Source organism: Macaca mulatta, chromosome 5, assembly GCF_049350105.2.
Source record: "Macaca mulatta isolate MMU2019108-1 chromosome 5, T2T-MMU8v2.0, whole genome shotgun sequence".
NCBI classification, from domain to species: domain Eukaryota; kingdom Metazoa; phylum Chordata; class Mammalia; order Primates; family Cercopithecidae; genus Macaca; species Macaca mulatta.
In genome coordinates, this window is record NC_133410.1 from 147,819,280 (window position 1) to 148,107,637 (window position 288,358).

A 288,358-nucleotide genomic window follows, 5' to 3' on the forward strand; every position below is an offset into this window, starting at 1 on the left:
GTAGGGCGTCGTGGCTCACGCCTGTAATCCCAGCACTTTGGGAGGCCGAGACAGGTGGATCATGAGGTCAGGAGATCGAGACCATCCTGGCTAACATGGTGAAACCCCGTTTCTACTAAAAATACAAAAATTAGCCGGGCGAGGTGGCGGGCACCTGCAGTCCCAGCTACAAGGGAGGCTGAGGCAGGAGAATGGCGTGAACCCGGAAGGCGGAGCTTGCAGTGAGTGGAGATCACCACCACTGCACTCCAGCCTGGGCGACAGAGAGAGACTCCATCTCAAAAAAAAAAAAGAAAAGAAAAGAAAACGCCTGTTAAATCAAGAAAATGAAATTTAAGTCATTGATGCTTCCTTTAGACGCAAAGGATCCTTTCTGAGGTGCTGTTGAGAGGGCTGGGTGTGGAAATTCCCTGCATCTCTGGGAACAGTTTTAAATGCCTACCCCCTCCTGAGGCTCTGTGCTTTGCTGAGGAAATAATTTCAAAGGCGAACTGTATTTTGGCACAGCTCCACACCTGTCTAAATCACCATGCCACAAGGCTGGAAAGAGAAAAGACTACTACTGACTTTACTCCTCTTTCCTTTAACGAGTTTTGAAGGGTTTCTTTTTACCAAAGAAATAATGAACGCCTCTTGCAAACTGTGGGGGAAAATGTTCTATTTGGAAGTAATTGAAAATATGTTTTGCAGCTACTTACGGACCCTTTTCCAAATAGCTTTCTTTTCTAATTAACTCACCACAGTGCTTAGCTCTGAAATTCAATGGGTAGAGAGTGACATCTAGTGTGTTGAAAAAGAACTTGAAACACAAAAGTTGGATGAGGGCCAAAGATCAACGTTTATAACTATGACTCCTAAATGCTTCCCTTCTAATGTAATAATTGCCAGATGGAAATGCAAGGTTGCTATCATGGAAGTTTCGTGAGTGTTTGAAATTATGAGAAAGACTGTTTTCTCTTTAGATATTTAGAAAACTGTGGATGTTTTAAGGTACACTTTGTCTAAAGCAGCCTACAGTCCCTAAAAGTAATTTGTATGAGGACAAGGTGGGGTCATAACACCTAAGAGATGAAATATGGCTTCTCCCTGAGGTCAGAAAAGTAATTTTCACTTTAAAGTTAAAGTGGAAGGGATCAGGGATGACCAGCTGCCCCTGAACTCTAGCAGCTTGTCATCATGGGAATTTTTTCAGGCTTTGCAGGTAGACAGTTCAAACCTGATTCAGGAGGAAATAGTCACTGCCGATTTAACAGACACAGGTGCCTAAGGTGAGCAATGTCTGTGCTGTGGTGACAACAGATGGAACAAGGCAAGTCCCTTCATCAAAATAGAAATAAAGTGCTAAAGAGGACCCCCAAAGAGGAGGCAATCATATAGAAGGATCAGGAACTACTTGGTGTAGATGAATCGAATATGGATAAAATGTTTGGCATGTGCAATAGGAAGAAAGGGCACTCTAGGTAAAGGAAACAGCATGAATAAAATCACAAATTAGGAAAAGATCATCTGAGTGCTACTCTCCTTTTATTGAATCAGAAGTAGTACATTCTGACTCAAATGCAGGATAAATATAGGAGAGAAGTAAAATATGATGTTGATTGGTGGAATCTCACACAGACCCTCAAATGCCAATACAGGAATGGCTGCAGGGTCCTTGGTGCTGTGTCACAGCTGTTATCAAGAATTCATGCCTGCATTCTCTCCTCCACGGAACCCACCAAGGAAGAATGAAGCCAAGCAGAAACGCTGGTGTACAGTCACCTATGAGAACCAAAATAAGGCCAGCCAGAATACCGGCAAGGTCATGGCAGAGCCCAGGCATCCCTGTTAACATCGATCTCTAAGTGAGCATTATGCAGAGAAGTTTTCCCCACTCCCAATTCCTCTTCCGGATTTAAAGAAAAAGCTATTAGACTGCAGAAGGAACTTGAGCCTTTCCTCATAGGGAAGATTACCATCTTTGACCTTACCTGTTCTAGCTATGAGGCAAAAATCTTTCTAAATAGATACACATCAATCGCGAGGCCACATCTGCTTGCTTAAGTCAGGATTACATCGTTAAAAATCATTCCCTGTTCTCAGTAAGCCATCTCTGGATACAGTAGGGGAGCCAAGAATTATTGACCAACTGAAAACTGACAGGGCCCCGTCAAATCTATTTGACTTGTATTTCCCAGTTCCAAAGAACAGAAGGCCCTTTGTTTTATGACGAAGTGGAATCGGACGTTTGAAAGCCAGCATCCAATCACATCATAAGGGCACTTGGAAGATCCTAAAGTCTAAAGTTAGCACTGAGCTACTTTTCCAGTGGAGATCAGATAACTCTCCCTAAGGATAAAGCTTTATGCTAAATTCCTGGAATTCGCTAACGTAACATTTGAGGTATCAGTTACACTCAAGCAGCTCCTATGATTCAGGATATGTAATAATTTCTCAGTTTTCTGAGACAAATTTAAATTAAGTCTGCTGTGAGGTTTGACCTTGTGGCTCTCTGCATGTCATCATATGCTCTGAAATCCCAGAAACCAAGTCCCTGGTTCTTGGAGAGAAAAAGACAACAGATAAGAGGAAAATTATTAGTGAAAATTGAAATCTAGGTTTTGAGGATCCTGGTGCTCGTGTGACATTGGGTCCTCTATAAGAAAAAGAATTGTGGGTGGGGCGAGGTGGCTCACGCCTGTAATCCCAGCACTTTGGGAGGCTGAGGCAGGCGGATCACCTGAGGTCAGGAGTTTGAGACCAACGTGGAGAAACCCCGTCTCTACTAAAAAAAACAAAAAATTAGCCGGACATGGTGGTGCATGCCTGTAATCCCAGCTACTCCGGAACCTGAGACAGGAGAATCACTTGAACCCGGGAGGCGGAGGTTGCAGTGAGCTGAGATCGCGCCCATTGCACTCCAGCCTGGGCAACAAGAGCAAAACTCTGCCTCAAAAAAAAGAAAAAAAAAAAAAAAAGAAAGAAATTTACAGTGGTAAATATCTCTTTAGAACCAAATACGAAATCCTCACAAATTATCAAATTTCTTAAAGCTATTGAATACCATAAACATCACAAAAATTAGAAAAAAAAAAAACTTGTGTTTTTACTAATTAGCTGCCTGACACACTTCTATGATATGCTCTTTACTGCATTTACTGTACATATCCTTTGCCTCTTTATGAGATTTAGAAAAATCGCTTTCTATAGAAAGAATAGAAAGATAATTCAGTCTTTACTCCATCATGACTCATCAAAATGTGTTTTTATTGTTAGTTTAGAAAGGTTTCTTTTAGCTTCATAACACATTATTGATACCATGTAAAATTTAGGATTGTTGTCAAATTTTTAAAAATGAGATCTAAAATTTCAGGATGTTTCCAATGTTCTTGGGCAATGGCTAATCTTAAATACTAATTGGTATTTCATTAAATAATTTGCTCATCGGCCGGGCGCAGTGGCGCATGCCTGTAATCCCAGTACTTTGGGAGGTCAAAACAGACAGATTGCCTGAGCTCAGGAGTTAGAGATCACCCTGGGCAACATGGTGAAACTTCGTCTCTACTAAAATACAAAAAATTAGCCAGGCGTGGTGCCGGGCACCTATAGTCCCAGCTAGGAGGCTGAGGCAGGAGAATCGCTTGAACCCAGAAGGTGGAGGTTGCAGTGAGCGGAATTCGTGCCACTGCACTCCAGCCTAAGCGACAGAGGGAGATCCTGTCTCCAAGAATAATAATAATAATAATAATTTGCTTATCAATATGGTCATCAATATCTTCACAGTAATGACATGAATTTTATAGTATCTTCATCGATATCAGTGTTTTATCAAATAAGCAAGAAATGTAAATCTTTGCCTAGTGTGATACACTCCTCTTCATCAGACATTTTATCAAATAATTGTAGACCTTATTCATTATTTCTGCTCAAAATTACTTCTTCCTCTCCATGGATGGTCACTTTAGGCATGATCTAAAACATTTTATTACAATTAACTTCTCAGTATAAGAAAATTTCCATTGATTTTTCTCTTAATCACTTTTGTCTCACATTTCATTCATTTTTTTCTCATAATTTTCTTTTTTTTCTTTTCTTTTCTTTGGAGACAGAGTCTGTCACCCAGGCTGGAGCACAGTGGTACATCTTAGATCACTGCAACCTCCGTCACCCAGGTTCAAACAATTCTCCAGCCTCAGCCTCCCAAGTAGCTGGGACTACAGGCGTGTGCAACCATGCCCCGCTAATTTTGTATTTTTAGTAGAGACAGGGTTTCAACATGTTGGTCAGGCTGCTCTCAAACTCCGGATCTCAGGTGATCCACCCACCTCAGCCTCCCAAAGAGCTGGGATTACAGGTGTGAGCCACTATGCCCAGCCAGTTTTCTCCTTTCTTTAATAAAAATTATAAAGGTGACTGAAGAAGATACCTTTCATGTATGTCCAAATCGAGCAAATAATTTTTCAAAAGTATTAATATTCAATATATTGTTACTCAAAAGTGTTCTTTCCAAATTCACTTCTTACTTCTTCACAATATTTTACTATTGAGAACTTCATGAAAACAAATGGCCATGTGAACACATTGGTAAGCATGTAAGAGAGGGACCCTAAAGCATAAGCTTCATTAGTTTCACATTATTATGTTGGTATAAAAGTAATTGCAGTTTTTTCCATTGCTTTCAATCTAATTCTGCATCAACCTAATAAATCCAATTCTGTTGAAATGATAGTTTGTTTGGAATTTTAAAGGTAATGCAAGATAACCCTCTGATTCTTGTAGGATATGTGATCCAGGAGAAAACCTGAAGCTTGTTCAAATGTAATCATATTCAACACTTTGGGAATTCTGAAAATTCCTTAAATGTATCCTGGAGGAAGTCAACAGTAGACTTAGAACTTAATAAATAAACTAGGGGCTGGGCGTGGTGGCTCAAGCCTGTAATCCCAGCACTTTGGGAGGTTGAGGTGGGAGGATCTCTTGAGATCAGGAGTTTGAGATCAGCCTTGTCAACGTGGCGAAACTCTGTCTCTACTAAAAATACAAAAATTAGCCAGGTATGATGGCACACACCTATAACCCCAGCTACTCGGGAGGCTGAGGCACAAGAATTGCTTAAACCTGGGAGGTGGAGGTTGCAGTGAGCCAATATCTCGCCACTGCACTCCAGCCCAGGTGATAGAGCAAGACTTTGTCTCAAAAAAAAAAAAAAAAAAAAAAAAAAAAAAAAAAACCAAGGACATTAACACCTTATACACCAGCCTATGTCATTGAGTACAACTACTGCATCAGCCAGGGTTCTACCAGAGAAATGAAACCAGTAAAGAGGGAGAGAGAAATGTATTACAAGGACTCCGTTTATGAAAATGTGGAGACTAACCAGGTAAGTCCAAAAGCCATGGAGCAGGCCAGCAGGCTAGAAACTCTGCCGTCCTCAGGGAAATTTCAGTTTTGCTCTTCAACTGATTAGATCGCCATCCCGATTATCAAGGATAATAGCCTTTACTTAAAGCCCACTAATTATAGATGCTAATCACATCTACAAAATATCTTCATAACAACACCAACGTTAGTGTTGGATTGAATAACCAAAAATAGGCTAGCCACGCTGACACAGCAAACTAACCACCACACGTTAACATCTACTGTTAGAATGTGCTAGCAAGTGGACAACAAAGGTGAAATATACTCTCTTTCACTCAGTTTGAGTTCATGGAAGCACAGAAAAGATTAATTTGCTGCAGGGGTGGAGTCAGGGTTGGAGAAGCTTCATGTAACATTGGTCAAGACCTCAACTCAGGAGTCAACATCCTGAGTTCAAATTCTGGCTCTGACACTCCCTTCCTAAGTCACTCCCTCATATCCTTATTTCTTCAATAGGAAGTGAGGATAACAGTACCTATCTCATATCTATTGTGGAAGTTAAAAGAGATAAGCCATGTAAAGTGCTTAGAACAGGCCAGTCATGTAACAAGTGCTTAACTATCAGCTGTCATCATTATGTTGATGATGATGATTGTCAATATGAGCCTTGAAGGATGAGTAAGATTAACCCAGGATAGGAAAGGCATCCCAGGCAGGAGAAACAGTAAGAGCAAAGGCACAGAGGCATGAAAATGTCTGTCATGCCTGGGGAGGAGTAATTAACACCGTGTAGCCAGAGCATGGAAGGTGTTGAGGAAAGCTTAGATCTGAAGGGTTGGCTGGACTCAGCCAGTGAGGAGCCTTGAATGTAAAAAAAGCTTGCACTTTATTTAGGCAGCAAGAAGAGACAGAAAGGTTTTGTTGTTTTTTTTTTTTTTTTTAATTAAAACAAAGCAATCCAGTCTGAATACTTGGAATGCCCAGGCCTAGTGTAAGTGCTCCACATTTGAATAACGAGCCTGAGTCTTGATACTCTCAGTACTCACTGCTTGAGTAACAGGAAGTCCGGTCCTTTCCCTGGCTTCCTTCTCCTGCATATTTTCTGGAATCCCCCAGAGGTGTTCCTGTGAGTCTTTAAATCAATCCTGATGGTAGCTTACTGTCACCATGACTGGTGGTCCAGAACCCCATGCATAACCCTCAAGAGAAGACTCCATATTGAGAGATCCACCACCCCAATCCTCCATGCTGGAACCAGAAGATGCCCTCTGAAGAGGGACCTGTCAAAATCATCTGGGTTCCAACATATTATAATCCTACATATTCACATATACTCAACATATCAAAGAAGGCTAATTGTCCCCCAAAATCCATTCTGTCTAAGTGCTATCATAAAAGAGTTATAACTGGGCATGCAGGCACCTGGCTAGGGACTACATTTCCCAACACTTTCTGCAGATAGATTAAGCCATATGACTTCTCACCAATGGAACATGGGGATAGTGATACATGCCACTTCCAGCCCTGGACCTTAGAATATTGCACATGTATTTCCCCACGCGCTTTCATCTTCCCTCAAACTAGAATACCAATTGATTGTGACTCAGTTTCAAACATGTCATTAGAACCCAGGATTTAGGGGATAGTAGAGAATAATAGGCCCCTGAGCACTTGAATGACTTCACAGAGCAAAGCTCGCCTTAGACTGTGGTTAACAAAGAAAGAAACTTCTATTGCTTTAAGCTGCTTGATTATTATGCATCTCTTGATTACAATGGCCTAGTTTTACCCCAATATACTCAGCTCTTTCCCAAGTCTTATACATGGAAACAGGTAAAGCTTGTAAGTAGAACCATCACCCCATCAAATAATTAGACCTGGATATCAGGTTTGTCCATTGTGCCAAATTGCCTATGATGAATTCTAATTCACAGAGACAGAAAGAGGGAAGGAGAGAGAGAGAGAAATAACCATTGTCCCTCCTACAATCTGGTTTATGTCAGAACTTCTTCACAAATCCATCTATTATGTTTGTGGATCCCACAGATGAACAGAGTTCAATGTTTTGTTTTGTTTTTTCTTGTGGGAATTTTCGCAGCTCCTGTGCAAAGCAATGGATATGAATGAATACCCAGGTAGGGAAAATGTCTAATACCTCTTATCAGAAGCACCAATGGCCCTGCTCCTGCTCAGCCACAACTCCCACGCCTCACAGCTCCTAAGATGCCTGAGATACCTGTGGTCTCTATAAAGAGGATAGGTGGAGAAGGTGAGAGCAAGGCTAGACTCAGAGAATGCTGCAATTATCCAGATAAGAGATAGTGAAATGCCAAATAGGATAGTACTGGGGGAATGGAAAGAATCAAATGTAAAAGAATCAAACGTGTCAGAAGAACAATAAGATGTGCTGACAGACATTTATCATAGTTATCACATATACACTTCAGTAATTTTGATGATTATATTGATGATGATAATCATTATGTTATAGAAATATTGCAGGGGAACTACTCAATTTACATAAATCTGCTTGGTCCTGGACCACCTTGTGGTAAACAGTATTTAAAAAAAAAAAAAGCAATACAGTGTTACATAACAATCATAGCTCATAAAAGTTTCTTTTATGACTTAAGAAGGGAAAAGAGGGGAGGAATTCAGACATAGCAAGAGAGTGAAAGATGAATGACAAAGAAAAACTAAGGCCACCCTAGAAATGAACAAGTAATACAGGTTTTTATGGGACTGTTAAGCATTGTGAAATATTTCATATTCTCTATCAGAAAGTCTCCATTTGTACAGTATCTTTTTGAAAACCAGGTAGAATTTTAAAAAGGATAAGTGATCAAGGAAACTTCTGTAAGTTTCTTTATCCCAGCTATCTTAAGTTCCTTTTTTTTTTTTTTTAGCATTCTATATGGTTCAGGATATTCACCTGCAAACAATATAATCTACTTGATTACGATTTAATCAGTGTTATGCACTAAATGTTTGCATCCCCCAAAATTTATATGTTGAAGCCTTAATCCTCAGTGTGTCTGTATTTGGAGATGGGGCCTCTAAGGAAGTAATTAGGTTACATGAGGTCATAAGGGTGGGGCCCTGATCCTATAGGATGAGCACCCTTATAAGAGACAACACTCTTCAATTCTCTCTCTCTCTACACACACACACACAGAGGAAAGGCCATATGAGGATACAGTGACAAGGCAGCTGTCTACAAGCCAGGAAAAGAGTCCTCACCCAAAATAGAATCAGCTGAAACCTTGGTCTGGGACTTCCAGCCTTCAGAACTATGAAAAAATTAATTTCTATTGTTTAGGCCGCCCAGTCTATAGCATTTTGTTATGGCAGCCCAAGCAGATAAAGACAAGCAATAAGGCATTTATTACTGTTTTTCACTGAAGCTAAGATGTCATCTTTTGTTAAGACACACCATTGTTTTATAATCCATTATAAAGATATATTGTTACTAATTAAATTATAATATGTCATGAATTGTAAGAAGCATCCCAATTTCAGGAACGTAAAAGTGGGAGAAATGTATATCTTAGAATTGATGAAATAAAAGTATACTAGGAAGTTTATAGACTTTCCAGGAAGACCAGGGGAATAGGTTTAGACGCTTCACAGTCAGAAACAAAGCATCCCAGAAAAATGCCCAACCATTCCATGTGACTAGTCCAGCAGAAACAGCATTGCCACCATTGCCATGCCGATCAATACCTGTAACACATCGGAAATTCTGCCACCTGCCCTGGAAGAACTAATGCCCAGGGACTTGCCAAAACAGCCAATCATCAGCACCACTCTAAGCCCCTTTGGTGACTATGAGCATGAAGGAGAGACCCTTTCAATAATTATGCCAGGACAACAGGCATAAACCAGACTGCTCAAGGGAAACCAGACATTTGGTTATACTTGGTGGAAACTATAACCCTAGTTACAAAAGAGTCTGGGAAATATTTTTAGCTTTTCTGTTTCTATTATAAAGGAAGACAGCCTAGAAGCCGGTGGCACTAGATGTTAAGTGAGCCTATGTACCTGACCTGCTACCCATTTGTTAAATATGGGGGCAGGCACAGTGGCCCATTCCTGTAATCCACCACTTTGGGAAGCTGAGGTGGGAGGATCACTTAAAGCCAGAAGTTCGAGACAAGCCTGGGCAACATAGCAAAACCCTGTCTCTACAAAACAAAATACAAAAATTAGCTGGGCATGGTGGCACATGCCTGTAGTCCTAGCTACTTAGGAGGCTGAGGCAGGAGAATCACTTGAGCCCAGAAGTTCAAAGCTGCAGTGAGCTATGACTGCACCACTGCACTCCAGCCTGTGTGACAGAACCAGACAGATAAATAAATAAATATTGGAGAGCTCATGGATGAATATATTCCAAAAAAAATCGAATATTATAAAAGTTTTATTATAGTGATATAGTTTGGCTGTGTCCCCACCCAATTTTCATCTTGAATTGTAGCTCCCATAATCCCTACGTGATACTGAATAAGTCTCACAGGATCTGATGGTTTTATAAACGGCAGTTCCCTTGCACAACTCTCTTGCCAGCCGCCATGTAAGACATGTCTTTGATCCTCCTTTGCCTTCTACCATGATAGTGAGGCCTCCCCAGCCATGTGGAATTGTGAGTCCATTAAACCTCTTTTTCATTATAAATTACCCAGTCTTGGGTATTTCTACATAGCAGTATGAAAATGGACTAATATAGGCCCGGCGCAGTGGCTCACACCTGTCATCCCAGCACTTTGGGAGGCCAAGGCGGGCAGATCACCTGAGGTCAGGAGTTCCAGACCAGCCTGACCAACATGGTGAAACCCCATTTCTACTAAAAAATACAAAAATTAGCTTAGCTATGGTGGCAGGCACCTGTAATCCCAGCTACTCAGGAAGCTGAGGCAGGAGAATCACTTGAACCCAGGAGGCGGATGTTACAGTGAGCCAAGATCGCACCACTGCACTCTAGCCTGGGTGACAGAGGGAGACCCTGTCTCAAAAAAAAAAAAAAGAAAAGAAAAGAAAGAAAAAGAAAATGGACTATTACATATAGCAAAGAAAGAGCCTCTGTGTAAACCAGAAATTGTTTTGAGCTGGCTTTGTTGCAAGGGCTCTTACCTCCAGCAGCAGGGCCAGAAAAGCCTCATGAAGAGAGCATTTTATCGGGAGAGATTCTTAGCCATTTTGCCCACTCTGAGCTTCAGAACGTTGATGCTAAATTTGTTCCATCCAAGATAAATGTATATTACAATGCCTGAATGTTTTCTTTCAGTTGGAATTTTATGACGATTACAAATGGATCTGCTCTGTTACGAGAACTATATGCATAGTTATTCATTGACCTGTAAAGGTTATTATACAGAAGTTTCTGGACTCGATCTCCAGTTTCTTCTCATAGATGCATTGGCCTCTATGATGAGGAGACTCATTCTGCTTTATGCTCCATCTTGCTTTTCAGGACACTCTATTCTACATCACTCTTGTCCCATACTCTTCTCCTCTCTAAGAAGTCTAGTTCTTGCTGCAGAGCCCTTTTCACTGATCTCAGAGAGTCTGAGGCCTTTGTTTTGTAAGTGATAACATTTCACAAATATTAAACCTCTGCATGTAATTTTCTCCACAAATAACACTCTCTAGAAGCTTCTCACCTCCCAGGAGACATCACTCAGGCTGGGGGCCCCAGAGAAGGAGAGAATGGAGATTTGACTTATTTAGCAAGACTCGGAGCTTGAAAAACAGGGTTAGGCAGTCCGGCATAGCTTCTCAATGGGTCACCAATGGCATTTTAAGTGGGACAATTATTCCTTATGGGGACTGCCATGGGCAGTGCTTCACCTCAATGCCAGCAGCACACTCCAGTTACGGTTGCAATAAACAACACTCACAATCTTCCCCAAATGCCCCTTAGAGAAATAGTAATTCCTCTATCTGAGATCTGCTGAGCTGAAGAGATTTCCTAAATGTCTATAGCATCACATAACACCAAGTCCAGAGGACCAGACTGATTTCACAGAGTTCCTCTCAATGTATGAAGAATAAAACCCACTGGGTTAGGATAGCTAGGCCTAGGGTGACAATTTTGTCCCAGTTTGCCCAGGACTGTTCGGGTTTTTGTTTGTTTTGTTTGAGATGGAGTCTTGCTCTGTTGGCCAGGCTGGAGTGCAATGGCACAGTCTAGGCTCACTGCAACCTCCGCCTCCCGGGTTCAAGTGATTCTCCTGCCTCAGTCTCCCGAGTAGCTGGGACTACAGGCATGTGCCACCACACCCAGCTAATTTTTGTATTTTTAGTAGAGATGGGGTTTCACCATGTTGGCCAGGCTGGTCTCAAACCCCTGACCTCATGATCCACCCGCCTCGGCCTGCCAAAGTGCTGGGATTATAGGCATGAGCCACCACGCCCGGCCAGGACTATTCAGTTTTAGCACTGAGCTCAGTCCTGGGCATACTGGGGTAGTTGATCACCCTAACTCAGCTGTGATGCTTCTTGTAGGAAAGGATGAGACACAAAAGAGCTCACTTCTTCTAATCTGGAGGGAATGTGAGGAGAAAAGAGGGGACAGACAAAAAAAAGTACACCCAGGGTTCTCGCTTTCTCTCCTACCCCAGACATAGCCATCCTTTGGCCTACAAAGCCTTACAAACATCCAGATAGGTGGGAAGCACCCGAGGGCAGGGGCTCTGCTGGCTTCCTCATTGGGAAGCAATACTCTAGCCAGCTACCCTGGCTGCAGCCTGGAGCAACCACAGCTGGCACTTTACGTAATCTGTAAAATGAAGGAGTTGGAGAAGATTCCCTCCTAGGGCCCTATTCACTCACATTAAATAACTGCTTTAAAGTTTCTCCATTTAACTTTCCAGAACTTTTTTCAAACTCTGGGGAACTGATAAGGTAAATATTCCAAATAAGGAGTCGCAGCCATCAGAGTCATTCAAGTAAAAGAGCCAGAGTGGGTGGAAAGCCATAGAAAGTGGAAAAATTCTCTAATGAACAGATCTACCTGCTTTCTCTCCCCTCCAGCTCTTTGCAGGGTGTTAGGGAAAAAAACCACCATACTTTCTAGTGCTGCCGTAACAAAATACCACAGGCTGGATGTTAGAAGTCCAAGATCAAGGCATCAGCAGGGCTGGTTTCTTCTGAGCCTCTCTCCTTGGCTTCCAGACAGCCGCCCTCTCCCCGTGTCTTCACGTCGTCCTCTTTCTGTATATGCGTGTGCCCTAATCTCCTCTTTTTTTGGTTTTGTTTTAGTTTTTTGTTTTGTTTTGGTTTTTGTTTTGAGATGGAGTCTCGCTCTGTCACCCAGGCTGGAGTGCAGTGGTGCGACCTTGGCTCACTGCAACCTCCACCTGCCAGGTTCAAACAATTCTCCTGCCTCAGCCTCCCCGAGTAGCTGGGACTACAGGCATGTGCCACCATGCCAGGCTAATTTTTTTTTTTTTTTTTTTTTGTACTTTTTGTAGAGACAGAGTCCCACCATGCTGGCCAGGCTGGTCTCAAACTCCTGACCTCATGATCTGCCCACCTCAGCCTCCCAAAGTGCTGGGATTAGAGGTGTGAGCCACCACGCCCGGCCCTCTAATCTCCTCTTATAAGGACACTGGTCATACTGAACTGGGGCCCACTCTAATAATCTCGTTTTAACTTAATTGCCTTTTCAAAGGCCCTATCTCTAAATAAAGTCACATTCTAATGTACTAGAGGTTAGGAATTCAATATATGAATTTGGTGGGGGCAAAATTCAGCCCATAACATCTACCTCCCCGGGCTTGGAACTCTTTCTCCTTCCCTTCAATGTCTTGGATCCTCCTTTCCCAGGGATTACAGAGCCTAGAAGAGAGTCATTAGATAGAATCATTCCCAACCTGCAGATGTAACAACTATCTTCAGCTGCTGCTCTTAGCAGGTGGTGAGTATCAATGTGTTTGAAATGAGCTCTTTTTAAGGTAGACCTAGAATAGCAGTTCTCATACTTTTGGGGGAAGGTAAGTAATGTGTTAGTATTATTACAAAAATAATTTTGGCCAGGTGTGGTGGCTCACACCTGTAATTTCGGCACCTTGGGAGGCTGAGGCAGGCAGATCACTTAAGGTCAGGAGTTTGAGATCAGCCTGGCCAACATGGCAAAACCCCGTCTCTGCTAAAAATACAAAAATTAGCCGGGTGTGGTGGCACGTGCCTGTAGTCCCAGCTACTCAGGAGGCTGAGGCAGGAGAATCGCTTGAACCTAGGTGGTGGAAGTTGCAATGAGCTGAGATTACACCAATACACTCCAGCCTGGGTGACAGAGTGAGACTCCATCTCAAAAACAAAAAAAAAAAAGGAAAGGAAATAATTTTGACCCAATGGTCTCTGTGAAGGAGTCTTAGGGAATCTCAAGTGTCCCCAGACATACTTTAAAAACAGCTACCTTAGAGGAAATACCTGTGTGGATGCCGTCCTCTTCTAGTTGTCCTTCACTGCTACTTCTCGTGGCCAATACAGGCCTTCCTGATGAGGCAGGAGGATTTTACCCCAATCTCAACCCACCCTAATGACACAGAGCAAGGCCCAGCTTTAGACCTGTGCTTACAGGTGTCCACAGGACCTCAGTCTCAGAAGACAGCACATGGCAAGAATAGACATGAATACACATTAAACCAAGGCCAGAATGCCTCCATCTTCCACAGTGAGATCACTTTGCCCTAGTTCTCCCACAGGTGAGTCAACAACTTCCCACGTTAGGTAAATGATAGCAGTAAGCAAGCCTATATTAGTTAGGATTAAGTTTAGCTAAATATAAGGACCAAAAAAACTTTTTAAAGTGGCTTAAATAAGATAGAAATGTATTTCTCTTTCATGTAAAAGAAATCTAGGAATAGGCATCCCAGGACTGGTATGGTGGCTCCACAAAATTGTCAGGGACCAGTATCCTTGCAGCTCACAGTCGGCCCTCCCTATGTTATACGCTCATCCTCAAGATCCAAGGTGGGTGCTGAGCTCCAGCTATTGCAACTATATTGCACCCAGAAGAAATGGAAAAAGAACATTTGCCCAGCAGCTGTGATACTTCTGTTTAGGTCTCACTGGCCAAAATTAAGTCACATATTTACCTACAAAAGAATCTAGGAACGTATTTTTTTAGTTGGACAACAACATGTCGTACCAATGAAGAAAGGAAGAAGGAATGTTGGGAGGCACTAAGCACACTTGCGCGGTGGCTCAAGCCTGTAATCCCAGCACTTTGGGAGGCCGAGATGGGTGGATCACGAGGTCAGGAGATCGAGACCATCCTGGCGAACACAGTGAAACCCCGTCTCTACTAAAAAATACAAAAAACTAGCCGGGCGAGATGGCGGGCGCCTGTAGTCCCAGCTACTCGGGAGGCTGAGGCAGGAGAATGGCGTAAACCCCGGAGGCGGAGCTTGCAGTGAGCTGAGATCCGGCCACTGCACTCCAGCCCGGGCGACAGAGCGAGACTCCGTCTCAAAAAAAAAAAAAAAAATCATCAATTAAAGTTCTTCTCCTCTAGAACTTAGCAAAGCCCAATTGAGATGGCCGCTACATGACTCATCAGCCAGGTGACTCACTCCTGCTCACCAGCCTGTCAGTGAAACTGTGTTTCTATATGTCAGGGACCTTCCACATTGCTAAATATTCACAACTCTAAATGTTACATAACTATTCACACCTCTGAATGTTACATTTTTTAATGCAAAGGGCCTACTATTCAGCATATTCTCTAAATTTTCAAATTATATGTTTTTATATAAAAATTATTATCTATGTCAGACACTGAAGGTAAATACACTTAAACATTAACCTAAAAGTTTACAGAGATTATTTCTGGGTGGTAGAATCACAGAACATCTTTCCTTTTTTTTTTTTTCATTCTTTTCTGTAGATATAAATGTTTCTGCGGCCAGGCGAGGTGGCTCACACCTGTAATCCTAGCACTTTGAGAGGCTAAGGCGGGCAGATCACTTGAGGTCAGGAGTTCAAGACCAGCCTGGCTAACATAGCAAAACCTCGTCTCAGCTGGGTGCGATAGCTCACACCTGTAATCCCAGCACTTTGGGAGGCCAAGGCAGACAGATCACAAGGTCAGGAGTTGGAGACCAGCCTGGCCAACACAGTGAAACCCCGTCTCTATTAAAAATACAAAAAAAATTAGCTGGGCGTGGTGGTGGGCACCGGTAATTCCGGCTACTAGGGAGGCTTGAGGCAGGAGAATCACTTGAACCCGGGAGGCGGAGGTTGCAGTGAGCCAAGATCATGCCACTGCACTCCAGCCAGGGTAACAGAGCAAGACTCTGTCTCAAAAAAAAACAAAAAAAAACTGTTCCTCCAATGTATACACATTGCTTCTATAATTGGGTGAAGCCGTAATTTCTTTCCAGTTTTGTTTTGTTTTGTTTTGTTTTGTTTTGTTTTTTGACACAGAGTTTTGCTCTGTTGCTCAGGCTGGAGTGCAGTGGTACATCTTGGCTCACTGCAACCTCTGTTCAAGTGATTCTCCTGCTTCAACCTCCAGAGTAGCTGGGATTACAGGCACCCACCACCATGCCCGGCTAATTTTTGTGTTTTTTAGTAGAGATGGAGTTTCGTCATGTTGGCAAAGCTGTTCTCGAACTCCTGACCTCAGATGATTTGCCTACCTCAGCCTCCCAAAGTGCCAGGATTACAGGCGTGAGCTACCGTGCCCAGCCTGTAATTTCTTTTCAAGGGTCCAGTCTTGAAAAGTCTTATAGCCCTATCATTCATTAGTTGAGGGATTTATTTATTTACAACCCACAGTAGCTGAGACCAGAGATAATTTAAGAAATCTGGTGCTTGAAATAGTTCTTTACCCCACAACCACTCTATTTTTTCTCAAATCACATTTCTGGGGTTAAATATAAAAATTATATCATGACTATTCTTAATATTTCAAAATTATGTCTTATGGTTTAAAGAGAACCTGAGAATAAATGTAACCCACAAACAGTTTGAAGTTCCGATCTGCTATTGCAATTATATGTGAGTTGGAAGAAGGGGAAAGTTCTGCAATTCAGACCTTGTAAGGAAAAATGAATGTTTTTCTTCTCAGAAACTCCCTAGGAAGAATCCCCCTTCTGCACTTTTTACTTTGTCCATTTGCCAGGGAATTTTTTTACAACTGAAAGTGAATCCAGGAGATCTGGAAATAGCTGACTCACAGGGTGTTGTTCTGCTCTTCAATCCCCATCACCATCCAGCCTTTGACAGGACCACAGGAACTCAGGAAGGGGATGGTGGCCAGTGCTGGTCGAGGAAGAAAATTCTGACACAAGCTAAAACATGGATAAACATTGAGACGTTATCAGTCCCACAGGCAAACAGCGGAAGTCTCTGGCTTCCGGAGGGAGCTTGTTAATTATCCTACCCATCCTGCACTGCTTTTTCTCCAGAAAGGGCATTTACTGAAAAACTGAAAGGCAATTCTTTTTGATTTTTATGTTTGTGCTTGTTGTTCCTATCCTAGAGCCAAAAGACTGACAACCAATTTAAACACACCAACCCTGCTAGAAAAACACCCAAAGGCACATGTATAAATGCATTAACTTCACACACAAAGAATAGCCCAGTTATATTTACTGAAGATTTACACAGTGTGAGGCAACAGACAAAATGGGTCTAGACTGGACAGAAGGCTCAATTACTTGTCTCAGGGAAATGGAGAGAAAGCTAATTATTCCATTCACTTGAATCCACTCCACATCTAGCTATTGATGAGTGCAAGACAGGTGGTGGATCCTACAACCCTCCTTGTAGGGCACACAGTAACAACCTTTCGCAGTGCAGCCCGGCTGTCATATTTGCAAGGCATACAGTAGCGCCAGGATAAAATATAAAACTTTCGTGATCAGCAGAAGCAGATTATCCTCGAAGCTAAGGAAGCTCATGCTCAGGACGCCTTACTTACACAATTTCTTCCTATTCTCATTCCACATAAATATGTGCTTCCTTACCTAATGTTCTATTTGTATTTTTTCTGTAAAAGGAACTCCAAATTCCGTAAGCTTCAGGCCCCACAAAACCTGGACTCTTCCCTGTAGCAAACAAAACAACGGGGCTAGGTGCAGTGGCTCATGCCTGTAATCCCAACACTTTGGGAGGCCAAGGTGGGAGGATCACTTAAGCTTAGGAGTTTGAGACCAGCCCTGGCAACATAGCAAGACCTCGTCTCTACTAAACATCAAAAAAATTAGCCAAGCATGGTGGCATGTGCCTGTAGTCTCAGTTATTTGGGAGGCTGAGGCACGAGCATGGCTTGTGCCAGAGAGATCCAGGCTGCAGTGAGCTATGATCACACCACTGCTCTCTAGCCTTGGTGACAACAGCGAGGCACTGTCTCAAATAATAATAATAATAATAATAATAATAATAATAATAATAAGTAAAACAATGGGTTGTGTGTTCTTTATTTTTTACTGTAAATTGTGCCAAAAAGCATATAAAATTTACCAAATTGACCATTTTTAAGTCTACAGTGGTATTAAGTACATTCACGCTGTTTTACAATAATCTTTACTATCCATCTCCAGAATATTTTCACTATGTAAAACTGAAACTCTGTACCCATTTAAAAGTCACTCTCCATTTTCCCTTTCTTGGCCTCTGGAAGCCACTACTCCGTTCTACTTTCTGACTTACAAATTTGACTACTCTAGGTCCCCGCTGCGAGTGGAATCACATGCTGTACTAGCTGTCTTTTTGTGACGAGTTTATGGTGTCTCAAGGTCCATCCGTTGTTGTAGCATCCATCAGAATTTCCTTCCTTTTAAGGCCGGACAATATTCCTTTGTATATGCCACATTTTGTTTTTCCATTCTTCCATCAATTTGATTTGAACTTTTTTTATTTTAACATAAATGCTTGTAACCATTTGAAAAGTCATGTAAAAAGTCATTTGAAGCACATTCTCTAGAAGGTGCATAGAGGTCCCTTGTCAGTCTCATCTACATGAGGATTCAGAGTTCAATGCAGAATCACAAAGGGACAGTTATCTTTTTGTTGCCAGCTTATGAATAGCTTCTGCTAACAAACAACATTTTCTCACCTGGGCATTCCACATTTCTTTCTGCATATTCTTTAATCAACCAATACATATGAATTGAGGTGTGTGTGTGTGTATTTTTTTTTTTTTTGAGACAGAGTCTCACCCTGTCGCCCGGGCTAGAGTGCAATGGCCAATCTCAGCTCACTGCAACCTCCGCCTCCCAGGTTCAAGCAATTCTCCCTGCCTCAGCCTCCCAAGTAGCTGGGATTACAGGCACGTGCCACCATGCCCGGCTAATTTTTGTATTTTCTAGTAGAGAAGGGGTTTCGCCATGTTGACCATTGACCCGGCTGGTTTTGTTTGTTTGTTTGCTTGTTTTGAGACGGAGTTTTGCTCTTGTTGCCCAGGCTGGAGTGCAATGGCACAATCTCGGCTCACTGCAACCTCAGCCACCCGGGTTCGAGCAATTCTCCTGCCTCAGCCTCCCAAGTAGCTGGGATTACAGGTATGCACCACTACACCCAGCTAATTTTTTTAGTAGAAACGGGGTTTCACCATGTTGGTCAGGCTGGTCTCGAACTCCTGACCTCAAGTGATCCACCCGCTTCGGCCTCCCAAAGTGCTGGGATTATAGCCGTGAGCCAACTCACCCGGCCTGTATTGAGAGATATTATATCCTTTTATTTTCAACTATCTTTCAGCACCTTCAGTGTTCTGAGTGTAATACTCCACTTTGGAGAGTGAAAAGAAAAACAAAAAATGAGTAAGAGTAAGCCTAGATAAACTCACCTTCCAGAGGAGGAGACACACCTACAAATCCTAAAACAGTGTAATCAGTTCAGTAATAGAGATATTTATGCACAAAGTGCTGAGAGAGCACATTAAGGGAAGGATTATTTCAGTATAAATGAGTCAAGACTACCCAGAGAAGGTTACATTCAAACTGGGCATTAAAAAATATATTTGTGGGGCCGGGCGCGGTGGCTCAAGCCTGTAATCCCAGCACTTTGGGAGGCCGAGACGGGCGGATCACGAGGTCAGGAAATCGAGACCATCCTTGCTAACACGGTGAAACCCCGCCTCTACTAAAAATACAAAAAACTAGCCGGGCGCGGTGGCGGGCGCCTGTAGTCCCAGCTACTCAGGAGGCTGAGGCAGGAGAATGGCGTAAACCCGGGAGGCGGAGCTTGCAGTGAGCTGAGATCTGGCCACTGCACTCCAGCCTGGGCGACAGAGCGAGACTCCGTCTCAAAAAAAAAAAAAAAAAAAAAAAAAAAAAAAAAAATATATATATATATATATATATATATATATACTTGGTGAAGAAAGTTGCCAAAGGTGTTCTATGCAAAGGTAACAGTGTGAGCAAAAGGCTTGAAAGCTTTGCTACCGCCAGAAGAAAGCAAGTATTCTGGTGGCTGGAGGGCAGAATGCGTTAGTAAGAGTAGCAAGGGATGGGGTTCAAGAGAGATCACGGGCTAGGCTGTGCATGAGGCTTGCTAAGGAGTTAGTACTTTTTCTGGTGAGCAAAGGTCTTTGACCTGGCAGGGAGAGTGGGCACGGAGGGGAGCAGTGGGTGGAAGAAGGGTGCATCCTGATGAAATGTGTGCTTTGTAAAGACCATGGTTCCACCAATCAGGATAGGTTAGCGTAAGAAGAAATGAAGAAAGAGAATGAAGGCAAGAGAAAAGGATCAGGAGATCCCTAAATTTGAGTGAATATTTGACTAAAGACAATGTTTTTTCCTCCATCAGCAGAAATTGAGAGCTGATGAGCAAGTGGAATTCAATTTTGAAAAATATTATATTTCTGTGCTTCTGCATTTTAAAACTGCTACATACACACGTGTGTGTGTGTGTGTGTGTGTGTGTGTGTACAATGTCATACAAGAAAATGGTAATATTGGCCAGGTGCAGTGGCTCATGCATGTAATCCCAGCACTTTGGAAGGCCGATGCAGGCAGATCATGAGGTCAGGAATTTGAGACCAGCATGGCGAACATAGTGAAACCCCGTCTCTGCTAAAAATATAAAAATTAGCCGGGCATGGTGGTGCGCACCTGTAATCCCAGATACTCGGGAGGCTGAGGCATGAGAATGGCTTGAGCCCAGGAGTCGAAGGTTGTGGTGAGCCAAGGTCACTCCAGTCTGGGCAACAGAGCAAGACTCCATCTCAAAAGAAAAAAAAAAGAAAATGGTAATGTTGGATATCACTGGGCGGGAAATTTAAGGCCAGCTTTAATTTTCTTCCTTATGCTCTCCTCTATTTCTCAATGTTCTGTACTCAAATATATTTCTTTTAACAATAGGAAAATAATATTTTTTAAAACTGTAATTTCTCATCATCCCTAGCTCTTTCATGTTGTGGAAGTTATCATTTGATTGTGTGGTGAGCTGGGGAGCTCCACTCGTCCCTAACCAAGCCCCAGAATAGGGTCCCAGAACAATAGGTATTCCCAGATCTTACTGGACCCCCAAAATAAATGCATGCGAGTAATGGGAGGGGGAAAGGAATATAAACAAAAGAAAATGTGTGACCCTTTACATCCACACAGGGAATATATATATACATATATGTGTGTATATACATACATATGTGTGTGTGTGTATATATAGAGAGAGAGAGAGAAAAAAAGTGGAAAAGGGTGGGCTTTGTACTAGTTTACTTTTGAAGGACAGAAAAAGTGAAGGATATGAGGGTGATATTCCAAGCTGGATGAACGGTGTGAGCAAACAGGAATGCATGGAGTGCTTGGCAGAAGGTAAGGGGACAGGCCACTTGGAACAGAGGATTCAGGGAGGAAAACAGGCTGGAAAGGTGGGTTTGAAACCAAGAATCCTTCAGGAAGTGGGAATCAATAGCTGTGAATAACAGTTCTGATGCAAGACACACAGGACTTTAGGAAGATCAGTTTGAGGATGGTGGGCAGGAAACATTGCCAGAAAGGAAATGGGGTTGGAGGTGTGGCTTCCTCATTGCCACACCAGGAAGAGAGTGGGGAGAGCTAAATGTCCGTCGCCAATGCTGTGTCTTCACCGATCCCTTTCAAACGTGCTGTTTCTTTCTTTAAAAATAAAAACAAATGTATTGAGATGTAATTCCCATGCCATACAATTACACATTTAGAGCATAGAATTCATTGCTTTTTAGTATATTCATGTGGTTGTACAAATGTCACCATAATTTAATTTTAGAACATTTTCATAAAAGAAACCTCATACCCATTAGCAGTCTTCCCTCATTCTCTCTCCCCTAACCCTCCAGTCCTAAGCAGCCACTAATCTATTTTCTGTGTCTGTGGCCTGTCCTGGGCATTTCATATCAATGGAATCATACAGTATGCAGTCTTTTGTGCCTGGCTTCTTCCACTTAGCATGAGGTTTTCAAGGTTTGTCCGTGTTATATATCAGTACTTCATTCCTTTCATGGCTGAATAATAATATTCCAATGTATGGACATACCACATTTCACTTATCCATTAGTCATTCTAGTTATTTCCACTTTTGAGCTATTATGAATAATGCTGCTATAGGCGTCCATAGTTTTGTGTGGATATAGGTTTTCATTTCTCATGGAAATGAAAATAGCGAGGAGTGGAGTTGCAAGATGTATGTTAACTAGATTCAGTTAATCTGAATGTTTCTGTTTCTGACCTATTCTTTTGCAGGCTCTTTGATGAATCTTACTGTTTATTTGTTCATTTGTTTTTGAAACTGGCTTATTTCTCACCCAGTGTAACTCTGAATTTCATTCAGCCAGTGCAGCCTTCACCCTAACTTAACTCAGCCTTTCTTGTGATTTTCAAAGCTGAAAAGGAAGTAGGTGTGTGCCAGAGCCATCTGCTCTTCTCGAGAAAGCAGATTTGGCCATGGAGCAAGTCAACTCAGCCTACATTCAGGCTGCCCCATGCCTCCTACACTTTCATGGTAAAGAAAACCAAACGTGTCTCTCTCTTTTAAGTCTGGGTAAATTGGGCCAGGCACGGTGGCTCACACCTATAACCCCAGCACTTTGGGAGGCCAAAATAGGGGGATCACTTGAGGCCAGGAGTTTAAGACTAGCCTGGGCAACATAGCTAAAACCCATCTCTACAAAAAAATAAAAAAATTAGCTGGGTGTGGTGGCATACACCTCTATTCTTAACTACTCTGAGGGGCTGAGGTGGGAGAATCGCTTGAACCTGGGAGGCTGAGGCTGCAATGAGCCATGACCATGCCACTGAACTCCAGTCTGGGTGACAGAGCAAGACTCTGTCTCAAAAAAAAAAAAAAAACTGGGTAAATCAGAAGCATCCTATATGGAAGCAGAAAAATTTTGCCCAATCAAGGATCTTCTGCTAGAACTCTTTTCCCGTGTTAATTGAGACAAGGTTTCCTTAAGGAGGGATCCCAGGATCTCAAAACCAGTAACTGTCAGAGCAAAGGCTGAAGCTCAATGCTTTATAAATGTGTGTAAAATTAGAACTATCAAGAGGGTTTGTTGTTATTATGGCTGAGGGTTTTATGCAGAATAAATGACAACCAGAAGTAAAGAAAAAAAGCAACATTTTGCAAGCCCTAGGTTAAGGTGATGTCATGTGAAACAAAACAAACAAGTTTTTTTAAATACAGCCAAAGCAAAGGTAAGAGACAGTTATAAATAAACATCTTGTATCTTCAGATTCCAGAACCTCTCCTCCCCTAGGAGCCAATGTGATGGCAACCAAAGTCACGTACAGTACTGAAAATGCTGAGTTAGCCAAACCAACTAACTGACCTGTGATCAATACCGAACGTCATCAATGAGTAGTTAAGCAATAGCAAATGATTGACCTGTTCTGAAGACTTGACAATGGAGGGAGTGAGATTTATACCTCAATACTGTTCTAACAATATTTCAACATCCCTGCCAGCACTGTGTGATTATAAATGGATTCTGCTAAGAGTAATAACCTTACTCCCAGAATCCTATATGTATGGGAAACAGGGTGCCAGGGGAACAGACATACTGAGAGAGAGGTGTTATAAAGCTTGAGTTAGGAAAGAGATTAATGTTCCAGTGTTACAGAACAAAACATTCTGAGGAACACAAGATGATGGCCTGTCTCTCTGTTATTGGGAACTTGTAACCTACAAAGAAACATAAGAGGTAACAAGTAACTTGACGTTAGAAGCAGTGAACTACCTGCCTTAAGAAAGTAAGGATTTAACTCTTATGGTACAAAGTATGGTATAAACTAGAAAGTATTCTGTTGAATCAGAAGAGGCAGATCCCCTCTTCCTCTTGTTTCTGAACTCTTTCATGCTGATGAACCAACACATCTTCTGGAAAAATCATTCAACATGGCTATTTTTAAATGTTCTCAGAAAAGAATCTTTCTGAGGAATGGACATAGGCATGGGACGTCTGGCAACAAAATATGCTTGTCTCTGCTTTGGAGAAGACTCCCAGACAACAGGTATGCCCCTCCCAACCTTTCTCAACCATGACCCCAGTCCCTCGCAAGAGTAAGCTTTACCAGTCTTGTCCAAAGCAGTCTACACATGGATAAACTCAGGTTACAGCTGGTGGGTGGGGATTAATTTTTGCTGCCCAGTTCTGGTGTGCTCAATAAAAGTTCTGGACATCCATGCATCTGTTTCAGTTTCCCCTGGTGCCTACTCTGCCTAGAAGGTGGAGGCATGGAGATGAGGCCCTTCCTCCATTTCCCCATAGAGACTCTCATTATTCTGTCCTAAAACCAGATCTGTTCAGTTGAGGTTTTGATATCTGCCAACATCAGATGGCCCTTCCTCCACGGCACCCCTAAACTGTTAGCTTTTCAGTGAGGCTGTTATCAAAGCTGTCTGGACCACTTAGGATCATAGCTCTGCAACTCCTCTGTTGCCAGATATCAGTTTTCTTGGTCTTCTGTTGCAATGTGCCAGCTCCACTGTCCCTCCCCATTCTGAATCTTTGATCATCTGGACACCCCACTGGGCTCTTCCTTTAGCCAGGTGCTTTCCCAATACCTTGTCCCAGCTTCTTCCCTTTACCTCCCGGCTGGCTATCTCCAGACTGGCTAAGGTTATTACAATGCACCTAAGGGTAATAGAAATCCAAGGAAATGCAAGTACACTGTGAGACTGACCTCTGACCTTGCACATGTGGATCTCAGTTGCATCACTTTAATTTCCCTGCCTTTTTTTCTTCAAGGAGCCCAAGACCAAAAATATTAAAAAGAGAGACAGGAAGTATATTAGTCAGGCTTCTCCAAAGAAACAGACAAATAGGATATACAGTTGACCCTTGAAAAATGCAGGGGCTAGAGTTATCGACCTCCACAGTCAAAAATTCACATATAACTTTTGACTCTCCAAAAATTTAACTACGAATAGTCTACTGTTGACCAGAAGCCTTACTGATAATATAAACCATCAGTTAACACATATTTTGTATGTTACATGTATTATTTACTGAATTATTATAATAAAGATAGCTAAAGAAAAGAAAATGTTATTTTAAAAATCATGAGGAAGATAAAATATATTTACTATTCACTAAGCAGAACTGGATCATCATAAAGGTCTTCATCCTCGGCCAGGTGCGGTGGCTCAAGCCTGTAATCCTAGCACTTTGGGAGGCCAAGGCAGGTGGATCACAAGGTCAGGTCAGGAGTTCAAGACCAGCCTGGCCAAGATGGTGAAAGCCCGTCTCTACTAAAAATACAAAAAATTAGTCATGCGTGGTGGTGGGTGCCTGCTACTCAGGAGGCTGAGGCAGGAGAATCGCTTGAACCGAGGAGGTGGAGGTTGCAGTGAGCCGAGATTGTGCCACTGTACTCCAGCCTGGGTAACAGAGTGAGACTCTGTCTCAAAAAAAAAGAAAAAAAGAAAAGAAAAAAAAAGGTCTTCATCCTCATCTTCTTCAAGTTGAGTAGGCTGAGGAGGAAGGAGAGGAATTGGTCTTGCTGCTCGAGGGGTGCAGAGGCAGAAGAAAATCCACTTATAAGTGGACCCATCAGTTCAAACCTGTGTTGTTCAAAGATCAACTGTACACAGATATATAAAAAGAGATTTATTATGAGGGATAAGCTTACATGATTATGGAGGCTGAAAAGTCCCATGATCTACAGTCTACAAGCTGGAGGGCCAAGAAAGCCAGTGAAAGCCAGTCCAGACCCAAAGGCCCGACCACCAAGAGCACTGATGTCTGAGGGCAGGAAAAGACAGGTGTCCCAGCTCAAGCAGATTGCAAATTAGCCCTTCCTCCACCTTTTTGTTCTATTTGGGTTCTCAACAGATTGGATGATGCCCACCCACACTGATGACGGTGATCTTTTTTACTGTGTCTCCTGATTCAAATTCTAATCTCTTCCAGAAGCACCACCACAGAAATACCCAGAAATAACATTAAACAGCTATATGAGCATGCCCGAGACCAGTCAAGTTGACACATAAAATTAACCATCACAAGAAGGAAGTGACGGGAAGGGGAGGGGAGGGGAGGGAAAGGGAGGGGAGGGAAGGGGAGGGGAGGGGAGGGAAGGTGAGGGGAGGGGAGGGGAGGGGAGGGAAGGGAAGGGGAGGGGAGGGAAGGGGAGGGAAGGGAAGGGGAGGGGAGGGAAGGGAAGGGAAGGGGTCACTAGTGACATAGGAATTATCTAAATATTCCTAATGACCTTTTAACCTGAACTTAGTTCTTGTTTTTACTCATCAGAATCACATCAGGAGGGAGGAAATGAGAGATGGGAGGGAGAAATCTACCTCTGGTGTCTGAAATTTCATAACAACCCATCATACTCTACAACAGACTTCAACCAGCTAGCAATATCTCTACAAGTTTTTCTTTTAACACTAAGTTTCTGATAAGAGAACCTTGCATTTAGTTGAGTTCTGCCTATACTCAGTTTCCTTTCTCAGGAGCCAGGGTTGAAGGCCCAGCAGGCAAATTTTCCAAGGAGAGAAATAGCAAATGAAGTTAACTGACATTAATGAAAGTAAATATTTTATCAATGAAAAAATAATTCTCCCACCTATGATGAAAACTAGTTTTTTCAGCCTGATAGATAAAAATTCTAAATCATTTCATATACCTTGGCTGCATTCTAATGTCTGCTTATGAAAAACAACAATGCTCCATACATTATATGAATTACATTTCTCTTTTTATAATTAATTTTTTGTACTACAAATGTACATTTATTGTCTAAAAATCCTAACAGTACAGAGGTATACAGGGTACAAAAGTCAAAATCTCCGTTCATCTCTCCTCAGGCCCCATAGGGTTGAGACTCACAACAACATACTTTTTTTTTCTGAAAACATGTCACGTTCATAAAACATGTCACGTTCATAAGCACATCATATTTTTTATGGGAAGCAATGATTAGCTGTTCACAGTGGACCCTTCCAGACTTTTTCTATATATGTGTATCTATTTACACATATAGGTGCTATGAATCTTTTATGTTTTTATTACATATAGTGGATTGTATTAAACATATTGTTCTGAAACTTGCTTAATGTTAAGTCAGAAACATCTTCTGTGTCAATACATCCAGCACTGCCTGACTCTCCTTTGCAGATGTAGAATTATCACTGTACCATAAGTGTTTGGTAGCTGTTTTTAGTTTTCCCAGTTTGGCTATTTTCAGATTTTCTGTAATGCCAACTATGCTGTAATAAATATTCATGTACATTATACATATGTTGCTGAATCAATGCATGTGAGCATTACTGTTGTATTTTATTTTTATTTTTACTTTTATTTTATTTAAACAGCATCTTACTCTGTCACCCAGGCTGGAGTGCAGTGGCACAAACACAGCCTACTGTAGCCTCGACCTCCTAAGCTGAAGTGATCCTCCCATCTCAGGCTTCCAAATAACTGGGACCTGAAGAGGAATGCACTACCATGCCAGTCTAATTTTTTCTATTTTTTGTAGAGATGAGGTCTTGCTCTGTTGCCCAGGGTGACCTTAAACTCCTGGCCTCAAGCAGTCTTCCCACCATGGCCTCCCAAAGCACTGGGATTACAGGCGTTAGCAACCACATCCAGCCTGAGCATTACTGTTTTGAGAGATATTCCCAAAGTGCTCTCCACAAACAGTTACAACAATGAACACTTCCATCAGCTGAATGTGAGATTATATTTTTACTTTATTTTGGGGAATGAAGGTAGCATATTATTGTTGTATTTATTCATATTTCCCTAGTTGTGAGATTAAATAATCTTCAGGTGTTTCTCAGCCATTTTATATTTCTTTTTCTGTAAATTGCCTTAAGTTTGCCCCTTTCTTTTGACTTACTTTTTCTTGTAATTTGAAGGAGCCCTTTAAATATTATGGTTCTTATATGGGTCATGAAAACACTTCCTCTCTCTGATATTTGACACATAGCTTTAATTATGCATCATTCATTAAATGGAAGTTTTTAAAATAGTTATGAGGACAGATCTGTCCATCTTTTCTTTACGGTTTTTGTGGTTTGAGACTTCTTTGAAAGGCCATCTTTACCCCCAAGTTTGTTTAAAAAAGAAAAAAACAAAAACGGGCTGGGCAAGGTGGCTCACACCTGTAATCCCAGCACTTTGGGAGGCGAAGGCGGGTGGATCACCTGAGGTCAGGAGTTCGAGACCAGCCTGACCAACATGGAGAAAACTGGCTCTACCAAAAATACAAAATTAGCCAGGCATGGTGGCACATGCCTGTAATCCCAGCTCAGCTACTCGGGAGACTGAGGAAGAAGAACTGCTTGAACCTGGGAGACAGAGGTTGCAGTGAGCCAAGATCGTGCCATTGCACTCCAGCCTGGGCAACAAGAGCGAAACTCTGTCGCAAAAAAAAAAAAAAAAAAAAAGACACTTCTCCTATACTACCTTCTAGTGCCTTTATGGAAAGCTTTTAACATTCGAATTTTTATTTTTTTATTTTTATTTTTTAGACAGAGTCTTGTTCTGTTACCCAGGCTGGAGTGTGGTGGTGTGATCTCAGCTCACTGAGATCACAGTTCAAGTGATTCTCCTGCCTCAGCCTCCCGAGTAGCTGGCATTACAGGTGTCCGCTGCCACGCCTGGCTAATTTTTTTGTATTTTTAGTAGAGATGGGGTTTCACCGTATTGGCCAGTCTGGTCTTGAACTCCTGACCTCAGATGATCCGCCCGTCTCGGCCTCCCAAAGTACTGGAATTACAGAATATTTGAATTTTTAATTCATTTGGAATATGCTTCTGAAAACAATATGAAACAAAAATCCCTAACATGGTGATGGTGGAATTCCTGTCCCACTCCCATCTTCAATAGAAATCTTCTGATGTTTCATCATTATATCTGCAGTGGCTTCTGCCCTTATCAAAGCTTGTTAATAGTTTCTTTTCAAATAAAGAATGCACGTTGAATTCTGAGTGCTTTTTCAACATCTAATGAGATCATCATTTGAGCTCTTTCAATTTATTAACATGTGAATTGCATTATTGGATTTCCTAATGTTCAAATTTTACTCTTTCTCTAAAAGTTATATTTCTCAATTTTTCAAAGTATCTCAACTTTCTGATATGAAAGAAATTATATTTTTCTGTATGAACCATCTTCTAAAAAGCAAAAACAAAATGACATTTTTATTCCACATTATTTAAGAAGATTTAAAAATGAAAATCTAATTATTCTGCTTTTTCAATATCCAAAGCCATGTAAGTTACACAAAAGAATATATTTTTGTTTTGTTTCTTTCTAGAAACTAAATACTCAAATTGGTATTGTAGCGTATGGCCCCCGCATCAAATTTACTTTTTTTGAGACTCTTGTTTCCTTGATGCTTTCATTTGCATTCAGTTGTAGGTTATCTTGTAATGCAGAACACATTTCTTAAGTGGCTCTCAATGCGCCAGGTTCTGGGCTTGCTTAGCAAGACTCACAAAATTTGTTACAACCAATCAGTCCTCAGTCCACTGAAGCAATGGAAAATGATCAGGGTCTCATATTTCTATCTATAAGCAGAAAGATGCCATGTTTGTGCTAACCTCATTCACAGAAGGCACAACGTCAAATGTTTTAACAGCGGCCACAATTTGTGTTCATGAGTATGGAGTCATCTTTGTACCTTCCATGTGTACCACCATGTAGAGTTGTGTGATTAATAAGTTATTTTCAAATAATGCGGATGGTGAAGAAAGTGTTAAAGAATAACAAGAACTGGCAGCCACAAGAAGCATTACACAAATTAATGTATGACTGTATATGTACATAAGGTCATTTAAACCATCTTTGTATTCTCACTAGTGACGTAGGAATTGTTTCGAAATAGTCCCAATGACCTTTCAACCTGAACTTAGTTCTTGTTTTAACTCATCAGGATCACATCAGGTTTTTTTCTTCAAGTATTCAAATAGCATGAACTGATATGTTTCAATCTGTCAGTAACTGATTATGAAATTTCTTATATTTGCTGAAAATATATCCTAATAATTTGTATTAATACATAATTTATTAAACCATTTTTTCAGGCCTAGTTATTTGTGAAAACTTTTTGTAACCTTTCAAAAAATATAAATCAAAAAAGAATAGCCTCTCATAAAGACCTTTTCTATAAGCCAATTGGTCTTGAACTCCTGGCCTCAAGTGATCCTCCTGCCTCAGCCTCCTGAAGTGCTAAGACTACAGTCATGAACCACCACACCCAGACCCCGTATAAGCCAACTGGAAATTAAATGAACAATAATATTAAAATGGTATTAAACCACATGTTCTCACAAGTGGGAGCTAAACAATGGGTACTAATGGACATAAAGATAGCAACCATAGACACTGGGGACTACTAGAGGGAGGATGGAGGTAGGGGCAAGGGCTGAATAACTATTGGGTACTATGCTTAGTACCTGAGTGACAGAATCAGTCCTACCCCAAACCTCGGCATCACACAACATACCCAGGTAACAAATCTGCACATGTACCCCCCGAATCTAAAATAAAAGTTGAAATTATTTAAATATAAAAAATAAAATTGTTTTTAGAGAGTTTTTTAAATAAAATAAAATAGTGTTGAAGTAAATGAAATAGGGAATTACATTTGTTTTAAGTTATTTCATTTCCAAGGTATGTTGCTAACTTCCTAGTTTTTCTTTTGTTTTTCTGTTTTTTATTTTATTTGTCTCTTTTAACACCTTTGCTGGTAGGAAGCTAGTTCTTTAATAAGTATTTGTTAGAATGGTGATGAGTAAGATGGAAGAATCTGCATCTTTGAAAGCCAGCATACACTCTTTTTTCAAAAGCAGACATTAAAGTTAAGACATGGTATGTGATGCTGAGCTATGCATTCTCTGAAAAAACAAAACGAGCTGAAAGATATTTTTAATTTTTGTAATTTTTTTTACAGAGCCTGTGAAAGCAGTTGTTGAGAGATTTTGAAATAAGTTCAAAACCAAACTGTAGAAAAAAATCATTGAGAAAAAAAAGAAAATAATTGAGGAATCATTACTAAAGGCAACTTTTGTCTAAAAAAATAAGAACATTTGCTTGCAATGCAAAATCAGGTTTCAGCTGAAAAGCCTGTTAAAAACATTAACCACAACAGCAAAAATCTCAAATATTTTTTTCAGCAATTCTAATTAAAGTGTGCATCTTTTCAAAGTTTCTTCTGCTGTTTTCTTTCCTTAAAAAGGAAGATGAAGAACGAGTCTCAGCTATCTGAATAAGATATTAATGGGTTTCCAAAAAAATTATAACCAGAAACAATAAGAACAAAAGTTCCTCATTTTTACTTCTCTTTTCAAATAATCTTTTCTCCATGATTATCTTTTCCAATTAGCAAATGATAGAGAGAAAATGGTATAGGTAAATTGTTCAAATTCCCAACTTTCCAAAGTACCTGCCTTTAAAATGACTGCTGGCCAGGAGTGGTGGCTCATGCCTGTAATCCCAACACATTGGGAGGCCAAAGAAGGAGGATCATTTGAGGTCAGGAGTTCAAGACCATCTTGGCCAACATGGTAAAACCCCATCTCTACTAAAAGTACAAAAATTAGCCAGGCATGGTGGCAGGCAACTGTAATCCCAGCTACTTGGGAGGCTGAGGCAAGAGAGTCGCTTGAACCCAGGAGGCAGAGGTTGCAGTGAGCTGAGATCTCGCCACTGCACTCCAGCCTGGGCAACAGAGCAAGACTCCATCTCAAAGTAAAATAAAATAAAATATAAAATAAAATAAAATAGGTGCCTTTCTTCCCCCTACTGCCTATATAATTGCAGAAGCTTTTGATTTGTTTCGAATTGGTTCTTTTTTTTTTTTTTCTGAGGCAAAGTCTTGCTCTGTTGCCCAGGCCGTAATGCAGTGGCACAATCTCAGCTCTCTGCAACCTCCACCTCCTGGGTTCAAACAATTCTCCTGCCTCAGCCTCCCAAGTAGCTGGGACTACAGGCATGTGCCACCATGCCTGGCTAATTTTTGTACTTTTAGTAGAGACAGGGTTTCACCATGTTGACCAGGCTTGTCTCAAACTCCTGATCTCAAATGATCCATCTGCCTCGGCCTCCGAAAATGTTGGGATCACAGGTGTGAGCCACCGCGCCTGACCTAAATTGGTTCTTTAAAAACTAGAAAAAATACACACTTGTTGAAATAAAATTTTAATACAAATGTACCTGTAATAAAATATGAATGTCCTTCTCTCACCCGCGTCAGTTTCCAGACGAATTCTTACTCAGCTTAACAGTTTTTGTGTTAAGGATCCTTCCAGATCCTTTCCTGAGCAGATACAAATACAGTTTTTCATGTGACTATAAACATACTCAGCTTAACAGTTTTTGTGTTAAGGATCCTTCCAGATCCTTTCCTGAGCGGATACAAATACAGTTTTTCATGTGACTATAAACATAGGTTTATTTTATATATTGTTCTACAACTCTTTTTTTTTTTTTTTTTTTTTTTTTTTTTTTTTTTTTTTGAGATGGAGTCTCACTCACTCTGTTGCCCAGGCACGATGTTAGTTGACTGCAACCTCTGCCTCCCGGGTTCAAGCAGTTCTCCTGCCTCGGCCTCCTGAGTAGCTGGGACTACAGGCGCCCACCACCACGCCCAGCTAATGTTTGTATTTGTAGTAGAGATGGGGTTTCACCATATTGGCCAGGCTGGTCCCGAACTCCTGACCTTGTGATCTGCTCACCTTGGCTTCCCAATGTGCTGGATTACAGACATGAGCCACCGCGCCTAGCCTACAACTCTTTTTTAATATGCCAAATTGACACAGCTGGAAAGACCTGGTACTGCGATGTGACTCCCAGTCTATCCGATTCTAGAACTTACTTTGTCTCCAGTACACGAAAACGCCACGTCAATTTGGGAAGACCAGTTGGGTATTGTACAGTTACACATCCGTTGAATTCTTGATTCAATCAAGACATTCTTCATCAGGGATTTCGGACTATTCAACAACCAGGAAATAAATAGTGGCACATTGACTAGATCATCTACTGACTGAAAAGTATGAAAACTATGTTGCAACATGGAAAAGTAATTGTGGTAAAATCTTAAGTGGAAAAAAAAAGGTATCTTCTGGTGATTTTTTTCCAAAACAAGATAATTTTGCACCATACCTAAATTGATATCTTCAGTTCCTATTAAAAAAAAAAAAAAAAAAACAAGTAGTTTAAATGGTAATTCCCCCATTAACAACAAAAAAAAATAAAGTCCTATCTCCCTGGGCAGAGATAATAAAAGCCCTCTGTAAACTCTAAAGTCACTATACAACCATTAATTATTGTTTTCCTACAGAGAATGGAAAGTGTTAAGGGTTTGACTAGCATCCCCCAAAAACTATGTTTGACACCCCAAAAAATATGTTGACATTCTGTGAATGTGACCTTATTCAGAAATTAGATCTTTGCAGATGTAATCAAGTTAACATGAGACCATTAAAATGGGCTTTAATCCAATATAACTGGTGTCTTTATTTTTTTATTTATTTTTTTTGAGACGGAGTCTCACTCTGTTGCCCAGGCTGGAGTGCAGTGGCGCGATCTCAGCTCACTACAACCTCTACCGCCACCCGAGTTCGAGCAATTCTCCTGCCACAGCCTTCTGAGTAGCTGGGACTACAAATACCATCCACTTCTTCTGGCTAATTTTTGTAGTTTTAGCAGAGACGGGGTTTCACTATCTTGGCCAGGCTGGTCTTGAACTCCTGACCTTGTGATCCAGCTGCCTCGGCCTCCAAAAGTGCTGGGATTACAGGTGTGAGCCACTGTGTCTGACCTAACTGGTGTCATTATAAGAAGAGAGTAACTTGGACAGAGAGACACTCAGGGAGAAGAACACTAGGTGAATACACACATACAAAGGGAAAGCTGAGGTGTGAAGGTGGTTTGCTGCCACAAGCCAAGCATCACCTGACACTGGAAGAGGCGAAAGAGGTAAAAGAGGCAGGGAAAGATTCTCCCTAAGCGACCTCGGAGGAAGCATGGCTTTGCCAACACCTTGATTTTGGGCTTCCAGCCTCTACAACTATAAGAGAATAACTCTGTTGTTTAAAGCCACCCAATGTGTGGGATTTTGTCATGTCAGCCCTAGGAAACTAATATGGAAATAATCGAAGATTTTTAAGATTGGAGGTGAGGGGACTAACATTTGCTGGGTGTCAGGCCTCTGAGCCCAAGCCAAGCCATCGCATCCCCTGTATAACTTGAATTTATACGCCCAGATGGCCTAAAGTAACTGAAGAATCACAAAAGAAGTGCAAATGCCCTGCCTCCCCTTAACATTGACATTCCACCACAAAAGAAGTGAAAATGGCCGGTCCTTGCCATTCATATTATCTTGTGAAATTCCTTTTCCTGGCTCATCCTGGCTCAAAAAACTCCCCCACTGAGCACCTTGTGACCCCCACTGCTGCCCGCCAGAGAACAACCGCCTTTTGACTGTCATTTTCCATTACCTACCCAAATCCTATAAAACGGCCCCACCCCTGTCTCCCTTCGCTGACTCTCTTTGCGGACTCAGCCCGCCTGCACCCAGGTGAAATAAACAGCCATGTTGCTCACACAAAGCCTGTTTGGTGGTCTCTTCACATGGACGCGCATGACACTGGGAACCTATGATGTTCCAGGCTCTTTGCTAGATGCTTTACCTATTTTATTTAATTCTAATAATCATGAGAAGAAAGGATTTTTTTTTTTTTTTGGAGACGGAGTCTCGCTCTGTCGCCCAGGCTGGAGTGCAGTGGCCGGATCTCAGCTCACTGCAAGCTCCGCCTCCTGGGTTTACGCCATTCTCCTGCCTCAGCCTCCCGAGTAGCTGGGACTACAGGCGCCCGCCACCTCGCCCGGCTAGTTTTTTGTATTTTTTAGTAGAGACAGGGTTTCACCGTGTTGGCCAGGACGGTCTCGATCTTCTGACCTCGTGATCCGCCCTTCTCAGCCTCCCAAAGTGCTGGGATTACAGGCTTGAGCCACCGCGCCCGGCCAAAAGCATTTTACAGATGAAAAAATTGAAGGTTGGAAGTTGATATGTTGTTGGGGAGGCCAAGGCAGGAGAAACACTTGAGGTTTAGGACTTCAAGATGAGCCTGGGCAGTATAGCAACACCCCGTATCTATAATAATAATATAAATAAATAATATAATTATTTATAAATAATATAAATAATAATATAAATAATATAAATAAAATAATAATAATTGGCCAGGCGTGGTGGTGTGTGCCTGTAATCCCAGATACTTGGGAACCTGAGGCAGGAGGGTCACTTGAGCCCAAGAGTTGGAGGCTTCAGTAAGCTATGATGGTGCCACAGAGCAAGACCGCAGAGCAAGACCTTGTCTCAAAAAAAATAATAAAGTTGATGTGCTGATGTTCCCTCAGCTGGAAAAAGCTGAGGCATGGCTTTGCTTCTAAAGCTAACAATGTTTCCAAGGGCACAGCATTAGTTTGAGAAGACTGATTCAGCAGAATTGTGTATAATGATGTTAAGCATCAGTTACCACACAACCTTTAACCAGGTGAACCAGACCTTCACTCTTTCCCTGAAACCATTTTTTTTTTCTTTTAGAGACAGGGTCTTGTTTGTCACCCAGGCTGAGGTGCAGTGGCACGATCATAGCTCATTGCAGCCCCAAACTCCTGGTCTCAAGAGATTCTCCTGCTTCAACATCTCAAGTAGCAGTGACTACAGTTATGTGCTACCATGCCTCGTTAATTTTTTTGTTTTTTAATTTTTTGTAGAGACAGGGTCTTGCTATGCTGCCCAGGCTGATCTCAAACTCCTGGCCTCAAACAATCCTCCCACCTCAGCCTGCCAAAGTACTGGGATTACAGGCATGCGCCACCACACCTGGCCTCCATTTCTGGTCTACCAAATATGGTTGCTTACAGTACTGACTTTTATAATTTGCCAACTAGCAGTCAAACTCTGTGCCTTTAACCAAAAGTTAACTTTAATGCTGAGATTGTGAATAAATAACCACATCTATTACTGATCGGCCTTCATATTGAATGGTGTACTGGGGTGAACAATTCTTTCTTCAGCAAATACCAATCACAGACAGTATCCTAATATGTACATCAATTTTTGGTTTTAAAAAGTTTGCTTCAACTTTCATTTCCTAAGGCTTCAGTGACTGCGAGCTGGTAGATGATAAAGCTGGTTTCCAGGATATAAAAGCTCAGTCAGCTATTAGTTTTAAAGTCCATATGGTGTGTAGTTAAGAATTCTACAGTCAGACTGGCTGGGTTCTGATGTGCACAAAGACACATGCTGGGCAACAGTGAGCTGGATTTTAGGCCCCATTTTCCCATAGCTTGCATCCTTGAGCAGGGCACAACTTGCACAGCCCTGCATGGCAGCCCCACAGGTAGGTTTCCGCCTCTCCTGACTATGGGTGGTAGTTATTGTTTTCCATGCCATGCCAACTGATCAAAACATCATACAGGTAAAAAGGAAGCAAAGCAATCTGTGAGTTTAAAACATTTAGTATATTTGATACTCGTGAGATTGCAAATGAAATCATGAATGCTTTCAAAAAGGAAGTAGAAATTGTAGGTATTTCCCAATCACCATAGTTTCCCTTAGGTGGGGCCACTTTGGGAGAAAATGAAAGGACTGCAGCTGTGTGATACTGAGATTTTAGTCCTCGTGGCCCCCCTACAAACTTATCTAATTCAGCTCAGCAAGCAGTAGCTGGAACATGACACCCTGGATGTGATTCGGGATATGTGTCTCCAGGAGGACTAATTAGCAGCTCATAGAGAAGAAGCTGTTCTCTGGTGCCCCATTAATTACCGTGCTCCTGGCAATTCAGGCGGGCCCACATGAATGCGTCCTGCACAAAAAGGTCACATCCTGGTGTTGCTAGTCAGATCGGTGCATGATCTTATTGCTGTTCATGGTTATTTCCCTGATAATCGCTCCCCAGAGGTCAGTCTGGCTACAACCTAGCATATTTGAGCACAGCAATTTGTAAGATTTATGGAAAACAATTTTTCAGAAATGTGCTCTCAATTTTCATTGGGCAAATTCCTCTTTCTCGGGTAAGTGCTGGAGCATATGGAGCAGGTAAATGTTTTAATGGACAGCATAAAAGTAACATTTTTCTTCTGAGGTTGATGATTTGCACTTAGAGCTTCCAATCCCATTTTTTACTATAGCAAGTGTTCAGTACAAATTAAAGAGAGACAGAAAAACTCCAAGCCTTCAACCTTGCTATCTCCATAGCTCAGTAATGACTGTATCATTTCACAGATTCATATCACCTCCCTCTAGGGTTCCCATCCTCCGGGAGGAAACTTTTATTGAATTTCTCTACCTCAGGTTTTAGTCTCCTATCTGTCTCTTGTGTTATATACAAGGAACTCATTCCTTTCTAAGATTTAATACAATAAGATGAAAATGGCTAAGAGCAGTCCTTCTAGTCTCTGGGAGTTAAGATTAATGGTAGACACAAACACGTAATGAAAAGTTAAGGGGAAAAAATGTAGTGCAAGTAAACATAACCCATGTGAATGTATACAGTGCCTCGTTGTTCCTTAGAATCATAACAATTGCAACCATTATTAATTTTCTTCTTCTATGACATGAAAGAATAATAATAAGGGTCTGGCATCAGCCATCTAGCAATTCAAAGTTAGAATAACAGCAATATGATTCATTTTGTAAACCAAAAATAAAATTCTAAGCCCCCCAGCTGGCTGAATGGACCCTTCCTCTCAGCCAAAGGGATTCTACAGAAAGCTGAAAAACTAATTCAGGCTATGGTGGGAAGGGGGAACCGGATATACCTCATTATGCTCTCCTGCCTTTGGAATTCAGGCACAACTGACAAGCATTAACATTAAAACAGAGATTTTAGGCTGGGCACGGTGGCTCATGCCTGTAATCCCAGCGCTTTGGGAGGCCAAGGCAGGCAGATCACGAGGTCAAGAGATCAAGACCATCCTGGCCAACATGATGAAACCCTGTCTCTCCTAAAAACACAAAAATTAGCTGGGCGTGGTGGCACGTGCCTGCAGTCCCAGCTACTCAGGAGACTGAGGCAGGAGAATCACTTGAACCCAGGAGGCGGAGGTTGCAGTGAGCCGAGATTATGCCACTGCACTCCAGCCTGGCAACAGAGTGAGACTCTGTCTCAAAAAAACAAAACAAACAAACAAACAAAAAACAGACGGTATCTTAAGACTGACAATTCACTCATATAATCTGCATACATACCCCCTGAACCTAAAATAAAAGTTAGAAATAAATAAAAAAATGTTAAAACTCTGCCACTGAAAAACAGACTCTGTAGCAATAAGATACCAAATTCCAACATGCCTGTTGTATAGCATTGCGTGACAGATACTAGGCCCTGAGAGAAATAAAGTATTTTGCCCCAAAATATATTTATTTGACATATTTTGAAATAGCCCTGCACAGCCCTCTCTTTTGGGGAAAATGTATATTCGGTAGAGAATTCCCTTCCCTTTCCAGGTCTTCTCCTGATCCAAGAGAGGTTCAACTAAGAGTCTGGCACCTTTTAAGGTATGATGAGAGACATTTACCATCTGTTCTCTCTGTAGCCTGCTACCTGGAAGCTTCACCTACATAACAAGAATGTTGGCCACCTGGTGGCTGACACCTGTAATCCCAGCACTTTGGGAGGCTGAGGCGGGAGGATCACTTGAGCCCAAGGGCTCGAAACCAGCTTAGGCAACATAGCAAGACTCTGTCTCCATCAAAAAAAAAAAAGAACCTTGGCTTCCACAACCTCTCTTATCTTACCTCCAAACATTTATCTCTGTTGATTTCAACTCTTTAGGCAAAACTTAACTCTTTCAACCAATTGTCAATCAGGAAATCTTTGAATCTACCTATAACCTGGAAGTCACGCCTGGCCCCCCACCCCCACCCCCACCCCCGCCCCCACCCCCGCCCCAAGATGTCTCACCTTTCTGGGCTGAACCAATGTAAACCTTACATGTATTGATTTATGTCTTTGGCTGTAACATCTGTCTCCCTAAAATGTATAGAATTACACTGTAACCCAACCACTCTGGGCACATGTTCTCATGACCTCCTGGCACTGTCACAGGTCATGGTCCTCACCTTTAGCTCAGAATAAATCTCTTCAAATATTTTACAGAATTTGGCTTTTTTTTTTTTTTTTTTGGCCAACAATTTATTCATTCAGTCACATCCATTTACTAAGTATCTACCATGTTTTACCTGCTTACTTTCTTTTTTTTTTTTAAGATGATGTCTCACCCTGTCACCCAGGCTGGAGTGCAGGGGCACAATGTTGGCTCACTGCAACCTCCGCCTCCCAGGTTCAAGCGATTCTCCTGCCTCAGCCTTCTCAGTAGCTGGGATTACAGGTGCCCGCCACCACCCCCCACCCCCCGGCTGATTTTTGTATTTTTTGTAGAGATGGAGTTTCATGATGTTGGCCAGGCTGGTCTTGAACTCCTGACCTCAGGTGATCCGCCCACCTCAGTCTCCCAAAGTGCTGGAATTGAGGCCTCCTGCCCGCTTTTTTATATCTCAAGTTTAACCCATTATACTACTCATATGTGGATTATCTGGCCTTCCTATATTCTCTCTTAATACTGTCTATATATCTTTAGCAAAGCATTTATTACTTTCTATTGCAATAATCCAATTCCATGTGTGTCTTCCAAGTTGACAGTGGACTCAGAGGGAGGGAAGCACCAACAGATCCATTTCTCCTTTGGCTGCTCAGCACCTGGCCCAGGTGTTGAGTAAATGGAAGACGGTATGTGTCAATATGTCAAATAAAATAATAAGACCTCACATAATAACAAAATGAACTCTATTCTCCTAAGGCCTACTCTGAGAGTGAACAGGAAACATCGGGCACTTGCGAGGAGTTAAAAAGTTAACAAACACATTCTCTAACGATGAAATAACAGAGGGTTCTTTAAAAACTACTCTTAGATTTTTTTTTTTTTTAAGCACTGGAAGGAATTGTAGAGATCATCTGGCAGACTCCACCCAATCCTCTGCCCTTTTCTACAGGTAGAAAAATGGAGGTTATAAAATCTCAGCCGGGCAGGGCAGGTGGCTCACACCTGTAATTCCAGCACTTTGGGAGGCCGAGGCAGGTGGATTATGTGAGGTCAGGAGTTCGAGACCAGCCTAACCAATAAGGTGAAACCCCATCTCTACTGAAAATATAATATTAGCTGGGTGTGGTGGTGCATGCATGTAATCCCAGCTACTCAGGAGGCTGAGGCAGGAGAATTGCTTGAACCCAGAAGGCAGAGGTTGCAGTGAGCCGAGATCATGTCATAGCACTCCAGCCTGGGCAACAAGAGCAAAACTCTGTCTCAAAAAAATAAATAAAATAAATAAAATTAAAATAAAATCTCACCCGGGCATGGTGGCTCACACCTGTAATCCCAGCACATTGGGAGGCCGAGGCAGGCAGATCACTTGAGGTCAGGAGTTCAAAACCAGCCTGGCAAACATGGTGAAACCCTGTCTCTACTAAAAATACAAAAAATTAGCCCGGCGTGATGGTGGGCACCTATAATCTCAGCTACTTGGGAGCCTGAGGCAGGAGAATCGCTTGAACCCGGGAGGTGGAGGTTGCAGTGAGCCAAGATCGAGCCACTGTACTCCAGCCTGAGTGGCAGAGCGAGACTCAATCTCAACAAGAAAAATAAAAAGAAATCTGCTTAAAACCCTACATGTGGTTGGTGACTGAGGCATAATTAGAGTCCTAGTTATTGGATACTGCGCCCCTCCCACTCCACATCCGTTGAAAAACAGAGCTGACCAACTGTGCAAGACAGACCCTTCAAGCACTAACTTCTGCTTCCACAAGAGTTGCACAAATGCAACTCTCCATTTAAAAATGCAAATCAGAGAAGAAACATCTCATGAGTTCTGCTTCCCCTCCCTCAGTTTGTCATTTATTTGACCTGGTCACATCCGCTTCACAACCTTTCCATCCTCCCCTCCCCAGTGCAAACATCACATCCCCAGGAAGCCCCTTCCTTATTATTCTCTCTCACACACACCCCAGGCCAGATCAGATTCCCCTCTATATACCAGCAGGACACCCTGTATTTCTCCTTCATGGGATTTGTCACCGCTTGAAGTAACATATTTGTGAGATTGTTTAATTAACATCCGTCTAATGTATCCTCCATTAGATTAAGAGGTCATAAATTACATCTCTAGAGATAAGGGGTATTCTAAAAGCACATCATACCGACTTGGGGGTACAAATGGGATTGGTGTGTTAATATCAGAACTATCCCTTTGAATCTGCTCCACCTGTTGTTGTGGGTCCTTCAAACTCAGTTCCAGACCCCCACCCGTCCAGGGTTCCAGGAGTCCCAGCGTATGCCTCCCATGGGCAAACCTGAGCCCTCTCAGCCCTCCAAGACATCTCATATTTCCTGCCTCTGGGGTGCGGCTCCCTGCAGCAATGAGCTGCTGAGGCCTCTGTGCGCCTCAAAGCCACCTATGTGTTGTCAGATATGATATTTTGGTTCTGATCACAGAGATTTCAATCAATTAGTTCTTTCGGTTTTTACTCCCAGTCCCTGCTTCCTAGAGCTCAAGACTGGGGTTGGCAAAAAGAAAAAAAAGAATTCCCCATCCGATCCTGAAGCAAAGGCTTACATCATGCTCGGGTGCCTTGACGCCCTTTAACCTTGAGACAAATTCTTTTCCAGAAGCCTTCGTGGTGGCTCATCTAAATAATCCCCAGTACAGCCTACCAAATGAGTCTTCCAGTGACCCCAGGCCTGTGTGCACTGAAGTGAAACAGAAGCCAGGGCATTATAGTGAGACCCCCATCTCTATGAAAGAAAATGTTATCAAGTTAGCTGGGTGTGGTCACATGAGCCTGTATTCCCAGCTACTCAGGAGGCTGAGGCAGAAGTATCACTTGAGCCCAGGAGTTCAGGTTTGCTATGATGGTGTCAGAGGTGTTCAAACCAGAGCAACTCCATCTTGAGTGAGGACTAGGAAAATGAGGCTGGGACTTGCTGGGCTGCATTCCCAGAAAGTTAGGTATTCCTAGCCTCTAGGTGTTTACAGTTAAGGGAACAGATGGAGAGCTTACTAAACAGACCCAGACTTGTGTCCTGATATCTTGATATCTTCAGAACAAAGGCATTCCGAATTTTGCTTTATTTATTTACTTATTTATTTATTATTAGTATTATTTTTGGAGATGAAGTCTCATTCTGTCTCCCAGGCTGGAGTGCAGTGGCTCACTGCAAGCTCCGCTCCTGAGTTCAAGCAATATTCCTGCCTCAGCCTCCCGAGTAGCTGGGACTACAGGCGCCTGCCACCACGCCCGGCTAATTTTTTGTATTTTTAGTAGTGACGGGGTTTCACCGTGTCAGCCAGGATGGTCTTGATCTTCTGACCTCATGATCCCTTGCCTCAGCCTCCCAAAGTGCTGGGATTACAGGCGTGAGCCACCGTGCCTGTCCCAAATTTTGTTTTAAAGATAATAATATTGATTCTAGGCTGGGCGCGGTGGCTCACGCCTGTAATCCCAGCACTTTGGGAGGCCGAGGCCGGCGGATCACAAGGTCAGGAGATCGAGACCACGGTGAAACCCCGTCTCTACTAAAAATACAAAAAATTAGCCGGGCGCGGTTGTGGGCGCCTGTAGTCCCAGCTACTCGGGAGGCTGAGGCAGGAGAATGGCGTGAACCCGGGAGGCGGAGCTTGCAGTGAGCCGAGATCGCGCCACTGCACTCCAGCCTGGGCGACAGAGCGAGACTCCGTCTCAAAAAAAAAAAAAAAGATAATAATATTGATTCTTGCAAAATATCATAATTAAGAAAATTAATTCTTTATCACAAACCCTCATAGCAGAGCACGTCTCCCCATGGCCTTTTTTTATCTCATATATATATACTCATATATATACACACTTCTATATGAGTATATATATATATACACGAGTGTTGTACCTAGGGTGGATGTGTTCTTCCCCTTACTTTCAGGAACGCCCTACTCTGCCTATGGAGTAGCTGTTCTCTCACCACTTTACTTTCTTAGTAAACTTGCTTTCTCTTTGCACTGCAGACTTGCGTTGAGTTATTTCTTGCATGAGATCCAAGAATCCTCTCTTGGGGTCTGGATCGGGACCCCTTTCTGGTAACAATGGGTGCCACCACACTCCAGACTGGTGACAGCAAGACCCTGTCTCTGAAAAGTTTAAAAATAAAAATAGTAAAAATAAAATATGAAGGGGAATGAAATTCAGTCTGAAGTTTGGACCATTGCTAAATTCAGAGAAAAGAGCAGAATGTCAGTGCCTATAGTAATAGAATAGCAAGGTCAAGCCTTTATCCTGGCTCAGAGGGGAAGAGAACCTCCTCTTGCACCCATTCATTCAACAGCTATACTTAAGAGCAAGGTTTCCTGGAAATGGCCTATGCACAGGCACTGAAAATCCCAGCCAAAGACACTTCATGACTTGCAAATCTTGGCAGAGTCTTCGGGAACATGCCCAAGTGATTCCTGGAACAGAGGCAGAGATGACGTAGAAGGTATCACCTTAGGAGTCCGATACTTGTTTGAATGTTGGCTCCATCACTCGTTAAACAGGTTTCTTAGTCTCAATGAAGCAGTTTCCTCATCCACACACTAGTATAATCTCTGTGTCTCAGAAATGTTAGGGAAATTAAACAAAACCAGGTTCATAAATCAGATAAATCATCTGTTATATCCGACCATAACAGATGTTCAATAAACGGGAATTCACACACACACACACACACACACACACACACACACACACATATTAATGGGAATTCCCTTTCCTGCAATATTTTACCTGTTCTGATTTTATAATCATTTATTCTCCAGTTGCTTTGGTCAAAGATTTTTACATAAAAAATTTTAAAACATCTATTCATTAGCACTAGCTAGAAAATTCTGCTAGTACATAATTTATTATTGCATCATTAAATCTAAGAAGTTGTGCTCATTATTAATTAGCTATTTCCTGAGTTCATTCCTTCTGATGTGGAAGGACACTATATCCCCCACTTTGCAAATAAATTCCAATTCAATAAGCTTATCTTAGGTTAAAAAAAGAGGGGAAGAATCAATATTTCTTTATGATCTATGTGCCTAGGTGACTAATTGCATGCATGGGATCCAGACTCCACCACTTAACTAGCTGTGTAATCTTGGGAAGGTAGCATAAATTTTTGGTGCCTAAGTTTTTAATCTATAAAATGATGCTGATTATACCTACCTCATAGTATGGTGAAGACAACTGAGTGAGTTGATTGGAACAATTCTTGGCACATAATGAATACTCAATACTTATTAGCTATTATTATTTCCCCATGTTATACATAGCTTGATCCTCACAGCAACCCTTCAAGGGCTGTGTTTCTCTCTAATGTCCCCTGAATGAGAAAACCGAGCTTGGCAAACCTGCCCCAGAACCCATAGCCAGCTCCCAGCAGCCTCACATCCTGCCCAGGGTCTTAGGAGCCCAAAGCCCTGAACTTTCCTCCACAGCTTGACACTTTCCAGGAGGCTGGAACTAGTTCTCTTGAACTAGTAAAAGTAAAGTAATTTACTTTAAAACTCATATTTTACCACCCTAGAGAAGGCAATTAATATATTAATTTTTTCCATTTAAAATTTTCATTTACTTATTGATATATAAACACACATACATAGATGATAACCAGATAGATAGATAAGAGATACAGATAGAGATAGAGATTTTCAAAACAGAGTCTTGCTCTGTGACCCAGGCTGGAGTGCAGTGGAATGATCATGGTTCACTGTACCTTTGAATTCCTGGGCTCCAGTGATCCTCCTGCCTTGGCCTCCCAAAGTTGCTAGGATTACAGGCATGAGCCACTATACCTGGTCTTTAATACAGAAATATGTTAATTGAGAATTCACATGCCATCTAAGTGAAAGTGACAGTTCAGCATATATAACATGTAGATTTTGCCAGGTGCAGTGGCTCATGCCTGTAATCCCAGCACTTTGGGAGGCCAAGGCAGGTGGATCACGAGGTCAGGCGTTCGAGACCAGCCTGGCCAACATAGTGAAACCCCGTCTCTACTAAAAAAAAAAAAAAAAAAGCCGGCCATGGTGGCAGGAGCCTGTAATCCCAGCTACTTGGGAGGCTGAGGCAGGAGAATCGCTTGAATCTGGGAGGCGGAGGTTGCAGTGAGCCGAGATTGCGCCACTGCATTCCAGGCTGGGCATCAGTGTGAGCCTCTGTCTCAAAAAAAAAAAAAAAAGTAGATTTTTTTTGTTGTCTCACTTCTGAATTTTTTAAGTTAACAATTACATTATATATATGTGATTACATATATGTATTTGACCTCCTCAGGCACAGGTGACACATAAATATATTAACTGAGAATTTACATGCCATCCAAGTGAAAGTGACAGTTCAGCATATGTAATAAATATACATATTTTTTAGTTAACAAATATACATATATTTCTTAACTTCAAAAACTCAAGGACTGATGGAAAAAAATGACAAGGATTACAGAGAACAAACCAAAAGTGAATTTAAAAGAAGGATTTCTTAGAGGCCACCATCTGAATTCAAATGTATCTGCCAATAGGGGCAGGAGCAGGAGAGGATGAAGTCACAGTAGGGTTGCAAAATGCTGCCAATCCACTTAGAGTTGTTTACTGACCTCTTCCCCACTTGCTTCCTCCCAGTCTTTGGAGAACATAACTGAGAGTTCTAAATTCTAATTTTCTTCTCATAGACACTCCCATGGGAAATCATGATGTAATTGACGAATGTCCCTGTTGCCAACTTTAGCCATTTAATATCACAGAAATCTGCTAAGGAAATGTTTGTGCTATTTCCCATCCAGCCTGGCAAAGGGCAGTCCCCTTTGACATATTGAGAAAAGTTGCCAGAGACATTTTCTGGTAAACTGACACAGTTCCTGGGGCTTAGAAGAAGAAACAGGTCCCTCTAACAGGCCAAGACAGACACCAAGAAAGGGAGCCAGAGAACAAAACAAGCAGATTTTGTCTTTTTTAATTGAACTTTTTCTTTGACATTATTATAGATTTATATGGAGTTGTAAAAAATACTACAAAGAGATTTCCTATATCCTTTGCACAGCTTCCCCAATGGTAACATTTTGCAGAATGATAGTACAATATCACAACCAGAATACTGACAATGAACAGTCAGGACACAGAACAGCTCCATCACCACAAGGATCCCTAATGGTGGTCCTTTATAGCATCATCTACTTCCCTCCCACCTTCTCCCTCTCCTTAACCCCTAGCAATTGTAGGTAAGAAAATATAATTTCTTTTTTTTTTTTTTTTTTTTTTTTTTTGAGATGGAGTCTCGCTCTGTCGCCCAGGCTGGAGTGCAGTGGCGCAATCGCGGCTCACTGCAAGCTCCGCCTCCCGGGTTCACGCCATTCTCCTGCCTCAGCCTCCCAAGTAGCTGGGACTACAGGCGCCCGCCCCTGCACCCGGCTAATTTTTTCTATTTTTAGTAGAGACGGGGTTTCACAATGGTCTCGATCTCCTGACCTTGTGATCCGCCCACCTCGGCCTCCCAAAGTGCTGGGATTACAGGCGTGAGCCACCACGCCCGGCAGAAAATATAATTTCTTTTCCTTCCCTTTATAGGTTCATAGTTGAGACACTCTCCTAAAAATAAAAATCAGATTAACAGAAGAAAAACAGGCCGGGTGCGGTGGCTCACACCTGTAATCCCAGCAGGTTGGGAGGCCAGAGGCAGGCAGATTGCTTGAGGCCAGGAGTTCCAGACCAGGCTGGCCAACATGGCAAAGCCCCATCTTTACTAAAAATACAAAACTTAGTTGGGCGTGGTGGTGTGCAGCTGTAGTCCCAGCTCCCAGGGGGGCTGAGAATCACCTGAGCCTGGGAGGTCAAGACTGCAGTGAGTTGAAATCGTGCCACTGCACTCTAGCCTGATCAATCGGAGTGAGACCTTGTCCCAAAAAAGAAAAAAAAAAAAGAACAGAAGGTGGGGTGTGGTGGCTCATGCCTGTAATCCCAGCACTTTGGAAAGCTGAGGTGGGTGGATTACCTGAGGTCAGGAGTTCAAGACCAGTCTGGTCAACATGGTGAAACCCCGTCTCTACTAAAAATACAAAAATTAGCCAGGCATGGTGGCGCATGACTGTAATCCCAGCTACTCAGGAGGCTGAGGTGAGAGAATCACTTGAACCCAGGAGGCAGAGGTTGCAGTGAGCTGAGATCACGCCATTTGCACTCCAGCCTGAGTAACAAGAGTGAAACTCCATCTCAAAAGAAAAGAACAAAACAAAAAAACAAAAAAACAGAAAAGCAGAAGTTCAATGTGTGCTGTATCTACCCATCATGAGGGAAAGGCCTCTGTTCAAAAGGATTTCTCTCTCTGGGCCGGGTGTTGTGGCTCACACCTATAATCTCAGCACTTTGGGAGACCGAGGTAGGTGGATCAAATGAAGTCAGGAGTTTGAGACCAGCCTGGGCAACATGGTAAAACCCCGCCTCTACTAAAAATACAAAAATTAGCCAGGTGTAGTGATGGGCACCTGTAGTCCCAGCTACTTGGGAGGCTGAGGCAGGATAATCGCTTGAACCCAGGAGGTGGAGGTTGCAGTGAGCCAAGATCACACGGCTGTACTCCAACCTGGGGAACAAGAGTGAAACTCTGTCTCGAAAAAAAAAAAGCATTTCTCTCTCAAGGCAGTGGCTTAAGGACCTTGCTTAAGTAGCATTTTAACAAACAACCATAAATCCTACCTAGTGACAAGACAAGGGAGAGAGCAGTTCTAGTCAGTTATTTATTTATTTTATCTATTTATGACAGGGTTTCTCTCTGTTGCCCAGGTTGGAGGCATTGGTGCCATCATAGCTCACTGCAGCCTCAACCTCCTGGCCTCAAGCAATCCTCCCACCTCAGCCTCCAGAGTAGCTAGGACTACAGGTATGTGCCACCACACCCTGCTAATTTTTTTTTTTTTTTTTTTTTTAGAGACGAGGTCCCGCTCTGTTGTCCATGCTGGAGTTCTGGGGTTTTAAAAGGTGGGAAAATGTGGGAAGACAGTAAAATCTGTTCCCAGATTCCTCTGGTGTCTGCTGGTCCCTCCTCTGTGCCAATACGTAAGTGCTGTCTCCAGTAAGGAAGGATATATGTCTCACCATCAGGCAAACAGAGGCTGAGGCAGAGTGTTCTCTGGCACTTTCAATGCCTTTAATGTAACAATCCTCAATATTTGGGAGAGAAATATTTTGGTTTCCTTCACAATCATTAGTCTGTCCATTTCTATAATTTTATCAGCACAGGATGTTACATGAATGGAATCATACAATATATAACCTTTTAGAATTTAATTTTCTGGTGATAAATCCAGGTGGCTTTGTGTACAATAGTTCTCTTTCTATTGCTAAGTAGAATTCCATAGTATGAATGTATTAACTTGAAACAAACCAGATGACCTCCAAAGGTTAAATGATGACCATTGGCGTTCACCTGGGTTGTTTCAAGTTTTTAGCTATTTACTAATAAAACTGCTGTAAATATGTATGTACAGATTTTTGTACATAAGTCTTCATTTCTAGGATCAATACCCAGGAGTCCAATTACTGAGTTGTAAGGTAGTTGCATATTTAGTTTTTTAGAAAACTGACAAACTATTTTCTAAAGTGGCTATAACATTTTAAATTTCACCAACAATGAATGAGTGGATCCAGTTTGTCCCCATCCTTGTCAACATTTGTTGTTGTCAATATTAATTTTAGCCATTCTGATTGTGATTTTAATTGGCATTTCACTAATAGTTAAGGCTGTTGAGCATCTTTTCTTGTGCTTATTTTCCACCTGTACATCTTTTTTGCTAAAATGTCTCCTCATGCCTTTTGCCCATGTTCTTTTTTTTTTTTTTTTTTTTTTTTTTTTGAGACAGAGTCTTGCTCTGTTGTTCAGGCGGAAGTGCTGTGGTATGATCATGGCTCACTGCAGCCTTGACCTCCTGGGCTCAAGAAGCATATCCTTCCCGAGTAGCTAGGACTACAGGTGTGCACCACCATGCCTGGCTAATTTTTTTATTTTTGTAGGGACAGGGTCTTACTTTGTTGCCCAAGCTACTCTTAAACTCCTGGCCTCAAGCAATCCTCCTGCCTTAGCCTCCCAAAGTGCTAGGATTATAGGCATAAGCCATTGTGCCCAGCTCCATGTTTTCAGTGAATTGTTCTTTCTGAGTATTGAGTTTTCAGAGTTGTTTTTATAGTCTGGATGCTAGTCCTTCGTAGAATATTTTCTCCCACTCTGAGCTTGTCTTTTTATCTTCTTAATGTCATTGGCAGAACAACAGTTTTAATTTAGATGAAGTCCAATTTATCAATTTTCCTCCCAAAAATGTGCTTTTAGTATCAAATCTAAGAATTCCTTGCCTAGCCCTAGATTCTGAAGATTTTCTCTTATTTTTTTTCTAAAAGTATTACAGTTTTACATTTTATATTTAAGTCTGTGATCCATTTTGAGTTTATTTTTATATAAGGTATAAGAATTAGAGCCTGGGCCAGGAGCAGTGACCCATGCCTGTAATACCAGCACTTTGGGAGGCCAAGGTAGGTGGATCACCTGAGGTTGGGAGTTCAAGACCAGCCTGACCAACATGGAGAAACCTCATCTCTACGAAAAATACAAAACTAGCTGGGCAAGGTGGCACATGCCTATAATCCCAGCTACTCAGGAGGCCGAGGCAGGAGAATCACTTGAACCCGGGAGGCAGAGGTTGCAGTGAGCCAAGATTGCACCATTGCCCTCCAGCCTGGGCAACAAGAGTGAAACTGCATCTCAAAAAAAAAAAAAGAGAATTAGAGCCTAGGCAACATAGTGAGACCTCGTCACTAGAAAAAAAATTTTTTTAATTAGCCAGGATTAGCCAGGCATTGTGGCACACACCTATAGTTCCAGCTACTTGGGAGGCTGGGGTGGGAGGATCTCTTGAACCCAGGAGTATGAAGCTGCAGTGAGCTATGATGGTGCTATTGCACTCTGGCCTGGGCAGCAGACCAAGATGTCTCAAAAAAAAAGAATTAGGTCATTACATCATGGTAGTTTTTTTGGCCAATGCACGTCCACTTGCTCTAGCACCCTTTGTTGAAAAGGCTACCTATCCTCCATTGAGTTGCTTTTGTATCTTTGTCAAAAATCAGTTGGCTCATGCCTGTGATCCCAGAACTTTAGGAGGCCAAAGCAGGAGGATCTCTTGAGCCCAGTAGTTTAAGGCCAGCCGGGGCAACATAGTGAGACCCTATCTATTTTATTTTATTTTTTTTATTGAGACAGAGTTTTGCTCTTGTTGCCCAGGCTGAGTGCAATGGCGCAATCTCAGCTCACTGCAATCTCTGCCTCCTGGGTTCAAGCAATTCCCCTGCCTCGACCTCCCAAGTAGCTGGAATTACAGGCTCCCGCCACCACCCCCAGCTAATTTTTGTATTTTTAGTGGAGAAAGGGTTTCACCATTTGGTCAGGCTTGTCTTGAACTCCTGACCTCAGGTCATCCACCCACCTCGGCCTCCCAAAGTACTGGAATTACAGGTGTGAGCCACCATACCCAGCCACAAGACCCTATCTCTATTAAAAATAATTTTTTTAATTGGTTTGGCATATTAACATTGGTCTATTTTTGAGTTCTTTGTTCTGTTCCATTAATCTATTTTCTATCCCTCTGCTAATACCACACAGTTGTGATTACTATAGCTATTTAAGTCTTGAAAAAGGGTAGACTGATTTCTCCTACTTTATTCTTCTTTTGCAAAAATGTTTTACCTATTCTAGTTCTTTTGCCTTTTCTGATAAATTTTTAAACAAACTTGTCTGTAACTACAAGGAATTGTTGGAATTTTTACAGGAATTGCATTAAACCTACATATCAATTTGGGAAGAATTATCATTTTTGTTATGTTGAGTCTTTCAATCCATGAATGCTGTATGCCTCTCCATTTATTTAGATCTGCTTTGATTTCTTTCTTTCTTTCTTTCTTTCTTTTTTTTTTTTTTTTTTGAGACGGAGTCTCGCTCTGTCGCCCAGGCTGGAGTGCAGTGGCGCGATCTCCACTCACTGCAAGCTCCGCCTCCTGGGTTCACGCCATTCTCCTGCCTCAGCCTCCTGAGTAGCTGGGACTACAGGTGCCCGCCACCGTGCCCGGCTAATTTTTTTTTTTTTTTTTTTTTTTTGTATTTTTAGTAGAGACGGGGTTTCACCGTGTTAGCCAGGATGGTCTTGATTTCCTGACCTCGTGATCTGCCCGTCTTGGCCTCCGACAGTGCTGGGATGACAGGCTTGAGCCACCGCGCCTGGCCGCTGATTTCTTTCTTTAGCATGGTGTGGTTTTCAGCATACAAGTCTTGTACATGTTTTGTTAGATTTACAGTTTGGTTTTTTTATTTTTATTTTTTTCTGGGTTGTTTGTTTGAGACAGACTCTTACTCCATCACCCATGCTGGAGTGCAGTGGCACAATCTCAGTTCACTGCAACCCCTGCCTCCCGGGTTCAAGTGATTCTCCTGCCTCAGCCTCCCGAGTAGCTGGAATTACAGGCATGAGCCACCACGCCTGGCTAATTTTTGTTTTTTCAGTAGAGACAGGGTTTTTGCCTTTTGGCCAGGCTGGTCTTGAACTCCTGACCTCAAGTGATCCTCCCACCTTGGCCTCCCAAAGTGCTGGGATTACAGGTATGAGACACTGCGCCCAGTCTTTTCTGCTTTTAGTGACTATAAATGGTATTATCTGCTGGGCACAGTGGCTCACGCCTGTAATCTCAGCACTTTGGGAGGCCAAGGCGTGCGAATCACGAGGTCAGGAGTTTGAGACCAGCCTGGTCAACATGGTGAAACCCCATATCTACTAAAAATACAAAAATTAGCCGGGCATGGTGGCACATGACTGTAATCCCAGCTACTCAGGAGGCTGAGGTGAGAGAATCACTTGAACCCAGGAGGCAGAGGTTGCAGTGAGCCAAGATCATGCCACTACACTCCAGCCTGGGCGACAGAGCGAGACTCCGTTAAAAAAATTTTTTTTAATTTTAAAAATTGGTATTGTTGCCCAGGCTGGAGTGCAAGGGCATGATCACAGCTCACTGCAGCCTCAACCATGTGGGCTCAAACAATCCTCCCATCTCAGCCTCCTCCTCCACTCCTGCCTAGTAGCTGGGTCTACAGGAGTGTGCCACCTCACCCGGCTAATTTTTGTATTAAACTCCTGAGCTCATGGCTGCCTACCTCGGCCTCCAAAAGTGCTGAGATTTCCATGCCCAGCCTGGTATTGTATTTTTAATTCCAGCATCTACATGTTCATTGCTGGTATACAGAAATCCAATTGATTGTGTACGTTTATTTTGTATCTTGAGACCTTGCTGAACTCACTAGTTCTAGGATTTCTTTTTGTAGATTCCTTGGGATTTTCCATCAAGAATATCATATTATGCCGGGCGCGGTGGCTCAAGCCTGTAATCCCAGCACTTTGGGAGGCCGAGACGGGCGGATCACTAGGTCAGGAGATCGAGACCATCCTGGCTAACACGGTGAAACCCCGTCTCTACTAAAAAATACAAAAAAAACTAGCCGGGCGAGGTGGCGGGCGCCTGTAGTCCCAGCTACTCAGGAGGCTGAGACAGGAGAATGGCCCGAACCCGGGAGGCAGAGCTTGCAGTGAGCTGAGATCCGGCCACTGCACTCCAGCCTGGGCGACAGAGCGAGACTCCGTCTCAAAAAAAAAAAAAAAAAAAAAGAATATCATATTATCTGCAAATAGGAACAGTTTCATTTCCTCCTTTGCATCTATGTGCCTTTTATTTCCTTTACTTGCCTTATTGCCTTGGCTAGAACTTCCAAAATTATAACTGAATCAAGAGTGAGTAAGAGTGGGTATCTTTGCTTCATTCCTGATCTTAGAGGTTATTATGGGCTAAAATTATTTCCCTCCTACCCCTCTGCCCAAATTCATATGTTAAAGCTCTGATCCCCTTTACCTCAAAATATGACTGTATCTGGAGATAGGGTGATATGATTTGAATCTGTGTCCCCTTCAAATCTCGCATTGAATTGTAATCGCCATTGTTGGCAGTGGGGCCTGGTGGGAAATGATTGGATCATGTGGGTGGGGTTCTCATGAATGGGTTAGCACCATCCCCTCGGTGCTATCACTCTCATGATAGTGAGTGAGTGAGTGAATTGTCGTGAGAGCTGGTTGTTTAATAGTGTGTGGCACCTCACTCCTGTCCCTCACACCACCCTTCCCCTGCTCAGGCCACGTAAGATGCCTGCTCCTGCTTTGCCTTCCACCATGATTGGAAGCCTACTGAGGCCTCCCCAGAAGCAGAAGCTGCCATGCTTCCTATACAGCCTACAGAACCGTGAGCCAATTAAACCTCTTTTCTACATTAGTGTCACTAAAGTTGGTATACAATCCCTTCCACTACTAAATTTGACTGGCTTTTTTAAAAAAGAGAAAAAATAACAACAACAAAAAACTCTTTTCTTTATAAATTACCCAGTCTCAGATATTTCTTTATAACAGTGTGAAAACAGACTAATACATGGGGTCTTTAAAAGGTAATCAAATTAAGATAAGGTCACTAAGGTGGGCCCTAATTTAATATGGCTGGGGTCCTCATAAAAAGAGATTAGCACACGGACTCATAAAGGGAAGACCACGTGAAGACACGGAGAAGGCAGTCATCTACAAGTCAAGGAGAGAGGCCTCAGAGGACACCAACCCTGCTGACACCTTGATCTTGGCCTTATAGCCTCCAGAACTGTGAGAAAATAAATTTCTGTTGCTTAAGCCAACCAGTCTGTGGTACTTCGTTATAGCAACCCCAGCAAACTAAAGGTGTAAAGCATGCAGTTTTCACCATTAAATATGCTGGCTGTAGTTTTTTTGTTTTTTTGTTTTTTTTGAGAGAGAGTCTCGCCCTGTCACCCAGGCTGGAGTGCAATAGCACAATCTCAGCTCACTGTACAAAAATTAGCCAGATGTGGTGGCAAGCACCTACAATCCCAGTTACTCGGGAGGCTGAGTCAGAGACTTACGTGAACCTGGGAGGTGGAGGTTGTAGTGGGCCGAGATCACACCACTGCACTCCAGCCTGGGTGACAGAGCGACACTCCCTCTCAAAAAATGAATAAATAAATAAATACAATTTAAAAATAAATAAATAAAAACAAAATAAATAGTAATTATTATAATAGGAGTATTCAAATTATCTGAACTGTGATTATCTCAAATTATCTGACTTGTGTTTTTGAGAAATGGTCATTTCATCTAAGTTGTAAAATTTGTGTGTGTGGAGTTGTGCCTTGTATTCTCTATTTATCCTACTCATTTTTAAATACACTGATTTATTTAATTTTTGTTCCCAGATGGAAAAGTGCTTTATTGTTTTCATTACAGTAAAAAATAGAACATACCCATAGTAAAAAAAAAATATATATATATATATATATATATAATATAGAATATTTCCCAGGAAAGGAAGTAAATTTAACCAATCAAAGATGTTAACATTCTAGTGAAGAACCTTTCAGACATCCATCTTATCCACCCACACAAATACATGAATGTATATATGGATACATATAAATAGGATCATATTATAAGTGCTCATCTGTAACCATTCCTTTCACTCAACAAATCTATGTCAGCATAGATCTACACCATCATTTATGATGACCACAAGCTATTCCATTGTGTGAATATATTATAATTTACTTTACCCTATCTGATGTTGATTGTCAAAAGGCTAAGTTGTTTTTAGTCTTTTATATAAACAACACTGTGGGTGAATATCCTTGTTCATTTAGCTACAGATGTGTAGCTAACTCTTTAGAATTATTTCCAAGAGAAGAACTACTGGTACATTCATTGAAAATTCTGATCCATGTTACATAGATATATTATGTCGGAAAAAGAAGAAGAAGAAAAGAAGAAGGGGAAGAAGGGGAGGAGGAGGAGACGAAGGAGAAGAAGAAGAGGAGAAGAAGGAGGAAGAAGGAGGAGGAGGAGAAGGAGAAATTCTGATACATACAATCAAACTACATTGCACAAAAATATATTACCCTATCATCACCTTGCAAGCACTGTACTTTTTTTCCCCTCCTTGCCAAAATAATTTGTGAAAAAAATCAGGTTTTTTTGGTAGTACTGTAGTTGTTTTTGCTTTTCTTTGAGTACTTATGAGATTGATGTATTTATGGGGTTTTTTTGTTTTCTTTTGTCTTGTAATTTGTGTTTCCTCTTCAAACACTACCTAGAAGCAGTAGGTTTCATTAGGCAGTCTAGAACGGATGTCCCCAACTCCCAGGCTGCAGACCCATATGGTCTGTGGCCTGTCAGGAACCAGGTGGCACAGGAGGAGATGAGCATGGGTGACTAAGCGTTACCACCTGATCTCTGCCTTCTGTCAGGTCAGTGGCAGCATTAGATTCTCATAGGAGCACAAACCCTATTGTGAACTGCACGTGCAAGTGATCTAGGTTGCATACTCCTTATGAGAATCTAATGCCTGATGATCTGAATTGGAACAGTCTCATCCCCAAACGGTTGCCATACCCCGTCCATGGAAAAAAAATGTCTTCCATTAAACCAGTCCCTGGTGCCAAAAAGATTGGGGATCACTGCTACAGAGGGTTGATTTAAGAAGCCCTCTTGGCCAGGCACAGTGGCTCACGCCTGTAATTCTAGCACTTTGAGAGGCTGAGGAGGGTGGATCATGAGGTCAGGAGTTCAAGACCAGCCTGGCCAATATAGTGAAACTCTATCTCTGCTAAAAACACAAAAATTAGCCGGGCATGGTAGTGCGCACCTGTAGTCCCAGCGACTCGGCAGGCTGAGGCAAGAGAATTGCTTGAACCTGGGAGGTGGTGGTTGCACTGAGCTGAGATCACGCCACTGCATTCTAGCCTGGGCAACAGAGGGAGACTTCATCCCAAAAAAAAAAAAAAAAAAAAGAAACCCTCTTAAAGAAACCCTTTTATTGGAAAAGAAGATCCAGCCTTAATACCTTTTCCAAAAACCATGGCAGCTTAAGTATTTTCATGTTTTTCTAATTTTTTTGTTTGTTTGTTTTTGTAGAGACAAGGTCTCACTATGTTGCCCAGGCTGGTCTTGAACTCCTGGGCTGAAGTGATCCTCCTGCCTTGGCCTCCCAAAGCACTAGGATTACAGGCATGAGCCACCAAGCCCAGCCTTCATGTTTTCTAATTTTACTGAAAAGCATTCTTATATCCTCGATATAAAAGAATAAAATAAAAACCTAGTGGGGGATGGATGGGTGATGATGATTGCATGACAGTGTGAATATATTTAATGTCACTGAAGTGTACACTTAAAAGTTGTTAAAAAGGTAAATTTTATGTTATACATATTTTACCATAGTTTTTTTTAACCCAGTTGGGGAAGATAGATATAGATATAGATATTTTTGCATACAGACAAGAATTTTGACTTCATTAGTTTATGACAGAAGAATTGACTCTCAGTCTACTCTCCTTAAAAGAAAAAGAAATGAGATTAAAGAAAGTATGGCTAATACTCCACTTTCATGTTCCATATGCTAAGAAATATGAGTTTCTTAAAAATTTAAATCTACCCTTGTTTTGAGATGTATAAAATAATAAATCATATCATCAATAAACTTAATAGTAAATAAAGGGTACTTTACAGAAACATACATAAATGATATCCTCATTTAAAATACTTTGCTTATATGCCACAAATTTACTTCCAAGAATAATGATATGTAAGTTCATTTATATATCAAACTATGTTTGAGACAAAATAATTTATCAAATCTTCTGGGATGATGGCTTTTTTTTTTTGGAGACGGAGTTTTACTCTTTGTTGCCCAGGTTGTAGTGCAATGGCGCGATCTCAGCTCACTGTAACCTCCGTCTCCCAGGTTCAAGTGATTCTCCTGCCTCAGTATCCCGAGTATCTGGGATTACAGGCATGCACCACCACGCCTGGCTAATTTTGTATTTTTAGTACAGACAGGGTTTCTCCATGTTGGTTAGGCTGGTATCGAACTCCCAGCCTCAGGTGGTCTGCCCGCCTCGGCCTCCCAAGTGCTGGGATTGATGGCTTTTAAAGTTCCTTTATCCTTCGGTTCTAGCTCAAAAGGCTTAGAGGTCCTCTTCCTGCCACTTGCTGACGTTTCTGTTAACGTTATTCAGTAATTTGCTCACATTTCATTATTGACTATCATTTTCATTAACATCCACTAATATTTCTTCAGCTCCTGTTAGAGACTGACTACATGGCTTGGTGACACAGGTCCTGTGGTCAGCTCATTGAGTCATTACATGCAACTAAAACCTTCCAATAGTCTAGGGAACCATAGTCAAATTGTGGAAAAGTCTGGAAAAGGACCTAAGAGAAGACCTTGTCTTTGCTTTGGGGGCTCTGATGCCCAAGTTCTCTTGTGGCACCTCTGCTCTCTTCGCAGATACACAGAACCTTCCTTACAGTGCTGGGACCCAGGAAGAAAGGATTCTTAGGGGCATGGAAAGGGGGTTGGAGGTGGAGAGTCTTCTGCTCCTGCTATTTGCCTGGTACCCACAGTCTTCAGGTAAGAGGTGGCTGAGGAGATAGCAGAGTCCAATTCCATTCTGACCACCTCCCCTTACAACCCATTTTCCACCCACATGCCAAATGTTTTATGTTTCATATTTTATGTTTCTTGATTTGCTTTATATTTAAAAACATAAATCAGGTGTAGTCATTCCTGTGTGGCTCACCCTCCAATGGCTTTCCATTGCTTTTAGAATGAAATCCAAACTCCTATGACAGTTATGACCTGGATCCTGCCACACTGACTCCCCTTTCTGTCCTTCAATGTCACCAAATGCTTACCCAGCTCCAGCTCTTCCTAAAGGTAGGCTCATTCTCACCCTCCAGTTCCAATTCAAACATCACTCGCTCTCTATCACATTGTCTTATTTACTTCCTTCACAGCACTGACCACACTCTATATTTATCATGTTTATTTTTTTGGGTTATTGTCTGTCTCTCCTCCCTCAATTAGAATGTAAGTTCCATGCAGACACCCTAGTCTGTCTTGTGTATTGCATCCCCAGCATCTAGCACTGTGCCTGGAATATGCTAAGTGTGCAACATGAGTGTTTGTGGAATGATCCCTATACTCTCCACCCCAAATCAGTATAATTGTCCATAAAACTGAGCTCCCCAATACATACCATCTTGTGGAAAAACCAGTACCTTGCAATCCTAGAATTTATAATCTAAGGTTCATTTTTAAAGAAAAAGACAAATAGTCAATGTGCTAGAAGAGTGTCTCTGTCCCACCTCCAAAGCAGATAAAATCAAGATGAATTTACCATTTTGAAAGGAAAACACACAGTGGCCTATACCTGCGTCTTCCAGGTGTGGAAAAGACGAGGTATTTGCTGAACTTCTGTGTAGGCTGTATCCTCCGGAAGATGTAACTGGAATGTAGAGATGTAAAGCATAAACCTCTTTTGAGTTGTACTGAAAGGGATGTGGTTTGAATGGAGTCTAGCAAAATGCACATGAGAAGCAAGAATCTACCAGTGTGTATCAAACACTGTATACTCTAGGGGAAAGAATATCTATTTTTAAACAGACTTCTTTAAATATAATTATTCCCAAATGCCAAAAAGAAATCCTTTCATAGCAAGCACACCAACAGAAACTGTGACACGCCCAGCTGGCCCCCGTACAGTCCCCTCCTGCTCTCCCTTCTGTCCTGCTGACCCAGGCACTACAGCCAGTGGTAGCTTCTCCCCAGGTGCTCTAGGCAAGCTCCTTCCAAGGAAGCTGTAAGTTACCCAGGAGGTGGGGTGCTGGAAGTGAGGATGTTTTTTTCCCTCTTGTTTGAATGATTGAATGTCTTAAAGTGAGACTGTACTCATCTATTATTTAGATCAATTTTTTTAAATAATAAAAAGAGAACATAATTTTACTTAAAAAACAAACCTTTAGCTTGCCTTCTCAGAATGAGACTCTCTGTCTTCCTGGTTGACAACCACTTGAAAAACAATTTGGTAAGTTGTTTTTTTTTCTTTATATACATATGTTGTGGACAGGTTCTTGCTCTGTCGCCCAGAATGGAGTGCAGTAGCACGATCTCTCCTCACTGCAACCTCTGCCTCCCAGGTTCAAGTGATTCTCCTGCCTCAGCCTCCCAGGTAGCTGGGATTACAAGCATGCACCATCATCCCCGGTTAATTTTTGTATTTTTAGTAGAGGTGGGGTTTCACCACGTTGGTCAGGCTTGTCTCAAACTCCTGACCTCAAGTGATCCTCCCACCTCAGCCTCCCAAAGTGCTGGGATTACAGGCGTAAGCCACCACACCCAGCCGGGAGGTAACTTTTTATGGTGATAGAAATGTTTTCATCTGTATTGTTGTGGTGATTGCATAAGTATATATATTTGTGAAAACTCAGAGAACTGTGCACTTACAAATGGAGGCAAATTTTGAGATCACTGAATTGCGAGGTATGTCCGTTTAAGGCTGCTCATTTGGCAACTTGAAATGATCAGGAATCAAGGGGCTTCCTGGATTGCAGACATGTACTCTTGAAAATTTGGCTTTGGTAATTGGGCTTTCCCATCAAGACTTGTCATTTTCAATGTATATAGAAATAAAACTTGCCACTCTCCGGCCCTCCCCTTGCTCCCTGTTAGGGCTTCTATTTAATTGATCTGGTTGGGCAGTCCATGATCACCTCTCTAGTTAAGATCCTGCCTTACTGATGTTGAGGATCCCCTAAAGGAAGACTTTAACTGGAATCTGAGCCTTAATCTTGGAAAGGCAGCATCCTGGTGAATTGGGCCGATTGCGTCAAACAGAAATTCTTGCCTTGAGGTTTTTTGGGATTGTTGTTGTTGTGTTGTTTTGTTTTGCTTGTTTTTGAGACACTCACTCTGTTGCCCAGGCTGGAGTACAGTGGTGCCACCTCGACCTCCAAGACTCAGGTGATCCTCCCACCTCAGCCTCCCCAGTACCTGGGACTACAGGTGTGTGCCATCACACCCGGCTAATTATTGTATTTTTTTGTAGAAATGAGGTTTCGCCATGTTGTCCAGACTGGTCTCAAACACCTGGGCTCAAGCGATCTATCTACCTTGGCCTCCCAAAGTGCTAGGATTACAGGCATGAGTCACTGCACCCAGCCTTAAGGTATTTAAATTAGTGTTTGTAAATGGGGAAAGCATACCTGAAATTGAAATAGAGGATACTGGAGTAGATGTGTGGTTCAAATAAACTGGGTTAGGCAGGGCACGGTGGCTCAAGCCTGTAATCCCAGCACTTTGGGAGGCCGAGGCAGGTGGATCACTAGGTCGAGATTGAGACCATCCTGGCTAACATGGTGAAACCTCATCTCTACTAAAAATACAAAAATTAGCTGGGCATGGTGGTGCACACCTGTAGTCCCAGTTACTCAGGAGGCTGAGGCAGGATAATCACTTGAACCCAGGAGGTGGAGGTTGCAGTGAGCCGAGATCATGCCACTGAACTCCAGCCTGGTAACAGAGTGAGACCATGCCTCAAAAAAAAAAAAAAAAAAAAAAGGTAAGTCTATAAGAAATAAAGAGTGGCTCCTAATGTCTATGGGGTTTCTTTTTAGGATGACGAAAATATTTTAATACTGTCCTTATGAACTCTTCCAATACATTAAGCACTATTAAATTGTAAACTCTAAATGGGTGAGTTGTATGGTTGATAAAGTTATTAAATCACAATCCAGGGGCTGAGATTAAAAGAGAAGAAAAAACAATCCATATAGTGTCTGTTTATAATTTTCATTTTTTCTATACCCCCACCCCCCATCCTCCTCCTTTTCTTTGAGACAAGATCTCACTCTGTCACCCAGGCTGGAGTGCAGTAGCTGATAATAGCTCACTGCAACAAGCTGAAAATTGTAAAATATTAGTAGAATAACTGTACCTTTTCTGTTTATTGGCTCCTTTTCCTCAACTTATAAATATTTTAAGGTTGAAATTGCCTTTGCAAAATTATGACAATAAGAGAAATCTGACATAGTTGACTCCATCTTGCTTCAGACCTCCAAGCTGTCCTTGGTCATTTCTGTGCATAGGCCTAGCTAACCTTGGGAATAATTTAGTTTATAATTTAACTTGAAAGAAAGGATGATAACAGTCCCTCCCTAAAACTAACACCCTCCTTGCTTAGGGACCAAAAGCAGCCTTTGCAAGACTTTAATTTTGTTTTTTCTTTTTTTTTTTTTTTAGACAGAGTCTTCCTCTGTTGCCCAGGCTGGAGTGCAGTGGCACAATCTCAGCTCACTGCAGCCTCTACCTCCTGGGTTCATACGATTCTTCTGCCTTAGCCTCCCAAGTAGCTGGGATTACAGGTGAGTGCCACCACCCTCAGCTAATTTTTGTATTTTTAGTAGAGATGGGGTTTCACCATATTGGCTAGGCTGGTCTTGAACTCCTGACCTCAGGTGATCCACCCACCTTGGCTCACAAAATGCTAGGATTACTGTTGTGAAGGCCACAAAAATAGGATTATGGGAGGGACCTGAGTTCTACTAAAATGTAGGAGTAGTTTCTATAATCTCTTACTGCCCAGGAATCATGTGGCCAGAGATCACAAGATTTGTGACTTCCATAGATAACATCACTATTGTGGAACCTAAGATTGGTTTTTAAAGATTTTTTTCAGACTGACCCCACCTGGACTCATGACTCATGACTCAGCTGATCCTTTGGCCCCATGAGAGGCGGACTCAGTGCAGGAGGATTGTTTTCCACATCCCTATGATCTCATCCTCAGCCAATCAGTAGCAGTCATTCCCTAGCCCCTGCCCAACAAATTGTCCATAAAAACCCGAACCTCTGAGCCTTCAGGGAAACTGATTTGAGTGTTAGCTTTAGTTGAGTCTCATGGGCTGGCTTTGTGTCAAGTAAACACTCTACTACAATGTTGCCCCAGTAAATTGGTTTTGTCTGTGCAGCAGGCAGGACAAACCCTTCTGACGATTATAAGGTTGCTTCAATCTTATGAGAAAAAAAAAATTACCTAGCTCTTTCCGTCATTGTTCTTTGATTGGTGTCCTTCCTTTCCACCTCATTAACCAATGCACTCTGATTTCCAGCACCAGGGCCCCTACCCACAACTATTCATACTGAGGTTAAAATGGCCTTCAGGGCTGGGCATGGTGGCTCATGCCTGCAATCCCAGCACTTCGGGAGGCCAAGGTAGGAGGATCACCTGAAGTCAGGAGCTCGAGACCAGCCTGACCAACATGGAGAAACCCTGGCTCTACTAAAGATACAAAATTAGCCGGGCATGGTGGCGCATGCCTGTAATCCCAGTTATTCAGGAGGCTGAAGCAGGAGAATCGCTTGAATCTGGGAGGTGGAGGTTGTGGTAAACCGAGATTGCACCATTGCACTCCAGTCTGGGCAACAAGAGCGAAACTCTGTCTCAAAAAAAAAAAAAAAAAAAAAAGACTTCCGGCCAGGCATGGTGGCTCATACCTGTAATCCCAGCACTTTGAGAGACCAAGGTGGATGGATCACCTGAAGCTGGGAGTTTGAGACCAGACTGGCCAACATGGTGAAACCCTGTCTCTACTAAAAATACAAAAAAAAAAAAAATTAGCTGGGCATGGTGGCATACGCCTGTACTCTCAGCTGCTCAGGAAGCTGAGGCATGAGAATTGCCTGAGCCTGGGAGGCAGAGGCTGCAGTGAGCCTCTGCACTCCAGCCTGGGCGACAGAGTGGATTCTGTCTCAATAAATAAATAAATGACCAAATCCAAGGGATTCAGTCCCCATCTTGACCTCTTGGGGTAATTTATCACTGTTACATCCATCTGGAAACTGTTTCCTTACTCCTATAAACCAAAAAGTATCTGAGACAGGTCACAATCAATCTAGTTTATTTTACCAAGGTTAAGGACATCCCAAAAGACCTAAAAACAGAATCAAAGAAACAGTCGGTGGCCTGTGCCTTTCTCCAAAGATGATTTTGAAGCCTTCAATATTTAAAGGGAAAACGTGGGCTGCAGGGAACAGAGGGAGGGTACAGTAATCCACATGTTTCAAAAGAAAAGGAGCAGGGAGGGGAATGGTCAATTATGTATTAATCTCACGCTCAGTCAATGGGCACTTTACATAAGATAAAATGAGGCTGGGCGAGGCGACTCATTCCTGTAATCCCAGCACTTTGGGAGGCCGAGGCGGGCGGATCACCTGAGGTCAGGAGTTCCAGACCAGCCTGACCCACATGGAGAAACCCCGTCTCTACTAAAAATACAAAATTAGCCAGGTGTGGTGGCAGGTTCCTGTAATCCCAGCTACTCGGGAGGCTGAGGGAGGAGAATCACTTGAATCTGGGAGGTGGAGGTTGTGGTGAACTGAGATTGTGCCACTGCACTCCAGCCTGGGTGACAGAGCAAGACTCTGTCTCAAAAAAAAAAAAAAAAAAAAAAGATAAAGCTATCTGTTTAGGAACAAAAGCAAGCCAGTTTCTTGCTTTCAGCTTAATTTTTTTCTTTTGGCAGAGTAAACTGGGGTCCCAAGTTTATTTTCCTTTCGTACTCTCAAGACACCAATCTCTCCTTGTTCTCCTCTGGCCAAGTCTCAAGTCTCTCTCCCTTTCTGCCAACTCCTTAAAGGTACAAGTTTCATAGGATTTTCAACCCTAACGTTTTTTCTATTTCACTTAAAAGACCTTTTTCTGGGTCAACTCATTAGTCATGGCTTCAATTACTGAACTCCCAACAGAATTTGGCTCTCACCCTGCTATGAACTTTAGGGCAATGGTTTATTCTTATTTATTTATGTATTTGTCTATTTATTTATTTATTGAGACTGGTTCTGGCACTGTCACCCAAGCTGGAGTGCAATGGCATGACTGTAGCTCACTGCAGCCTGGAACTCCTGGGCTCAAAGGAGCTTCTTGCCTCAGCCTCCTGAGTAGCTGGGACTACAGGCGCACATCACCACATTAGGCTATTTATTTATTTATTTATTTGAGACAGGGTCTCACTATGTTGCCCATGCTAGTCTCAAACTCCAGGCCTCAAGTAATCCTTGAGCCTCATCTCCCAAAGTGCTGGGATTACAGGCATAAGCTACCATGCCTGGCCCACAGTTTCAACTGTTTACAAAGTGACTCCACCCGTATGTTCCATTGACACATCACAATTATATGTTTACATATCAACTCACTATCTTCCCCTGAGAGTAGCATCTCCACCTGTTGTCCCCATTTGGTTCCATTATCCATCAGTTACCAAAGTCATCACTAGATTCCATTATCTCCTGCCTCAGCCCCGAGATTCAAAGTCACTCAACCCTACGGTTTCTGCCTCCTTCGCAGTCCTTAAATCCATCTCCTTTTCACCATCCTGCCCCAGTTTATCTATTTGGGGGGTGGCATTGAGGGAGGAAGAGGGATGTGCATCAGAACCACCTGTATAATGTTCTTAAGGAAACATACAAGCCCAGCATGGTGACTCACACCTGTAATCCTAATGCTTTGGTAGGTTAAGGCAGGATGATCGCTGGAGGCCAAGAGTTTGAGACCAGCCTGGGCAACACAGCAAGACCCCATCTCTACAGAAAATTTAAAAAATCATTTGGGCATGATGGTGCATGCCCTTAGTCCCAGCTGCTTGGGAGGCTGAGGCAGGAGAATCGGTTGAGCCTATGGGTTTGAGGTTACAGTGAGCTATCATCGCACCACTGCACTCCAGCCTAGATTACAAAGTGAGGTCTCTCAAAAAATTAAATAATAAACAAACAAATAACCATTACATACCCTGCCCCATCTCCAGAGATTCTGAACCTGTATACACTCTTCCTTATCTTCACTGTCCTTAACCCATTTTCAACACGGCTGGCAGAATGATCCAATGATCCTTCAAAAATGCAACCTCTCTGTTTAGCCTTTCAGTGAGTCACTAGGATGAAAGTCCAAACTCCTCTCAAACCCGTCACCTTAGGTTCTTGCCCACAGCTTCCACCTCATCTGCTGCCACTCCCTATGGATATCCCACACTCAATCCTTATCAAATGGTAGTACTTGCTGTTCCTGGAACACGCCTTCTTTCCTCACCTTAGTGTTCTCTTCTCTGTGGATATCCTCTGTGATATCTTTCCACTTGATAGTCACTTTGTTCAAAACACCTCTCCTGACTTCTCTAGGCAATTAGTTATTTCTGTCACAGGTGTTGGAGCCAGAGCAACTCCATTTTGAATACAGGCTGAGACCTACTGGGCTGTATTGCCAGGTTAGGTATTCCTAGTCACAGGATGAGTTAGGAGGTCAGCACAAGATATAGATCATAAAGACTCAGCTGATGAAACAGGATGTGATAAAGAAACCAGCTGGCCAGGCACGGTGGCTCAGCAGACAGATCACGAGGTCAGTAGTTCGAGACCATCCTGGCCAACATGGAGAAACTCAGTCTCTACTAAAAAATATACCGGCCGGGCGCGGTGGCTCACGCCTGTAATCCCAGCACTTTGGGAGGCTGAGGCGGGTGGATCACGAGGTCAGGAGGTCAAGACCAGCCTGGCCAAGATGCTGAAACCCCACCTCTACCAAAAATATAAAAAAATTAGCCGGGTGTGGTGATGGGCGCTTGTAATCCCAGCTACTCAGGAGACTGTGGCAGATAATTGCTTGAACCCGTGAGGCGGAGGTTGCAGTGAGCCGAGATCTCCCCACCGCACTCCAGCGACACAGCGAGACTCATGACACAGCGAGACTCCGTCTCAAAAAAGAAAGAAAAAAAAAAAACAAATTTAGCCAGGTGTGGTGGCATGCGCCTATAGTCCTAACTACTCGGGAGGCTGAGGCAGGAGAATCACTGGAACCTGGGAGGCAGAGGTTGTAGTGAGTCAAGACCGTGCCATTGCACTCCAGCCTGGGTGACAAAGCGAGACTCCGTCTCAAAAGAAAAAAAAAAAGAAACCAGCCAAAACCCACAACAACCAAGATGGTGATGAAGGTGACCTCTAGTTGTTCTCACTGTTTATTGTACACTAATTATAATGCATTAGCATGATAAAAGACACTCCCACCAGTGCCATGACCGTTTACAAATATCACAGCAACATCCAGGAGTTATCCTATGTAGTCTAAAAGGTGGAGAAATCCTCAGTCCTGGGAAATCCTTGCCCCTTTCCTAGAAAATTTTCAAATAACCCTCTCCATAGTTAGCATGTAATCAAGAAATAGCCATAAAAATAGCCAACAAGGCTGGGCGCAGTGGCTCACGCCTGCAATCCCAGCACTTTGGGAGGCAGATGGATCACTTGAGATCATGAGTTTGAGACCAGCCTGGCCTACATGGCGAAACACCATCTCTACTAAAAATAAAAATTAAAAAATTAACTGGGTGCGGTGGCACGCGTCTGTAATCCCAGCTACTCCGTGGGCTGAGGGAGGAGAATCGCTTGAACCCGGGAGGTGGAAGTTGCAGTGAGCCGAGATCATGCCATTGCACTCCAGCCTGGGTGACAGCGAGACTTCAGCTCAATTTAAAAAAAAAAAAGAAAAAGAAAAAGCCATCAGTAGCCCTCAGTGCTGCTCTGCCTATGGAGTAACCATTCTTTTATTTCTTTACTTCTCTAATAAACTTGGTTTCACTTTATGGGCTTGTCCTGAATTCTTTCTTGTGCAAGATCCAAGAACCCTCTTTTGGGGTCTGGATTGTGACCCTTTCCAGTAACATTTCCTCTTCTCTGTTCCCACAATACTTTGTCCATATAGTGATTCTGTATTTATTAGTAGATAATTACAAATATTTTTGTTTATACAATGTCTTACCCCCTAAACTGTCAATAGATTTTGTTCAATTTATTTTTATATGCTCTAATATAGATCCTGGCACATAATGTATATTCAACAAATGTTAACTGAATAAATTTTCAAGGGAATAAGTTTTAATTTCTATCTTTCTGATTGCTTAGTGTTTAATATATTATAAAAAATATTATTCAGGCCGAGCACGGTGGCTTATGCCTGTAATCCCAGCACTTTGGGAGACCGAGGCAAGGGGATCACCTGAGGTCAGGAGTTTGAGACCAGCCTGGCCAATATGATGAAACCCTGTCTCTACTAAAAAATACAAAAATTAGCCGGGCATGGTGGCACGTGCCTGTAGCCAGAGCTACTTGGGAGGCTGAGGGAGGAGAATGGCTGGAACCCGGGAGGCAGAAGTTGCAGTGAGCCGTGATCATGCCACTGCACTCCAGCCTGGGCAACAGAGCAAGACTCCGTCTCGAATAAATAAACAAATAAAAATAAAAACTACGATGCACTTTCAGGATAGCATGCTCTTTGGATCTCTTTAAATAGTGACAGTTTATATTTGAACAGTATCTTTCATTTTTCAAAGCACTTTCCCCCAACATTTTATTATGAAAATCTCCAAATATATGGAGGAAAAATAATTGTAAGTGAACACTCGTGTCAGGACTCAGAAACCGATACCCCAAAATGTGGGGCTTTGACATGTTGAATGGAAGCCTCAAGGTCTCTCTGACCTCACTGCCCTGCACCATCTCTCCCAAAGCACAGGATGAAGTTGAAGTTCCTTTATCTGGCTACGATCCAGACCCACCAAAAGGAACAATTGTTTTTTCTTCCCCTCTCTGTAAGACCAAAAATGTAACCACCCGAAAAGACCCTTTCACAAGATAATGTGCAAGTTCATCCCTGTGCCCTGATCCATTCACTTTCCCTAGTCATCCCCTCAACACAATGCCTCTGCTCCTCTCTCCCCAAGTCTGTTTGCCAGGATGGTAGACAAGCTTCTGAACCCCGTCGGGCATGTGTTTCTCCCTGTGCACACGTTAATAAATGCATATGCCTTCTCTCCCATTAATCTGCCTTTTGTGAGATGATTTTTCAGTGAACTTCAGAGGGCAAAGGGAACATTTTTCCCATGGTCCCTATACCCATATATACCCACTACCTAGATTCAAAATCAACATTTTGCTATATTTGCAAAACACTTTTCATAGGCTAATTTTATTATCACCTTAAAAAAAATTTTCTTTTTACAAGTACTACTCCTTGTGGAGCAGGGCTACCCCGTAGGCAGTGTGCCCAGAGTAGCTTATTATCACCTTTTACTTCACCTAATGACTAAGGTGTGATTCTATGTTTTATAGATAAGGAAACTGAAATTGAGGCTTTAATGACTTCCAAGGAGCTTATCTGCCAGAAGTTGTAATCAACTTGTGCCAGTTGATCTGTCCACACCCTCTAGGAGTTAGACACCTCTAGGTCTGAAAAATATTTAGAATATTCCTGTGATGAAAAGTTTGCAATTCCACAACATAGGGGAATCAGTAAAATCATGGGAAAACCAACAGAATACATTTCTAACTCATGAATCATTCAGAGAAGAATCCAGTCTTGGGTTTTCCCTCCCCCTCATCCCATTTCTATTCCTGATTAGTCATCATTTCCTGCCCAGCCTATCTGAGATGTTTCTTCCATCCTTTCTTTTCCAGTAACAGTAACCTGATGCAGATCTACAGTATGTTATCTCAGCTGATTTCCTTTCTGCCTTTTCATGAACCAGAGACATGTGATTTCCAATTAAAGCACAGCCCTGACCATATCCTTGCCCAGCTTACAAAACGTCAACGGCTCGAAGCTATCTACCGAGTTAAGCCTACTATAATCCCCCTCCTTCTACACTACAACCTATCCACGCATCTGTCCTCTTACTCCTTAGCTTCCATCTTACATGAATGACTAAGAGTTGTTTCCCCAAATACACCCTTATTTACTTTTTTCATTTATAATTCACCACCGCCCCCACCAAAGTTTCACGTGGGTAAATTCTAGACCTTCACGTCATAGGCCAACTCAAATGCCAATCCTTCTAATGTACCTTCTAGAGATCCCGGGCCTGTTGTCATCTCTATCGCCAATCTTTGGCATCTTGTGGCACTAATCTCAGTCTACCTTGTTGAGCTTTCTGATCTGATTTCCCTTGCCACCTTCTTCTGCTCCCTTTGCCTAAGTGTAACACCTCTGAGGAAAGGGACGCTGTTTTAATCACCGTCGCCTCGCACATAGTCGGTGCTTTATTGTGCTTAATGTCGTTTAACGCAACACATCCTGCCGAGGGGGTCGGAGGCGGACGACTTTTGCTGTATCCACACAGACCCGCGCATGCACACACGGACGCCGTCTGCAACTCTGACAGACACGTGTCCCCTGGGCCACAGCCCTGGAACTGTCTCGGGATTCCCAGCCTGTGGGCGTTTCCATGCTGGCCAGCGGAAGGGGACGCTTTTTGCTTCAGAACTGCTTCAACGGCTATCTCTTACTTTAGACCTCCTACAGATTCTACCCGATAAATCAGCCTAAGCTCTGCTTCCTTTTAAAACAGGATTACGCCGGGTCGAGGGAGCCCGGCGTGGCCGCGCAGTGGCCGGGTCCCGCGGATCCCCCTCCACCTCCCACTTGGTAGCGCCCGCTTTGTCAGCGCGCAGCGCTAGCCGAGCGGCCTGCAGCTCTCGCCAGGTCTCACAGCAGACGGTGCCGACGCAGCGCTCTGGCGCCTCACTCTCCGGCTCTGCTGCCCGGGATTTCCCCAGGACCTGCGCCGCGCGAGAAGGAGCCTGGGAGCATCCGCCCAGACTGCTCGGACAGTCGGCTCGACTCGCTGCCCTCGGCCCCAGCCGGGCTCCGCGTTGGTGGCGGCGGTGCCCGGCATGTTTCATAGTCCGCGGCGACTCTGCTCGGCCCTGCTGCAGAGGGACGCGCCCGGCCTGCGCCGCCTGCCCGCCCCAGGGCTGCGCCGCCCGTTTTCCCCGCCGGCGTCTGCTCCCAGGCCCTCATCCCCCAGGCTGCTGGCGGCGGTCTCGGCGGCCTCGGGCGCCGCGAGGTCGTGTTCCCGAACAGGTGAGTGCACCCCATTTCTGGGCGGAGAACGCCACGGCCGCCAACGCTCGGCCGCCACCTGGAGACAGCGCGGAATGAATGGGAAGCCCGGGGCTGCAGTTCGTGGGATCTGGCCTGAAACCTTCCCGGAGCAACCTTTTCTGTTCCCTTTTTCCTCTTTCCCTGTCCCCCGACTTGCCTGGGGCTTGCATCAAAGCTGGTAAGAAATGGGAGGCTGTATTCAGGTTCTCGCTTGACCCTTGGAGGCCGTGCTTTCAGAATTTCTTGCTCTTGACCTACGTTAAATTTCCCCCTTCCGAGGCTACGAGTTACTATTTTGGTTACACTTTTTATTGCACGGAAATTAACGGAAATTTTTATGGAAAAAAATCTAAATGATGCTTATTTGTTCATATGGCTTTCGTGGTCTAGATATTAAGTTTTTTAAGTCGTGATAACACATTGATTCATTTAACGTTTCTTTTTCTTTCTTTTTTTTTTTTTTTTTTTTTTGTTTTGAGACGGAGTCTCACTCTGTCACCCAGGCTGGAGTGCAGTGGCAGGATACCGGCTTACCGCAACCTCCGCCTCCCGGGTTCAAGCGATTCTCCTGCCTCAGCCTCCCGACTAGCTGGGATTACAGGCGCCCGCCACCACGCCTAGCTAATTTTTGTATATTTAGTAGAGACGGGGTTTCACCATTTTGGCCAGGCTGGTCTTGAACTCCTGACCTCGTGATCCACTCACCTCAGCCTCCCAAAGTGCTGGGATTACAGGCGCGAGCCATCGCACCCGGTCATTTTACGTTTCTTTGGATTTTTTTTTCTTTTTTGGAGACTTCAACTCTTTTTTTTTTTTTTTTTTGGAGACAGAGTCTCGCTGGTCGCCCAGGCTGGAGTGCAATGGCGCGATCTCGGCTCACTGCAAGCTCCGCCTCCCGGGTTCACGCCATTCTCCTGCCTCAGCCTCCCGAGTAGCTGGGACTACAGGCGCCCGCCGCCTCGCCCGGCTAATTTTTTGCATTTTTAGTAGAGACGGGGTTTCACCGTGTTAGCCAGGATGGTCTCGATCTCCTGACCTCGTGATCCGCCCGCCTCGGCCTCCCAAAGTGCTGGGATTACAGGCGTGAGCCACCGCGCCCGGCCTGACTTCAACTCTTAATACTTAACATAATTTTGTGTCCTGTGTACCTAAGATCTTGTAAAAGTGAGGCTTTAGTTTCACCAACAGCTGTTTTTATACATCATAGTAATTACCCTTTTTTTTCCCCTTTTTAGCCACCTCTGTTTCTGCCTGGGCACACATTACCGTGGCCACAAATTACATACAAATTAATTATACTTTTAACATTGATAAATTTTTTCTTTCAAAACTAGGCAATACATAGCATTTTTTTTTTTTTTCCGAGAGGGAATTTTGCTCTTGTTGCCCAGGCTGGAGTGAAATGGCCGCGATCTTGGCTCACCGCAACCTCCGTCTCCGGGTTCAAGCAATTCTCCTGCCTAAGCCTCCCGAGTAACTGGGATTACAGGCATGCGCCACCACACCTGGCTAATTTTTGTATTTTTAGTAGAGATGGGGTTTCTCCATGTTGGTCAGGCTGGCCTCGAACTCCCTAACCCAGGTGATCCGCCCGCTTCCGCCTTCCAAAGTGCTGGGATTACAAGCGTGAGCCACCGCGCCCGGCCTATAAAGTTTTAAAAATAGGCCGGGCGTGGTGGCTCACGCCTGTGATCCAGCACCGTGGGAGGCCGAGGCGGCTGGATCACCTGAGGTCAGTTCGTGACCATCCTGGCCAACGGGTGTGGGCGTGGTGGCACTCGCCTGTAATATCCCAGCTAAGAGGCTGAGGCAGGAGAATCGCTTAAACCCGGGAGGCAGAGGTTGCAGTGAACCTCTGGAGATTGCACCATTGCACTCCAGCCTTGGCGACAAGAGTGAAACTCCGTCTCAAAATAAAATTAATAAAAATTTTAAAATGCATATATATATGCATTTTATATATATATAATCGTTTTATATATATACATATATTTTTATATGTATGTATATATATAAAACGATTATCTGGAATGTGATTGAAGCCAGTACTTTAAACTCTATTTGCATTGCTGGCGGATGTTTAGATATTTCCCAAACTAGTATCAAACTCCTGGCCTCAGGCTATCCTCAGACTCTGGAGTAGTGGAGATTTGCAGGTGGAAGCCAACCACGCCCAACTTAGTTGTAAAATTAGGATGTTGAATTGGTTGCTAGAGACTCTGAACTATATTGTTCCTTAGAATAAACTTGACAGTTAGATTCCCCACCCCCACCCCCAGTTTCGTAGGAATGTGGCACATTGTGAAATAACTGCCAGAATGGGTATACCACCTGATAACTTTTTTCTTGCTGGAAATTTTAAGAACTACATTGTTAGGTTTGAGGTAGGAAAAGTAAAAGAAAACGAGATGATGTCTTTTGTACCAGCTTTTATCTTAAATTCCCTCAGTCTCAGAGGCAGGGTTAGTAGGTGCCTCTTGGGAATACAGTTAGCTTGTGTAAAACAGATAGAGATGGCTGTGTTATCTGAGCAATTACTGTTATCTGAGTAATAAATATCAGGTCAGATTGGAATGTTGGGCTTTTGACTCAAAGTGTTGAATGAACTTCTTTTAAGAAATCTCCTGAAACCCCCTAGTTTTACAGATTAGGAAATTGAAGGACTTTATGGTACTTAAACTTTTGTAGGCAGTTACTGTAAAGTCTAGACATTTTTCCTGTATCATGCAGTTTTAGCTTTGGCTTGTTGGAAGAAACATGTGCGTGCATTGATTCATTCATTGCTTGTTCACTCATTCCAGATCTTTACAGAATGTCTCACACAATGTAGGTGCTTTATTATAGGAGCTAAAAAGAACAAGAGCTTTTTAGTCAGTCCCTAAGGAGTTTACTGCCCAGTAAGAGATGAGATTTGCACAAAGAAATGGCTGTTTAATGAAATGAAACACCTTTTATTCTCTGGACTTGGAAATGGCACAAGGGTGCAGGAAAGCAGGAAGTCCCTTTTAGGCTTCTAGAAGTGGATGGCATTTCAGCTGGCTCTTGAAGCATGGTTAGTATTGGAAGAGATTACTATAAAGCATTTTGTTTGGAAAAAGCAGGCATAAATGCAGAAAGGCATGAGACACAGATGAGGAAGGGTGAGAGAAGAGGCACTTTGCAAAATGGACATTGTTTTCCAAAGAGCCTCAGAGCCAGCACTAAGTACTTTTTAATTTTAATTTTAATTTTTTTTGAGACAAGGTCTCGCACTGTTGCCCAGGCTGGAGGGTAGTGGCACCACCTCTGCTCACTGCAAACTCCACCTCCCAGGCTCAAGCAATTCTCCTGTCTCAGCCTCCGGAGTAGCTGTGACTACAGACACACCACTGTGCTGGGCTAATTTTTGTATTTTTAGTAGGAACGGGATTTCAACACGTTGCCTAGGCTCTCTCATCAGCTCTGGTGATCCACCTGCCTTTGCCTTCCAAAGTGCTGGGATGACAGGCATGAGCCACTGCGCCCAGCCTATTAAGTGCATTTTTAAAATGCAGATTCTTAGATCCTACTATAGACCTATTAAGTCTGAGTCATTCATGATGGGCCCTGGATTCCACATAACCAAATGAAATGACAAAAAGAATAACTCCAGATTGTTATTCTATGCCCTCAAATTTGGACATCTGGCACCCATATGTGAGAGAGACATTTAAGGAGCCGAAAACTCCTCTCCACTCCTGAGCCTTTTGATGGGGAGTGGTGAGTCCCAACACCTGTCCACATTTGCTAGTCAGTTCCTGCATAACTTAATGCCCCTTGGCAGTTGGTGGTTATTGGGAAGATAAGTACAGTCCCTTTGGAGTTATCAGATTCCAGGTTTTTAGAATTAAAAGGTGACCTTGGGGATGATCTCGGTGTTTGGCTTTCTTTTCGCAAGGATAGCAGCCCCCATAAGAAGTAGCAGTTGCCACAGTTACTGTACTGGATGAAACAAACGCAGTTGGAAGTCATCCGTGGGTTTATAAATGCTATCCTCCACATCCCTCCTCAGAGAATGAAGAGTTGGCTGAGCTACTGTTCTCTACCATTAGAACATTTGCTTTTTTCATGGTACAATTTTAAAGGCAAATGCCACCAACTCATTTGAGAAGGCAGCTTTATTTAATATGTCCTTTAACTATGTGAGTAAACTGCTGATGAGAGAAGAAATGGGAAAGCTTGTAATTATCAAGCTGCTATGGAATAAATTGCTTTCCTTGTGGGAAAACTAATGTATGATTTTTCTGTTAGGATTCAACGGCAACAGTTTAAATATGGTGAACTGGGGTTCTTTGGGATTAATAACCATGGCTCCAGATTCACATTCCACACACTTAACATTTGCAAATCATTTAACCTTGCTTGCTGTCTCAACACTAGACTTAGAACAAATAAGATGAATTGATAGCAATTTATCCACAAGCTTTATTGAACAGTACATGTAAAATGCGACATGACTAATTGCAGTGGGAGTTGGAAGAGAAATCGGTATGGCTGAATTTGTCAAGAAACGCTTTGCTTTGAATTAGGTGAAAAAGGAGGGTGCTTTGGAAGGGGACAGGTTGCAGGGTGAGGGGGCTAGGCAGAGAAGACCACACACTGCCTGGAAGAAGGTGGAGCATGCAGGAGCTGTGGCAGGCATCTTAGGAAAAGAGGTATAATCAGAATCCTTTGGGACACTTGTTAAAATGCAGATTTCTGGTCTTTCACCCATCTTGAATCAGTTTCCTGTGGAGAAGTCTGGTGGAGTACATATTTAACAAGTGCCCCAGGGGATTCTTCCAAAAAGATTAGGGAGTATTCATGAGCTCTGCCCCTCCTTTCCCCAAAGGTACTTATTCCTGGAAAGCTTGAGAAGCTCTGGAGAGGATTCTGGAAGAGCCTGAAGACCTTTGGCTGGGCATAGTGGTTCATGCCTGTAATCCCAGCACTTTGGGAGGCCGAGGCACGAATCACTTGAACTCAGGCGTTCAAGACCAGCCTGGGCAACATGGTGAAACCCTGTCTGTACTAAAATTAAAAAAAAAAAAAAAAAAAAAGCCCAGTGTAGTGGTGCACACCTGTACATCCCAGCTGCTTGGGAAGCTGAGGCAGGAGAATCACTTGAACCCGGGAGGAGGAGGTGTCAGTGAGCCGAGATTGCACCATTGCACTCCAGCCTGGGTGATAGAGTAGGAGCAATACTCTGTCTCTAAAAAAAAGAATCTTTGAGCTTGGGGCCTAAGGCAATTCAAGAGACCCCTGAGCAAGAACGTTGACCCCCAACAAAAGCAGCTTTAAAACAAATTTGTATATTTTGTCGAGACGGTTTTGCCATGTTGCCCCAGCGGGTCTCAATCCTGGGCTCAAACAATCCTCCCACCTCAGCCTCCCAAAAGTACTGGGATTACAGGCATGAGCCATCACGCCCTGCCAAAAGCAGCTTTTAAGAAAGGGAAGAAATTCCAGGGCGAGGCACAGTGGCTCACGCCTGTAATCCCAGCACTTTGAGAGGCCAAGGCAGGTGAATCACCTGAGGTCGGGAGTTAGAGACCAGCCTGACCAACATGGACAAACCCTATCTCTATTAAAAATACAAAATAAGCCGAGCGTGGTGGCGCATGCCTGTAATCCCAGCTCCTCAGGAGGCTGAGACAGGAGAATTGCTTGAACCCGGTGGAGGTTGTGGTGAGCCGAGATCGCGCCGTTGCACTCCAGCTTGGGCGATAAGTGTGAAACTCCATCTCAAAAAAAAAAAAAAGAAAGAAAGAAAAGGGAAGAAATTTGCATATTAATGAAAAGTTCAGTGAGAGGAAACTTGAGACTGACATTATAATGGGAGTGTGTATCCATGTAGTCGTATAACTTATAGAGTGGGATAATCAAGGAGGTTTCTATAATGTTTACTAAAAAGGAGGCAATTGTGTTCTGGCTTCTTGGAGTTAGGAAGGGAGATACAGCATCTGTATTTGCTGTCAGGAGTCACTGGTGACTAATCAGAGTTTATAGGGCTTTGATAGCCACTTAAGTGGTGGTTATACTTCAGTAAATACTTAGAAACTTGAAGGACAGTGTGCATGGGTGTTTAGCCTCATAGTAAACCTGTTTGGACTTTCGTGGAAAGCAGCTAAGATACTTTTTATTTATCGTTATTCTTAGAATGGGAGAAAATCAGCCTTCCCACGGAGGGAGTGAGACCTCAAGTGAAAACCTTAGCTGTCCTCTGGCCCTATGTGGCCTCAAAGCAGCACTTGAATCATATATTAATACTTAGCAAGAATTCCGTGTCAGCGATGTGGGCAACAGTGCCCAGGGGAAAGAAGGCTAAACAAAATTGGTACCATCCAATTTGAATGTCCCTATAACCATTTTTTTCTCCTTCCAGTATAGACAAAAAATGCATGGGCCGCATTCAGATCTTCTGGATTTTAATATCTCCAAGTGGGGCCTGAGCATCTGCTGATTCTGACGTAGGCCCCGGGTAGACACCAGCCATATACTGAAAACACAGGCGGACACCTGAGGAGGCTCGTTTTACTAAATGTTTAGAAGCCTGTTCTAAGTTTCTCAATGCATTGATGCGATTCTCCTGTCTTCAAAAGTTAGAGACCACTGTTGGATTGTGGAGAGTTGTGCAGAAAGGAACATTTTTATTTTATTTATTGTAGAGACGGGGTCTCACTGTTGCCCAGGCTGCTCTTGAGCTCTTGGCAAGTCCATGAAAATAAGTGCTTAGAAGTTATGATGCCGGCCGGGTACAGTGGCTCACGTCAGCACTTTGGGAGGCCAAGGAGAGGGGGGATCACTTAAGGTTAGGAGTTCGAGACCAGCCTGGGCAACATGGCAAAACCCTGTCTTTATGTAAAAATTAGCCAGATGTTAGTGGTGTGTGCCTGTAATCCCAGCTACTCGGGAGGCTGAGGCAGGAGAATTGCTTGAACCCAGGAGGTGAGGTTGCAGCGAGCTGAGATTGCACCACTACACTCCAGCCAGGGCAACTGCGAGACTCCATCTAAAAAAAAAAAAAAAAGTTCTGACGCATCCGAAGTGACAATCAGAATTGTTCTGGAAGGATATCTGGGAAGTTTCTTGGTCTTGTTGCATCCTCTCCAGCTGTCTTCCTTTCCCTTTTCTATCTTTCCTCCAACTCTTGAGGTTCCAGTACCTAAACAGCTCAGTTTGCCGGTCTGCAAATATGCTTGTAAGTCCAAATATCTTGTCTAGTACAGGGTACAAAGTAAGTTACACTGCAGATTCTAATAATACCTGGGATATAATACTTTTCTATTTCCTCTTGTGTGTTTTGCTTTTATGGATGCTAACTATCATTGAAGTTCTGCTGAAGGAAAATGTTTATCTTTCAAATCTTGTAGGTCAAATAGACTCACTGAGACTTATTTCTAGAATTAGTTTCTCTTTCAGGTGGTTCTGAAATTATGTTTGGAAATAGTTTTATGACAGTGTTTTTAATCTGATTTTTAAATTTTAATTTAATATTATTTTATTTTTTGAGATAGAGTCTTGCTCTGTTGCCCAAGCTGGAGTGCGATGGCGCAATCTCTGTTCACTGCAACCTCCGTCTCCTGGGTTCAAGCAATTCTCCTGCCTCAGCCTCCTGAGTAGCTGGGGATTACAGGTGCCTGCCACCACGCCCAGCTAGTCTTTTGTATTTTTAGTAGAGACTTAGGGTTTTGCCATGTTGGTCAGGCTTGTCTCGAACTCCTGACCTCAGGTGATCTGCCTACCTCGGCATTACAGGAGTGAGCCACCACGCCCGGCCTTGCCTCTGAACTTTTAAAGACCATTGTGAGTACTGATTATCTGTAGAGGCTTACAAGATGTCCTTATCTTTGGTATTCAAAAGTTCCATCAGGATAAATGTCTCAGCATCTGATGCGCCCATGCAATCGAAATGCATGCCTTAGCACGTGAAAAGTTAGTATCATTTCTCGGGTTATTTTGTCCACTGTATTGTCTCTTGTCCTCAGGTTCTTGAACTCCTATTAGATTGTTGGCCATGTGGATCTATCCTCCGTGTCTATTCATTCTTTTTTTTTTTTTTTTTTTTAATTATTTTAGAGACCGTCTCCACTTTGTCACCCAGGCTGGAGTGCACTGGTGTGATCATAGCTCACTGTAACCTCTAACTCCTGGGCTCAAGTGATCCTCCCACCTCAGCCTCTGGAGTAGCTGGGACTATAGGTGTGCTCCACCACGTCTACCTACTTTTATTTTTTTGTAGAGACGGGTCTCAGCTCAGACTGGTCTCAAACTCCTGGGCTCAAGCAGTCCTTCTGCCTCTGCCTCCCAAAGCACTGGATTACAAGCATGAGGCACCAAGCCAGGCCTCCATTCATGTTTTAGTGTTTTTATCTCTTCTCTGTTTCATGAGATTTTCTGAAAATTTTTGTTCTGCAGTCATTTTAAATTCCTAGACATTTCTAGTTGTTTAATTGCTCCTTTTTTTCATAGAAGCCTGTTTTGTGTCTATAATGTCTCTTGTACTTTAAATATATCAAGATGTGTGTGCCTGTTTCTCCTTTAGGCCTCTTTCCTGGAGAGGAGGGGAGTTTGCCTGTTGTTTTGTTTGTTTGTTTTTTGAGATGGGGTCTCTCTTTTTCACTCAGGCTGGAGTGCTGTACCGTGCTCACTGCAGCCTCCATCAACCCGGTTCAAGCACTCCTCCCACCCCAGCCTCCCAAGTAGCTGGCACCACAGGCATGCACCACCATACCTGGCCCAATAATACAACAGTTACTGTATTTTTAGTAAAGACAGGTTTTCCCCATGTAGGCCAGGCTGGTCTCAACTGCTGAGCTCAAGTTATCCGCCCATCTCAGCATCCCAAAATACTGGGATTACAGGTGTGAGCCACCGTGCCCAGCCAGTTCGCATGTTCTGAATGGAAAGGTAATCTGGAGAGTGGGCAGCCAGGCTTCCTTGTTGAATGCATGAGAGGGAGCAGGCTGGCAACTACTGCCTTTGCCAAAGAAAGGAGGGTTTCCTTCTGTGTTCTTCAGTCCAACCCCTCCCCCGCTTTTTAAGACTGTCCTAGAGGTTCAGAGTTAGCTCCTGATCTGGTCTGCTTCTCTTTCAGGTCCATTCACCCTTGCAAGCCATTCTAAAGCTATCGCTCATTTGCTTTGGAGTATTCTTTGGTTCGATGGAGCATGCGAAAGCCACCCTTCCCAGCTTTGTCTGTGAGAGAGGGGACGTGTGTAACTAGTGCCACTGTTCACTTTCATTCTTGAATTGCCCTAACAGTTACCCCCTCAGCCTCTCCTGCCCTTTCTGTTTGTTGATTCAGCTTGGAGTTTCTTCAAGGTGCTCTTGGGAAAACCACATTTACCTTTGGTAACTTGTACTGCCCCTTCCTTCACTCTGGTTTTTGTTAATTCAACCTTGTTTCTGTCTTTTTGGAATTCCTCCAAGTTTTTGCTCTATTGATGTCATGCATCCCTTCTTGTTTTCCAGTGTTATTGATGCATTCTTTAAAAAATTTTAAATAGGGTGGGCGTAGTGGCTCACACCTGTAATCCCAGCACTTTGGGAGGCTGAGGCGGGCAGATCGCCTGAGGTTGGGAGTTCTAGACCAGCCTGGCCAGGATGGTGAAACCCTGTCTCTACTAAAAATTAGCCGGGCATGGTGGCAGGTGCCTGTAATCCCAGCAGCTACTCATGAGGCCGAGGGAGGAGAATTGCTTGAACCCAGGAGGCAGAGGTTTCAGTGAGCCGAGATGGTGCCATTGCACTCCAGCCTGGGCAACAGAGTGAGACTCCGTCTCAAAAAAAAAAAAAAATTAAGTATAGGTACTTCAAGATCTTAGGAAGGAGAGAAAGTAAATGTATTTTGCTCTCTTGGCCTAGAACCAACCTGCCCAATTATATGCAACATATTCTTTTTTTTTTTTTATGTGCCTTAATTATTCAAGCAGTGCTCTGGGAATTTGTATATGAAAATTGTTTCCCCTCCTTTTTAAGTGACTAAAAATCTTTTATTGGTTTTATGATATATATACAAATGGACTAGTGGTGAGCATAGCTGCCTTCCAAATGGACTATACAATTTTATTTTTTATTTATTTTTTTGATGGAGTCTTGCTCTGTCACGCAGGCTGGATGGAGTACAGTGGCGCAATCTCTGCTCACTGCAACCTCTGCCTCCCAGGTTCAAGTGATTCTCCTGCCTTAGCCTCCCAAGTAGCTGGGATTACAGGCATGCGCTACCACGCCCAGCTAATTTTGTATTTTTAGTAGAGATGGGGTTTCACCCTGTTGGTCAGGCTGGTCCTGAACTTCTGACCTCTGGTGATCCGCCCATCCCAGCCTCCGAAAGTGCTGGGATCACAGGCGTGAGCCACCGTGCCTGGCCAATTCTTTTAGGGATGGGGTCTCTCTATGTAGCCCAGGCTGAACTCAAACCCCTGGGTTTAAGGGATCTTCCTGCCTCAGCCTCCTGAGTAGCTGAGACTATAGGCATGTGTCACCATGTTTGGCTCATTGTTTAATAATTTTTATACTTTTTTATTTTATTTATTTATTTTTTTGAGACGGAGTTTCACTCTTGTCACCCAGGTTGGAGTGCAGTGGCATGATCTTGGCTCACTGCAGACCCCACCTCCTGGGTTCAAGTTATTCTCCTGCCTCAGCCTCCCAAGTATCTGGGATTACAGGTGCACGCCACCACACCTGACTAAATTTTGTGTTTTTAGTAGAGATGGGGTTTTTGCCCTGTTGGCCAGGCTGGTCTTGAATTCCTGACCTCAGGTGATCTGCCCACCTCAGCCTCCCAAAGTGTTGGAATTACAGGTGGGAGCCACCATGCCTGACCTTTTTTTTTTTTTTTTTTTTTTTTTTTTAATGAGACAGGGTCTTCCTCTGTCACCCAGACTGGAGTACAGTGGCGCAGAGACAGCTCACTGCAGGCTCAACCTCCTGGGCTCATGCAGTCCTCCTGCCTCAGCCTCCCAAGTAGCTGGGACCACAGGCGCATGCCACCATGCCTGGCTAAAGGCTCATTTTAATATAATGTAGAGCAGAGGTTGGCAACCTTTTTCCATAAAGAGCCAGCTAGTAAATATTTTAGACTTTCTGGGCTATATATCTGTCGCAGCTACTAAGCTCTGCGGTTATAGTGTGAAAGCAGCTGTAGACAGTACAATATGTAAACTTTATGATACTAAAATTTGAATTTCATATCATTTTCACATGTCACGACATATTACTGTTCTTAAGGTTCCCCCCCCCCAACCATTAAAAAGTACAAAAGCGTTTCCTAGCTTGCAGGCAGCACAAAGACAGGACGCTGCCAGAGTTAGCTCATGGGTCACAGTCGGTAGATCCTGATCTAGAGAGGGCTCTGTACAGTCACCAGAAGGCTCCTCATAGTTTCATATTTCCACTCACAACTGTAAAAACACGTCATTTTTCCAAGTGTCCCAGAAATGTTAGTGATGGGGGATCACCAGATTTTTAGGTTTTGCCTTTTCACGTTTGTATTTCAGAGGAATGTGCTAGAAAAGCCCAGCTCGTGGAAATGATTTGTCAGCCAATAGACAATGGAGCACCAATCGAACATGTTAAACTAAGCATTTATCATGGAGGGATTTCCTTCTCCTTAGAGAGCTTTTCCATATGAGTCTGTCATGGCTGAAGGTATGGCTCAGTCTTGTCTGGATGACGCTTCAGCTTTCTTGTCTGGTCTGTGACTGCCTCCTGGCAAAGAGAGGTTGTTTGAATTGTCACGCTCAGTCTAGGTGCTTGTATTTTTAGACACGTTAGGTTGGGAGTTCTGACCTTCACTTGATCTCTCTGGTAATGCCATGCGGGTCGTGACACTGCTTTGTACACTCTGTGCTGTGCCAGTATGTGTGCTGTGATGACTGTGACGTCGACAGATGGAGGAGATGGAACTTGACCTCTGTGTCTTCCTGGTGTGAAGAATGGGCTGCTGTGTCTGTCCGGGGCCAGGCAGGACAGCTGCATCGCAATTACCCTGACGCGGTATCAGCATGGCTGGAGATGCTGACGAGCAGCAGTCCAAGGTGCAGGTAACTTTCTCCAGGGCCAGCCCCCTTACTAGTTGTGCAATCTAGAGAAAGCTCTGCAGTTACCTGATCCATGCCTGGAAAGTGGTGAATATGATACCCACTTCACCAGATTTGAGACAGAATAATGAAAATAGTTGGAAGCAGTCTGGCACATTATCTCCAATGTTAATAATAGTCTCTTTTTTTTTTTTTTTTTTTTTTTTGAGACAGAGTTTTGCTCTGTCGCCCAGGCTGGAGTGCAGTGGTGCAATCTTGGCTCACTGCAACCTCCTCCCGGGTTCAAGCAATTCTCCTGTCTCAGCCTCCCAAGTAGCTGAGATTACAGGCACCCACCACCATGCCCAGCTAATTTTTGTATTTTTGATAGAGACAGAGTTTCACCATGTTGGTCAGTCTGGTCTCAAACTCTTGACCTCAAGTGATCCACCCACCTTGGCCTCCCAAAGTGCCAGGATTACAGGCATGAGCCACCACGCCCAGCTGAATAATAGCCTTCTCTTTATGCCTAGGAAAAAAGTGAGTTTTCCAGAATGAAACAGAATAGCTAACATTTAGCTAATCACTTAGGATGTGCCAAGTACCTCTAGTTTAACTCAATCCTCACACTAACCAAATAAAGTAGGTTACACTTATCCATATGAAGAAGATAATGAAGAAGCAGAGAGGTAAATAAGTTATCCAGGATCCTATTAGTAAAAAGTGGAGCCACGATTTGAATTCAGACAGCCTAACTTGAGTCCGTGCTTTAAGACTTGCCTCTGCTGAACCACAGGCTGAACTTCCTGGGGAGAGCTGAGGCTTCAGCTATAAGGCTCAGTACTCGAGGCAGGCCTGTCACAGTCAGTCAGTGGCACTCAGTAACAGACTGGGAGCCTGGTCGGTCACTAACTAAAATATTTGATTTCTACCACACAGTAATATCTTCTTACCTTGGCACTTAGTTTATTTTTATTTTAAATTTAATAGCAGTGGGGTCTCACTACATTGCCCAGGCTGGTCTCAAGTTCTTGGGCTCAAGCGATCCTTCTGCCTAAATTGGCACTTAAAATCCAGTCTCTAGGATCTGGAAATTCATGTCATAAAAGCCCACATCATGTAAAATTTGAAGGTAACTGCATTCATTTGCCAGGTGGACCTTCAGGGGACATGTCACACTGTTTGAGTTTTGCTTTTCTTGCTGATGGGTGCACACCAAAGTTTCACAAAAATTTAGATAGTTACTTTTTTTTTTTTTTTTGAAACAGTCTTGCTTCTGTCGTCCAGGCTGGAGTGCAGTGGCGCAATCTTTGCTCACTGCAACCTCTGCCTCCCAGGTTCAAGCGATTCTTATGAACCTCAGCCTCCTGAGTAGCTGGGATTACAGGCACCTGCCACCAAGCCCAGCTAATTTTTTTCTATTTTTAGTAGAGACGGTGTTGTTGGCCATGTTGGCCAGGCTGGTCTCCTGACCTCAGGTGATCCACCTGCTTTGCCCTTCCACAGTGCTGAGATTACAGGCGTGAGCCACCACGCCTGGCCTAGAGTTACATTTAATGGTAACTTAGGACCTCATTTACACTTCTGAACCTTAGTGTTCTTATCTATAAAGTGGTGTAAATAATGACCAATGGGTTCTTGAGCAGGTAACTGGTTACAGCAATTAAAAATGCTTGGTATACCATAAAATGCTCCACCAATAAAAGGTGGTCCTCCATCAATGTTTGACAGAATTTCTTGGTACTTTGCTGTCACTTGCCATCTTTTATTAATTGTTTAAATCACTGGACTGGATCCTGGGGGAAATGGTAAATAAGAGAAACAGCCCCTGCCCTTGGGAGGCTTAAAGTCTCATGAGTAAAGGACAGAGGTCGTAGTTCAAATATCCAAGGGTACCCTAAGTAGGAAAAATGGGCCAGGTATAAGAAAAGAAGAGCCATTGGTTGATCCATAGAGCTAGGCCTGTTTGCTGTGAATCTTTGTTGATTCCTTCAATATATATTAAATAAATATATTGTATATCCAACATCCAGGCTGCTTTTTTTTTTTTTTTTTTTTTTTTTTTTTCCAGACGGAGTCTCGCTCTGTCGCCCAGGCTGGAGTGCAGTGGCCGGATCTCAGCTCACTGCAAGCTCCGCCTCCCGGGTTCGGGCCATTCTCCTGTCTCAGCCTCCTGAGTAGCTGGGACTACAGGCGCCCGCCACCTCGCCCGGCTAGTTTTTTGTATTTTTTAGTAGAGATGGGGTCAGGCTGCTTTAAAGTTGGTGGTTATCTTGTGTGAATTCTCGTTTGTATTGAAGATAGCCAGGTATTCTGGAACCTACTCTAAGAAGGCTAATGAAAATCAGCTGCTAAATTAGCTTAGTTTTGTGTTCAACACGCATGGCCAGTAGATGGCAGCATTGGATTGCTGTTTCAGGGATGCCTTCCTGTGCCGTTGATGGCTTACAGTTTTTGTGTTGTGTGTGCTTCAAGGTTTCCTCGGGCGGAGGTTGATCAACTTCCATTGCTTCCCAGGTGCGTACTCAAGATAATCCTGGCTGTTGCTTGGTTTTTAATTAGCGTTTTTGCCAGGCCACCATTTCAAGATACTAAACGTAAACTGTGAGAGAAGTAATTAGACGCTGAATGGTTTGGGCAAAGCCTAGAACAGGCAGTTGCTGGGCAGCCCGAGGAAGGAACCCTGTGTGGAGCTGTGGGGAGCGGTCTGCCCTGAGTGATTCCTGAGTGCTGTTAGGAGTGCTTGGAACGGTGGGCCCAGTCAGTTTGGGCCTCGACTGTTGGGGTCGTCATCCAGCATTCTAATTATTAATGTGAAGGTGTTTAATTGCAGCCCAACCGTTTTCCTTATGGTCAGCACTCTTAGGAACTTGAATTGTGATCTGCCTGATTGCTTTAGAAGTGTGTAGTAATTGGTAGTATTAAGGGTGTACATATATTCAAATATATTTGTGATTGGCCCACTTGTGGGTTTTTTGGTTTTTTTTTTTTCTTTTTTTTTTTTTAGAGGAAGTCTTGCTCTTGTCGCCCAGGCTGGACTGCAGTGTTGCGATCTCGGCTCACTGCAACCTCCACCTTCCAGGTTCAAGCGATTCTCCTGCCTCAGCCTCCCAAGTAGCTAGGAGTACAGGCGCCTGCCATCACGCCTGGCTAATTTTTGTATTTTTAGTAGAGATGGGGTTTCACCATGTTGGTCAGGCTGGCCTCGAACTCCTGACTTCAGGTGATCCACCCACCTTGGCCTCCCAAAGTGCTGGGATTACAGGTGTGAGCTACCGCGCCCAGCCTCCCACTTGTGTTTTTTAGGAAAGTACAGGTATTACCAAATGGGAGATCACATACTACTACTGTATTTCAGAAATCTAAATAATCTGAATTCTCTGGCAGTTCTTTTTTTTTTTTTTTTTTTTTTTTTTTGAGACGGAGTCTCTGTGGCCCAGGCTGGAGTGCAGTGGCCGAATCTCAGCTCACTGCAAGCTCCGCCTCCCGGGTTTACGCCATTCTCCTGCCTCAGCCTCCCGAGTAGCTGGGACTACAGGCGCCCGCCACCTCGCCCGGCTAGTTTTTTTTTGTATTTTTTAGTAGAGATGGGGTTTCACTGTGTTAGCCAGGATGGTCTTGATCTCCTGACCTCGTGATCCGCCCGTCTCGGCCTCCCAAAGTGCTGGGATTACAGGCTTGAGCCACCGCGCCCGGCCTCTCTGGCAGTTCTTTAAAGGCTGTTTATAAAGGTAAGAAGACTTATATTCTTTTTTTTTTTTTTTTTTTTTGAGGCGGAGTCTCGCTCTGTCGCCCAGTTCACTGCAAGCTCCGCCTCCCGGGTTTACGCCATTCTCTTGCCTCAGCCTCCCAAGTAGCTGGGACTACAGGCGCCCGCCACCTCGCCTGGCTAGTTTTTTGTATTTTTTAGTAGAGACAGGGTTTCACCGTGTTCGCCAAGATGGTCTCGATCTCCTGACCTCGTGATCCGCCCGTCTCGGCCTCCCAAAGTGCTGGGATTACAGGCTTGAGCCACCGCGCCCGGCCGAAGAGTTATATTCTTATACAGTAAAATAGCAGTGAGGTCTTAATAATAGTGGTACAAGGAATTAAGACATCCAGTTCTAAATGTATGTAAAAATGTGCTTAAAGAATTAATCGGTGGCAGGGGATGGGGTGATGTTGCTAAATGGACACTAGGCAGAAGAGATAAAGCTATTTTGATGTGCCTGTTAACTGTATGAATTTTGTAATTTGTGTTGCATTGAGAATGGTGGCTGGCCCATTGCAGTGGCTCACACCCAATCCCAACACCTTGGGAGGCTGAGGTGGAAAGATCACTGAAGGCCAGGAGTTTGAAGCCAGCCTGGGCAACTTAGTGAGATCTCGTCCCTATTTTTTAAAATTCTTTTTTAATAAAAAAAGGAAAGGAGAATTACTGTGTCTGTGAAAAGTGAATTGTGAGCAGAAGCCAAATATGTGTGGAATCAAATCCAAAATTTCCAAACACATAAAATTAGGTGTCAAGATTTGGTACTTTTCAGTGTCTTAATTGCCACGTGGGTGAATTATTTGTGCTGTCTAGCCTTAGGAAATAAGCTTTGAATATTGAGCTATTATGAATGTTTGAAAATCTTTTTAAAGTCCTGAATAGCAACTCCTATTAAGGCATAAAACTTAAGTAGATGGTTTGAAATCCTGGAAATCAACATGTATTTATGTATGAAAGGAATTTTTTTTTTAATGGTTGATACTCAAAAATTAAAAAGTGAATGTGCATTAGCTGAGTGTGGTGGCGTGCACCTGTAGTCCCAGCTACTTGGGAGGCTGAGGCTGGAGAATTGCTTGAACCTGGGAGGCGGAGGTTGCAGTGAGCCAAGATCGTGCCACTGCACTCCAGCCAGGGCAACAGAGCGAGACTCCGTCTCCAAAACAAAAAAAAAAGTGAATGTGGCCAGGTGTGGTGGCTCACACCTGTAATCCCAGCACTTTGGGAGGCCAAGGTGGGTGGATCACTTGAGGTCAGGAGTTCAAGACCAGCTTAGCCAACATGGTAAAACCCCATCTCTACTAAATATATAAAAATTAGCCAGGTGTGGTGGCGTGCCACTGTAATCGCAGCTACTCAAGAGACTGAGGCAGGAGAATCGCTTGAACTGGGTGAGGGGCAGAGGTTGCAGTGAGCTGAGACTGCGCCATTGCACTCCAGCCTGGGCAACAGAGTGAGACTCCATCTCAAAAACGTTGAATGTTAGGCCGGGTATGGTGGCAATGCCTGTAATCCCAACACTTTGAGAGGCTGAGCTGAGAGGATTGCTTGAAGCCAAGAGTTCAAGACCAGCCTGGAAACAAAGTGATACCCCTGTCTCTACAAAAAAAAAAAAAAAAAATTTAAATTAGCCGGAGTTGGTGGCATATACCTCTAATCCCTGCTGCTTAGGCTGAGGCAGGAGGTTTGCTTGAGCTCAGAAGTTAGAGGATGCAGAGAGCTGTGACGGCACCACTGCGCTGCAGCTCCAGCTTGGGCAATGGAGTGAGACCCTATCTCCAAAAAAAAACAAAGGGAATGTTAAGTTGTTTTTTAAAGTAGGTGAGAAACAATGAGACTTGGTACTCAGTTATTCTCTCATTTTGTTTTTTGTTTTGTTTATTTGTTTTTTTGAGAGATGGAGTGCAGTGGTGCAATCATGGTTCACTGCAACCTCCACCTCCCGGGCTCAGGTGATCCTCCTGCCCTAGCCACAGGCACATGCCACCATGCCCAGCTAATTTTTTCTTTTTTTAATTACATCTAGAAAAGGATCTCTCTATGTTGCCCAGGCTACTCTCAAACTCCTGGATTTAAATGATCCACCCACCTCAGCCTCCCAAAGTGCTAGGATTACAGACTATTCCCTCATTTGAAATTGGCATAATAAGAGTATCTGCTTCCTAGGATTCTGATGAGAACTGAAAATAAAGTTCAGGAGGCTGGGAAGTTCAGTCAAAGGGCTGGCATCTGGTAAGGGCCTTGTTGCTGTGTCATGCCATGGCCGAAGGTAGAAGGGCAAGAGAGGGCTGAACTCGCCCTTTTATAAGAAACCCCCCACCCCTGCAACAGCACTGTGTCTCTCCCACCACCATATTGGTATTAAGCCATTGATGAGAGCCATGCCCTCATGACCAGACACCTCCCATTGCCCAGCTCCCAACACTGCTGCTTTGGGGATCAAGTTTCTAATACATGACCTTTGGGGCACATGCATTCAAACCATAATAAAGTGAGGAGAAGAAAAAGGTGCCCCTCAATCTTCAGTCTTCTTTAGTTTACAAATTTAAATACGTAGACTCACTACATTATAGTCCCTAGGTAGTTCTTAGTAAGCCTTAGCACTGTGCCATAAGTATAAAAATAATATGTAAAGTCTATCTAGTATTTACTTTGTTATTAATTCCCTAGCCCTGGTTTGTTTGCTGTGTTGTTGTTGTTGTTGTGACAGGGTCTTGCTGTGTCACCCAGGCTGGAGTGCAGTGGCGTGTTCACAGTTCACTGCAGCTTCAAACACCTGGGCTCAAGTGATCCTCCCTCCTCAGCCCCTCAAGAAGCTGGGACTACAGGCACATGCCACCACACCCAGCTAATTTTTGTGTTTTTTGTAGAGACACAAAAAACATGTTCATCATGTTGCCTAGGCTGGTCTCAAACTCCTCGGCTCAAGTGATCTGCCCACCTCAGCCTCCCAGAGTGCTGGGATTACAGGCGTGAGCCACTTTGCGCAGCTCACGTTCTCCTACTTCTCTGGCCATGTCATTTCATGTTGCTTTTGCAGATTTCCCAGATCTCAATCCTTTGATCTTTCTAACTCAATTCAGTCTTTTCTGTACATTAATATCTCTCAATGTTTGTTTCCAGTTTGTAACTCTCTCCTGAAGGCCAGTCATCTAATTGTTGGACTCCTATTTTCTGTAAACCCTGTCAAGTCTTCCTAACCACTGTAGTTGGCAACTCTATCCTTCTGGTCGCTCAGCTGGAAACTGTGGACACTTTTTTGTTTTTTTTAAGAGATACATAGGGTCTCGCTCTGTCACCCAGGCTGGAGTGCCGTGGCATGATCACAGCTCATTGCAGCCTTGATCTCCTGGGCTCAAGCAACCCAGTTCAGCCTCCCAAATAGCTGGGACTACCGATGCACACCACTACACCTGGTTAATTTGTTTTTGTTCTGTTTTGTTTTGTTGTAGAGATGGGGGCTGCCGATGTTGCCCAGTCTGGTCTCGAACTCCTGACCCTAAGCGATCCTCCTGCCTTGGCCTCCCAAAGCAGTGTTTTGATTACAGGCATGAGCCACCACACCCAGCTTTCAGGCTCCTTTTTGACTGCTCCGTCACAAATCACATCCAAGTTATCAAAACTTGTTGGATCCAACTTTAGATTTATTGAGAATCCAACCACTTTCACTGCTGCCCCCCTAGTTCACCCCTGCTATCTCTTGCCTAGATTATTGTACGTTTCCTCAAATGAGTTTCCTCCTGTCTGCCCTATGTTCCTGTAGTGTAGTGTATTTTAAATATATCAACCAGTGATATTTTTAAAATGTCAATCAGATTCTCCTCTTGAGTAGAATTCTCCAGCTGCTTCCATCTCTGTTAAAGGCCAAAGTCTTTAGATAGACCAGCAAGGCCCTACTCGATCCGCTCCCTCTCACTGCTTTTTCTCTGACTTCATCTCCTTTTATTCAGACTGTTCACGCCACCGTAGTCCCCTCTGTTTATCAAGCTTGCTACACATGTTCCTCAGGGATTTTGCACTTGCTGTTCCCTCTGCTTGGAATGTTCTATCAGGTCTCCAGCGAGGCTATTTCCTTACCCCTTCCCAGTGTCTGCTCAAATTCCATCTTTTGGTGAGGCCTCCATAAGCGTCACATATCCAATAACAGCTCCCTGCCCACAAGCATTCCCTATTCCACCTTTTCCCTTTATTTTTCTCCAAAGCACTTTTCATTATATGACAGACTACACACATATATATATGTTTGTATACAGGGTCTTGTTTGTCTCTCCCCACTACAAAGAACACAAGCTCCATGAGGGCAGAGATACTCCTCTGTTTTGCTCAGTGATATATCTCCAGGGTAGTGTCTGGTACACAATAGGCACTCAAACTTTTTTTTTTCCTAGAGAGATTTTAATTTTTTTTCTCTAGAGAGACAGAGTCTTGCTATGTTGCCCAGGCTGGCCTCAAACTCCTGGCCTCAAGTGAGCCTCCTGCCTCAGCCTCCTGAGTAGCTGGAATTATAAGTGTGAGCCACTGTGCCTGGTTCCAACTCAAAGATTTGACCAAAAAAATGAATGAACAGCCATTTGTGTCTGTGGTTTGAGTGGGGCAGAAGATGAGAGTGGCCACCCATGGTGGGCCAAGTGGTATACTTGTCACAAATTAGAGTTTCATATCTAAATCCTATTTTTTCAAAGTCCTTTTTCTGGTTAGTCTTATCCATCCTGATTGTTTTAACTCTTATTATACCCTAGTGATTCTGCATAGTTAGCACCCAGTTTTTCTGTCATGAATTCATGAGTATTAATCTTTCCCCAAATACTTGCTAATTTTTTGAGGGAAAATATCAGCACATATTTTATTGGCATAACTCGAATTGCAGGGAGCACAGAACAGCCTGACACAAGGGAGTCCCTCAGTAAGCTGTCTAGAATAAGGGTGGATGAGTGGAAATGTCTTTCAGGACCATCTGTATCTCTCTGTCCTAACTTCATGATCATTATGCAACAGATTAATGTTTCCCAGGTACTTAGTATTAGAGGGCTTGTCCTGTGTCATGTTGTGGTTAAATACTCTGGCAGGCAGTGTTGCATCAGTCCACCTTGGGGAATATCTTCGGGTTTCCTGTAAGGTCTAAGGGGGCAGAGACAAGACTGTAGTAAACACTTCCTAATGATTCCTCTCTACCTAGTCTCTTATTCAAAATGTAGCCTAATAATATCTTTCTCAGATGAATTAATCTACTGCGAAACAAGGGCAAAAGGGCTATGCCAATAAAACTTGAAAGGCAAATTGCAGTGTATTATTCCATATATGAGTAGTGTTATCACACCTGACAAGAATTATTCATTGTTTTTGAAATACGAGAATAGAAATTCTGAATGAAACATCTTTTTAAATAATAATAATTATTTTTTTATTTTTGTAGAGACAGGGTCTCACTGTGTTGTCCAGGCTGGTCTCGAACTCCTGGACTCCAGGGAACCTCCCGCCTCAGCCTCCGAAAGTGCTAGGATTACAGGTGTGAGCCACCCCACCTGGCCCAACTTTTATTAATAGGAAGATATGTGTCTCATATCCTCAACAGTAGGGATGAGGAACATAGGAACATAGATTTGAAGAGTTTTCCCTGTTCTAACCCAGATGCCTTTTCCACCTGATCTTGGAAAATTAAGATCACGTAAGCCCTCATTTTAAAGAGAAGTAAGCAGATCTTGGCTGGGTGTGGTGGTGTGCACCTGCAGTCTCAGCTACTCGGGAGGCCGAGGTGGGAGGATGGCTTGAGCCCAGGAGTTGAGGTTGCAGTGGGCTATGATCATAGCACTGCATTCCAGCCTGGGTAACAGAGTGAGGCCCTTACAAAAAACAGGCCCTTTGGGGAAAAAAAAAAAAAAAAAAGGCTGGGTGCGGTGGCTCACGCCTATAATCTCAGCACTTTGGGAGGCCAAGGTGGGTGGGTCACTTGAGGTCAGGAGTTTGTGACCAGCCTGGCCAACATGGTGAAACTCTGTCTCTACTAAAAATACAAAAATTAGTGGGGTGTGGTGAAACACGCCTGTAGTCCCAACTACTCGGGAGGCTGAGGCAGGTGAATCACTTGAGCCTGGGAGGTGGAGGTTGCAGTGAGCCGAGATCACACCACTGCACTCCAGCCTAGTGGTGGAGCAAGACTCCATCTCAAACAAATAAATAAATAAAATAAATTTTAAAAAGTTAGATAAGCAGGTCTAGAGAGTTGTGGCACAGCTAAATAGTCATAGAACTGGGACTAGAATTGCTCTTTTGAGGCCTTAGAATTTGGCTATGCTGCAGTATATCCTGCATCTCAAAAGCTTAGTCTTCTGTTGAAAACCACCAAGAGGCTCTGAGGCCAAATAAGGTAGATGACCAGATTTGATAATATGCTATTGGTTCAAAATGAGCTGGTTTAACAAGAATGTTTTCCTTGAGAATTGTATCTAACAGCCTATTAAATGCATTTCAAAAACTAGATCCCCCAAGAGACAACAGGGAATGATAGACTATCCCATTTGATTCATCTCATATATACACAGCAGTCTCAGAATGGCAGTGCCAATATCACCACTACTAATTATGATCACTCAGTCATAATTGCTAGTTATCGCTACAATTAAACTTATGGAAAAGTTTAACATTTTTAAATTGAAGATGCTTTTCTCATCCTGCCACCTCCTTTTTTGGGGTATTAAATCTTCGTGTTCATTGTTGGGCCGTATAGCCGTTATATACTGAATTCTCCCTGACAGTCTCCTTTAGGATTGATTTGCTAAGTAGCTCTATGTTTAGTGCTCTGCACCAGTTCTTACACCAATGTTTCTGGTCATCTTGGTCTGAAGCTTGTTCTCTAGTTCTAGGTATGGCAAATTTCTTTTGAAGAAGGCTGCTTAGTAAATATTTAGGCTCTGTGGGCCAAAAATGGTCCTGTTAATGTATTCGTGAGTGTGTGTGTACTTAACACATTTTTTAAATGTAAAAGTCTTTCTTAGCTTGTCGGGTGTGGTGGCTTATGCCTGTAATCCCAGCACTTTGCGGGGCTGAGATGGGAGGATGGCTTGAGCTCAGGAGTTTGAGACCAACCTGGGCAACATAGTGAGACTCCGTTAAAAAAAAAAAAAAGCCATTCTTAGCTTGAGGACTGTACAAAAGCACCAATCCTTGCACTAGTAGATTCCTCATAAGGGGCTCTTGGAGACAATATTCTAGTGTTGCTGGATATAAAATCCTTGGCTTACACTTTATGTATGTTAAATAGATTACTTCATTTTCTTCTCACATAAAACATTGCAGTTGAAGTCTGATGATAATCTGATTTTTTTTTAATAGTCCACTTGGTGTTGGTCATTTTGGGTTGATACTCTCAAGTTTGCAATGTGTTTTTTTCAATATCTACTTTTTAAGTATTGTTTTTAAAAGTTTTCTTGGTTTCTTTTGCTCCCTTTCATTGGTCTTCATCTGTAAGAACTGCTATTACTCATATTTTGGGTCTTTGCTCATTTTTAGTATTTGTCACTTTCTCCCTTTTATTTAAAACAAATGCAACCCTTAGTTTGATTCTGATCTTTTTCTCATTTCTTTTTAATTTTTATTGTTAATTCTTTTTGGTGTCTCATTTCTGAGTTTTCTAATTCTGATTTAGGTTATTCTTTCATGTCTTTTTTTTTTTTTTTTTTTTTTTTTTGACGGAGCCTTGCTCTGTTGCCCAGGCTGGAGTGAAATGGCGCCATCTCGGCTCACTGCAACCTCCTCCTCCCGGGTTCAAGCGAGTCTCCTGCCTCAGCCTCCCGAGTAGCTGGGATTACAGGCGCCCAACACCATGTCTGGCTGATTTTTGCCTTTTTAGTAGAGACAGGGTTTTGCTGTGTTGGCCAGGCTGATCTCGAACTCCTGACCTCAGGTGATCCGCCCGCTTCAGCCTTCCAAAAAGTGCTGGGATTACAGGCATGAGCCACCACACCCAGCCTCTTGTATCATTTTCTTTTCTTTTCTTTTTTTTCTTTGAGACAGAGTCTCGCTCTGTCGCCCAGGCTGGAGTGCAGTGGCATGAACTCAGCTCACTGCAAGCTCCACCTCCCGGGTTCTCGCCATTCTCCTGCCTCAGCCTCCAGAGTAGCTGGGATTACAGGTGTGTGCCATCATGCCCGGCTAATTTTTTTTTTTTGTATTTTTTTAGTAGAGATGGGGTTTCACCGACTTAGCCAAGATGGTCTTGATCTCCTGATCTCATGATCTGCCTGCCTTGGCCTCCCAAAGTGCTGGGATTACAGGCCTGAGCCACCACGCCCAGCCTTGTATCATTTTCTTAAAGACTTAGCTCACTCTGCAATAGGATGCAGTTTGATTTGCTTCCTGGGCACATGTTTCTGGCATGCTTTCACTGTCTGATACTGTTCTATTCTTTATTCTCTTCATGTGAAATTGGTTTTTCTAAATTTTTAGAAGGAGTGTGGTTCAGGATTGCTTTTCTGATTTCACATACTCCTTAAATGTTTGACTCCCATTGGACACTATCATCCTTCTTTCTCCACACTCACTTTTGTAAATGGTAGTTTTTTCATATAACCACCCTAAAACTCAGCTTGGCAAAGATAAAGGCAAAGGACTGTAGGGCAGTCCTATTGAAACTGAGTTCTACATCAAGCTAGTAGTCTGCCCGGAGCCTGACAGGTGTCAAACGTCACTGTTTATTTCACATTTAAAAATAAAATATACCATGGTGTCCCTGTGAGTTTGCTGTGGTTCCCTGGGACATGTTAGCTCACAGTTTGGGGATCACCATCTCAAGTGATGCCGATGTTGCTAATCAGGAGACCACACTTGGATGTTTGGCTGTTTTTTGTTTGTTTTCCCCAAAAAACCTACAGGAAGTTAAAAAAAAAAAGTACAAGAAGAAAGACTTTCAAAACTTGTACCGCCAGCCGTGAAGACAGTTTCTTCCTTTGGACCCATGTACTCAGGCGGAGATCAATTAAAATGAAATTATTGAAATCAAACAGTTTGGAAACAGTTGTGTGTGTGTGTGCTTGTGGGAGCGCATGCTTGCTTGCGGATGCACACACACCTGCCGTGTTTGTTGGGAAAATTAGTATGTGTTTATTTGCTGTAGTCTAGCTTTCTTACTGGCGGGAAAAAGTACTTTGAGTAGACAGGAAGGAACAAAAAAAGCATGCTTGCATCCTCATTGACCTTAATGTTCAAGGACATTTGGTGGTAAATATTTGAATTTCCTTTGTAACCTGCCACAGTTAATTTGATTGACTGCTAGTTTGAGATGTGGTTGATGAGCCTGCCAAATTTTATAACAAAAACTTTATATAATATTTACATTTATAAAATGTTTATATTTTATAAAGAAAACTTTGTATCTTTCAGGAGAGGGAAATCCAGATTGCCTTTATCATACACAGAAATTTGGACATTACTCCCAGTAAAACGTGCCCCTGATTTATACTATAATGAAAATAAAACATAGTTGACCTCTAAAAGCAATCAACTGCTTTCAAGTGAACTGCCACATAATGCTAATTAGTTGAAGATTATGCTCTATTCTCCTTAATGAATTATAAAAAGCAAAACACTAAAAATTACTTGGGAAGACAAAGTAACTGGTGCTTCCTGCATTTTTCCTTGCTGTCTTTCTAGGATCCCAGGAAATGTGGGCAACTCATGAGAAGGTAGTGCCCTGGATGGAAGTTAGCTGACCAAACTCAGCTTACTCTTAACCCCTTCTGGCCTCAGCCCCTTTTCTGGATTTTAAGAAATCCAGCAATTGATACTAGATTATAGACTATACCACTCAATGAAGTTCAGAGTTCTACAGAAAGCCCAAGCCTTGATTTACACTTAACATCTAAGAGAAATGGGAAAGAATCCAGCCATTACTTTCCCCAACAGAGGGATCTGTATAGATGAAATGACCAGGGTAGCAAGCAGCCTGCTATTACCTAATTTCTCACCCAGGATTAACATTAACATGGGCTTTCTAACATTTCACTTCTTACAAACTAGTCTTTTTTTTTTTTGAGACGGAGTCTCACTCTGTCGCCCAGGCTGGAGTGTGCAGTGGCGGGATCTCAGCTCACTGCAAGCTCCGCCTCCCGGGTTCACGCCATTCTCCTGCCTCAGCCTCCTGAGTAGCTGGGACTACAGGCACCTGCCACCAAGCCTGGCTAATTTTTTGTATTTTTAGTAGAGTATTTTTAGTAACACGGGGTTTCACCGTGTTAGCCAGGATGGTCTCAATCTCCTGACCTCGTGATCCGCCCGCCTTGGCCTCCCAAAGTACTGGGATTACAGGCGTGAGCCACCACGCCCGGCCACAAACTAGTCTTTTTTTTATTTTAGTCTCGCTGTCACCCAGGCTGGAGCACAGGAGAGTGATCTCGGCTCACTGCAACCACCATGCCCTGGTTCAAGCGAGTCTCCTGCCTCAGCCTCCTGAGTAGCTGGGATTACAGGCACATACCACCACACCCGGCTAATTTTTTTGTATTTTTGGTAGAGATGGGGTTTCGCCATGTTGGCCAGGCTGGTCTCGAACTCCTGATCTCAAGTGATCCACCCACCTCAGCCTCCCAAAGAACTGGGATTACAGGTGTGAGCCACCATGCCCAGCCTAGTCTTTTAAGTTCTTATTAAGATATATAGAAAAAGGAATGTAGATTTTGTTAAGCCATGCTCTTTTTTCTTTTTTTTTTTGAGACGGAGTCTCGCTCTGTCGCCCAGGCTGGAGTGTAGTGGCCGGATCTCAGCTCACTGCAAGCTCTGCCTCCCAGGTTCACGCCATTCTCCTGCCTCAGCCTCCCGAGTAGCTGGGACTACAGGCGCCCGCCACCTCGCCCGGCTAGTTTTTTTGTATTTTTTAGTAGAGACGGGGTTTCACCGTGTTCGCCAGGATGGTCTCGATCTCCTGACCTCGTGATCCGCCCGTCTCGGCCTCCCAAAGTGCTGGGATTACAGGCTTGAGCCACCGTGCCTGGCCGCCATGCTCTTTTTTAAAGACTGGGTTTATAAATTACAAAGACAAATCCTAGGTTAGAAGAGGCCATCAAGATCAAGGTATTTCTACCTTAAAAAGATGAGTTTTCATTGTTAATCAGAGATTAGTTTTAATGGTAGTACTTAAATTAACTGTCCTAGTAGAAAGCTGGAACCTGGAAACTCCTTTATTCTGCCTCTGTAGAGATGGCTTTATACACCAGGCGTGGTGGTTCACACCTGTAATCCCAGCACTTCGAGAGGCCAAGGCAGGCGGATCACCTGAGGTCGGGAGTTCCAGACTAGCCTGACCAACATGGAGAAACCCCATCTCTACTAAAAATACAAAATTAGCAGGGGGTAAAGGTGCATGCCTGTAATCCCAGCTACTTGGGAGGCTAAGGCAGGAGAATTGCTTGAACCTGGGAGGCAGAGGTTGCAGTGAACCGACATCGCGTCATTGCACTCCAGCCTGGGCAACAAGAGCGGAACTCCATCTCAAAAAGACAAAAAAAAAAAAGAAATGACTTTATACATGAATATGGCAACAATTGAGCTCCTGGTTTCTGTGGACAGTAAATGTTTATCTTACAGTTGTGCTGGGCGAGAAGTCAGGAAAAGGAGCTGAATGTGTAATTGTGATTTCCTTTTCCGTAGCGTGTTCCATGGGAACCGGTACAAGCAGACTCTATAGTGCTCTTGCCAAGACACTGAACAGCAGCGCTGCCTCCCAGCACCCAGAGTATTTGGTGTCACCTGACCCAGAACATCTGGAGCCCATCGATCCTAAAGAGCTTCTTGAGGAATGCAGGGCCGTCCTGCACACCCGACCTCCCCGGTTCCAGAGGGATTTTGTGGATCTGAGGACAGACTGCCCTAGTACCCACCCGCCTATAAGGGTTATGCAGTGGAACATCCTCGCCCAAGGTATGCCCGATGCTTTTGTGCCTGTGCAGTCAAGTTTGCTGTGACTGCCTTTCTGCTTCTGCACATCCTCAGGTCACTGATGTTTTATATGGAAGGAAGAAGTGTGGGCAGATGGAGGTGTAGAAGGATAGGGTGACTAGAACAGCATGGAGAGCTCCTAGAAGAGGTTAAGACAGGGAGTCATCTGGGTTTTTTGTTGTTGTTTTTTGAGATGGAGTTTGACTCTTGTTGCCCAAGCTGCAGTGCAATGGCACAATCTCAACTCACTGCAACCACCGCCTCCCGGGTTCAAGTGATTCTCCTGCCTCAGCCTCCTGAGTAGCTGGGATTACAGGCATGCGCCACCACACCCAACTAATGTTGTATTTTTAGTAGAAACGGGGTTTCTCCATGTTGGTCAGGCTGGTCACGAACTCCTCACCTCAGGTGATCCACCCACCTCGGCCTCCCAAAGTGCTGGGATTACAGGCGTGAGCCACCGCACCTGACCTGGTTTTTACAATTAAAGCAAGTAACTCACGGTTTATTCTTTACACCTTCCATGTTTGTGGACTATCCATGAACAATGAAAGTCTGTCTACTTCCCAGCAGATCCAAATTTGAAGAACCCTGCCTTTTATTAGGCAGTTGAATGGAACAGCCTCAAACTTTCTGTTGCCCCCAGCTTTCAGTCCATAGCACCACGATACCATTTGCAGGGAAGAAGCTGGGTAACACAGAACTTTATGCAGAAAATGGCAGCTCTGTGTGGGTGGAGATGAGTCTAGCCATATTATTCATACTCATTTATATAACTTGAGACCAAAATGATGTTGCTTCAGTTCTCTATTACTTTGTGGCCAGGCGCGGTGGCTCACGCCTGTAATCCCAGCACTTTGGCAGGCTGAGTTCGGCAGATCACCTAAGGTCAGGAGTTCAAGACCAGTCTGAGCAACATGGTGAAACCCCATCTCCTAAATATACAAAAGGAACTAGCTGGGTGTGGTGGTGTGTGCCTGTAATCCCAGCTACTCAGGAGGCTGAGGCAGGAGAATCACTTGAACCTGGGAGATGGAGGTTGTAATGAGCTGAGATTGAGCCACTGTACTCCAGCCAGGGGGACAGAGCGAGACTGCATCTCAAAAAAAAATACATATATATACGTGTATGTGTATATATATACGTGTGCGTATATTACTTTGTTATGGTAGAAAGGATTTCTTTCCTGGGTCTGCCAAATTAAAAAACAGATGTGTCAATCAACTTTATGTAGCAGTTGAGATTTTAAGAAAAACAAGGGCCTGATTTTTTTTTTTTTTTCATGGAAAATAAGAGGAGATTCCGTGACTTACCAATCTTTGATTCTTTTTCCATAAAATAAGTCCCATTCATTCTGAGTAGTGTCTTTATAGTCAGGGTTAAAACTAATACTTGGCGTTAAATATTTGGTGTTTTAAAAAACCAAAAAAAAATTTTTTTTAATTGACATTTATTTCTTTTGACATAGCTTAGATCCCTGGGACTGCAAAGCAGTTTCCTTAAGTAAGATCTTGATATCCTGGAATATAGTTACATGAAATAGTTCTGAAACAAAAGATCTGTTGTGTGCTTCATCCACATAGTGAGAGGTGATTTAGTTTGGATAGGGTAATACAGTTTGGACAGAGAACTACTCCAAGCTTTTGAAGCAGAGGAAGCATTCTGAGGGTGTTGAGTGATGCCAAACCTCCTGGGTACTTTGAAGTTATGGTTCTCTAAGACCTGACAGCTGACTGGCTTTTTCTTTTCAGCTCTTGGAGAAGGCAAAGACAACTTTGTACAATGCCCTGTTGAAGCACTCAAATGGGAAGAAAGGAAATGTCTCATCCTAGAAGAAATCCTGGCCTACCAGCCTGATATATTATGCCTCCAAGAGGTGGACCACTATTTTGACACCTTCCAACCACTCCTCAGTAGACTAGGTTATCAAGGCACGTTTTTCCCCAAACCCTGGTCACCTTGTCTAGATGTAGAACACAACAATGGACCAGATGGCTGTGCCTTATTTTTTCTTCAAAACCGATTCAAGCTAGTCAACAGTGCCAATATTAGGCTGACAGCCATGACACTGAAAACCAACCAGGTGGCCATTGCACAGACCCTGGAGTGCAAGGAGTCAGGCCGACAGTTCTGCATTGCTGTCACCCATCTAAAAGCACGCACTGGCTGGGAGCGGTTTCGATCAGCTCAAGGCTGTGACCTCCTTCAGAACCTGCAAAACATCACCCAAGGAGCCAAGATTCCCCTTATTGTGTGTGGGGACTTCAATGCAGAGCCAACAGAAGAGGTCTACAAACACTTTGCTTCCTCTAGCCTCAACCTGAACAGCGCCTACAAGCTGCTGAGTGCTGATGGGCAGTCAGAACCCCCATACACTACCTGGAAGATCCGGACCTCAGGGGAGTGCAGGCACACCCTGGATTACATCTGGTATTCTAAACATGCTCTGAATGTAAGGTCAGCTCTCGATCTGCTCACTGAAGAACAGATTGGACCCAACAGGCTACCTTCCTTCAATTATCCTTCAGACCACCTGTCTCTAGTATGTGACTTCAGCTTTACTGAGGAACCCGATGGACTTTTATAAATACTTGCTTTGTCTTTTTAATCACAAGAGTCTTAACGGGATGTTTCAGGAAACAAATAGGATAAGACAATGCCAGAGGAAGGATAGAAACATGGGAAGTTTCTATCATTTCATTTTCTGTTTCCAGCATGCCCTTGGAAAATACTCCCTTTAGTTCACAGATCTTTTCAATTAAAACCTATAGCAAAAAAGGTGTTTGCACTCCAATTTTGGCTTGTATTGTTTTCTTTTCCTTAATATTCCATTTTGACCATTTAAGGGCATTAAATTGGCTTGTTTTGGTCAGGTGCAGTGGCTGCTCATGCCTGTAACACCAGCACATTGGGAGGCTAAGGTGAGAGAATCACTAGAACCCAGGAGTTCAAGTCCAGCCTGAGCAACATGGCATGAGACCCCATCTCTATTTCTAAAATAATAAATTCGGTTATTTTGAAGCTTTTTCAGTTTGAGGATGCTATAAAAACTCAGACTTGCTTGAATCTTCCATACTAGTATGTAGGAGTAATTTCTCTAAACAGCATTTTAAGTTATTTGTGGGTTTTTAAAATGTCAACAATATGCATGGCAATATTTATTTTTTATATCTTCATATAAAATTAGGTAAATAAATTATAGCATTATGAACATTTTAGAACCATGCAGGAGAAGTTATAGAGAAAGTAATTTATGGTAATTTTCATAAAGCTTTAAAATATTTTCATTTGGGCTGTAACAAAATGAGTGCAAAGGAACAATATTTAGCCTGGAGGGGCTTTTGTTATTTAAATGTCAGATTTCTTTAATACATTCTTAAAATAATCCTTGTGCTGCCTCTACGTTCCCTGTTACTGTGTTTCTTGAAGAGATTCCAATTAGTTTTCAATTATTTAATCAATTAGTTTTCATTATTGTATTGCTGTTACATATTTAAACTTTGCCATTGGAATAATATTGGTATACATTTGATATTAGTCACTTGATGTCATCATTATTTGTATTGGAATATGCTATTCACAATAGGTTATTTAGAAGCCGTATGTGGCAGTGGCCAAGAGAGTCAGTAGGACCTTCTTTTCAGAGATAGGAAACTTTCTAGAAAGCCTGTTAATGGGCTTTCATTGAAATTTCCTAAGATAGCCAGATACTGTGATTCAAAATATCTAGAAAGAAGAATGTAAAAATTAGATAACTTGGGTTGGGTGTGGTGGCTTACGCTTGTAATCCCAGCACTTTGGGAGGCCAAGGCGGGTGGATCAGTTGTGGTCAGGAGTTCGAGACCAGCGTGGCCAACATGGTGAAACCTCATCTCTACTAAAAATACAAAAATTAGCTGGGTTTGGTGGCAGGTGCCTGTAATCCAGCTACTTGGGAGGCTGAAGCAGGAGAATCGCTTGAACCTGCGAGGCGGAGGTTGCAGTGAGCCGAGACCGCACCATTGCACTCTAGCCTGGGCAACAAGAGTGAAACTCTGTCTCAAAAATAAAACAAAAAAACAAAAAACCTGGAATTCTCTTCCATCAGAAATAAAAGTACAAATTACAGGTAAAGCCTCTTCCAAACAAAATAACTTACTGGTAATAGATATTTTAATTTGTGAGTTGTAAATACATAAGATTAATAAATGGTCTTTTAAAGCTAGTGCTTTTAATGTCTTTGTAGTCCAAAAAGAATCTGGGAGTAGATTTTCTCCTTTAATACTGTTTTATCGTAATGACCCACATATATCCATTCACACACGGAGCCTTCACTGTTAAAAGTGAACAAAGATAGATCTGTAGCTGCAAGTTGACGGCACTTATGCTCTCTGTGTATGTGGTAGCTGCAACAACATCCACTGAAATGGATCACTCATTCTGTAATAGAACCACTTTTAAAACAAATGAGGTTTTCAGAAGTAACATAGTATGCACACAATTTTGGGGCTACTGGAAAGAATGACAAGCATGAGAACATCTACCAAATGTAGAACTGGTTCAGATTTTAGCATGACTAACTGCTAGTCATATGTTGTTGAGAACAATACTGATTTGAATACTCACTAGTGCAGGTACATTGTTTACCTACCCCCAAATATTTCAACCTGAAGAGAAACCATGGCAGCCTTAAGTAAATCTGGAGGAGAATTAAAGTCAATGTTTGAGTTTTAAGTGTTGTCTGCCAAAAAAATTAACAGGGTATGAGTTGAGGGCAGGCATATGGGTGCATGGGCATGCCACTGGACAAAATCGGTTTTGGAAACACCAACATATGATTGGTATGTTACTATGAGTTAAGGGGATTGGAAAAAATCCATAGTGAAACTCTGAGTTATCCTTTCTAGTTATCACTGCAGGAGATTGAATCCTTCCTTCACTGATGCATTTGCCTGAAGTATTTATGTTCTGTGAGTTACCAGGAACTGAAAAAGAAAAAAAGTCATATGTGAGCCTTCTATGTAAGGATTTTTTAGTGTATAAATCTTACTAGGTTGCTTTTGTCTTTTCTTTTGAGACAGGGTGTTGCTCTGTCATCCAGGCTGCAGTGCAGCGGTGTGATCGTGGCTCACTGTAGTCTCTACCTCATGGGCTCCAGTGATCCTCCCACCTCAGCCTCCCGAGCTGCTGGGACCACAGGTACATGAAGCCATGCCCAGCTAAATTTTTTTATTTTTTGTAGAGATAGGGTTTCACCATGTTGCCCAGGCTGGTCTCAAACTCCTGGGCTCAAGTGATCCCTCCTACCTCCACCTCCCAAAGGGCTGGGATTACAGGCATGAGCCACTGTGCCCCACCCCAAGTTGCATGTTCCATGCATAGATCCCTTATTCCATCCATATGTACCGTTCATTCTGTTTTTCCTATTATACCCTATGTACTATTTTGTTTCTGGTTTTTATTTTTCTATTTTCCCATATACTGTTTTGTTACTGAGTCTCAGAAGGTAAACTGCTAATTTGAAGAGGGAGTAGGAGCGGCATGAGTTTTGGTTTCCTTCACGCCACATTTCAGTAGATACCGTACATAGTACATGGTGGTAGTAATGACTGACTGGATTGTTTATTTAAATAAGGCATTATGGTGTATACATATGATGAAATTAACATTTGAGTGCCTTTGACTAAGAGCTTTATATAGGGTCTTAAAACTATAGACAGGGGCTCAAAAGGTTAAAATAATTTGAGCAAAGTGATAGCTAATAAATAGTAGCTGAGTCAAGATTCAAACCCAGGTCTATCTTGACTCCACAGTGCTTGCTTCTTCCTCACCACCGTTTCTTTGGCTTTGAGTGAACACAAACGGAGAACAGATGTTGCAGTGTAGCAAGAGATGTGTTAAACATGGTCAAATGGTCAAACGTGTAAGTCAAATACACATGCAGTATCATACATACGGAATTAGACTACAAGAAAGATGTGGTGGCTGAATACTGGAATATAATGGATTTCCAGTGTTTTGTTTTGTTTTGTTTTTAAGATGGAGTCTGTTGCCCAGGCTGGAGTGCAGAGGTGTGATCTCAGCTCACTGTGACCTCTGCCTCCCAGGTTCAAGTGATTGTCCTGCCTCAGCCTCCCTAGTAGCTGGGATTACCACCATGCGCAGCTAATTTTTGTATTTTTAGTAGAGATGGGATTTTACCACGTTGGCCAGGCTGATCTCAAACTCCGGACCTCAACTGACCCACCCGCCTCGGCCTCCTAAAGTGCTGGGATTACAGGCGTGAGCCACCACGCCTGGCCTGGATTTCCAGTATTCTGATACAGTAAAGTCTAGTTTTGTCCAAAGTAGAACATTTGATACTGTTTGCATACTTCAATGGTAGTTTTTAAAGGAAGCAGTAAGAACAGCTACTCTGGTATTTCAAATTAAAGGCAAAAATTGATGCAAATATTCTGTATTCAAATCATTTTTAAAACAGCCAAGATTTATAATGAAGGGAATGTTGCATATAGTTACATATATATGCATTACTTATCATGTGTGTTAGACTTGAGGAAAGATTCCCAAGAATTAAATGCTAAAAAGAGGTAAAACTAAAACATGATTTCAGTTTTAAAAAAGGCATCCAAGAAATGAATGTGCATACATAAGAAGCTCTAAGCAACTCTTTCTTTAAAATGACATGTATAAAAATATAGGACAGGCAGACTTTTTACCTAGAGTACATAGAAATTAGGAAGAGATTTTTGAGCCATGGTCAAACACCAGAATGGCAAAGGCCTGAAATTCACTAGGGCATATAAAATAAGAGGAGGGGAAAAAGCAACATGTCAAAGGGCACAGGCTGTAACTGAAAAGACTTAGCTGTCACCAGTGTGACCCTGAATGAGCTGCTCCATCTCTAGAGCCTAAGTTTTCTCATCCATAGAGTATATTATTGTATCTGCCCTCTCAACCTCATAGATTTGTGAGATCTGTAAAATAATATAAATTTTAAAATACACATTGTAAGTCAGAATAATAATGGCTAAGTTTCAAAACAAAAAAGGGAAGGGCCCTCTGTATTTCATGTCCTAACAACCCACTCCTAATTTTTTCACCAGAGAGAATAACTCTTCAATTTGAAAGGGCAGAACTAATACTGTTCATAGAAATTTAAGCCCAAAATAGGCAGAAGGGCTGACTGAATGGCGAAAGATTGGTTGGTTGGTCTTTTCTACCCAGTTGTTCCTCTAGGCAGATGTGAGGTTGTGGGCTACTGCTTAGGTTCTTCAGTTTCGAGAGGTTGTCAGTTGTACTTTGATTTGTAATGTAGAAAGATCTGCCTTTGAATGACAAAACAGAATACCCACAACTGCAGCCCCTTGTCCCCATATTTCTTTGGAAAATTCAATTCTGGGAAAACATTCATGTAAGATTAGTCACACAGACAGCAAAACCCTTCTTGACAGCCTTGCGTCTCCTAAGCATCTGGTAAACTTGGCCTGTTATGAATCTCAACTGGTTAACTTATCTTTATTGGCTGCCAATATATTCAAAGCCAGTATATAGCTGGATTTTAATGACTGTAACACTTTACAGCATATATTCTGTGTATTAGTTTTCTTTTGTCATTTATTTGAAATTCCTTTTTTCTTCACCGAAATTTCTTGTACCTGTTTATTTTTGTTGACTTTCATTTGTTCTTATATGTAAACTATCTGAAACTCTTGTAGCAATAAAGCAGGACACTGATTAAATATCTTGCCACATTAAACAGGGTCAGGCTTCAAGATCCAGACAACTTGCATAAAGAATAGAAACTTGCATACACGTGGAAACGGGCTGGGCGTGGTGGCTCACGCCTGTAATCTCAGCACTTTGGGAGGTTGAGGTGGGTGGATCACCTGAGATCAGGAGTTCGAGACCAGCCTGGCCAATATGGCAAAACCCTGTCTCTACTAAAAATACAAAAATTAGCCGGGCATGTTGCAGGTGCCTAATCCTACCTATTCCAGGGGATGAGATGGGAGTATTGCTTGAACCTAGAAGGCAGAGGTTGCAGTGAGCTGAGATCACGCCACAGCACTCCAGCCTGGGTGACAAAGCTAGAGCTAGACTGTCTCCAAAAAAAAAAAAAAAAAGGAAGGCGGCATAAGACTGGACATAAGGAGCATGTCTGACATCTGATTCTGGTTTCCACAGAGTGGTAAACCTGCTGAGAACACCCAGCAAAGTTCTGCAATATTTTAAAATTCAGTTTGTGGGAAAGGATTATTACACGATAGAACACACTTATTCAAAGCTAAGCTTGTTTCCCTCCCTGCAACCCCCACCCCCACTTTTTTTTGGATGGGAGTGAGTGAGGGTTCAGGCTAAAACTCAACTGGGAGTCAGAGGGTGAATTCTTTGCAGGTCTGCCACTGACCAGCTGAACCGATGAGTCAAAAGTTTTCCTTCATTTGTAATAAAGGAATAATCTCTAAGTTTTCTTAAAATTCTGATTTGAATTTTAAATTCAAATCAGAGTTACTGCTGCCACTGCCCAAAAATATTTGGGAAACTTTTTTTTTTTTTTGAGACGGAGTTTCCCTCTGTCGCCCAGGCTGGAGTGCAGTGGTGCGATCTCAGCTCACTGCAAGCTCCACCTCCCAGGTTCACGCCATTCTCCTGCCTCAGCCTCCCGAGGAGCTGGGACTACAGGCGCCCGCCACCACGGCGGGCTAATTTTTTGTATTTTTAGTAGAGACGGGGTTTCATCATGTTAGCCAGGATGGTCTGGATCTCCTGACCTCGTGATCCACCCACCTCAGCCTCCCAAAGTGCTAGGATTACAGGCGTGAGCCACCACGGCCAGTGGGAAACTTTTTGGAACTGCTTCCATATGTTTTATGAAGCTCTTAAAAAAATTTGTGTCAATCTCATAGCCACATCTCCATTTGAACCAAGTATGACATTATCTAGCTTGATTCACATCACATTAACTTCAAATGACGCAGTTCTTTTTAAAACTAAAATCTTCCACAGGAAATTTGTCTCTTAAATATATGTAAAATTTAAATTCTCCTCTAAAAAGCCATTTAAAAGTATTTTGAATGGTAACATTATTAGAATTAGCATATAGCTTTCCAGAGTAATTTCTTTGAAGAGACAAGGCACATTAACTTGGTGTACTGTTTCATAAGACTCTTATAGAGTCTTCCCAATTAAAGACATGTTAAATGTAAGAAAAAGGCTTTAGAATCGATAAAATACACAGTATGTAGGTTTTTAAAAAGCCATTTGTAATAATATATCTCAGACTACCTTTTTCCATTTTTGGAACACTTGAGTTGGAACACAGAACCCTAAATGTTAAAGCTTTCTTTATTGTAACTATAAGGCAGTCGTTCTAAAATGTTGCTGCACAATGAAATCACCTAGAGATATTTTAAAAATAAAGATGCCTGGCTCCCTTTCCCAAACACTGATGTAATTGGTATCAAGTAGAAGCTAAGACACAGGCTTACAAAAAGCTTCCCAGGTATTTCTAATGTGAGGCAAAGTAACCACTGGATTCAAGAGAATTAGTGTCCTATAATTCAGAAATAATTTGGAGATTATATAGATTCGTATTTTTCCTTTTTGGGCAGTGACAGTATCACTTACTTGAAATAGCCAAGTTTCTCAAAGTTAAGATACAACAGTGCAGGCCGGGTGTGATGGCTCACACCTATAATGCCGGCACTTTGGGAAGCCAAGGCAGGTGGATCACCTAAGGTCAAGAGTTTGAGACCAGCCTGGCCAACATGGTGAAACCCCCTCTCTACTGAAAATATAAAAAATTAGCCGGGCGTGGTTGTGCATGCCTGTAATCCCAGCTACTCAGGAGGCTGAAGCCGGAGACTCATTTGAACCCAGGAGGCGGAGGTTGCAGTGGGCCAAGATGGCACCAGTGCACTCCAGCCTGGGCGACAGAGCAAGACTGACTCAAAAAATAAAGATTCTACAGTGCAATGGATGTGAACAATTATCATGGGAGAAAGTAACTCTGCTGCTAGTTTACAGCCTATTTATAATTCACAGCTTTGTTTTGTCTTTGATATGCAGTATTTTGCATTAAGCAATTATGGGGGTTTTTGGTTTTTTTTGAGATGGAGTCTCGCTCTGACGCCCAGGCTGGAGTGCAGTGATGTGATCTCGGCTCACTGCAACCTCTGCCTCTCAGGTTCAAGTGATTCTCCTGCCTCAACCTCCTAAGTAGCTGGGATTACAGGCGCCTGCCACCACACCCTGCTCATTTTTTGTATTTTTAGTAGAAATGGGCTTTCACCGTGTTAGCCAGGATGGTCTCGATCTCCTAACCTCGTGATCCACCTGCCTCGACCTGCCAAAGTGCTGGGATTACAGGCACGAACCACACGTCTGGCCAAGCAATTCTGTTTTACTTATATTTTCACTTTGGAAGCTGTGATGTACTGTTTTTTTAGTCTTGAACCCAAAGCATTACTACTGAGTTGCAGTGTTCGGAAAGACAGTTGTGGGTGCTCAAATAAGTCTCCCTGCTGCATGTGAGTGTTTCAAAGGTTTGGAGGTGTGACGCAGATAGGAAGCAAATCAGTGCTCTTGTAAAGGGTGAGCAGTATCTTATTCTACCATTAGGGCTGGCATCACAGTGTACTGAGTTGCTACAGAATGTGTTTTAATTATGGGGGACGGTGATTGTAACAAAGGGGTTGAAGACTAGATGAATCACAGCCACTGAAGACTTGCAGTACTGTGAATGGTTAAAAGCTACAATAAAAGGATAAGTTGCTTTGATAGCTGTAGAACTAAAGGGTTACTCTTGCCTCCCAAAAATAAAGTGCTCTGTAGTACCCTCATAAAAGTAGGATAGGAGACTTAAAGCAAAAGGATCATAGGAGACCTTATAAATAACCCCGAGGCCAAAATTTTGTCTTTAGTTTGTCTTATTAGAAATTAGACATGACTTGTTAATGTGATCAGAAATGTACACTCCTGAGTGTATGCTGTGTCAGACACGCCAATGTACGAAGTGCCCCATCCCTTACATTCTGGCTTCACCACCACACCTCACTGGAACTGCCCTCTCATTGTCAGTGGAATCTCAGTGGCTTTTTCTTTGGCCTGATTTGTTTTGCCTTTCTTTTTGCACTTGATGTTGCCACCATATCTTGAAATGTTACCTTATCTGTCCTGTTTATTCTCTATGAATAGTTCTTGACTTCCGTTGCTGATTCTTTTTTTTTTTCCCCAAACCTATCTTTATATACTTTACTCTTTCTAGTCTTTAAGTTCTGAGCTCACTCACAGATCACTCCCCAACCTGAATGGTTTCCACGCCTATTTCAGAAACTTTTATTTTGATGTCTGTCACCTCATATCTCAGTAAATAAAACTGAACTCCAATGTAGGTGAAGGAGGAATGGGTTGTTCAGAAAGAAGCCATCAATGGATGGCTCATGAGGTATGAATGCCTAGAATATTTGGGAAAAAATGAAATATTATAGCCCAGGTAAGTCTAAGAGAGGAGTAGCAAGAGAATGAAGCTTGGGGAGATAGGCAGAGCCCAGATCAAAGGACTTTAATTGCTATGCTTAGGCATCTTTTTAGCAAGAGATGCCACTGAAGAATCGGAAGCCATCACAAAGGTTCGTGAGTGATGAAAGCTGCATTTAGAAAGCTTTCAACTGGTAGCCTGGAGAATGGATTAGAAGGAAACTTGGTGAGACAAAGAAAGACAGGGAGGATGGAAGAGAAGGTATTTAGAAGGTACCATGAGTAGAAATTTGGTTAATGATTAGAGGAGGTAAAGTATCTAGGATGGCCCCCAGGTTGCTTCTAGCATGAGTAATGGGGTTGCTGGTATTATTTACTGGGCTAAGAGAAACAGATTTTGGAGGGAAGAGAGCCCAATTGGATACTCAGGAAGAAATAGCCAGTGGCAATTAGATAAACCCACCTAAGACAGAGTAGTGCCTACTTCAGCAGCACATATCCTAATACTAGACCGATACAGAGATTAAACACAGCCCCTGCGCAAGGATGACACGCAATTCCATGAAGCACTCCAATGGAAAAAAAAAAAAAATGACCGTGTCAAAGTCTAGGCTTTAACAATAGATTTGGTAGTAAAAACCACAGGAATGGGTGAGATTATCTAACAATTATGTTAGTGAAATAATAATAGTAAACGTCCAGTAAGAGTGTTTTCTATGTGCCAGACACTAGTTACAAATCCTTAATATATTAACTCATTTAATCCTTAAAACAATTCTATGAGGAAAAGAAGCCCATAGGCAGAAAGAACAAAGAAAAATTAAGTTGGTTAGGCAGAAAGTAAACATGGGAAACCAAATGAGTTTTGAGAAGTAGGCATGAGATTAAGTGAACCAAAGTGTCTGTTTAATTTGACAACTGTGTTATTGGAGATCTCACGGAGAACTGTTTCTAAGCAAGAATTCAGACTGCAGGCTGTTTGAAGTAAAAGAAGGGACAGAATGATAGGCTATTAATTGTGGGAGCAAGGAGACCAAGTAGGTGTGAAAGGGAGATGCTGAGTACAGGAGGAAGGGCACCTCCTTCCTGAGACAGGTGGTAAGGATGGATGTTGGAGTAAGTAAATCATCTGTAGCAAGGGGTCCAGGAAGTTCTCTGTATAGAGGTATACTGGTTATCTGGTGAGAAAGGTAGTGAAGGCTGGAATTGTTGCTGGAAAGTGGCCTAAAGAATAAACTGATAGACTACTGATCATAATTTAAAGATCTAGTAAGGCTGGAAAATGTAGTAGCATCAAGCAAAGGTTATGTGGGCTTTTTTCCCTCTAACAGACTGGACACAAAAAAGCAACTATAAATTTTGTTGATTTACAGTTTGAAAGGGCTGAGATTAAAAGCCGTAACATTAAAAGGGCAGGAAGGATGGGGGTGAGGCACATCACTGATAATTTCAGGGGTGAGGCACATCATTGATAATTTCAATCTGCAACATTCTGATCAGTATATACTGTCAATATGTATGTTTCCAAGTCTAGACTTTTTTTTTTTTTTTCTTTGAGACAGAATCTCACTCATGCAGGCTGGAGGGAATGCAGTGGCATCATCTTGGCTCACTGCAACCTCCACCTCCCAGATTCAAGAGATTCTTGTGCCTCAGACTCCTGAGGAGCTGGGATTACAGACATGCGCCACCACTCCTGGATAATTTTTGTATTTTTAGTAGAGACGGGGTTTCACCATGTTGGCAAGGCTGGTCTCAAACTCTTGGCCTCAAGCAATCCACCCGCCTCAGCTCCCAAAGTGCTGGGATTACAGGCGTGAGCCACTGCACCTGGCCCCAGGTCTAGACTTTAGATGTGATTATCAAAGAGAAAAAAATTTCCAGTAGAGTAGCAGAGGTAGCTAGATAGCCCTGGTTTAACCCTGTTAGAACCGATTAAGAATCCAGCATAGAAGGAAAGTTTTTAAGCATGTGACTTATATTCTCAGCAAATGTTCCCAAAATCAATAAATGTCTGACCCGAGTGTCTAATATGCTTAGCACTTGGGGAGAGGGGTAGGTATAGCATAAAATAATTGTTGCTCTAAATGACCATTACGGAAGACATGACTAAACAAATGAAGTCACAGTGCAATAAACAAGATAATACACTTAAGTGCCAAAGCACTTAATATCAATTTTCAAACCTGAAATATTTTGGAAATGTTTTAAAAGGAGGTAGAATTTGAGAGTAACTCCCAAATGGGAAAAGAATCAAGTGAGTTTTTCTTTGAGATTTTGTATAAAAGTATCATCAACACATTTATGGAAAAGTTTAACAGATTACAAAGGGAACTGTTATAAACAATCTCTGACCTAAGTAGTATGTGATCAAATGCACAAATAAAAGACAAAAAATATTAAGTATGATTTAATCTAAATTTCTAAAAGATGTAAAAATAGATACCTTTTCTTTGTAGTAGAAAAGAGCATTAAGATATGTAGTGACAGACAGTAGTGAAATTACATAGTTTATATAATCCTTCAGATACCTTAACTTCCTAATCTGTAAAAGGGCTAGAAGAGTAATTGTTCTTTTTATCCACAAAAGGTCTGATTGTGAAACAAATGGTTTGAAGTGTTTTATAAATATAAATTCTTTAAGTGCAGACAACTAAAATACTAAATTCATTATGTTAAGCAGAACATTATAGTTCATCATTACAACTAGAAAGAAACTGGCAACATGCAGGTATTTGCCAAATATTAATATAATGGAACAAAACAGAAGTAGAATTTCTTCATGCAGTAGTTGGGAAGGAGAAATAGAGATATTTTATCACTTCTTAACTAAAACATGTCTATGCTGGCTTTTAAATATTGTTAAAAATATCACCAGAGACCAAAACAGAAGATAAATTTCATTTCTATATTTCAGAAAACCTACTTGAATACACTTTGAAACAAGAGTACAACAAAATAGAATATACTTCAAATGTTGAATATACAAACTATTATAGTTCAAATCTGAACACTGGTATTTCCCTCATAAACTTCAACTGAAAAAAAAGAAAGAAAGAAAGAAAACTCCAGGTATTAGAGCTACCTGACAAAAATTCATGCTGAGCCTGAACTTCCAAGTGACAGCAGAACTGAAAATGATATGTCTGCACAAATGCCAGGGCTGAGTGACACAGGCATGTTACAGCAAAAGGCCAGAGCCAACTGTTAATCTGTCCACAATTAAGAAACTGACAGACTTAAACTACCATATAAAATGTTACATGTAAATTCTATAACAATACTGTGCTAGGTACAAGATTTTTAAAATTTTTCTTTTAATAAAAAAGCTTTACACAAACAAGCCATTAGCTTATTTCAAGAAAGAAAACCGAAAATTAGTCTAAGGCCTTTGTTTTAAATCAGCTTAAGCTATATGATATATATATATGTGTGTGTGTATATATATATATAAAAAATCGCACTAGATCTTTTTTTGCTATCCTCTTTCTGAAGTTTTTGGGATCCATTCTTCAATTCACATTCTAAAATACCTATATTAGCAGAGTCTTCACATAGCACCAGTTAAGTGAGAACTGTGCGAACACAGTAATAATTGCTGGTATGCATATAAAATGCATCAAAAATTGCTATATGTAACAATAAGATCACCCATCCCAACCCCTCCCACTGAAAACTATATAACCTCTTACAGAATGTTAGTGTTCCAAGTCTTAGTGTAACTTGATATCGTAGTGAGCTGCTTGGTCCCTTTCAATCCTTTTTCTTATTGATGGGTTCAGTTGTTTCCTACTGTAAGAGGCAGTTTTCTGTCAGCATCTCAATATGTAGTTCATTTCCCACTGAAACATGGGATAGGTAATTTATTTCCAGTAAGTCTGATTGTTTTCGTATATGCATTAAAAATGTTTTAAAGTCTTCTTTGACTTTTCTTGATGACTTCCCTTGCAAATGTTTATGTCAGTACTGCCACTAACAGCATGAAGTCCACGGTGGAGCTGCTATTTTATTTCTCACATGTCACTAGTCCTTCTGTTTTCATAGTTACAGGAAGGGCAATAGCTGAAGGCGCACTGACAACCACTACGTGGGTCACTGTCTTATTTCCATCTGCCGGTTTTTCTTCTACTAGCTGCAAAGTTTTCACATCATGTTCTTGCTTTTTTGCCACTGCTTCCGATTTAACCTCTGGCCCCTTTATGACTGCACTGATAACTCGAGGAGGAGTCTGGCCAGATGCCTGCTGAGTAGGCATTGATAGTCTCATTACAGGTGTACCATGAGCTATTGAAACAGGGGTAAGTGCTCTCACAGCCAATGGGGTTCCAACAATGTTAATGCTTCCTGATCCAGTCAGATTTGACTTTGTCTGCAGTTGACACTGTGCAAGCTGTGTAGCTGGGATGGTAATAATTTTGGCAGGCTGCATGGTGATTTTGTCTCCATTTTCAGTAGAAGCTGGCATCACAGTAGGGATTGTCTGAATGACTACCTTTGGAGAGGTCGCTGTTGTTGGACTAGTGCTGGTTATTAATGGTGCACCTGCATTAACTGACTGAACTGCCACAGTTGAAATTTTCTGACCCAATGATGTCATTACAACAGGTACCTGCATTGCCACACGAACTGTCCTAGTACATTAGAAAGAAAAAAGCTGATTATATTTAATGCCAAATGAGAAAATAGGTCTCCTGAGTAAAAGATGAATACAAATCCAAAATGTGTAAAACTAGTGCTCCCAAATTTTTCAGAGATACTGGCAATTCCTGATGTCTGACACAAACATACCATGACACAAATATATTTTAAAAACTAAAGCCTACATTAAGCTCCATCTATAAAACCATAAAAACCAATTCAGGTAATTTAAGACATCTACTTTTGTTGTTGTTGTTGTTTGAGATAAGGTCTCGGTCTGCTGCCTAGGCTGGAGTACAGCGGTGCAATCTTAGCTTACTACAACCTCCAAATCCTAAGCTCAAGTGATTCTTCTGCCTTAGCTTCCTGAGTAGTTAGGACTACAGGTATGTGACACCACGCTCAGCAATTTTTTATTTTTATTTTATAGAGAGGAGGTCTATGTTGCCAAAGCTTGTGTTGACCTCCTGTCCTCAAGCAATCCTCCTGCCTTGGCCTCCCAAAGTGCTAGGATTATAGGCATGAGCCACTGAACCCAGCAAGACATCTACTTTAACAACAATAAAAAATATAATTAAAATATCAAGCACTTTTCAAAGTCCTGACAACGCTGTGTTCTTAGAACACTAATATTAAGCAAAGGGACATTTCGCTTTCACCAAGGAGACTTTTTTAAAAAGTAAATACATTATAACTAATGGTTTGCCTCACTTACCTTGGAGCTGCTGTTGCTGACACAGATGCATTGGTAGTAGGAGACCTGGATGAAGCATCGTGCCCAGGGGAAGTGATATTCACAACTCTAGCGACACCCTTCTCTGCTCTGGAGCAGTTTATAGGGGATGAATTTTTTCCACTGCGAACAGACGATGCTGCTTTCAGGAGACTTTCTGCAGACAGTGACACTCGTTCTAATGATTTTTCATCAGTAGCTCCTGCTAAATCTTCATTACAGGTTTCACTTTTGTCATCATCTATGACCACTATGTTTTTGGGCATATCCTTGAACTGATATACAAGCCTCTGTCCTTCAACCTTTGCAAGAATTCCCCTTTGGTAGTAGTATCTGTAAGGGGAAAATGTACCAAATGAATCAAGTATATTATTTCTCCACCCCACTCTACCCCCACCAAAAACACTATGTACAGTGCATACTAATAGAAACATTCCCTTATCCCTAATAACAGATGAGAAAAAAACAAACTCTTACTGCCTAGACTGCTCAAAAGGTTACAAATTTAGAGTAGGAATCAGGTTGGAACCTGGCGCCAAGGTCCTACAAACTTAAGATCTATAAAGTAGCTGAAAGTTCATTCGTTTTCTTAAAAGAAATAATTTACCTTACCATTGAGTATTTTACTATACTGACACTGGTAGAAATTCTTTTCTGATTTACATAGGTTATAAAAACAAACTGATATTACTGGAAAAATTATCTAAGCCACACTTAAACTTAGTAGAGATTTGCGAATACTGTCACATAAACCATGTGTTCACTTAAAAACACCTTTAATTAGAAGAAGCCATGTACTTTCCAATGAAAGAATTTTGTGGGTTTATCAAACTGATTATTCTTTTTTTTTTTTTTTTGAGACGGAGTCTCGTTCTGTCGCCCAGGCTGGAGTGCAATGGCACAATCTTGGCTCACTGCAACCTCTGCTTCCTGGGTTCAAGCGATTCTCTTACCTCAGCCTCCTGAATAGCTGGGATTACAGGCGAGCACCACCACACCCGACTAATTTTTGTATTTTTAGTAGAGATGGGGTTTCCCCACGTTGGCCAGGCTGGTCTTGAATTCCTGACCTCAAGTGATCCGCCTGCCTCAGCCTCCCAAAGTGCTGGGATTATAGGCATGAGCCACCATGCCCGGCCAAACTGATAAAACTTAAATTTTCCTATCAACATAAATCCATTTATGACAAACTCCTAAAAACTAAAATACAAATTAACTTTAGGAACCATAATTTGTTTAGGCTTAATTTTTTTTAAGCCTACAACTTCACAATTTCTATTAAGAAATAGTCCTAAGTACAAAAGCACATTTTCTGCAAAAATGAATTTTCCAATTATGTTAAAATTATAAGCATGTAGACTAAACTCCTATCTCCTCATCTACTTCCAAATCTAAGATGCTCCTCTAGAATATCCCCCAAAGTTAAAAGTTGTAAAGGATTTTCAGCTTCTCTTTAAACAGCTAATAGACAATATAAAGAAATACATAAATTTTGTGTCAATATTAGCTCAATTGCATTTTTACCTCAAAGCTCGTCCCATGGTTTCGTAGTTCATGTCTGGTTTGTTCTTATGCTTTCCCCAAAGCTTAGAGACAGCCTTTGAATCCACCAGCTTGAATATGCCTTTTTCTCTCTGAGTCCATTTAATATACCTGGGACAAGTATTTTTATCTTGAAGTAGATCTAAAAGAAACTCCCACAAATAGGTTGTGTTTCCTTTAAAAACAATGACAGACATTGATTACAAATTAACATAATTAAATACACAATTAAAAGCAAATAAAGTGTCCTTCATCGTAACTTAAAAACCCTGAATATACTTGTTTCTACATTTATTTTTTTGGAGATGGAGACTTGCTCTGTCATCTAGGCTGGAGTGCAGTGGCACAACGTCGGCTCGCTGCAACCTCCACCTCCCAGGTTCAAGCAATTCTCCTGCCTCAGCCTCCCGAGTAGCTCGGATTACAGACACATTCCACCACACCGGGCTAATTTTTGTATTTTTAGTAGAGACAGGGTTTCACCATGTTTGCCAGGCTGGTCTTGAACTCCTGACCTCAGGTGATCCGCCCACCTAGGCTCCCCAAATTCTGGGATTACAGGTGTGAGCCACTGCGTCCAGCCTGTTTCTACTTTTAAAAAATGGTATCCACTACGTATGCTTACAGTTACGATGCTAAAATACAGATTCTGGCGTTTGTACATTACATATCACCCTATCCTAGATTTTGAGTTCAGTAAAGGCAAAGGCATAATTGCTTAGGCAAAGTTAACCTGAATTAAACAGAATCAAGTTTATTAGTTTATACAGATTTAAACTCTGAATAAAATAAATTTGTTTACACCTTTGTTTATCATATGATAAGCCTAAATTCCATGATCAAAAGGTACTTAGTAATTTTGTTGGATAGGCAAGCAAAATGCAATGAAATGTGTAAAACTTTCAGGCATCAGACCTAGGATCTTTTTGTAAGAAACTTACTTTTCTTTGATTCACCTACAGGCATGAACTCTGAGGTATATATATTATAAGTGCAAACTACCCTCAACCCTTTAAGCATTTTCTTATCATTTTCCTCTGTACTACCAGTCAATTAAGACTTGATAGCAAAGAACTTTACTGTTGGCTGGATGTGGTGGCTCACGCCTATAATCCCAGCACTTTGGGAGGCTGGGAGGCGGGCGTATCACCTGAGGTCAGGAGTTCGAGACCAGCCTGGCTAACATGGTGAAACCCCATCTCTATTAAAAGTATAAAAATTAGCTGAGCATGGTGGCGTGCACCTGTAATCCCAGTTACTTGGGAGGCTAAGGCATGAGAATCGCTTGAACCCAGGAAGCAGAGGTTACAGTGAGCTGAGATCGCACTACTGTACTCCAGCCTGGGTGACAGAGTGAAACTCTGTCTCAGGAAAAAGAAAAAAAAAAAGAACATTACTGCCTCTAAAAACAGATTAAAAAAAAAATTTCTAATCACTTTCTACTGATTACACCCAGTAGACGGAAGATAATATTTAAAGGATTTCATTGTTTATACTTATATCTTAAAATCTGAGGTCCTAAAATGGAAAAATATGGTAATTCCTTAAAACTAGTCAAGTATTCATCAAATGTTAACTATAACATTAGCTCTGGATCACATTGCTAGAAAAATTTTAAAATGAGGAAATATTAGAATATTTCTGCAGAACAAAATGCTTATTCATCACATATCATGCTTAAGGAGATGAATTTAAAACCTGGTCCCTGCCTCAAGGAATTTATAATTTAGTTGAGAAGGGAAAAGAAAGTAGATGACAAGTTAAACAACAATGCAAGAAATAAGTAACAATTTGAAACAATATAAGGTCTATCACAAAGCAATGCATAATTAACTATATCCCAAGTAATCATAGAAAATAATGTCTGTGGGATTCCAGGAGTGAAAATAAAGTGGACTGAGAGGCCATCATGAAGTCTTGGAAGATGGCTAGGATGTGCATAAAAGAACGAAAAGGAATCTGGGTAAGTAAAATAAAAAAATTAATCCCAAAAGGAAGAAAGTATCACACTCTTTTTTCCCTTATTAAGGAGGGGAGAGTAGTGGGCAGCAGTCATGAGAAGAGGCTTTTCAGGTTGTTTTTATTTTATTCCCTTCATAACCTCTAGATGCCAAGTTCTTATTAATAGAAGGCTGGGCACGGTGGCTCATGCCTGTAATCCCAGCACTTTGGGAGGCCAAGGTGGGCAGATCACCTGAGGTCAGGAGTTCATGACCAGCCTGGCCAACATGGTGAAACCCTATCTCTACAAAAATACAAAAATTAGCCAGACATGATGGCAGGTGCCTGTAATCCCAGCTACTTGCAAGGCAAAGGCAGGAGAATCACTTGAACCCGGGAGGCGGATGTTGCAGTGAGCAGAGATCACGCCACTGCACTCCAGCCTGAGCAACAGAACGAGACTCCATCTCAAGAAAAAAAGAAGAAGAGAAAAGAGTCCCGAAACGGCCACCACTACCCCAACACCTTCAATCAAAATACTGATGTTTTTTCTCTGGCATTTCACTTTCACTGTGGCTTTCCCTGAAAATCCAGTAAATTCATTAATAACGCAGAGTTGAGCCCATTATGCATCTGTTGACCTAAAAAAGCTGACCTTCGGCCAGGCGTGGTGGCTCACACCTGTAATCCAGCACTTTGGGAGGCCAAGGTGGGCGGATCACCTGAGGTCGGGAGTTTGAGACCAGCCTGGCCAACATGGAGAAACCCCATCTCTACTAAAAATATAAAAATTAGCCAGGTGTGGTGCCACATGCCTGTAATCCCAGCTACTCGGGAGGCTGAGGCAGCAGAATCGCTTGACCCCAGGAGGCAGAGGTTGCGGTGAACTGAGATCGCGCCATTGCACTCCAGGCTGGGCAACAAGAGCTAAAATCCATCTCAAAAAAAAAAAAAAAAAAAAAAAAGCTGACTTTCAACTTCACAATGTTACATTTGTATCTCTAGGATTCTATTACATCAGCATCACTACCTAAAAACTATTAAAATAAACCATGTATAATCTTCAGTTACATAAAAATGTGTAGCTGGGGCATTTTTATTTTGTTCACATAGTAGTAAGTGTGAGTAAAGATTTTATCTGGAAGAAATTTTTGTATAATATAGACAATGCCTTGCATATAAGATATCTGAATGTTTCCATGTTTTGAATTAAACTCATCAAAACCCCTCAGGTTATCTTTAAATACTCACTGCACCCACGTTGCCATCCCCAAGTTAAAATGAACAATTCTAAGGAGGCCAAGGCTGAAGGATCACTTGAGCCTAGGAGTATGAGAATAGCCTAGGCAACATAGGGGGACTCGTCTCTACCAAAAATTTTAAAATTAGCCAGACATGGTGGTATGTGCCTGTGGTCCTAGCTACTTGAGGCTGAGGCAGAAGAATACTTTAGCCTGGGAGGTTGAGGCTGCAGTGAGTCATGATCATGTCACTGTATTCCAGCCTGGGTGAAAAGAGTGAGACCCTATCTCTAAAGAAAAAAATTATTAAAAATTCTATTTCTGATTTTAGGGAAAACAGGATTCAGAAAGAGAAGCTTTCTTTACCAGGTAACAAGGAATTTGCCTATGACAAACATTATTATCATAATTTTACAAAAGAAAAAACACTGGCTGGATTTTGAATATAGGTTTGACTGTAATAGCTTTAATTAATTACATTATAACACACTGCCTCAAATTTAATACAAGACTGAAATTGTAATGAGATATGATTTAAATTGGTAAAAACTGGTCACAGACTTTTTCTCCAGTCTTAAGCAAAAGATGTTCGAGTATAAGTGATACCACTGAGGATAAGAATTATTTAAAAGACAATAGTAATAACTGTATATTTATAGTTTAGTTTTCTAATATTTACTATGTTAACTTTTAAAGTTTTCAATATAAATTAAAAGAGGAAACCTAAAATGTTAGAAGTGTACAACAACCAAAGACAAACAAGGAGGTAAGAAAAGTATTCTAAGCCTCCCCCAAACTGGGTCACCAGTTCCTGAATAAGTGTTCAATGTCACTTTTTTGTTGTTTTTTTTTTGGCCTATCGAAATACCAAATTTCTTGGAAGGCTTACTGGAGACAATTTTTTTTAACTAGACTTAATTTCTGTTTTAATTATTTAAAATTATTAAGTCAAACCACCTGATAAGGACAGAATAAATTTAAATACATTAATGTAAAATTTATCCAACTATTGAATATTGGTCTGAAAACACTTATTCATGAAAGTGATAAATTTTTGGTTATCAGACTGGCAGACAGAACACATCTAAAACCACTACTGAAATGACACTTTATCTGTCAGAATCTGAGTGACAATAAAATTAAAGGCCAGGTGTGGTGGCTCATGCCTATAATCCCAACATTTTGGGAGGCCAATATGGGAGGATCGCTTGAGGCCAGGGCAAAATAGGGACATCCTGTTTCTACAGAAGATTTTAAAATAAAATTTAAAAAAAGGTAATAAAAAAGTAATAAAAATAATATTAAAAAGAAATGTCACTTGAAGTCATCTTATTCGACAAATTAAGAAAGCACAGAATGGGGGAGATTTGGTGCTGTTTTTATCTTTAATCAGGATACACGAATTCTAAAGCAAAAATAGACAAGGGGCAGTGGCTCATGCTTATAATCTCAGCACTCTGGGAGTGTGAGGCTGGAGGATCTCTTGAAGCCAGGAGTTCGAGACCTGCCTGGGCAACAAAGCATGAGACCCCATCTCTTAAAAAAACAAACAAAAAAAATTAGCTGGGTGCGGTGGTGTGTGCATGTAGTCCCAGATACTTGGGAGGCTATAAGCAGAGTAGTACAAGGCTGCAGTGAGCTACCGTCACGCCACTGCATTCCAGCCCTGTCTGTAAAAGTAAGTCAATAAATAAGCAAATAAGCATGGTTTTGTTCTGAATTGTAACTGATGTGACTGAAATTTGTTGACTGGAAAATTAAAATTTAGCTCGCCTTGAATTCTTGCATTGCTTCTAAACAGTTAAGAAGTTATGAGGGCCGGGCGTGGTGGCTCAAGCCTGTAATCCCAGCACTTTGAGAGGCCGAGACGGGTGGATCACGAGGTCAGGAGATCGAGACCATCCTGGCTAACACGGTGAAACCCCGTCTCTACTAAAAAAATACAAAAAACTAGCCGGGCGTGGTGGCGGGCGCCTGTAGTCCCAGCTACTCGGGAGGCTGAGGCAGGAGAATGGCGTGAACCCGGGAGGCGGAGCTTCCAGTGAGCTGAGATCCGGCCATTGTACTCCACCCTGGGCGACAGAGAGAGAGACTCCGTCTCAAAAAAAAAAAAAAAAGAAGTTATGTATCAGGCTAGGTGCGGTGGCTCATGCCTGTAGTCCCAGCACTTTCAGAGGCTGAGGCGGAAGGATCACTTGAGCCTAGGAGTTTAAGACCTGCCTGGGTGACATAGTAAGACCTCATCTCTACAAAAAACTTAAAAAAATTAAAAATAAAAAAAAAAATTAGCCAGGGAGAGTGGCATGCGCCTGTGGTCCCAGCAGCTCAGAAGGCGAGGCAGGAAGATTGCTTAAGCCCAAGAGGTCAAGGCTGCAGTAAGCCATGTTCACACCACCACACACCAGCCTGGGCAACACAGCAAGAAACTGTCTCACAAAAATAATAAAAGAAAGAAATTATCTATTAGAAACAAGGCTTAGTTGTAAACCCCTTTGAATTATGGGTACCTATATATGAGGATGGGTGCTATTATACATACACATATCCCCTAAGTCAATGGTTAAGGAGAGTATATATCAGACTTCCTTAGGACTTTTTCCAAAAGTCCCTATATCCCCCATGATATAACTATGGCTACACAATCTCTGTGGTGTAGGAACTAGGCAAAGGTATTTTGAAAAAGCTCCCCCCATGATGCTGATACATCCCTTATTAAGAACTATTACCAACGACAGTATTCTCATATGTGCATGTACTAGAAATAATTTTCTTACAAATGCAAAAATGTCACCTAACTGAAAAAAAAAATCATCTCACTTCCAAAGCAACCCTCCCCACATTACCTTTTCCTTCTCTCGGTTTCTTCTTTATACCTAACTCAGGAGACCCATTGGAAATTGGTGATTGCTGGGTCTTTGGTTTACGGCCAACTGAAAAAATAAGATATTGAAACCATACATTGAAAACAAGAAAAATATGAGAGGCATGATTAGCAGACTTTCTGATTACACATTATTCATTTAAATGGACACTAACTTGTAGATAAATATACTCTGTATGAAAAGCTGCTTCTAAAAGGAGTACTAAAAACACTTCTGTATTTTAGATTACAGCAGTAAGTAGTAATCTCTGTCATACACATTGGCAGAGCCTCGATTGCCATATACATTGGTCAGAGCCTTGATTTGCCAATCTTTTTTTTTTTTTCTTTTTTTTTTGAGATGGAGTCTTGCTCTGTCGCCCAGGCTGGAATGCAGTGGCACGATCTCGGCTCACTGCAACCTCTGCCTCCCAGGTTCAAGCAATTCTCCTGCCTCAGTCTCCCAAGTAGCTGGGACTACAGGCGCCTGCTACCACACCCAGCCAATTTTTTGTTTTTTGTTTTTTGTTTTTTGTTTTTTTTGGAGACGGAGTCTCGCTCTGTCGCCCAGGCTGGAGTGCAGTGGCGCGATCTCGGCTCACTGCAAGCTCCGCCTCCCGGGTTCACGCCATTCTCCTGCCTCAGCCTCCCGAGTAGCTGGGACTACAGGCGCCCACAACCGCGCCCGGCTAATTTTTTGTAGTTTTAGTAGAGACGGGGTTTCACCGTGGTCTCGATCTCCTGACCTTGTGATCCGCCCGCCTCGGCCTCCCAAAGTGCTGGGATTACAGGCGTGAGCCACCGCGCCCGGCCAATTTTTTGTATTTTTAGTAGAGACAGGGTTTCACCATATTAGCCAGATGGTCTCAATCTCCTGACGTCGTGATCCGTCCGCCCTGGCCTCCCAAAGTGCTAGGATTACAGGCATGAGCCACCGTACATGGCCTTGCCAACCTTTTATATTAGTGTAGCAATAGAAACAAATCCTAGTAAAAACTTAATTTGTTTTCTGTTCTATAGGATTGGGAGAAACAGCTTTAGCAACTTATTGCAGAAGATCTGATAATTTGCAAAGCTCTTTGAACTCAAATGAGGAAAAGTAAAAAACAACAAACACTCTCTACTGCTCTGGATCAGTTAATTCACCAGAATGTAAGCATAAGTGTTTCAATTTCCCCACTTCCACATGCAGATACATTACAAGGGTAAAAAAACTTCCAAGTGCTTTTTATGTCTAATAAAGGTTTGTGTCCTTCCCTTTTGTTCCTCCTCATTTTGCCATAAGGCTCTCTCAGATAGACTAGCATCCACAATGAATAGAAAAAATAAGGGCTATATACTTTTCTACACAAAAGAGGATTAAGCCTGAATGAGCTACATTCAATCCTGAGCACAGATGGATGAACACTGGCAGGTGAGAGGCAGACTCAAGAAATAAACTGGAAATATGTAAGTATGCTGTATTTTAAAATCAAATATATATATATATACACACACACACACACTTTTTTTTTTTTAAGAGATGGAGTCTCACTCTGTCACCCAGACTGGAGAGCAGTGGTGCGAACATGGCTCACTACAGCCTGGGTTCAAGCAATCCTCCCGCCTCAGCCCCCTAAGTAGCTGGGACTAAGGCATGCACCACCACACCCGGCTAATTTTTATATTTTTTGTAGAGACGGGTTTTACCATGTTGCCCAGGCTGATCTTGAACTCCTGAGCTCAGGCAATCTGCCCACCTCAGCCTCCCAAAGTGCTGGATTACAGACACGATCAAATATATTATTACTGATTTGGTGATTGTTCTACATCTGAGATTTCTGATGTCACTCTATTCTTCAATAGGAAACATTAAATTAATTATATTAATCTATATAATTATATAAAGAACTAATTAAAGCATCTGAACATCTGTATTTCAAAATGCACAGATATACTTTAGAATTCTGGTAATTCTAATCAAGAAGTCTGTTTGTAACAAAAAATAAAACAGAAAGTTCACTGGTCTCTGTTAGAATACAGCTTAATTACTCAATTTAAATAATATTTATACATATGAATCAGACAGTAATAAAACTAACATCTTCAGCATCTCCTAAATTCTAGCACAAAAGCCCAATTTAGTAAAGTTAGTGCAAAAAGGTTTAATTTATTTTCTCATAAAGCTGCACGTCCAAAGTCATGTTCCTTAATAAATTTCCTCCATAGGAAAATGGGTTCTATATTCATATTAACTTTTAGAACACCATACGTTATCTTCTCTTGGAAGATAGCAAGATCCACAATGTACATTAGTATATTAAAGGATCTCAAAATAAAAAGAGGGACTGCTATTAAAAAATAACCTATCTAAGTTTGCATATCCCAAATGTACTTAACCACAAAAATATAAATAATGATGCTCTTACTCTTCATTGTCTCCCTTACGGTAATAAGTACAGACAGAATGGTTACATGTATTTTTTTTTTTTCTTTGAGACAGGGTCTCTCTCTGTCACCCAGGCTGGAATGCAGTGGCACGATTATGGCTCACTGTAGCCTCCCAGGCTTAAGCGATCCTCCTGCCTCAGCCTCCCGAGTAGCTAGGACTACAAGCATGTGCCACCATACCTGGCTAATTTTTTTTAATTCCTCGAGATGAAGTCTCACTATGTTGCTCAGGCTGGTCTTAAACTCCTGAGCTCAAACAATCCTCCTGCCTCAGCCTCCCAAAGTGCTGGAATTATAGGCGTGAGCCACCACACCCAGGCTTGTAATTTTTAAATGGTCATTAAGAGCTTTCACAGAAATAAATAAAATTGTTATTAAATTGGCAAAGTATTTCCTGGTTTATAGAATATCACATATCCTGGCTCCCAACATGGCCCCTGTTTTTCATGGTCTTTTCCATCTTCCTTTAAATGTGTGTGGTTTTTGTTTTTTTTTTTTGAAACAGAGTCTTACTCTGTCACCCAGGCTGCAGTGCACTGGTGCAATCTCAGCTCACTACAACCTCCACCTCTCGGGTTCAAGGGATTCTTCTGCCTCAGCCTCCCGAATAGCTAGGACTATAGGCATGTAACACCACAGCCGGCTAATTTTTGCATTTTTAGTAGAGACAGGGTTTCATCATGTTGACCAGGCTGGTCATGAACTCCTGACCTCAAGTGATCTGCCCACCTGAGACCCCCAAAGTGCTGGGATTACAGGCATGAGCCATCGTGCCCAGCATTAAATCTAAACAAACATTTCTTAAGTATTTTGTGACAGCTCTCATTGGATGCAACCAGCCAAGTGCTATAGCAGGCAGTGGGTAAATAAGGCTATTTATATGTATGCCTTTTGTTTTTAAATGATTACATCAGGAAGTAATTCTTCCTCCTAAATTCTCTCATGTATACCTCTCTCGAGATGCATATAATCTATATGTATTGCAAGTGGGAAGACACTGTCTTATTCTCATCTCCCTTACAACAATGACCACAGAATGGTACACACTGTGGCCATCTGAAACACTATATTTAATGAATAAAAGGAAATACCATTATTTCAAATGCACCTTTATTTTTACCTTTATTTTACTCTAAAATGTGAAGAGTTAGAGAAGAAAGGAGAATTAGGTGAGTACTCAATTACTTAGAATGTCATTTCTTTCCAATTTTACCCTTGATTTCAACAGAAAAAGACTCACTGCCCATGTCCTCATGATGTTGAAAATGTGCTATTGGGATGAGGGGAGCAGAAATTTCAGCAGGAGTCAAATAGTAAGTGGAAATGCTCTTTACCCACTGGTGAGTTTATGCTAATCAGAAGTCTCTATCAGCATTCTTAGTGCTTCAAAGCAGAAGGCATAAGGTAAAAACAGCATGATATATAATAAATGATATATAATATATAGTATATATATCACACTATGTATCATATATTGTATCTAGCATATAAGTGATATATAATATATACAGTATGACATACATATATATATCTCTCTCACTGTTTATTTAGGTTTTTTGAGATAGGGTCTTGCTATGTTGCCCAGGTTAGCCTCAAACTCCTGGGCTCACGCAATCCTCTCACCTCCTGAGCAGCTGGTACTAAAGGTGTGCCTGGCTTTTTAAAAAATATCCATGAAAGCAAGAGAAGACAAGACTTTGTAAAATAAAGAATCAAATGGGGTGTGTGTGTGTGTGTGTGTGTGTGGTTTTTTTTTAAGTAACCAAGTACCCATAAAAGGATCAACAAGGAGAAGATGGAGTAAGAAAAGGTGCAGGGAATCTCTGATCTGTCTTCTGTGTGTCGAACACCTGTTAGATATCATTGTCACACAATTATCCTCAAGCCTTACATACTATCTCCTTTAAACAGTATGAGTATGTTAAAACACTAAATTAAAATCTCAATGTTGATTATTTGAGAATAGTTAAGATAACATCAATCTTAAATCTACAGCATATACTATTTTCTATGTCCCTTGATGAGGAAAAAGGTAAGAAAAAAATTTTCACCTGCCTTCTCAGAAATGTATAAATATACTCTACCTTTTTTCTTTTTCATTGGTTCATGGCTATCTGGTGATGTTGGAATAGGAGAGGTATCCATTGGTTCAGACTCTTCAGTTGACACCTCCACTACAGTTTCTGTAATGACATCTGGCCTCATAGCAGCATGGATAAATTCTGGAGTTGATACACAAGGAGGAACAAACACTTCCACTATAAAAAAAAGTTGAAAAATTAAAATTTCCCACCCCCATCAATGTTTCTTATGTGGATAGTTCAATATTTAGAAGAGGTGAGATTTATTAAGAATTAATCAAAGCAGGATAAGAGCTAATTTGCTGAATATTCAATATGATTTAAACTATACAAGGAAAATAAATGCAAGGAAAATCAACTTAAAGGAAAAATGTTAATTCTCTGGGTAAAGCAAGGACCATGAGTAGTCACCCCACTCTTTCACACTTATACTTTCAAACTCAATGTAGAAAAATTCTAAATTATTCTAATAGTTGTGAAAGCATTTGAAAATAATAGTATAATAGTGAGTTAGTTAATAATTACTTTCTATCCACTTAGCCATCATTATTTTTTAACAGGTAATATGTGGCTCAAAATTTCAAAGATTTGTAAATATGTACTCAGTAAAACACAAGCACCTATAGTTCATTTTAGAATATGAAAAGGAAAACTTGCTCATTACAGACAAGAAATATTACCTTTCAGTATTTAAAGTTTTATTTAATGTAAGAGTCCTGATGTTTTAGTCACCAAAACAGTAGGTACAGATTGTTATCTGGTATTCTGGCACATACAATAATGTTGCCTTGGCTTCCTTCGAATATGCACAAATAACCAAGATAAGACATTTCTATTTCAATTAAGAGATACACTTAACACATACTATCTTAGATTAATAGATTGACCAAAAATGCTGCAAATTTATTCTCGTATCTCTGAGTAATACACAGGATTCTATTCAAATTAAGAAGTATGGTTGCTCTTATTGTAAATCCCAACGAGAAGGTGAGCTAGTCTTTTTGTATCAAGTCAAATTAACATTTGGGCATTAAATTTAGGACAAATCAGAATTGTACAAAATGACTATCAAGGTTGTTCTTAAAGACTAAGAGGGACCACAAAAAAATAAAAACTCACAATCTGAAAGATGTGTGAAAAATATGGCGAAAGTTCCCTTCTCTCTCTACCATATGTGGTTCTCTGGAGTTACTGCCTGTTTATCATTGAATAAAGGATTGAAAGTGGTCCTAACAGGCAACTGCTCCCATCTATCATACTCTGAAGGACTATGAAGGCTTATAACTTGTCCAGAGTTAAGGAAATAGACATTACAGTATAAATAGCTATTTAATAAATATCTGTCTACCTATAGTGGGTATTTTCTGTATCATTTGTTAGGAAAATTAAGTATTTAAGACTTGGAGGCCTTGACAAAGTTCAATTACTGCTGTCATATATTCATGTATAATGTATCTTTGAGAATTCCCAACAATCCCCTTGGATTAAAAAAACAAAACTTTATTTTAGACATATGAAGTAGTATGACACATTTAACATAAGAATGAACAGTTTACATACCAGGACTTCTTGAATCCCTCAAGCAGGTAGGAGATTCCATATGAAGCAGGGCTTCAGCAGCTTCAATTGTCTTATCTGTACAGTGTGCATTACTGCTATGAACTGATGCTTCCACTGGAGGAAAAATAAGTTCTACTCAATTAAAAATACACTAAACATATGACTAAAACATATTACTAAGAAATAAACATATTCACTCCTGAAAGAGAAATGAAAACTAAATAAATATAAAATAACACGAGTAACTCTAAGCCATTGATATCTATTTGTCTATATAAATTAAGAAATAATTTTTAAAAAGCTAGTATCTACATTTTATAAAATGAATACTGATATAAAATGAATGTTGATTATAAAGTTACCAATGACATTGATTAGAAATTACTGAGAAGTTGGCCAGGTACGGTGGCTCACGCCTGTAATCCCAGCACTCTGGGAGGCCAAGGAGGGTAGATCACCTGAGGTCAGGAGTTGAAGACCAGCCTGACCGACATGGTGAAACCCCATCTCTACCAAAAAATACAAAAATTAGCTGAGCATGGTGGCACACACCTGTTAATTCCCAGCTACTCAAGAGGCTGAGGCTGGAGAATTGCTTGAACCCAGGAGGTAGAGGTTGCAGTGAGTCGAGATCGCACCACTGTACTCCAGCCTGGGCGACAGAGTGAGACTGTCTCAAAACAGTAACAAAAGAAATTACTGAGAAGTTTCTGAATCTTACTCAAAGGAAAACAAAGAAAGATCCTTGAAATTTGAACCCTGCATCAATTTTAGGCCAATACTGACTTGTAGGAAGGGAGGAAGGGGCAGGGAGAGGCTGGTTGTAGATTAACAACCCTGTGAGGGCAATTACATATTTTGATGTATCATGCCAAGTTAATTTAATCAATAAATTAATTTAATCAATTAATTCAATTCTTACAGACTCTCTTGAATGACTGATTAAGCCCTCCATATCCAAGGGTTCCACATCAACAGATTCAACCAACCTCAGATTGAAAATATTGCAGGGGAGGCAGAGGCAATAAAAAAAATTCAACAATTAAAAATACAATGTAAATACTACAGCATTTTGTATAAGGGACTTGATTGAGCATTCTAGGATTTCAGTATCTGCCAGGTGGAGGAGGCATCCTGGAACCAATACCCCAGGTATACTGAGGGACGACTGTACTCTCCAGGCACGGCTGCCTAAAGATGGATAACAACATGCATTAGATTTACTGCCAGAGTACTTGGGAACTTTCTTTAAAATTAACCTTGCTCTCTTCAGAGCCTCAGTGGGTTTTAACCTAAGACTTTTTTCTTAGAGTTTATTCTTCCCACGAAGCCTTCAAATTCTAACACCCTTTGTATTTCTCTTCTTCTAGCACTTCCTTTATGCTTTGCTGATTATGTTACTTGTAAACAATGTGTACAGCAGTGGTTTGAGCTTTCAGGTCCAACAGCTTGGGTTCCAGTCTCTGCCACTTATTTCTATTACCTGAGGTAAGCAACTTAATCTCTATCAAACTTCAATTTCCTGTTTCATAGGGCAAGAATATGATAATTTCTTATCATTCCTGTAAGACTGTAAACTTCTTGAGGTCTGGGGGGCTAGCTTAACCAATCTTTACATATGCCATGGTTCCCAACATAGACTTTTCATGGAGCAGACATGCAGATTTTTTTTTTTTTAAGACGGAGCCTCGCTCTGTTGCCTAGGCTGGAGTGCAGTGGCATGATCTCGGCTCACTGCAACCTCCACCTCTCAGGTTCAAGAGATTCTCCTGCCTCAGCCTCCTGAGTAGCTGGGATTACAGGCATATGCCACCACGCCCGGCTAATTTTTGTATTTTTAGTAGAGACGGGGCTTCACCATGTTGGCCAGGCTGGTTTCAAACTACTAGCCTCAGGTGATACAACCGCCTCGGCCTCTCAAAGTGCTGGGATTACACGCATGAGCCATCACGCCAGGCAGATATTTCTTTTAGGTACTGAATTAAGGACAACCCACTGACCTTACAGGAAAATCAGCAATTCAAGAACAAATGTTATTATCTTTATAATATATTAATTTCACACCCTGACTTAAAATATTGAATAATTATCTTGGTAAGAGGTTCTGAAACATGAATATTTAAGAGTCTCTAACTTGACAGATTTTTCTAAGATATCCCCTAAAGGAACTAAAAGTAAATGTTTATACAAATTTCATAAAGTCATATTACAAATTCATAAGCACTACACACTAACGATATGAATCTTTTAAAACTGTTTCCAGGAAACTTTTAATTGGGGGGAAAAAATCCAGTTAGTCTCAAAGTTCCCTAAATGCTAAAGCCTCAGTCTTAAACAACAGTCATTTGGAAAGCATTTATTTCAAAAACCCAATGACTGTTTTACCACCTGTTGCACATCATCCACAAGGTACTGGGTCTCTCCAGTTGCTCTTTCCATTTATGGAAATCTGTTCAAAGCTAAATGGTTCCAGAGAGGCAGCCAAACCTCTAAGTAAATCTATCTTTAGGTGACCCTGCTTACTCTTATCTGCAGCTTCACTGAAGCAAAGGATTCAATCAGCCTGTGTAGTTCAACTTTAAGAAAACTTAGCATTATTAAGTATAAGATACATTATTATTCTCAATTATTTTTTTCAAAATGCCTCCCTACAATACTCACATACACTAAGAAAAAAAACCTTGAAAAGCAAATTCTCCAGTTTTTAAAATTTATTCTAGCAAGCATTCTCTTTAAAGTCTGCTTGTGTTGCAATTTAGCTCTTGTCTTAGGTGCTATTAATAAACTATCCTGGGTAAACTAATTCCTTATGTAATTATATTAAGACACACCCTAAAACTTTACCATATTAAAATCAGAGCTTCAAGTATTCAATAATAATACAGCAAGAGAATTTTACCAGATTGTTTAATGTTTCAGCTTATAAACAAAATGAAATTTGCCTAACAGTTACTTACATATTACGTGCCCTGAATTCATAGGTAGTTTGAGGCACATTTTCAAAACCATGATTTTGTGTTATTAAAATTGTTAGGTCAATGGAAGTTTCTTCTTCAAGGGGTAATTTTTGCACATATTTCTGACCTCGATTTCCCCTTCCCCCCTAAAATTCAACATAATATATCTCAGAAATATTTTAGAGTAAAATACATACACTTACTTAGAAAATTTACTCATTCATACTTTAAATTTAGGATGAGAACATAAAATAAGCATAAATTACCTATGAAGTTATCAGCCAGAAGATCTAATACTCTATGTACAACTGACAAATGGTTGCTGACATTTACCATGTGCCCAGACCCTGTGCTATAAACCTGACACAAGTGTGAACAGATCTCCGGCCTCATGAAGCTTATACTACTATAGGTTGGGCATGCCTTATCCAAAATGCTTAGGACCAGAAGTGTTTCAGATTTCGAATTTAAAAACAATGTATCTGCACTATATATTTCCAGTTGAATATCCCAAATCTAAAAATCCAAAATGCTTTAATGAGCATTTCCTTTGAGTGTCACATCAGTGCTCAAAGTTTTGGATTTTAGAACGCTCCATCTATAGTTCAGAGAGCATCAAAAACATAAATGGAAGATATTTCAAAACTAAATAAAAATGTCAAATAAACTTACTTTGTAAGTTAAAAGCATGTTAAGAGGAACACTGATTACTTTTTTGCTGCTTACTAATTTTATCTCGTCATTTTTATTTACTAACTAAAATAATGCAAAACACAAAAATCTAAGAGCCTATTCTCAGATCAATTTACAATAATGTACTAATGCCAGTTTCCAAAACTTAACACATTTTGTAAAAGTGAGCACTATCTTTTTATTTTTGTTTACGTAAGTAACTTTTTACAACAGAAATTTAAGAAATATTTCTCCTGTTTCTGTAATTCAAAAAAATGCTCTTTTGTTCAGATCAATAATTCAAATAAAATTTCAGCTATAATTTTGCACATTTCTTAAGAATAAGCATGGATTTAACAGTGTTGTGCAATCAAAGTAAGAAAGCTACAAACAAGAGCTGAAAAGCAGAATTCCTTATCTTACTTAAAACTTGACTTACTGGTATCTTTATCTACGAAATTTATGGAAGGAAAAAATAAATAACTCATTTTAAAAATAGAAACAATGGAGCTAAAAGTAGTCTGACAGGTATCATTTTCTAGTTACCACTGGTAGTGCGTATTGTTGGTCAATTCCCCTTGAAATAAATTTCAAGAACTGTTTTATCTTTTATTACAGTACCAAAAATAACATTTGCTCATACCTTCAATTTAATATTGGTAAATATCTTCTTGTTCCATTTCTATCTTTCTAATCAACTGGTGTTTGTATGGTACTGCAGACTATTCCAGACTCACTCAACAGCTGTTACAAAATACCAAACTTGGTAATTAAGTCTGACAAGAGGCATACCTCTCAGCTTTGCATAAGAGAATGCTGGCAATGGATCTAGTTCATAAAAATGTTCTCAAGTCAAAAATAAAATTTAGTAGCAATTTAGTTTGAGAGCAGTGAAAAAAAATTAGAAAGCAGTTCATTAGGTGATAGTGGTATTCCCCTATAAGCAACACTATAAACTAATAGTACAAAGTCTTCACTCAACTACAGTACTGATTTACCACTACTTATCCTCTAATACCCCAAAGCAATACCAGTAATAGGTAAATGAAGAATACAAATAAATGCAATGAAAAGGGGGAAAAGGTAATTAAAGGTCTGGAACACTCCATCTTTACCTTTTCCCCCTTGACCTTTTAATCAATATACTTGCATTATAAAGTACAAAAAGAAAAAAAGAATGGCTTTTCTTTTTTTCAGTACTCTCGGAGGGGGAGAGCAAACTGCCCTCTGCAAGATGAAATCAGCCAGAAATTATTTTCTAAACCAGAGTTGTCTGATAAAAATAAAAGCCACATATAATTTTAAATTTTCCAGTAGCTACATTTGTAAAACCAAAGGAGAAATTAATACCTTCATTTAACCCAGGACATTGAAAATATTTTTATTTCAATGTGTAATCAATATAAGGAAGTTTCCCACTGCTTGTTTTTGAGTTTAAATTAATTAAAATTTAAAACTGAGTTTCTTAGCTACATTTTAAGTACTCAGATACATGTGGCTAGTGGCTACCATATAGTACAGACCTAAATAACACGGTAATTCAGCTATCCTCCAACTTTTTTTTATCAGAGGACACTTTTACACTCAAAATACTGAAGACCTCAAAGAGATTTTATCTGTATTTATCATATTTGAAATTACAAAGAAAATTTCAAAATTATTAATTCATTTAAAATAATACACCCATTACTGCAAACACAAGTAATATTTTTTATGAAAAATAACTGTTTTTTGAGACAAGGTCTCGCTCTGTTGCTTAGACTGGAATGCAGTGGCATGATCATGGTTCACTGTAGGTTAGACTTCCTGGGTGTGATCCTCCCACCTGAGCCTCTCAGGTAGCTGGGACCACAGGCATGCACCAGCACAACCAGCTATTTTTATTTTTCTTAAGTGACGGAGGTCTCAGTATGTCGTCCAGGCTGGTCTCAAACTCCTAGGCTCAAGAGATCCTCTTGCCTTGGCTTCTCAAAGTGCTGGGATTACAGGCATGAATCACCATGCCTGGCCAAAAATAACTTTAAAAAAACAAAAAGTGAGTAGCTTTGTTTTATATATTTTTGCAAATCTTACTATACTTGATTTAATAGAAGGCAGGTGGATTCTCCTTCCTCTTTCAATCTATTAGAATAACTCATCTATACATAGCTCCTAACTCCTCTGTACACTTTTGAAAGTGAAAAGGCAAATAATGTCTTAGTATTATTTTCAAAACAGTTTTGTCTTTACAGATCCTGTGAAAGGCTCTTGGGACTCCCAGAATCCAGGTCAGAGCATTTGGTTTTTGAGAAGTGCAGCTGTAATTCATCATCAACTGTAATTAATAACAACCAAATTCTATCCCCAAGCTTATATAAGTTTTAGCTTCTAACATAAACATCAGTGTGTAGATGACAAATTATGATTCAAGGCTGGGAGCTGTGGCTCACGCCTGTAATCTCAGCACTTTGGGAGGCCAAGGTGGGTGGATCACCTGAGGTCAGGATTTCAAGACCAGCATGGCCAACACGGTAAAACCCTGTTTCTACTAAAAATACAAAAATTAGCCGGGCATAGTGGCTCACGCCTGTAATCCCAGCTACTTGGGAGGCTGAAGTGGGAGAATCACTTGAACCTGGAAGGCAGAGGTGAGCCAAGATTGTGCCACTGCACTCCAGGCTGGGCGACAGAGCAAGGTTCCATCTCGAAAAATAAAATAAGTAATAATAAGAAAGAAAAATTACGATTCTATAAGTTAAACAGTATTTGTCTACTCACAGATAAAGAGTTTTTAAAAAGCTTTTCTTAAGCATTTCTTTGCATCCTTTTGAACATTTTGCTATAGATGTCACAAGGAATCAATCATTTTATACAATTATCAAACACAAGGAATCATTTTAAATAGTTACCAAAAACATTCTGCTGCCTGCCCTTCTCCACCAACCAAATTTGTTTCTAAAATAGTTTTATGTTGAATGATTCTGATTGGCTATTTACACACGGACTGATGTGACCATGTAACTCAGTTTTTACATGAATTTTAGTACCAATGCTGCAATGATTTGTGAAGGGTAATTTCTAAAATTCCTTTTCAAATGAGCTTTTTAAAAAGAAAACCAGTGTCATTCCTTGAGTTTCATTTTAATGCATCTATTCACATACTGCTTTTAACTTTTTTTATACTGCTAAATTTTTTTCAATTTGATCTTTTCAAGATTGAGACTACATATTCCAATTTACAGTAAATCAGAAATAATTCCAATTTCATAATCAACTTTAATAATAGGTTTTGTCAGTGAAAATATTTAGGCTAACTTTCCAGAAAAATTTCACCTTAATTTAATAACTGCATTGTTCACCAAAACTTCTAGTTACCTTATTTCGCAAATGTGAAAAAAAAAATAAAATAAGAAAAGACAAATAAAGAAAAAAGTCAAGGAAGGTATACTAGAGAATAAGGCAGAAATCTTCCAGAAAATCCAGACTGTACATATACAATACTTTCACATAAATATTAGGAAAGTAACAATGCTAGACATTTGTTTTTTCCTAAATTAAGCTATATACACTAGAAATAAGCCTAAATTATTAAATAAACTATATTACAGACTTAAACATATGAAGAGCCTCAAGTTACAATTTGGCACACATTTTTATTTTCAAAGACTGGATAAAAAAAGTTAACCTCCCAATTACATAACGAACGTATAGACATATTCACTCACATGGTGTAATATTAAAAAAAAAAAAAAAAAAAACCCAGGAGAAGCCTTACCTTTCCATTAAGTATTTCCAAGCCACTTATTTTAGAGCTTTAAAAGTCATTAGGAATCATCTAGTCAACCCTGTCCTCTAAGAGAAAATGAAGCCCTAAAGAGGTTAAGTCACTAGCTAGTTTAGTGACAGCTAGATATAGATCCTCAACTCTTCAGGTCAAGGCTCATTCTCATACATCATATTGTCCATGAAAATTTTCTAAAGTATTTCGAGACTTTACTACAAACATACTTTGTAAAATGACAGTGAGTTTTAATAAATAACCTTATTTATTTCATCCTTTACTCAGACTCCTCTGGCAGCATATTTATAGCTAAAGGAATGCAAACATGATAATGCCTCTAAAGGAAGAAAATAAAAAGTATATTAGAGCTTAACAGCTACCTTAACATGTGTAGCAACAGTGATAATATTAAGTGTTATATACTTGCTTACAAACAAGTTATGCTGAAAATATTAACCTAAAGCTTATCTCCTCTACAAGTTGTATAAATATCATTCTACACTAATCATCAACCCATTACAGCAATCACTGGAGCTATTTTTTACATTTATACATTATATAGATTTTCACCTGTCTCCCCAGACTGTAAAATCTTTGTGAGGACAAATTCTCTCTCACACTTGATGACTTCCCTCAAGGAGATAAAAAGGTATTCTGTCCATTACACAAACACAAACTTTAGAAACATTATCCCACCAACGCTATTGAAAATTGGCAGCAATAAAAATTTAGAATCATGATTCCTAATCTTCTGGGCCATCTTTCCTCCCAAACTTTTAACACACTGAATAAACCTTGGGTAAATGAGCAAACCTCTCTCAAGTTTCCTTCTAAAATAAGGCTTGGAAGGGAGCTTCAGATTACATGAACATAATTGGTGAAATAACTTGAAAATAATTGTATGTAAAACATATTATTTACAAAACATTATTATCTTAAACTTTAAGATTCCCATATAGTACAGAAATGCAGTAGAGCTGGAAAACAGCACTTAACTTTTTGAAACCCCTTTATCAAAAGAAGACAAAACTTTTGTCTTTTCAAACCAAAGACAGTCTTTTATATACACACATATACACTCCAAGGAAAATATCTACAGGCCATATTCAGTTTCGCTGGTAATTCCAAAAGCTTATGAAAAAAGAGTTTCCAATGGCAAAGTTAAGCCCTCCTACCTTTATAGTATCTTTCAAAGTTTTGATGCAAAGGCATTCTAAGGTTCTTTCCGAGCGTTCGCAGCTACTGGAAACAACATGTCTTGAACTGTACATATTCAATATTCAAGAAATATCATTGACCCCATAACTTCACGTATCATTAGTACCAATAACATAAAGCCAAAAATTCCATCCCTTAATTCATATTGTAGTAATGGACAATATATACAAAGGAATCAAGTTCTCATTGTGTTCTCTTACTAAAACTTAAGTTCTTGTTCTGACCAGAAAGCAACTGTCAAACAGATGTGTTTTAATCACTACCCAGTAAACTCTATTTTCCTTTGGAACCTCTGAAATACATATTATTACATTTTATAGAATAAAAGACTGGTCACCACTGCGTGGTATTCAATACCTATATATTATTTAAGACTTTTAACCTAGAGCGCTTCCGTTAACTTTGGATACACGTGTGTTCATGATTTCCCCCAAAAGAACTGAATCACAGAGTTTTGCCAGGCAAACTACTAATTTCAAGTCCCTTACCTAAAAACAATGGATGGAAAACTGTCAAGATCTTTTACAGAATTACTGTGTTCCCTGAATATTTCTCATCGTCCACTTCCCATCCATGGCAATATGAAATAGGAACCGGGAAGAGGAACATGTATGCTTACTATTACAGTAAGTAAACAGTATTCAAGCAGTGCTACATCGATTCAGAACCCTCACTGCGCTGTCTGCTATTAAGCAAAGCTGCTCTTTCTATGTAACTTAAGTCCGTGCCCTTCCGCTGCAGCAGTGGCGCCGCACATCCCCCACCCCTGCGGCCACTTCCGTGTTTACACTCCTCTTCCCTCCAATTCCATGCGTACATTGTCAGCTTCACTCCCGCCCAATCTTCATTGGCCCAGCGCGGGCCCGTAGTCCCGCCCCCAGAAATCAACGTTCTAATTTGGAACACCTCAGAGAGCAGATTGGAACCAGAGGCCTGTCAATCCCGGCCGTTCTGTCCTTTCCGAGGCGCTTCCGCTGTGGTGGGAGGTTTGGGGGGGAGGGGGGAAGGGGGCAATTCCGTGCTGAGACTTCCCTAGGGCCAAGACTCCCTCCCTCCCGCCTCGCTCCTTAACATTCACCCACTGTTTACAAAAATAAATGTTCTTCTCTGCGCCGCAACCCTCCAGGTCAGGGGTACAAATATATTCCGTGTTCTTCCCATTCTCCCCCTAAAAAAAAACCCACGAGGGAAGGGGCATAAACCTAGTTTCTTCACAGCCACCCATTAAATGAGCAAAGGGAGGCGGGCCCCTGAAACATCATCCCGGTTACTCAACATTATTAAGTGACCCTGTCCAGGACCGTTACTCCCGAGACTGCATAAGGTGGGAATGTGCGGAGGAGGGAGGGTCAGAGCATTTTTTTTTTGGCGGGTATCGGTCCACCGGACATCGCCCCTGGCTGCCTGGTCCATGCGGAAGTCATGGAATTGTGGACGAAGTCTGAAGGGAGAACCGAGCGGGGGTGGCGAGCGTTCCCTGGAGAAGCCCGCCGCCCCCGACCGCGGGCAGTAGCGGCCTCTCCGGCCAGACAGCGTGGCAGGCGCAGCCGAGAGACAACAGCCTCACTCACTTCCTGGTTCCTCAGCAACTGGGGTGAAGCGCACAACTCGTCCGCCCCCGAGTCCCCAACTTAACCGCGGCTCCGTTCTCCAGCACCCGCTGCCAGCGCTCCGCCCGGCAGCTGCTGCTGCTGCTCGCCGAACCCACCCTGAAGCGACAGCGCCGGATTCGAGGCAGGTTACTCTCCAAGGTGATCACTTCCTGATTCGTCGCCTCCATTACTTCATTCACTCCCCCCTTTCCCCCAGCCGCCCCAGTGACTGTGAGGTGGACACTGTACCCCCAGCACAGACTGCTACAGGGGAGTCACCCGCCTTCTGTGCACCCCCTCTCCTGCTGCACCGATGCACGGGAGAAAAGTTCCCCTGTCCTTACCGGCCCGGATGAGCAAATCCAGCTGGTTCGTGGGTCCCTCATGCAGAGACGTCGCCATGTTTATCCCGGGGCTGGAGCTGCTGCTTCACATTGACTTACACCGTGAGCAGCGGCGGCAGGGGAGGAGGCGGAACCCGCGGCCGGAGACACACGCCGTGCGACCGACACACACTCACGCACTCGCACACACTCCGACGCCCGGATCCTTGCGCGTCCTCCGACAGGAAGCCGAGGCCGGCCCGCCTCCCGCCGCCGGGCTGAGAAACCCCACCACCTAACGGCAGGGGCAGGGGCGGTGGCGGCGGCGGCGGCGGCGGCTGTGGCGGCCGCCCCAGCTGGCAACGCGATCCTTCCGCCCCGCGCCCAGACAGGAAGTCCCGGACGCTCGCTCCGGAGAGCGGCAGCAGCCTGCGGCGAGAGACACCTGAGGCTGGGAAACGGCTCCGGGAGCCGCGCGAGGACACAGCCCCTGGGCAGGAAGAGGCACATTTCACGCTCTGCGGAAGAAAAGTCTGCAATTGTCCCCCCTCTGGAAAAGAGCCATTAATCATATTTTCTTCCTGGAAGCAATCTAATACCTAGTCCTGCAGCTGTAAATAAAGGTGGCTATTTAACTTCTTTTGGCTTTTTCAAACCTTATGCAACATGTAACCAGTTCACTTGAAACATCTGCACTTTAACACAGGAACACCAACAAAAAAGTCATACCTATAACATATTCTGAAACCTTTACTTGGAAAGTAAGGAGTTCCCAACTTTCTGAGACCAACTTCGTCCTTTTCCCTTAACAGAAGTGTCAAAGAGCACATTAAACGGGTACTTAGTAAACAGAACACACCAACCTCTGGAAATTAGACTCCCCCAATATACTAAATCATGAAATTCATGTACCCTTTCATTTCTGTTTGGTTCATTTGGAAACAAATTTATAATGTCATTTACTTAAAAAAATTCTTCCTGAAAACCTTATTACAAATACATATTAAAATACAATGGACGAGGGAGATAAATCGCCAATTTAATGACTAAATTTACTGAACACAGGAAATCAAACCAATATAATGACGACGCTTCATTAAAATGCTTCCCTGGTTTCAGAATTTCATAATACATAAATTGTTTGAAACAAAGGGTTATCCTAAAGTTGTTGGCACACAAAACTTACATAAAGGAACAGTGCCTCCTACAGAGTAAGTGCTCAGTAAGTATTTGCTGAATAAACAAAAAGATCTGGCAGTTACAAATTTAAAATAACAAGGTGACAATTTTTATGATCCGAATTAACTGTGTAGAGAAAAAAAGTTTTCAGTGGTAACATTAAAGCGATATCATTTCATAAAATCTTGCCCAACCTGAGTGCAGCATCAGAATGGATTTACATAACCCATGACTATTTTTTCTCATTTATCCTAATATTCATTTATTCTCTTGGTCCTTTTACCCTACCCCTATATGACCATGATCCTCACCCTCCCAAAAAAGAACCTACATGCTATTTCCAAAGTACAACTCCTCTTTAAATAAGGATCTCTTTCTTTAATTAGGTAAACCTGCCATGTATGGGACAAAATGAACTACATGGTAGCTTTTGTATTTTATTGCCAATCAGTTTAAAGTAAGCATCATCCTTAGCCAGGCATTGTGATGGGCCTCTGCACCTAGGGACTCAAGTCTGAAGCCAGCCGTTTTCTTGAGCCCAGGAGTTTCGGGTTGCAGTGAGCTATGATCGCACCACTGCACTACAGCTAGTTATTTGAGAACCACAGAGTTAGTCCACTTCTTCACTTTACACATTGGGAAACTGAGGCCCCAAGAAGTTACTTAACAAAGTTTACAAAGTATCTTATTATTTCAAGGTCAAAACTCTTACAAAACAGTCTTCTATAAAATTTAGAAGTTATTTTAAAAAAAAGTTAAATCCATTTTAATACTATTATATTTATAGTATTATAAACTGCAAAATGGTTGATTTTTTTTTAATGTCAAAGGTAAAGCAATGGGAAGTTAAGAGAGAAAAACGGAAGAAAACAGTTTTGAGAAGTGAATAATGCGAGAATAGGAAGAGGCCAAGCTGTCTTAAGTTTTTCTCATACAACAATGAAATTCAAAGTTGGTGTCTTGAGCATGTTTAGGGAAAAAACGGGGTCAAGAAAACCATAAGAAAAATATGTCTGTGAAGGACAAGTTGGAATCACGTAATTTAGGAGCACCAAGTAAAGTCTGGTCTGTCAACATCAGAAAATAGACAATAGTTACAGAAGTGCAGTCTACAGATGTACAAAGAAAAAAGATGAATTATTTCATATATTTTATACTACTGTTTAAATGTCTATTTGAGCTTTTTATGTTACTGATTTATTTAATAGTCAGGTTTTATAAAGTATTATTAAAATGAAGATGTTCGAACCCATAGTCATAAACTAATTCATTTATTCAACAAATTATTATCCAGTACTTACTTTAAGCAAGTTTCTGTTGTAGGTGTTTATTAAGCTGGTAGCACTAAATTATGTAACAAAAGGAAGAAATTAAGCCTTCTCAATTCATACAAAATTCCCCACCCACCAAGGGTGAAAGTCAGAGACAGTATGATACACAAGACTGCTTATATATGAAATTAAATAATAGGATGTATATACAGTGGGTATAATTACCACCCAAGGATGTTAAATTATTTATAATTATAAAAGCCTTCATAAGGCATATATTTTTAATAGGGGTTCAAAGAGGCAAATTTTTGTTAATGAAATGTGTATTTTTTCTGAGGAAAAGGACTATGGCTAATTTTAGATTCTCAGAGGATCATAACTCCTAAAAGTAATTTTATTGTAAGTCTTTCTATGTACAACCATGAAAATCCTCTGATGAGTAAGGGTCCAGTATGTACTGTTTTTGATACGTACTTAGCTTAGCTGTGATCTGACTTAGGTTCATGTTTTTTGCATTTTAACTTATCCCTGGGCCAGACTCTCCTTGAGACTTGTTGATTCTTCGCTTTATGATTTATATTAGACAAACCATTCTGTTCAATTCTTAGCAGCCACTCTTATAAGACTGTCAGCTAAGTATTGCAGCTAGTCATTAATTCATTTATTTAGTTATAGAAACAGGGTCTATCAAGGCTGGTCATCAACTCCTTGCCTCAAGCAATCCTCCTGCCATGGCGTCCCAAAGTGTTGGGATTACAGGCATGATTTGTGCCCAGCCCTGAAGCTAGTCTCTTCTATGGTGTTAGACAAACAACGTTTTTTCTTTTCTTTTTGAGACGGAGTCTCGCTCTGCTGCCCAGGCTGGAGTGCAGTGGTGCGATCTCAGCTCACTGCAAGCTCCGCCTCCCGGGTTCACGCCATTCTCCTGCCTCAGCCTCCCAAGTGCTGGGACTACAGGCGCCCCGCACCACGCCCAGCTAATTTTTTGTATTTTTAGTAGAGACAGGGTTTCACCGTGTTAGCCAGGATGGTCTCTATCTCCTGACCTCGTGATCTGCCCGCCTTGGCCTCCCAAAGTGCTGTAATTACAGGCGTGAGCCACCGCGCCTGGGCACAAGCAACTTTTTAAAATAGCATCTATTAAGCACCAAATATACATGAGTTAAAATACTTAATTATCTCTATAGTTTAAACAACATTTATGACAACTGATTTCAAGGGTTTGAGTTCTTTATTATCGAAGAATATGTAGTATCTTGAATCTACTTGAAAAAAAATTGCAATTTTTGTGAAACTTTACAAGGGCCCATATATAATTCTTGTTTAGCATGTTTATGAAAAATTACAGGCTGGGCACGGTGGCTCACGCCTGTAATCCCAGCACTTTGAGGGGCCGAGGCGGGTGGATCACCTGAGGTTGGGAATTTGAGACCAGCCTGGCCAATGTGGTGACACCCCATCTCTACTAAAAATAAAAAAATTAGCTGGGTGTGGCGGCACATGCCTGTAGTCTCAGCTACTCGGGAGACTGAGGCAGGAGAATCATTTGAACCCAGGAGACGAAGGTTGCAGTGAGCTGGGATCATGCCACTGCACTCCAGCCTGGGACACAGAGCAAGACTCTCTCTTTAAAAAAAAAAAAAAAATTTACAATAAAAATTTTACTGAAAATATACTAGTCAAATCTCATTTAATTCCAAAAGGAATATTTAGATTAACTAATGTTTTCTTCTCTTACAATACTTTCTGAACTCTACCCACTGAAAAATTCTTCAAATGTCAATACTGAGTTTTTAATTGCCAAATCCAGTGACCTCTTCTCAGTCTCCATCTTACTGCTTCTCCAAATATTGTTGACTACCCCTTTATTGAAATCCTTCCCTTCGTTTTTCATGATAGTAAACTGTCTTTGTTTCTTCCTATTCCTTTTCAGTTGTCTTCACCCACTTCTACACAACCGTTAAACATGACTGTTCGCCTTAAGTGTGATCCTTAGCCGCCTTGTCTCCTCATTCTCCACTCTCTCCCTCTAGAGTGGTATTATCCACCCCCACCGAGGACTTTCTTTTTTTCTCTCTTTTTTTTTTTTTTTTTTCCTGAGACGGAGTTTCGCTCATTGCCCAGGCTGGAGTGCAATGATGCAATCTTTGCCCACCGCAACCTCCCCCTCCCAGGTTCAAGCGATTCTCCTACCTCAGCCTCCAGAGTAGCTGGGATTACAGGAATGCACCACCACACCCAGCTAATTTTGTAGTTTTAGTAGAGACGGGGTTTCTCCATGTTAGTCGGCTGGTCTCCAACTCCTGACCTCTGGTGATTCGCCCACCTCGGCCTCCCAAAGTGCCGGCATTACAGGCGTGAGCCACCACGCCTGGCCAAGGACTTTCAATACTATTACTATACTGATTCAAAAATCAGCATATCAAGTCTTGATTTACTTTTTTTAAAAAATATAGGTACTAATTTCCAATTGTATAATAAACATCTCTACTTGAATAACCAACAGATAACTAAAGATCCTTTATCTACAGATTTCATTTACTCTATCAGTAACCATCATCTTACCAGGTTAGAAAACTTAGTCATCTATGTTCCTAGTTTAAGAACTCATCTCTTATACATTTTTAGGGGGATTTAAACCATATAGGAAATTGCTAAAAATAATGTAACATAGTCATATCCCCTTCTCAACCAGAACCTACAACTACTCATTTATGCTGTAAGATTGTTTTCTCCCTAAGAAATAACATATAAAAGATGAAGATGGCATTTTTGAATACGACCCCCAGACACCCTTCCATCTCTCCAGAGAAATTGCTATCATGAGTTTAGTGTATATTCTTCCATTCTATTTTTTATACTTTTACATGCATATATATTTACATATGTACATATGTGTTTGTGTATGTATCCCTGAATGACATATAGCATTATTTTACATGCTCTGGGTACATAAATGACATTAAACTACATATGCCATTCTAAAATGTATTTTTTAACATTCAATATTTACATTCTATCCATGTCAGTATAAGTAAATATAGCTATGCTTTTTAAATGCTACAAAGTATTCCAATGTATGCATTTACCCCATTTTATTCATCACATTATCTAAGTTATTCATCACATTATCTAATAAAGTTATTCATCACATTAGCAAAGAGTTTCCATTTCTCACTTTTATAAATAATTCTGCAAAAAAAAATTGTTTTCTTAAACATGTATGGTAGAGTCTCTCCACATCATATACCAACAAACAAAGTTTCTAGGTTATAAAATAAGCATTTTCTTTTTTTCTTTTTTGGTATGGGTCTCACTCTGTCACTGAGGCTAGAGAATAGTGGCATGACCATAATTCACTGCAGCCTTGAACTTCTGGGCTCAAGTGACCCTCCACCTCAGCCTCTTAGCTAGGACTACAGTCATATTCCACACCTGGCTAATTTTTAAAAATAATTTTAGAGGGTCTGTCCATGTTGCCCACGATAGTCTTGAACTCCTGGTCTCAAGATAGCCTCCCATTGGTCTCCTGAGTAGCTAAGACACACACCACTACACTCAGCTTGTAAGTACAATTTTAATTTGACGTAATTCTGTCCAAAGTGGCTATGCAAGTCCAGTGGTTTGGTAGAGTTACCATTTTTCTCACATGCTTGTCAATCCAAGATATAAGCTGAAATTTTAAATTTCTGCCATGTGTTGAGTAACAAGAAATTTTTCATTGTTGTATTAACATGCATGTATTTAAATATTAAGGATAAATGTTTTTCATATACATTAGCTGGGCATGGTGGTGCACGCCTGTAATCCCAGCTACTCCGGAGGCCGGGGCAGGAGAATTGCTTGAACCTGGGAGGCAGAGGTTTCAGTGAGCTGAGATCGTGCCACTGCACTCCAGCCCAGGCAACAGAGCGACATTCCATCTCAGAAATAAAATAAAGTAAAATGCTAAAAAAAAATAGAGCCGGGTGCAGTGGCTCACACCTCTAATCCCAGCACTTTGGGAGGCCAAGGTGGGTGGATCACCTGAGGTCAGGAGTTTGAGACCAGCCTGCCTGAGCAACGTGGTGAAACCTCGTCTCTACTAAAAACAATACAAAAATAAGGTGGGGGTGGTGGCGGGCGCCTGTAGTCCCAGCTACTGGGGAGGCTGAGGCAGGAGAATGGCGTGAACCCGGCAGGCAGGGCTTGCAGTGAGCCGAGATTGTGCCACTGCACTCCAGCCTGGGCGATAGAGCCAGACTCCATCTCAAAATAATAATAATAATAATAATAATAATAGGCTGGGCACACTGGCTCACGCCTGTAATCCCAGCACTTTAGGAGGCCGAGGTGAGCAGATCAAGAGGTCAGGAGATCGAGACCATCCTGGTTAACACAGTGAAACCCCGTTTCTACTAAAAAATACAAAATCTTAGCCAGACCAGGCGGGGGGTGCCTGTAGTCCCAGCTACTCAGGAGGCTGAGGCCGGAGAATGGCGTGAACCCGGGAGGCAGAGCTTGCAGTGAGCCCAGATCGCGCCACTGCACTCCAGCCTGGGCGACAGAGACTCGGTCTCAAAAAAAAAATTATAAATAATAATAGGCACACACACACAAAATTGAATAGAATAGTAAATAGTAAAGAAATTAAAACACAATACAAAACCTTCCCTCCATGGAGAAAAAAAAAACAACCCAGGCTTGAATATTTTTTATGCAAATTTTAGCAAATTTCAAAATTAATTCTTAACTTACACAAGCTGTTTGCAGAAAATATAAAACTAAGTGAAAGCTACCTGGATTATTTTATGAGCCAGTGTAATCTTGATTTCAAAAGCAGATAAAGACAAGAAAAGAAAATTATGGTTCCACTTCACTTATGAATAGATTCCAAGACTCCTTAACTTAAAGCAATGCAAAGCAAAATGATGAGTAACATTTATCCTCAAACTCCAAGAGTTCAACATCTGGGAAGCCATCAACTGACCATATTAAAAGAGTAAAAGAGAAAATGACTTATCAAATGCCAAAAAAGCACACGATAGGACTCATAGTTACAAACAAAAGGAATAGAAGAGAATTCCTTAAGTTGGTATATACATTACATATTAAAGACTATAACAATTTTAAGTTTAAACTTCAGATTACATTCCCTTCAAGATTAGGAACAAAACAGGGATGGCCATTAATATTATTAATCTTTTTAAAATATCACTTTAACATAATACTGGAGTTCTTGACTAATTTTTTTTTTTTTTTTTTTTTTGAGATGGAATTTCACTCGTTGCCCAGGCTCACTGCAACCTCTACCTCTTGGGTTCAAGCAATTCTTCTGCCTCAGCCTCCTGAGTAGCTGGGATTACAGACATGTGCCACCATGTCTGGCTAATTTTTTGTATATTTAGCAGACGGGGTTTCCCCAGGTTGGTCAGGCTGGTCTCGACCTCCAGACCTCAGGTGATCCACCGCCTCAACCTCCCAAAGTGCTGGGATTACAGGTGTGAGCCACCGTGCCCGGCAACTAACATCTTAAGAAACAAAAAAGAAATAAGATAAGATAACAGGAAAGACAAAAGGAGGGCTGAGTTGTCCTAGCTAAGGCCCTCCTGGTCCAGTTAGTTTCCAGCTGATCCACAGATGATCCTAGATACAGGACCAAAGCCATCACAGCAGAGCCACATAACTAGCCCGTAAGTCTGATGAAAACAATAACTGGTTCTTGTTTCAAGTCAATAAATTCTGGAGTGGTTTGTTATGCAGCATGAGGATAAAAGTAGGGACTGAAGGTTATTTATTATCAAGTAAGTAGAAAGGTAAGTAGAAAGGTAAAATGTGGTGAATGTTTAACAGGGAATACTCTGCAGCAGTTTGAGCAACAAATAAGATATACACAAAGCAACATGCAAGGATATTAGGAACAGTGCTTACTTTAAAAAGTAGGAAACAAAATAAGATACATAACACCATTTATATAAATTTTAATTATATACAAAGGACATACAATCTCAACACACTAAGAAAATATACATTACTCAATTTAAATTTGATGCTTATTTGGGAGGGCGGAAGATGAGACTGTTGTGTAAAAAAGATTAAAGTAATGCCATTTTAAAAAATGAATAAAATGAGGGGATATGAAATAGGGATCTAATTTTAGATTTCTTTATTTATCTTTATATATCTTAGAGTTATTCTTAGCTCCCTAGTAAAGGGTGGTTTTTTTTTTACTATTATCAATGGGATTTTTGTTTCACTTCTTATTGATTATTGCTCCTGCCTACGGCAAACTCGATAAAACTTCTTAGCAATGTTAACAGTTTATCTGGATCATCTCTTAAATTTTATGTGTTAATTAAGTCATCTGTAAATAATAACAATTTTGTTTCTTCTATTCTGATCTTTATGTCTTTTTTTTTCCCTGTCTTATTGCATTGGCTAGGACATCCAATAATAATTCTAGTTAGTAAAGTTGATAGCTGGCATCTTCTTTCTCTATTAAGCATGATTTTGCTATAGATTTTTTTTTTTTTTTTTTTTGAGACAGTCTTGTTCTGTTGCCCAGGCTAGAGTGCAGTGGCACGGTCTCAGCTCACTGCAACCTCCATCTCCCAGATTCAAGCAATTCTCGCACCTCAGCCTCCCAAGTAGTTGGAATTACAGGTATGCAACACCACGCCCAGCTAATTTTTGTATTTTCAGCAGAGACAGAGTTTCACCACGTTGGCCAGGTTGGTCTCAAAACTCCTGACCTCAAATGATCTGCTCACCTCGGCCTCCCAAAGTGCTGGAATTACAGACGTGAGCCACTGTGCCAGCCTGCTATAGATTTTTAGTATGTACTCTTTATCAGGTGCCAATACAGATTAAGAGTCTTTTATCCTCAGCAGATTTTAATTTTTTTTTTTTTTTAGACGGAGTCTCGCTCTGCCACCCAGGCTGGAGTGCAGTGGCACGATCTCAGCTCACTGCAAGCTCCACCTCCCGGGTTCACGACATTCTCTGGCCTCAGCCTCCCGAGTAGCTGGGACTACAGGCACCCACCACCATGCCTGGCTAATTTTTTGCATTTTTAGTAGAGAAGGGGTTTCACCGTGTTAGCCAGGATGGTCTCGATCTTCTGACCTTGTGATCCGCCCTCCTCGGCCTCCCAAAGTGCTGGGCTTGAGCCACCACGCCTGGCCCGGATTTTACATTTTAACAAATGTTTGTTTGAATCTATAGAGATGATTACAGGAGTTTTCTCCTTTAATCTAGTCACATGGCTACTACAATAATTAACTTTTTAATATATAGCCACCTTTGCCTTCCTATTATGAATTTAGTCATTATGTATTTTTAAATCAATGATGGATTTCATTTGCTATTCGTTATTTAGAATATTTGTAGCTATAATTGGCTGGGCATGGTGGCTCATGCCTGCAATCCCAGCATTTTGGGAGGTCAAGGCTGGCAGATCACTTGAGGTCAGGAGTTCAAGACCAGCCTGGCCAATATGGGTGAAACCCCATCTCTACTAAAAATACAAAAATTAGCCAGGTGTGGTGGCATGTGCCCATAATCCCAGCTACTCAGGAGGCTGAAGCAGGAGAATCGCTTGAACCCAGGAGGCAAAGGTTGCAATGAGCCAAGATCACGCCACTGCACTCCAGCCTGGTCGACAGAGCAAGACTCTGTCTCAAAAAAAAACAAAAAAACAAAACAAAACAAAACAAAAAAACAGAAAAAGAAAAGAAAAAAAAAATGGAATGCTTTCAATGTTATTTAGCCATAAGTATTTTAACATTTTCATTTCTTCTTTGGTCCACTAATTTTTAGTTTCCAATATTATTAAGTACTTTGATTGTCTTTTCATTGTTTTCTAATATTCTTGCATCATGACCAAATATTTATTTGATTTTCTTTTTAGAGAGAAGGTCTGGCTGTCACTCAGGCTGGAGTGTAATGTGTCCTATAGGTGAGTGCCACCATGCCCAGCTAATTTATTTTTTACACAGAGTCTCATTATATTGTCCTGCCTGGCCTCAAACTCCTGGCCTCAAGTGATCCTCCCGCCTCAGCCTCCCAAAGCACTAGGATTATGGGCATGAGCCACCATGCCTGGCTGAAATAACATATTTTGTATGATACTGACTTTCTAGACATTATTAATATTCCTCTATGGAATAGTACATGTTTAAAAACTGACTTACATATAACTAAAAAATGTTTAAGTTTCTATTAGGTTAGGTACAATGTCCTATATATCTCCAATTTACAAAGTTTGTTAAGCCCTTTGTAGTTGAATTCTTTGATACCATTTTTAATTTTGTATATGCTTGATTTTTTCCACTTTGACAAAGACCTCCCACTATTTTGTAGACATGTCTAGTTTTCCTAAAAATTTTTGTTTTAAGTGGTGTTTCAAGGCTGTGTTGCTAGATGCATATAAGTTTATGATGATTTTGTCTTCTAGATTGTTCCTTTTAGCAATATAAAGAGTATCTCTCTGTCCCAATTAAAAATGTTCACCCTAAATTGTATTTTATTATACCTGCTCCCTTTGATTAGTACTTTTCTGGTAAACATATTTTTCTATTTTTAAAACTTAATTTTGGTTTATCTGTTACATATCAGCTGTTTCCACTCATTTAATTTTGCTTTATGCATCTATTATAAATAACACAGGTTATTGTCTTGTGACCGCAATAATTTTAATATAATTTCTGATATATTTTGTACTTACTTCTACTATCTTGACTTATTATTTCTATTCCATCATTTTATTCTCCTTTGTTGCCTTTTGTTAAATTGGTAAAGTTTATTCCCTAACCTATCCCAAAGTTATTATTTTGAAAGCTACATCTTCTATGTTCTGGATGTTTAAGATAAATGTCCCTCTTTTCACTTCTCATCTTTTCCAAATAATGTTTCACACAGTTCCTATTTTATTCAAGGGCCATCACAATCCAGTCCTACTGTACCTTTACCTGTCTAGCATTATCTCTCAACCATACCTGTCTATGTAGCCTAAACTCTAGTTAAACTACACTGACGGGCAGTCTCTAAATAAAATACAAAGTTCTTGGCAATCCATTCTGGTTCATGATGTGTTCTCATTCAATAAACAAATATTTTATTGAAAACCTACTGGGTTCCTGGCCCTGAGAAATTCCAGTAAACACAATGGATATAGTCTCTGACTTTATGGAGCACAGTGTGGAAACATTAAGCAAACGAGCACAAATATAAATATAGTCGAGTAAAACTTCCTGAATACATGAATTCAGGTAAGGCAACTGATCATTGGCTCCCATCTTCCATCCTATCCTCAAAAAGCAGTCACAGGAGTACACAACTACCACCAGGTGGCACCAAACCACAGCTGGACCTTAGACTGATTTTGGATACCTTAGTCTGAATTCTGGAACCCATTTCATACACACACCTCTTCCTCCTATACCCAGACTGACCTGGGCCATTTCATTAACCTCACATTAATGCCAGGTTTTATGTGATTTGAATTTCTTGGAAGGTATTTACTACCTAATGGTGGGAACTGAATGCATCAAAAGTTGTAGGTGCTAACAACAAAACATTAAAGAATGGAGGGCTATGATAAAAAAATAACAGAACAGTCCTAATTGAGATTTAAGAATATCAGCCAAGGCCTCTTTCTCTGTGAGAAAGTGACATTTAAACTATAATCTAAAGGACAACCAGGAGTTAGAAATTGAAAACTAGAAAGTAATCTACTCCAGACAGAAAATGGCATGCATGAACACCCTGTGGAGGTCAAGAGTTTGGATTAATGGAAGGATGAAAGGAGCACTGTGATTACAATAATTTATATTGTGAGGGGAAGGGATATTATATAATTCATCAGAGTACAATGCTTGAGCTTGGGCTCTGGGTTAAATCCTTGCTTCTACCACTTAAATAGCTATCTAGCCTTGGAAAAGTTATTCGGCCTAGGGTTGTTGAGAGTGTGAAATATGTATGTTAATATGTAAAACCCTAAAAACAATTCCTGGCAATATAGTAAAGAAACTTTAAAGGTTAGAGCTTTTTTTTTTTTTTCCTTTTTTGGGGGGTTGCTATTATTATTGTTTCTAGATGAAACCAAATTATTCAGTGTCTTAAAGACCATGTTAAAAACTCCTGCCAGGCGCAGCAGCACATGCCTGTGGTCCCAGCTAGTTGGGAGGCTGAGACAAGAGGATCGCCTGAGTCCAGAAATTCTGGGCTATAGTGCACTAAGTCAATTGGGTATCTGCACTAAGTTTGGCATAAACGTGAGGGACCACAAGGTTGCCTACGGAGAGGTGAACCAGACCAGGACAGAAACAGAGCAAGTCAAAACTCCTGTCCTGATGAGTAGTGGGACTGCACCTGTGCATAACCACTATGTTCCAGCTTGGGCATCATAACAAGACCGTATCTCTTTAAAAAAAAATTTTTTTTAACTGCATCCATTGAATACAGAAAAAAATAAAAATTAAGTGAAAACAATTTTAAAATACTCCTGAATTTTATCTTAAGTGCAATTAGAATCCACTGAAAGATTTTAGGTAGGGAGTATCACTATTCCACTTACAAATTTATATTTTAAATCACTTTGGCTACTATGGTGAGCATAGATTGCTGGAGGTAGGAGGAAGAGGCAATAATGAAAACAGAAAGGCTGATTAGAAGGCCAAAGGCCATCAACATAGCTCATGTAAAAAAAACTACAGAGTGAACTAGCCTAGTAGCAATGAAGATGGGAAGACTCAAGGTATACTTCGGAGGCAAAATTAACATGATTTGGTAATGGACTAGGAGAAGGTAGGAAAAGGTATAAATGAATGACTTCTCAACTAGAAAATTCTTTTCTTCGAAATGAAATTTTATTTATCCTCCCAAACTCAACTAAAATGTAAACTTCCCATCACAATAGCTAAGATCTCTCTCCTTCACTCTTATAACACTAATATTATTAAACCTTAGGTTATAAAGAATTGTTTCCTTATATATTTTCCCCACAAACGAGTGAGCTTCTTTACAGGAGGGGCCATATCTAATTTCTTGTTCTAGTTCACATAAAAAGAACACAGTGCCACACACATCACAGGTCATCTCAGGTAACCCCACTAATGGTCTCAGATCCAGGACAACTCATTCTTTTGTTCTTCCTCTGATAAGCACAAGAATTCAGTCTGCTTTCTTCTCCTTTCAGCTATTCTATTTTTTGGAGTTCTGTTTCCCCTAAGACTAGTTGCAGAATTAACTGGAGTCTCTCATGAGCCTCCCCACTTCTTGTGGCCTCCAAAAACAAGTATATGGGGATTCTTTTTGTAAAGCACTTGATACTAATTATTATGGAGAAACAGAGGATAACAAAATTAGACATAGGACTTATATGATCTTACAATAGTGGTCTCTGACCTATACAATACTTGACTCCTTTTGTAAGATGGTAAACTGAATGCAGTGGCTTCTGATCTTTACTTTTATTCTCCAGGATAAAGGTCACTAAAAGTTCTTCCTTTTTTATGGAGGCCTCTCTTCCCAGAACATAGGCCTTCAGATGAAGCCTAGCCAAAATAATCAGTGCTTCTCGTCTCAAGTAAATAACTTGCATCTGATAGCCTCCTAAGTCTGTAATATTAGCAATGGAATTAAAAACAAATGTAATTCTGCCAGCCTTATTTTTCCAAACAAAATGAAAGAAGCTTAATGTTGTAAACCGAGATACAAACTGTAGACCAATGTCCCTAGAGAAAAAATTTAAATAAAAAAAAAAAAGGATGCCAAGTTTATTCAAGAAAGTAAATGTCTCAAAAAGAAAGTACCACCTTTTAATTTCTTTCACCTCTTGAACCAAGTTCTTGGTTTCCTCTTCAAAAGAATTTTTTCATTCTCAGTAATTATTCTAAATCTTGCCTTTATTTTCCAACTATTACATATCAGAATAAAGGTGATATGGGGAAAAAAATTCAGATTTTCCTGTAAGACTTGTCAAACACCATATATAAGAAGTATCAGCCAGGCGGATCACCTGAGGTCAGGAGTTTGAGACCAGCCTGGCCGAGATGGTGAAACCCCATCTCTACAAAAATTAGCTGGGCATGGTGGCGGGCACCTGTAATCCCAGCTACTCGGGAGGCTGAGGCAGAATTGCTTGAACCCAGGAGGCGGAGGTTGCAGTGAGCTGAGATCGTGCCACTACACTCCAGCCTAGGTGACAGAGCGAGACTCCTTCTCCAAAAAAAAAGAAGTATCTTTTTGCTAACTAGATCAGAGACATAAATGGTTTTTTTTGTTTTGTTTTGTTTTGTTTCCCCCCGAGACAGGGTCTCGCTCTGTCACAATGCAGTGTCACAATCACAGCTCACTGAAGTCTTGACCTGCCAAGTACAAGCAATCTGCCCACCTCAGCCTCCAACTAGCTGGGACTGCAGGCATCTGCCACTATGCCCGACTAATTTTTGTATTTTTTTGTAGAGATGGGGTTTTGCCATATTGCCCAGGCTAATCTTTTCTTTTTGATGTAAAACTTTCTTGTGATCTTTTGCAAGCTCATCTAGTGATAAGAAAATCTCCCAAGTTCTAGCTGTGATATTGTGAAATATGTGTGAAATAAATTTATTTAGTCTTGCTCCCCATTTCCTGGCATACAAGTCCTAAAATCCTTGGAATCTCCAAAGTAGTAAGTGTCCTTTTGTGTGCCAAAGATTGACTAATGGCTGCCAGCCCCTAGGTATCTTCAGGATGGGGGCTGATCACCAGAAAGACCAAGGCAGGATTATAGGGTTGGGACTTTCAGCCCCACTCCCAACCTCTGGGCCTTCAGGAAACCTGAAGGTTTAAGTCAACCACCAACAGCCAATTACTTAATCAATCATGCCTACTTAATGAAGCTTCCATAAAAACCCAAAAGGAATAAGTTCAGAGACTTTCCAGATAGCTGAACATGTGGAGGTTTCTGGAGCGTGGCATGCCCAGTGAGGGCATGGGACCTCCATGACCTTTCCCCCTATTTCACGCCCTATGCATTTCTTCATTTGTATCCTTTAAATATCCTTTATGATAAACTGGTAAATGTGTTTCTCAGAGGATCTGATGCTATCTCCAGGCAGAGAGTGTTAGAATTGAACTGAATTAGAGGACACCCAGCTGGTGTCTACTACAGAACTGACTGACCCGTTTATTGGTCGGGAGAAATCCCACACACTTCCTGGTAATCAGAAGTTCCAGAGGTCTTGTGTGTTAACTGTTGAGAGTATAGTGAGACAAACAGTTTGTTTTTCTACTCACTATCTTTTAATAATAACGATCCCTGGCCAGCAGCAGCCCTATCACCTGGGGACTTGTTAGAAATGCAAATTCTCCAGTTCTACCACAGATCCACTGAATCAGAAATCCTAGGGATAGGTCCAACACTCTGTATTTTAACAAGCCCTTCTGATAATTCTTATGTATGCTTAAGTTTAAGAACCATTGGCCATGGAAATTTTTGTCATGGAGATAGAAAGGATCTCAAACCAACAAAGAGGTCGTTAAAATATTTAATAAACATTTGAAGAGATATATTAAATGCTCAGCCAAAGAAATTAAACTGTCACTCCATTAATGAATATGAAAAACTACCACTACATATTTGAGAGGCTTTTTTTCCTTTAAAAAAAAGAATACAGCAGGGATCATAAAACTATACTTAAAATGTGACATATTTAAACTGGCTTTCAGATCCCTACTATGGACTATTAGGGAAAAGAGAATGGAAGTAGGGCAGAACATAGAGGAAGAAAGGATGATGAAAAAGGTAGATGACAGTTAAAATAATACATGGATGAGACTTGGGAACAATAGATTTTTAGCTTCCAACTGAAATTTAGCTCATTACTTTTAAATAAAAGCACAAACCACAGTTGTTTTAGTAGTATCTGTGATTTCATGACCAATATAAATCATAGATATTTTCATATCTTATTACAGTTTGTTTTTTTTTTTTGAGACAGGGTCTCGCTCTATATAATTTATGGTTGTCACTACTTTGAAATTATAGCAGTAAATTATATCTGCCACTAGATTTCATTATTTAATATATTAATACAGAAGCACATGCATTGATATATATCACAATTTAAAACAGTCTGATAACTTTTTTTTTTTTGAGACAGAGTTTTGCTCTTGTTGCCCAGGCTGGGGTGCAATGGCACGAACTCGGTTCACTGCAACCTCTGCCTCCCAGGTACAAGTGATTCTCCTGTCTCAGCCTCCCAAGCAGCTCAGACATGCGCCACCATAACTGGCTTTTTTTTTTTTTTTTTTTAATTTAGTAGCGAAGGGGTTTTACCATGTTACTCAGGCTGGTTGCGAATTCCTGACCTCAGGTGTTCCACCTGCCTCGGCCCCCCAAAGTGCTGGGATTACAGGCGTGTGCCACCATGCCCAGTCTTGATAACTATATTTCAATATATATGGTTTCTTTTTAATCCTAGATATTTTACTTTATATTTTAAAACAATGCTCTGAAAGTTCATGGGATTCACCCTATGGCCAAAAAGGTTCAAGACACAAAAAGGTTGAAAAACCTTACAATCTAAGAACTGACCACTGAATTTTAAAAAAGAAAAAAACAAAGGAAAACCTTACAAAATTTAACAGGTAAGAGCTATTAAAAGTTCTATTGACCCCCTCTGAGTGACAGGCCTCTTTGTAAATAAAGACATTCACAGACAACTACCCTCTTCACCCCCACCACCACCTCCTTGAAACATATTTGTGTTAAAAACCTCTTGTTAAAACAAAACAATAAATGTGTGAGGTGATGGATATCCCAATTACTCCAACTTTATCATTACACATTTTATATATATATAAAATATATATATGTGGTGTGTGTATCAAAATATCATACCTATGCCCAAAATATGTACAACGATTATAAACCAATTTTTAAAATACAAAAAAAAATCAAAATAAAACACAACACTAAGGGTAATAACAATCAACAGTTAATAACTATAGTTAAAAGAGACAGAGAGGCATCTTTACCACACAATCAGGGAATTTTCACATTTTAGGGGAATTAAATAAAAGTGCCTCTCAATAGCTAAACAGACTTCTATTAGTAAGTCCCTTAATCTTCTTGTAGTAAACATTTGGGTATTCTAGATTTAGAAACGTGTGAATGGTGGAAAGGTAATATGATACACATACCAAATATAATATAACAACTCTCACAAGTATGGGACAGCACCACATGATAAAACTGATAAATACTGGAAAGATCAAGAAATCCTTCCTAAAGAAATGTCTGATCACAGATAAAAACAAGAGGGGCTGGCTTTTTAGGCAAAGTGTAAACCTTACCAAGTTGTGGAAGCCAGAGAGCCAGGAGAAGAAAAGGAAAAAAAAAAAAAAAAAGGCATGGTAAGAGCTATAACTGAAAAAGTGAGAACGATAATATATAAAGGTCTTGTGTATCTTTTAAGGCATTTGATTTTATCCAGACTGTCATGATAATACAAGGGCTTTATAAAAGAAAATGACAATCAATTTGTCGATGATAGGCTGTCATTAAATTTTTTTAAAAAGAAAATTACAATCAAAGAACATTTTAGGAAACTTACACTAGCAGCAGTATGAAGAATGCATTGAGCTTTCTTCATGCCAGGCACCATGCTTAACACTGTGAATACCTTATTATTAGTTTTCAGAACAGTGAGAGATAATTACTGTATTCTTCATTTTGCAGATGAGGAAACTCGTACTAACAGAAAGTAAGTGGCTTCCTCAAGGTTATACAAATTAAATTAATGATAGAAGGGAGACACAATTCTCTTTTGATTTCTGGTAGTGAAATAAAAATTCAGAACATTTTATTAATAACTATGTTATGGAAGCTTATTAAAAAACAAAAACTACAGAATCTCTCAGGCCCCAAAGCAGCACTCTAGGACAGAAACAGTCCTGTCCTAGGAATCAGGAGACCAGGGTTTCTGGACCTGCTCCATTGCTAACTAGCTCTTTTGAAGAGGTGGACTAGATTACCCTAAAATCCATTCATATTCTTTTAAAAAAAAAAAAATCTGTGCTTTCTAAAAATGCCATAGAATGACTAAAAAGCACACTCAAAATAGCAGAGTAGGGTTGTGGGGAGGTGGTTAATGGATAGAAAGGCAACAAAACATACCCTGCTCTGAGAACAGACTTGTCTTCATTAAACAGGTAAATGTCCGTGGGTAGAAAATAAGAAAAGATCAAATAATTGAGGAACTGGTTGTTAAGGAAGGTCACAGAAAACTCTCAAATGAGGAGAAGAGAACAACCTTCAAACTCACACATCTGAACATTTTAAGATGGTGGGCCCAAATAAGTAAGTATGCTTGCTGCCCTGTGTCCAGAACTGTTAGAGTAACTCTGATGCAATGATTGAATGAGGAGGCATCATAGTAACTCTTCTTTATTTAAAGAAAAACATCATGGAAAATACCTTCTGCCAAAGACACTATGTTATCTCCCTGAAAAAGCACTCATATACCTTAAGGAGAGCATAGTAAACAAGCATCATTGCCAAAAATAACCTGCTGGTATAAATCTAACTTTATTTTTTTTTTTTGCAGGAAGATGCTTCAATAAATTCAAAAAGTAAAGCTAACAACATTTTAGTTTCTTGGTCCAACAATTATTTCTGGTCACTAATGTAAGACAACTTGCGGTCTGGCCAGTACTCCTAATCCACAGTATTTAACTGTCTGATTTACAAAATTAAAAAATTAAAACCTTGTTGGGAAAAATGCACTACCATGGCATGAGACAAGCAGCATTAAGAAGTAGCAGACTTAATGAGGTAAACAGCGAAATATAATACAGTTTATTAAACGAGAATTTTAGTCCCTTGGCTATTTATGACTGTGCCAAACTAGTACTAACAAGCCAGGTGGTCCTACTGTAAAGGTATAAGGCTGTTCTATAAGACATTTAGTCTTAAGAGATAATCTCTTAAAAGAAATACCTCTTCTTTAGAATCATAATTCACATTTGCATATTAAAATATCTGAGAAGTCTTCCTGTAAATAAATCTGTTTAATTTTCCTTCACCCAGCATTTTCTAAATTTATTTAATCAAAACCCCATTTTTCGTAGCCATAAAAAATGAAATTGTGTCCTTTGTAGCAACATGGATGCAGCCAGAGGCTAACGCACAGACAAAAACCCACATATCACACTTATAAGTGGGAGCTAAATTTTGGGTTCATATAAGACATAAAGATGGGAATAACAGTCACTGGGGATTCCAAAAGAAGGGAGGGAGGAAGGGAGGAAGGAAAGGAGGGAGGGAGAAGCGAGCAAGGATGTTTTTTAAACTTCCCACGTGTACTGTGTTCACTATCTGGGTGATGGGATCAATAGAAGCCCAAACCTCAGCATCATGCATTATACTCTCGTAACAAACCTGCACATGTACCCCCTGAATCTAAAATAAAAAGAAACATTAAAAAATATTTTTGTCTAATAATTAATATTGTATATTAGAAATTGCTTTGAAAAAGAATGCTATTTTTTGATGTAAGCATCTTCTAAGTACTAGCCATATCAACTAATCAGAAAAACTTTTAAGCAATTTACACTCAAAGCTATGTCTGTGCTATTGGTATAAAAGAAGAAAAAACTACCTAAACACAATAATAAGATTAAGACTCTTTAAGTGGCAAAATAAGATAAAGCTGCTGACCATAAGCAGAGCACATGCTCTGGGGTCCTTGTCCTTCCCCCAAAACAACATGATGGGCTTATGTCACATTTTCTTGCCCAATTCCTGTTGTGACCAAAGACAGACATCTATAAGGCAGCTATCCAGGGACAAAATGTTTGAGAATGACTATGGAATAAAACTAACTAAAGATAAAACCTGAGTACTAAAAAAAACTAATCTTTGTTTCATGGGACACCTTTCTAATCAGGAGACTGAACTGATAACCATATCATAGACAATCATGTTTTTTCATGCTTTTACAGAATGAAGTTATAAACAGCATCTCACAATTGAAAATTACAAAAGAAACCTAGTTTGAATACCTACCTGACACTTGAATTCCCTTTACAACATCCCTAAGTGGCATTCTAGTTCATGCTTTAAAATCTCCAGTTGTAAAGATACTCACAACCTCTCATTCCATCTTAAATAACTGCACTGCTTAGGAGCTATGATTTGAATCTTTATCTAAATCCCCATAAAAATGAGAACTTGTCATTAATAGGCCAACCTACTCCAAAATAAATTGTTGTTAAACTAAAAGGTCACTTCTTTTTGGCAATTAAAAAGCACACATATCTGGAATATTCCATACTTCTATTGTAAATATTCCATTATATCATTAATAAACAGGATAGTAATTATCTTAAGGAAGAAGGAAAGGGGAAAATAAGATGTATTTAAATTAACACTGCTGCCAATATTTTATTAATTTATAATTAATATTAGTTGAATTTTTCAGTTTAATATTCTAAATATTGTGTATTACATTTTTTAAAAAGAAAAAATCCATTATAAAGCCCTTTTATATATATTTAGTTGTAAAGGCTCAAATCATAGCTCTTCTGTATATACTTCTCTTTATGGTATCTATTACGACACCTGAAGCCTAGAACACTGTCGATGATGCCAGTGGACATAAAAACCAGCAGTTGTTTGTATGCGGTGCTGAAAACACACAAAGAGTTTCAAGATAACTTTTACTTATAAGTTAGTCCTCAAAGACATCAAGACCAAGAAATATATTAACTTATGCTGTCTAGTACAAATGATCAAAATAATATACTTTTTTTTTTTTTTTTGAGACAGGGTCTTGCTTGTTTGCCCAGGCTAGAGCAGTGGAGCCATCACAGCTCAATGCAGCCTTGAACTCCTGGGACTGCAAGGAGTAGCTGGGACTACAGGTCCATGCCACCATACAAGCCTTTTTCCTCCCCCCCCCCCCCATACAGACAAGGTCTCAATATAAAGTAATATTCCTATTACACAATTGACTTAAAGACCACCAGCCTAGATAAATACCTAACAAATTCAACAAATAGGCATGGCATTCAATCAGGACTTGCTGTTTGGAGTCTCGCCCAGGTCCTGGAAAAACCCACAAGTTTACACAAATGGGCATGGACAATGGATAAGGGACAATGATTCCTCCTCCTGAAACAGCACTGTACAAAGCACCTACCTTGTTAACTCCAAAAAGAAAGGCTGGCTGAGCAACTATCTTAATCTCTACTACTTTTAGCTTAGTGTAGGCAATGAACATACTTATACCCCAAATCTGGAGAGGTAGCCAACTTAGTAGAAGATGAATAAGAACAGTTAGCTAGATATCAGGGAGCTATGAATGAGAAACCAACGAGTTCAGACTTCAAGTAATTCTTTGACTGTCCTATTCCTTTTTCCATTTACAGCACTTACTATTTTGAAAAAAACTAAATTTGTATTTTTCAAAACTGCTCAAAACTTTTAAAAGGCTCCTCACTGCCCTTTAGACTTATATGATCCAAGAAACAGATAAAAAGCTTTAAAAGCCCTCAGCAATAAGATTTTTTTCTTTTTCGCCTCTTATACCTCATTTTAATCCCCTTTCCTTCTCATAATTCATACTCTAACCCTATTGAATCTCTTTCAGCAACTCAAATAAGCCTTGTTTTTCTTCCTCCAGACTTTCAACCTCGCTATTCTCCGCCTGGATAATTACTTCAGATGTCACATCCTCAGGAAGGCATTCTCCTGCTGTTTACTCCCATAAACTTTGAATTAATCCTATCATAATTCTCATCACATTTTATCATAATAACATGTTTAATAAATTGTTCATCTTCTATACATAGCTGAAAGCCTGGTGAGGGCAAAGAGAGGGTCTTGTTTACCACAAGATATTCAGCTCTGAGGCTGGGACACTGCAGGTCCTCAGTAAGCACTGACAGATGGCTGAATGGATGTATGGATTTGCCTAGAGATATGTGTTAAAGCATTCCTATTTGTACATCTAAGAAAATCTTAAAATCTATCTCTGCTTGGCAACACTTGTAACCTTGTTTGCTACTCATTTACAATTCTATGTAATCCAGATTTAGCCTTCTCCTCAGTCTGAATTAATAAAATTATATTATTTAGATACACTATTGTATAGCAAAGTTAAAAGTTAACTAATGTTTCTTTAAAAAGTCTCTCTGAATCGCCTGAACCAGGAGGTGGAGGTTTCTGAGAGCCGGAATGGAACCACTGCACTCCAGCCTGAGCGACAGAACAAAACTCCGTCTCAAAAAAGATAAATTAAAAAACTTTTTAAAGTCTCTCTAAATACAAAGGAATGAATGGCTACTAGCTTCCAAAATCAAACAAATATCTTTTAATGATCTATCGTCTAGATATACTTTTCTTTCCTTTTACATAAAACAGATGTTTCTTGATATACAAACATCATTTAAAATCATTTCTTTTCATCCAGGCAGGGTGGCTCATGCCTATAATCCCAGCATTGTGGGAGGTCAAGGGGGGAGAATTGCTTGAGCCCAGTAGTATGAGACCAGCCTGGGCAACATACTGAGATCTTATCTCTGCAAATAATAAAAAAGTTAGCTGAGTGTCGTGGCGTTTGCCTGTAGTCCCAGCTACTAGGGAGGCTAAAGTGGGAGGAGCACTAGAGCTGGGACGGCCAAGGCTCCAGTGAGCCATGATCATACCACTGCACTCCAGCCTGGGTGACAGAGAGACCCTGTCTCAAAAAAAAAAAAAAAAATTGGCTGGGTGCAGGGGCTCAGGCCTATAATCCCAGCACTCTAGGAGGGCATGGTAGTGGGTGCCTGTAATTCCAGCTACTCGGGAGGCTGAGGCAGAAGAATCACTTGAACCTGGGAAGCAGAGTTTGCAATGAACCAAGATCGTGCCACTGCACTCCAGTCTTGGTGACAGAGACCCTGTCTCAAAAAAAAAAAAAAAAAAAATTGGCAGAGCACAATGGCTCATGCCTATAATCCCAGTACCTTGGGAGACCAAGGAGGACCGATCGGATCACTTGACGTCAGGAGTTTGAGACCAGCCGGGCCAACATGGTGAAACTCCGTCTCTACTAAAAATACAAAAATCAGCCGGGCATGGTGGTGGACACCTGTAATCCCAGCTACTCAGGAGGCTGAGGCAGGAGAATTGCTTGAACCCGGGAGGCAGACGTTGCAGTGAGCCAAGATTGCCCCACTACACTCCAGCCTGGGTAACAGAGAAAGACCATGTCTCAAAACAAAACAAAACAAAAATTAAAAGTAAATAAAATAATTCCTTTTCATTTCTGCTTTATTAATTGACAGAGTAGGTCTTTGTTTTGGCCACTATTTTCTCCTTCACATAATTAATAATCTGTAAAACACACATTCAAGTGTACTAAAAATCGTGCTATTTTAACGAGCCCTTAAAGGATCCTGTTTTTAAATGACAGTTTAAAAAGCAGAAGCTTCATTTCATTTTCTTTTTAGATCTCAAAGTTCTACTAATTAAGTGATACTCAATTAGGATAACAATCTATTGAAGTAAATATGTCATATTAAAAAAAGATTTTCTTTTTCTATATACTCCATAATCTGACAACTTATGGTTATTTTGTATAATTTTAAACAATATAGTTATATGATTTTTTTTATTTAAATATCCTCTCTTAAAAGACATTAAAGAATTTAGAGGCTGGGCATGGTTGCTCACGCCTGTAATCCCAGCATTTTGGGAGGCCAAGGCAGGCAGATCATGAGATCAGAAGATGGAGACCATCCTGGCCAACATGGTGAAACCCTGTCTCTACTAGAAATACAAAAATTAGCTGGGTATGTTGGTGCACGCCTGCAATCTCTGCTACTCAGGGGGTTGAGGCAGGAGAATTGCTTGAACCCAGGAGGTTGCAGTGAGCTGAGATCGCGCCACTGTACTCCAGTCTGGCAACAGAGCGAGACTTCGGTCTCAAAAAAAAAAAATTTTTAGAGAGCATACTCAGCACTCATATGGATTTCCATACCACAACTCACCCCCATTTTTCATAGGCCTCATATTTTAATGTTTAATTCCCAGTAAATGAGAGTTTCAGGAAAGATTCATAATTGCAAATCATATTTCATTAATCCTAAGATACACATTTTTCACATTTGACATCTCTGAAATCAGTACCTATCTTAAAGTTGATAGTCCCTTAGAAAGTTTATATTTGGCAGCATTTTTTCCTTTAGTGGTATAAAAGTGTTTATTACAATTGATAGCATCTCAGGCTAAATGAAAAAGTTTTGTTGTTGTTTTTGTTTTGTTTTGTTTTTTGAGACGGAGTCTGTCTCTGTTGTCCAGGTTGGAGTGCAGTGGTGCCATCTCAGTTCACTGCAACCTCCGCCTCCTGGGTTCAAGCAATTCTCTTGCCTCAGCCTCCCCAGTTGCTGGGACTACAGGCGTCCAACCACCATGCCCAGCTAATTTCTTGTATTTTTTAGTAGAGATGGGGTTTCACCAAGTTGGCCAGTCTGATCTTGAACTCCTGACCTAGGCCTCCCAAAGTGATGGGATTACAGACTTGAGCCACTATACCTGGCTGATAGTTATTAAAGTATTAAAAAATTTTATCTAATAATACTGCCTGATCTAAATCACAGTACAATTACAATTCAAACAATTCTAGAGTAAAAACTAAATGAACTTAAGATTCACATTTTACCATTTTAGAAAACTTAGGGCTAGGCTAACCTCAAGAAAATAAATAATTGGGGGAAAAAACACTTTTTAAAAATCTAAGAAAAGATGTAAATTAGAAGCAAAAATAATAGAAATGACAAAAAAAAAAAAAAATGACTTGAAGACGTTCAGTCAATAGTAGCTTCCAAGGAAGTAGAGGCATGAAATAGCCCCAGAGCTTCATCTATAAAAAGAAACAAATATTAAGAACATGATAAGGGATAACTCAGCAAACTATCTTGGAGGAAAAAAATTATCGTATTACTTCTCCTTCCTTAAGGAGGAATCATTGTCACCCTTTAAACAAAAATATGGTAAAGGTAGATGAAATAATTTTAATGAAATATAAAAGTATAAACATTTTTAATAAATTAAAAACCAACCTACCAGCATTGTCTTCCTTCTGGCTCAATCTGTTTCACCTTCAGGTAATCCTAGGATAGGGGCTCCTTTTCAGATCCCCAGTTTTTCATGTCGATCTTCTACCTCCCTGTGGCAACAATATTTTCTAATTAAAGGAGTCCTTTTGTGCCACAGGGAGGATTTCTGATGGTATAACAAATACAAAAGTTATGACAGCTCATCATGAAGTCAAATTAGTCCTGAGAGTCTTCAAGAAAGAAATTTGGCTCCTTATCTTATTTTTCATGAAGGAAATCTGGTTTTATTTTTTAAACTGCATTTTAAAAACCTAAACTTTCATTTTTACTTTTAAAAAGCACTGCTTTCCTGTTGAATTATGTAAAAATTCTCATCATCATCTATCTTTTCAACTAATGTGTAAACACAATTTTGTTGATCACTAAAAATGGTTTAAGGTTTCTTGATAATTAACTAATAAGACTAAACGTTAATGTCTTGATACGTGGTTAAGGAGCAAAGTCCTGCCCCAAGTGGTCAGAAGACAGAAGCAGGAAGCTTGTATTATATAATGTTAATTATGATTAAAATGCATATTTTAAAAAAAGACTAAAATGAAATGTTTTTTAAAAAAGCAACAATCATGGTCTCCTTGTTGGTAAGATTAGGGGTGATGATTTTCAGTTTGTTTATTCTTTGCAATACTTTCCAATTTTTTCCATTAAGCATGTATTGCTTTTAAGAAAAAAATCAGGCCTGTAATCCCAGCACTTTGGGAGGCTGAAGCGGGCAGATCGCATGAGGTCAGGAGTTCGAGATCAGCCTGTACAACAAGGAGAAACCCCATCTGTACCAAAAATACAAAAATTAGCCAGACATGGTGGCGAGTGCCTGTAATTCCAGCAACTGAGGAGACTGAGGCATGAGAATTGCTTGAACCCAAGAGGCAGAGGTTGCAGTGAGCAGAGATCGCGCCACTGCACTCCAGCTTGGGTGAGAGAGCGAGACTCTGTCTCAAAAAAAAAAAAAAAAATTCAAAGGCCGGGCGCGGTGGCTGTAATCCCAGCACTTTGGGAGGCCGAGGCGGGCGGATCACAAGATCAAGAGATCAAGACCATCCTGGCCAACCAACATGGTAAAACCCCGTCTCTACTAAAAATAAAAAAATTATCTGGGCACAGTGGCACACACCTGTAGTCCCAGCCACTTGGGAGGCTGAGGCAGGAGAATTGCTTGAACCCAGGGGGCAGAGGTTACAGTGAGCCGAGATCACACCACTGCACTCCAGCCTGGGTGACACAGTGAGACTCCACCTCAAAAAAAAAAAAAAAAATCCAAATTATTAGATATAAGCAAGAATGATGAACACCAACTGTGATTTTTAAAATGAAATTTAAGTCTGACTTTACATAGATGGTTCTTGATTATACTACAATACTAACTCAGAACTCAATCTGTTTCCATTTGTATTTTCCAGCTAGTTATTATATGTTCAACAGTATATTCAACAAAAGAAAAAAGTATGGTCTCCGTCTTCAAGGTGCTTACACACTCACTGGGAAAACAACAGGAGTATAGTATATACAACAAAAATAATATAAGCAATAATAGATAAAAATAATAAAAGAATACAAGAAAGTACCTAAATCCAGATGGTATAACAGATCAGGTAAGGGAATGTTTAATGTAGACCACAATCATTGTGGAAATCTTCATGTAGTTGGGCCTTAAAGGATGGCTAATACCTACCTGAGCACATTATAGATAGAAGGAAACTGTCTTTGAGCAAACACTCTGAAGCATAAATAATACAATCCATACAAAGGTCAGTAAGAAAAATAACTAGGAGAATACAATGTTTCAGCAGATAAGAAGGCAAGATTATGAAGGATTACTTCTGGATGATTCTATGGGTCACTGAATTTGACAGAAGAGTGGTCACTGAAATCTGATAAAGAGCTTCAGTAGAATGATAAATGGAGATGCCAGAGCACAATAATCAAGGAAGGAATGACAAGGAAAAAGTATAAACTGAAGGTATAAAACATTTGTTTTTGTTTTTTTTTAAAGTGGAAGCAAAAGGAAGGAGAAAAACACAAGAGACATAAACAAAGTTAAACCAATATTCCATTCTAATGTATAAAAGTCCTGTCCATACTTGAAGTCACAGGGAAGGTGCTAATGAAATTAAAGAAACTCTGTTACAAGCACTGTGCTTTATGTATTTATTTTATGTAATCTTCACAACCCTGAATTCCTATTTTCTGACAGTGAAACACTCTGAAAAGGTTAAATACTGCCAAGTAAGTGATAAAGGGGAAATTTTAAATCAGAACTAACTAACCCAAGTCAATACTCTTCCCTTTCCTACTAAAGAGAGCCACTTACAGGGAAAAAACAAACAAACTCAGAAATAGTCCACCCAGGATTTTCTTTTTTTTTTTTTTGAGACAGAGTCTCGCTCTGTCGCCCAGGCTGGAGTGCAGTGGCCGGATCTCAGCTCACTGCAAGCTCCGCCTCCCGGGTTCACGCCATTCTCCGGCCTCAGCCTCCCGAGTAGCTGGGACTACAGGCGCCCGCCACCTCGCCCGGCTAGTTTTTTGTGTTTTTTAGTAGAGACGGGGTTTCACCATGTTAGCCAGGATGGTCTCGATCTCCTGACCTCGTGATCCGCCCGTCTCGGCCTCCCAAAGTGCTGGGATTACAGGCGTGAACCACCGCGCCCGGCCAGGATTTTCTATCATATTTGACTACTCTGATTCTTCTGCACTCTTTAAAATGCAAACATTCTCTAAGGTTAATTCCTTAATTCTACGTCCTTTGTTCTCTATCACAGAGAGACAAACATAGAATTTACGTATCTTCTTCCTTGGGAAAAATCTCTGAAATACGTTTCCTCTTGGAAATTTAATTTATTTCCGCAGCTTTAAATGAAGATGATTCCCAAATCAGTTTCTCCCTGACCTTTCTTTACTAAGCTTCAGTTGTACTAGATATCTTCCATTTGCTCCTCCAGATTTATTCTCCACCCTTCTTCACCTTGCTCTCTGTCCCTGGAGACTGACTTCATCAGCGGGACTCTCATGGCTTCAGACTGGGTTTAGTCAATGGAGCACCTTAGCAGGATATTATTTGGAAGAGGCATTGCCCTCCAGCTAGCTGTGTCCTTTGATCAAAGGTTCCAGAATCTCCCAAGGTGACTCCCTGTTCAGGGCCCTATTCTTCAGGATTCTGGTAACCCTTCCTTCCCCTTGGCCCATGAGCCAAAGGACAGAAACAGCAGTTATTGCTTGGTCTGCAGTACTGCACTGTCTCTTATGGTTACCTTATATTTGCCTGTTTGTAACTAGTCCTTTATTAAAACATTCCTTAAATTATCCTAATTTGAGCATGCCATCTCTTTTGTGATGGGACTTTGACTACACATTTATGCGTCTTTTTTGTTTGATTGTTTTTGAGATGGAGTTTCTATCGCCCAGGCTCGAGTGCAGTGACATGATCTCAGCTCACTGCAACCTCTGCCTCCCAGTTCAGGCAATTCTCTTGCCTCAGCCTCCTGAGTAGCTGGGATTACAGGTGTGTACCACCACGCCCAGCTAATTTTTGTATTTTTAGTAGAGATGGGGTTTCACCATGTTGGCCAGGCTGCTCTTGAACTTCTGACTTTAAGTGATCCGCCTGCTTTGGCCTCCCAAAGTGCTGGGATTACAGGCATGAGCCACTGCACTCGACCACATTTGTGCATCTTTAAATACCTAAATATTCATCCTTAAATGTTCTGCTTCAACTCAAAATCATCATGACTATTACCAAACTTATCTGCTTCACCAAACAATCTTGCCTTCCTCAAATCATATGTGCTATTATCACCATCACCAAGGGTCAAAAAGCAGAATATTTTACCTAACTGTGCCTCTCCCCCTTATATGTCTATATAGTAGTATAGTTTATACAAGCCCTTTCTGTTCCTGTTGCTACTACCTCGTTTTAATATTTCTCAAGTCATCCTTCAACTCATACTACAACAGCTAGTCTTCCTGTCTCATCTTTCCCCCTACAATTAATCCTATATCCAACTGAAATACTAAAATTGCATGGTACTTTCTTTTTAGAGACATGGCTCACTCTGCCACTCAGGCTGGAGCACAGTGGTACTACGATCATAGCTCACTGTAACCTCAAACACCTAATCTCAAAGGATTCTCTGGCCTCAGTCTCTCAAGTAGCCAGGACTACAGGTGCACGCTACCATACCTGGCCACTTTTTAAACTTTTTTTTAAGAGATGGAGTCTCACTGTGTTGTCCAGGCTCGTCTTGAATTCCTGGCCTGAAGAGATCCTCCCACCTCTGCCTCTGCCTCCCAAAGTACTGGCCCCCTAGTATTTCCTACTTAAAACCTTCCAAGTCTTTCTGCTTCCTTATATGCCTAATTACTGTTGAGATTTAATTCACGATCTAGTCATAGCTCTTAATGAAATCTCGTGCCAATGTCTTATTTACTCAAGATCTTCTGAACAAGCATTTAATTTCAATAGTCTACTCATTTATTAATTATATTTCCCTCAGTTTACAGTGCATTTCACCTACCTCCTATTTGTCCACCTAAATCCTATCATGTGTCCTTTACTTTCTCTAAAAAATTCCCTAATCCTGTAAATTGAACTTTCCTCTTCTGAAAATTCCTTTGAATTTGTAAACAACGCTCATTTGACTCTTGACTGTTTTGTATTTTAAATATAACATAGATTTTTATCTCCACAACTAAATCACCCCTGAAAAGAAACATGCTGAAAACAGTACCTTGCACATAACAAATGCAGACATAACCTGCTCTCACAAACTAAACTGGAAAGTTAAGGGGATAAATAGAGTAACAAGTATTTGTTAAGGTGAAAAATGAAGGGGTAAATCCTAAACAGCTCAGTCACCTTAGTCCAGTCTTTTTTTTTTTTTTTTTTTTGAGATGGAGTCTCGCTGTGTGCACTGTAATGCAGTGGTGCGATCTCATCTCACTGCCTCTGTCTCCCAGGTTCAAGCAATTCTCCTGCCTCAGCCTCCTGAGTGCCTGGGATTACAGGCGTGTGCCACCACGCCCAGCTAATTTTTTGTATTTGTAGTAGAGATAGGGTTTTACCATGTTGATGAGGCTGGTCTTGAACTCCTGACCTCGTGATTCACCCGCCTCAGCCTCCGAAAGTGCTGGGATTACAGGCAGAGCCACCATGCCCAGCCTAGTCCGTTCTTAGAAGATTTCTATCAACTGATTTCTATCAACACTTATAAACTCCTGCAGGGAATCCAAAAAACTCCTTCCCTCCCCTTATTCACCATACCAATCTATCCAGCAGGCCCCTAGAACTGATGGAGTCTGCAGCCACTGGGGAATATATTTTATACCTGCCAGAATCAAGACCATCCTTCACTTATATTTCATCACTCTTCTTCAAAGTCTCTTTATCATTACTAATCTGCAATTGTTATCACAATCAATTTACTATATGTTTAGAGGAATATGCCTATTTTTAAAGTTTCAAAATATATTTGGTTTCTCCTATACAATTTTTTTTTTTTTTTTTTTTGAGACAGAGTCTCGCTCTGTCGCCCAGGCTGGAGTGCAGTGGCGCGATCTCGGCTCAGTGCAAGCTCCACCTCCCGGGTTCACACCATTCTCCTGCCTCAGCCTCCCAAGTAGCTGGGACTACCACCACGCCCGGCTAATTTTTTGTATTTTTAGTAGAGACGGGGTTTCACCATGTTAGCCAGGATGGTCTCGATCTCCTGACCTCATGATCTGCCCACCTCGGCCTCCCAAAGTGCTGGGATTACAGGCGTGAGCCACAGCGCCTGGCCTCTCCTATACAATTTAAGAGAACATTAGTGTTACACATAAGCTCTATGAGGGAAATGTAGACTGTTAGTCTACAAAAAGGAGAAACAGCCCATAATCACTACTAACAAAATGAGAAATTCTTTTATATACAAAATAATAAAGATGGCTACATGAAAATCATAATATGATTTTAGTACTCCAACCCAAATGACAATAGAACACTGTTTATGATATGGACACATACATATGGGTATTTAGGAATAAAAGGGAAAAAACACTTCAATGAGAACATGCAGAGAACTGTCAGAACAAGCCAATAAATATAATTATAACATTTTTTACACTGACATAATCTAAATTATAATATAGGAGCATTCCATGAAGTTTTCCTAGACATACACAGGGAAGTATTCTATAGAGATCTCAATTCCCCCAATTCGCCAAATCAAATCTGCCATCTTATAAGTATTCCTTTTCTTCCCAGTCAGCTTCTTCTTTAAAACCTACATGTATCTGTAATCTGAGTTTCAATTTTATAAGAAATGAACCTAATCCTAATTCACTACCTAAAAGGAAATATGCATACCAACCTTTATTGATTTGTATACGCCCTAGATGTCAGAAGAATGAAAACTTTATCAGATTTTAACTCATTTAAAAATGCATTTGATTCTTTTTTTAGTTTTCTTGTTTGTTTGTTTTTGGAGATAGAGTCTCACTGTGTCGCCCAGGCTGGAGTGCAGTGGCACTATCTTGGTTTACCGCAACCTCCACCTTCTGGGTTCAAGCGAGTCTCCTGCCTTAGCCTCCCAAGTATCTGGGACTACAGGCACATGCCACCACGCCCAGCTAATTTTTTGTATTTTTAGTGGAGATGGGGTTTCGCCATGTTAGCAGGATGGTCTCGATCTCCTGACTTCGTGATCCACCCGCCTCAGCCTCCCAAAGTGGTGAGATTACAGGCGTGAGCCACCACGCTCAGCCTGATTTCTTAATAGAAAGAATGTTAAGTTCAGATTAGTTGATTTGAAAACTAATCTATGAATATTAACAATCTTTATAAAGTTACATTAAAATTCATGAGCCAGGCTGGGCACAGTGGCTTGTGCCTATAATCCCAGCACTTTGAGAGGCCGAGGCGGGCAGATCACGAAGTCAAGAGATCGAGACCATCCTGGCCAACATGGTGAAACTCCATCTCTACTAAAAAATACAAAAATTAGCTGGGCATCGTGGCGTGTGCCTGTAGTCTCAGCTACTGGGGAGGCTGAGGCAGGAGAATCATTTGAACCCGGCAGGTGGGGGTTAAAGTGAGCCGAGATTGCGCCACTGCACTCCGGCCTGGCGACAGAGCAAGACCACGTCTCAAAAAAAAAAGAAAACAAATCCATGAGCCAGGATGGAACATGCACAATGAACTTCTGAGGTGCTTTTATACCATTTTAGAATGATATCAGTAATCTGCTTACATTTTCTTTTTGTGTTGAAGTAAATTTTAAAATTATTATCAAATATTCAAAAACCACTTACAAAAAAAAACATATCACAAAAGTAACTGTTATTTTATCTAGACTTCCTATATCCTCCTTTTCATAATCACTATTATCTCTGCCCAGCCAATGACATCATTACCCTGAGAGCTTAAGAAGACTGAGAAAATAAAATCCCTTAAGTAGATTACATTCGCTTCCTATTCTGAATTGGTTTTACCTGAATTAATCTAAATTAATAAAACATTTACAGTCAATTATACCAATAATAAGATTCAGCCAATCTGCTTTGGTATTTTATTATGATAAACATCCTAATTTACTAACTTACGCAAATTTGGTGCTATAGTTTTGATCTTTTTTAAAGTTTCCAATTTGCTACCAAAATCATAGTTTTCCTTATTTTTTGACCAAAACATCATCCAGAAATTTCAAACAGGTTCTACTTTTTTTTCCATTTAACTTAAGCTACCATACTTTTTTCTTCTGCTATTAGTGTTCTGTTTAGTTATGCTATTGTAATAAAATCAGTTACAATATATAATCCAAAACATCATCCTACAAAATACTTTTAACTGTTCTACCTATCCTTTTCCTCAAGAAGAAAATTCATCTCTGCCACTATACTTCTAGCTTCAGACTGGAAAATTCTCCAAATTCTCATAAAAAGATAGGTATTATGTACTGTAAATCAGATACCACTCCAGACTACAGTCACGAAGCCCATATGAAGTGCTTGGATGCCTGGTCTTTTATTTGTTTAGAAATGGGGTCTTGCTATGTTGCCCAGGCTGAACTTGAGCTCCTGACCTTGAGTGAGCCACCTGCCTCAGTCTCCAAGTAGCTGGGAGTACAGGTGCACATCACCACACCCAGCTTGGCTACCTATTTTGATAAATGAAGTTTCCACTACACCTGGGGTTTGTTTGCTGGCACTGCAATCATCAGTGCTCTGAAAAGCAAGGTAACTTTCAATCCCTTAGCTCCACAAAAACTACAATTAGAGGCAGAACAGTTTTAAGCTGGAAGAGGCTAGTAGCCCTAAGGGGTACCACTGGACCTCATAAGCAGAAATACATCACATACTCAAAATTTTAATCATGAAAGTTTCCTACATTTATAAAAATGTATCTAAATAGTAGAGAATTTTTACTAGGATTAAACAACAAGTACAATGATTCTTTTTCTCCATTAACAGCTAAGGATACATTTGCAGGTTTATTATTATACAAGAGTGACTACGGTCCTTCTGATAAAATACTCTATTTTCTTCATAATCAGTGGCAAAAACTAAAAGATTCCTCCAAGAATTATAGATACTAATCTCCAGTTAAACATAAGCTATCGCACCAGAAATAGACTGAAATACTAAGATCTCTAAGACAAAAAGGAAAGAGGAAACTGATAGAACACTACAAAGATGCTGATATTAATGAAAAGAAATCATATTTCTCCATCAATATTAACTCAAAGAAACTTATAATCAATTAGAGAATGATAAAATACCATATTTATTTTTTAATTTAAAAAGTTGTCCTCATAATACTAGCCTATTGACTTGTATAAATAACAGCTAGTATTTACACTCTCAGAAAAAAAATAATAAAATAACTTTATCATTATGTGAAGCTATAATTTTGTGCATAGGGTCCATGATATAAGACTGCTACACCTCACAGAATTATACTGTACAACTTTTATATCTATACACATTCCCTCAAACATAGATGTTTCACTGGTTTCCAAGCTATACTAAATAGCATTAAAAAGGTTTTTCAGTATATTTTTCATCTGGCAATATTATTGTTGAAGCTTACAAAATGAGAAAGTTATAAATAATGAACATTTTATGAGATGTCTACCTGTTTCCACATTCTCGGTCTCAACTTCTTGTTCTTCTGCCACATCTTGCATCATATAAGTCTCATCATCATAAACCAGAACCTGGGCTGCATAGCCCTGCTCTAATCTGGCACTTGGAACTGGCTCCACAATCACTGCTGGATATTCAGAAACCTTTTCACTTTCCTATAAGAGCAAATTTAAAAAACAATCAACCTTTGTATTTACAAATTCTGGATTCACTTATAAATCCTTGAACTAATACAGTCTCGAGCAGTCCACATAATGAGTTTCAAATATTATAAATATGAATGTAAAAACCAAAACAAGAGATGAAAAGGGCTAACTTTAATAATCCTTTCAAGTTTCAAGAGGTAAGACATAGAATTAAACATTTTAAATAATCTGTGCTTTAGGATTAAGTTGACAGATTAAAAACATGCATATAATTTCACTTAATCATGAAAGCCGACTAAAACAACAGTAAAAGACTATTTTATACCTAAACCCACAAGGACAAGAGGTGAGAGCAACAAACAAGAAGAGATAAGAACAACAAAATCTTGTAAGACTGAAAGTGTCTGGATGAGTATTGAGTAGGTTAGCAGACCCAGCAAAGCCAAATCAGTCTGGCAGAAAAAAAAAAAAAAAATCTGAGAAACAACACACTGTACAGTGGAGAATCTACAGAAAGCAACACCAATTACACGCACTTTGATTCCTCGACCTTCTCTCTCCTTCGTGATGCTAAGCAACCAGACCTCCTCCACCTCGGCAGGAGATGGGCTACTTTCCAGAGAGGGAACAACAGCAGCATCTTTGAGGCATAATAGGCACAGCTGCTAGCATCATACTCTACCCAAAATGGAGTTTCCAACTAGCTTTTTAATCCATCACTTTTAATCATGAGCAAACAGCCAAATATTACTGAGCATCCAAGGAAAAGCCTCTAACACAGAATGTACATATACATACTCATATTCCACACAGAGAGAAGATACTATAAAGTAAGAACAGATCACAATTCAGTAAAGAACATTTTAAAATACAAGTCAAAGAATTCTTGGAAATTAAAGACACAATAGCTGAAATGAATAAAGGATTGGAAGATAAAATTAAGGCAATCTCCAGGCACCAGAGAAAAAAAGATAAAGCAATAGAAAACATGAGAGAAAAGATAGCAATATTAGATGACCAACCATTCCAGGAGGTCCACTATCTGAGTAACAGAGTTCCAAAAAAATAAATCATAAGGAAAAAACAAGAAATAAAAAGGGGAAAAAAAAGGTTTGGAAAGAAATCAACAAGAAAGAAGTAAATCAATAAAATTTTCTAAGACTGAAGGATATAAGCTACCCATTTGAAAGGACCCACCAAAGTGTCTAGTGCAAAAAAATTAAGGAACACATACACTGAGGCATATCACTGTGAAACATCCTCATATTGGGAACAGAAAAGATTCTACAAGCTTCTAGAAAAAAAAAACACAGATTACTATAGAGAATCAGGACATCGACTTCAGTTTTCTCAACAGTCATACTAGAAGGAAGATGACAGTTGAACAATTTCTTCAAAATTATGAAGAAAAATTATTTCCAATCTAGGATTCTTCACCCAGTCAAATCATCTTATAGAAGCAGAATAAAGATATCTTCTCAGACATGAAAGATCTCAAACATTTACCTTTCATGCATCCTTTCTCAACAAGATACTGGAAAATGTATCCCATCAATAAGAGAGTGAATTTTTTTAAAAAGATAACTATTGCAAATACAGGATACAAGAGATCAACATAGGAGATAAACAATGGGAATCTTCAGGAAGACTGTGAAGAGAGATTCCAGGATGCTAGCTATGCACAAGATTTAAAGGGCAACCAGTCCAGAATGTAGCAGCGTGACTCCTGAGACAGCATGATGAATCTGTCATCACTAAGATAACCATTGACATTGTTCTTAAGGACAGAATGCCCAGATGTCCGTTCTAGATTTTTATTGATATCTGGCTTGCCTTGATGCACCTACTCACTCCACCTGCCCTGCTGCCTGGATCAGCTAAGAACACATTTCACCCCGCAGATGTGTTCTGCTTTGATCTACAACGTGCTGGAGGAAGATTACCATGGGCTTAGAAATAAAAGATACAAAACAGCACTCTTCATGTGACCATACACCTGCTGAACAAATATGCAATACCCAGTCCATACCATACTGTAGCACTGCCAGATACCAGAGCAGGATGTGCCTTACATTTCTAAAAACTCATGGCATTGCTCACTGATTACCTGAAGACAAGCTCATGACACTCAGTGAACCTGACACTAGACTATTCAGCTATCTTCTCCTGGAAGCCTTCATCTATTTATGATAATATTGTCCTTTCCTAACTCAATTAGCTTGGTAAACTATTTTTTTCAAAATAAAATATTGTTTAGGGCTATTTTCATAGGTGGCAAAACTATAAAGAGAAGTAAAGAAATTATAATACTTAAGTCCAAACAACAGCACCTCTGGAAACAGCACCCAGCCGGGTTTTAATATTTCAATGGTTCCTTCTCTTTGACCATAAAAAAGCTAAAATCATTTTGCATTAAAAAATTCAGGGCTCACGCCTGTAATCCCAACACTTTGGGAGGCCGAGGTGGGCAGGTCACCTGAGATCAGGTGTTCGAGACCAGCCTGGCCAACACGGTAAAACCCCGTCTCTACTAAAAATACAAAAATCAGCCAGGCATAGTTGCATGTGCCTGTAATCCCAGCTACTGAGGAGGCTGAGGCATGATAATTGCTTGAACCCGGAAGGCAGAGGTTGCAGTGAGACAGGATCATGCCCCTGCATTCCAGCCTGGCTGACAGAATGAGACTCAGTCTCCAAAAAAAAAAAAAATTCAGGCTGGGTTCAGTGGCTCACGCTTGTAATCCCAAAACTTTGGGAGCCAAGGCAGGAGGACTGCTTGAGCCCAAGAGTTCAAGACCAGCCTGGGCAACATAGGGAGACTCTGTCTCTACAAAAAATAAAAAAATAAATTAACAGCCGGGCGTTGTGGCTCTTGCTCATAGTCCTAGCTACTTGGGAGGCTGAGGCAAGAGGATTGCTTGAACCCAGGCGGTTGAGACTGCAGTAAGCCATGATCATGCCTTTGCACTCCAGCCCAGCAACTGAGAACGTCTCAAAAATTTAAAAAAAAAGAAAAAAATTAAACTCTCATTTATTTTAACTGAACTTTTAACTGATCTTTAATTGAAGTTAAAAGGCAACAAGTCCAATTAAAGAAGTTCTTTAACTGAACTTTAACTGATCGATTGAGACACATACTTCTATACATTTCTCAAAAAAATAGTCTAACTCCTTGACTCATCTATATATATGTTGTAATCTATGTTCCACCACCTCACTGAAGCTATTCTCTTTTTTTTTTTTTTTTGAGACGGAGTCTCGCTGTATCACCCAGGCTGGAGTGCAGTGGCACGATGTCGGCTCACTGCAAACTCTGCCTCCCGGGTTTACACCATTCTCCTGGCTCAATTTTTTATATTTTTTAGTAGAGACAGGGTTTCACCGTGTTAGCCAGGATGGTCTCGATCTCCTGACCTTGTGATCTACCCACCTTGGCCTCTCAAAGTGCTGGGATTACAGGCATGAGCCACTGCGCCTGGCCTATTCTCTAAAAATATTTTTTTTGCTTTTTCTTTTTGAGACAGGGTCTAGCTCTGTCGCCCAGGCTGGAGCGCAGTGGCACAATCATGGCTCACTGCAACCTCTGCCTCCCAGGCTCAAACCATCCTCCCACCTCAGCCTCCTGAGTACTGGGACTACAGGCGTGTGCCACCACGCCTGGCTAATTTTTTTATTTTTGGTAGAGACAGGGTTTCACCATGTTGCCCAGGCTGGTCTCGAACTCCTGGACTCAAGCAATCTGCCCGCCTCAGCCTCCCAAAGCACTGGTATTACAAGCATGGGCTACCACAACCAGCCTCAAAATGTTAATAACAACCAAATTCCATTTCAGTTTTCAATCTCTGTTGCCTCGCCGCAGACTCACACATTTATTATCACCCTCATTTAAAAAATTCATTCTTCCAACTTTCTCTATCACTCTACTTTCTTTTTTTTTTTTGAGATGGAGTTTCACTCTTGTTGCCCAGGCTGGAGTGCAATGGCACGATCTCGACTCATCGCAACCTCCGTCTCCCGGTTTCAAGTGATTCTCAGCTTCAGCCTCCTGAGAAGCTGGGATTACAGGCATGTGCCACCCTGCCCAGCTAATTTTGTATTTTCAGTAGAGACAGGGTTTCTCCATGTTGGTCAGGCTAGTCTCAAACTCCCGACCTCAGGTGATCCACCCTCCTCAGCCTCCCAAAGTGCTGGGATTACAGGCATGAGCCACCGCACCTGGCCTACCACTCTATTTTCAAGAGTGTCCTCTGCCTCTTCTTTCATCTCCATAGACTCAAGTCTAGCCAACTTAGTGAGGTTCTATCTTCAGTGTCTCTATACTACCTTCTCAAGTAAGCCCACCCATTCTTATGGTTTCAAAAGCACCTCTACGCTGATAATGACTAAGTATTTGTCCTCTACTCTGACTCATCTTCTGAATTCCAAAACCAAATTTTAAACTACCAACTTTAACATCATTACAGGAATACTCAGCCAACACTTCAAGCTTAACATATCTAAATGGCACAAATTATCTACATCTCTCTGTTTCCCCACTCTGTGTTCTTTAAATCTTGGTTTCTTCATATTTAGAAAAGAGATTATAATATTTCTACCCTTTAAAGTCCCATGACTTTACACGCACAAAGTTCTTAGCATAGTATAAGTACACAGCACAGGGTAAGTTATTCAATTAGTGATAGCTGATATTATATTTTAACAATAGAAATCGTTTTCAAATCTACTATTTGTCCTCAACTTTAGAGGGCACCTTTTCACATCACAATCAGAACTGTTTGTGTTACTTCCTTGCATAAAAAGCTTTAATGACTCCCCATTTGTCTAAAAGGAAACTTTGACATATTAAACAATGGCTTTAACACTCTTTGAAATATAACCCCAACCCACCTGTCATGCGCTGAATTGTGTCCCCCAAAAAGATGAAGTTTTAACCCCTAGTTTCTGTGAATGTGACCTTACTGGAAATAAGGTCTTTGCAGATGATCAAGTTAAGACAAGATAATTAAGGTGAGCCCCAACCCAATTTGACTATGTCCTTACAAAAAAGGGAAATTTGGACTCTGAGAGACACAAATGAGAAGGAAAAGGATGGAAAGACCCAAGGAGAACATCATCTACAAGGCAAGGAATGCCTGAGGCTACCAGAAGCTAGGAGAGAGGCATTAAAGAGATTCTCCCTCGTAGCCCTCAAAAAAAAAAAGAAACAACAACAACAACAACAAAAACTCTATCAACACCTTGATTCCTAAATTCTGGCCTCCAGAACTGTAACACAATAAATTTCTGTTGTTTAAGCAACCAGTACTTTCTTACAGCAACCCCAGGAAACTAATATACCACCTTTCTACCTTATTTCCCTACATTACTTAACATAAATTGATTAGTGGCATTGCTTCTAATTCCTAAATGTGAACATTTCCATGACTTTTGTTCATGTTATTTTGTAGCCTTCACATCTGTCCAAATCCTTTTCATCTACTAAAGGCTTTTCATCAAGTGCCAGGGAATCTTCTATAATCCTCCAATCTGAATTAATTTTTCTATCCTACGTATTTATAGAACAAGTTGTTTGCGTAATATTACCACTGTTCATTGTCCCATATTATAATTATTTACAGATACAACTCCTTGACTGGCTATTAGGATATTTGAGAGCAAGAGTTATATCGTAGTCAATTTTTATATCCTCCTCAATAACACATGCTTAAGTGGCATTTAAATAGAGATATTTGTAGCTTGACTCAAAGAATAATAAAGTCAACAAATCTTAATATTAACAGGTATATATAAGTTCAACATTTGCTCATCTATGGAGGCAAGTAACCTCATGAGCCTTTTTTCTGCCAAATGATAGAGACCAGAGGACACTGCATGCAGCTATTCAGATAATTATTGCCTTGTACTGTGTAGAAGAGTAGCTATGTTTATGGGAGAAAAGGGGATAGGAGAGAAGAAACCAGGAGTCTTTGCTTAAAAATAAAATAGTAAAAATAACACATGTAAAAGGTTATTTTACTTAGCATTACGTTGCTCAGGTCACCATGGATCTTGGCACAAGCTAATTCCCTACAAGCCAGGGTGCAAATAAAAAAAAATACAGGAAACACAGTTAAATTTGAATTTCAGAGAAACACTGAATAATAACTGTAAGAATGTCCCATGCAATATTTGGGACATACTTAAAGTAAAAAGTAATTTGTTGTTTATCTGAAATTCAAATTTAACTGGACATCCTGTATTTTATCTGGCAACCCTACTCTAAGTACTAACAGTGATCTCAGAAACTTCCATTTAAGGAGAGAGATTCTTAGTTTAAAGAGGCAAGACAAGTGCAATGCTGCAATGTTTACCTAGAAAGTGCTTTTATATGCACTCAGTCATTGCTCTCCAGGTATCAGTAGTTTCCAAAGACAAGTACAATGAAATGACTGAAAGCGGTGGTATTGTAACCCTTTTCTCAATGTACTTTAGGAATATATAGAAAGATAATAAAATTCAGGAGTACGTTAAAAGTACATAAATTTGTTCCACATTTTCTCTTTTGCGGTAGAGTAAGATCACCTTCAAAAATCTTATCAAAACTGAAAAATACCATTTGGCAGGCTTTAGGGAGGACTCATCTCCCCTACCTCTCCATGTTTTAACCCCAGAAACCACTCCAAATAAATACATCACTAGAATAAATAATGATGCACTTGCTACGCAAACCCAGTTTTAAGACAAGTCTCCTAAGCTAGATGCTCATAATGCCAAAAAAAAGAGAGATAGAAAACATACACCCATACTAACAAACATCCATACAATGAGAAACTATTCAGCATCCATTAAACAATTAAGGCAGTTAGAGCTATATACTAGCTTGGAAAAATATTCATGATACAAACAAGTAGGGGTGGAAGGAGGAGGAAAATCAGCCATAGAATAGTACTGTTGTCTCATTCCACTTATATATTTATTTTACATATACATTTAAAAGTCTGGAAAAAAATACACCTCAAATTATTAACCTGGTGAGAGGTGAGCAGACAAAAGATGGACTTTCATTTTCTCAGTATGTCTGAGTTTATTGTTTTTTACAATGATCCTGATAACTAAGAAACATCAAAATACTTTTTTCATTTAAAAATAAAAATTGGTACAAAAACCAAACCAAAACAAAACAAAAAAACATAAAGCCAATAACGGGTAATTTGACAACTTTAAAAAGGAATCCATTCGCAAAATATAAAACTTGTTGGAGAATCTGCCTCACCAGATGAAAATCTTTTTATTTTTCTAATGAACTTTCACAAATGTAAACATCTCTTTAACTACCATCACAGTCAAGAAATAGAACATTTCCATCACCCCAGAAAGTTCCCTCATACCTACTTTACCCGTCAATCCCCACCACCACATGTGCATGCACACACACACATACACACAGACCTAGGCAACCACTGATCTATCCCTATAGATTTCTATCCCTATAGATCGGCCTTTTCTCAAATTTTATATTGAAATCAACAGTTCTCTTTTGTGTCCAACTTCTTTACTGCTGATATTTATACACATTGCTGCATGTATCAATAGTTCATTTCCCTTTATTGCTGAAAATTCTATTGTAGATATATCAATTGCTTATCCATTTGCCTGTCTTCATATGGCTATAATGCTCCTATGAACATCCCTGGTCTTGGCTTCCCTTCCTTTCCATTCCATTCGATATTTACCTAAGAGTCAAATTACCAGATCATATGGCAATTGTACATTTAATTTTTTAAGTACTCAAATAATTTTCCAAAGTGGTTATATTACTTTACTTTTTTTGGCGGGGGGGATGAAGTCTTGCTCTGTCGCCCAGGCTGGAGTACAGTGGCGCAATCTCGGCTCACTGCAAGCTGCGTCTTCCCTGTTCACGCCATTCTCCTGCCTCAGCCTCCCGAGTTGCTGGGACTACAGGTGCCCACCACCACGCCCCGCTAATTTTTTTATTTGTAGTAGAGGCAGGGTTTCTCTGCGTTAGCCAGGATGGTCTCAATCTCCTGACCTCGTGATCCCTCGTGATACCTCGTGATCACCTCGGCTTCCCAAAGTGCTGGGATTACAGGCGTGAGCCACCGTGCCCAGCCTACATTCTTATAAGCAATGTATGAGAGGTCTAGCTGCTCCTTATCCTTTCCAACATGTGGTATTACTCTCATCAATTTTCCTCATGCTGTGTGTTTAGTAGGATCATCTTGGGTTTTAATTTACATTTCCCTGATGGTTAATAACATTGAGCATTTTTATATGTATTTAATGTTCCATTGATCTACACGTCTGTTGGCACACCAATACCACAATGCCTCAATTAGTGCCGCTTTATAGAAAGTCTTTAAATCAGATGTGTAAGCCCTTCAACTTTGTTCTTAACCACAGTACGTCTTCCAATCCATAAACTTGGTACATCTGTCTATTCAGGTCTTTAATATGTCTCAACAGTATTTATAGTTCACTGTACAGAGGTCTTTTATATATTTCATTAAACTTTTCCCTATTTTTTTTTTTTAAGACGGGGTTTACTATCTTGCCTGAGCTGCACCTGAACTCCTGGGCTCAAGTAAGCCTCCCACCTCAGCCTTTAGAGTAGCTGGGACTATATGCACATGCCAGGGAGCCCAGCTGCTTTTTGATGCTCCATTAAATAGTACTGCTTCAGTTTCCAATTGTATATTGGCCATACTACCTGACATGCTCATTAAGGATATAGTCTTCTTCTGACTTACTTTATAAAATGTGATCACCCTATAAGACTACTACATAAATCACTAGTCAATAATAACTTGGTAAAGTCATTTCATTCATGAGATTCTTTCTTCCACAATAATAAGTTCTCCTGGCTGTGAACACTGAAGTTCCATGTAAAGAAGAAAAATATAAGAAGTATTCCAGAAACAAACTGTTTGTCCTCATTTCCCCCATATTAATTATACCTTTTAATCAACACAAGGTAAAGATATTCTGCCTATTGTTTTTGGTGGCTCCCCTCACAGGGTTAAAACAGAGCAAAACTATATGGCAGGAGAAAGCATTCGAGGAAAAAGCAATGTTTGGTCTGGGTCATCTAAGAGGGGATGGCAGTTCCCCAATCCGTAATGTCTTCGGTGAGTCATTCCTGGAGGTGATCATACAGAAAGTGAATCTCGAGGGAAGAAATAAGACATTGACTATGGGAAGAAAGTATGTTCTGTAGCTGTGGCTTCTCTTAATGGACTTTGCACCAGTTTTGGATTTGAATACAAAAGACACAAGAGTTTTTGAGTCCACTGAGAAAAGAAAAGGAAGACCTTCACTATCCTATTCCCAGTGAATTTGCCCACAGCTGATCTGGATCTTAGAAAAATGAGCAGACACCAAGGAGGCAAAAAAAAAAAAAAAAAAAGAATCCAGACTACAAAACACAGAGACTGATGTCCTAACTTGTTTCTCAAGCATGCCATTATACCGTTATACTGTTAGCAAGCACGAGTAACGCAGCATCTTTCACAGAAAATACAGAAAACAGATTTTTTTTTTTTTAATATAGAAAACTCTCTATTTCCCCACCTCAGCTCTGAACAAATATTATCGGTTATTATGACAGCACTATTGAATTATAATTTAGACTCCTTCCAATATTCACTCTTTTTTTTTTTTTGAGACGGAGTCTCGCTCTGTCGCCCAGGCTGGAATGTAGTGGCGCGATCTCGGCTCACTGCAAGCTCCGCCCCCCGGGTTCACTCCATTCTCCTACCTCAGCCTCCGGAGTAGCTGGGACTACAGGCGCCCGCCACCACGCCGGCTAAGTTTTTATATTTTTAGTAGAGACAGGATTTCGCAGTGTTAGCCAGGATGGTCTCAAATGCCTGACCTGGTGATCCGCCCGCCTCGGCCTCCCAAAGTGCTGGGATTACAGGCGTGAGCCACCGCCTCCGGCCCCAATATTTACTCTTTACTGAATGCTGAGAATTGAAGCCAGGACCTGGAAGCCCCTATATTTCTAGTACTGTTATTTTTTATTCTCATCTAATTCTTCAGTGTTATCAATAACAAAATAACCAAATATGCTAATGATTCAAAATTCTACATGCATAAAATTTCAAAACCTGAATTCATTTTCTGACTATCTAAATTCATAAGTGTTGATATGAGATTAAAATACAATGGATCTCCACACTGATTAAGATATAAAATAATCAAGAAACAAAGATAATAAGTAAAGTAAAGCACATACAAAATTCTAACTTAGAATGAATCTAATTTAGGTATATACCTACATCATAATCCAAGACAATGCGTTTTATCAGGGATTTAAATTTAAGTCTCAACTAATATTATAGTGTTCTTTCCATTTGTTTCCTCCCTCCAAGTTCATTCTAATATATGTATGTTCCAACAATTCACATGAGCCCTGCAGTACCTTCCTTGACCTTCTATTACCTAAATTATAAGGGTACACGACATGTACATGTATAATTTCATGCTTTGTACATTTCTACTCTCAAATATGTTTCCTATTAATTTCAAAATTAGTTCATGCACAAATTTCTATGAAGAAAATAGAAATGTAATTCATTGAATGCCTAACCTCTTGATTTTCTACTCCATTGCTGGAAAGCTCCAAAATAGTACCTCCACTGTCAACCACTGCTGATGTCATTGTTATTCCCTGAGGAAGCTTCAAATGCTATTAATCAATGAAATTAAAGGTTCATTGATGGTTGCCAGTGTTATAGGTTTGCATTATCATGTTTTAAAAGTCAATAGAGATGGAGTGCAGTAGATATCCAGAAATCCAGTCTTCTAAAGATGATTAACCGGAGACCCTAAAAAGAGGAAGAATTTGAAAAGTTATCTTAAAAATTACAGGAAGGACATAAAGTGTAACTTATTTTGCAATCTAATTTTAACCCTGAACTAAGAAAAAGAAGATAGGCTTCTATATCCCTGTGTCAAAAGAGGGCAGTAATGAACATTCTACCTCTTAAGAGTTAGTAATCAAGTTCATGAACATACTGAATAAGTTCTTAACAAGCAATTGTACATAGGTAGTATTATGATATTCATATTCTAGGAAATAAAATGTTATAATTGTGCCAGGCACGGTGGCTCACACCTGTAATTCCAGCACTTTGGGAGGCCAAGGCAGGCGGATCATGAGGTCAAGAGATCGAGACCATCCAGGCCAACATGGTGAAACCCCGTCTCTACTAAAAATACAAAAATTAGCTGGGCGTGGTGGAGTGTGCCTGTAGTCCCAGCTACTCAGGAGACTGAGGCAGGAGAATCGCTTGAACCCAGGAGGCAGAGGTTGCAGTGAGCCAAGATCGCATCACTGCACGCCAGCCTGGCGACAGAGCGAGATTCCATTTCAAAAAAAAAAAAAAAGTTGTAACTTTCTCCCTTTATAAAGATGTTGTTTTATTCCTGAAATATGTTAGTTTCTAGAAATGTTAAAGATCTCTTATTCATTTAATATATAAAATGTGCCAGACTGAGAAAACGTTGAATCCGATTTCCTATTTAACAAATTAAAAGATTATTGATTCTTAAATATTTCATTCTTCTTCTTTGCCTCATCTGGTTTGTTTGTTTGAACAATCAGAACTGTCTTTTGCTTATGGCAGCAATCTCATTTTGTATTCACACTTTGAATACACTATGAATCCAGGAACTGTATGTAAGACAGATTAATTTGAATTGCTTATATTTTCAAATAAAGTAGTTTAAAATTAAAGTAGTTACCACTTGGAATGCCTTTGATATTATTTTATCATACTTTCCTCAATTGTTTTGATATTAGTTCTATCATACTTTTCCTCAATTGTTTTGATATTAGTTCAAGATGCAATATAGCAAATGGTTTCAAGTAATTTCTTAACCTCTTACATTTTTTCCCCTTCCTACATCATCTGGATTTATGCATTAAATTATTCCTAAAAAGTTACTTTTTATTTGATTTCATTTATGCGAAAATTTTCATACAGAGGAAGTATGAAGATTTATTACTAACAGAATTTTTTCATGTCAAAAAGAATGCAGAAAAATCGAGCATATCTGAAGAGAAAGTATATAGTTCCCATAAATCATTCCATTAATATTATGCCCTTGTATTATGTTTGCCTGCTGGCATCATACAGATATGGAAATAAAACAATAAAGAATTTCCAGAAACTTCTAGAAAAATGAAATACCTGAAAAAAAGCAGAAATTTCATCCTACTGATCAGTACTATTAGCCTCCTTTTTGATCTTATAAACATAAAATGGAAGAGAAAGTCTTTGTATCTTAAGAAGAAAAATTAATAAAATTCCACAGTCCCATCATGCTATCACCATATAAGGTAATATAAATAACTATTCCCAATATATATAATAATAGCAGAAATAAATGTTACTTACAGTTTGTATGTTAAGTAGTCTAAGCATCCTTCACTGTTTTCACAACTTCGGAAGAGCTAAAATCTGAACCAGTAGTTCTTTGGAACTACCAGCGGGAGGGGAAAAAAGACAATATTAATATAATTATATTAAAAAAGCACTAAGCTAGATGTGTCTGAGATAGTAAATACTTAATAAAACAAATCACTTCCAAAGCCATATGTCACACATTCATATAAGGAATATAATAAATTATTTCTAGGTTTTTGAGAAATCAGAGCTTTTCTCAAACTTTAAATTTTAACTCACCACTACATAACAACTATTGAGTGAGGACAGAACCAACGTATGAAGCCTATGCTCCGTATTATGGGCTGTATTTCAAACAGGTTCTTGGGTTTTTTTTCCTCCATTGGGCAAGTTCTAATAACAGGTTCTTACTAAGTGGCTACAGGTATAACCTCTGCTCCCCAGGAGTATAAAATCAAGTTTCAAAAATAAGACTAGCCCAAAAAACTACTATAAAACAATGTTTAAGGAAAAAAAATTTTTAGAGTTGGGGTCTCACTCTTGTCACCAAGGCTGGATCACAGAGGTGAGATCACAGCTCACTGCAGCCTCAAATTCCTGGGCTCAAGCTATCCTTCTGCCTCAGCCTCCTGAGGAGCTGGGACTACAGGCATATGCCACCATGCTCAGGTCAGTATTTCTTATTTTTAACTTTTATTTTTAAAGATAAGATATTGCTATGTTACCCAGTCTGATCTTGAACTCCTGGCCTCAGGTGATTCTCCCACCTCAGCCTCCTGAGTCACTATTAGACATGTTCCTGCTATCTCACCCCACCGACTTAGCATCAGCACCCATCCAAACATCCCAAGCCCTACTTCTAACTCCCAAGCCTCCTCAAATAGTCCTCCTTCTTTCAAAGGCTTAAAGACTTAAGCACTTGACTTAAGCAATTGACTTAAGCACTTGATCGTAGGCCTTGCTCCATCAATTATTCCTTTTTCCTTAACCTTCTCTTACTACCATTGGGCTCCTTTCCCTCAAAATATAAGCATTTGCAAGATCCTCTCATCTTAAAAGTAGAAAAGTTGACTGGGCAAGGTGGCTCAGGCCTGTAATTCCAACACTTTGGGAGAGGGAAGCGGGAGGATCACTTGAGCCCAGGAGCTCCACACCAGCCTGGCCAACATAGGGAAACCCCTGTCTCTACAAAAAATAAAAAACTTAGCCGGGCCTGGTGGTGCAAACCTGTAGTCCCAGCTACTTGGGAGGCTGAGGTGGGAGGATCACTTGAGCCCAGGAGGTTGAGGTTACAGTGAGCCGTGATCCTGCCACTGCACTCAAGCCTGGGTGACAGAGCAAGATCCTGTCTCAAAAACAAAAACAAAGGAAAAGTCCTCTTCCATAATCCTGCATACCCTTCCAGCTACTGCTCCAGTTCCTTCCTTTCTCAGGTAAGTTTCTAGATAAGAAATCTTTTATACTCTGTCTCCACTTTCTAATTTCTCAAGTACTCTTCCTTCTATCAAAGTTTGGCATCCATCCCCACTCAACTGAAATTTTACTAAATTCCGCTTGTAGAATCCAATGGATACATTTCTCTCTTCATAGGACTTGATGCCTCTGAAGCATCTGACACTGTTAATCACTCCCTTCTTGAAACTCTACCTTGAATTTATCTTTTCCCTCTCTGGCTACTCCCTTTCAATTCCCCCTTGCAGGCTCAACCCTCATTTTCAAGGAGCCTGGGACAAGAGTACAAATGGAAGCCTACATACCATGTGTCTAAATATTTTTTAAAGTTCTCAATCAAGCTGTTAAATTATTATTCCCTCCTCCTATCTTGACTAATAACAACCTGAAAGGCCAAGTTCTATTTTTGAGTTCTCAGGCTCCCTTAATGTTACGTAGGGACACAGGAAGGAAAGTCCATACCCCTTCCCCTTGTCTGCAGCCAACTCCTTTTCTCTTTCCTCCTTTAGCTCCACTTTATACTACGAAGGACTTCATATGCACACATATATAAAGCCTACAGCTCTGGTCACATGACTGCAAACAGCTGCTCCTTGGCCATCCCTTAAACACAGGGGATCCCATATGTGTTGTACAGTCAAGAGAGGAGAGAATCAGAGAAGAGAGTTGTGAAGGGACACATGGGCAGGAAATTCTAGGATCAAATATTCAAAGATTGATCTAGAAAGAGACCAGGTAGACTAGTCACCTTGGCCCCCACAAAGTCTTCACTCTATGGGCAGGGGTGTAGCTTCTGGAGGAAGACGATATGAGGACCTTTAAAGCATAGGTCTTTTGTTCCCAGTTGGCAAAGTCTTAGGACAGTGCTGCTCTCTGGTCAACCCTTACAGGTGGGTGTTTCCAAGATCCCATCCCTAGTCCTTTTCTCTTCAGATTGTTTACACTCTTTCTAAGGTATGAAAACTCCTACAGCTTCACTCAAATCTCTCTTCCAGATTTGCCTACTAGATGTTTTATTGCCTCTACTTCACTGAAATTAGATAAGGTATACATAAATACTAAGCATTGATACCAGGATAACCCAAGCACTCCACTCATTAATTCAATCACACAACAAATACTAAATGAGCACTATTATACGATAGCACAATTTTAGGTGCCTGGGTCCAGTAGTGAATAAAGGCAAAGTCCCTGTTTTTATGGATCTTATATTACAGAGGAGAGAGAAAAAAATAAAATAGTATACCATACGTGTAGATGATGCTGAAGGCTAAGGAGTTAAATTAACCAGAGACAGGGATTATATATGGCAGGGAGAGCTGCCAATTCAGATTGAGTGGTCAGATAAGGACTCACTAAAAAAGTGACATATGAGCAAAAACCCAAAAGTAGAAGTGAGTTGTGGCAATGCCTGGGGGAAGAGCCTTCTAGTCAAAAGAAATTCAACACCCTCAAGAGGATGTATGCCTGACTAGTTAAAGGATCAGCAAGGGGACCCAATACAGCTGAAGTGAAGTGAGCAAAAGGAAGAAAGAATAGTTGAAGAGGACAGAAAGGGAAGGGAAGGGAGCCAAGTAGGTGCCCTGTGAGGACTCTGACTTCAGAGAGAAGGAAGGTTTTACACAAAAAGATGATGTGATTATTATAAGGATCATTCAGATGCTGGGTTGAGAACAGACAAGGGGACAAGAGCAGAAACAGGTGTCAGTTAGCAGGCTACAATAACATATGTTGTGCAAAAGTAATTGCAGTTTTGCCATTACTTTTAATGTAATGGAAACTACTTTTGCACCAACCTATAATTGAGATGAGAAGTGATACTGGCTGGGACCAGAGTGGTAGTTCTGGAGGTAGTGAAAAGTGATCATAGCCAAGCATGATGGCACACCCCTTTGTCCCAGCTACTCAGGATGCTGGGCGGGTTGAAGCTACAGTGATCCAAGATCTCACCGCTGCACTCCAGGTTGGGCGACAGAGTGAGACCCTGTCTCAAAAAAAAAAAAAAAGTAGTCAATCTTTAGATATATTTTGCAGATAAAAGGATGACATTTACAAGCAAAATTGATGTGGATTGATTAGTATGAGAGAAAGAAAGAAGCCAAGAATGAATCCAGGCTGGAGGATTCTCAGAAGATGATGGAGTAGGATATACCAGGAATCTGTATCCCTATCTAGACAACAATTGCACTGGCAGACTCTACCTAATGTAATTATTTTGGAACTCTGGAAGATACCAAAGGCTTGCAACCTCCAAGGGAAGGCTTGGACAATAAATTGTGGTTAATTTCGGTCATACTAGCTCTCAGCACAGAATCAGCTACCCATCCCCCAACTCGAGGGTAGACAGCTGTGCATGTGTTCCTGGAACAGTGTGCATGCAACTTGTGAGGGCCATGGTAAGCAAAAAGGACTATTTTCCAAATATCAGGGATCTGTGCTCTGATCACTGATTATTGCTTCTGATCACAGAGGAGCACACAAAGAAATGAGTAGATGTTATTGTTAAGCCTCTCCCCCTCTGGCTGAAGTCACTTCTAGGGGACTTAAAAGGCCAGCAAACCCCATTTTACTCTTTTTTTCCCTTTTTTTTTTTTTTTTTTTTTTTGAGACGGAGTCTTGCTCTGTCACCCAGGCTGGAGTGCAGTGGTCGGATCTCAGCTCACTGCAAGCTCCACCTCCCGGGTTTTACGCCATTCTCCTGCCTCAGCCTCCCGAGTAGCTGGGACTACAGGCGCCCGCCACCTCGCCCGGCTATTTTTTTTTGTATTTTTTTTTAGTAGAGACGGGGTTTCACCGTGTTAGCCGGGATCGTCTCTCGATCTCCTGACCTCGTGATCCGCCCGTCTCGGCCTCCCAGAGTGCTGGGATTACAGGCTTGAGCCACCGCGCCCGGCCTCTTTTTTTTCCCTTTTGAGAGCCACACATTAAAGACTAGGACATTTGGCTGGGCGCGGTGGCTCACATCTGTAATCCCTGCACCTTGGGAGGCCAAGGTGGACAGATCACTTGAGGTCAGGAGTTCAAGGCCAGCCTGGCCAACATAGTGAAACCCCGTCTCTACTAAAAATACAAAAATTAGCCGGGCGTGGTGGTGGGCACCTGTAATCCCTGTTACTCGGGAGGCTGAGGCAGGAGCTTGAGCCCAGGAGGCGGAGGTTGCAGTGAGCCAAGATTGAGCCACTGCACTCCAGCCTGGGCAACAGAGCAAGACTCTGTCTCAAAATAAAAAATAAAATAAAATAAAGACTAGCACATTCAAAAACTATATATATGGAAAAATGTGTAAAGTGACTACACAAGCCCAGGCTCAGAAAAGACCTGAGAAGACCTTAAATACACCTTAGGCTGATCCTTGCCACAGAGTCAGCCTACAAAAATTTAAATTTTAATTAAAAAAAAAAAAATCCCGCCCTCCTGAAGATGGCAGATGGGAGGTAGTGTTGGCATGCCTCTCCCACTTGGAAAGAAAAAATAGTGGGTAGAGACTCGAACTGTGAACTTTTTTCAAAGAAGCAATACAGGAACTTAACGGAAAAATGGAAAGAAACCACAGATCCTTTGAAAGAAGGGGCGGGCTGCAGTCTACACCATGAGCCAGGTAAAAAACTGTAAGTCCCCAGAGTATGAGAGGGAGAGAAATTACCTCCAGAGTATACACCCCCACTATGAAAACTGGAAATCCAGTCCACAGGAGAAGGCCTTAACCCCACCCAGTGCTCAAACTGATATAGGGAGCGGTGGAGAATATACAAGTAGGACCAGGAGCAGGAAGAGCCTTTTGCGTATTCCCAGTCTCCAATGCAAACCAAGGGAAGCTATTCCTAATTCTGTCACAGAGGAGTTCAAAGTTCTGCCAACTAACTCAGGCAGTGGTTGCAGGTTGAAAGAAGCTCCCAATTTGAAATTCAAAATATAATCTCCAGTGGGGATGAACTGCCTTGGCCTGAACTGGGTGGACGAATGGGAAGTGTGCTGTAACCACAGGCACAGGAGCTGGGTGCTCTGGCATTGCCAGTGGATGAAAAGGGGCATGGCCTGAAAGCTGAGGTTCCTGTATGGAAACAGCTTGGAATTTAGTTAGCTGCTGCTAGTGAACACTGTGAGTGAGAGACCTGCCTTGCCAAGTGTGTAGGAGCTGAATGATACTTACTCCCACCTGCTACTCCCCACTTCCTGCATGAACTCTTCTGTGAAGTAGAGGTAGCGGAGCTCTTTCCTGGAACATTACCCCAGTGGCCAGGGTATGGCTCCAAAAGCCCAACATGGGTCTGTGCTTACACCACACATGCAGAGCCAAAGAGCAGGCCTGCCTGACCAAGCCCCCACCTGGCTTTGCCCCTCCACCTGCCCTGGAAGGTTAACGCAAAAGACAGAAACTTTTGGGAGCCCTGTGGCCTCACCCATCATCTGATAAACCAAAATACCTCCCATGGGTAACATAGCACAAGCACAAATCCCACCACTTCAACCACAGCTGGCACTCTTTTGCAAGCACCACCTCCTGGCTGAAGGCCAATAGACACAGTTTATTACAGCATCTACAGGTAAAATAACATTGCACCCAGGAAGGAGAAAACTTATGAATGACCTCAGCTATCAGCACTGTCTGCAGTACCCTGGCTAACCAGGATGTCCGGAGTCTGTCCACATGACCAGTTTATTAATACTACAACCAGCATTTAAGAAAGCCAACATACTATAGCTATTTATAACCAAGAAATCTCACAATGTATGTCATTCCCGTTACCCCTATGAGAGCTGGTGCTGGCACACATTGCTGGGAGACCTGAGGACAGATAACATCACTGGATCCCTTGCAGACATTCCCCAGAATCAGCCTGGAATGTGGCAGCCCCACTGGGCAGCTAGACCCAGAGGAGCAGCAGTACTCACAGTAGTCTGGCTCTCAGGGACTTCTACTCCTAGGGGAAGGGGGACAGCACCACATCAAGGAAGCAACCTGTTCTTCATTCTATGAAGTCAGTATCACCCTGATACCAAAACCAGGAAAGGATATAACAAAAAGAAAAGAAAACTACAGACCAATATACCTGATGAACACAGATGTAAAAATCCTAAACAAAATACTAGCTAACCAAATCAAATGGCACATCAAAGAGATAACACACCATCATCAAGTGGGTTTAATCCCCAGAATGCAGGGATGGTTTAACATATGCAAGTCAATCAATGTGATATATCACATAAACAATTAAAAACAAAAACCACATGATTGTTTCAATAGATGCAGAAAAAATATTCAATAAAATCAAGCATCCCTTTATGATAAAAACACCCAACGAACAAGGCACAGAAGGGAATTATCTCAAAATAATAAAAGTCATATATGACAAAGCCATAGCCAACATCATACTGAATGGGAAAAAGTTGCAAGCATTCCCCCCCGAGAACTAGAATAAGACAATGATGCTCACTTTAATCACTTCTTTTCAACATAGTACTTTAAGTCCTGGCCAGAGCAACCAGGCATGAGAAAGAAATAAAGGGCATCCAAATTGGAAAAGAGGAAGTCAAACTATCGCTGTTTGCTGATGATATGATCATATACCTAAAAAACGCTCAAGATTCCTCCAAAGACTACTAGATTTGATAAGTGAATTTAGTAAAATCTTAGGTTACAGAGTCAGTGAACACAAATCAGTAGCACTGCTAGACAACAACAATGACCAAGCTGAGAATCAAATTACGAACTCAATCCATTTTATAACAGCTGCAAAAACTACATAAAATACCTAGGAATGTACTTAACCAAGGAGGTGAAAGATCTCTACAAGAAGAACTACAAACACTAATGAAAGAAATCACAGATAACACAAACAAATGGAAACACATCCCATGCTCCTATCATGAAAATGACCATACTGTCTAAAGCAATCTACAGATTCAATACAAATCCAATCACAACAGCAACATTATTTTTCACAGATTTAGAGAAAGAAACTCATAAAACTCATATGAAACCAAAAAAGAGGCTGAATAGCCAAAGCAATCCTAAGCAAAAAGAACAAATCTGAAAGCATCACATTATTGGACTTCAAATTATACCAGGCTATAGTTAACAAAACAGCATGGTACTGGTATAAAAGCAGGCACATGGACCAATGGAACAGATTAAAGAATCCGGAAATAAAACCAAATATCCACAACCAACTATCTTCAACAAAGCAAGAAAAACATAAATTGGAGAAAGGACACCCTATTTAATAAATGCTGCTGAGAAAACTGGCTAGCCACAAGTAGAAAAATGAAACTGGATCCCTATCTCTCACACCTCATACAAACATCAACTCAAGATGGATCAAAGATTTAAATCTAAGACCTAAAACCATAAAAATCCTAGAAGATAACCTAGAAAAACTCTTCTGGACACTGGCCTAGGCAAAGAATTCATGACTAAGACCCCAAAAGCAAATGCAACTAAAAAAAATAAATAAATGGGACCTAATTAAACTTAAAAGGCTTCTGTACAGCAAAAAAATAATAATCAGCATAATCATCAGAGTAAACAGACAACCCACAGAATGGGAGAAAATATTTGCAAACTGTGCATCCAACAAAGGACCAATGTCCAGAATCCACAGGGAACTCAAACAAATCAGCAAGAAAAAAAAAATAATCCCATGAAAAAGTGGGAAAATGACATGAACAAATATTTCTCAAAAGAAGATATACAAGTGGCCAACACACAAATGAAAAAGTGCTCAACATCACTAGTCATTCAGGGAAATGCAAATTAAACCCAAAATGACACACCATCTTACTCCTGGCAAGAATGGCCATTATTAAAAAGTCAAAAGCCAATAGATATTGGCATGGACTTGGTGAAAAGGGAACACTGATACACTGCTAGTGGAAATGTAAATTAGTACAACCTCTATGAAAAACAGTATGGAGATTGTTTTTTGTTGAGACAGAGTCTCACTCTGTTGCTGAGGCTGGAGTGCAGTGGCGCGATCTTGGCTCACTGCAACATCCTTCCTCCGGGTTCAACTGATTCTCTTGCCTCAGCCTCCCAAGTAGCTGTGATTACAGGCATCTGCCACTGCACCCGGCTAAATTTTTTTGTATTTTTAGTAGAGATGGGGTTTCACCATCTTGGCCAGGCTGGTCTTGAACTCCTGACCTCATGATTCACCTGCCTCGGCCTCCCAAAGTGCTGGGACTACAGGCGTGAGCCACCGCACCCAGCCAGAGATTTCTTAAAGAACTAAAAGTAGATCTACCATTTGATCCAGCAATTCTACTACTGGGTATCTACCCAAAGGAAAAAAAGTCATCATATCAAAAAGACATCTGTACATGTATGTTTATTACAGCACAATTCACAGTTGCAAAGATTTATAACCGTGTGCCTGTCAATCAATGAGTAAAGAATATGTGGTATAGGCCAGGCGCGGTGGCTCAAGCCTGTAATCCCAGCACTTTGGGAGGCCGAGGCGGGCAGATCACGAGGTCAGGAGATCGAGGCCATCCTGGCTAACACGGTGAAACCCCGTCTCTACTAAAAAATACAAAAAACTAGCCGGGCGAGGTGGCGGCGCCTGTAGTCCCAGCTACTCGGGAGGCTGAGGCAGGAGAATGGCGTAAACCCGGGAGGCGGAGCTTGCAGTGAGCTGAGATCCGGCCACCGCACTCCAGCCTGGGCGACAGAGCCAGACTCCGTCTCAAAAAAAAAAAAAAAAAAAAAAAAAAAAAAGAATATGTGGTATATATGCACCATGGAATACTATTCAGCCATAAAAAAAAGAACAAAATCATGTATTTTGCAGCAACTTGGATGGAGTTGGAGGCCATGATTCTAAGTGAAATAACTCAGGAAAGAAAAACCAAATACCGTACGCTCTCACTTGTAAATGGGAGCTAAGCTATGAGTACACAAAGGCATACAGAGTGATATAATGGACTATGGAGACTCAGAAGGGGGAGGGTAGGAGTGAGAGTGAGAGATAAAATGAGTACACATGGGGCACAATGTACACTACTTGGGTGACAGGTGCACTAAAATCTCAGATTTCACCACTATACCATTCACTCATGTAACCAATAATCACTCGTACCCCAAAAGTGATTGAAATTTTTTTAAAGAACTAAAGACAATAAAAAAACACAAACAATAACAAAAAAACAGCAAATCCTGGGGAAGAAGAAGACTCTATTTCCAGAATAACACATGAGATTCAAATGTCCAGTTTTCTCCAAAAACTCATAAGGCAAACAAAAAACCAGGAAAGGATGGGCCATTCAAAGAAAAAAATAAATAAATCAACTGTTCCTGAAAAACATCTGATGGCTAATCTGCTACACAAAGACTTTAAAACAACTATCTTAAATATGCTCCAAGAACTAAAGGAAGATGTGGGAAAAGTCAAGAAAACAATATATGAACAAAATTAAAACACCAATAAAGAAACAGAAAATCTGAAAAGAAACCAAAAGGAAATTCTGGAGCTGAAAAGTATAATTGAAACGAAAAATTCACTAGAGAAATTCAAAGGCAGATTTGAGCAAGCAGAAGAGAATCAGTAAACTTGAAGACAGATACTAAAAGTTACTGAGTGTAAGGAACAGAAACAAAGAAAGACTAAAAAAAACTGAAAAGACCTGGAGGACCTGTGCGATGCCATCAAGCTGACCAACATACGAATTTTGAGGGTCTCAGAGGGAGAAAAAAAAAAAGAGGCAGAGAAAATATCTGAAGAAATATTAGCTGAAAACCTCCCAAATTTGATGAAAGACCCTAATAAAAACATCCAAGAAGCTCAACGAACTCCAAGTAAGATAAATTCGAAGAGACCCACTCCAACACATCATATAATCAAATTTTCAAAAACTGAACACAAAGAGAGATGCTTGAAAGTAGCGAGAGAGAAAAGATTTATCACATGCAAGGGTTACACAATAAGATTATCAGCAGATATCTCATCAGAAACTTCAGAGGCCATAAGGCAGTAGGCCAATATATTCAAATTGCTAAAAGAAAAGAACTGCAGCCAATAGAGGTAGTGGGCACCTGCTGTCCCAATTACTCAGAAGGCTGAATTGAGAGGATTACTTAAGCCCAGGAATTCAAGCCCAGCCTGTGCAACATAGCGAAACCCTGTCTTCAAAAAATGAATAAAAAATATGGCCGAGTGCAGTGGCTCACGCCTGTAATCCCAACACTTTGGTAGGCCAAGGTGGGCAAGATCACCTGAGGTCAGGAGTTCAAGACCAGTCTGGCCAACATGATGAAACCCCATCTCTACCACAAATACAAAAAATTAGCTGGGCTTGGTGGTGCATGCCTGTAGTCCCAACTACTCGGGCGGCTGAGGCAGGAGAATCTCTTGAACCCAGGAGGCAGAGGTTGCAGAGAGCCAAGATTGTGCCACTGCACTCCAGCCTGGGTGACAGAATGAGACTCCATCTCAAAAAAAAAAAAAAAAAAAAAAAAAAGGAATAAAAAAGAAAGAAAGAAAAAAGAAAAAGAAAAAACCTGCCCACAAAGGATCCTATATCCAACAAAACCATCCTTTCAAAGTGAGAAAAAAGACTTAAATGTAAAACCCAAAACTAAAAAAACCTGAAAGACAACCCAGGCAGTACCATTCAGGACATATGTAAGGGCAAGGATTTCATGACAAAGACACTAAAAGCAACTGCAACAAAAGCAAAAATTGACAAATAGGATCTAATTAAACTAAAGAGCTTCTGCATGGCAAAACAAACTATCAACAAACAGACAACCTACAGAATGGAGAAAAATTCTGCAAACTATGCATCCAACAAAGATCTAATATCCAGCATCTACAAGGAACTTAAACAAATATACAAGAAAAAAACAACCTGATAAAAAAGTGGGCAGGCCAGGCACTCCCAAAGTGCCAGGATTGGGAGGCCAAGGCAGGTGGATTGCTTAAGACCAGGAATTCAAGATTAGCCTGGTCAATATGGAGAAATCTCATCCCTACTAAAAATATAATATAAAAATTAGCCAGCTGTGGTGGCACACGCCTGTAGTTCCAGCTACTTGGGTACCTGAGGCATGGGAATCACTTTAACCCAGGAGGTGGAGGTTGCGGTCCAGATCGTGCCACTGCACTCCAGCCTGGGCAACAGAGCGAGACTGTCTCAAAGAAAAAAAAAAGTGGGCAAAGGACATGAACAGACACTTCTGAAAAGAAGACATACATGCGGCCAGCAATCATATGAAAAAAAGTTCAACATCACGGATCATTAAAGAAATGCAAATCAAAACCACAATAAGATATGATCTAATACCAGTCAGAATGGCTACTGTTAAAAAGTCACAAAATAACAGATAATGGTGAGGCTGTGGAGAAAAAAGGAATGCTTATACACTGTTGGTAGGAGTGTAAATTACTTCAGCCATTGTGGAAGACAGTGTGATTCCTCAAAGACCTAATGACAGAAAGACCATTCAACCAAGCAATCCCATTACTGGGTATATACCCAAAGGAATAGAAATCATTCTATTATAAAGACACATGCATATGTATGTTCACTGCACCACTATTCACAATGGCAAAGACATGGAATCAACCTAAATGTCCATCAGTGATAGGCTAGACAAAGAAAACGTGGTACATATACACCATGGAATACTATCCAGCCGTAAAAAAGAATGAGATCATGGCCTTTGCAGGAACATGGATGGATCTGAAGGCCATTATACTTAGAAAACTAACATAGTTAGAGAAAAACCAAATACCACATGTTCTCACTTATAAGTGGGAGCTAAATGATGAGAACACACGGACACATAGAGGGGAATAACAAACATTGGGGACGTTTTGTGGTTTGAAGGTAGGAGGAGACAGAGAACCAGGAAAAACAACTAATGGGCACTAGGCTTAGTACCTGGGTGATGAAATAATCTGTAAAGCAAACCCCCATGACACAAGTTTACCTATATAACAAACTTGCACTTGTATCCTGAACTTAAAAGTTAAAAAAAAAAAAAAAGAAGAAGAAACAAACAGATTGGAAATGAAAGAATGGAAAAAGACATTCCACACAAATAATAAGCAAAAGACAGCAGGAGTAGTTATACCAATATTAAACAAAATAGACTTAAAATGACAAAAGTTTAAAGAAACAAAAGACATTATATATTAATAAAAGGTACAATAAAGCAACAAAATATAATGACTATAAACATTTATATGCCTAATGACAATCAAACTATGAAACAAAAACTAAGAACTGAAAAGAGAAATAGTTCTACAACAATAGTTGGAGACTTCAATACTCCTCCTTTCAATAATGAACACACCACCAGAGAGAAAATAGCTAAGAAAAGAGAGGTCTTAAATAACACCAACCAGACCTAACAGACATATACAGAACAACTTATATACTCCAACAACAACAGAATACACATTCTTCTCAGGGTACGAGGGACATCTTCTATGACAGACCATATGTTAGGTCACAGATTAAGTCTCGATAAATTTTAAAAGACAGATATCATATTAACTATCTTCTCTGATCATAACGGGATGAAGTTAGAAATCAATAACATAAGTAAAACTGAAAAATTCACAAAACAATACATTCTTAAACAACCAAAAGATTATAACCAATGACCAAGCAGGATTTATTCCTGAAATGTAAGGATGGTTTGACATATAAAAATGGATCAATGGCTGGGCGTGGTGGCTCACACCTGTAATCCCAGCACTTTAGGAGGCAGAGGTGGGTGGATTACCTGAGTTCAAGAGTTCGAGATCAGCCTGGCCAACATGGTGAAACCCCATTCTCTACTAAAAATACAAAAATTAGCCAGGCATGGGGACACATGCCTGTAGTCCCAGCTACTCAGGACGCTGAGGCAGGAGAATCGTTTGAACCCGGGAGGCAGACGTTGCAATGAGCCGAGATCACACCACTGCATTCCAGCCTGGGTGACAGAGTGAGACTCCATTTCAAAAAAAAAAAAAAGTATCAATGTAATACACCACATCAACAGAATGAGAGAAAAAAACCACGTGATCATCTCAATCGATGTAGAAAAAGCACTAGACAAAATTCAACCCCTTTCATGGTAAAAACACTCAACAAACTAAGAACAGAAGGAATCTACCTCAACAAAATAAAAGCCATTATGTGAAAAAAAACCCACAGCAAAAACCACATTCAATCTTGAAAAACTGAAAGCTTTTCATCTAAAATCAGGAATAAGCAAGGATGACCACTTTCACCACTTTCTTTCTGTTTCCGGAGACGGAGTTTCGCTCTTCTCGCCCAGGCTGGAGTGCAGTGGCGCGATCCCGGTTCACTGCAACCTCCACCTCCCGGGTTCAAGTGATTCTTCTGCCTCAGCCTCCCAAGTAGCTGGGATTACAGGTGCCCACTACCACATTCGGCTAAGTTTTGTTTGTTTGTTTGCTGGAGACGGAGTCTCGCTCTGTCTCCCAGGCTGCAGTGCAGTGGCGCGATCTCGGCTCACTGCAAGCTCCACCTCCCGGGTTCACGCCATTCTCCCATCTCAGCCTCCCAGGTAGCTGGGACTACAGGCGCCCACCACCACGTCCACGTCCGGCTAATATTTTCTATTTCTTAGTAGAGACGAGGTTTCACCATGTTAGCCAGGATGGTCTCGATCTCCTGACCTTGTGATTTGCCCGCCTCGGCCTCCCAAAAGTACTGGGATTGCAGGCGTGAGCCACCGCGCCTGGCCTAAGTTTTGTATGTTTAGTAGAGACGGGGTTTCACCATGTTGCTCAGCCTGGTCTCCAACTCCTGACCTCAGATGGTCTGCCTGCCTTGGCCTCCTGAAGTGCTGGGATTACAGGCATGAGCCATTGCGCCTGGCCTCACTTTCACCACCTCACCTGGCCTCACTTTCACCACTTTCATTCAACATAGTACTAGGAGCTCTAGCCAAAGGAATTAGATAAGAAAAAGATATAGGCCAGGTGCAATGGTTCACACCTGTAATCCCAGCACTTTGGGAGACTGAGGCAGGTGGATCACGAGGTCAGGAGTTTGAGATCGGCCTGACCAACATAGTGAAACCCTCTCTACCAAAAATACAAAAATTAGCTGGGCATGGTAGCAGGCACCTGTAATCCCAGCTACTCCGAAGGCTGAGGCAGGAGAATCACTTGAACCTGGGAGGCGGAGGTTGCAGTGAGCCAAAATCGCGCCACTGCACTCCAGCCCGGGCAACGAAGTGAGACTCCATCTCAAAAACATAAATAAATAAAAGAAATAAAAGAAAAAAGAGAAAGAAATAAAAGTCACCCAAACGAAATAAAGAAATAAAATTGTTTGCAAGTGATAGGATTTTATAGGCAGAAAACCCTAAAGATTCCACAAAAAAACTATTAAAACCAGTAAATAAATTCAACAAAGTAGCAAGCTACAAAGTCAACATACAAAAAATCAGTTGCATTTCTATACATGAGCAAGGAACAATTTGAAAGGAAATTACAAGACAATTCCACTTACAATAGCAACAAAAAGAATAATATACTTAGGAATTAACCAAAAATGTGAAAGACTTGTACAATGAAAACTATAAAATACTGCTTTAAAAAATTAAGGAAGATAATAGCAAGTAGAGATACATCCCATATTCATGGGTAAAACACTTAAGATTATTAAAATATCAATATTTCCCTACATAATCCACAATTCAATACAATCCCTATCAAAATCCCAATGACTTTTTTTTGTAGAAATGCAAAACCCATACTATAATTCATATGGACTCTCAAGGGATCCCAAACAGCCAGATTAGTCTGAGGGGGAGAAAAGCAGAACAGGCTGGGCGTGGTGGCTCATGCCTATAATCCCAGTACTTTGGGAGTCCAAGGTGGGCAGATTACCTGAGGCCGCAGATCACCTGAGGTTGCAGATCACCTGAGGTCAGGAGTTCAAGACCAGCCTGACCAATATTGTGAAATCCTGTCTCTATTAAAAATACAAAAAAAATTAGCTGTGGTGGTGGGTGCCTGTAATCCCGGCTACTCAGGAGGCTGAGGCAGGAGAATTTGATTGAACCCAGGAGGTGGCAGTTGCAGTGAGCCGAGATCATGCCACTGCACTCCAGCCTGGGCAACAGAGCAAGACTCCATGTCAAAAGAAAAAAGAAAAAAAGAAAAAAAAAAAGGAATAAAGCTGAAGGACTCACAATTCTTGATTCAAACCTTCTTACAAAGCTACAGTAATTAAAACAGTATGACACTGGCATAAAGACAGGCATAAAGAACAATGTGATAGAATAGAGTGCTCAGAAATAAACCTTCAAAAAAAATCAAAAAATGATTTTTGACAAGGATGCCAAAAGTATTCAATGTGCAAAGGACAGTCTTTTCAACAAATGGTGCTGAGAAAACTGGATATACACACACACAGAAAAATGAAGTTGGGCCTTTACCTAACCCCATTATACAAAAATTAACTCAAAATAGATCAAGGACCTATATTTAAGACCTAAAACAATAAAACTCCTAAAAGAAAACACAAGTGGAAAGCTTCACAACACTAGATTTGGCAATAATTTCTTGGATGTGAAACTAAAGGCACAGGCAAAAACGACAAAAAAATAGACAAATTGGATTTCATTCCAATTAACAAATATTGTGCATCAAAAGACACTATCACCATAGTAAAAAGAAAACTCACAGAAAAAAAGGTGCTCAACATCACCAAGCATCATTAAGGAAAGGCAAATCAAAACTACAATATCACCTCATACCCATTAGGATGGCTGCTATCAAAAAAACACAGACAATAATAAGTGTTGACAAGTATAAGGAGAAACTGAATCCTGTGTGCATTGCTAGTGGGAATGTAAAATTGTACATCCAGTAGGGAAAACAGTATGACAGTTCCTCAACAAGTTAAAAATAGAATTACCAGCTGGGCACGGTGGCTCACACCTGTAATCCCAGCACTTTAGGAGGCTGAGGCGGGTGGATCACCTGAGGTTGGGAGTTCGAGACCAGCCTGACCAACATGGAAAAACCCTGTTTCTACTAAAAATACAAAATTAGTTGGGCATGGTGGTACATGCCTGTAATCCCAGCTACTTGGGAGGCTGAGGCAGGAGAATCGCTTGAACCGGGAGGCAGAGGTTCCAGTGAGCCGAGATTGTGCCATTGCACTCCAGCCTGGGCAACAAGAGGAAACTCCATCTCAAAAAAAAAAAAAAAACTAGAATTACCATATGATCCAGCAATTCTACTGGGTAAATACTCAAAAGAATTAAAAGAAGGGTCTCTAGGAGCTATTTGTTCATAGTAGCATCATTTACAATAGCTAAAACATGAAAGCAACCCAACTCTTCATTGACAGATGAATGGATAAACAAATTGTGGTATATCTATACAGGGGAATACTATTCAGTCAATAAAAGGAAGGAAATTCTACAATATGCTATAACATGGATAAACCTTAATGATATTATGTTAAATTAAATAAGTCAGTCACAAAAAGATAATTACTGTTATGGGTCCATTTATAAGAGGTATTTAGAATGGTCAATATCAGAGACATAAAGTATAATGGTAGTTGCCAGGGCTAGGGGCAGGGAAGATTAGGGAGTTATTTAATGAGTATAGAGTTTCAGTTTTACACAATGAAAAACCTTCTGGAGATGGATGGTGTGATGATTTGATAACATTATGAATATACTTAATACCACTGGACTGCACACCTGAAAATGACTAAGATTATAAATTTTATGTCTATTATGCCATAATAAAAATAGCAAAAAAAATGAATGAATCCAAAGATATTGGTCTAGGCATCTGGAATAGCCATTAAGTGAGATGAGGAAAACTGTGGGAGAAGCCCAATATGTCCTAAAGTCTTCATTTTCTCTGTGACCTCCCCAAAGTAAGGGGATAAAAAGACTCCTTGATCCATCAATACATCACACTCTCTCACTTCTGACTCCTCTATAATCGTATTTCCTCTGCCCTTATTTAGATCCTTATTATCATTTCTCTACATGGTAATTGTACTAGCCTAAGAATTTGCCTCTTTGCCTTCAATTTTCCCTTCTCTTTCAGTCCATCTACTGCAATACCAAGGTGATCCAAGATAGTATAATAACAGCGGCCCCTGCCGGGCACAGTGGCTAACATCTGTAATCCCAGCACTTTGGGAGGCTGACGCGGGCAGATCACCTGAGGTCGGGAGTTCGAGACCAGCCTGACCAACGTGGAGAAACACCATCTCTACTAAAAATACAAAATAACCCAGGTGTGGTGGCACATGCCTGTAATTCCAGCTACTCAGGAGGCTGAAGTAGAAGAATCGCTTGAACCCGGGAGGCGGAGGTTGCGGTGAGCTAAGATCGAGTCATTGCACTCCAGCCTGGGCAACAAGAGCAAAACTCTGTCTCCAAAAAAAAAAAAAAAATCGGACACTTTCAAAATTCTTTAATAGTTCCTCATTATCTGCAAAATAAAATCTATGCATTCTGATTTACTAGTCACCAGCTAGGTGTCTAGGTCTATTTTTCAGCATGAAATGTTCATTTGGACATATTCAGGTCTAGAAATCACCAGTTTAACCCATGTTCATTTGTCTAGCCACATCTTCTTTTAGTCCCTACACATAACATTATTCCAGTTATTTGTAGTTCTCTATTCTCTTATCTCTGTTGTCTTGAACATCCTTCCCCTGTTTGCCCATTTGGGCAATTCCTAGCTGTCCTATATGGGTCAGTCCCTAAACAACCTCATACACGCAGGACTCAATACTTTCTATAATTCTCTTCCCCCAATCCACATTATGTACCTCCCTCAAAACATTAGGAAAGTAACACCTTCCAGCAGATCATTCATTTGCCACCTCCTATCAATCATATCAAGCCCAACACCTATGCCTTTCTTTAAATACTCTAAAATCCTGCTCCTCATTACCTTCTTAATCTTTCCTACTACTCTTCCAAAGCACTTGATTTTAAAAATCTGTGTATCTAGGTTTTCAAAATCTGTGGCTAATACAACCTAAACCAGTTCCTTTCATACAGTAGATACAGAGACTTGGGATGAATGCAAAAATAAACATGCTCTAATAAGACAAGTATCTTCACTGTTCACTACACATACCACACTTATTCCCATCCCTATCCCTTTGCTGGTCCTCTTCTCTCACCAGAAATACCCTCTTCTTTAGTTATTCAAATTTTACCTGTCCCTCAAGGACAACTTTTCCCCTACAATGACATTACCTGCGGCCAGACGCCGTGGGTCACTCCTGTAATCCCAGCACTTTTGGAGGCCAAGGCGAGATGATCGCTTGAACTCAGGAGTTTGAGACCATTAACCAGGGGTGGTGGCATCCGCCTGTGGTCCCAGCTACTCAGGAAACTGAGGTGGGAGGATCACCTGAGCCCAGGAGGTTGGGGTTGCAGTTAGCAATGATCACACCACTGCACTCCAGCCTGGGCAACAAGAGTGAGACCCTGTCTCAAAAAAAATATATACATTATCATTTTCCTAGTTCTTATTAATTAGTCTTTGAATAATATTTATTGAGCATTTCCCTTTATGCCAAACATAGGGATATGCTAGAACACAAAAATAAGTCAGGAGCAGCAATTGAACAGCTTAGAATCCAGTAAACAGGAAACAGAAATAATTACAAAAACATAAATGCTATCGAGGAAATTACAAAGTATAAAGGGAACATTAAAAAATGAATACCGCCAGGTGCAGGGACTCACACCTGCAATCCCAGTACTTTGGGAGGCCAAGGCGGGAAGATCACCTGAGATCAGGAGCTCCAGCCTGGCCAACATGGCAAAACCCTATCTCTACTAAAAATACAAAAATTAGCCGGGCATGGTGGTGCACGCCTGTAGTCCCACCTACTTGGGAAGCTGAGGCAGAAGAACAGCTTGAACTCGGGAGGCAGAGGTTGTAGTGAGCCAGATCACACCACTGCACTCCAGTATGAGCAACAGAGCAAGACTCCGTCTCAAAAAAAAAAAAAAAAAAAAGGAAAAGGGAAAAACTGAATACCCAAGTTGACCTCTAGGAGTCTACAGAGATTTCAGAAAGTAACTACCATTTGGTCTCAGATGAGAAAGGGTGGAAACTGACATGGCAATAAGAAGTGAAACGACTTTGAATAATGAACACTAAGTGAATTATCAGAGCAAAGGAAAACTCTGAACCAAATGATAGCAAACCTAAGTATCACCCAGAAGTAAATTCTGCTCAGACTATAATTTAGTTGCTTAGAGCACAGATCATACTCTCATCAAAACAGTATATGTATATGATTTTATTTATATAAAGCAAAGGAAAACTCAATCTATAATGTTAGAAATAGGTACTATATCACAAATGGCTAACATCACTATTATATAAAGAAAGTATAAAATAGAGGAATAAAGACCAAAAAAAGCCAAAAGAAGAACTGATAAAATACACAATTAAAAAAAGATATAAAAATGGTGATTTAAACATTTTTTTTAAATGTTCAAATGCACTCATAGAAATACAAATTAAAACAAAATAGGAGGCCGGCACCGAGGCTCACGCCTGTAATTCCCACCACTTTGGGAGACTGAGGCGGGTGGATCCCCTGAAGTCAGGAGTTTTGAGACCAGCCTGGGCAACATAGTGAAACCCCATCTCTACTAAAAATACAAAAATTAGCCAGGCGCAGTGGTGCATGCCTGTGGTTCCAGCTACTTGGGAGGCTGAGGCAGGAGAATCCTTTGAACCCAGGAGACAGAGGTTGCAGTGAGAGGAGATTGTGCCACTGCACTACATCCTGAGCAACCAACAGAGCAAGATTTTGTCTCGAAAAAATAAAAATAAAAAAAAAAATAGGATACCATTTATCATCAGACTGGTGCAAATTTAAACATAGGACAACATATTCTGTTGGTAAAACTGTGAATAAACGGAAATGTTTATACATTGTTGGTGGGAATGCAAACTGGTACACACTTTAAGAGGAAAATGTGACACTGTGTAACCAAACTACATACACAAATACCTTTTTTCTTTTCACAGCTTTATTGCAATATAACCTATACCATACAGTTCACCCACTTAAAGTATAAAATTGAATGGTTTTTACTATATTGACAAAGTTGGGCAATCTTCACCACAGTCTACTTTTAGGACATCTGCAGCACCTTCCCCCCACAAAAAAAAAATCACATGTCCACTGGCAGTCACTCCCCATCATTCCCCAAACCCCAATCCCTGGCAACCTTTAATCTTCTTTCTGGTCAGGCATGGTGTTCACACCTGTAATCCCAGTGCTTTGGGAATCTGAGGTGGGAGGATCCCTAGAGCCCAGGAGTTTGAGACCAGCCTGGGCAACATAGCAAGACTCCCATCTCTACCAAAAAAAAAATTGTTTTTTAATTAATTGGGCCCGGTGGCACACAACTGTGGTCTTAGCTACCCAGGAGGCTAAGGTAGGAGGTTACTTGAGTCCAAGAGTTTGAGGCTGCAAGTTAACTATGATTGTACCACTGCACTCCAGCCTGGATGACAGAGCAAGACCCTGTCTCTCTCTCTTTTTTATTTTTTCTGAGACAGAGTTTCATTCTCGTTGCCCAGGCTGGAGTACAACGGTGCAATCTCAGCTCACTGCAACCTCCGCCTCCCATGTTCAAGTGATTCTCCTGCCTTCAGCCTCCTGAGAAGCTGGGATTACAGGCATGCGCCACCAGGCCCAGCTAATATTGTATTTTCAGTAGAGACGGGGGGGTTTCTCCATGTTGATCAGGCTGGTCGCGAACTCTCGACTTCAGGTGATCCACCCGCCTCAGTCTCCCAAAGTGCAGGGATTACAGGCATGAGCCACTGTGCCCAGCCAAGACCCTGTCCCTTAAAAAAAAAATTTTTAACATACTTTCTATCTCCTGAGAGTTGTCTGTTCTGGCCATTTCTTGTGAATAGAATTATATAATATGTGGGTTTTTTGTGTGGGGGGAGACAAGACTGCTCATATCTTTAATAAAAAAGATATTTTAAACTTTCTCCCAGTATTGAGAATAAACACATTTACCTACAATTACCACTTTAATTCAATGCTTGTATTGACAAGCCTAACCAATTCAGTATGAAAAGCAAATAAATGGCATATGAATTGGAAAGGAAGAAATGATGTATCACGTAAATAAGGCTATCTACATATGAAATTTAAAACAGTCTTCAGATATTAGAATAAATAAAAGGGTTTGCTAAGTCTCTGGACATAAATCAATATGTGAAAATCAGGTGTTTTTCTATAGGCCAGCAACAAAGTATAATTTTTTAAAAGAATATCATTTACCACCGGGCATGGTGGCTCATGCCTGTAATCCCAGCACTTTGGGATGCCGAGGCAGGCGGATCACGAGGTCAGGAGTTCGAGACCAGCCTGGCCAACATGGTGAAAACCCACCTCCACTAAAAATACAAAAATTAGCTAGGCATGGTGGCACGCACCTGTGGTCCCAGCTACTTGGGAGGCTGAGGCAGGTGAATCACTTGAATCCAGGAGGCAGAGGTTGCAGTGAGCCAAGATCGTGCCACTGCACTCCAGCCTGGGCGACAGAGCGAGACTCCACCTCAAAAAAATACAAATAAAAATAAAAAACCAGACAGTATCATTTAACATAACCATAAAAACTATAAACGTAAGAATAAATCTAAGCAAAAGGGTGTATATGATTGTTATAAAGAAAATCATAAAATTCCTTGAAAATAATTCTACATGGGCAAATACCATGTTCATAGGTAGGTATACTCAATATCTTAAGGAAGTCAATTCTCACCAAATTAATCTATTAAAAAATTTGATGTATTTCCAGTTAAAAATCCCAAGAGGGTTTTACAGAAATCTTGACAAAGATAGTAAAAAATGTATGTGGGTCAGACACAGTAGCTCACACCTCTCGTCACAGCCCTTAGGAAGGCTGAGGTGGATGGATCATTTCAGGCCAGGAGCTTGAGACCAGCCTGGGCAACATGGTAAAACCTCATCTCTATAAAAAATATAAAAATTAGCTGGGTGTGGCCAGGCACAGTGGCTCACGCCTGTAATCCCAATATTTTGAGAGGCCAAAGCAGGTGGATCACCTGACGTCAGGCATTTGAGACCAGCCTGGTCAACATGGTGAAACCCCTAAAAATACTAATAAAAATACAAAATATCTCTCCTAAAAATACAAAAAATTAGCCCAGCATGGTGGCAGGTTCCTGTAATCCCAGCTACCCAGAAGGCTGAGGCAGGAGAATTGCTTGAACCCGGGAGGCGGAAGTTGCAATGAGCCGAGATCACACCATTGAATTCCAGCCTGGGCAACAACAGCCAAACTGCATCTCAAAAAAAAAAAAATTAGCTAGGCGTGGTGGTGCACACCTGTAGTCCCAGTTACTGTGGAGGCTGAGGTGGGAGAATCAGTTGAGCCCAGGAGACTGAGGTTGCAGTAAGCCGTGATCACACCAGTGCACTCCTCCCTGGGTGACAGAGCGAGACTCTGTCAAAAAAAAAAAGTATGTGAATGAGCAAAGGGCAAAAGTCAGCCAAAACCCTCCTCAAGAATTGCTCTAGTCTATACTAACTAGGCAATAAGGTAATGGTGTAGATATACTCAAATATACCTATGGAACACAATATAGAGGCCAGAAAAAGACCCATGCATATTGAAACCTTAATAGAAGGAGGTAAATTAAAATCCATTAAAAAGAGAGCTGGCTGGGCGCGGTGGCTCATGCCTGTAATCGCAGCACTTTGGAAGGCTGAGGCAGGTGGATCACAAGGTCAGGAGATCAAGACCATTCTGGCTAACACGGTGAAACCCCATCTCTACTAAATAAAATACAAAAAAATTAGCCAGTCGTGGTGGCAGTCGTCTGTAGTCCCAGCTACTCAGGAGACTGAGGCAGGAGAATGGCGTGAACCCGGGAGGCGAGCTTGCAGTGAGCCGAGATCGCGCCACTGCACTCCAGCCTAGGCAACAGAGCGAGACTCCATCAAGAAAGAAAAGTAAGAGAAGAGAAGAGAAGAGAAGAGAAGAGAAGAGAAGAGAAGAGAAGAGAAAAGAGAAAGAGAGAGCTTTTTAATAAATTGTGCTGGTACAAATCATCAGTCATACAAGATTTAAAATTTTAAATTACTACCTCTCATCAATTACAAAATAAAATACAAATATAGTAAAGACCTAAATATATGAAATGTTCCTAAAAATTAGAAGAAAATATAGAATATTTTCATGAACTCACAGTGAAGAAAACAGTATTAGATGAGACACTGAATGCAAAAAGCAAAGAATTAGTTTTGACTATACGAAAATTGTTTAAATTTTATTGTTTGGTTTATAACAATATAAACCAAAACAAGGCTGAAAAGCAAGAGACTGGCAAAAGTTACTCGCTTCTCCCACCCCCAAAAAGGTGGGGAGTGGGGGATTCCTACTAATTAATAAGAAACATAGGCAGTGCAAATTCCATTTTATATTAAAGGCCCACATGGGTAAATCTGATGTTGAGTTCTTGTCAAGCTTCTAGTTCTCATGGGGAATGATGGATTCATGTGTGCTTGTAATATTATTAAAAATAGGCAACTGCCATGATTGAGCTATTATTTAAGTGTATCATGAATCAAGGATTATAAATTACCTAATTTTATATAACTAGGGTCCAAAGAGGAAGTTAAAAAGGGTACTGATTTTATTAATTTCCCACCCAATATGTGAAAACTGATCATGTGAATTGGTTCTTGAAAGTTTGTCATGAAAATTGAATACTGTTTACTAACCCTTTGACAAATTCTCTTTTTATAATTTTCCAACAGGTTGTACTTTTTTCTGATTTAACTGCTTCTTAATACAAGTCCTAATTTGTGAGTAAGCTGTATCAGCATGAGGGTCAATTATCTTACTTGCTATTGCACCAGTCATATCTGAAACACCTAACAGATCAGAAAGAAAAAGGGTGACTCTATTTTATATGACATTCAAGAAAAGATAAAATTATAGAAATAGAAAATAGATCAGTTGGAAGGATTTAATCTCAAAAGGGTACAAGGAAACTCTCTAGGGTGAAAGAAATATTGTATTATCTTCATTGTGGTGGTGACTGCAAAATGGTACAAATTTGCCAGTCATGAAAATATAAGAGTGAATTTTACTACATGTAAATTAAACTTCAGTAAACTTGACTTTAAAAAGGACAATGTACAAAATTAGAATTAAGGAGACATCTGTATTCAAATATTAACAGTATTATCGTGACATTGGATAAGAAGAATTGTAATTTGTAGTCTACACCATCTTTTTTTTTTTTTTTTTTGGACAGAGTCTCGCTCTGTCACCCAGGCTGGAGTGCAGTGGCCGGATCTCAGCTCACTGCAAGCTCCGCCTCCCGGGTTCACGCCATTCTCCTGCCTCAGCCTCCCAAGTAGCTGGGACTACAGGCGCCTGCCACCTCGCCCGGCTAAGTTTTTGTATTTTTAGTAGAGACGGGGTTTCACTGTGTTAGCCAGGATGGTCTCGATCTCCTGACCTCGTGATCCGCCCGTCTCGGCCTCCCAAAGTGCTGGGATTACAGGCTTGAGCCACCGCACCCGGCCCATCTTTTTTTTTTTTTAATGGGATCTCACTCTGTTGCCCAGGCTGGAATGCAATGGCTCAATCATGGCTCGCTGCAGCCTTAACCTCGCAGGCTCAAGTGATCCTCCCACGTCAGCCCAAGTAGCTGGGACCACAGGCATGCACTACCATGCCAAGCTAATTTTTTTTATAGAGACGGGGTCTCCCTATGTTGCCCAGGTTGGTCTTGAACTCCTGGACCCAAGCAATTCTCCTGCCTCAGCCAGTCAAAGTGCTGGGATTACAGGTGTGAGTCACCAGGCAGAGCCTTGTAATTTACACTTATGTATAGTTTAATTTACAGCTGGTTCCTGCCTACAGGATGAGTGAAAAAGCTCCATTACCCTTAGTCATTTAACTGATGAAATTACGTATTTTTAATAATGAAATCAATGCTTTAAATACTTCTAATTCACATTTTAATTGTCCTGTTTGATTCCCTTTTGAAATTGTCAACTCTGACAGGAATTTTTTATATATATATAGTTGTAATACTAATATAAATACATCAAAAACAATAATATCATACATTTTTGTAGTTATTGAAACAGTTTTATGCATTCTTTCCATCCTTACAACAGCCCTGTAAAATAGCCATAATTATCCCCTTTATTTTTTTTTTTTTTTTTTTTGAGACGGAGTCTCGCTCTGTCACCCAGGCTGGAGTGCAGTGGCCGGATTTCAGCTCACTGCAAGCTCCGCCTCCCGGGTTCACGCCATTCTCCTGCCTCAGCCTCCGGAGTAGCTGGGACTACAGGCGCCCGCCACCTCGCCCGGCTAGTTTTTTGTATTTTTTAGTAGAGACGGGGTTTCACCGGGTTAGCCAGGATGGTCTCGATCTCCTGACCTTGTGATCCGCCCGTCTGGGCCTCCCAAAGTGCTGGGATTACAGGCTTGAGCCACCGCGCCCGGCCAATTATCCCCTTTATTACATAAAGACTATTTTGACAGTATTCTCTATACTGTGAAAGGATAATGAAATGAAAAGAAAAGGCCAGGCACAGTGGCTCACGTCTATAATCCCAGCACTTTGGGAGGCCAAGGAAGGCGGATTGCTTGATCCCAAGAATTCAAGGCCAGCCTGGGCAACATGGGGAGACCCCATCCCTACTAAAAATACAAAAATTAGTCAGACACGGTGGCACACGTCTGTAGTCCCAGCTACTAAGGAGGCTGAGGTGGGAGGATCGCTTGAGCCTGGAAGGCAGAGGTTGCTGTGAGCTGAGATTGTGCCACAGTACTCCAGCCTGAGTAACAGAGGGAGACCCTGTCTCAAAAAAAAAGAAAAGAAAGAAAAAAGAAAAAAAAAAAAAGAAAGGGAAAAAAAAAATCTTGGGACCTCCAAACTCACTATCCCAAAGGGAAAAGTTAAGCTTGGGAACTGTGTCATGCAAAACTGCCTCCCACTTCGTTCCTAAATAGATAGCTGCAAAGATAAAAGGCCACATACCTCCCCAGGGAGCCTCTTTCACAATTTGCTCACAAGCAAATTCCTTCTTGGCCCAAGATCTTTACCCTAAAACAGAACTCTATTTAATTTCACCCTGACAATATAAATTAAAAGCTTATCTTCACAGGTATAGGGCAAATACAGGACTAGAAGTCATCCCTCCACTCACCTGAGACAAAGGCATTATTTGACTGCTTCCTCTGTTTATCTTATGTAAAATGTAGATTCACTGAGTGCCAGAGGAATGCATAGTTGACTTTACCTCTACCCGTTCCTTTTCACATGCAACAAGTAGATTTAGTGAGCTCACAAGAATGTGACCATACTCTCCCCGTCTTTATTTTTTTCTTTCCCCTTTTCCTACTGCCCCTTTTTCCCCTTTAAAGGTTGAAGCCCTCAAAACCCTCTTTGGAAAAAGCACAGGTCACAGCTGTTCTGTGATTTTGTGTTCCTTTTGCCTGGACACATCCTCAACCTTGGCAAAATAAACCTCTAAATTCAAACTTGCCTCAGTCATTTTCTTTGTGTTACAATACTGAAGAGCTAGTATGATTTAAGAGTTAAAAGCCTATTGGCCAATGTATCCTCAGAACGCAATAGGTGCTCAATAAATATTTTTTATGTTTTGGCTTTAATGCTGAGTAATTCCTGATGTTAAGCAGTTACTTAATCTCCTTTAACTTAAATTTTCTCATCCATAAGATAGTATAAAACAACTCTGAGAAGAAGATGTATCTAGTTCTTTTCATTCTTTACAAAAACTACCTGGCACACTATAAGCATTAAATGAATGCCATTTAATCTGTTATTATCTTTTTAATACAAGAGCCTAAGATATTAGTTGTGAAAGGGAAAATAAATCTCAGGACCCCCAAATCACTAAGCCAAAAGGAAAAATTAAGCTGGGAACTGTGTCAGGCAAACTTGCCTCCCATTTTATTCCTAAATAAGATAGCTACAACCATTTAAAAAAAAAAAAAAAGCTACATACTTCCCTCACAATTTGCCGACTAGAAAATTCCTTGTGGGCCTCAAGATCTTTACCCTAAAATGGTTATGTTGAATTTTACCCTGATAATATATTTTGATAGCTTATCTTCATGAGTGCAGGACAAAAGAGCTCTATGTCATTCCTCTGCTAACCTGACACCAATGCACATGTGACTCTTCCTCTGATGTAAAAATGCAGATTCGCTGAGCTAGACAAGGCATAAGTGGCTATTCCTCTACTCCCCTCTCACAGGTAAATTGTTTATTCAGTGAAAGGCTGATCAGAGAATCAAAAAATGCAACTGCTTGTCTCTTATCTACCTACCTATTAAAAATGTCTTCCTCTTTCCCCTTTAAATATTGAAGCCCTCAAAATCATCTTTGGAGAAAGGCACAAACCTACCTCCCAGGTGTGCATCCTTCATCTTGGCAAAATAAACTTTCTAAATTGACTGAGACCTGTCTCAGATACTTCTTGGTTCACATGGCATAGGGGCAGCATCAGAGCTGTATTACATTGCTAAAGCTTCAGATGAGAATATAGTACCAGACATGGTGGCACACCCATGCAGTCTCAGCTACTACAGATACTGAGGCAGGAGGATTGCTTGAGGCCAGGAGTTCTAGGCTGTAGTCCACTATGCCAATCATGTATCAACCCAAAGTTCACCATCAGTATGGTGACCTCCCAGGAGAGGGGGATCACCAGGTTGGCTAAGAAGAGGTAAACCAGCTCAGTTCAGAAACTGAGCAGGTCAAAACTCTTATGCTCATCAGTAGTGGCATCATGCCTCAGAACAGCCATTGCACTCCAGCCTGAGCAATTCAGCAAGACCCCATCTCGGAAAACAATAATTAAAAAGGCCAGCATGGTGTATCACACCTGTAGGGCCAAGACTTTGGGGAGGTCAAAGCAAGAGGATCGCTTGAATCCAGGAGTTCAAGACTAACCTGGACAACATAGTGAGACTGCATCTCTACAAATAATAAAAAAAAAAAATGAAAAAGATAAAAGCAATATAATCTAATCACAACTCATGAAAAATTTAGATGTCATGCTTATTTGTTAAGACAAACATTAACACAGCATTTTACAAGGATAGAAAGTAAACTAATGAATTGTTTAAAGAAAGAATTCCCTTTTGAAAATGAGAATGAGGTCATTTCTGAGGAAAACCAAGTGTAAGGACTATATAGTTTTTAACTATCTAGGCTCATAAGCCAGAACTCAAGTTAATTTTGGCAACAAGCACTCATATCATGAGACTTACTTTAGGAATCAATAATTAATCCAGATATTTTTAAATGATGCTAGAAATTAACAGGATAAGAAAAGTTGCAGGAAAGCTCTTTAATCTGGAAGAGAACTTACAGCTCATTTTACAAGAAAAAATTGATTGAAAAGGCTAATTGGAAAGTGATAAAACTTGTCAATCGTAAAAATAACTTTTCATTTCAAGAGTCTCATACCATAACAATATCTCAAAATCCTTATTTACTCATGGCCTTGACACCGAGTTATCCAGTTAACATGTTATTAATCTTATACATATATTCGTGTTTTGTTTTGTTTTGTTTTTGAGACAGAGTCTCACCGTCGCCCAGGCTGGAGTGCAGTGGTGCGATCTTGGCTCACTGCAAGCTCCGCCTCCCAGGTTCACACCATTCTCCTGCCTCCACCTCCCAAGTAGCTGGTACTACAAGTGCCCGCCACCACACCCGGCTAATTTTGTTTTTGTATTTTTAGTAGAGATGGGGTTTCACTGTGTTAGCCAGGATGGTCTCAATCTCCTGACCTCGTGATCCACCCACCTCAGCCTCCCAAAGTGCTGGGATTACAGGCATGAGCCACCGTGCCTGGCCAATCTTATACATATATTCTTGTGTGGTATACACATGGTCTCATACCATGACTAATAATATCTTAAATATTCACAGCCTTGACACTGAGTAATCCAATTAACATACATGTTCATTCATATACATATATATATATATTTTTTTTTTTTTTTTTTTTTTTTTTTTAAAGAGTCTCACTCCACCACCCAGGCTACAGTGCAGTGGTGTGATCTCAGCTCACTGCAACCTCTGCCTCATGGGTTCAAGCAATTTTCCTGCCTCAGCTTCCCAAGTAGCTGGGATTACAGGCACATACCATGCCCAGCTAATTTTTGTATTTTTAGTAGAGACGGGGTTTCACCATGTTGGCCAGGCTGGTTTCGAACTCCTGACCTCAAATGATCTACCCTCTTCAGCCTCCCAAAGTGCTGGGATTTCAGGCGTCAGCCACCGCACCCAGCCTTAATCTTATACATATATTCTTATGTGCTATACACATACAGTGATGCATTGCTTAATGGCAGAAATATATCCTGAGAAATGCATCCTTAGGTCCTTAGGCAATTTTGGACCTAAGGATTTTGTCACTGTGCAAACCTTATAGAGCGTACTTACACAGACACAGATGGTGTAGCCTGCCTACACCCCTAGGTTACACGATATGGCTTATTGCTCCCAGTCTCCAAACCTGTACAGCATGTTACTATACTGAATACTACAGACAACTCTAACACAATGGAAAGTATTTGTGTATCTAAACATATCTAAACATAGAAAAGGTACAGTAAAACTAAGGTATTATAATCTTACAGGACTACTGTTGTTTATCTGATCCATCATTGACTAAAATATCAATCTGTCTGTCTCTTATACACACACACAGAGGAAAGAAATGAAGTTAGATAATTTGTGACATCATCAAAATTCTGCATAATTTTTTGATACTAGGTCTCACTCTGTCAACCAGGCTGGAGTGCAGTGACATCATATTACAACTCGCTGCGGCCTCAACCTCCTGCGCTCAAGCAATCCTCCTGCCTCAGGCTCCTGAGTAGCTAGAACTATAGGCACATGCCACCATACCCCGTTGAGGTTTTTTCATTTTTTGCAGAGATGGAGTCAATTTATGTTGCCCAGGCTGGTCTGAAACTCCTGGCTTCAAGCAATCCTCCCGTCTCAGCCTCCCAACAGGCATGAGCCAGTGCCAGCCCTTTGGAGATATTTTGATGCTTTCCTTATCAGGCACGTTTTGACATTTCTAGAAATCTTCAACCAAAGAACTAGACTAGTCAGGTTCCCAGGCATAACCTAATCAACAACAACTGTTCAACCTGTTTTATGATGGTGAAAACTGAACAGCAAAGTATCATCTAAATATACTCTGGATAGAAATACAAGTTAAAACTTTAACTCGCGTCCATGTGAAGAGACCACCAAACAGGCTTTGTGTGAGCAACAAGGCTGTTTATTTCACCTGGGTGCAGGCGGGCTGAGTCCGAAAAGAGAGTCAGCGAAGGGAGACAGGGGTGGGGCCGTTTTATAGGATTTGGGTAGGTAATGGAAAATTACGGTCAAAGGGAGCAGTTCTCTAGCGGGCAGGGGTGGGGAGTCACAAGGTGCTCAATGGGGAGCTTTTGAGCCAGGATGAGCCAGAGAAGGAATTTCACAAGGTAATGTCATCAGTTAAGGTTGGAACAGGCCATTTTCACTTCTTTTGTGATTCTTCAGTTACTTCAGGCCATCTGGATGTATACCTGCAGGTCACAGGGGATATGATGGCTTAGCTTGGGCTCAGAGGCCTGACATTCCTGTCTTCTTATATTAATAAGAAAAATAACATAAAACAAAATAGTGGTAAAGTGTTGGGGTGACGAAAATTTTTGGAGGTGGTATGGAGAGAGAATGGGCGATGTTTCTCAGGGCTGCTTCAAGCAGGATTAGGGGCGATGTGGGAACCTAGAGTGGGAGAGATTAAACTGAAGGAAGATTTTGTGGTAAGGGGTGATATTATGGGGTTGTTAAAAGGAGCATTTGTCATACGGAATGATTGGTGATGGAAACATTTGTCGTATAGAATTATTTGTGATGGCCTGGATACGGTTTTGTATGAATTGAAAAACTAAACAGAATAAGAGAAGGAGAAAAACAGGTATTAAAGGACTAAGAATTGGGAAGAGTCAGAACATCTAACTAGAGCATTTCCAAGGGGGTCCAACGGGGTCTAGCGTAATTACTTGCTTGGCTGGCAAGTTTTTAGGCTCTATTCTTGACAGAGTCCTTTTTTTTAAGTTGGAGGCTGAGTTTGGTGAGGTGTGTTTTTAAAAGACCATTAGTCCGTTTTACCTTTCCTGAAGATTGAGGACCGTAAGGGGTATGAAGGTTTCACTGAATACCAAGAGCCTGAGAAACTGCTTGGGTGATTTGACTAATAAAGGTTGGTCCCTTATCGGACTGTAAAGAGGCAGGAAGGCCAAACCGAGCAATTACGTCCGACAGAAGGGAAGAAATGACCGTGGTGGCCTTCTCAGACCCTGTGGGAAAGGCCTCTATCCATCCAGTCAAAGTGTCTACCTAGATCAAGAGATATTTTAGTTTCTTGACTCAAGGCATGTGAGTAAAGTCAATTTGCCAGTCCTGGGTAAGGACAAATCCCTGACCTTGATGTGTAGTGAAGGGAGGGGGCCTGAGAAATTCCTGAGGAGGAGGAGTAGTAGAATAGCAGATGGAACACTGAGAAGTCATTTCCTTGAGGATAGATTTCCACAACAGAAAGGAAATGAGAGGTTTTAAGAGATGGGCTAGCAACTTGAAACCTACATGGAAGAGGTTATGAAATGACAACAGAATAGAATGGGCCTGTGAGGCTGGAAGGAGATCCTTGGTTCAAGAACCATTCGCCTTGTTTGGGAAGAGATTAATAGGTGGAAGTTTCAGTGGGGGAGTAGGTGGGAGTGGCCAGATGAGAAGGAGAAAAACTGCCCTGAGGGATAGAAGTTGTAACACTAGCTGCTTTTTTAGCTACCTTACCAGCATAAGCATTGTCCTGAGCGTTGGGATCTAATGCCTTTTGATGGCTGCTTTTTTAGCTACCTTATCAGCATAAGCGTTGTCCTGAGCAATGGGATCTGATGCCTTTTGATGGCCCTTGCAGTGAATGACTCCAGCTTCCTTTGGAAATAAAGCAGCCTTGAGAAGCGTTTTTATTAAAGAAGCATTAATGATAGAGGAACCTTGTGTAGTGAGAAAGCCTCTTTCTGCCCATATAACAGCATGGTGGTGCAGGATATGGAAGGCATATTGAGAGTCAGTATAAATATTGACGCATAGTCCCTTTGCAAGAGTGAGGGCCCAAGTTAAGGCAATGAGTCTGGCTTGCTGAGAGGTAGTGGAGGGGGGCAGAGTGCTAGCCTCAATGATAGATGTGGAAGATAGTATATAGCATAGCCTGCAGGCCAGGCACAGTGGCTCCCACCTATAATCCCAGCACTTTGGGGGGCCGAAGCGGGCGGATCACTTGCGGTCAGGAGTTCAAAACCAGCCTGACCAAACATGGTGAAACCCCGTCTCTACTAAAATATACAAAAATTAGCCAGGCATGGTGGCAGGTGACTTAATCCCAGTTACTTGGGAGGCAGAGGCAGGAGAATGGTTTGAACCCGGGAGGCGGAGGTTGCAGTGAGCCGAGATCAAGCCATTGCACCCAAACTTGGGGGATAAGAGCGAGACTTCTCTCAAAAAAAAAAAAAAAAAAAGAACATGGTTTAAATTTTTTTTTTTTTTGAGACTGAGTCTCACTCTGTCACCAGGCTAGAGTGCAGTAGCGCAATCTCAGCTCACTGCAACCTCCACCTCCTGGGTTCAAGTGATTCTCCTGCCTCAGCCTCCCAAGTAGCTGGGATTACAGGTGCACGCCACCATGTCCAGCTTATGTTTGTATTTTTAGTAGAGACGGGGTTTCACCATGTTGGTCAGGCTGGTCTCAAACTCCTGACCTCGTGTACACTATCATTATGCCACTGCACTCTGGGCTGGGCAATAGTGAGAGACCCTAACTCAAAAAATAAAAATAAGATGATTCTCATCTATAAAATACTGATATATGATAGACAGTTCAAAATTTCTTGCTTCCTAGGTTTTCACTAAAAATCAAGATTACTAAGTTAGAAATTCTAACTAGTGTATATAATTCTGTATATGAAGTGTAACAAAAAACATGTGGCTTTGATGAGAGAAATTATGAGAAAAGCATAAGAATGTATTATTCATTGAGAAAAAAGAATAACTGTAAATTCAGAGGTTATTTGAGGTTATTTCAAAAAGTAACATTTAGGAAGGAAATAAGATAAAAAGGACTCAGTAAGCAGGAGAGAGAAATATAAAGAAAGTTATAAGGATGTAATTTTGGCAAGGAGGGTTGAAAGGAGAATAACTTTTTAAAATGATAAGGAAAAAAGAAAGTAAACTGTATCCTAAAGTAAAATGACTGATTATTTAAGAAAGAGAAGGTATAGGACAAAGCTAAAGGCCCAAGAATGTTGTGGAAGATCTGATTAAGCTGTGGAAGGTTTGTGAAGGATGAATTTATTAAAGAAATTTTGTGTGTGGGCCAGACACAGTGGCTCATGCCTGTAATCCCAGCACTTTGGGAGGCCGAAGCAGCCAGATCACTTCAGCTCAGGAGTACAAGACCAGCCTGTACAACATGGTGAAACCCCATCTCTCCAAAAAATACAAAAATTAGCCAGACACACTGGCATGTATCTGTAGTCTCAGCTACTAAGGAGTCTGAGGTGGGAGGATCACTTGAGCCTGCAAATGACACGTGATAGCAGTGGAGACAGAGTCCCTCTATCAAAAAAAGGAAGTAGGAAAGAAGGAGGGAAGGAGAGAGGGAGGGGAGTTGAGAAAGAAAGAGAAGAGAAGAGAAGAGAAGAGAAGAGAAGAGAAGAGAAGAGAAGGGGAAAGGGAAAGGGAAAGAGGAAGGAAGGAAGGGAGGCAGGGAGGGAGGGAAAGAGAGAGAACGAGAGAAAGAGCGAAAGAGAAAAAGAGAGAAGAAGAAAAGAGAGGAAGGAAGGAAAGAAGGAAGGGGAAAGAAAAGAAAGAGAAAGAAGAAAGAAAGAAAGAAAAAGAAAGAAAGAAAGAAAGAAAGAAAGAAAGAAAGAAAGAAAGAAAAGAAAGAAAGAAAGAAAGAAAGAAAGGAAAAGAAAGGAAAAGAAAGAAAAAAAGAAAGAAAGAAAGGAAAGAAAGAAAGAAAGAAAGAAAGAAAGAAAGAAAGAAAGAAAGAAAGAAAGAAAGAAAGAAAGAAAGAAAAGAAAGCGAGCGAGCGAGCAAGCAGGGGGAGGGAGAGAAGGCAGGCAGGAAGGCAAGGGAGGGAGGGAGGGAGGGAGGGAGGGAGGAAGGAAGGAAGGAAGGAAGGAAGGAAGGAAGGAAAGGAAGGGAGGGAGGGATTTTTCATACGATTAAGTTGGCTACAAATAAAAGAAAATTAGTTAAAAGCTTTCTAAAAGTTTAGCTTTGGTCAGGCACAGTGGCTCACGCCTGTAGTCCCAGCACTTTGGGAGGCAGAGGTGGATCACCTGAGGTCAGGAGTTCAAGACCAGCCTGGACATGGAAAAACACCATCTCTACTAAAAAATACAAAAATTAGCTGGACATGGTGGCATTTGCCTGTAGTCCCAGCTACTCTGGAGGCTGAGTCAGGAGAATCACTCGAATCTGGAAAGTGGAGATTGCAGTGAGCCAAGACTGTGCCACTGCACTCTAGCCTAGGTGACAGAATGAGACTCTGTTTCAAAAACAACAACAAATACCTAAAATTTTGGTCCCCTGTGTTAGAACAAGCTTTTCTTGAAGTCTTGATCTGTTCTTAGTAAAAACTGCAGAGGTTTTTATGTTTACTTCAGAAATGTTTCTTTAAATTTTCAAACATCTTCTGAACTGCAGCTTTACAGTTTAGAGCAATTCTGTATTCTTGGCTTTTCCTGATGTGTCTGAATTGCTCCATTTAACCCAGAATTTCCCATGATTTTACTAAAAGCCATGTATTTCCTGCTCAAGGTACTAGTTTTCTTGTTTACATTTCTCTATAATATGGTGTACACTCATAACCTTGGACACACATTCTTCCTGTGTCAGCCAAAATCAAGTAATTTTTCATCAGGTCCAACTTCCAAGTTATCTAAATGGTATTCCCATTAGGAGAAGCAATCTCATTGCAGGAAGTTTTCTTTGCCTTTTTGTTAATTGGCCCAAGAAACAAAGATTTTGCATCTTATGAAGATAATCCCTGTATTTCATGCTGTCTTTATTGGGGTTTTTGGTTACTTAGGAAAACTGGGCTTTGGAAGGGTTAAAGGTTTTGGATTTTTTTGTTGTTGTTGTTGTTATTTTTTCCCATCCATGTAACTTTCTGTATTGCTTTTGAAATCTTTTTATTATTACTGTGGTTAAATTAATGACTATTATTTCACAGTGACCTATGATTATGTTTTGATCAGGTGTTTTAAACCTTTTGATATCTTTGGTAGACTTCCCCAGGATCAAGTTCTAAATTAAGTCTTTCAGCTTGGCGCGGTGGCTCATGCCTGTAATCCCAGCACTTTGGGAGGCCGACGTGGGTGGATCACCTGAGGTCAGAGTTCGAGACCAGCCGAACCAACATGGAGAAATCCCGTTTCTACTAAAAATACAAAATTAGGCCAGGCGCAGTGGCTCATGCCTGTAATCCCAGCTACTCAGGAGGCTGAGGCAGGAGAATTGCTTGAACCCCGGAGGCAGAGGTTGCAGAGAGTTGAGATCGCACTACTGCACTCCAGTCTCAAAAAAATAAAAAATAAGTAAGTTGTTCTTGGCCTCCAACTAACTTTAGGATGTTCCACAGGGCACTGGACCTTCTCAAAGATTTCTGAAACAGAGACGCTGAACTAAATCAGGATTATTTGATATGATGAATTATATGGAAAGCATTGACAAATAAGTGATTCTAGATCTTCTTTTCGTTACATTTATTGATATATTAATATGAATATTCCAAAAGTACATAAAACTCTTAGAAATCTGTCATCAGTCATAATTCTAGTATATGTTACATGCCACAAAAATAACTGAATTTGTCAATTGCTGATTACAAATAATGAACTTCATCAGATTTTTAACCATGGCTATTCTAAATCTTCATCATTCACCAGTTTTGATTCTTCTCTAAAAACAGGCTGGGCATGGTGACTCACATCTGTAATCCCAGCACTTTGGGAGGCCGAGTTGGGCGGATCACGTGAGGCCAGGAGTTCGAGACCAGCCTGGTCAACATGGCTACTAAAAATACAAAATTTTAGTCTTTAATCTCTGGTCTCTACTAATTGTAGTCTTTGGTCTCTACTAATTTTAGTCTTTAGTGTCTACTAAAAATACAAAAATTAGCCAAGGTAGTGGTGTGCACCTGTAATCCCAGCTGCTTGGGAAGCTGAGACACAAGAATCGCTTGAACCCGGGAGGCAGAGGTTGCAGTGAGCCAACATCAGGCCACTGCACTCCAGTCTGGGCAATAGAGTGAAATTCCATCTCAAAATATAAATAAAATTTAAAAATAAATAAAAATTAAAATATCTGCAATCAGATTCATGGAAAAGACTTGTACTATTAAATATACATTTCTAATAACTTTAGGCTCAATGAACTAAAAATTTTCCAGAATTCTAATGAAGAAACTGATTAGTTAGAAAAACTGCTAATTAAGATTAAGCAACACAAAATATGAGATTAAATAATCAACGATATTTTTATAACTTTTATTTGAAACATTGTTGGTTCTTTACTTAAATGTTCAGTTTTCCAGATTTAAGAAAACTTTTTATCTTAAAGTATCAATCATTTACAGTAATTTGGTAAGATAATACTTCTCTCAACAAAAGTGAAAGCATTTACTTTTTCTCCCTACTTGATCCCTCTGCATTGGGTATTGGTTAAGTAAAATTCAGAAACTATTCATGAGTCTTCTTATTTTTCTGATAATATAGGGTTCTAAGTTCACAAAAATCTGCTCTCTTTATAACAGGATACAATTGGAAACATTAGTTATATTGCCAAGGCTTTGACTGGAATATCATATTTAAGAATGTGCACAAAACGTCTGGGTTCAGGTGTTCCCATCCTTACAGTGAGAGAACATAATCTGTCACTTCTTGGCTGGCCCAGGAACCTTACGGCTGTAGGTGAAATCTAATGCCTGCCTTGGTTTGGCTTCCTAGTCTTGAAAGGTTCATAAATCTGAGATTTCTTTGTGGCCAACAGCTATCCTTGATGCACTTAAGTAAATAATCAGACAAAAAAACTGTTAAAACTATTTTATAAACAAATTTGTCTTATTCTGATTATCTCTGGTAGAAACTGGGATGACTATAAAGAGAAAAGTTACGTTTCTAAAGAAAAGCTATACTGTATCTGTTATTAGACTGTAGCCCTGTACACTGTATTTGAGTTTTTATTATCTACCTGCAAACTGGCCTAGATTCTAAATTCTTCTAGCTTCCTCCAATCCAACTTTCTTCCACAGAATTATTAAAACAGAAATTGCTCTGTTCCTGAAGCCCTATAAGCTGAAACTCGATGAATTTTAAGGGACAAGTCTGGTACTCGAAGTCTGAGCCACACAGAAAAGTTCACCAAACTGCCCAATGCTTTAACCAGAGATATTCAAACTGCAAGCCAGGACAAGAAGTCGATGGTTCTGCACTATAGACAGCTTTTCCCAAGATAATTGAACAAGAGGAGACTCTTACCCTTCTTAAGGCACAGCTTTTTCACTTGGCAAGATAATGTTGTAATTGAAATTTCACAATCAGCAGCTTCTACTGGTAACTTGACAGAACTTGACCTAAGAGATCCTTCAGTCCATCTAGTGGGTGACTCTGGCAACATCCCTAAAAAAATTGTTCACACTCTGCTTTAATTCAACCCAGTTATGGAATACTGAATGATAACATTGTTCTGCATTAGCTATTGGTTAAGTAAAGAAATGTCTGTGCCATTACTAATACTACACAATTTACCTGGATAAATTCCTTTGAGGAAGTTGAGACTCATATGCAAAATAAGAAAACAGACCACATGGTTACAACAGGTTACAACAGGTCTGATCTAGTTTTCCATGGTCATTTGGTTATATTCAACTGACTGCCCTTAGGTCTAGCTTCATGGCTCAAAACCATTACGTAAACTGGTATTATCATATTACTATTAAGTTTACTTTGTAGGCCGGGCGCGGTGGCTCAAGCCTGTAATCCCAGCACTTTGGGAGGCCGAGACGGGTGGATCACGAGGTCAGGAGATCGAGACCATCCTGGCTAACCCGGTGAAACCCCATCTCTACTAAAAAATACAAAAAACTAGCCGGGCGAGGTGGCGGGCGCCTGTAGTCCCAGCTACTCGGGAGGCTGAGGCAGGAGAATGGTGTAAACCCGGGAGGCGGAGCTTGCAGTGAGCCACTGCACTCCAGCCTGGGCGACAGAGCAAGACTCCATCTCAAAAAAAAAAAAAAAAAAAAAAAACAGTTTACTTTGTATTTTCCTTTTTAAACTTTGTACATGTTATTTGTTACATTTCTGTAGAAGTACTACTCCCAACAGAATTATACCGGGCTGGCCCTACACCCTGAGATGACAGCCTACATTTAAGGAACAGATAAAAACTGATCTTAATAACGGATTTCTGGCAGACTTAGCCTGAGAATCCCTCCCTCCAAACTTCCCTTGTTGCTCAAATGTGACTGAGGGGGTCCTGACACTGACTCCTAGTTTGCCAAGTACTCCCTCCAACATGGGACCATACCAACAACCCAGGACAGGTCCATCCTGGCACCTAAAGATAATTAAAACCTAACTACAAGATGACTGATCAGTGATGCTTCCAAAGAAAGATCCTTTTTGTTTTGTTTTGTTTGTTTTTCTAGAGACAGGGTCTCACCATGTTGCTCAGGTGGGTCTCAAACTCCTGGGCTCAAGCAATCCTCCTGCCTCTGCCTCCCAAAGTGCTAGGATTACAGGCATGAGCCACTGTGCCTGGGTCCAAAGAAAGATTTTGATCAAAAGAGAGAAAAGTGAAAGTTGTTAGAATTAAAATTGAGTCATTTGTGTTAAAAGCCCTGACAAATGGAGCCAGAGAAGGCCATGAAAGGAGGGTTCGCATGCAAGAATACCTGATTAAAAAAAATAACTATTGCCTGGGCATAGTGGCTCACGCCTATAATCCCACCACTTTGGGAGGCAGAGACAGGCAGGCCACACTTGTAATCCCAGCACTTTGGGAGGCAGAGGTGGGTGGATCACTTGAGTTCAGGAGTTTGAGACCAGCCTGGCCAACATGGTGAAACCCCATTCCTACTAAAAATACAAAAATTAGCCAGGCGTGGTGGCGCAGGCCTGTCGTCCCAGCTACGTGGAAAGCTGAGGCAGGAGAATCGCTTGAACCCAGGAGGCAGACGTTGCAGCAAGCCGAGATTGCACCTCTGCACTCCAACCTGGGCAACAGAGCGAGATTACATCTCCAAAAAAAAAAAAAACCTATCACAAAAAAAACCCATAAAGGCCACAACCTTGCATAAAGGCAATCGCAACCTTACACACAAAAAAAATACTTCTGCAAGGACATCTGCCCAGTAACTTCATGTCCAACCTCAGACTGGCACCACTCTTGTCATTGATCTTTATAGCCAAAGAAAACTGATTTAAAACGATGATGTAATCCTCCTCATTTTTCCTTTAAAAATCTATGTCTTCCTTTACCTCCCTGAATATGTATATAGTTTACTATGGTATGTATATTTCCATTATAATGCCCATTTCTGAATAAATATTGTTTTCTTTCAGAGGGACTCTCTGTCTTTTATTTAGGTTGACAGAACAATCTGTATATAAAAGATGAATTTAGAACTTGATTTCTCACCATACACAGAAGTTAATTCAAAATAGATGATAAAATCTATCTAACTGTTAGAGTTAAAACTATAAAACTTCTAGAAAACAGAAAAATCTCAAGATCTGGAATTAGGCAGAGAGTTCTTACATAAGACAACAAAATCATGATCTATAAAAGAAAAAATTCAGAAACCACACTTCATTAAAATTTAAACTAATTACGCTTTAAAAGATGTCAATCACCAATTTTTTTTTTTTTTTTTTTGAGACGGAGTCTCGCTCTGTTGCCTAGACTGGAGTGCAGTGGAGCGATCTCGGCTCACTGCAACCTCCGCCTCCTGGGTTCAAGCGATTCTCCAGTCTCAGCCTCCTAAGTAGCTGGGACTACAGGTGCACACTACCACACCGGCTAATTTTTGTATTTTCAGTAGAGATGAAAATCTCTACCGAGATTGGGGTTTTACCATGTTGGCCAGGTTGGTCTTGAATGCCTGACCTAGTGATCTGCCCATCTTGGCCTCCCAAAGTGCTGGGATTACAGGTGTGAGCCACCGCGCCCAGCCACCAATTTTTTAAGCAATGAAAAGACCAGCAACAGACTGCGAAGAAATATTTGCAGATCCTATATCTATTAAAGAACTTACATCCAGAATATATTTAAAAAAAAAAAAAAACCTTCTTACAACTCAGTAAGTCAAACAACCCAATTTTATTATATTATATTTTATTTTTTTGAGACAGAGCCTTGCTCTGTCGCTAGGCTAGAGTGCAGTGTTGCAATCTCAGCTCACTGCAACCTCCGCCTCCCAGGTTTATGCAATTACCCTACCTCAGCCTTCTGAGTAGCTGAGATTATAGGCATGCGCCACCACCTCCAGCTAATTTTTGTATTTTTAGTAGAAACAGGGTTTTGCCATGTTGGCCAGGCTGGTCTTGAACTCCTGACCTCAGGTGATCCACCCACCTCGGCCTCCCAAAGTGCTGGAGTTACAGGCATGAGTCACCACACCCAGCCCAAACAATCCAATTTTAAAAGGAGCAAAAGATCTGAATAGCGATATCATCAAAAAAAATGGGTCAGACACAGTGCTCATGCTTGTAATCCCACCACTTTGGTAGGTCAACAGAGGAAGATCGCTTGAGCCCAGGTGTTCAAGAGTAGCCTGGGCAATGCAGTGAGACCCCCATCTCTACAAAAAATAAAAATTAAAAATTAACCTGGCATGGTGGTATGCACCTGCATTCCCCATTCCCAACTACTCAAGAGGCTGAGGTAGGGGGACTGCTTGAGCCCAGGAGGTCAAGGCTACAGGGAGCTCTGGTCGCACCACTGCACTCCAGCCTGGGCAACAGAGTGAGACCCTGTCTTTTGCCCATTTATGCCAAGAGTTCCATTATTGGAATGCTAAACTTGTGGGAATTATTAATATCCTACTGCTCAAGGTAATCGCCAAGGTCTGATTTTTCACCAAAAAAAAAAAAAAAAAAAAAATTGCAACTTTAGAGACATAAATAGGTCAAGAAAAAAGACACATGAAAAGATGCTCAATACTATGAGTCATAAGGAAAATTAAAATTAAAATCACAATGACGGCCGGGCGCGGTGGCTCACGCCTGTAATCCCAGCACCTTGGGAGGCCGAGGCGGGCGGATCACAAGGTCAGGAGATCAAGACCACGGTGAAACCCCGTCTCTACTAAAAATACAAAAAATGAGCCAGGCGCGGTGGCGAGCACCTGTAGTCCCAGCTACTCGGGAGGCTGAGGCAGGAGAATGGCGTAAACCCAGGAGGCGGAGCTTTCAGTGAGCCAGGATCGCGCCACTGCACTCCAGCTTGGGCGACAGAGCGAGACTCCGTCTCAAAAAAAAAACAAACAAACAAACAAAAAAAATCACAATGACTCCACTAAAACAGAGAAAAAAAGGAAAAAAAAAAAAAAAAACAACGAATCACCAAAATCAGACTAGGCACGGTGGCTCATGCCTGTAATCCTAGCACTTTGGGAGGCCAAGGCCAGAGGATTGCCTGAGCTCAGGATTCGAGACCAGCCTGGGCAACATGGTGAAACCCCGTCTCCACTAAAAATACAAAAAATCAACTAAGCATAGTTGTGCTCAGCTGTAATTCCAGCAGCCTGGGAGGCTGAGGCATGAGAATTGCTTGAACCCAGGAGGGAGAGGTTGCAGTGAGCTGAGAATGCGCCACTGCACTCCAGCCTGGGCGACAGAGTGACTCAAAGACAAACAAACAAATTCATATCCATTAGAACAGCTATAATTTTTTGAAAAGACAATAGTAAGTGTTGGCAAAGATATGAAGAAAACTGGAACTCTCAAACATTGCTGTTGGCAATATAAGATGTTACGGCCACTTTGGGAAACAGTTTGGCAGTGTCCTAAAAAGCTAAACATATGATGCTGTAATTCTACTCCTAGATAGCTAACCAAGAGAAACAAAACCATATGTTCACATAAAGACTTGTACTCAAATGTTTGAGTATTATTCAAAAGAGTCAAAAACTGGAAATAATCGAAACACCTATATACTGGTCAACAGTTAAAGTGTGTTACAGTAATCTCCCCTAACCTACAGCTTTACTTTCCAGTTTCAGTTACCCACAGTCAAACATGTTCTAAAAATGATAAATGGAAATTTTCAGAAATAAACAATCTATGTTTTAAATTGTGTGCCATTCTGAGTAGCATGATGAAAACTCATACCATGCCACTCTGCCTCGGATGTGAATCATCCCTTTATCCACCATATTCACGCTGTCTACACTACCTGCTTAGTGGCCATCTCAGCTATCAGATCAACTAGTATCGTAGTGCTAGTGTTCAAGTAACCCTTATTTTACTTAATAATGGCTCAAATGCTCAAGAGTAATAAGGATGACAATTTGGATATGCTAAAGAGAAGCTGTAAAATACTTCTTTTAAGTGAAAAAGTGAAAGTTCTCAATTTAATAAGAAAAAAAACTTTATGCTGAGTTTGCTAACATCTACAGTAAGAAATCTTCCATCTATGAAATTGTGAATAGCATATTGTTGTAACTCTTCTATCACACTGTTTTTAATCTCTTATTATGCCTGATTAACAAATTAAACTAGGTATACAGATATAGAAAAAAATATATAAGATTCAATACTACCTGAGATTTCAGGCATCCACTGGGGGTCTTGGAATGTATCCCACATAGATAAGGGGTGGGACTATCATATACTCATACAAAGAAATACTATTCCAAAATAAAAAGGAACAAAAAACTGATAAATGCTACAATATGAATGAATCCCAAAAACATTATGTTAAGTGAAAGAAGCCAGATACGAAAGACTACATATTGTACAATTCCATTTATACAACTCCAAAATATCCAGAAAAAGCAAATGGATTAAGACAAAACCAATCAGTGATTGCCTGAGGCTGGGGCTGGGAATAAGGGTTAACTGCAAACAGGCTGGAGGGAATTTTGGAGGCAATGGAAATGTTCGAAAACTAGCTCAAGGTGATAGTTTCACAATTCTATATATTTACTAAAAAGTATTGAATTATATACTCAAAATGGATTTTTTTTGGTATCAGGTAAGTCAAAAGCTAATTTATTAAAAAGTGTACATACCCAAAGAAATGACGTCTACACAAAAACACGAATATTCATAGCAGCATATAGCCCAAAACAATAGAATCTTAAATGTCCATCAACTGATGCAGAGATAAATAAAATGTAATATATCCCTAAAGAGAATATTACTCAGCAATAAAAAAAAAAAAAAGTGACTATAGGCTGGGTGCAGTGGATCATATCTGGAATCCCAGCACTTTGGGAGGCTGAGGCGGGTGGATCACGAGGTCAGGAGATCGAGACCATCCTGGCTGACACGGTGAAACCCCGTCTCTACTAAAAAATACAAAAAACTAGCTGGGCATAGTGGCACGTGCCTGTAGTCCCAGCTACTGGGGAGGCTGAGGCAGGAGAATTGAGTGAACCCGGGAGGCGGAGCCTGCAGTGAGCTGAGATCCGGCCACTGCACTCCAGCCTGGGCGGCAGAGCGAGACTCCCTCTCAAAAAAAAAAAAAAAAAAAAAAAAAGAAATGAAGTACCGACACATATTACAACATGGATATACTTTGAAAGCATTATGCTAAGCGAAAGAAGCCAGTCACAAAAGACCACATATATGGTTTCATTTATATAAAATGTCCGGAATAGTCTAATCTATAAAGATAGAAAGTCGATCAGTGGTTGCATAGGACTGGAGTGCTGAGGGAAAATGAAAAGCGACTGCTAATGGATATGGGGATCTTTTGGGGGATGATTAAAATGCTCTAAAATTGATTATAGTGATGGCTGCACAACTTTGAATATACAGTCGGCCCTCCATATCCATGAGTTCTGAATCCATGGATTCAATCAATGAGGTACAGAAACTACTCAAAAAAACTTGTCTGTAAATGAACATGTAGAGACTTTTTTCCTGATCATTATCCCTAAACACACAGTATAACAACTATTTACATAGCATCCACATTGTATTAGGTAGTGTAAGTAATCTGGAGATGATTTAAAGCATACAAGAGGATATGCATAGTTTATATGCAAATAATATGCCGTTTTTATTTCTTCATTTTTCCTAAGAGACAGAATTTTGCTCTGTCACCCAGGCTGGTGTCCAAACTCTGGTCTCACGAGATCCTCCCACCTCAACCTCCTGAATAACTGGGATTACAGGCACAGGCCACCGCATCCAGCAACTATGCCATTTTACTTTAGGGACCTGAGCATCCATAGATTCTAGTATCTGAGAAAGGCCCTAGAACCAACCCCCAACAGATACCGATGGACAACCGTACTTAAAAACCACTGAATTGTTCACCTGCAAAATGGAGTAATTTTTTTTAAAAAAATTAATTACTAAGCCCACTAAACTGTACACTTTAAACTGAACTGACTCGTATGTGAATTATATCACAATGACGTTGTTACCCCCTCCAAAAATGGTATACAACATGAGCAGGTAAAGCCATTAACATTAGCAAGACCCTACAGGCCACAGGTACCAATCTGTTTACTTAGCATAGAAAAATCCCAAAGTTACAAATTCTTTCCAACCATACTCAAGCTATTTTGTAAATGAGTATTTATGTCTGAAATAAGAGACAATGATTAATCCAATGAGTTAAATCACTAAACTTAAAAATAGGTTGACATAAATATTCAAATTTCAAATGCCCAGGATAGTCCAATTTTTTTTTTTTTTTTTTTTTTTTTTTGAGACAGGATTTTGCTCTTGTCGCCCAGGCTGGAGTGCAATGGCCCGATCTCGGCTCACTGCAACTTCCATCTCCTGGGTTCAAGCAATTCTCCTGCCTCAGCCTCCTGAGTAGCTGGGATTATAGGCGCCCGCCATCGCGCCCGGCTGATTTTTGTACTTTTGGTTAGAGATGGGGTTTCACCATATTGGTCAGGCTGGTCTTGAACTCCTGACCTCAGGTGATCCGCCCACCTCTGCCTCCCAAAGTGCTGGGATTACAGGCGTGAGCCACCACGCCCTGCCTGATATTCCAATTTTCCATTTCATGTGTTTAACTACTAGATATCATCTCAATAATATTTACATGAATATACTGTGTACACTGTAATGCTCTATAAAAAGTTTTATTATTCCTAAACTCCCTTAAATGTAATTTAATGGTTTCCAGTCCTATATAAGTCATTCTACCTTTTGAAGAAACTCCGAAACACAAATATCCAATCCTTTGTTAGTAAAGCATACATCCTTCTCTGATTCTGGCACGAAAGAAAGTGCATAATTTACTTCTGGATAGAGAGTCACAGATAAAAAGGAAAGCAAATCTGATTATCAAACACACGATTACTGTTCTCTCATCACCGGATTAAAATTTAAACCATTAAGCTGAAGTAAACGTTCATGAACATATGAAAGGGGGGAATTTTTAACAGTTTTACAATGACGCGTCCTCCTCTTCCTCATTTAATGAAGTACTAAGAACTTAAAGGCTATTCTACAGCGAATCTGGCTCCTAGAAAGAGTCCATCCAGGATGCTGACAGAGGGAAAAGATTAGAAACTGTGCGATCTGGACTATTCTTGGTGTTACGGAGTATTTTTTCGGTCCTTTACGGACATGGAATAAAAATGCCCAAAAGGAGCAAGAGAGAGGGCTCGGCTGCCCTGATCACAAAGCTCCTGGGGTAGAGTCAGCATCCAGCCCTGGCAGAGCCCTCGCCGTCCTCCTTCCGCGCCCCTAGACCATCCCGTCGCGCAGTCCCTGAGGGCCAGCTTCGCGAGGATCCAGAAGGCAGTCGCTGGACGTGCGTGTTACGAGCCCGTTTTTGTTTTGTTTAAGAAACAGATTCCGATCTGAGCCAAGCCTCCCTGCCTCCCGGGGAACAGGGGGAGATGGCAGCAGGGTGCCGGCGTGGAGAGCGAGAATAAAAGAACGGCCGAGTACAACCTGTCGTGCAAGCTAGCAGCGCCAGGAAGGAAAGGTAAGCGGCGGCGATAAGGCACGACAGGGAAGGAAACTGGTGTCCAGCACCCCCCCTCAACCCAGCCACCCAGAGCGGCCGGAGCCTCCCAGGTCCCGCCCCGAGCTCGCGCCCAGCCCCGGCGCCGGCCGCAGACTCCCGCCCTACACAAACCCTCCCAGGACGCGCTTCCTCCGGAGCCGGACCCCCGCCCTGGCCTCCCGGCGGGATGAGGCGGGTCAGTTCAGTCCGCTTCTCGGCAGAGGTGACTCGCGCAGAGATGTAAACACGGCGAGACCAGCTGCGCTCGGCCCATCCCCCGCGCCGGGGTCTGTAACCTCTTCCCTCAGCCCTGCCCCGCGCCCCGCGCTCCCCGCGGGCAGGCGCTCAGCGCGCCTTCTCCTTTCTCCAAGTCCCGCTCCGCGACCGTTGCCCGGGGACACTCAGCCCCCTTCCCCCAGCCCCCGGCCGGTGTCACCGCCACAGCCGCCAGAAAACCCCTCCGCATACCCCGAAGCAAACAACACAAGCGCGGGGCGGGGGCGCGGAGGGAGGCGGCGGCACTCGGGACAGCTAGGCTTTATCGCCGCGCCCTTCGCGCTCCCTCTCACCAGCCTCGGCTGCCCGCGCTCTTACCTGCTCTCCGCGACGCCTGGGAAGACCGCGGCGTCCTTTTCCCTCTCAGCAGGGCCGCGGACTAGCAGCCGCCGCCGTTGGCCGAGCGTCCGGAGGGAGCCGGGGCCTCCCCAGCAGCCCAAGCCGCTCCACAGGGAGAGGAGGAGACAAAACAGAGGCTCGCCGCCCCGCGCAGCGACCCCCGCCCGCGCCGCCCCACCGACCCCCAACCGCCTAGGCGACGGCGGCGACACAGAGCTCGGCGCGGGGAGCAATGGTGGCCCCCGCCCCGCTCCCGGCCCCCTCCCTCCACCCCCCGCCTCGGCTCCTCCCCCTCGGCCTCCTGCCGCCGCCACCAGGACACTGGAGTCCGCCTCCCCCTCCCCGCCAGCTCAGAGCGCTCCTCCCCTCCCCACGCGGCGGGGGGCGGGGGCGGCACCGCCAGTCACCGCAGCGCCTGTCAAACGCGGGCCGGCTATTTATACCCCGCGGGGCCCCGCCGCCCTCAGGCCCCCACCAGCCCGCCGAACCTGCCTCTTTTGCTCTCTTGAATCCCGCCTTCCTCTCCTCGCCCAACTTCTCCCAAACCCGCCTTCCCAGGTAAAGACGCTCGTCACTTGTCCGGCTCCCTGCCCGGGGCTCCCCGATCTCGCTCTCCACTCCAGCCCCGGATTGATGCAGGGGGCTCTGCCGCACGGGGCAGGCGTGTGAGGACTACGGGGCCGCGCGTGCACCTGCAGCGCCCGCCGGCTTCCCCCAGCCGGCCGGGACCGCACGCGCACACCCTCGCCACTTAGGGGCCCCGCAGGCCCCGCCGTAACCGCATCCCCAACTCAGGACTCCCGCCCTTCTCCTCCGGAGATGGCCCCAGAGTCGGGCAGTCTGACAGTTACGGGGAGCGAGGTTTTGCAAAAACTCCTAGCCCGGTCCTTCCAGTCCCCACTCCTCAGCCTTGGCTAAGTGAAAGGTGGGGGTTCCGGCAAGAGCGCGACGCCGGCCAGGAGCGCGACGCCGGCCCCGCCCCGGCCGGTGACGCACGTGGCGCACCGCCCCGCCAGCCTCGCGCCCCTCGGCGCCGCCAGCTCCTCCCCGCTAGCAAAAGCCCGGCGTAGTACACCCGCGACCCCGCCCCATTCCCAGAAATTACCACCCGCCCAACAGCCCGGCCGTGAGGCGGTTGGTGCCGGCGTTTGCTGGCGGTCGGGTGGCGGGGCCCAGCGCGCAGCTGCGGAGCGCGGCGGGCGGCCCCTTGGCGCTGCCCGGGGAGCTGCGGGCACCCGCACCGAGCCATTGTCGCTCCTTGCTCGGTCAGCAACGGAGAAGTAACTCAAGTCTGAGTGTTGTTGGTGCGAGAATGAGAGTGTTTTGGTGAGGGAGTATTTTGGCCCAAGTGCCTGCGAATTCGAAAACGAAAACCCAGCAGTAGCTGCAAGCTTTTGGTTTCCACACTTTCACACAAAGGGGAGCCTTCGAGCGGGGCACTCTCACGCGCCTTCAAGTGCACAAAAGCCAATGACACGGTGCCCTGGGTTGCCTTGCGTAGGAGCGTCTCTTTAATGGGCTTTCTTAGCCACAGTTAATGCATACAAACGCCTCAGTCTATTCCTTCACCACCACCGCTCTCCGCCCCAGCGTTTTCTGTATTTGTTTCTTTAACAAAGCACTGCCTGTCCCGGTGCGCGCGGGGCTGATTTTGCTCCTCTCCCGGGCTCCTGCAGCCTCGCCGCGATGAACCTGGCACCTGACGCGTATTCACCAGCTCCTTTCTGGGCTCCAGCGTTACCATTTTTACGGCTTCACAACCAGTCTGGAGCAAAGAAGGAACCCCGAGGAATATAAGTGATAGCTGTTCTCTTGAAAGGGACGTTGGAACCCTGGAAATCACCCTAGAGTAAGGCTCAAATGTCAGAAAGCTGCAGGAGGCTCCAGATTTAAATCCCTGAAGAGCCTAACAATGTAATGATCTCTTTCTTTTGTTAATATTGTCGTTGCCTCTATTTTCTTGGGGGTGAGTCTTCCCTTCCTGTCTTAAAAAGCAACTCTGGGCTGGGCGCAGTGGCTCACGCTAGTTATCCCAGCACTTTGGGAGGCCCCGGAGGGTGGATTGCCCGAGGTCACGAGTTCGAGACTAGCCTAGCTAACATGGTGAAACCCCGTCTCTACCAAAAATACAAAAACTAGCCCGGCGTGGTGGCACACGCCTGTACTCCCAGCAACTGTGAGGGCTCCTATTCTTATTTAAGAATTTTTTACTCTTGAACACAGGGGAAACCTGGAGACCATGAGTGTTAATCAAAGATCCTCTTAACTCTTGACAAAGTTTTCTGGATTCCTGAGTTCTAAATCATAGGACTATCGACAAGAATTTGTAAAGCTTTGGTAACATTAAAATCTTTAATACACAATAAACAGGATTCTGCAAACATAGCACCCTTACTAAGGGAGTCTTTATCTCACTTCTTGTAAAATAACTTATCACTTATGGGAACCATTGCCCACTTTGATATTTGTAGGGAATTAATTAATAATAATATTGCATCTTCATAACATAACATAACATAGCATACTAAGGAGCCGGCAAAGACAAAGCCCGATTCCTGTTGTTAGGGACAGATATCACCTGCTGAGTCATGTAATTTCTGTTGTCAGCCACGTTGAGAAGAAAGTCTCTCCCACTGCCAATTGGCAATAAGCCGGAAAGTCCCAGGTGGATAACAGTGGTAGATAACATTATTGTTCCCAATTTTTCACTACTCCATGCATGCATGCCCTTTGAAATACAGCTTTGTAGTTCCTCTCAGTAGAGAGAGGATGTTTCTCCACCCTGTTCATGTTGGGCTTGGATCAGTCCATTTGCTTTTGGCCAAAGAAGATAGGCAGAAGTGACAGTGTGACAGTTCTGAGCCTGGCCTCAAGAGGTATTTCATGTTTCGCCTTCCCTCTCTGGCACTCTTGTTTTTCACAATGTGAAGAACATACCTGCCTAGTTTGCTGGTCCAAGAAGTATGAAGCAGGTCTGAAGCCAGTCGCAGGTTGGGGTCAGCAACCCAAAAAATAAAGGATTGTTGTTTCAAGTTGTGTTTTAGAGTAATAGTGTTTTGGAGTAGTTGGTTCCCAGAATTAGTGTTGTGATAGCTGACTGAAACAACAGCAGAGAGAGCAATCAGATTCCTTGGTATTGGCCTGGAAGGTGCCTAACTTGATGTCTTTCAGGCAGCTCTTTGGCTATGGTTCTTAGACACATCCTTTATAGAGGCCAGCGGAGTAAGGAACCCAGAAATTTTACAGCAAGCTTGTCCAACTCAGTGCCTGCAGGCTGCATGTGGCCCTGGACAGCTTTGAATGCAGCCCAACACAAATTTGTAAACTTTCTTAAAATACATTTTTGTGATTTTTTTTTTTTTTTTTTTTTTTTGGCTCATCAGCTATCATTAGTGTTAGTATATTTAATGTGTGGCCCAAGATAATAATTCTTCCAGTGTGGCCCTGGAAAGCCAAAAGATTGGACACCCCTGGTTTACAGTAAAGCATCTAGAGAACAGGTGTCAAAAGGACAAGTCTAGTGTGGCCAGTAGTCCTAGTAACAAGCTAATGATCACGGAATAAGAGATCTCTGTGTTGTAACTGGATTGCATTTGCTTTTGTTGTTTATGTTATATAGTTTATTTTTTAATTATACAAGTGATTCATTAATACATTCTCATCATCAATTTTCAAATAATTCAAAATAAACGTTTTAAAACCCAAGTTCCCCTTCCCTCTCCATTTCCATTCCCATTCCTCACTTACCCTTCACACTTACCCAGCCATCCCCTACCTCTACTTTTCCACAGATAACCATAAATGAAAACTTAGCCTTTAAGCTTCTAGACCTTTTTCTGTGCATGTATATACATATACTTATATACTAAATATAAATATGATTATATAATATGCATATTAGGTATAATGCTTTTATACTTCTTTTATCTGTGTTATTTCTCCCTTTGTTTTCTTCAATATATAGGAAAGTGTTTTTTGTTGTTTTTTTTTTAATTATTTCATCCTTGGCTGGGTGCTATGGCTACATCTGTAATCACAGCACTTTGGGAGGCCAAGGTGGGAGGATCACTTGAGCCCAGAAGTTGGAGACCAGCATGGGCAGGAGGATCACTTGGTTCGAGACCCCATCTCTACAAAGAAAATAAAATAAAGTCAGCCAGGTGTGGTGGTGTGCATCTGTAGTCCCAGCTACTAGGGTGGCTGAGGCAGAAGGATCACCTGAGCCCAGGAGTTTGAGGTTGCAGTGTGCTGTGCTCGCACCACCCCACTGCAGCCTGGGTGACAGAGTGAGATCCTGTCTCAAAAATAAATAAATAAATAAAATAAAACAAATAAAATTCCATTCTACCTTCAGTATAATAGACCAACCAAAGGAAGAGATTTTCCTGCTTTTATATCAGAATGTTAAATGGTAGGAGGACCCTTTAGGGCTCAGTATGGGGGTGCAGTGGCAGTGACAATCAACATGAGGAACAGAAGAGAAAACAAAATTCTGAGTAGAGGCTAGTAAGTCATTTCCCTCTCTCAACCTTTCAACTTCACGTTCTCAGGCAAATCCTTGGAAGTACTGAGTTATGTTTGATTAAGTGAGGTAATTTTCCCTTATGACATTCCAAGTCCAAGAGAATGTAGTGGAAGCTATGCTGCCTTTTCTGACCTAACCTCTGGAGTCACATACCATCACTTCTGTTGTATTCTCTTGGTCACACAGATTGATCCTAATTCATTGTGGAAGAGTACTACACAAGGACATTCATACCAGGAGATGAGGATCACTGAGGGCCATGTTGGAAGCTGGTTGCCACAAGGGCATTTACTCAGTAGTGAATTTTGAGTGATTGACACTATCTTTAAACAGATTCCCTCATCACAGGTCAGCAGATTCTCTGGTTGCCAAATACTAGGTAGACTTTACAGGAACAGCCAGAAAAATCTCTTCTTTGCCTTTCTTTAAAGAACGAGTAGTTCTGGACAACTCTCCAACAGCAATATTCTGTTGTTAACCTATCTTATTTGTGAAGCACTATATCCAACCCTCCATACAAAGATTATTCATACTTCTCTCACCCTATGGGTCTGCAAAGTAATCCAGTCCCCCAAACTCACTTTTTGTTTTAGATATTGTTTTGCCTTTTAGAAATCAGAATCTTTTAAATATTGTATATTAAATAAGTTACAAGAGGGCTGCCTTAGAATAACCAAACCCAAAATAATTTGGAGGGCATGGGTTAAGTTTCCAGAATCCAATGAAGTAATTTTGAGGATGAAATTTGAAACATCCAAAACATAAATAGAAATTCGTACCATTGAATGCAATCAGATAAATAAGCAGAAAGTATAAACTTTTCAATATAGAAGGAAGTTAAATCCTATGAGTTGCATCTATAACTTCATCCTGTAATGTTTTCTAGTAAAATAAGTACTTAAAACTATTTCATAATTTCAGTTATTGATATATTTTAAAAGCAACCTTCTCTTTAAAATAGTGCTGTAGTTGGAAGAATTCTCATAATTCTGTCTACAAATTAATTACTTTTAAAGAATATTTTATTGCTTTATTAAAATATTTGAAATGTTTAAGATGAATTACACTTTATTCGAGTTAGAATTTTTAATGTTTTTGATGTTGAAACCAACTTTTGTTAGCAGATTTCACTTCCATATCTTTATCATAAGTTTAAAAGTCAAAATTAAGTGAACATCAAGCCATTTTATTAGTCATTTAAAATCATGTTAATCTTTCTTTCTTTTTTTTTTTTTTTTTAAAGATGGAGTTTCACTCTTGTCACCCAGGCTGGAGTGCAGTGGCACAATCTCGGCTCACTGCAACCTCTGCCTCCTGGGTTCAAGCAGTTCTTCTGCCTCAGCCTCCCGAGTAGCTGGGATTAAGGTGCCTGCCTCCATGCCCAGAGAATTTTTGTATTTTTAGTAGAGACGGGGTTTCACTATGTTGGCCAGGCCGGTCTCGAACTCCTGACCTCATGATCTACCTGCCTCGGCCTCCTAAAGTGCTGGGATTACAGGTGTGAGCCACCATGCCTGACTGATCAGATTAATCTTTACAGTTTCTGAATAAAATCATTTACTTAATAAAATTCAGGATAAATGCTATATTAGCTAATTAAAGCACAAATATAAATATATTGCATGGGAAACTACTCGAAACAAACTTTCGTATTTGTGCCGCATAATTTTTAAAGGCATTTAACTGGCCGGGTGCAGTAACTCACGCCTGTAATCCCAGCACTTTGGGAGGCAAAGGCAGGCGGATCACCTGAGGTCAAGAGTTTGAGACCAGCCTGGCCAACGCGATGAAACCCCGTCTCTACTGAAAATACAAAAATTAGCCAGGCATGGTGGCCAGTGCCTGTAATCCCAGTTACTTGGGCAGCTGAGGCAAGAGAATCGCTTGAACCCGGGAGGCAGAGGTTGCAGTGAGCCAAGATCATGCCATTGTACTCCAGCCTGGGCGACAGAGAGAAACTTGGTCTCAAAAAAAAAAAAATTTTTTTTTAATAAACAAATAGAGGCATTTAACCCTGACTCTCCCATGCTTCTAAGTTAAAATGAGTTACTGGAAATGTGTCTTTCCATTCACTTTCAGATCACCCTAAAAAAAAAGAAAAACCGAAAGGCTTTCCCATTATTTATTTGCTTTCTTTTCTGGCAGTTTTTCCTGTTTGTCAGCTAACTACTGTAGGTAGCATTATTTTAATAATAGTAAATAATAATGACAACAACAACAATATTGACCTCTATTCATATACTGCTAGGTTTTCTGTGTTTATTCATCTTATGAGTATTATCACCATTTCATAGTTGATGCTGAAACTAAGAGAGGTTAAGTCACTTGTTCAGAGTTATACAGTAGGTGGCAGGGTTGGATATTGAATCCATCTCCAGAGCCTGTACTCTTAAGCACTAGTACAGCATATTATTAAAATGCTGTTTTCATTTTATTTTCTTTTTTTTTGTTTTGTTTTTGTTTTTGTTTTTGTTTTGAGATAGGGCCTCTCTCTGTTGCCCATGCTGGAGTGCACTGGCTTCACTCTCCAGAGTGGCTGAGACTACAGGTCATCATGCCCAGCTAATTTTTATTTATTTATTTATTTATTTTAGAAAGAGGATCTTGCCACATTGCCCAGGCTGGTAGTCAAACTCATGGCTTCAAAACATCTTCCTGCCTCATCCTCCCAAAGTGCTGGGATTACAGGTGTGAAGCATGGCACCCAGACTAAAATGTTTTTTTGACATGTAAGGCAGTCCTACTCCAACTGTTCATGTCCAAATGTAGAGAATGAAAAGCATTGCTCTCTATTTCACCTCTTGTCCTATTCCTTCAAATTCACAGGGGGCTGCTGTCACCTTGTATTCTGACTCACCTGTTCGGCTTTTTTTTGTTTGTTTTTTCTTGAGACAGGGTCTGTCTGTCACCCAGGCTACAGTGCAGTGGTGCAATCACAGCTCACTGCACCCTCGGCTTCCCGGCTTCAGGTGATCCTCTCATTTCAACCTCCCAAGTAGCTGGGACCACAGGTGTCTGCCACCATGCCCAGCTAATTTTTGTATTTTTTGTAGAGACAGGGTTTTGTCATGTTGCCCAGGCTGGTCCTGAACTCCTGGGCCCAAGTGATCTTCCCACTTTGGCCTCCCAAAGTACAGGCATGAGCCACCATGCCAGGTGTGTTTGGCCTTTATGTTCTGCCTAACATGCCAGGCATTGCCAAAGTGCTTGGGTGCTTCTGACCATGTTCCTTATATCCTACTCTCCAGACATTCCCTTCAGAATTAGATGCCAACTAATTCTCTCTACTCCAGCCTGTGGCTTCTGTATCCTGCTCTCCCTGTTTCCCTTCTTGTCTGCCACATTAAGTTTGAGCAGACTTTCCATATCTGCTGGTGACACTGACTACTAAGCAGAAGAGAGAGAGAGAGAAATTTAAAGCCAGGACAAGAAGCCAATCAATATGGAAGGTAAAAGGGTCATAGAAGGACCATGATTAAAATGTGAATACCAGCCAGGCGGTGGAGGCCCACCTGTAGTCTTAGCTACTCAGGAGACTGAGGCAGTGGGATCCCTTATGCCCAGGAGTTCTGGGCTGTAATGTGCTATGCCCATCAGGTGTCTGCACTAAATTCAGCATCAATATGGTGACTTCCCAGGAGCAGGGGACCACCAGGTTACCTAAAGAAGAGTGAACCAATCTAGGTCAGAAACAGAGCAGGTCAAAACTTCCATGCTGATCAGTAGTGAGATCACACCCGTGAATGACCAGTGTTAAAGTGCTCTGCAGTCTGGGCAACATAGTGAGACAACCCCCCATAAATAATTTTTTGTTTGTTTGTTTCAGACAGAGTCTCGCTTTGTCGCCCAGGCTACCTCTTGAGTAGCTGGGATTACAGGCTCATGCCACCACACCCAACTTTTTTTTTTTTTTTTTTTTTAAGTAGAAGCGGGGTTTTGCTATATTGGCCAGGTTGGTCTCGAACTCCTGACCTCAAGTGATCTGCCCACCTCTGCCTCCCAAAGTGCTGGAATTACAGAAGTAAGCCACATCACCTGGCCTCCCATAAACAAATATTTTAAAATGTGAACACCAGAAAGTAGAGGATGGAAGGCTGGGCATGGTGGTTCACACCTATAATCCCAGTACTTTGGGAGGTTGAGGTGGGCAGATTGCTTGGCTCGAAAGTTCGAGACCAGCCTGGGCAACATGGCGAAACCCCTCTCTACAAAAAATACAAAAATTAGCCAGTGTGGTGGCATGCACCTGTACTCACAGCTACTCGGAAGGCTGAGAAGAGAGAATCACCTGAGCCAAGAAGTAGAGGCTGCAGTGAGCTGTGATCGTGCCACTGCATTCCAGCGTGGGCAACAGAGCAAGACCCTGTATCCAAACAAAATTTCTAATCAAAATGGAAAAGGAGGCCGGTGCAGTGGCTCACACCTGTAATCTCAACACTTTGGGAGGCTGAGGTGGATGAATCATTTGATGTCAGGAGTTCAAGACCAGCCTGGTCAACATGGTGAAACCCTGTCTCTACTAAAAATACAAAAATTAGGCCAGGCACAGTGGCTCACGCCTATAATCCCAGCACTTTGGGAGGCCAAGGCAAGTGGATCATGAGGTCAGGAGATGGAGATCATCCTGGCCAACATGGTGAAGCCCCATCTCTACTAAAAATACAAAAATTTGCTGGGTGTGATGCAGGCGCCTGTAATTCCAGCTACTTGGGAGGCTGAGGCAGCAGAATCACTTGAACCCAGGAGGCAGAGGTTCCAGTGAGCCAAAATCGCACCACTGCACTCCAGCCTGGAGACAGAGTGAGACTCCATCTCAAAAAAAAAAAAAATATATATATATATATACACACACACACACACACACAGTATATATATCTACAAAAATTAGCCAGGCAGTAGTGGCACGCACCTGTAATCCCAGCTACTCGGGAGGCTGAGGCAGGAGAATTGTTTGAGCCTAGGAGGTGGAGGTTGCCCTGAGCCAAGATCACGCCACTGCACTTCAGTCTAGGTGACAGAGTGAGACCCTGTCTCAAAAAGAAAAAAAAGAAAGAAAGGAAAGGGGCCAGGCACAGTGGTTCATGCCTGTAATTCCGGCACTTTGGAAGGCCGAGGAAGGTAGATCACCTGAGGTCAGGAGTCCGAGATCAGCCTGGCCAACGTGGTGAAACCTCCTCTCTACTAAAAATAAAAAATTAGCCAGGCACGGTGGCGGACGCCTATAATCCTAGCTACTCGGGAGGCTGAGGCAGGGGAATTGCTCAAACTGGGAGGTGGAGGCTGCAGTGAGCGGAGATTGCATCATGCACTCCAGCCTGGGTGACAAGAGCAAAACTCCATCTCAAAAAAAGAAAAAAAGAAAGAAAAGGATGGCATAAATGGGAAGAGGAGAGGAGATGAGAGTTTAAAAATGCTGTGAAGCCACATAAAAGACTGAAAACTCCCATAATAGAAAGGAACATGGGAAATGAAAATAGGTTTATGGTTAAATTTATTTATTTATTTATTTTTAATTTTTTTTTTTTTTTTTTTTTTTTGAGGCTGAGTCTTGCTCTATAGCCCAGGCTGGAGGGGAGTGACGCAGTCTCGGCTCACTGCAAGCTCCGCCTCCCGGGTTCACGCCATTCTCCTGCCTCAGCCTCCTGAGTAGCTAGGACTACAGGCACCCGCCACGGCGCCTGGCTAATTTTTTGTATTTTTAGTAGAGACGGGGTTTCACCGTGGTCTCGATATCCTGACCTTGTGATCTGCCCGCCTCGGCCTCCCAAAATGCTGGGATTACAAGCGTGAGCCACCGCGCCCGGCCCCTATGGTTAAATTTAATATCCAAGAGCTCATGAGTAGGTATAGGTCGGGTGCGGTGGCTCACACCTGAAATCCCAGCACTTTGGGAGGCCGAGTCAGGTGGATCACCTGAGGTCAGGAGTTTGAGACCAGCCTGACTAACATGGTGAAACCCCATCTCTACTAAAAGTACAAAAATTAGCTGGGCATGATAACTCTTACCCGTAATCCCAGCTACTCGGGAGGGCGAGGCAGGAGAATCGCTTGAACCCAGGAGGCGGAGGTTGCAGTGAGACCAGAGATCAAGCTATAGCACTACAGCCTGGGCAACAAATAACAAAAGTCTGTCTCAAAAAAATAAATAAAATAAAAATAAAAAACGGGCCGGGCGCGGTGGCTCACGCCTGTAATCCCAACACTTTGGGAGGCCAAGGTGGGCAGGTGACGAGGTCAGGAGATCAAGACCATCCTGGCTAACATGGTGAAACCCCGTCTCTACTAAAAATACAAAAAATTAGCCAGGTGTGGTGGCGGGCGCCTGTAGTCCCAACCACTCGGGAGGCTGAGGCAGGAGAATGGCGTGAACGTGGGAAGTGGAGTTTGCGGTGAGCCAAGATTGCGCCACTGCACTCCAGCCTGGGCGACAGAGCAAAAACTCCGTCTCGGAAAAATAAAATAAAATAAAATAAGATGAGATAAAATCAAATAACATAGTATAGTAATTGATAATATCTGTACTTATATGTGGTCAGAGACCTAAATATCAATGAAATACTTTTGAAATGTAACATCTCCTTAATAGGTGCACTTTCTTTCTTTTTTTTTTTTTTTTTTTTTTTTTTGAGACAGAGTTTTGCTCTTGTTGCCCAGGCTGGAGTTCACTGAAGTGACCTCAAAAGTGGGAAAGAGGAAGGTCTTAGGTGATGCCCTTGAGCCTAGAGGAAGGGATTTAGCAACAACAGGCTCTCTTTAATTAACTCGCTGAGTCAGGGCAGGAGGCAAGCAAACTGGTGAAGCTGAGGGGAAGGGAGGAAGTCAAGTATAGATTGACAGAGGCAGGCTTGGATCTAGTGAAGCAGGGAGATATTAGGGAAATTAGGAAGCTAAGGAAAATAGGAAAGAGCTAAAATTCATTAGCCAACAGTGGACTTGAATGTGGACAGTTATCTACTTTATAACTTGGGGGTTTTTTGGTTTGGTTTGGTGTGGTTTTGTTGATAGAGTCTCACTCTGCCACCCAGGCTGGAGTTCAGTGGTACGATCATGGCTCACTGCAGCCTGGATCTCCTGTGCTCAAGCAATCCTCCCACCTCAGCCTTCCAAGTAGCTGGAACTGCAGGTGCATGCCACCATCCCTGGCTAATTTTTTATTTTTTGTAGAGATAGGGGTCTCACTATGTTGCCCAGACTGGTCTTGAACTCGGGGACTCAAGCGATCCTCCTGCCTCGGATTCCCAAAGTGCTAGGATTACAGGCATGAGACACCACGCCCAGCCTACTTTATAATTTTTACTATAGCTAGCTGTGTTTGTATGTTCAAAATTATTTTGCTTTTCAGGTTTTCCTCAGGATGTCTTGTGTATTTTTATAGGGTAGTTGACACTTACTATTAACCAATTTTGGTATTTTTCCAATATTTATGTGATAGAAAATTTAATTATTTTTATATTGTTTATTAAAAATTTCAGTCTTTAATATTTTTTATTTATCATTAGCCCAAAGAGCCCTTAAATCATTAATGTAATACTTGTTAAATTAGGCAAGAACTAAATATTAGGTTGTGCCTATAACATCAGTCCCAAGTATCCAGATTAGATAAACTATTTAGTGCCTCTCAGGCCCTAATATACTGAACTCCCAAATGCCAGCATGCTGAGAACAGCAACGGAAAAAGTTTTACAGAAGATGTACATGTGGTTATCAGCACCAAGTGAATAGCACTGAGCTTTTTTTTTTTTTTTTTTTTTTTTGAGACAGAGTCTCGCTCTATCCCCAGGCTGGAGTGCAGTGGCACTAAGGGAAACCACCCCTCATATTGTCTTATGCCCAATTTCTGCCTCCAAAGAAAGAAAAAGTAAAAACTCAAAGGCAGAAATGAAATCCACAAGCAGACAGCCCGGCCCCACACCCTGGGCCTGGTAGTTAAAGATGGACCCCTGACATAATTGGTTATGTTATCTATAGATTACAGACATTGTATAGAAAAGCACTGTGAAAATCCCTATCCTGTTTTGTTCCGATCTAATTACTGGTGCATGCAGCCCCCAGTCACATACCCTCTGCTTGCTCAATCGATCACAACCCTCTCGCGCTCACCCCCTTAGAGTTGTGAGCCCTTAAAAGGGCAGGAATTGCTCACTCGGGGAGCTCGGCTCTTGAGACAGGAGTCTTGCCAATGCCCCTAGCCGAATAAACCCCTTCTTTCTTTAACTCGGTGTCTGAGGAGTTTTGTCTGCTTCTCGTCCTGCTACAGCATAATCTCTGCTCACTGCAACCTCTGCCTCCCAGGTTCAAGCGATTCTCGTGCCTCAGCCTCCCGAGTAGCTGGGACTACAGGCATGCGCCACCATGCCCAGCTAATTTTTGTATTTAGTAGAGACGGGTTTCACCATGTTGGCCAGGATGGTCTCCATCTCTTGACCTCGTGCTCTGCCCGCCTCGGCCTCCCAAAGTGCTGGGGTTAGAGGCATGAGCCACCGCGCCCAGCCAGGACTGAGCTTTTTGAGTGTAGAGTTTTCAGACGACACAGAAGGTTTTGGTCTAAATGGTCTAGATACCTTGAAATGAGATTAAGAAGTAGTATCACAGACTGTGATATAAGTGACTGACTTTGTGGAATTCTCTTCCCACCGCAACATCTTTACAGGGATCCTGTTTTCTAGAATCAGATTTTTGGGATGAAATTAATGGAGTGAAAGGATGAAAAAGTAAGACAAAAAAGCAAGATTTTTTATATATTCCAGGTATTCTACCTGTTTTTATTTTTGTAGGATAAACATTGCAAAGATGTGATTAGAGGAGAAAAAGAAAAGACAGATTACAATAAACATAACATATGTTTACCAGGGCTTAAGGCCATTTGGTCTACCAGGTAACAAACATTTTTTTTTAAGCTTTAGAATTTACAAAGTTAACATCAGTCTGAAACAAACATTTTATTTCTTTTAAGCTTTAGAAATTACAAAGTTAACATCAGTCTGAAATGATAGCATTATAAGGGTAGCATATGAAAAATCTCCTTGATAAAATTGTATTTATTTTTTATAGAGATGTTGAGATCTCACTAAGTTACCCATGGTGGTCTCAAACTTGTGAGCTCAAGCCATTCTCCCTTCTCAGCCTCCCAAAGTGCTGGGATTACAGACATAAGCCACTGCCAGGTCTGAAAAATCTTCTTAACCAGCTATAAAGAGGTAAAACATCTCTTTAAAAACATCTTAAAAGACAACAAATGAGCTTGAAATGCTATAAGAGAATATAGCCTCACTTAATAAATATAACTCAAAGCCTCCAAGGATTAACCCAAGAAAGCAAATTTCAAGTAACTGATATACCTACTACCACTGTGACCCTCACTTTGATTATCACTTCTACCCCCATACTGGGCCATAAAAGGGTTCTCCTCCTGTATAACATTCTTGCTTTACTCCCTAGTCTAATCTCATGAGTTGTGAGGCTCCCTACCAATTCCTTCGGTTTTCACACGCTTTCATTTCAGCCTCTTTCTCTGACCACCAGGCCCTGGTTCTGCCCCAGCAGCCATACTTCTGCCATGTGACATTGCTCTCTTTGGCTATAGCTGAATGATTGAATCAACAAGGTGTACCTCATCTAAACTGGGTCTATCATACCTCTTCTTTCCAGAATTTAGAACTGGGACTAACAGGCCATCTACAATCTTTTAATGTGTCTGGAATTTTGTATGCTGGTAGTCGTGAGAGAATCACAGTCTGCCATATGGAAACTGAGAAGCAGGAAAAGCCCTTCTGCTGTGGCTTTGCCCCAAGGAGACTCAGACATTAGAGAGCAGAGAGAAGTGTGTAGGTTCCTGGAAGCTTTCTGGATCCAGATCATTCTAATGGCTGGGGCAGTTCACCTCTTATAAGGCCTGAAACTTAATACAATTTGAGGGAGGCCCTCTTTTTTAAATAAATAGAAAATTATGAATACAAAATTAGGTACAAGTAGAATATTTATTTAGAATGGGAAATAAATCACCAAAAATAACAGTTTTTTGTGTTTTTTTTTTTTTTGAGATAGAGTCACGCTGTGTCACCCAGACTGGAGTGCAGTGGTGCCATGGTTCACTTCAGCCTCAACTTCCTGGGCTCAAGTGATCCTCCCACCTCAGCCTCCCAAGAAGCTAGGACTACAAGCACCCACCACCACACCCAGCTAAGTTTCATATTTTTTGCAGAGACAGGGTTTTGTCATATTGCCCAGAGTGGTCTCGAACTCATGAACTCAAGCAGTCCTCCTGCCTTTGCCTTCCAAAGTGCTGAGATTACGGGCATGAGCCACTGTATCCAGCCCATCATTTCTCTTTCTTTTTGTTTTTTGAGATGGGGTCTCACTCTGTTGCCCAGACTGGAGTGCAGTGGTGTGATCTCAGCTCACTGCAACCTCTGCCTCCTGCGTTCAAGAGATTCTCCTGCCTCAGCCTCCCAAGAAGCTGGGACTACAGGTGTGTACCTGTAATCTCACCACTGCACTGAAGCCTGGGCAACAGAGCGAGATCCTATCTCTAAATACATATATAAATAAAAAATTTATATATAATAAAATATATTCAAAACAATGAATAAATTTAGTAAATAAATTTTAAAATTACAAAAAGGTACCTTTCACATCCATCCAAATCAGGAGTCTTTAGTTCTTATTTGTTTTCTTGAAATGTCCCCAACTATCTTTTCAATTTGCAGTTAAAATGCACATTCAGGCCGGGCACAGTGGCTCACGCCTGTAATCTCAGCACTTTGGGATGCCAACGTGGGAGGACTGTTTGAGGTCAGGAGTTCGAGACCAGTCTGGGCAACAAAGCGAGACCTCATCTCTATTTCTGTACAGTTTTTTTTTTTTTTAATGCACATTCAAGTTTAATTGTGATGTTTAATGGACATGTTTGAGGTTTAAGATGACATTTTTAAAATAAATTCTCAGGCCAGGTGTGGGATCACGCCTGTAATCCCAGCACTTTGGGAGGCCAAGGCAGGCAGATTGCCTAAGGTCAGGAGTTTGAGACCAGCCTGACCAACATGGAGAAACCCCGTCTCTACTAAAAATACAAAATTAGCCAGGCATGGTGGCACATGCCTGTAATCCCAGCTACTCAGGAGACTGAGGCGGGAGAATCTCTTGAACCCGGGAGGCAGAGGTTGCAGTGAGCTGAGATTGTGCCATTGCACTCCAGCCTGGGCAACAAGAGCGAAACTCCGTCTCAAAACAAATAACTAAATAAATTAAATTAATTCTCTCCTAATGATGACTTGAGCCCTGCCACTCAATGTGAGAATCACCAGAACCTATCAGATCTTATTTGGAATTGTCATTCTCTATTGTAATTTTGTTCCTGTTTATTTTAAATTTTATTTTTGTTTCACTGCAAAGGAAAGATAATGCTCAGTTTTAAACTTTAAAAATGCACTAGTTGCTTTGTTACAATAAAACTAAATGTGTACTGTATTAAGCTGTTTTGCATTGCTATAAAGAAATACCTGAGACCAGGCGCAGTGGCTCACGCCTGTAATCCCAGCACTTTGGGAGGCTGAGGTGGGCGGATCACCTGAGGTCGGGAGTTCGAGATCAGCCTGACCAACATGGAGAAACCCTATCTCTAGTAAAAATACAAAAAATTAGCTGGGCATGGTGTGCATGCCTGTAATTCCAGCTACTCAGGAGGCTGAGGCAGAAGAATCATTTGAACCTGGGAGGCAGAGGTTGCGGTAAACAGAGATTGTGCCTTTGCAGTCCAGCCTGGGCAACAAGAGCACAACAAGAAAAAAGGAAAGAAAGAAAGAAAGAAAGAAAGAAAGAAAGAAAGAAAGAAAGAAAGAAAGAAAGAGAGAGAGAGAGAGAGAGAGAGAGAGAGAGAGAGGGAGGGAGGGAGGGAGGGAGGGAGGGAGGGAAAGGAAGGAAAAGAAAGAAAGAGAAAGAGAAAGCAGGGAAGGAGGGAGGAAAGGAAGGAAGGAGAAGGAAGGAAGGAGAAGGAAGGAAGGAAAGAGAAAGAAGGAAGGAAGGAAGGAGAGAGAGAGACAGAAAGAAAGAAAAAGAAAGAGAGAAAAAAGAAAGAAAGAAAGAAAAAAAGAAAGAAAGAAAGAAAGAGACCTGAGACTCAGTAATTTTTTTTTTTTTTTTTTTTTTTTTTTTTTTTTTTTTTTTTTTTTTTGAGACGGAGTCTCACGCTGTTGCCCAGGCTGGAGTGCAGTGGCGCGATCTCGGCTCACTGCAAGCTCCGCCTCCCGGGTTCCCGCCATTCTCCTGCCTCAGCCTCCTGAGTAGCTGGGACTACAGGCGCCCGCCACCGCGCCCGGCTAATTTTTTGTATTTTTTTTAGTAGAGACGGGGTTTCACTGTGGTCTCGATCTCCTGACCTTGTGATCCGCCCGCCTCGGCCTCCCAAAGTGCTGGGATTACAGGCTTGAGCCACCGCGCCCGGCCTGACTCAGTAATTTATAAGAAAAAGGGACTTAATTGGCTCACAGTTCTGCAGGCTGTATAGGAAGCATAATGCAGGCATCTGCTTCTGGGAAGATCTCAGGAAGCTTACAATCATGGCAGAAGGCAAACGGGGAGCTGGCATCTCACATAGTGGGAGCAGGATCAAGAGAGAGGGAGAGTTGGGGGGAGGCGTGCAGTGCCACACACTATTAAATGACCAGATCTTGTGTGAACTCAGAGTGAGATCTCATGTATCACCAAGAGGATGGCCCATGCCATTCATGCGGGATCCACCCCCATGATCCAGCTCCCACCAGTCCCCACCTCCACCACTGGGGATTACAATTCAACATGAAATTTGGGTGGGGACAACCATTCAAACTGTATCACGTACATACCCACAAAAAATGCACATTCAAGCTTTATCAACTTTTTGAATAAATGTTTCACATCTCGTTTGTATATAAATTTCTCTTCTGAATCTTCAAAAATATGTATCTTAGAATCCTCAAATTGTTATTGCACCATTGATGCAAGGCTTGAACAGTTTTACAATGGACAGACCATCTTGTATGTGTAACCCCAAAGAAAAATCCAAGTTGACATGTATGTTTAAATGCTCCACCTAAGGATTAGGAATTGTTCATCTAAAACGTCAGAAAAGAAAATATGTGGCTGGACGTGGTGGCTCACGCCTGTAATCCCAACACTTTGGGAAGCTGAGGTGGGCAGATCAAGAGGTCAGGAGATTGAGACCATCCTGGCTAACACGGTGAAACCCCATCTGTACTAAAAAAATCCCCAAATTAGCTGGGCGTGGTGGTGGGCGCCTGTACTCCCACTACTCGGGAGGCTGAGGCAGGAGAATGGTGTGAATGGGGAGGTGGAGCTTGCAGTGAGCCGAGATCGTGCCACTGCACTCCAGGCTGGGCAACAGAGCAAGACTCCATCTCAAAAAAAAAAAAAAAGAAAGAAAATATGTAGTTGTTTGTTGCAAAATTACTCCCAACCTCAAGTGTTGTAGAGGCAGTTTTCCTAACCTCCAACCCTCTGCCAAAAGAAAAAAGAGCCAGGGGTAGCTAGTACAAATTCTAGGAATGAGTGACTAAACAGACATCTTAACCAATTGTAGTTAAATGTCTTACTTTAACAATTTTACAGCAACACTTGACCATGTGAGCATGTTGCTAGGGCCAGTCCTAGGTCGTCTAATGTAGTTAGTTTAAGTAAGAGGCCCTGGCTGGGCACAGTGGCTCACACCTGTAATCCCAGCACTTTGGGAGGATCACCTCAGGTGAGTGGACCACCTGAGCACAGGAGCTTGAGACCTGCCTGGCCAACATGGTGAAACTCCATCTCTACTAAAAATACAAAATTAGCTGGGCATGATGGCGGGCACCTGTAACCCAGCTACTCGGGAGGCTGAGACAGGAGAATCGCTTGAACCTGGGAGATGGAGGTTGCAGTGAGCCAAGATCACGCCGCTGCACTCCAGCCTGGGTAACAAAAGCAAAACTCTGTCTCAAAAAAAAAAAAAAAAAAAGAAAAAAAAGTAAGACACCCTGATGCTTATGGTTTTGTTTTTGTTTTTGTTTTTGTTTTGAGACGTAGTCTCACTCTGTCACCAGGCTGGAATGCAGTGGCATGATCTCCGCTCACTGCAACCTCCACGTTCCAGGTTCAAGCGATTCTCCTGCCTCAGACTCCTGAGTAGGTGGGACTACAGGCATACGCCACCATGCCCAGCTAATTTTTTTTGTATTTTTAGTAGAGACAGGGTCTCACAGGTTGGCCAGGACGGTCTCGATCTCTTGAACTCGTGCTCCTCCCATCTTGGCCTCCCAAAGTGCTGGGATTATAGGCGTGAGCCACTGTGTCCGGCCTACTCTCCCTTTTTAGCATAGGCTACATCAAGTTGGTTTCCATTTTTTGCAAACTAAAGTGTCTCAAACAAGGCTCTCTTATATTTTTCATAGATTACTGCATTAGCCCTGTAACTGGTAGGCTTAATTCTGTGTCCAATTCCAATTAGCTTTATACATCCTTTCCAGATTAATCTTCCTAAAGCATAGCAGTGATGATGTTATACTCAGAATCTCTGAGTACAGACTCCTCATCCTGTCATTGAAGGCCTCTGTACGACAGCCCCATGTCTATCTTTCCAGGCTTACTTCCCACCACTTTTCCTGGTGGAGTCTGGACACCAGTCACAAATGGCTACTCACAGATCATGCCTGAACTTTCCCACCCATATGCCTTTGCTCAGGATACTCCTTCTACACAAAAGTCCCTCTTTTGTTCTGTCAGAGCTGCATATTCTTCAGGGTTCATTTCAAATATTATCTCCACCATGAAGCTTTCATACATCCAAATGTATCTCCACCAGGAAGCTTTTCCTGATTTTCCAACACACCTTCCACCCTCCAAACTAAGTTTGATTTTTGCCCTCCTTTGATTCACCATAGCTTTTGGTTCTTACTTCACCCATGACACTGTAGTTTCTTTTTTTAAAGAGGGTCTCCTTCAAATTGTATTAGGTTTCAAGCCTTTTAAAAGTTGCTAACCTGCCAGGCACGGTGGCTCACGCCTGTAATCCCAGCACTTTGGGAGGCCGAGGCAGGCAAATCACAAGGTCAGGAGATGGAGACCATCCTAGCTAACACGGTGAAAACCCATCTCTACTAAAATACAAAAAAATTAGCCCAGCGTGGTGGCAGGCACCTGTAGTCCCAGCTACTCGGGAGGCTGAGGCAGGAGAATGGCGTGAACCCAGGAGGCAGAGCTTGCAGTGAGTGAGATCGCGCCACTGCACCCCAGCTGAGCAACAGAGTGAGACTCCGTCTCAAAAAAAAAAAAAAAAGAAAGTTGTATAACCTTGGCCAAGTTATTTAATCACATATTTTTTCTTTATCTCCATTTATGCTTACAAAAAGGAACAATAATAAGGCCAGGCTAATAAGCTTGTAAAGATTAAATTAATCTGTAAAATAATATTCTTACCTTCTAGGTTTTTAATGAAAACAAAATAAGTTAATATTTATTTAATTTTATTTATTTATTTATTTATTTGAGATGGATTTTCATTCTTGTTGCCCAGGCTGGAGTGCCTCAGCCTCCCGAGTAGCTGGGATTACAGGTGCCCATCACCACGACCGGCTAATTTTTTTATATTTTCACCATGTTGGCCAGGCTGGTCTCCAACTCCTGATCTTAGGTGATCCACCCACCTCAGCCTCCCAAAGTGCTGGGATTACAGGCGTAAGCCACTGTGCCTGGCCAAGTTAATATTTAAGAAGCACTAGAATAGTGTCCTGGCTTATATCGGTGCTCTATAAATATTAGCTATTATTACTTGTCCTATATCCTCATCTGTAAAATGGGGATAATAATAGTTCCTTTTTCATATACTTGTAAAGGATTGACTGAGAAGCACTTAGATCAGTTCCTATCACAAAGTAAATGCTCTGTAAGGGTTGGTTATTATCATTAGGAAGGCCTCTATTGTGTCCTCTCTATCGCAACTTTCCTGGGGACAGCAGCATTACTTTTTACAACTTTGTGTCCAGCAGTGACTCAGATAATGTCTGGTACATAGGAGGAACTCAAAAATTTGTTGTAGGCCACATGGATAGCCTGACTCTGGGCTGGTGGTGACAGTGGAGGCTGGAAGAGCTGCAGGTCCCTAGGGACACGAAACAGGCATGCAGGAGATTAGAAGCCAGTAGGCACCAGCATGGCTGCCACCTAGTGAACACCTGTGCCCTGGCATCCTGGGGCTCAGAGGACCAGGAGCTTCCCCTTCCATCCTGCCCTTTACACTGAGGCCAGAGAGTGGCAAGGGGAGGACAAGTGCAGGGGTTCCTCGGAAAGGTGGAAAGAACTTGGCCCAGCCTTGTCCAAGATGTTTTTCAGGGGAATCTGGGCATTTTAACTATACTGAGACTCATTAGAAGATGCAAGCTGGAAAAACGAAGATTCCAATTTGTGTTTTGAACTCTCGGTGGTACAGCAAATGTAAATCTCTTACAGATGGATCTGGGCACCCACTTGTCCAAATAGCTGTCCACTGTTCCCTGCTAGAGGTTTGTGTGTCCTCTCATTCAGGTAATCCCACGATCTTTTGCGAGAAAGCCAGGAGAATCCACCTCACTTCAAAAGAGCCTCCAAATTATTGCTACTCACTACAGCCTCCTTTCAAATGTATCTTGCTTGAGAGAGGATCAACTGCATTATTTAAAAGTTAAAAAAATTTTGTAGCCGGGTGTGGTCATTCATACTTGTAGTCCCAGCTACTCAGGAGGCTGAGGTGGGAGGATAGCTTGAGCCCTGAAATTCGAGGCTGCAGTGAGCAATGATCACACCACTGCACTCTAGCCTGGTAACAGAGCAAGACCCTGTCTAAAAAAGAAAAAAAAAAAAATTAGTAGCCAACCTATGAGGCTTGGGAACCTGTGGCTTATAGAATTATATCCAAATGCAGTCCCACTATTATACTTTTCTATTGTTTTGTGGATGTCTCCAGGGCTGCTTACTTATGCTTTTTTGTTTTTGTTTTTGTTTTTGAGACAGTGTCTCACTCTGTCACCCAGGCTGGAGTGCAGTGGCACGATCTGGGCTGTCTGCAACCTCCCCATCCCAGGTTCCAGCAATTCTCCTGCCTCAGCCTCCCGAGTAGCTGGGATTACAGATGCATGCCACAATGCCCGGCTAATTTTTGTATTTTTAGTAGGGACAGTGTTTCACCATGTTCACCAGGCTGGTCTCAAACTCCTGATCTCAAGTGATTCACATGCCTTGGCCCCCCAAAGTGCTAGGATTACAGGGTGAGCCACCGCTCACCCAGCCCATACTCTTTTAAATTAAAAGACTTCTTTTTGGCTGGGCGCGGTGGCTCACACCTGTAATCCCAGCACTTTTGGGGGCTGAGGCGGGCAAATTACGAGGTCAGGAGATGGAGAACATCCTGGCTAACACGGTGAAACCCCGTATCTACCAAAAATACAAAAAATTAGCTGGGCATGGTGGCGGGCGCCTGTAGTCCTAGCTACTCAGAAGGCTGAGGTAGAATGACGTGAACCCAGGAGGTGGAGCATGCAGCGAGCCAAGATTGCGCCACTGCACTCCAGCCTGGGCAACAGAGCAAGACTCCGTCTCAAAAAAAAAAAGACTTCTTTTTATATTAAAAAAAAAATTATTGTAAAATCACCTTTCTCCACCCAAGTATTGAATTGCGTTGATTTTAACTTTTACAAGTTCATAAAGAAATAAAATGTATATTCATGAATACCTGAGTGACTTTTCTATCAATTTTTTTTTGGACACAGAATCTCCTTCTCTTCCCCAGGCTGGAGTATAGTGGTCCAATCATGGCTAACTGCAGCCTTGACCTCCCAGCCCCAAGTGATCCTCCCACTTCAGCCTCCTGAGTAGCTGGGACTATGGGTGAATGCTGTCACACCTGGCTGATTTTTGTAGTTTTTTTAGAAACAAGGTCTCACTATGTTGCCCAGGCTGGTCTCAGACTCCTGGGCTCAAGCAATCATCTTACCTCAGCATCCCAAAGTGCTGAGATTTTAGGCATGAGCCACCATGACAGGCCCCTTGTATCCTAATGTAAACCAAAAAGTGTCTGAGACAGATCTTAATTGATTTAGAGGTTTATTTTGCCAAGGTGGAGGATGTTCCTGGGAAGAAGAAACACAAATTCAGTAGTATTTGTGGCCTGTGCTTTTTCCAAAGAGGGTTTTGAGAACTTCAGTATTTAATACGGAAAAAGTGAGCAGGAGGGGAAGAAGGGAAAAAAAGTGGAAAGGGCAGACAATGAGGTGACTCTTCATATTCTTGTAAGGCTTTGAATAGCGCTCACTGAATTCATGTTTTACATGTGAAAGGAAGGAGTAGAGGAACAGTCAATTATGCATTTGTCTCTCCTCAGTAAATATACATTTTACATAACATAAAGTAAACAGAGTAGAGGAAGAAGCCAAATATGCATTTGTCTCAGGGTAGGCAGTCTTGTCTTTGTCCTGTACCTGTGAAGATAAGCTGTTAATTTACATTGTCAGGGTGAGACTCAACAGAGCTCTGTTTTAGGGTTAGCTTGTAGGGGGATATGTATTCTGAAAGATTTGGGGGCCCACAAGGAATTTCCTTGTAAGCAGTTGGTGAGGGAGTCCACCTGGGGACATATGTGACCTTCTATCTGTGGTGGGAACCAAAAGGAAGGCAAGATTTTTGTTGTTGTTGTTGTTGTATTTGCTGTTGTTGTTTTGCATAACTAAGTTCTCAAGCTTAACATTCCTTTTGGCATAGTGAATTTGGGAGAACCAAGATTTTATTTCCCTTTCATACTATCTAAAATTTAAGGCTGTCAAACAAAAATACAAATTTTTTCCTCTCTTATCTGAAGATTTTTTTTTTTTTTTTAATAAAGTTAGTCTTTTTTCTCATTATAAAAGTAACACATGGCGATATGGTCTGGCTGTGTCCTCACCCAAACCTCATCCTGAATTCCCACGTGTTGTGAGAGAGACCCAGTGGGAGGTAACTGAATCATGGGGGCAAGTCTTTCCCATGCTGTTCTCATTATAGTGAATAAGTTTCACGAGATCTAATGGTTTTAAAAAGAGGAATTCCCCTACACAAACTCTCTCTCTTTGCCTGCTGCCATCCATGTAAGATGTGACTTGCTCTTCCTTGCCTTCCACCATGATTGTGAGGCTTCCCCAGCAACGTGGAACTGTAAGTCCAATTAAACCTCTTTCTTTTGTAAATTGCCCAGTCTCAGGTATGTCTTTATCAGCAACATGAAAAAGAACTAATACCCATGTCCATTTTGAAAAAGTTTTTAAATGCAAAAGAATGAACTATGTCTTTTTTTTTTTTTTTTTTTTGAGACAGAATTTCGCTCTTGTTGCCCAGGCTGGAGTGCAATAGTGTGATCTTGGCTCACTGCATCCTCCACTTCCCAGGTTCAAGTGATTCTCCTGCCTCAGCCTCCCAAGTAGCTGGGATTACAGGGGTGCACCACCACACCCAGCTAATTTTGTATTTTTAGTAGAGATGGGGTTTCTCCATGTTGGTCAGGCTGGTCTTGAACTCCTAACCTCAGGTAATCCATCTGCCTCGGCCTCCCAAAGTGCTGGGATTACAGGTGTGAGCCACTGCACCCGGTCAAACTATGTCTTTTAAAATCATAAAGTAGACCAGCTTGGGCAACATGGAGAGACCCGTTTCTAATAAAAAAGAAACAATGAAAAATAAAATTATAAAGAAAATTAATCCCTAGCCTCTCTAATGCAGAGCTTACTCACCATAGTATCCCAGTGTGAATAGTGTATATTGAAAATTAGTGATGAAGGTAATAGAAGTGTGATTGTACCTTTGAAATCACCTTTGCAAAAATTATAATGGTGAAAAAGTGATGACAGTGAAAGAGATCTGACCTAACCAACTCCGTCTTGCCTTTAACAACTCCAGACTGCCCTTGTTCATTCCTGAGCATAGACTGAGCTAACTACAGGAGGAATTTACTTTATAATCGAACTTTGAAACAAAATGATAATAACCCTTTCCCGTTCCAAACCCCCGTCTTGTCTGGGGACCAGAACACCTTTGTAAGACTAACAAGATTAGAAATTATGGTTTAGGAGTCACGCAGCCAGAAGCTACAAGATTCCTAACCTCCCCAGTTGCTTCTACGGATTGCCTAACTGTTGGAAGAACTAAGATTTGTGTTTGAGATATTTTTCAAACTCTGCATCATCTAATGCACCAGCTGGTGCCACCCAGACCAGTAATCTGACTCAACCAGTTCTGTGATCCCACCCAGGAACGGAAGACAGCAAGAACGCACTTTGACCCCCTATGATTTCATACCCAACCCACCCAATCAGCACTTCCCACTCCCTAACCCCCTACCCACCAAATTATTCTTTAAAAACCCAGTCTCCAAAGTTTTCAGGAGACTGATCGGAGTAATAAAACTCTGGTTTCCTGTTTAGTGGGTGCTGCATACGTGAAACTCTTTCTCTATTAAAATTTCCCTGTCTTAATAAATTGGCTCAGCCAGGAGCAGTGGCTCACACCTATAATCCCAGCATTTTGGGAAGCCAAGGTGGGCAGATCACGAGGTTAGGAGTTTGAGACTAGCCTGGTCAATATGGTGAAACCCCGTCTCTACTAAAAATACAAAAAAAAAAAAAAAATTAGCTGGGCATGGTGGCAGGCACCTGTAATCCCAGCTACTCAGGAGGCTGAGGCAGGAGAATTGTTTGAACCTGGGAGGCAGAGATTGCAGTGAGCCGAGATCATGCCATTGAACTCCAACTTGGGTGACAAGGCAAGACTCCGTCTCAAAATAAATAAATAAATAAATAAATAAATAGGCTCTATCTGGGCAGCAGGCAAGGAGAACCTGTTGAGCAGTTATACTTTTAGGGGGAAAAAAGAAAAAAGGAGGAAGAATTTTTCACTTTACCCATTGAATTATCAGGATTCTTACGGGCATGTGACAAAAATTAGCTTGAGCCAGCTTAGTCAAAGATGTAAATTTGTTGACTCACATAACCTGACAAAGATTATTTACTTGGCCGGGCGCGGTGGCTCAAGCCTGTAATCCCAGCACTTTGGGAGGCCGAGACGGGCGGATCACAAGGTCAGGAGATCGAGACCATCCTGGCGAACACGGTGAAACCCCGTCTCTACTAAAGAAATACAAAAAACTAGCCGGGCGAGGTGGCGGGCGCCTGTAGTCCCAGCTACTCTGGAGGCTGAGGCCGGAGAATGGCGTGAACCCGGGAGGCGGAGCTTGCAGTGAGCTGAGATCCGGCCACTGCACTCCAGCCTGGGCTACAGAGCGAGACTCCGTCTCAAAAAAAAAAAAAAAAAAAAAAAAAAAAAAAAGATTATTTACTTGACCAGTCCTCAAACTCCTGGACCTTCTCCTAGGCTCATCTGTGTACTTCCTTATGAAATCCAGTTTTAGCTGGAACTGTGCTAAGTCTGTTTAGCAAGAACCCCCCACCCTGGGTATCTGATACTTCTATGTCATATTGGGTTTCTCATCTTTCAGCATCCTACAGGGGATGTCTGATCACCCTGGTCTGTCTTCAGCAAGAATCCTGTTAGGTCAGTTTAGTCAAAATCTCCCTTGCCCTTGATGTTTCCTCTTAGTAATTTTCAACCCACCGACCCCCACCCTTCTCCTTGGCTATAAATTTCTACTTGCCCATGCTGTTCTGGGAGTTGAATTCAATCTCTGTACCCTACTGAAAAATCGCATTGCAGTAGTCCCTACACCTAGGGTGATGGTCTGAATAAAGTCTGCCTGACCATCTTCAACAAGTATCACTGAATGTTTTTACTTTAAAGAACCAAACGGGCCAGGCACGGTGGCTCATGCCTGTAATCCCAACACTGGGAGGCCAAGGCGGGCAGATCACGAGGTCAGGAGATCGAGACCATCCTGGCTAACATGGTGAAACCCCATGTCTACTAAAAATACAAAAAATTAGCCAGGCGTGGTGGCACCTGCCTGTAGTCCCAGCTACTCGGGAGGCTGAGGCATGAGAATCGCTTGAACTCAGGAGGTAGAGGTTGCAGTGAGCCAAGATTGCGCCACTGCACTCCAGCCTAGGCAACAAACTGAGACTCCATCTCAAAAAAAAAAAAAAAAGAAAAAAGAACCAAACTTACAGTAAGCTGTTATTATGTCACTGTAATCCAGCCTGAGTGACAGAGTTGAAACCTAGTCTCTAAAAAGAAAAAAAAACAAACCAAACCATGGGACAGGCAAGGACAACTGTAAGAATTGTCCTTCCCCATTGTTCTCTGTTTCTCCTGGTAGCTTTGGTTTCTTCTCTCAACCTAGCTTGCTACATAAGAGATGTTAAGCCTTGGCTGGTCCAGAGGTAGTGAGTTATTAATATCTCAACTGATTGTTCAGAGGCAGTTATAGATCTAACTTCTTGTTCTACTCTCTCCCTCCTTCTCACTACTACACTTGACTAGTATTGAAGTTTAAAAAGAGATGTTACGGTTCTCAGACCCACATCCTCACAGTGTCCATGGACCTTGTGGATAGAGTGAGAGTGGATCAATTCTCACCAAAAACAGGAGTGCTATTTCTAGAAGAAAATAAAAATGTTGAGAGGGAAAAAAAAAGTTCAATAAAGTTTATTACTTGGCTGCATGCCCCCCTCTGCCATCACCCACACTCATAGACATACGTTTTATCCCATACATACAGTTTCAAAACTTCCTTGTCTAGCCACTATGTGGCCACCCATATTCTTGTCCCAGCTCCAGAATCTTTATGTCATGTCAATTCATGGTCAGGATGGATGAATTTCCTTACTTCCTTACAACCTACAAATAAACAGTAAATCTGAATATTCTCAATGCACCAACATATACAATGGTGAAGAAAAAATAAGCATTACTTCAAAAGAAATGTCCAAAAGGGGAAAATGGAAAGCTACACTGAGAGCATAGACCACTTCTTTCTGGAGAGGGATAGCATGTATTTTGTAGATTCACTTAGACCATTCAGCCTTGGAGAGAGTTTTGTAGAGGGTATGATTAAGGTTCTAAATGTCTACAAATATCCTAGTTCAATGGGAAGAATCACAAATTTATTATTAAGTTACAGCTGCCGCAGTTTCCGTGTGGTGACTTTTTGAGCCCCAAATTTTTCAGAGGCTGCTTGGACATTACTGAAACCAGTGGCATTTAAATTAAATGGAGATTAGAAAAGCAAAGGAAAAAAGTGAAGGAAAGAAAGAAGAAAGGAAGAAGAGACAGACCCAAAAACGGAAACAATGACTTGTTATCTTTTACAATGGGCATCTTAACTTGACTTTTTTAACAACACATTATTTTATTATATGCAAGATTTTAGGCAGATTTAAGTGCAGGGCAAAGAAACTTCTATTTTATTTATTTATTTATTTATTGGCTTTGTTAAAATGGAGTCTCAATCTGTTGCCCAGGCTGCTCTGGAACTCCTAGGCCCAAACAATCCTCCCACCTCAGCCTGGCAAAGTGCTGGGATTACAAGCATGAGCCACTGCACCCGGCCTAAAGAAACTTCTAAAAGAAAAATAGAAAATCCTTCTTTTTATCAAGGAAATTCCTTCGTGTTCTTTCTTTGTTTTTATGAAGTAACAAATATAGAAAATTGTTGGTCAGTATGAATATTGACCAAAAAAAAGCGAATCCTTGAAATGGCCATTATCAGAAGAGCATCTTGAAAAAAAGGAGACATGTTAAGGTGGCAGCAAAGGCAAACAGATGTACAGTACAATTATTTCTTTCTAGACTGACCCCTTTGGCTTTCAGATGTAAGTTCAGTGAGTTCATTTCAAGCCAGAGCAACCAGCTGAAGGGGTGCTGGACCATAGTTAACCCAGAGATTCCCGCTGTTAGAGAAGTATCTGTCCAAACTAAAGGATTAAGGTGGAGGGAGGGGACTGGAAACAAGCATGCTGAGTAATTTCTTATTTAGAATTCTAGGGTCAATGGATTAGTAAATCATAGTAACCTGCACAGAGCATCATGAGATGGCAAAACTTATTTTACAATGCAAAAATATTAAAATTTTATGAAAGTTAACTTTATACGACTCAGAAGATATGTTGTTTTTCAAGTAAAGTTGAATACTACATTATTCACATATAATTCATTCAATTTGGCCAGGCACGTTGGCTCACACCTGTAATCCTACCACTGTGAGAAGCTGAGGTGGGCAGATCACCTGAGGTCAGGGGTTCGAGACCAGCCTGGCCAACGTGGCAAAACCCTGTCTCTACTAAAAACACAAATATTAGCTGGATGTGGTGGTGGGCACCTGTAGTCCTAGCTACTTGGGAGGCTGAGGCAGGAGAATGGCACGAACCCAGGAGGCGGAGCTTGTGGTGAGCCGAGATTGTGCCACTGCACTCCAGCCTGGGTGACAGAGCGAGACTCTGTCTCAAAAAAAAAATAAGAAGAAGAATAATTCATTCAATTCTAAGCATAAAATTGTAGTTAAAATTAAAAACAACTGGATTTATAAAAAAAAGTTTAACCGTATTATTGGTACCAAATTTTAAAACTCTGACTATTGTAGCCTCATTTGTATTTATTTATTTAAGAAGAGAAGAATGTAACCAAATGCAAGTTGGTTGCTCACCACTTGTAAGTTAATACATGAGAAGTAAGATGTAGTGAAAGGAAAGCAGCTTTATTATCCAAATGCTAGCATATGAGAAATGGTCGGGCTAATGCCTCCAAATGACCATTTCAAGTGTTAGGCTGAGGGAAGGGATTAAAAAGGCAAGTCTTTATATGGGAAACATTCGAGAGTAACACAGGATCCAGGTCTGCATATCTTGTTCTAATGGCTATCCTGAGTTGTGGTCTACCTGGAGCATGGGCTAGTGCCATCTCCACGTGGCCGGGATGTAGATTACCCATCTTGAGGCAGTCTTTAAGTGGGAGCAAATTCTGCAGCTGGGCCTCCACGCTGGGTTCATTTTAAAAGTAGCCCCTGGAATTTCTTAACAAGCATACAGTTAGAGAAGTGTACACAGTGCAAGGGAGTGCATGCTGGCAAAGGGAGAGACATGGAACGTCAAAGTACACTTAAAGTCTATACATATTTTATTTATTTATTTTTTGAGACAGAGTCTTGTTCTGTCGCCCAGGCTGGAATGCAGTGTTGTGATCTCCACTCAATACAACCTCTCCCTCCCGGGTTCAAATGATTCCCTATCTCAGCTTCCTGAGTGGCTGGGACAGTGACACCATGAGTGTGACACCATACCTGGCTAATTTTTGTATTTTTAGTAGAGACAGGGTTTCATGTTGGCCAGGCTGGTCTTGAACTCCTGACCTCAAATGATGCTCCTGCCTTGACCTCCCAAAATGCTGGGATTACAGGCATGAGCCACTGCGCCTGGCTTTTTTCTTTCGTCTTTTTTGATATAGAGTCTTGCTCTGTCACCCAGGCTGGAGTGCAGTGGCATGATCTCAGCTTACTGCAACCTCAGCCTCCTAGGCTCAAGCAATTCTCATGCCTCAGCCTCCGGAGTAGCTGGGATTACAGGCGTGCACCACCACACCTGGCTAATTTTTGTATTTTTAGCAGAGACGGGGTTTCATCATATTGGCCAGGCTGGTCTCCAAGTCCTGGCGTCAAGTGATCCACCCACCTTGGCCTCCCAAAGTGCTGGGATTGCAGGCATGAGCCACTGTGCCCAGCCTTCATGGCTATATTTTAAGACTAAGGTAAAAAATTTCCATAGTTTGCTTCAAGGTTACATCTTGAGACTAGAGAGACAGGAAAAAGCAATTTTAAATGCATTTTGAAGCTATGCTACTAGGTTACTAGAATAGAGAAACTGTAGCAGTTAAAAGAAAAATTGCAACATTATGTTGATCTTTATGGAGAAATGTGCATAATAGCATTGTCACTATAAAATATAATTTCAATATTTACTAAAGTAATGTAAATCACTTAAAATTTTTTCCTATACTTCTGTTTTTAGGCTATAAAACAACTGCTATTCCTCAGACACCAGCCTCTCAGATTTTTACCCTTACTGCTTTTGAATATTGTCTTTGCAATTATTAAAGACAGTGTGCAAATGACTTCCCTGATCCCCAAATACATATATCAAAAGTAGTTTAATGATTTTGTTGAAAATGAAAATAAAATTACTTTCACATTGAAACTTTCCTTTCTTATTCTTACATCCAAAGGCGGGTGGTGGGGGAAGGAATCTGTAAACATTCAGAGTGAAAAGGATACTCAGTAATTTTAGCAACTTTTTTTTTTTGATTATTTAAAATTTTTTAATTTTAGTAACAATTATTTTAAAAGTTAACACAAAACTGGGCTTATTTAGATTAGATGACTGTGCATCTTAGACACATTGTTAAATTTGTCACTTAACTGATTGGTCGCATATTTTTCCATGACCAAAAAATTTGTTCTGGACCTGTGATGTCCACTAGCAACTTAGCCATATGTGGTTTTTGAGCACTTTTAATGTAGCATGTCCAAATTGAGATGTGCTATAAGAGTCAAATACTCCATATTTCAAAGAATTAGTACTAAAAAAAAAGGTAAAATAGCTTATTAATAACTATTCATTGATGACTTGATATCAGGTAATATTTTGAATTACTGAGTAAAGTAAAATTTATTTTAAAAATTAATTTCATCTCTTTCCTTCTACTTTTTAAAAAATGTAGGCTGGGTGCGGTGACTCACAGCTGTAATCCCAGCACTTTGGGAGGCCAAGGTGGGCGGATCACGAGGTCAGGAGATCGAGACCAGCGTGGCCAACATAGTGAAACCCCCTCTCTACTAAAAATACAAAAAAATTAGCTGGGCATGGTGGCACACACCTGTAATCGCAGCTACTTGGGAGGCTGAGGCAGAAGAATCACTTGAACCCAGGAGGCGGAGGTTGCAGTGAGCCGAGATCATGCCATTGCACTCCAGCCTGGGTGACTATGCAAGACTCTATCTCAAATAATAATAATAATAATTTTTAAAAATAATTAATTAAAAATGTGACTACTAAAACATTAAAAATTACCCACAGAGTTGGCACTCTGTTTCTGCTGTACAGTGCTGCTTTGAACAGGCTTTCTTACAGCAGGAAGAGCTTAGCCTTTGTTCAAATGTCCTGCAGTGGGGAACAGTGTGGGCAGTTCTCTCAGAAAAGGAAAATCTCAGATGTAAAAATCAAGAAATTCTTACAATGGGATATTGAAATATTTGCTTTGAACAGTATGACCCTAAAATTTGTTCCATCATGTTATGAAGTTTTATTTTATAGATTTAACCGGAAAAACTAAATTCCCTGACCCTCCTCCCAATAATTTACCTACAATATTTGAAAAGTGATTTTCCAATGTAGAAAAAAAGCATAAGCTATCATATTTTTCCTTCTAGAATAGAATTTTATAAAATTTATTGAAAGACTTTCATGTTAAAAAAATTAAAGTGGAAGGAAATGTCAGTAAGACCAAAATTATTTGCTTCCTCATAGTCCAGCCTTTTTGTCCGTTTATTTAGAAAATGAAACACAGGGCTAGGTGCAGTGGCTCATGCCTGTAATCCGAGGCAGGTGGATCACTTGAGATCAGGAGTTCCAGACCAGCCTGGCCAACATGGTGAAACCCTGTCTCTACTAAAAACACAAAAATTAGCCGGAGGTGGTAGTGCACGCCTGTAATCCCAGCTACTGAGGAGGCTGAGGCAGGAGAATCGCTTGAACCCGGGAGGCAGAGGTTGTATTAAGCGGAGATCGCACCATTGCATTCCAGCCTGGGCGACAGAGCAAGACTCTGTCTAAAAAAAAAAAAAGAAAGAAAAGGAACACCGAAAGGACCTTTTCTTTTTTTTGAGACGGAGTCTCGCTCTGTCGCCCGGGCTGGAGTGCAGTGGCCGGATCTCAGCTCACTGCAAGCTCCGCCTCCCGGGTTCCCGCCATTCTCCTGCCTCAGCCTCCCGAGTACCTGGGACTACAGGCGCCCGCCACCTCGCCCGGCTGGTTTTTTTGTATTTTTTTTTTCAGTAGAGACGGGGTTTCACCGTGTTAGCCAGGATGGTCTGGATCTCCTGACCTCGTGATCCGCCCGTCTCGGCCTCCCAAAGTGCTGGGATTACAGGCTTGAGCCACCGCGCCCGGCCAGGGCCTTTTCAATTACTTGTTTCCTTTGTTTACATTTGGCACGTATATTTAGTGCAGTCTACCTCTTTCAGTCCTCTCAAGTCGACATCTCCTTTGCAACATCATTCACAAATTCTACCTTATATACCAAATCCCAGTTGCTTTCCAGCATGGAAAGAGAAATCACACAAATATTAACTTCCTTCCTGACTTGGAGTTTTCCTTTACAAATTGCAATTGGGTTTAATTATAAATCCCCATCCACCAATCGTCCTTCCATCCTTCTGCTTCAGTTTTCTCCCTCTCCCTCCCCTTCATGCCATCTTCTCTCTCCCTCTTCCCTACCTCTGGTGAGCATGGTGTTTGAAGCTGTCTGACTTGGTGCTCTCTTCTGTTTAAATCTTTCAGCACACACCTAGGCAAGTTATTCTCAAGCAGCCTGAAAGAGCTTTAAACTGTTGGGAACAAACCTAGTAGAATTCAAAAGGACTTCATTTTTATTACCCTGACAACAGCATGTCTGAAAATTAGATTTGTCTCAGCCGGGCGTGGTGGCTCACGCCCGTTATCCTAGCACTTTGGGAGGCCAAGACGGGCAGATTACCTGAGCTCAGGAATTCAAGACCAGCCTGGGCAACACAGTGAAACCCTGTCTCTACTAAAATACAAATAATTAGCTGGGCATGGCAGTGTGCACCTGTAGTCCCAGCTACACGGGAGGCTGAGGCAGGAGAATTGCTTGAACCCAGGAGGCGGAGGTTGCAGTGAGCTAAGATCGCGCCACTGCACTCCAGCCTGAGTGACAGAATGAGACTCCATTTCAAAAAAAAAAAAAAAAGATTTGTCTCATTTTCCTTTCCCTTTCCAATACCTTTTAAATCCCTAATATTTCTGATTTAGTGACCGTCAATACTCTTTTATAGGTCAACAAAACCAAGTTTGCTTGCTTTCTCATGAGACAGTGTATACTACCTATCTTGTTACACCAACGTTGAAATTTTTTAAAGTTGTTCTGACAAGAGAGTGCTTGTTTAAATTTGTACCATGTCTTTTTGATGACAATCCCATTGCCTCCTCTCTTTATCTGCTGCAGTGGTGGAGGGGAACAGAGGAAAACATATTTCCTTCTAATCGGACTATAACTGGGTGGGAAGGGGTAAAAACGGTAGTTCAGAAGCATGTGGGGCAGAGAGACTCATAAAATAGAGAACGGAACTGCTGTCAAGGACATACTGTGAATGGCCACTTAGAGTTCCTTCCTCAGTGTGCCCTTGACTTCACTTCTGTCCTCCGTGACCCAAACTCAAATGGACAAAGCGGACTCCTAGAACTGACAATCTGCACTGTGAGAAGTGAAGGTAAATTAACCATCTCTTCACAGGTTTCAGTTTGTAAAGTGTCCTTGACACTTGACCAAATTTAACTATGTTGTCAACAGTGGAACCAAGGTGTCTTGGTTATGTCTTATACCCAAAAAGTGGTAATTCTGATAGACAATGTCAACCTAAATAAACAGAGAGAGGCTCTCTAAAAGGAAATGATGTTTATTCAGGAATAGGACATTGCAGTGGGAATATGCATGCCATAGTAAACAATATGCATATTCATGGAAGTAAAGTGTATTAGGGTTCTCCAGAGGGGCAGAGCCAATAGGATATATGTATGTAAATCAGGAGTTTATTAGGGAGAATTGGCTCCCACAATTAAAAGGCAAAGTCCCACAATAGGCCACAATAGGCCCTCTGTAAGCTGGGGAAAGAGAAAAGCTCGTAGTGTGGCTCAGTCCAAGTCTGAAAGCCTCAAAACCAGGGAAGCCAAGAGTGCAGCTCTCAGTCTGAGGCCAAAGGCCCAAGAGCCCCTGCAACGCCACTGGTGCAAGTCCCAGAGTCTAAAGGCAAAGAACCTGGAGTCTGATATCCAAGGGCAGGAGGAAAGGAAGCAAGTATCTGGCATGCAAAAGGAGAACGAGAGAGATAGAGAGAGAGAGAGAGAGAGAGAGAAAGCCCTGAGCAAGCAGAATATCCCTTCTCCCGCCTGCTTTGCTCTAGCCGCGCTGGCAGCGGATTGGATAGTGCCCACCCACATTGAGGGTGGGTGGGTGGGTGTGCACCACCCTCTCCCAGTCCACTGACTCACATGTCAATCTCCTTTGAAAACACCCTTACAGAAATAATGCTTCACCAGCCATCTAGGCATCTCTCAATCCAGTCAAGTTGACACCTAATATTAACCATCACATAAAGAAAGACAAAGGTTTTTAAAGAAAACATGAGAAGGATTACATAATTGTTTTGAGATAATTATCCTTGGCTACAAAGATCAATAACAAGGGTGACGTCAATCCAAGGTTGGACAGGCAGTTGCTGAGCAGATGTCCTCACAGAACATCTGCATGATGGCCTTTGTGCAAGATTGTGGTTTTTGCAGAGTCTTTTGTAATAGTTTCTGTCATCCAGCATTTATTCATGAGAAAATAATGAATTTTTTAATGAATTCATGAATTCATAATTTACCTACAATATTTGAAAAGTAATTTTCCAATGTAGAAAAAAAGCATAAACTATGATATTTTTCCTTCATGGCCTTTCCCAGCCCTGTTTGTCAGGGTTTGGTTTTCGGGTTTTGTTTTTTTTTTTTTTTGGTTGTTGTTGTTTTCTTTCTTTCTTTTTTTTAACAAAAGTGACGCTGACTCCATTTTGATTCTGACAGTTTTCACAATAGGATTCTCATAAGTTTGCTTTCTTTTTTTTTTTGAAACAAGAGTCTCACCTTGTCACCCAGTAGCATGATCAGGGCTCACTGCAGCTTGGCTTCCACCTTCGGGGCTCAAGCAATCCTCCATCCTCAGCCTCCCAAGTAGCTGGGACTACAGGGGTGCACCACCATACTTGGCTAATTTTTTTTTTTTTTTTTTTTTGAGACAGAGTTTCGCTCTTTTTGCCCAGGCTGGAGTGCAATGGCGCGATCTCGGCTCACCACAACCTCCGCCTCCCGGGTTCAAGCGATTCTCCTGCCTCAGCCTCCCGAGTAGCTGGGATTACAGGCATGTGCCACCATCCCAGCTAATTTTGTATTTTTAGTAGAGACGGGGTTTCTCCATGTTGGTCAGGCTGGTCTCGAACTCCCGACCTCAGGTGATCCACCTGCTTCGGCCTCCCAAAGTGCTGGGATTACAAGCGTGAGCCACCGCGCCCAGCAGCTAATTTTTTTTTTTTTTTTTTTTTTTTTTTGGTAGAGATGAGGTCCCACTATGTTGCCCAGGCTTGTCTTGAATTCCTGTCTTCAAGCAATCTTCCTGCTTCATCCTCCCAAAGTGTCGAGAGCTTTACCACTGTGAAAGTAATAAATATAGTACATCCTGGTTAACATCATTTTAGCAATCTTAAAGTGCATATTTTGGTAAAAGCCACAATTTCATAAGAAAGCAGTTAGGCATAGAGGCTCACACCTGTAAATCCCAACTTTTGGGAGGCTGAGGCAGGAAAATCACTTGAGCCCAGTAATTCAAGACCAGCCTGGGCAACACAGTGAGACTCTGTCTCTACAAAAAAAATTTTTTTAATTAGCCAGGCAAGCCGGGAGTGGTGGCTCACGCCTGTAATCCCAGCACTTTGGGAGGCCAAGGCGGGCGGATCACCTGAGGTCGGGAGTTCGAGACCACCCTGACCAACATGGAGAAACCCTGTCTCTACTAAAAATACAAAACTAGCTGGGTGTGGTGGCACATAGCTGTAATCCTAGCTGCTCGGGAGGCTGAGGCAGGAGAATTGCTTGAACCCAGGAGGCAGAGGTTGCGGTGAGCTTGAGATCGCGCCATTGCACTCCAGCCTGGGCAACAAGAGCAAAACTCCGTCTTGAAAAAAAAAAAAAAATTAGCCTGGCACAGTGGCTTAAACTTGTGGTCCCAGCTACTTGGGAGGCTGAGGTGGAAGGATTGCTTGAGCTCAAGAGATCAAGGTTGCAGTGAGCCGTGATCATACCACTGCACTCCAGCCTGGGGAACAGAGCAAGACCCAGTCTCAAAAAATAAAAATAATTTTTAAAAAATAACAAATAATTTAAATGTTTTAAATTGTGGTTAAAAAAAAAAGATAATGTAAAATTTACCATCCTAACCACTTTTAAGTGTTAATCAGTTCAGTAGGGCTAAGTAGATTCACACTGTCATACAACAGATATTCAGAACTTAACTTACAAAACTGAAGCTCTGTACCCATTAAACAGTAACTCCCCATTCCCTCCTCCCCCTAGCCTCTGACAGCCACCCTCTACTTTCTACCTCTATGAATTTTACTACTCTAGATACCTCATATAAGTGCAATCATACAGCAATTGTCTTTTTGTGACTGGCTTATTTTACCTAGCACAGTGTCCTCAAGACTTATTCATGTTGTAACATGTGACATAATTTTCTTCCTTTCTAAGGCTGAATAATATTCCATTGTATGTATATACTACATTTTATTTATCCATTCATCCATTTATGCACATTTGCGTTGCTTTCACCTGGTCTATGTAAGATTTGTTTTTTGTTGTTTTGTTTTTTTTGTTGTTGTTGGTTTTTGAGACAGTGTCTTGCTCTGTCACCCAGGCTCAAGTGCAGTGGCATGATCATGGGTCACTGCAGCCTCAACCTCCCAGGCTCAAGTGATCCCTCTGCCTCAGCCCCTCAAGTAGCTGGGACTATAGGCTTGCGCCACCACACCCGGCTAGTTTTTGTATTTTTGCAAAGATGGGGTTTTACCATGTTTCCCAGACTTGTCTCGAACTCATGAGCTCAAGCAATCTGCCCACCTCTGGCTTTCCAAAGTGCTGGGATTACAGGCATGAGGTACCACGCCTGCCTGGCTGTAAAATTTTTTGTTATAGCAATATTATTAGTATGCTCTGAATTAGCTAGCTTAAGATTGAAGGAACACAAATATGGGTTATTATCAATGACAGAGTGTATTGCAAGGATATAGAAGAATTTGGGGTTTCAAGAAAGGCAGGCAGCTCTGGAAATCGCCTCATCGAGCTGCATTATATTTCATGAGATTGTGCAAAAGTTACTACAGGAACCAGGATCTTTAGTCATAACAGCAATCTTATCTAAAACTATTCATCTTCTTTTTGGTATATCTAGTATTTATATTTCCCAAAAGAGATGTTTTATTTGAGTGGACTCCTCATCATTTATTGCAGAGTATCATCCTTGGACAAGAGTGCTAGCCAGAGTGCTGCAAAGTCAGCTCGCCCTCATCATGCTTTATGCTACTGCCTTCAGCCTGTGCTTCAGTCCTTAATCCCATTTGCTATGACTAGCAGAGTGGGGATGGTTTTTCTTTTTTTCTTTTTCTTTTTATTTTTTTTGAGACAGAATTTCACTCTGCTGCCCAGGCTGGAGTGCAATGGTGTGATCTCACTCACCACAACCTCTGTCTCCCGGGTTCAAGCAATTCTCCTGCCTCAGCCTCCCAAGTAGCTGGAATTATAGGCATGTGCCGCCACGCCCAGCTAATTTTTTGTTGTTGTTTTTTTTTTTGAGAGGGAGTCTCACTCTTGCCCAGGCTGGAGTGCAGTGGTGGGATCTTGGCTCACTGCAAGCTCCGCCTCCCGGGTTCAAGCCATTCTCCTGCCTCAGCCTCCCGAGTAGCTGGGACTGCAGACGCCTGCCACCACGCCCAGCTAAGTTTTAATATTTTTAGTAGAGATGGGGTTTCACCGTGTTAGCCAGAATGGTCTCGATCTCCTGACCTCATGATCCGCCCGCCTCGGCCTCCCAAAGTGCTGGGATTACAAGCGTGAGCCATCGCGCCTAGCCTAGGCCATGGCTTTTCTTAAAGTGCATACCATAAGCCAAAGTAGCTCAGATAGGAAGCAACCATTTAGTCTCTACTTTAGGATGGAGCACTAAATTTATATGCCTATACCTTATAGAATATATATATACACACACACACACATATAAATTTGAGTCTTATGTTTCCTCCATTTCTCCTTAGCATCTAACATTTATTTATTCATTTATTCACCCATTTTATTTGTACTGACATTGAACAAAAATATGTCAAGTCCTCTGGTGTTCAGTGCACTTCATTTACCTGCTCCCACCCATGCTCTCAGAGACCCTGGGAGGCAGGTAGTATTGTTGTGAACCTAGTCAGGATGTTTTTCCACATCAAAAATCAGAGGTTTGGCCAGGCACGGTGGCTCACACCTGTAATCCCAGCACTTTGGGAGGCCAAGGTGGACGGATCACCTGAAGTCAGGAGTTCCAGACCAACCTGGCCACCATGGCGAAACCCTGTCTCTACCAAAAATACAAAAATTAGCCGGGCATGGTAGCACGTGCCTGTAATCCCAACTGCTCGGGAGGCTGAGGCAGGAGAATCGCTTAAACCCCGGCGGCGGAGGTTGCAGTGAGCCAGAAATGCACTCCAGCCTGGGAGGCATAAGACTCCATCTCACAGCACTTTGGGAGGCCCAGACGGGTGGATCACGAGGTCAGGAGATCGAGACCATCCTGGCTAACACAGTGAAACCCCCTCTCTACTAAAAAATACAAAAAACTAGCCGGACGAGGTGGTGGGCGCCTGTAGTCCCAACTACTCGGGAGGCTGAGGCAGGAGAATGGCGTGAACCCGGGAGGCGGAGCTTGCAGTGAGCTGAGATCTGGCCACTGCACTCCAGCCTGGGCGACAGAGCGAGACTCTGTCTCAAAAAAAAAAAAAAAAAAAAGACTCTATCTCAAAAAAAAAAAAAATCAAAAAAAAAAATCAGAGGTTCTATGCTTCAATCCTTCAGAGTGCTGATTTCTTAATTAACTAATTAACACATTAATTAATGTGATAAAATGCGAATGTGTTAATTGGTATATTATTAATACGGTATGTTTTCCAGGTAAATTATTTGCTCTTAAAGTAAGGCCCTTCTGGGCCGGGCGCGGTGGCTCAGGCCTGTAATCTCGGGCACTTTGGGAGGCCAAGGCGGGTGGATCACCTGAGGTCAGGAGTTTCAGACCAGCCCGGCCAACATGGTGAAACTCCGTTTCTACTAAAAATACAAAAACATTGGCCAGATGTGGTAGCTCACGCCTGTAATCCCAGCTGCTCGGGAGGCTGAGGCAGGAGAATTGCTTGAACCCGGGAGGCAGAGGTTGTGGTGAGCCGAGATTGCACCATTACACTCCAGCCGGGGTGACAAGTTGAGACTCTTTCTCAAAAAAAAAAAAAGTCCCTTCTGAAGACAATGCTTTCACCCAAAAGACTGGCTACATAATTTATGGTGCCTAAGGCACAATGAAATACAGGGCCCCTTGTGTACTAACTCAAAAATTATTAAGAATTTTAAGATGGAGGCCGGGCGCAGTGGCTCAGGCCTGTAATCCCAGCACTTTGGGAGGCCGAGGCCGGCGGATCACGAGGTCAGGAGACCGAGACCATCCTGGGTAACACAGTGAAACTCCATGTCTACTAAAAATACAAAAAAAAAAAAAAAAAAAAAAATTCCCCGGGCGTGATGGCACGCACCTGTAGTCCCAAATACTCGGGAGGCAGAGGCAGGAGAATGGCTTGAACCCGGGAGGCGGAGGTTGCAGTGAGCCGAGATCATGCCACTGTACTCCAGCCTGGGCAACAAAGCGAGACTCTGTCTCAAAACAAAAAACAAAAAACTTTAAGATGGCAACAGCAGAACACTAAACCAAGAACAGGGCCCTTCTAAGCATGGGGACATGTACAACCACACAGGTTGCACACCCAAGAGGCCAGTTCTGCAGAGGAGTGATGTCAAGTTGGAATGCCATGCAATAGAGCAGCTCATGACAAAAGTTGATTTGCATGGGTAGTTCTTTTGCCCTCTGTTAAATTGTATCACATAGGCAAGTCTCTGTTTAAACAACTTATAAAACTGTTTACCAGGGTAAAGAGTAAAGCTCTCTGGAGATCACTACAATGTAGGATGAAGGAAGAATCAAGCAATAATAGAACACAGAGAGGTTAACTTGCCCAAATTTACATATTCAATATGTATTTGAGCTAAGACTACAGAAACTCTGTTTACTTCTCTCCACCTCCTGACTGCCTCGAGCACTACAGTGTCCACAAGGCTTGGAAATACAAGGAAAATCGTATATTTATTTTAGTTTGTTCAGATTAACATTTGGACCCATTGCTTTAAATGTAGAGGTCCTTTACCTGAAATGGTATGGAGGTTGAAAAAATACATTGAGAATATTATTTGAAAATGTAAATTACCTGCTGTCTAAAAATAAGTTTATCTTAGTGGTGATGGTTGCACAACATTATGAATGTACTTAATGAACGGTTTTCCCAAAAATGACTAAAATGGCAAACTTTAGGTTATGAATATTTTACCACAATTTTTAAAATAAAATAAATTTATCCCAGATTTCCCAACTTTTTAGACACCCAGTACACGTTTGACATTGAAAGACATCCAATATATGTTATATGTTCTCTTTTTTTTGAGACGGAGTTTCACTGTGTTGCCCAGGCTGGAGTGCAGTGGTGCGATCTCGGCTCACTGCAACCACCATGCCCCGGGTTCAAGCAATTCTCCTGCCACAGCCTCCTGAGTAGCTGGGATTATAGGCACCCACCACCATGCCTGGCTAATTTTTGCATTTTTAGTAGAGACGGTTTTTCACCATGTTGGCTGAACTGATCTCAAAGTGATCCGGGCCTCAAGTGATCCATCCGCCTCGGCCTCCGAAAGTGCTGGGATTACAGGCGTGAGCCACTGCACCCAGCCAGGATGTATCATTTTTATGTAAGAATACTAAAACAGAGAGTAGACAGGAGCAGACAGTCTCTTTAGTTCACATACTTTTGGATTATTTTAATTGTTTATAGGGTGCATATATACTACTTTAAAAATCATTTTTGACAAGATATTTTCTATTTTGGGGGTGGAAAAAATGAAGAAACAAATACATTAGAAATAGTCCTCACAGTTACGAGTTAGAGAGAGCCTGGATCTGTGGGTGTCAGGCTGCCTCAAGGGCCGCTGTTGGCCACTCTGAGATCCGCTTCATTACTGTGAACACAGACCAAGGTCCTGCATTCAGAGCACGCTCTAACCAAAAAGCCGGGTTCTGGTGAAGGCTCTCTTACTGGCTTTTAGATGTCTGCCTGCTTGGTGTGTCCTCATATGGCCTTGCCTCTGGGTGCATGGGAAGAAGCAGAGCTCAGGTTTCTCTTCCTCTTCTCACAAGGACACCAGTCCCATCAGATTAGGGCCCCACCTTCTGACCTCATCTAGCCTTATTTACCTCTTTAAAGGCGGTGTCTCCAAATATAGTCACACTGGGGATTAGGGCTTCAACATATGAATTTGTGAGGGGTGGTAGGGGGACACAATTCATTTCATAGCAATACCTTTTATCAAACTGTCTTTCAGAAAGATTAGACAAATTTATACTCCCTTTAACAGTGTTTGAGAGTGGCTATCCTGCACTTTCAAGATTTTAACATTTTAAAAATCTAGATTATTTTGAAAATGGATTTTGAGGACCTCCAAGGACAAATGTTCATAACTGTACAAATAGGAGACTTAGCTAAGTGACCTGGGTCAGGATAAACATTTCAATATTAAATACCTCAGAGACTCTCAGATTCATTTCCCTGCCTGTGGGTTACATAACATTAAGAACCTTGGTTCGTCTTTGAGCCTGGGAGGTACCCATGCTTCATAACTCGGAAAAAGCTTACCTGTGCACGTACATACTTTGCTAAAACCTAATGGAAGCAGTGCCCTAGTGCAAGGTTTAGAAAAAGTGAAAATGAGTTGCTGAGAAAGAAACTAAAAAGTATTCTGGTAGACGAATTGAGTAGAATGTTGAAAAAAGGTGAAGGGAGAAGTCATCTTGAGTACTGGGATTGAGAAGAATTCTTTGATATTGAGTTCCATAGCCTTTGGGTACTTATTTGATCACAGCTGCTTTTCTAATCCTTAGTGGTAGCTGAGCCCTAGGGAACCTTTTTTTTTTTTACTCAAATCAACCAGGGAAATGATGACCCCATTCTGTGTATCTCCTTGTCAGGCGGGAATAGACCACATCTTCCAAACTACCAGACAAGAAGAAAACAATTGAATTTTTTGTGTGTATACTAAAGTCCTACTACAGACTGCAGAAGCTCAACTGCTTACGAAAGAGGAAAAAGTACAACCATACTCTCTGCTCTTTCCTTGCTTGCCCTTTGCTTCCAGGTGCAATGATTTCACAGACTTCTTTGCTAATGGATACAGCCCAGGGTGAAATAGAACAAAAAAAACTTGAACTTGTTTTTAGCATTTATATTTAAGCATAGCTTTAGTTTTTTTTTTTTTTTAAATGAAACATGCCCATTTAAACCAATCTAAATACAGAAAAGTATAAAGTACAAAGTAAAAATCTCCTGGAATATTATTACCCGGAGACAACCATGGTCATAATCACAGATATAGTAAAATGATTTTGTATAAAGAGCTCATATATGCATTCTATAACTATTTTAGTTAATCACAAGCATGAAATTTTTCTAAGTCAATAAATATGAAGGAATATCATTATTCAGGATTTCATAGAATAACTCTAAATATATATATCATAATTCACTTAGTCCTCAATTAGGTCATTTACAATTTGTGAAGCTACTATAAGCAATGCTGAGATAAACGTCTTTCTGAATATGTCTTTTACCACTTTTAGAAATATTTGTATAAGCATGTCTAACGTCTTTGGGACTAACAAGATATTAAAAATTATGAAGTCCGGCCGGGCACGGTGGCTCATGCCTGTAATCCCAGCACTTTGGGAGGCCGAGGCGGGCGGATCAAAAGGTAAGGAGATCAAGACGGTTCTGGCCAACATGGTGAAACCCCGTCTCTACTAAAAATACAAAAATTAGTGGGGTGTGGTTGCGCGCCTGTAGGCCCAACTACTCCGGAGCCTGAGGCGGGAGAATCGCTTTAACCTGGGAGGCGGAGCTTGCAGTGAGCCGAGATCGCACCACTGCACTCCAGCCTGGCCACAGAGTGAGACTCTGTCTCAAAAAAAAAAAAAAAAGAAAAGAAAAGAAAAGTAAAAATTATGAAGTTGCACTTAGAAATTGAAAATATCTCAGACGAAAGCATGAAATTTAAAAAGAAAATATGTATAGCTTCTCTATTTCTGTCTATAAAAAATAGTTATCACTACCCCTTTTGCAGAATATAAGGCCTTGAAATTCATTAACTTGACCACCCCTTCATCCTGTCTCCTGTCGTATGTGATATTGTGTTCAGAATTTGAGGTTTATATTGTTGTCATTTTTGTTGCTGTTTTACTTTGATTTTTTAATTTGAAAATTTTCAAGCAAAGTGAAAGAATAGTTTAAAGAACACCTGTATACACGCCATTTAATTTTTCAATTGTTATTATTATTATTTTGAGACAGAGTCTCTCTCTGTTGCCCAGGCTGGAGTGCAGTGGCGTGATCTTAGCTCACTGCAAGCTCCGCCTCCCGGGTTCATACCACTCTCCTGCCTCAGCCTCCGGAGTAGCTGGGACCACAGGCACCCGCCACCATGCCTGGCTAAGTTTTTTGTATTTTTAGTAGAGACGGGGTTTCCCATGTTAGCCATGATGGTTTCAATCTCCTGACCTCGTGATCTGCCCACCTCAGCCTCCCAAAGTGCTGGTATTACAGGCGTGAGCCACCGTACCCAGCAATTTTTCAGTTATTATTAACAACTCAATTTGTTATTAATAACAATTTTCTTTTTCTTTTTCTTTTTTTGAGACGGAGTTTCGCTCTTGTGGCCCAGGCTGGAGTGCAATGGCGCCATCTCGGCTCACCACAACCTCCACCTCCCGGGTTCAAGCGGTTCTCCTGCCTTAGCCTCCCCAGTAGCTAGGATTACAGGCAAGCACCACCACACCCGGCTAATTTTGTATTTCTTTCTTTTTTTTTTTTTTTTTTGAGACGGAGTCTTGCTGTGTCACCAGGCTAGAGTGCAGTGGCACGATCTCAGCTCACTGCAACCTCCACCTCCTGTGTTCAAGGGATTCCCCTGCTTCAGCCTCCCAAGTAGCTGGGATTACAGGCATGCGCCACCACACCCAGCTAATTTTTTGTGTTTTTTTAGTAAAGGTGGGGTTTCACCATGTTGGCCAAGATGTTCTTGATCTCCTGACCTCGTGATCTGCCCACCTGGGCCTCCCAAAGTGCTAGGATTACAGGCATGAGCCACTGTGCCCGGCCTAATTTTGTATGTCTAAGTAGAGACAGAGTTTCTTCATGTTGGTCAGGCTAGTGTTGAACTCACAACCTCAGGCAATCCACCTGCCTCGGCCTCCCAAAGTGTTGGGATTACAGGCATGAGCCACCACACCTGGCCAATAATAACAATTTTCAATTGTTACTATTCTCACTCTTCTTTCTCTTGCCACCTCCTTTCCCTTACAGATATTTCTTTCTTTTGCAAAAGTTCAGCTATACATTTAAAAGAACATTTGGCTGAATGCAGTGGTGCAAGCTTCTGTAATCCCAACACTTTGGGAGGCCAAGGAGGGAGGACTGCTTGATTCCAGGAGTTCAGGACCAACCTGGGCAACATGGCAAAACCCCATCTCTACAAAAAATTTAAAAACGTTAGTCAGATGTGGTGGCACATGTCTGGTCCCAGCTACTCAGGAGGCTGAGGAAAGAGGATCAGTTGAGCCTACTAGATTGAGGCTGCAGTCAGCCATGTTCATGCCACTGCACTCCAGCCTAGATGACAGAGCAAGACCTTCTCTCAGAAAACAAACAAGCAAGCAAACAAACCCAAAAAACTCCACCACATTTATTATATTTTCTAGATGTTTTATAGTAAAAAGTTTTTCAGGATATCCAGTTAGTTGTACTGCCAGATGAGAGTCCAATTTTATCAATTTGTGTTCTGCTTTTTTTCACAGAATATTATGTATTAATGATTTTTTCATGGTTCCTGCTATGAACTGACTTGTGTCTCCTCCCAAATTCATATGTAGAAGCCTTAATCCTCATGGAACTGTATCTGGAAATAGCATTTTTGGGAGATAATTAAGGGTAAATGAGGTCATAACGGTAGGTTCCTAATCTGAAAAGAATGGCCTTCTAAGACGAAGAGATCTGTCTCTCTCTTTCTTGCTCTGTGCCATGTGAAGACATAGTGAAAAGGCAACCAACTGGAAGCCAGGAAGAAGTGCTTGCCAGAGCCTGACCATCATGCTGGCATCCTGGTCTCAGACTTCCAGGCTCTAGAACTGTGAGGAAAGATTTTTTTTGACTTTTTCACTAAACAAGCTCACAAGGCAAATTTCTATTTTTATTTTTAATTTTTTTTTCGAGACAGAATCTTGCTCTGTCAACCAAGCTGGAGTGCAGTGGCGCGATCTTGGCTCACTGAAACTTCCACCTCCCAGGTTCAAGCAATTCTCCTGCCTCAGCTTCCCGAGCAGCTGGGATTACAGGCGCCCACCACCACATCCAGCTAATTTTTGTATTTTTAGTAGAGACGGGGTTTCACCATGTTGGCCAGGCTGGTCTTGAAACCCTGACCTCAAGTGATCCACCCACCTCGGCCTCCCAAAGTATTGGGATTACAGGAGTGAGCCACCGCACCCAGCCTCCAACTTTTTCTTTTCTTTTTTTTTTTTTTTTGAGACGGAGTCTTGCTCCGTCGCCCAGGCTGGAGTGCAGTGGCCAGATCTCGGCTTACTGCAAGCTCCGCCTCCCGGGTTCACGCAGTCTCTACTAAAAATTCTCCTGCCTCAGCCTCCCGAGTAGCTGGGACTACAGGCGCCCGCCACCTCGCCCGGCTAGTTTTTTGTATTTTTTAGTAGAGATGGGGTTTCACCGTGTTAGCCAGGATGGTCTCGATCTCTTGACCTCATGATCCACCCGTCTCAGCCTCCCAAAGTGCTAGGATTACAGGCTTGAGCCACCGCGCCCGGCCTCCAACTTTTTCTACATGTGACTTGTATGATAATATTTTCCTTCAGTATTTTAGATGCCTATTTATACTTTGTATATGTTTTAAATTTTTATTTTTTTATTTTTTATTTTTTTGAGACAGAGTCTCTCTCTGTCGCCAGGCTGGAGTGCAGTGGTGCGATCTCGACTTACTGCAACCTCCACCTTCCAGCTTCAAGCGATTCTCCTGACTCAGCCTCCCGAGTAGCTGGGATTACAGGTGCATGCCACGACACCTGGCTAATTTTTTGTATTTTAGTAGAGACAGGGTTTCACCATGTTGGCCAGGACGGTCTAGATCTCCTGACCTCATAATCTGCCCGCCTCAGCCTCCCAAAGTGGTGGGATTACAGGCGTGAGCCACTGCACCCAGCCTAAAATTTTATTTTAATGAAAGGTCTGCTCTCTGATCTATATTTTGCCTAATTTTTTTTTTTTTTGAGACGGAGTCTCGCACTGTCACCTGGGCTGGAGTGCAGTGGTGCAATCTCAGCTCACTTTAACCTCTGCCTCCCAGGTTCAAGCAATTCTCCTTGCCTCCGCCTCCCAAATAGCTGGGATTACAGGTGCCTGCCACCACGCCTTGCTAATTTGTTTGTATTTTTAGTAAAGACGGGGTTTCACTATGTTGGCCAGGCTGGTCTCGAACTCCTGACCTTGTGATCTGCCTGCCTTGGTCTCCTAAAGTGCTGGGATTACAGGCATGAACCACTGCACTTGGCTATTTTGCTTAATTTTTAGAAAGAAGAATTGCATTAATTGATGGAAATTTAGACTATGTTAAATAAGGAAAAACAAGCAAACACACACCAACTTGGGTCATGCAGAACTTCTCAGACATAGAATGGATTTGAGAAAGCCCCCAGGCCGGAGCAAATGCATGTACAAAACCCTGTGAACGGGAGAAACAAGTAACGTTTTCTAGGAAGACCACTGTGTTTGATCACAGTTGAGTGAAGGGAATGAACTTAGGCTGAAGAGGGAGATGGGAGTGATCCTCAGGATCTTCAGGACCTTGAAGATGATGTCAACAGCTTAGATGTGTATCTTTTTTTTGTTCTGAGTTGGAGTTTCATTCTGTCACCCAGGCTGTATCTGGACTCACTGCCATCTCTGCTTTCTGCATTCAAGTGATTTTTGTGCCTCAACCTCCTGAGTAGCTGGGTCTATAGGAACCCACTACCATGCCTGGCTAATTTTTGTGTTTTTAGTAGAGACAGGGTTTCTCCATGTTGGCCAGGCTGGTCTCAAACTCCTGAGCTCAGGTGATCTGCCTGCCTTGGCCTCTCAAAGTGCTGGGATTACAGATGTAAGCCACTGCACTTGGCCTAGGTGTGTATTTTAAGAGCGATGCTGGGTTCGGCGCAGTAGCTCGTGCCACTTAGGAGGCCTTGGGAGGCCGAGGCGGGAAGATCACTTGAAGTCAGGAGTTCAAGACCAGCCTCGGCAACATGGAGAAACCCTGTCACTACTAAAAATACAAAAATTATCCGGAAATAGTGGCACGTGCCTGTAATCTCAGCTATTCGGGAGGCTGAGGCAGCAGAATCGCTTGAACCTGGGGGGTGGGGATGGCAGTGGACCAAGATTGTGCCATTGCACTCCAGCCTGTGCAACAGAGGGAAACTCTGTGTCAAGGAAGGAAGGAAAGAAGGAAGGAAGGAAGGAAGGAGAGAGAGACAAAGAAGGAAGGAAGGAAGGAAGGAGAGAGAGAAGGAAGGAAGGGAGGGAGGAAGGAGAGAAAGAAAGAGATAGAGGAAAGAAAGAAAGAGAGAGAGAGAAGGAAGGAATGAAGGAAAGAAAGAAAGAAAAAAGGGAGGGAGAGAGGAAGGAAGGAAGGAGAGAAGGAAGGAAGGAAGGGAGGGAGGGGAGAGAGGGAGGAAGGAAAGAAAAGAAAAGAAAAAAGAAAAGTGGCTGGTAAATAGGCACCTCTCTGTTCTGGAAGCCTTCGAAGCTCAATGCTTGGCTTTTCCTTTCAAGGAAAAATTGGTTGTTCAGCTGCAAGAAGCTTATTGACTGCAGCTTTCAATCTGAGGTCATGCTCTTCACGGGCAGCCCCAGACAATAATCGTGCATGGCAAGGGTAAGTAGAACTGGTCGTTTCTGCCCAAAACTGGCCTCTTCTAACAATCTTTGCTCTGGAGCTCCCTGCTGAACTGACTGAAACTTTGTCAAATCTACAATGGCCCAAGGCTCTGTCTGCCACATCCTGCTTACTACCTCTTTTATCTCTCACAGGCTAAATTTACCAATAAACCTCTTTCATTCCCGTCTCATTTTCTGATTTCCATAGGCCTGTTTACACACCTGGTAAATAATGAGGTTAGAAATATCTGATCAAGGATATCTGATTGCTAATGACTGAAAGTTTGTGTCTCCCCAAAACTTATATGTTAAAACCCTAATCCCTCATGTGATGGCATTTGGAGATGGAAACTTCGGGAAGTAATTAGGTCACAAGGACGGGACCCTAATGAGTGGGATTAATCCCCTTATAGGAAGACACATGAAAGCTTCCTCTTTCTCTGCTTTCCACCATGTGAGTATACAATAAGATAGCCATCTATGGCTAGGTGCTGGCTCACACCTGTAATCTCAGCATTTTGGGAGGCTGAGGTGGGAGGATCACTTGAGGTCAGGAGCTTGAGACCAGCCTGGGCAATATAGTGAGACCCCGTTTAAAAAAAAAATTGTTTATTTATTTATTTATTTATTTTCTGAGATGGAGTCTCGCTCTGTTGCCCAGGCTGGAGTGCAGTGGCACGATCTCGGCTCACTGCAGCCTCCGCCTCCCAGGTTCAAGCAATTCTTCTGCCTCAGCCTCCCAAGTAGCTGGCAGTACAGGTGCATGCCACCACACCCGGCTAATTTTTTGTATTTTTAGTAGAGATGGGGTTTCATCATGTTAGCCAGAATGGTGTCAATCTCCTGACCTCTTGATCCGCCTGCCTTGACTGGGATTTTGTGCTGGGATTACAGGCGTGAGCCACCGTGCCCAGCAAAAAAAAAAAAACACACACTTTTTAAGAAAAATTAGCCAGGTGTGGTGGCATGTGCCTGTGGTCTCAGCTACTCAGGAGGCTGAGGCAGGAGGTTGAGGCTGCTATGAGCCATGATTGCACCACTGCACTCCAGCCCCGCTGAGAGAATAAGATCCTGTCTTTGGGCCGGGCACAGTGGCTCACGCCTGTAATCCCAGCACTTTGGGAGGCCGAGGTGGGCAGATCACAAGGTCAGGAGATCGAGACCACGGTGAAACCCCGTCTCTACTAAAAATACAAAAAATTAGCCGGGCGCAGTAGTGGGTGCCTGTAGTCCCAGCTACTCAGGAGGCTGAGGCAGGAGAATGGCATGAACCCGGGAGGTGAAGCTTGCAGTGAGCTGAGATCGTGCTGGGGGACACAGCGAGACTCCCTCTCAAAAAAAAAAAAAAAAGATCCTGTCTTTGAAAAAAAAAAAAAAAAAGGCCGGGTGTGGTGGCTCATGCCTGTAATCCCAGTACTTTGGGAGGCCAAGGCAGGTAGATCACCTGAGGTCAGGAGTTCAAGACCAGCCTGACCAATATGGTGAAACCCTGCCGCTACTAAAAATACAAAAATTATCCGGGTGTGGTGGCGGGCGCCTGTAATCCCAGCTGCTAGGGAGGCTGAGGCAGGAGAATTGCTTGAACCCAGGTGGTGGAGGTTGCAGTGAGCCGAGATCATGCTACTGCATTCCAGCCTGGGTGACAGAGTGAGACTCCGTCTTGGAAAAAAAAAAAAAACACACACACACACACACACACACACTCTTAGGCCTAAAGTCTTCAAGCAGAAAGAAAGAAAAAGAAAGGAACTGGACGAGGCTTGATATAGTTCCCTGTGGATTGTTTATCAATTGGTTTTTCATACATGATGTTATTTAACATTACATAGCCCAGACTTTTGAAAAATGTACTTTCGCACTGCGTTGTAAGCTGAACCATAGGGCTGGGTGCAGTGGCTCATGCCTGTAATCTCGACAATTTAGGAGGCCGAGACAGGTAGATCACCTGAGGCCAGGAGTTCGAGACCAGCCTGGCCAACATGGTGAAACCCTGCCTCTACTAAAAATACAAAAACTAGCCAGGTGTGGTGGTGGGTGCCTGTAATCCCAGCTGCTTGGGAAGCTGAGACAGGAGAATCACTTGAACCTGAGAGGCGGAGGTTGCAGTGAGCCAAGATTGTGCTCCTGCCCTCCAGCCTGGGCAGGAGCTTTCACTCTTTTTTACTCATGTTTCAAAGAGTAAAATGTTTCAATGTGTGGCTCTGGAGCTATTCATGAATAGGTGTTTTATTTGCAGTGGTCGCAATGGCAGCTGAGAAACATTTTGCAATGAAAAAAACTCATTTTACTCTTATATATGAATATGTGTGAGTTATGTTCATTATCTAATGCTGCATGACAAAATCATCCTGTAACCTAGTGTCTTAAAACATCAATAATCATTTATCATCTCTCATCATTTCTGACCATCAGAAATTCAGGAGTCGTTTGGCTGCACTATTCTGGTTTTAGATGTCTCATGAGGTTGTATTCAGATGTCAACTAAGTCTATAGTTATCCGAAAGTTTGACTGAGGCTGGAAAATCTACTTCCAAAATGACTCACTGACATATCTGGCAAGTTGGTGCTGGCTGTTGGCAGGAAGCCTTAGTCTTCTCCATGTGCGCCTCTCTTCCTGAGCTGCTTGAATGTTCTCATTTCATGCTTGCCAGCTTCCCCCAAAGCAGGCAATCCCATATTAAGAGAGAAGCGTCAATGAATTCTATTGTCTTGATTTGGAAGTCATGCAGCATCTTTTCCACCACATTCTATTGGTCATACAGAACAGCCCTGATTCAGTGTGGCAGTAGACCACACAATGGTATGAATACCAGGAGGCAAGGACAATTGGAAGCCATCTTAGAAGCTGGTGTATTAGTCAGGGTTCTCTAGAGGCACAGAACTAATAGGATAGATGTATATATGAAGGGGAGTTTATTATTATTATTATTATTTTTTTTTTTTTTTTTTTGAGACGGAGTCTGGCTCTGTCACCCAGGCTGGAGTGCAGTGGCGCGATCTCGGCTCACTGCAAGCTCCGCCTCCCGGGTGCACGCCGTTCTCCTGCCTCAGCCTCCCGAGTAGCTGGGACTACAGGCGCCCGCCACCTCGCCCGGCTAGTTTTTTGTATTTTTTAGTAGAGACGGGGTTTCACCGTGTTAGCCAGGATGGTCTCGATCTCCTGACCTCGTGATCCGCCCGTCTCGGCCTCCCAAAGTGCTGGGATTACAGGCTTGAGCCACCGCGCCCGGCCGAAGGGGAGTTTATTAAGGAGTTACTATTGACTCACGATCACAAGATGAAGTCTCACAATAGGCTGCCTGCAAACTGAGCAGCAAGGAAGTCAGTCAGAGTCTCGAAACCTCAAAAGTAAGGAAGCCAACAATGCAGCCTTCAGTCTGCGGCTAAAGGCCCAAGAGACCCTGGAAAACCACTGGTGTAAGTCCAAGAGTCCAAAAGCTGAAGAACTTGGAGTCTGATGTTCAAGGGCAGGAAGCATCCAGCATGGGAGAAAGATGAAGGCCAGAAGACTCAGCAAGTCAAATCCTTCCAACTTTTGCCTGCTTTATCCTAGCTGCGTTGGCAGCTGATTAGATGGTGCCCACCCAGACTGGGGGGGGGTCCGCCTCTCCCAGTCCACTGACTCAATGTTAATCTCCTTTGGCAGCACCCTTACAGACACACCCAGAAACAATACTCTGCATCCTTCTATCCAATCAAGTTGACACTCAGTATTAACCATCATAGCTGGCTACTGTGTAGGTTTAGATACAATATTAACTATGACAACAATTAAAAAAAAATCTTTTTAGAGATGAGGTCTTACTGTATTGCCCAGCCTGGAATGCAGTTGTTATTCACAAGTGTAATCATGCTGAATGCGGTGGCTCACGCCTGTAATCCCTGTCTCTAAATAAAATAATAAAAAATAATTGGGGATTTGCTGAAATAAATCTCATGAAATAAATATATAAAAATTTGTGAATTATTATTGTTTTATTATATCACTCATCAATAGAACACCCAGGCAATAACAATTAAATGGCAAATGTGCAATAGTAACTAAATTCAGTCATCTTTAGTAATTTGCCAATTTGGCCAAGCGCAGTGGCTCACACCTATAATCCCAGCACTTTGGGAGGCCGAGGCAGGCAGATCACCTGAGGTCAGGGGTTCAACACCAGCCTGGAGAAACCCCACCTCTACTAAACATGGACCCCACCTCTACTAAACATGGAGAAACCCCACCTCTACTAAAAATACAAAATTAGCCTGACATGGTGGCATATGCCTGTAATCCCAACTACTCGGGAGGCTGAGGCAGGAGCATTGCTTGAACCCTGTAGGCAGAGGTTGCGGTGAGATGAGATCGTGCCATTGCACTCCAGCCTGGGCAACAAGAGCAAAACTCTGTCTCAAAAAAAAAAATTGCCAATTTGTGCTCACATGAAAAACCACAGCTTTACATACATTTCAATTTTATTGCTCTGAAGGTATATTTTTCATGGAAAGAGGATAGAATAGATTTTATTAAACAGTCTGTTAGCTTGGTTTATAATTTACACATAGGTAGATAAATAGTATGTGGGCATATGTTTGAATTCTGGTTTTTTTTTTTTTTGAGACAGAGTCTTGTTCTCTAACCCAGGCTGGAGTGCAGTGGCATGATCTCGGCTCGCTGCAACCTCCAGCTCCTGGGTTCAAGCAATTCTCCTGCCTCACCCTCCCGAGTAACTGGGACTACACACCCCCTCCACCACGTCTGGCTAATTTTTTTGTATTTTTAGTAGAGACGAGGTTTCACCATGTTGGTCAGGCTGGTCTCGAACTCCTGACCTCATTATCCACCTGCCTCAGCCTCCCAAAGTGCTGGGATTACAGGCGTGAGCCACCACGCCCGGCATGTTTGAATTCTTGAGCTGCTTACCTGACTTGTAACCCTCCTGGGGTAAGGGATGGAGGATTAGAGCCTTTCCTGGTCAGTTTACCATGTATGAACACTTATGGAGGGGCAGGGCTAGGAGAGGAAATAGACCTATTACCTGTTTTTGTGGCAAAATAAAATCTGCACCATGGCATTTGCCCAATCGCATATGTCTAAATTGAGGGGGCATGAGCCCCGACAATACCCAAGGAATTCTAGTCTGGCAGGCAGGGTATATCAGCAGGCATCTCCTGGCAGGAAGATGTCATCCAGAGTTAGGAAAATGGCAGTATTGGATGGTCTGTCTAGCTCCAACAGGACCCAGATCAATTATACAGGATGAAGACTCAGTCCAACCCCAGGGAAAGAAAAGTGGCAAAGCTTAAGCACATAGTGAATATCCACATCCAATAAGTTTGTAGTCAGGAAAGATTCTACTTCCTGTAGAGGAACCTGGTGCCCAAAAGTAGACACTGCAGTGAAAGTCAAGGGACATACAACCTGTGCAAGCACAGAAGGTTATGAGAAGGATGAAACTTAGAGGGTGGGTACTAGGGTCCCAAAGCTAGCACAGGAATGTGGAAGTAGTGGAAGTACAGGGCTCCTAGTCGAATTAATCTCAGACACTACCTGTGGGTAAAAATAGGTTCTTGCTGAGGGCTGTCTCCAAAATTGGGGAGGCAGTGGTTACAGGGTTGGCTCTGGAAAAGCAGACTGTCAAGCTTCAATAGTTGCCTAGGAAGAAGCTATTTTTGAGTAGAAAGTCTTTCAGCACCCATCACACACAGCATCTGAATAACCCACTCACACAAAACATTAGTTTTTGTTTTTGTTTTTTGAGACAGGGTCTTCCTCTGTTGCCCAGGCTAGAGTGCAGTGGTGCCATCATGGCTCATTGCAGCCTCAACCTCCCAGGCTCAAGAAATCCTTCCACCTTAGCCTCCCATGTAGCTGAGACTAAAGGTATGTGCCACCATGTCAGGTTAATTTTTTTATTTTTTGTAGTGTGGTGATCTCACTACATGTCCAGGCTGGTCTTGAATTCCTGAGTTCAAGAGATTCTCCTACCTCAGCTACCCAAAGTGCTGGGATTATAGGCGTCAGCCACCACACCTGACAAAAACATTAGTTTTAAGCAGAAACAAATTCTGGTTCGTGTTTTTTTAATTTTTTTTTTTTAAATACTCAGGTTGCTGAATGGACAGTATGCTATAGGGGTAGCAGTGGTACTGTTCTAGGAGTTCCATGTATCTTAAAGTATTTAAGGCTCACAACAACCCCATAAAACAGATATTATTATCATCCTCATCTTACAAAAGAAGAAGACACTTAAGGCCGGGCGCAGTGGTTCATGCGTATAATCCCAGCACTTTGGGACGCTGAGGCGGGAGGATCACAAGGTTAGGAGTTCGAGACCAGCCTGGCCAATATGGTGAAACACCATCTCTACTAAAAATACAAAAATTAGCTGGACGTGGTGGCGGGCACCTGTAGTCCCAGCTACTTGGGAGGCTGAGGCAGGAGAATTGCTTGAACCCGGGAGGCAGAGCTTGCAGTGAGCCGAGATTGTGCCACTGCACTCCAGCCCTGGCAACAGAGCAAGACTCTGTCTCGGAAAAAAAAAAAAAAAAGAAAAAAAAGAGCAAGAAGAAAAAGACACTTACCTGCTGAGTAAGGTCCCATACTAGCAAGTAATATAATTAAGATTTGAATGTAGGCAATTTGG

At 41.6% G+C, this 288,358-nt stretch overlaps 2 protein-coding genes and 1 non-coding gene across 37 annotated transcripts; 2 read left to right on the forward strand and 1 right to left on the reverse strand.

Annotated features, from left to right (window-relative positions):
• The first annotated feature begins 69,303 nt into the window (after nucleotides 1–69,303).
• NOCT (nocturnin) lies at nucleotides 69,304–100,207 on the forward strand. Its single transcript, XM_002804205.4, has 3 exons — nucleotides 69,304–69,696; nucleotides 97,126–97,395; nucleotides 99,165–100,207. Exons 1-3 carry the CDS (start codon nucleotides 69,507–69,509, stop codon nucleotides 99,998–100,000), a joined length of 1,296 nt encoding a protein of 431 aa, XP_002804251.2. The 5' UTR covers nucleotides 69,304–69,506; the 3' UTR covers nucleotides 100,001–100,207.
• A 9,142-nt stretch (nucleotides 100,208–109,349) lies between these two features.
• LOC114678539 (U6 spliceosomal RNA) lies at nucleotides 109,350–109,454 on the forward strand. The gene has a single exon (XR_003729977.2). It is a non-coding gene; the product is annotated as a U6 spliceosomal RNA (small nuclear RNA).
• Nucleotides 109,455–111,767: 2,313 nt separating this feature from the next.
• On the reverse strand, nucleotides 111,768–233,283 carry ELF2 (E74 like ETS transcription factor 2). Of its 35 annotated transcripts, none has more exons than XM_078002276.1 (12): nucleotides 233,029–233,283; nucleotides 223,767–223,907; nucleotides 185,660–185,744; nucleotides 183,847–184,084; nucleotides 173,102–173,267; nucleotides 163,946–164,104; nucleotides 127,900–128,013; nucleotides 126,343–126,480; nucleotides 121,812–121,898; nucleotides 115,769–115,961; nucleotides 114,227–114,577; nucleotides 111,768–113,504 (listed from the first exon to the last, which is right to left on the reverse strand). In XM_078002276.1, the coding sequence occupies exons 7-12, from the start codon at nucleotides 127,937–127,939 to the stop codon at nucleotides 112,880–112,882; spliced, it is 1,434 nt and encodes a 477-aa protein (XP_077858402.1). In that variant the 5' UTR covers nucleotides 127,940–128,013; nucleotides 163,946–164,104; nucleotides 173,102–173,267; nucleotides 183,847–184,084; nucleotides 185,660–185,744; nucleotides 223,767–223,907; nucleotides 233,029–233,283; the 3' UTR covers nucleotides 111,768–112,879. The 35 variants fall into 35 exon arrangements, with proteins under 35 accessions (XP_077858402.1, XP_077858396.1, XP_077858388.1 ...); XM_078002270.1 differs by having other exon boundaries at nucleotides 126,343–126,516; XM_078002262.1 differs by lacking the exon at nucleotides 163,946–164,104 and adding an exon at nucleotides 208,481–208,598 and having other exon boundaries at nucleotides 126,343–126,516.
• Nucleotides 233,284–288,358: the final 55,075 nt, after the last annotated feature.

Excerpts from the sequence above, each read along its gene's own strand:
- NOCT (XM_002804205.4), top strand. The coding sequence starts at position 69,507 with ATGTTTCATAGTCCGCGGCGACTCTGCTCGGCCCTGCTGCAGAGGGAC. Across the intron at positions 69,697-97,125 it reads GAGGTCGTGTTCCCGAACAG|CGTGTTCCATGGGAACCGGT; the intron begins GTGAGTGCACCC and ends CCTTTTCCGTAG. Across the intron at positions 97,396-99,164 it reads GTGGAACATCCTCGCCCAAG|CTCTTGGAGAAGGCAAAGAC; the intron begins GTATGCCCGATG and ends TTTTCTTTTCAG.
- ELF2 (XM_015139236.3), bottom strand. The coding sequence starts at position 183,918 with ATGACATCAGCAGTGGTTGACAGTGGAGGTACTATTTTGGAGCTTTCC. Across the intron at positions 173,268-183,846 it reads ATGGAGTAGAAAATCAAGAG|GAAAGTGAAAAGGTTTCTGA; the intron begins GTTAGGCATTCA and ends TTGCTCTTATAG. Across the intron at positions 115,962-121,811 it reads GAAACCGAGAGAAGGAAAAG|GAAACACAACCTATTTGTGG; the intron begins GTAATGTGGGGA and ends TTGTTTTTAAAG.